General features: G+C 40.5%; 1 protein-coding gene across 1 annotated transcript; it reads right to left on the bottom strand.

Moving 5' to 3' along the window:
* Positions 1-92,946: 92,946 nt before the first annotated feature.
* Positions 92,947-233,493, bottom strand: LOC126189008 (mediator of RNA polymerase II transcription subunit 15). Its single transcript, XM_049930819.1, has 14 exons — positions 233,312-233,493; positions 214,198-214,285; positions 202,848-202,899; positions 202,676-202,771; positions 194,844-194,930; positions 166,754-166,851; positions 135,648-135,902; positions 130,639-130,760; positions 130,411-130,493; positions 121,170-121,334; positions 109,848-109,969; positions 98,780-98,949; positions 96,069-96,171; positions 92,947-93,565 (listed from the first exon to the last, which is right to left on the bottom strand). Exons 1-14 carry the CDS (start codon positions 233,371-233,373, stop codon positions 93,218-93,220), a joined length of 1,851 nt encoding a protein of 616 aa, XP_049786776.1. The 5' UTR covers positions 233,374-233,493; the 3' UTR covers positions 92,947-93,217.
* Positions 233,494-262,602: the final 29,109 nt, after the last annotated feature.

Below are 262,602 nucleotides of genomic sequence, written 5' to 3'. Positions count from 1 at the left end.
CTTTCAGATTAGTTTGTAAATCAATCATTAACACCCAAAATATATTACTACTTAAAGGCAGGTCCTATTCTGACAACAGATGTGGTAGAAATAATGCTTGGATAAATGTGCCTGAAGGGGGAGATCTATTAACAACAGAGATTTAAAAAATTTAATGTCACAGATGCACATATTTCAGCTTCATAACAAAGTCTGAAAATAAAATAACGTGTGCCAAGTACACAGTTGGAGATTAGCATGCTGTTACAGATTTTGTTGGGAATATGAACTCCTTCTGAAGAAAATATGCTATAAGTCAAGAAGGAAAAACTTACTTCACTTATGCCTTGTTAAAAAGTGCCAATTCATCCAGTTACATATGTGTTGAAAGAATAACAATGCAAACACAGCCTCCATGAATTAGGAGAAAGTCAAAAAACAACTTAATATTGACATGCAGTTATAGTATGTTGTTACCACAGCAACAACATAGAAACTAGTAATGCTGCACTCTGTTTGCATCAACTGTCATATTATTGTTAGGTGGAGAGTAGGCTGGCAGTTAGTACAGTAAGAGTAAGAGAAAACAGCAGGTATTTTCACTTTCATCAAATGGCATCAAGGAATCATTTACTGGATGAAAGGCAATTAAGAGTCATTGGATGAAAAAATGTCAGTCAAATTCAGGCAGAGGTGACCAAGCTGCCATATCTTCTCTCATCTCCCTCTCATACAGGTGGAACAACTTTTGACATACTCATGACAATTATGACTCAGTCAGGGACTATAATATACTCCTCTGATTGTAGTGTCACAGTTTGCCTTGCAGACGACATTCACACACCTTTAAAGACTTCCTCTGTAGACACACAACAGTACTGGCAGAATATATAGTGTTTTCAAATAGAAAAGATGTAATAAAAACTAATAATGGGAAGTCCATGTTGGAATATCAACAATATTATAAAAATGATAGATTACTACTCACCATGAAGGTGACACTTTGAGATGCAGGAAGGTACAGTCAAAAGACTGTTAGGCACTCACCTTTCAGTCAAATCCTTCTTCAGAAAAGAAAAGAAAACACACACACATTCGCTCAAACAAGAACACCTTAAGCATACATGACCACTCTCTGTGGCCACTATCAATGGAATGCTGTGCTGTCATGTTGAACATAAGCAGCAGTCTGGAGTGAGACAGGGAAGCGGAAGGGATAGCATGATATGAGTGGGGGGAGAGGGAGAAGAGTAGTCAGCACTACCTAAAGGACAGTGCAGCGACTGGATGGTAGCCAGACAAGGCTGCCTAGTACAGCATCAGGAGGCTATGGGGGAGGGGGGAGGTTGGGGGACTAGGAGTGTTAAAGGAGAGCAGTAGCGAGGGAAAAAGACCCGTGGTCTTCACAGAAAGCAGAGCACAGTGTAAACCTAAATTGGTATAAATTACAGGCATGTAACTTGAATAGTGCATGAGTTATTGGAGGTCAAAGTTGCCAATTACTATAGATCGCTTCAGGCCATAAGTACTCCACAGTTACACAAAAAAATGGTAGCAGTGTGCTTATAAATATATTTATTCCTCATTTATATATAATATTATATATTATTTATAAATATATTTATTCCTTATAAATATATTTGTTGTTTGTATCTGATATATACTATTCATGAAGAAATTGGTCAATTATTTACTGTGGTTTAGAAAGCACAGAGACATTAGTCTACTGGCTTACTTCTGTTCTACTCCTTTGATATATGTTTATTTAATTTGTTTATGTATTTAATAATGTGTATTAGAGCATGTTTGTGCTCCATCCGTAGGAATATTTATTTAATTTCAAGTTATTTAAATGTAAATCCAGCATTTTGAACGTGTTTCATTATGTTTGTGAGTGTTAGTTGGCTTGTAGACAGTGTGGGAGCACTCTAGCCAATCACAGTGATCATTTCCAAACGGGACATGTGGACAGACGTATGGAGGACACGAGGAGTTCTGAACAGTCACACAGGACATGAGGAGTTCTGGACAGTATGGGCAACAGACGTACAGTCGCGGGAAAGACTTGGAGAGTGGAGCAGTTTGCGCGTGGTCACGAGACATATAAATATTTCGTTGTGCCGACCTGTGCACTTGTGAGATTTCCATGGCTTCTGCAGTGAAGATGTAGTATGCATTTAGATGTGAATATCTTGCGAGCTATGTTGTTGCTTGAAACTAATTATGTGAAGTAGGAATCTATTGTTTCCCTGTTATTCAACTTATATTTTATTTAATTGCTGGACCATCAACACTGATAAGTGTTTTGTAGTAATAAACGGCATTCTTATAGGCATGTCTGCTATCATACTCATCATTTAAAGTCATTAAGAATAGCACCTGCAGATTTTATTTAATTGCAGTCTTTCACTTATAAACATCTATTCATTCAAAATTCACAGTTGCTGAGTGATAGGAACCTCTGACAATTCAGTTCATGTGTATATTCATATTGTATACTGCAGACTCAGCAGTATTTGGCCAGTAATGTGGCAACTACATATCCCAGCCCCTAGACAATGAAACCAGCCAAAAGTTTTAATATTTCAACTCTGAGTCAGAGGGTACGTAGTTGAGGGTCACACCACACTATCATTATAATCTGAAAGCCTGCAACCAACAGCTTCTCTGAACTGCACAGGTGGGTGTTATCCTTACAACATATTCTCCACACCCAAAATCATCCCAGCCTCAGCCTAAGGTAACCTGCTGCCCCTACACCCATCACCCAAAAGCTTCAACCCCTCTGCCCAATAACCTTCTCACAATTCACACTGCCATGCTCATTGTGCTCTATTCTCTGCCAAGGGCACCGTTCTTTCCCTTTGCTGCTGCTTTTCAGTCCCCCGTCCACCACAGCCTCTCGATGCCATGCTACATTGCCTTATCTGACCACCATCTAGTCCCTGCATGCTCCATCAGGTAGCACTCTGACCCCTCTCTCCCCAATCATGCCCTGCTGTGTCACCCCCCCCCCCCCCTCCACCTCCCCCGCCCACCGCCCCCACCGAGTTGCTACTTCCACTCAACACTACACTATTGCTCTCTGGCCAGAGAGAGCAGTCATGTATATGTGAGGTGTGCTTGCTTGTGTGAATGTGCGAGTGTTTTGTTTTCTTTTCTGAAGAAGATTTTGGCTGAAAGCTGTGTGTATTAGTCTTTTCATTGTGCCTGTCTGCAACTCAATGTGTCATATTTACAGTGCATAGCAACCTATCCTTTTATAATGTTGTTGCAACAGCTAGCTGCACTGCATGTGTCAATAGGGTACAAAAAGGTTGAAGCTACAGGTCTAATTAATTACCAAATGAATGACAGTCATTGAATGAAAAAACTGATACCTTGTCATTTTTAAGTACACATTTATACTACCAGGTCCATTCTGTTTACACATTGCAATACAACCTTCACACCTACAACATGTGCACCCTCTAGTAACCACTTTAAAGTTTTCTCTTGACCTGTTACTAAAAAGACACACAGATATCTATGGTTAGAATGCCCTTACAGTGTTGAAAAATGTTCCCTTCACACTGTAAGTTCTCAGTCACGTTAGCACACCATTCTGAATTTTAGGTGAAAATCACAGTTTGCACAAAAAAAACAGAATTTGCATAATCATCATTTATGTTCATTGTTAACCTGCTTCCAATATGGTTCAGTCTCCTAAATTTCATGATTACTCATAATCAGTACATCTTCACAGAGCTCAGTGCAACACATCTGATCATAACATAAGTTCAGTACTTAAACCCCAAGACTGACACACCAAATCTTGCTCCTATAGTGCACAAAATCACTCACATCTGATTGGCTGAATCCCAACGTAGCCAATCAGCTTTAGATATCAGTTTACACCATCCAACATTTTTTGTCGTAAACCAATTGCATTACCAAATACTTTAGACAAAATTGTTAAATAATATGTTTCAGATAAACAAACAAATCTCTGAACTACTGAAGTACATTTTATAATTAAAAAATACTGTAAACTGGTTTCTCACAGTTCACAATATCCTTGATGTGCATGTAGCAAATACATAACACATATCCACAATCTCACTCTCTTATAGAGCCAGTTACTTACAATTACAAAGATTCACCTATCACATACATACATTTAGTCCCACACTCACTCAGGCAATAAAATACCTTAAATTGGCATTATTTTCACATAAATCATAATGTCAATACAAATGCAAATTATTGCATATTATAGATAATTGATTTATAGTGTTATTGAAAGGCTGGGTACATCGTCAAACTTTTTCACTCACTTTTACCTAATGAAAACGTCAGTTACTGACTTTCTCATAAAAGCTCTAAATTTTATATTTTATATAATTTCATGAGTTTCAAAAAGTGCTATCCATATGATGCTAAAATTGACATGGTAATAAGGTATTAACAGTAGAAACTGTGGCACAAAATTTTACTGCCTTTGGTGAATTTCAAACATGTAGTGAACATAATATTTTGTCACATGCCAAGCACTGACATTGCTTGGTTGTAGTGGCAGGCTGACTCATATGAGAATGTCTGTAATGGTGAAGCTATGAATCATCGGACATATGAAGGTAGCTGTTATCTGATTTAGTATGGTCTGTGCATGTTGCAATGTCACATGACCAATATTCATAATTTTGTGCCCAAAGCAGTGAGCTGATTACCCTGTCCACACTATGGCATGCTGTCACTGGAAGAGTAATATCATAGAGTAATAAATTGTGATTGTTGCATATAGGAGATTTATTTAAGACTGTGAGCCATGTTTATACCGACACCAGTAATTTTAAGAGGGATGAGTGACATGCTCCTTCCTTTTAACCTCCCTCAACCTACCAGTCTCTTCTCCCTGGGGAGGGAACTATTACTTTTAAAAAACCCATAATGTATCACTTATATATGAGCTACATGTTTCACATCTAGAGCGTAGGTTCTGACCAGCAATTTATTTATTTATTTCTCAAATTTCTCAAATTTATAGCGTCATTATTAAGATGACTAAATTTATTTTTGTTACATGATACAACTCAAACAAGGTCTTTATAAAATGTGTCTCATATTCATAAAGGAAACAGCACTGGCCAAAAACTAGAAAAATGTCATATAAAAATATATCCAGAAGCAAATACTTGTTGAAATATGGGCCACTTCATTTGTTAGTAGTCAGCAATTTAGGCTACCATCTTGTTGTTGTTGTTCACTGCTAATTTCTTTTTGGTTATTCTTGCTTTTGTACACAGTCCTCTGACTGTGAAATAGGGGTTCAATTATTCTACAGGAGAACTGGCAGACACAGTATTCTGCTATAGTTTAACCAATGGCATTAGTCAACAGGTATGCCTGACAATATATTCTTTACAAATATTTATTTTAGTTATATTTTTTATGAATCAACCACTGGAAGTTATCAAGTACAGTGATGTAAATGATCACAGCACCAGAACAAAATTTAGCTACACTCCTGGAAATGGAAAAAAGAACACATTGACACCGGTGTGTCAGACCCACCATACTTGCTCCGGACCTTGCGAGAGGGCTGTACAAGCAATGATCACACGCACGGCACAGCGGACACACCAGGAACCGCGGTGTTGGCCGTCGAATGGCGCTAGCTGCGCAGCATTTGTGCACCGCCGCCGTCAGTGTCAGCCAGTTTTCCGTGGCATACGGAGCTCCATCCCAGTCTTTAACACTGGTAGCATGCCGCGACAGCGTGGACGTGAACCGTATGTGCAGTTGACGGACTTTGAGCGAGGGCGTATAGTGGGCATGCGGGAGGCCGGGTGGACGTACCGCCGAATTGCTCAACACGTGGGGCGTGAGGTCTCCACAGTACATAGATGTTGTCGCCAGTGGTCGGCGGAAGGTGCACGTGCCCGTCGACCTGGGACCGGACCGCAGCGACGCACGGATGCACGCCAAGACCGTAGGATCCTACGCAGTGCCGTAGGGGAACGCACCGCCACTTCCCAGCAAATTAGGGACACTGTTGCTCCTGGGGTATCGGCGAGGACCATTCGCAACCGTCTCCATGAAGCTGGGCTACGGTCCCGCACACCGTTAGGCCGTCTTCCGCTCACACCCCAACATCGTGCAGCCCGCCTCCAGTGGTGTCGCGACAGGCGTGAATGCAGGGACGAATGGAGACGTGTCGTCTTCAGCGATGAGAGTCGCTTCTGCCTTGGTGCCAATGATGGTCGTATGCGTGTTTGGCGCCGTGCAGGTGAGCGCCACAATCAGGACTGCATACGACCGAGGCACACAGGGCCAACACCCGGCATCATGGTGTGGGGAGCGATCTTCTACACTGGCCGTACACCACTGGTGATCGTCGAGGGGACACTGAATAGTGCACGGTACATCCAAACCGTCATCGAACCCATCGTTCTACCATTCCTAGACCGGCAAGGGAACTTGCTGTTCCAACAGGACAATGCACGTCCGCATGTGTCCCGTGCCACCCAACGTGCTCTAGAAGGTGTAAGTCAACTACCCTGGCCAGCAAGATCTCCGGATCTGTCCCCCATTGAGCATGTTTGGGACTGGATGAAGCGTCGTCTCACGCGGTCTGCACGTCCAGCACGAACCCTGGTCCAACTGAGGCGCCAGGTGGAAATGGCATGGCAAGCCGTTCCACAGGACTACATCCAGCATCTCTACAATCGTCTCCGTGGGAGAATAGCAGCCTGCATTGCTGCGAAAGGTGGATATACACTGTACTAGTGCCGACATTGTGCATGCTCTGTTGCCTGTGTCTATGTGCCTGTGGTTCTGTCAGTGTGATCATGCGATGTATCTGACCCCAGGAATGTGTCAATAAAGTTTCCCCTTCCTGGGACAATGAATTCACGGTGTTCTTATTTCAATTTCCAGGAGTGTATTTCTGGATAAGAAGCACATAAAACAAGGCAGATAAAATTCCATACATCACTGTTTTGTTTTCCTTTAACAAACTAACAAATTTTTTAAGAACATATACAAGGAATAATTTTACCAAAAAATTAAAATCTTTTCTGATGTACAAATGTCTAAAATTGTTTAATGCATTTTAAGTCACTGATGGTAACATGAAACAGAAGCATGGCAGCTGTAAAGTAATAAATGTAGAAAATAGCTATAAGATGCAGCAGTTGTATTGTGTAACATATTTTGTGAGTATAATTATTGTCATACTATAAATATCTACATCTACATCTACATCTATGTCTACATCTACATGATTATTCTGCAATTCACATTTAAGTGCTTGGCAGAGGGTTCATCGAACCACAATCATACTTGACATGTGGAGTAATCGGGTCTACTGCCAGATGTTTGTGTCGCTCTGGCACAATATTTCAGCCACGTAACTCGTTGCCTTCTTCAGGTGCTACCTGAGACTGCCGTGTTGGAGGATCTTGTCCAGTATTTATGCCCAGAGGGCGCTGGGTGTTCTCTTTGCTGTCCGCACCTGCCTGGCGCTGCTTGTAAGGTGTTGTTTCTTCCCCGGTGTTCCCTCGGACGTCTGCGCCCGACTTGGGCGCCATCTGTGGCAGCTCTCTGAGGCCTGTCCTGTGTCGGGCATTCTGTTCACGGTCCGCACCCACCAGATGCTGCTCCTGCGGATTTTACCCCTCCCTGGTGCTCCCACGGATGTCCGCGCCCGGCTCATCCACCATCTGTGGTTGTGGCAGTTGTCTGGGGCCGAACCCGCATGTGGCATTCCATTCGTGGTCCGCGCCCGCTTGGCGCTGCTCCCGAGTTTTTGGCACTTCCATGGTGCTCCGATGGACGTCCACGCCTGCCTAGTCACCCATCTGCAGTTGTGGCTGCTGTCTGAGGCCCGTCTCACGTCGGGGGCTCTGTTCGTGGTCCGCACCCACCTGGCGCTGCTTGTAAGGTGTTCTTTCTTCCCTGGTGCTCCCTCGGACGTCCGCACCCGACTTGGTCTCCATCTGTGGCAGCTCTCTGAGGCCTGTCCTTTGTTGGGCACTCCATTCGCGGTCTGCGCCCGCCTGGTGCTGATCCTGCGGTGTTGGCACTTCCCTGGTGCTCCAACAGTCGTCTGTGCTCGGCTCGGCCACCATCTGCAGTCGTGGTGGCTGTCAGAGGCTCGTCCTGCATTGGGAGTTGCATTCACGGTCTGCACCCGCCTGGCGCTACTCCTGCAGTGTTACTACTTCTTGAGGAGTTTGTTGGTTCGTTTCGTTGAGCCCTGATAAGCTCCAGAGCCGGACTCCACGCCAAGCTGAGCTGGTAATCGCTGTCTCGGTTTATTAGGTTGTCTGTGACCTTGATCTCGATGGCCTCCTTTATGACACTGTCCCAAAATCTTGGCATCTGTGTCACAATTTTGGTGTTGTTATAGTCCATTGAGTGGCCGAGCTCCAGACAGTGCTCCGTTATGGCAGATTTTGTTGCCTGTCCAAGTCTGGTGTGCCTCTGGTGTTCTTTGCACCTGATGTCCACCGTCCTGGTTGTCTGGCGAATGTATGACTTTCCACATTGGCACGGGATGTTGGAAATGCCTGGTTTACATAGCCCTAGGTCGTCCTTCACACTCCCTAGCATGGTCCCAATTTTTGAGGGTGGACAAAAGATACTCTTTATATCATATTTTGAAAGAATTCTGCTGATCTTTGCAGAAATAGGTCCAGCATATGGCAGGTATGCCACCTTCTTCGCCTCCTCTGGCTCCTCTTGTGTACCCTGTGGTTGACTGGTAGTACAAAGTGCCCTTTGGATGTCCGTGGAGGAGTATCCATTTCTGCTGAACACCAGCTGTAGATGTTCTATCTCTGTGGCCAGACTTTCCATATCTGACAGAGCTCAAGCCCTGTGAACTAATGTTTTCAAGACTCCATTCTTCTGTGCCAGGTGGTGGCAGCTACTGGCTTGAAGGTATAAGTCAGTGTGGGTGGGCTTACGATACACACTGTGCCCCAAAGTGCCATCTGCCTTCCTCTTGACCAGGACATCCAGGAATGGGAGTTGTCCATCCTTCTCTAGCTCCATAGTAAATTTTATACTTGGGTGGCGTGAATTTAGATGTTCCAAAAAGTCATTTAGCTTCTCCCTACCATGGGGCCAAATGACAAAAGTGTCATCAACATACCTAAGAAATCACTTGGGTTGGTAAGTGGCTGATGCAAGTGCCTCCTCTTCGTACCTTTCCATGAAAAGGTTGGCTACCACTTGTGATAAAGGGCTGCCCATTGCCACTCCTTCCGTTTGCTCATAAAATTGACCCCCATAAAGAAAATATGTTGAGGTCAGTACATGCTTGAACAGGTCAAGCAGGGCAGCATCGAACTTCTCTCCAATGGTATTGAGTGAATCGGTGAGTGGCACTCGTGTGAAGAGCGACACCACATCGAAACTGACCATGATGTCAGAGTCCACGATGTGTAGCTACCTTAGCCATTGTAGGAAGTCCTCTGAGTTCCGAATGTGGTGTGCACATTTGCCCACATATGGTGCCTATCTTATTCAGGTATTGTGCAGTGAGGTATGTCGCTGCGCTGATGTTACTGACAATAGGTCGAAGAGGGACCCCCTCCTTATGGACCTTGGGGAGTCCATAGAGTCTGGGTGGTACAGGTGCTTTGGGATAAAGCTTCTTGGTGACCTGTTCAGGTAGACCTGTCTCCTTCAGCAACTTCTGGGTCTTCTTGTCCACCTTGTCAGTGGGGTCACCATCTAGTGGTTTGTAAGCAGTGTCTTCCAGAAGTTGTTGCACCTTCCTATCATACTCCAACTTGTTTAAGATGACCATGGAGTTACCCTTATCAGCTGGCAGAACTACAATGCTGTCATCCTCCCATAGTTGCCTGAGTGCCACCCTCTCCTGGCTCGAGATGTTGGATTTGGGGGCTTCGTCCTGGTGAGTGCCCTGCAGGTCTCCCTGTGGATCTCTTCAGACACGTTGGAAGGTAGCGTGTTGACGACTTGCTCAACCGAACTGATGAAGGCTGCAACAGGTATGCTTCTGGGAGTCACTGCAAAGTTGAGGCCCTTGCTGAGTGCTTTTGAGGTGGCCTCATCAAGCTGCTTGTCGCTCAGGTTGACCACTGTGCGTGTGTCCCCATCCTGTTGTACCTTCTTGTTAAGGCGCTCAAACATGGCCTGTTGACATGCTGTTGATTTCCTCATGGTACATTACGCCAAGGACCAGGAGGCACCATCAACCTGGTCCCAGTCTTCATGGATCAGGGTGGCGGCTATGGAAAGGTGGAGATACAGCAAATCCCTGGACATGACATCTAGGCGGTGGCACATGTCACGCACTCTTTCTCTTACCAGTGCAAGGCTGGCTCGGTGTTTGATTCTGTTTGCCATTCTGGTGTTAACATGATGCTTGAACCTGGTGAAGACAAGAACTACATCCCCCTCTCGGCATCTCAGAAGGAAACTGAGAGAACTCAGCATCCTCCCCTTCCTCTGTCGAAGCTTATCCAGCTTCTTGATATTAAGGTACATCTCCTCCCCGTAGAGTCTTCTGATGTAACTCTTCAGGCTTTCCTGGCGAGATCTTGATGTGTGGAGTAATCAGGTCTACTGCCGGATGTTTGTGTCACTCTGGCACAATATTTCGGCCACATAACCCGTTGCCTTCTTCAGGTGTTACCTGAGACTGCCGTGTTGGAGGATCTTGTCCAGTATTTATGCCCAGAGGGCGCTGGGTGTTCTCTTTGCCGTCCACGCCTGCCTGGCGCTGCTTGTAAGGTGTTGTCTCTTCCCCGGTGTTCCCTTGGACGTCCGCGCCTGACTTGGGCGCCATCTGTGGCAGCTCTCTGAGGCCTGTCCTGTTTCGGGCGTTCTGTTCATGGTCTGCACCCATCAGGTGCTGCTCCTGAGGTTTTTACTCCTCCCTGGTGCTCCCACGGACGTCCGCACCCGGCTCGTCCACCATCTGTGGTCGTGGCAGTTGTCTGGGGCCGGACCCGCATGTGGCGTTCCGTTCGTGGTCCGCACCCACTTGGCGCTGCTCCCAAGGTGTTGGCACTTCCCTGGTGCTCCGATGGATGTCCGCGCCCACCTAGTCCACCATCTGTAGGTGTGGCAGCTGTCTGAGCACGAGGAAAGTGCTAACACCGCAGGATCAGCGCCAGGCGGGCACGGACCGCGAATGGAGTGCCCAACAAACGACAGGCCTCAGAGAGCTGCCACAGATGGAGACCAAGTCAGGCGCGGATGTCCGAGGGAGCACCGGGGAAGAAACAACACCTTACAAGCAGCGCCAGGTGGGCGCGGACCGCGAACAGAGCCCCCGACGCTTTCCTTTCTGTTCGAGCTCTGATTTCTCTTATTTTATTTTAATGATCATTCCTACCTATGTAGGTTGGGCTCAACAAAATATTTTTGCATTCGGAAGAGAATGTTGGTGACTGAAATTTCGTAAATAGATCTTGCCGTGATGAAAAACGTCATTGCTTTAATGACTTCCATCCCAACTCGCGTATCATATCTGCCACACTCTCTCCCCTATTACGTGATAATACAAAACGAGCTGCCCTTTTTTGCACCCTTTCAATGTCCTCTGTCAATCCCACCTGGTAAGGATCCCACACCGCACAGCAATATTCTAACAGAGGATGAACGAGTGTAGTGTAAGCTGTCTCTTTAGTGGACTTGTTGCATCTTCTAAGTGTCCTGCCAATGAAACGCAACCTTTGGCTCACCTTCCCCACAATATTATCTATGTGGTCTTTCCAACTGAAGTTGTTCGTAATTTTAACACCCAGGTACTTAGTTGAACTGACAGCATTGAGAATTGTACTATTTATTGAGTACTCGAATTCCAACGGATTTCTTTTGGAACTCGTGTGGATCACCTCACACTTTTCATTATTCAGCGTCAACTGACACCTGCCACACCATACAGCAATCTTTTCTAAATTGCTTTCCAACTGATATTGGTCTTCAGATGACCTTACTAGATGGTAAATTACAGCATCATCTGCGAACAACCTAAAAGAACTGCTCAGATTGTCACCCTGCTCATTTATATAGATCAGGAACAGCAGAGGTCCCAGGACGCTTCCCTGGGGAACACCTGATATCACTTCAGTTTTACTCGATGATTTGCCATCTATTACTACGAACTGCGACCTTTCGGACAGGAAATCACAAATCCAGTCGCACAACTGAGACGATACCCCATAGGCTCAGTGCTTGATTAGAAGTGAAAAGGAAAGTCGCTACTCACCATATAGCATGTGTGTGTGTGTGTGTGTGTGTGTGTGTGTGTGTGTGGTGTGTGTGTGTGTGTGTTTTGTGACAGTCTTTTCGTTATCTGCGACTCAGCATCTCCGCTATATGGTGAGCAGTATTTTTCCTTTTCATAACATTGTTACATTCCATCCTGGATTTTCCATTGTTTGATTATTGTCATGCTATTATCTATGACAAATTGCTCCCTTCTGCTATGAACCTGTGTGGCAACAATGGTTCCATGTTCCAAATAAAAGACAGTCTCTGTTGCAATATCTATTTATTAATAAATAATGCATCCTCTCCTGCCTTTTAAAGTTAATCTGATATAGTGCTAAGAACACAAAAGTGTTATTAATCAATAAATATTTCAACAGAGACTGTCTTTTATTTGGGCTTTTGTTAATGACATTTACAAAAGCTGTTATGTGATGGCTCTAAGCAAAGGAAATTTATTTACCTATTGTATTTTTTTGCATGGAGACACCAACTGGTGTCTTTTGCAAACGTCATAGCATTTTTTTACAAGTTTAGTACAGTCATGTATACATATGTGATTACATATACATGATAGAAATGTACCATTGTACCTAATGAGGCACAATATTGGGTGTTACATCATACCTATTACAAATATTCAGATTTTACACTACAAAGGTTCTGTAACTTACCAAACAAAAGCGTTGGTACATTGATAGAAACAATAACAAACACAAACACACACACACACACAAATTTCAAGCTTTCGCAACCCACGGTTGCTTCATTAGAAAAGAGGGAAGGAGAGGGAAAGACGAAAGGATGTGGGTTTTAAGGGAGAGGATAAGGAGTCATTCCAATCCCGGGAGCGGAAAGACTTACCTTGGGGGGGAAAAGGGAAAGGTATACACTCGCACACACACACATATCCATCCGCACATAACAGATGCAAGCAGACATATACTATAGTCAGACAGAAGGATCTGAAAACAAATGGGCCAAATTCAATGATACTATGCTAAGACACTTTGACAGATGCTGCCCTGTTAAGAAAATACAAAGAGTGTTCACCCACAACCAAAGTGCAAAAACCAACAGACTGATACTTCCTGAAAATATGATTAAACTCAGGCAAAACATCCAGGACCTGGATGTGTTACACAAGTCAACAAACCTGCAGGTTTTTAAGGCCAAGAACAACGAAGCCAAGAAAATCTTTAAGAAAGAGCTTTCAAAACTAAGAAAACAGATATACAGCAGTGAAATAGCTCAATCAGACAATATAGCCAAGACCTCATGGAAACTTGTAAATCAACATATGCTATAGTCTGCTTGTGTCTGTTATGTGTGGATGGATATGTGTGTGTGTGTGAGTGTATACCTTTCCCTTTTTCTCCCCAAGGTAAGTCTTTCCACTCCCGGGATTGGAATGACTCCTTATCCTCTCCCTTAAAACACACATCTTTTCGTCTTTCCCTCTCCTTCCCTCTTTCCTGATGAAGCAACCATGGGTTGTGAAAGCTTGAAATTTGTGTGTGTGTGTGTGTTTGTGTTTGTTATTGTTTCTATCAACATACCAAAGCTTTCGTTTGGTAAGTTACAGAATCTTTGTTTTTAGATATATTTTCCCACGTGGGATGTTTCCCTCTATTTTATATATATACAATAATTTATTTTAGTTTAATATTAATATTCACTTAAAGTTAAAGAATATAAACACTTGTCAATCAAGAAATATTTCAGTTTCACTTTGAATAAGTTCCCTTTGTGGCATCTTATAGAGCTTGGTAATTTGTTGTACCATATTTGACCACTAATGCATGGACTATGGTCTGTTGTTTTTAATTTTGTTCTTTGTCTGTAGTAGCAGTCTTTATTTCTTGTATTATACGCATGCATATCAGAGCACTTTGTTGCTTTGTTTTGATGTGTCACAAAAAATATAATTAATTTGTAAAGATACATTGAGTAGACTGTGAGGTATTTATGATAAACAAAGATTTCCCTGCATGAATCTCTATACCCTATACCCTAATCCGTGGGTAATTCTGATTGCTCTTTTCTGTAGGGTTAATATTCTGTTCATATGTATGTTGGCAGCATAACCCCATATCTCTATCCCATAATTAATCTGTGCAAAAATGGTTCCATAATAAATTGTTTTTAATGTCTGATGTGGGACTACTTTTGATAACTGGCTGATTAGATGTAATGAACTGCTGATTTTATTGCATAAAAATTTGATATGGTTTACCCATCTTAGATTTTCATCTAGGTGAATACCTAGAAATCTGCAGCTTTCTCTGTCCAATACTTCAATTCCACCTATGTTACTGATAGAGGTTTGGTGTGAGTTTGTAAGAACTGAGATTTACTGAGATTAACTTTCAAACCTTGATCTTGGAAATAAGTAGTTATTTGCGTAGTCCCTCAGTTGCTACCAATGTTAACTCATCATTTTGTTTACCAAGAAATAACAGTGAGGTATCATCTGCATAGGTTACCAATTAGGAGTTGAAAGGTTGCTCTATATCATTTATGTACACTAGGAAAAGGAAAGGGCCCAAAATTGAGCCCTGGGGTGCACCTTGTGTGACTGTCTCATATTTGGACTGGAAATTAATGATCTGATTATTGATTTTGTAAGTCAGCTTTGTACACTGCTTGCGGTTAAACAAATATGTAGCCAGCAATAGCATGGATGCAGCATTTACATTGTATGACTCAAGTTTACTTAAAAGTAACTCATGGTTTACCGAGTCAAAGGCATTAGTAAGGTCTAGAAATATGCCAGCTGTTTGCATTCCTTGATCAAGGGCACCATACGTTTTGTGAATAAATTCCGTAATTGCTGTGATAGTACTATGATCTTTTTGGAATCCGTGTTGTGTCTCTGTTAGGAAATTATTTTTCAAGAAATTGTCACTAAGTTGTGTCAGCAGCACAACTTCAAATACTTTGCTGAAGACAGGTATTAATGGTATGGGCCTGAAATTTGAAACCTCTTCCTTGGATCCTTTTTGATGCACTGGTTTAACTGTGCTCCATTTCAATACATTTGGAAATGTATGTTCTCTGATACTGCAGTTTACCAGGTGGGTGATTATTTTAACTAATTCCTTATTACATTTTTTAATCACGATACTACTCAAACCATCCCATCCAGATGAGAACTTATTCTTTAGGTTATTTATTGTCCTGCCTATTTCTTTTTCACTTACTTGTTTGAATTCAAAAGGTGGCTCTTCAAAGGGGCAGAGCTTTACCTCACTACTCACAATTGTGTTATTAACTGGACTAACAGCTGCAGATATAAAGTATTTATTGAAAACATTGCAGACTTTATTAGGATCTTCAACTGTGTTTCCTTCATGTCTTATATTTACAATTTCAGATTCTGTCTTCGGTGTGGCTTTGCGAAATTGATTTACAATTCTCCATGAGGTCTTGGCTATTTTGCCTGATTGAGCTATTTCACTGCTGTATATCTGTTTTCTTAGATTTGAAAGCTCTTTCTTAAAGATTTTCTTGGTTTCATTGTACTTGGCCTTAAAAACCTTCAGGTTTGTTGATTTGTGTAACACATCCAGGTCCTGGATGTTTTGCCTGAGTTTTATCATATTTGCTGGAAGTATCAGTCTGTTGGTTTTTGCACTTTGGTTATGGGTGAACACTCTTTGTATTTTCTTAACAGGGCAGCATCTGTCAGAGTGTCTTAGCATAGTATCATAGAATTTGGCCCAATTTTTATCAGATCCTTCAGTCTGGTAAACCAGATCCCAGTCCTCTATAGCTAATTTATTTCTTAGGGCAAGGATGTTACCCTCTTTTAGGATTCTTTTATTTTTGATAACTTTTGTCATTTTTGGGATGCTTGTGTTTACATACTCTACAAGCTGGCATTTGTGGTCAGAGTAATGAAAATCCATATTCCAGCACCTAACACTGTCTTTAATATGTTTACATAGTATAACATAATAAATTCTGCTAGATGTGGACTTTGTTACCCTGGTATCACTATTTACTACATTTATGAGATTATAAGGGTTAAGAGTATCTATTAACCTCATATTACACAAACTGGAAGATTTTGCCTCAATATTCAGATCACCAAGCATAGTTAGGTCACTGGGACCACAACGTCTCACTACTCTACTAAATATGTCTATGAAGCTAACTACATCAGCCTTTGGTGGATGATAAATCCCAATAACTTTATGTTTTCTCATAACCTCTCTACACTCTTTGGAGTGGACTTCAATGCCTGTCACTTCAATCAAGCCTTCTTTGTTGTACTGGTCTAGATAGTTTATTTTCTTGTACTCAAAATTCTCACTAATGTAAACTGCCACAGCACCACCCTTATGTTGCTGTCTACAATAACTATTTGCTAAGGAGTAACCCTCTAGTTTACAGTAAATAATTTCATCAGATTTTAATCCATGCTCAGTTAACACTACTATATGAGGTGTCTGTTCATTTACAAAAACCTGTAATATATTAAGCTTATTTCTAAGGTACTGTATGTTTATAAAATAGAAAGAAACATTCCACGTGGGAAAAATATATTAAAAACAAAGATTCCATGACTTACCAAACGGGAAAGCGCTGGTAGATAGACATAATAAAAAACACACAAACACACACACAGAATTTCAAGCTTTCGCAACCAACGGTTGCTTCGTCAGGAAAGAGGGAAGGAGAGGGAAAGACGAAAGGATGTGGGTTTTAAGGGAGAGGGTAAGGAGTCATTCCAATCCCGGGAGTGGAAAGACTTACCTTAGGGGGAAAATAGGACAGGTATACATTCGTACACACACACATATCCATCCACACATATACTGTATATACTGTATATTGTCCACAGTGGTGACCCCAACTTTGTCACCGTGTGTTCGGGAATTATTTCGTGCTTCTTTTCATCATTAACAGACTTCATGTACTGGTCCACATTGTCTTCAGAACAATGGATCTACTAGTGTCATTTCGTGCCAGTGTCTCACACCCTGTCAACTGTGGTTGTGTTTTTACTAGTGTTCCTACTGTACATTTTATTAAAAGTGGACAGTTACCTGGCCCCAGCCAAATCAGTGGCCACGTAACCATAACCAGCCCAACATGGTCACCGCCAAATGCTACTATGTAGCAACAGCTGCTACATGGACAGTGCACGCTGCTTAGTGACATTGTTAAGGATAATCGAGTGAAGGACATTGTGTTTCAACCCTCAGCTAAGCAGACACCTTTGATTTGGTCTGATGTGCCAACGACATTCGAGAACTGTAATTTGAACATTCATGTGCATGGGGTCGCACATTCTTATACGCCTGATGTCATTGCCAGCCCACCCCACCCTCCTCACATGATGTCTCAGCGACTCCACTCATCGCAACTGCACAGGTTTCCACGACCATTGTTCTATGGTCACACCAAGATCGCCTTCCACCTGCCCTCATAATGGCACTGGCCATTTCTTCTGTGCCAGTTTCCGGATTAGCCCCTCTTGGCTGCATCACAACCACCTTCTGCCCATTGTTGCAATGGTACCGGCCATTACACCCGCACCACGTCCACCTCTGGGCCTGCAGTTGGGACACATCATGCTGTTGGTTGCACCGACTCACTCCACATCATGTGCTGCTTGCGGCTGCACCCCCCCCCCCCCCCTCATCCCATGCAGACCTCGAGCGGCCCATCGTCCACCGCTACTGCACTACCAGTGTCAGGGGTTTCCTACACCGCTCTCACAGATTTTCACCTCGCAGTGCTGCATCAACATGTGTTACCCAGCAGATTTCCTAAGCTACCTGTGTTGCAAAAGGACAACCCTAAGACTAGATTTGCATTGGTGAATCATCCACTCAATATCCACGGGATTTCGGACAATGCACGTTATGTCTACCTGGTGAGTCACCTCCACACTCATCCAGACCTCATCAGTGATCTACTACCCCTCGCCCAAGTATTTAATGGTGAAAACATTGCTCATTGGAGACCCTTCTCGCCCACCAGTGGAGGCTATCCACAACATCATCCATGGTGAGCACCGCGATGACCGCACAAATTCGCACCTTTGGCAGCACCTTCGTGCATTAATTGATGATCAAACACTACCAGATGCCACACTTTGGACTTTTTGGATGGTTTAACTGCCATCGGATCTACAACTTCACCTGCTATCTCATGTTGCTGACCCTCTTGAGGTTCGCCTACGCATGGCCGATCGGGCCTATACAATCATTTGTCACCGACACCGCCTGTCACGGACAGCATCGCCTTTGCCTTCAGTTCACATGCTTGTACCTTCACTTCCTTGCTGTGCCAGTAGAGGCTAGAGTGTGCACATCAGCAGCTCAGCGACCTGCCAGGAGCTGCCTCCTGGTGGCCTACAGGAGGTACTGCCTGTGACCTCCCGACAGCAGCTGACCTCCCCAAACAGCAGCCTGAGCAATCCTGGCTACAACAGTCAGCTGCATCCCCTCCCCACTCCACCTTGCCTCCAAGTGTACCCACTATGCTGGTACCATGCAATCTACAGGGACGCCTTGTGCATACCCAAATGATTCCAGCGGGCACATTTAGGCGCCACATCCTGCCGTGTTGGTCCACGGTACCTACCGTCCAATACTGCATCACTTGCTCCAGTGGCGCAACACCTCTATGTCATGGACTTGCCATTGGGCACACACTTTCTCATTGACAGCAGTGTCGATGTCAGCGTTATCCTGACCAAGCAAGGGGGCAACACACTTTCTCCTGCTAACCTCACTGTGATCACTGAAAAACACTCTCCTATCATGGTCCTCGGCTCCAGATGTTGCTTCACCTATCACTGGTTGCAGCCTTTCCTTGGACCTTCCACATCGCCAATGTGGATGAACCTGTGATTGTGTTGGACTTTCTACACCGTTACAAACTTTCACCTGACCTGCAGCTGCAACACTCCACCACGCATCTGGTTCTACCATTCTGTGCTCAAATAAGTTCAGTATGACTTCGCTCTCCACCTCCCTGGCTACGCTTTCCACATGTGTGTCTCTGCTCAAAGGTATTTCTGCATGTCTCTCCAATTTATCAGACGTCTGCACTCAGATCAATTGGCTCCACACACCTAACAAGGAGTTATGCACCTGCATTGCTTCCACTTCTGCTGAATTGGCTCAAGCACAGCCTTGTCTGCACAGCCTTGTCTGCAGAGCTGCTTCTTTCAGAACTGTCATCCGCTTCTACTGTGTCTTCACTCTGCCCTACTCCTGTGTCAAGCACCCTTCCCCTGCTGCCGGTTCCGTGCCATCGCAGTTGAATCTACAGGACAGTTATGTTCTCACTCCATGGGATCCCTCACATAATGTGGCTGTCGCGCCACACCCTCTGTCATTGTCTGCAGTGTCACCCTCCCCCCCCCCCCCCCCCATATCCCGCCTGGCAAGGATGCACATGTTCTCGCTACGCGGGATCCCTCACATCATGTGGCTGCCCTCAGTCATCATCTGCCGCTGACGCACCGGCCACGCTGTTCTGGCCTTGCAAGGTCAGTGAACCGCCATCACTCGTGCCCCCCTCCTGCTCCCTGCTCTCCCCCCCCCCCCCTTCCCCCCACCTGTCCACTTTGCGAGTTTCAGCAATCAGCAACGGCACTTGTTACAGAATCCGCACCACTGACGGCCGCCTGTATGCTATAAATCTCGACGTCTTAATGCTTCCAAATTGCTGCGAGCAAAAGAAATTGTTCAGGATTTATTGGCTTCATGCATCTCCAACCATTAGACAGCAACTGGTCTTCACTTATCCACCTTGTGCCTAAGAAGGATGGCTCGCTACACACATGTGGGGAGTACAGGTCCCTTAATGCTAGGACAATAATTGATAACGATCCCATTTCTCATATCCAGGATTTCACTTAGTTACTGCATGGCTCGAAGTTCTTCTCTGTCTTATACTGTTCAAAGGCTATCACCAAATTAGCACATACCCGCCGGATATTCCGAAGACAGCCCTCATCACACCCTTTGACCTATTTGAATTTTATTACATGCCTTATGGCTTCAAAAATGCTGCACAGACATGGCAATGTTTCATTGATTCCATTTTGCTACCTCTGCCTTTCGTTTTTGTCTATTTGGATGACATCCTGATCATTTCCTTATCTGCCAAGGAACACCAGTTTCACCTTGATGCAGTTCATGCAGCTCTCACGGCCAACAGTGTGGTTATCAACCATGACAAATCTCAACTCTGTTCTACATCACTTACATTCCTTGGCCATACGGTTTCGGCTGATGGCCTCCGACCAACAGATACTCACGTCGAAACCATTCTCGTCCTGATGATTACGCTCAACTCCGTCGTTTTCTGGGTATGGTAAACTTTTATCGACACCTTATCCCTTGGGCTGCCTCCATCCAGTCGGCCCTTACCGATGCCCTCTCTGGTAAAAACTCCACAGGAAAGCAAAAGTTGGACTGGACTAAGCCCACGGTCGACACATTTAACAATCTGAAACGGCCATCGTGAAAGCAGTCACTCTCACCCAACCTGACCCTGAGGCCTGTATTTCTATTACTACCAACGCTAGTGAGTCAGCTGTGGGCACTGTCTTACAACAGCACACTGCAGAATCCATGCAGCCGCTCCATTTCTTTTTGAAAAAACAAACCAGGAGTCAGTGTGAATGGTCAGCTTTCAACCGTGAGCTTCTTGTGGTTTATGAGGCAGCCAAACACTTCAGGAGCAGTGTGGAGGGGCATCCTTTCACTATCTACTCAGACCATAAACCTCTCATTGATGTAATATGCAAACCGGCGAAGGATCTCCTGCCATGACATTTCTGGCACATGGACTTTATTTGACAACTTTCTTTGGACACTTGTTACATACGTGGTGCTGAAAATGTTGTAGCTGACTATCTGTCTTGTATCTCAGTGATCTCCATACCCTTGAACTTAGATGAACTCATGTGACTTCAGACTGAAGACGCAGACTCACAGCGACTGGTTTCAGATGATGAGTCTTCGCTCACCATCAAACCGCTTACCCTGCACAGGCCGTCGAACCCACTCCTCTGCGACATTTCTAGTGGTTTCCCCCAGCCTTGGTGCCATCTGCCCTTTGGCGCGTTATCTTTGACTCTTTACACAATCTGGCCCACCCCAGAATGCAGGCAGTGACAAGACTAGTCACTGAATGTTTTGTCTGGCCAGGCATGTGGCATGATTTCCACTCCTGGACAAGCACACATGTCCCTTGCCAACTTAGTAAAGTGGACAGATACATGCAGCCACGTTTAGGACAGTTCAACATCCCTATGGGTCACATGCAGCACATGCACATTGACATGGTAAGTCCTCTCCCCCCTTCCAAGGGGTACAAATACATATTGTCTATGATAGACCATGTAACCCATTGGGTTGAGGTAGTCCCTCTGGTCTACATTATGGCAGAGTCCATAACTCACTCTTTCTTATCAGTGTGGGTAGCGAGATTTGGCTGCCCCCTTTCACTTACTATGGACCAGGGATGACAATTCAAGTTCAGGGTTTTCGCTCGACTGTGCGAGCTGTGTGAAGTAGCGAAATTCCACATGATGGCCTATCACCCACAGGTGAACGGCCTGGTTGAGTGATGGCACCCAACTCTAAAAGCTGCACTCATGTGCCATGGTAGGCTTTGGTCTGAGGCACTTCCTTGAGTCTTACTCGGGATCTGCTCCATCCACAAGGAGGACGTGAATGCTTTGCTGTGGGAGTCTTATATGGAGAACCACTCGTCCTGCCAGCTGAATTCATCGGGGACACACCCCCGACTGACTCAGTCGACATTCCGGTCCTCGTAGAATGAGTGTGTGTGCATGTCACCCACCTTCGCCCACCCCTGCCTTGCACTCAATCGAGTGTTTCAACACAAAGACATGGCATAGTGCGAATTTGTCATGCTATGAGATGATTCCGTATGTGCAGCCCTGCAACCTCCTTACTCTATTCCACACCGCTTCTTACACTGCAGAGTGAATACTTTCATGATACTACTCAATGGATGACTGAATACAGTTTCAGTTAACTGATTAAAACCTGCTTGGTCCCTCTCTGACCTGCATTATGACACCCCCGGCCAGCCTGCCATCACTACGCCTCACCCATTGACACCGCCGACTTGGCCTCCAATGACTCTCCACCGCCTGTACAGCAGTCCAATGCACGTGACCCTGTCAGTGCAGCTTCTGAGGCACCCACTTTGTGCGCTGAATGCCATCTTCATCTGCCATGCCAGCACCAAGATTTTGTGTTGAAGTGAGCTAGCTTTGCCCCACTGAGCTGAACTCCACACTGCCAGGGTAGGGGGGCGAGGGAGTGCTCTGTGGTGCCTCTGGTGTGAAGTGACATGTCTTTGGACCTGATGATCTTTGACTTTACTTTTTGTCTGTGTCTCACTGTGTGCTATTTTTCTACAGCCATATTGTATTCGCCCTGTTCAGTGTTTAAATAAATGTTCATTCAAATGCAAAAGTGTGTTGTTATTGACCTACGACCTTTAATATCCACAAATGCATTATTGTCAGGTTATTTGGCAAGGATAATTCTACTCCTATTTTATCCGATTATTTATTATTTTTTACTTGTATTTAATTTAATAATTCACTTCTTATCTATCTTGTATATTGTTTTTTATGGAATTTGAACCATGATAACACACAGGCCATGGATTGACCTTAAGTAGAAAGGGAAAGCCCAAGCTACTTTTCCAGTAAAGTGAACAGTGTGACAAAGTTGTTAAGGTGGAGTATCCAGTTGATCAAAGCTATAACCACAAAGCTTTTCTAGGAAAAAGGATCATCAAACTAGTGTCCAGTGATGTGGTTTGTGTGTGTCTAATTTCTATTCACTTGAAGAAAAGACACACAGCAAAACAGGACCAATTAATACCTCAAACCACCAGTCCTCCCAGGCTTTATGTACTGGTTAAGATACATGAGGAACATGTTCCTCTTAGGCCCATTGTCAGCACAATCAGCTCGCCCACATATAGAGTGGCAAAACATCTTGCAGGATTATTAGCACCAAAACTGGGTCATTGTGAACACCATGTTGTAAACTCACAGACATTTGTTGTATTGAACAAGAAAATGAAAATAGGTCAAAATGACGTAATGGTTAGTCCCGATGTGGTGTCACTTTTTACGAGGGTGCCCGTACAATACACGCTGGATATTTTGGCTCAACAATTTTCACCTGGAATCATCAAGTTGTTCCATTATGTTCTAACAACAATGTACTTCTTATACCACAATGAATATTATGAAATGATGGATGGCACAGCAATGGAATCACCATTGTCTCCTGCAGTCACAAATTTCTCGATGGAACACATCGAGGAGTAAGCACTGAACTCTGGGGTGTTGTGTCCATCTTGCTTCCTTAGGTATGTTGATGACACCTTCCTGATGTGGCCTCATGGGGACGATACACTGCAGCAGTTTGTGAACCACATGAATAGTGTTCACCCCAAAATTAAATTTACCATTGAGATGAAGAAGGATGGAAAGCCACCATTCTTAGACATTTTAGTTGAGCAGAAGCCAGGTCATTCAGTGTATAGGAAAATGATGCACACTGACTGATATTTGAACACTAGTAGTTTTCACCACTCTGTAAACAAGAAAGTGATCCTGAAAACTATAATACACAGAACCAAAGCTATTTCTGATGACAATCACCTACAGTCTGAATTGCAGCACTTGAGTCATGTGTTCAGGGAGCATGACTACAGCAAAATTTTAATTTTGAAGATTATAGTAGAAACAAATGTTTGTGAAATTTGGCGGATGTAACGTACTTTGTTCAAAATAATAAAAGTTGACCAGAACTTATCTTCATTTTGCTACTTCACTGCAGCTGATGTTCACTAATTACAATTACAGAAGTCACTGATAATTAAAACAATGTTGTCCTCTGGTGGTTACCATTGAAATGCATGGAGTGTGATTACATATCACTTGTTTTCATGGAAAAATATGTGAAATAATACAAATAAACAATGCTAAGTACAATTTTGTTAATTACAGTGAAGTTTCATTATCCCAAGCATTCCTGCCATGTTTCTTGCTTCGACTCTGAGCACAGCGTTTTTTAGTGTGGCAAAATTTCACTATATAATACAGCAGCTCAAATAAACACTTTGTTTATATTGTTGATCTGGTTTCATTAAATTAATTATAGTAATTACAAGGTAATAAGATGCTGTTATATTAGCCAATAGCATAGTAAGCTGACCATATGACTGTTCTTACAGGTTTCAAACATTATAATTACAGTATGTTTGGTTATCTTAATTTGTTATTCACTTGTTTATAGACCAAAAGCCCTAATTGCAACCAATGAAACTGTCAATACACATTCGTACCAATGAATAAATGTAATATTAGTGACATTGTTGAAAATTACTTATATTAGTCTTACCCAATATCATAACAGTTAATCCTGTAATCCAAATTAGTTTCAAAATTATATGAGAGAGTGTTAAGTTTCAATACCCCCCCCCCCTTCCCCCTTCGCCACCCCTCCCCCCCAAAAAAGGACTGCTCCAATCAGAGGTTGGACAAAAGTTTTGCAGACAATCCACAAAACAGCAAACAAAGTATAATAACTTAAGTAATCGTAGATATGACCACAAATACAATACAAAGAATACATCTTGAAGTAGCAATTGGTCATGTCCAACAGCATACAACATAAAGTATAGAACAAAACATTCTCATCTTTCCATTACATACTACTAAATCAGTCTTTTTCATTACATAACTCAGCTTTCAATAGTTTTGGAATAAGACAGAGAAAACTAATGTATCTCCTAACTCTCTGTTCACAGTAGGCAAGCACAATTCATATCCCAGTTTTTCATTTCATATAAAACACGTAATGATAGTTCTATAGATCTCCCTATACAAATAGTAAATTTACAGTTCATCATTTTTCCACGTTTACTCTAATCTCAGTCTAACAACCATCAGTCTCTGGTAATTGCTAAAATCATTCACATTCAAATGTATATTGTCTTTTCACACAGATAATATCAGTATAAGTTTAATTTTTTCCTATGACAGATCATTTCAAGTAAAAAAATCATCTATCTCTGTCTAATAATGGACAATCATCAGTAGAGTGTATTTCAACTTGAATGATTCCAGAATGAGTAAGTAAACATGAAATAAACAGAGGTTCCCTCAGTTTGTGTAAACATATAAAAACTCTAATGTAACTTTTATATAGAAGGTAAGTAATGTAAATCAATAGTGTTCTACCAATTGTGTTAGTGCGCACTACAACATAAATGACAATTCTGAATTCAACAAATTTCATACACCTAACACAAAAGTAAAACTTCTGTATATTGACATAGGACTGTTGCACACCACGTGTCAAGCAACAAAAAAAATTCATTTCATAAATCTCCAATTCAAGCACACACATATACAGGGTGTTACAAAAAGGTACGGCCAAACTTTCAGGAAACATTCCTCACACACAAATAAAGAAAAGATGTTATGTAGACATGTGTCCGGAAACGCTTAATTTCCATGTTAGAGCTCATTTTAGTTTCGTCAGTATGTACTGTACTTCCTCGATTCACTGCCAGTTGGGTCAATTGAAGGAAGGAAATGTTGACTTTGGTGCTTGTGTTGACATGCGACTCATTGCTCTACAGTACTAGCATCAAGCACATCAGTACGTAGCATCAACAGGTTAGTGTTCATCACGAATGTGGTTTTGCAGTCAGTGCAATGTTTACAAATGTGGAGTTGGCAGATGCCCATTTGATGTATGGATTAGCACGGGGCAATAGCCGTGGCATGGTATGTTCGTATCGAGACAGATTTCCAGAACGAAGGTGCCCCGACAGGAAGACGTTCGAAGCAATTGATCGGCGCCTTAGGGAGCACGGAACATTCCAGCCTATGACTCGCGCCTGGGGAAGACCTAGAATGACGAGGACACCTGGAATGGATGAGGGAATTCTTCATGCAGTTGACGATAACCCTAATGTCAGCATCAGAGAAGTTGCTGCTGTACAAGGTAACATTGACCACGTCACTGTATGGAGAGTGCTACGGGAGAACCAGTTGTTTCCGTACCATGTACAGCGTGTGCAGGTACTATCAGCAGCTGATTGGCCTCCACGGTTACACTTCTGCGAATGGTTCATCCAACAATGTGTCAATCCTCATTTCAGTGCAAATGTTCTTTTTATGGATGAGGCTTCATTCTAACATGAGCAAATTGTAAATTTTCACAATCAACATGTGAGGGCTGACGAGAATCCGCACGCAATTGTGCAATCACGTCATCAACACAGATTTTCTGTGAACGTTTGGGCAGGCATTGTTGGTGATGTCTTGATTGGGCCCCATGTTCTTCCACCTACGCTCAATGGAGCACGTTATCATGATTTCATACAGGATACTCTACCTGTGCTGCTAGAACATGTGCCTTTACAAGTACGACACAACATGTGGTTCATGCACGATGGAGCTCCTGCACATTTCAGTCGAAGTACGCTTCTCAACAACATATTCGGTGACCGATGGATTGGTAGAAGTGGACCAATTCCATGGCCTCCGCACTCTCCTGACCTCAACCCTCTTGATGTTCATTTATGGGGGCATTTGAAAGCTCTTGTCTACGCAACCCCGGTACCAAATGTAGAGACTCTTCATGCTCGTATTGTGGACGGCTGTGATACAATACGCCATTCTCCAGGGCTGCATCAGCGCATCAGGGATTCCATGTGATGGAGGGTGGATGCATGTATCCTCACTAACGGAGGACATTTTGAACATTTCCTGTAACAAAGTGTTTGAAGTCATGTTGGTACATTCTGTTGCTGTGTGTTTCCATTCCATGATTAATGTGATTTGAAGAGAAGTAATAAAATGAGCTCTAACATGGAAAGTAAGCATTTCCGGACACGTGTCCAAATAACATATTTTCTTTCTTTGTGTGTGAGGAATGCTTCCTGAAAGTTTGGCTGTACCTTTTTGTAACACCCTGTATACACAACTAATACCTCTTACATTTAAATCTTTTCATAATGTTATCTACTGCTAAATGTGGTGATGTGAACTACATTTAATTCTTGGTGACATTGCTACATGGTTACATAATTAATAAACACTCAAGCCTCAAACTTAAAATTAAAAATAAGCCCATTCTTCTCTCCATTTCTCAAAACATAATTAGGACAGTATGGGTGACAAAACAGCAAAGCCTTCATTTGGATCTCAGTGTTCCTGCATCATCCAATTACAATGACAAGCACAGAATAGTGCAATTAGATGTTGTATCAAAGAATGTGTCAGTGCTAACGTATTATATGTCTGTCTGTGCATCATAGTGTCCTTTTACTAATGTAAAAATTTCTCACCCCAGCATAATCAATATCTCTTCTCCTCAATTGTATCAGTTCATCAAAGTTACTAGTAAGTGCAAAAAATGGAAAATCCAGGATGGAACGTAACAATATTGTGAGAAGGATAATTCCTACTCACCGCATTAGTGGAGATGCTGAGTCACAGGTAGGCACAACAAAAAGACTGTCACAAAATAAGCTTTCTACCAATAAGGCCTTTGTCAAAAATAGATGACATACACACACTCACACAAATACAACTCACACACATACATGACCTCAGTCTCTGGCAGCTGAAGTCAGGGACTGTGGTCGTGTGTGTGGGTTGCATTAGCATGAGTGTGTGTGTGTGTGTTGTGCCTATCTGCGACTCAGCATCTCTGCTATATGGTGAGTAGCAACTATCCTTTTCATAATATTGTTACTAGTAAGAGCAGAATATATAATCCTTAGAAGAGTGTCAAAATGTCTACATTAGTTTCATTCTCCCATCATTTTTTGGTGAGCTGAACAATACACATAACAACTGTATGTCACCTATGTTTAAAGGCATATATTACAACTCGCAAAATGCACCCATATACTTCATACTAACTGCGTAAAAATCAAGAATCATCATATAAGCAGGCAGTAGCACAAAACCTTCTCTCTCTTTCTAAATAAATTAAATGTGAAACATTGTGTAGTCTCATACAGTTTAGACTAGGATAAATGAGCAGTGTTTTACCACAATCCATTAGGGAATCAGGTACAATTTTGACTTGCAGATTGATTACTGCAGTTGTTAAATTATAGTTTCTCTTCCACTTAACAATATGTATCTCACATTGTAGGAGAGTAATTCACAACTTCATTATCAATATCTCTCCTGTGTGTTAATCCTATAAGCCATAACTCATAATCTGTAAAGCAAAATGTAAAGTTTTTTTCAATTCTCGTTGTCCCTGACAGTGTAACAGATGAATGAAATAGTGATGAAAACAAATAAACATAGTATCATCTCCTCCTACACATAATGAAAGTACCATAGTGTAGTGTAATAAACATCAATCCATAATCATCAATGTATCATAGTGCTTAACATAGCTAAATAAATGTTCCACTTACAAGCAACAGTGTGCATAAGTTTTGTACGTAGAATACATTCTGTAGGAGCTTAACTTTAAGTAGTTACAATTGTAAGTAATTAATTATCTGAGTAAGTAGTTTGAAGAGTCTTGAAACAGATGCCTTAAGAAGACCAATGCAACATTTGTTTATTTATTTATTTAGATTTTTTGCATGGAGTCATCAATATGATGGTTTTTGCAAATGTCAAGTATGATTACAAACACAAAATACATTTCGATCTTAGCCTTACAGGTAGTAATTAAACAGTAAATTTTTACTTGTCAAAATACATTACATCTTACACATATTAATACAGCCAGTTATTTTTTATACATTATTTTACAGCTCTTAAACTTAACCATTTAAAATTCATTGAGTGAATAGAGACACTTTTCAATTAAGAATTCTTTTATTTTTGATTTGAATTGCTTTTTATTACTGTTTTTCTTGGACTCTGCCAGTTTATTATGCCATATCAGTCTATTAGTGTATGGGCTCTGATCCTTCATTTTTAATCTTGTTCTTTGTTGGTAGTGATTCTCTTTGGACCTGGCACTGGAGTCATGTATATCACTATATTTAGTTACTTTAGTTTTCTGTGAGACAAAAAAAGGAATTAATTTATAAAGATACAAAGTATATTGTGGGGTACTTGTGTTGTCTGAAAACATCACAGCAAGAGTCTTTATAGCCTCATTCATGTATAATCCTTAACCCTCTTTTTTGTAACAATAGTACTCTGTTAAGGTGAATGCAGCACAACCCCATATTTCTATACAGTATCTAAGATGGGTATAGACTGTCCCATAACACACAGTTTTAAGCGTGTGGGTGGGCACCATTTCAGACAGTTGGCTAAGAAGATACAGCCCGTTGCTGACTTTTTTACATACAGCATTAATGTGGCTAATCCACTAGAAGTTTAAGTCCAGATGGACCCCTAGAAATTTACGCTCGTTTGCTTCCTCTGCAACTATGCCACATTCCTCACTTATGCATGAGTGGTGTGAGCTGCCAGTTGTCAATATTAGCACCTGGGATTTATTTATGTTGGCCTTTAATCCTTGTACATGAAAATATGAACTTAATTCTAGTATCCCATTACTTGCTGAAAATTTCAGTTCGTCACAATATTTACCATGAAATAAAACTGAGGTGTCATCAGCATAATTTACAATGTGTGAGTTAAAGGGCTGTACAATGTAATTAATATATGCTAAAAAGAGGACAGGTCCAAGAATTGAGCCTTAAGGGATTCCCTGTGTCATTGTTTGACTTGTGGATTTAAAGGTTAAGATCTTACTACCAATTTGATGGGTAAGTTTGAATACTGTTTCTGATTCACCAGATAGGTGGGTAGAAGTTTCATTGATGCATACTGATATTGTACCCACACAGTTTTTTTTAAGAGAAGCTCATGGTTTACTGAGTCAAAAGCTTTGCTCAGGTCAAGAAATACTCCAGCTGTGTGCATACCCCATCCATTTCATGGAAGAAACTGGTAACATCAGTGGCCGTGCTTAGCTCTTTCCAAAACCCATGCTGCGACTCAGTAAGCATTTTGTGTCTTGAGAAAAATTTTGTGAGTTGTGATAGGATAACTGTTTCAAATATTTTACTGGAGGTAGGGATTAGTGATATCAGTCTGTAATTTGAAGCTTTTTTTTTTTACTTCCGTTCTTATGGATAGTCTGAATTACACTTATTTTTAAGACATTTGGGTATATGTTTTCATTAATACAACAGTTGATAAGATAGGTAAGGGGTTTAGTTATTTCATTGGCACATTTCTTTAACATCACACTTAAGATTCCATCCCATGCAGATGAATGCTTGTTCTTTAGCTTTTGTATTGTTAAATACTTCCTGTTGATTCACCTCCATAAATTCAAGCTGCGTGCCATCTCTATTTATGGTTCCTGAACCAATACTGTGAATCATTACGGTAAAAGATGTTAAAGTCTCAAATGGGTACAGCAAGTAGTTTGCCAGGCACATGGCAGAGTACAGCTAGTCCATAAATCAAAAAAATGTTTGGTAAACAAAAGATATGTATACATATTTGTACAATATAGTGTAAGCAAAATAATCACAGTGTAACATTACATAATTATTGCCAGTGCAAATGTTATATGAGCAGTATATGTGTGTAGGGAAAAACCAAGTACATTTTCATCATGAAAGTTCCATCTTCTATCAAATATGTGCCTACATCTACATCTACATCTACATCCATACTCCGCCAGCCACCTGACGGTGTGTGGCGGAGGGTACCCTGAGTACCTCTACCGGTTCTCCCTTCTATTCCAGTCTCGTATTATTCGTGGAAAGAAGGATTGTCGGTATGCTTCTGTGTGGGCTCTAATCTCTCTGATTTTATCCTCATGGTCTCTTCGCAAGATATACACAGGAGGGAGCAATATACTGCTTGACTCTTCGGTGAAGGTATGTTCTTGAAACTAAGAAAAGCCCATACCGAGCTACTGAGCGTCTCTCCTGCAGAGTCTTCCACTGGAGTTTATCTATCATCTCCGTAACTCTTTCGCGATTACTAAATGATCCTGTAACGAAGCGCGCTGCTCTCCGTTGGATCTTCTCTATCTCTTCTATCAACCCTATCTGGTAAGGATCCCACACTGCTGAGCAGTATTCAAGCAGTGGGCGAACAAGCGTACTGTAACCTACTTCCTTTGTTTTCGGATTGCATTTCCTTAGGATTCTTCCAATGAATCTCAGTCTGGCATCTGCTTTACCGACGATCAACTTTATATGATCATTACATTTTAAATCACTCCTAATGCGTACTCCCAGATAATTTATGGAATTAACTGCTTCCAGTTGCTGACCTCCTATTTTGTAGCTAAATGATAAGGGATCTATCTTTCTACGTATTCGCAGCACATTACACTTGTCTACATTGAGATTGAATTGCCATTCCCTGCACCATGCGTCAATTTGCTGCAGATCCTCCTGCTTTTCAGTACAATTTTCCATTGTCACAACCTCTTGATACACCACAGCATCATCTGCAAAAAGCCTCAGTGAACTTCTGATGTCATCCACAAGGTCATTTATGTATATTGTGAATAGCAACGGTCCTACGACACTCCCCTGCGGCACACATGAAATCAGTCTTATTTCAGAAGACTTCTCTGCATTGAGAATGACATGCTGCATTCTGTTATCTAGGAACTTTTCAATCCAATCACACAATTGGTCTGATAGTCCATATGCTCCTACTTTGTTCATTAAATGACTGTGGGGAACTGTATCGAACACCTCGTGGAAGTCAAGAAACACGGCATCTACCTGTGAACCCGTGTCTATGGCCCTCTGAGTCTCGTGGACAAATAGCGCGAGCTGGGTTTCACACGACTGTCTTTTTCGAAACCCATGCTGATTCCTACAGAGTAGATTTCTAGCCTCCAGAAAAGTCATTATACTTGAACATAATACGTGTTCCAAAATTCTACAACTGATCGACGTTAGAGATATAGGTCTATAGTTCCGCACATCTGTTCGATGTCCCTTCTTGAAAACGGGGATGACCTGTGCCCTTTTCCAATCCTTTGGAACACTACGCTCTTCTAGAGACCTACAGTACACCACTGCAAGAAGGGGGGCAAGTTCCTTCGCATACTCTGTGTAAAATCGAACTGGTATCCCATCAGGTCCAGCGGCCTTTCCTCTTTTGAGCGATTTTAATTGTTTCTCTATCCCTCTGTCATCTATTTTGATATCTACCATTTTGTCATCTGTGCCACAGTCTAGAGAAGGAACTACAGTGCAGTCTTCCTCTGTGAAACAGCTTTGGAAAAAGACATTTAGTATTTCGGCCTTTAGTCTGTCATCCTCTGTTTCAGTACCATTTTGGTCACAGAGCGTCTGGACATTTTGTTTTGATCCACCTACCGCTTTGACATAAGACCAAAATTTCTTAGGATTTTCTGCCAGTCAGTACATAGAACTTTACTTTTGAATTCATTGAACGCCTCTCGCATAGCCCTCCTCACACTACATTTTGCTTCGTGTAATTTTGGTTTGTCTGCAAGGCTTTGGCTATGTTTATGTTTGCTGTGAAGTTCCCTTTGCCTACACAGCAGTTTTCTAACTCAGTTGTTGTACCACGGTGGCTCTTTTCCATCTCTTACAATCTTGCTTGGCACATACTCATCTAACGCATATTGTACAATGGTTTTGAACTTTGTCCACTGATCCTCAACACTATCTGTTCTTGAGACAAAACTTTTGTGTTGAGCCATCAGGTACTCTGTAATCTGCTTTTTGTCACTTTTGCTAAACAGAAAAATCTTCCTACCTTTTTTAATATTTCTATTTACGGCTGAAATCATCGATGCAGTAACCACTTTATGATCGCTGATTCCCTGTTCTGCGTTAACTGTTTCAAATAGTTCGGGTCTGTTTGTCACCAGAAGGTCTAATATGTTATCGCCATGACTCAGTTCTCTGTTTAGCTGCTCAAGGTAGTTTTCAGATAAAGCACTTAAAAAAATTTCACTGGATTCTTTGTCCCTGCCACCCGTTATGAACGCTTGAGTCTTCCAGTCTATATCCGGCAAATTAAAATCTCCACCCAGAACTATAACATGGTGGGGAAATCTACTCAAAATATTTTCCAAATTATCCTTCAGGTGCTCAGCCACAACAGCTGCTGAGCCAGGGGGCCTATAGAGACATCCAATTACCATGTCTGAGCCTGCTTTAACCGTGACCTTCACGCAAATTAATTCACATTTCGGATCTCAGTCAATTTCCTTCAATACTATTGCACTTCTTATAGCTATAAACACGCCTCCCCCTTCACTGTCCAGCCTGTCTCTGCGGTATACATTCCAATCTGAGTTTAGGATTTCATTACTGTTTACGTCTGATTTCAGCCAACTTTCTGTCCCTAGTACTATATGGGCGTTGTGACCATTTATTAATGAGAGCAGTTCTGGGACCTTTATATAGACGCTCCTGCAGTTTACTATTAGCACATTAATATTGTTATTCCCTGTTGCATTTTGCCTACTCCTACCTTTCCGCGTCTCAGGAGGCGTCTTGTCGGGCCTAGGGAGGGAATTCTCTAACCTACCCAAAGACCCAAGTGTATAAATCAAATAGTCAAGGGTATATACATAGGTGCAGAAGTAGAGATAAAGGACAGTCTAAGGAAATAAGTGACAGCAGAAATGTGGTACTGTGGAAGTAAATGTCACATGGCTGGATCCCTTGCATTTGCTACACACATGATGCATGAAAGAGTGTGCAACCCCCTGAGGGAATTTACTAATTTTCCTCTTCTTCATCATCTGTAGTTTACTTTACACCACTTCTCTTTTACAAATTGGTACACCACTTGGCTTGTACTGAATGCAGCTCTTTTCCACTATCCTCTGCTTTTGCATTTTCTGTAACTCCCTTTCAACTATTATTCTTTTACAGGTGGGTACACCATAAGGCTTAATGAGTAACAGGTCATGAGGTTTCAACTTTAGTTTACATTGATAAGCCTTCACTCTATCTGGACTCTCATCAGAAATATTGCTATATTCTAGTTCCTCTTCATCTTCTGTACTCAAATCTTCAGCTTCCCCTACCTTTTTTGCTATGAGTTCCTGTATGAATCATTAGTTATTTCCCTATCACAAAATCCTTCATCTTCCTTGTCATATCCTCTATAATGTAAATTTTATACTCACCTAATCTGATTACTATTACTATTATTTGTCTTCACAATATCTGCCTCCCGAGAAATTCCCATCTTATGATCAGTAAATGACAGCTTCATCTCATACCCATTAAAGACAAATTTAGCCTTAACAATCCAGTTCACTCCCAGTATTAAACTAGCACTTAAATCCCCAATAATTCAACATCTCAACGCAACAGAAAAATGTTTTACTTTTAAAAAACATAAAACTTCTCTCGTGATCACTTGACAACTTTTTCCAGTGGCACTTTTAATTTTTACACCAGTTACAGGAAACAGAAAATTCTCCCTATCTTTTATTCTGTCTTTTAGCTTTTTTGGTATTCCACAGATATACCAGTGTCAATGAGGCAATTACTCCTCCTTTTGTCAGTTTGAATGTAAATACAGGGTGAACCTTAATAAAACCAACAAACTGCAGGGATAGATTCATGACTGAAATTGGAGAAAATAAGGACCTATGAACATGTGCCCAGAAATGTATGGTGTGCATGCAATGACAACAATTATTCCGGAACACAGTACAGAGCTGCATCAAATCCACATCACAATAGATGTTCAGAGTTTCCTCCATGGGATTGCGAGTGATAGGGATAGCAGCAGTTGTCTTGCCAGATACACGTAATCATACTTTGGCTTACACTGCGTTGGCATGCCATTTGCCTGGAGCTTATACTAGGGTACACCTTAATATCCTGTAGAACATGGCCCTCCATATCTGATGTACACACAGTCCACCACCTCCCTGCATGTTTGTCTGTCTGAAAGGACTCATGATCACACAAACTCCCAAAAAGGGCTTGAAATGTTGGTATCTGTGAGGATACTTGTTTTGGTATACCCGTGCTGCCTCTCAACCATTTGCATCTGCTTGGTTGTTCACAAACATCATCTTGGCTTCTTCCCAACATGAATACCATCTCGTTTACAGTACACTACATCATTTACACAGCCTGCAATACACAAGGAACACATGGCACATGGCCAGAGGAACTGTCATTCATCAGTACCATCTACCTTGTCAATGATGATGCATTTCTAGACACATATTCATAAGACACTTTTTTCCTCCATTTCCAGTCAGGAATCTATTCCTGTAGTTTGTTGATTTTATTAATGTTCACCCTCTATATGGACTTTACTGTATATCACAATTATCGATGCTTTCATCTAATTCTCTTCTCTCCCTGAAACCCATATCCTTGTTCTTTCTCTTCAGATTCTCCATTTTCCATAGGCTGTAAACTTTCCAAAACTAGATTGTAATCTACTGCCTCTTTAAGTTCAAAATTTATTCCCCACTCTGGATGTATGCCCTGAGAAATTCCCTTCAAAACATCATGTATTTCACTATCATAACTAAAATTATCAAAATATCCACGAGTAGACTTCAAAATCTCCCACTAGTCAGCACATTTTACTTACTGACATCAGAACAAGTGGACACTATTTCACTGATATTAACTGGTCTAAGTAGATCACAATGTACTTCCCTATTTTTTACTAAATCATCATCAAGACCTACAGCTGTACTCTTGTCATCAACTTTCATCAATTTTTTCTCTTTAATCTGAACATAAATCATCCTATTAAGTTCTTCACTACACATAGTATCATCATCACTTTCAACACAAAAAGCATCATTAATAGCATCATTACCTAACTCATCATCAGTAACACCATTATTCACATCACAAGCATCATCATCATAACTGTGATCTGTCGTATCTTCTCCCCCCTCAAGTATTTGATGCTTAGTCAGCATGAACACATTCATCACTCTTCTCTATAATTTCATTAACCTCACAAGACCAAACTTATATTTATCATCACCCATATTCAAGATTCATCAAATAAGTTTAACAAGATATCATTTTCAAGATCAACTTCAGCCCTCTGCTTACTATGTTCTTCCTCTTTCATTTCTCTTCATACAGCTTCCTAAAATTCCCTGCTAAACTCTTAACCTATTTACCTGGAGTGAACTACTGTCATCTCTTCTGTGGCATTCCCTCTGAACATTACCTCTCCCTCTCCTAAAATTATAGCCTGATCTTGGTATCTATTTCTTCTCACCCCAAACCAGCAGGCTCCCCATGAGTCATGGTCTAATTTTCTGCCCCTTTCCTTCTATTTGCAAAATTCCTGTCATAAAATCTTCTGTCAATCTTTCCCCATTACTTACATCTTCGCTCATGACCCTTTTCAGTGTCCCTACATCTATCATTCCAATTATTATTTCTCCTCATCTTCCCTGCACCTGTCATTCCAATAATTATTTCTCCTGTTACTATTATCATGACAACTATTCATGTTATCTCTTCTTCTATCTCTACCCCTCTGTCTCTCATTTCTTTCCCATGTCTTATCTAGTTTATCAACATATCTAAAAACTGTTCTACAGAATCATCTGTTCCGCATACTAACCCCTACTATACTTTAAGTGACAATTGCCTCCTTAATACATCTGTTCGTATCATCTCATCTGATGGTTTATCCAAGTGTACAAGTGTTTTAAGTTGCTGTTCAAAAAAGTCTTTCATTCAAATGCTGCCTTCTCTGAATCATGGTCCATTCAAAAATTCTGATTTGATCCTAGCTTGCTTGGTTTCAGACCAGAATTTGTTCAGAAAAACCTTTCTTCAAATTCTGCAAAAGACATATCTGTATGTATTTTCTGATTAGCTCATAACAGTGCCTCCCCATCTAAAAATTTGTTTATGAATTTAATTTTCAAGTTGTCTGACATACTGTTAGTTACATTATCCATATGCTGGTAAATGAGGTCGACTGGGTGGATTTTATTTTCCCTGGGAAAATTGTTTATGTCTAAACTATCTGGGACAAAAGCATATTTAGTAAATGCATTTTGTTAAGTGGTAAATTTTATACCAATCATAAAAAGTTAGTTTTGCTTTCAAAGAGAAGATCATTTAACTTTAAATAGTCACATGACTTTGCAATGGATTATTTACAGAAGAAACATCATACTCATTTGCAAAGAGAATACAAGATGAGCATACAATTGCAAGAAAGATAGCATGAATAGAAATGGATACCATCAGTAGATGTAAAGATAGAGAAAGGAGGTGTAGCACAGAAAATGAGAAGAAAACAGTATACCGCAGCTCAAGACCCCGTGCTTTCTAAACACATAATATACAAGTAGGTGTATATTCCTCTGAGGGAAATATTTGTATCACAAGAAAAACTAATGAAAATTATAGTAATTTCATATATATACATAAATCTGGTAATTTGTAAGTGTGTCTTACGACAAATGATTAGTACAAGAAAACATTCACTTTTTTCCACTGAAAAGCCTTTTTTCTGACTTCAGATCATTTCGTGAGGCATCTCTACCCTTTTCCCTTTGTAAATAATCAGCCTTATCTTTTCAGACAGATGTTATATAGTGTGAGTAAGCATACATCACTATATCACAGTTATTTTACATGATTTCAATATTTTTACCATCCCACCATGTTTTACTTCCAAAATCATTTAATGCTATTAGTATTTTTCTCTTAGTTATGAGAATCATAATAAGTACATTATCAATTTTCAGTTCATACATAAAAACCTTACAACATCTCCACACAGCAAAAATAAATAAAAAATATTCTGACAATAGCATACCCATGTATATTACCCAGATTAAAATTTGTCAATATCTATTTGTAACTTTTTTCATTTCCCTGTTACGACATTGTTTTCAAATTTTACCTGTGTGGCCAGAAAAGCACTTTTCTCTCTCATATTCATCTCAAAAACTTGGTTGGGATAGGATGAAAGGCTATTTAATATGACCTCAGGTTAATGCAAAATACTTGTTATTGATTCAGTTTTTCATAATAATTCTGTTCAAGTGCTGACAACAAACATAATAGACCAATTCTGACATTGTGTAATTCTATGAACCCAAACAGCAAAAAATGACATTACATATCAAAAGTATTTTAAATGTACATACTATAAAAAGTTTAATTTTAGTTTGCATCTGCCTATATTTTTCTAACATATGAAACATGACATAGTTTAAAGAAAGCCTACCAAAAAATTCTGCAGCAATATTTCTCATCAAAAACAGTTAATTTGCATATTCTGTTCCAAAATTAGCATACTATTGTTTTAAGTAATGATAAAAATTTATTTCCCAAAGCGTTCTCACAAACCAGACAGAATAAGAAGCCATACCACAATATAACTAATTTTTTTCCTACAAATCACAAAAATCATGGTATATTTTATTTTTTACTACTTATTATCCAAAAACATAGTTCAGATCATGGACCATAGACATAAGGAAAGCAAAAGCATTAGATAATCACTGTACACAGCAACCCTACCATTTTGCAGATTCAAATATTAGTACATCCACAAAGTATAGTCTGTAGTATCACCCGTTTTCTGTCATTTCATTTCTCTTTTAGCGCAAATGTTTATGCATAACTGCACAAGTGATCCATATGGGTCAAAGACTTATTATGACTGTGAGAGATGTATTATCTCTGACTCATGTTATAAAACTCTGTGGATATAATGGGGAACATTAGATGCACAATGGAGTTACTTACTTCAGATGTAGAATTGTGGAGAGTAGCAGAACTGTAATTAGCAGCATTGTTGTAAGCTGCCATTTTTAATACTGAATGTAATTGGATTAATTATACTAACATTTCATCTCATATAAGTAGATGATGTGTACTGAATTGTAGCTATGGAAATCATTTATGAAAAAAATGGCATTACAGAAACACCTGATTACCCCTGTCTGCTTTGACCCCATGACATCATCAATATAGCAGAAATGGCTACTTCCGGCATATTGTTGAGTGGTACTTAAGATAGGTAAGTAAATTAGTAAAATCAATGTGACGTTAAGAAGATTCTTCAAGAAGCTTTTCAACATGACAGAAGAGGCAATGACCATGAAGTCATTCACCTCCAGTAAACTGAAATGAATAAATACGCGAGACACAGTGGACCCGACAGGAGTAGTAGTTTTCAGTTCAGTTTCAGTGCTGAAGACCATCATGCAGGAAGAGACTACATCATACACAGAAGCACCAAGTCCGCCACTGTGATGGAATAGCAAGCCACAGCCTCACCGCCAGAAGTTAAAAGGTATTTCGAGACTGATTTTTACATACCCGAGTGACTCGTGGGGACGGGAAGGAGACGGCCTTGCATCAGCAGTCACCTATGAGCTGGGATGAAGATCTGACAACCAAAGACTGGCAAGTTGGAGTCTGTTGTTCGAGTCCAGGACTCTGGCCTTCCCCCGCCGCTCCGCTGGCCGACGCACAACAATAACACACGTGGCTGCTTAGAAAAGAGAAACACATCCAAGGTATCACCATCTGATTCACGACTTCGTACTCAATAATTAAACGAGCCACAGCACGATGCATGTCTCCAGTCAACTGTGTGGAACGGTGACACGAGATACACACTGCCAGGCGTAATCAGACGCTGCCACTCACGCAGCATGAAGGCTTCACAGACAACACAGCTGCCGCTCTCCCAGCCAGAACAATCCAGTAAGAAAACCGTTGTACAAATCTTCAATAAAAGTTATCTTATGTAAAAATGCTGTTTCATTCTACCTCATACCCGAGCCAAGAAAGAATCCACCCTGCCCACATGTTGTTAAGAGAGAAAAAGTAATTTATTTAGTGTTTTCGCCCTGATATAATGCTTTAGAATCAAATGCCCTTTGCAGTAATGCTCATCCTGACAATTGACTAGCATCAAAAGAGAAAACCCAGTTACAATATACAAAATGACAACAATTATGTCTCTACATATACATGTCAACAAAATGCGAACAAAAATAAAAATGACACAGAAACGTCTCACTTCAAAAATAAAATGAAACCAACAGGACAACCACAGAAAATTGGCGATTTATGGCAGGGACAAGCTAAATATACAACAATAAAAAAACACAGCAGTATCCCAAAACAAATAATATCAAACAAAAATTTAAATTAGTGATTCTGATAACCAACAAAACCACAGGAATTGGACATTTCCATAGACCTACATAGCTCAACCGCAGCTACCGGTACCAAAAACCAAACACCTACAACCCCAAAAAGTTGAATCAGACATTTCCCTTGGACTATACAACTCAACTGCAGCTATCAATATCAAAAAACCAACACCTACAACTCCGAAAAATCTAATCAAAACCCCCACAATTCAAAAACCCAAATACCCCATATTTACTACATTAATTAAAACACAACTGACCTACCACAAGTATACAACACACAAAACATTACAATTCACACATGCTCACAACACCACATCACAAACATGATACCTAACTTATTCAGCAATAAGACCAAACATCCGCAGAAACTGTGTGACAGACATTTCATCATCACCCATCTCAGAACGTAATGATACATTCGTGAACTTCACTGTCACATCCATACCTATAGGAAAAGCAATAAAAAAATTAGGTATCTTTCCACACAACAAACACCAATCAGTCCTAACAAAAATGCCGAACACATAAACAAAAAAGAACCTTAATCACTCACTGAAAACACTTTCAAAACCCATGTTACTGCACCAACTACCTAAACTCAAAAATACGTTAGCACAATGACAACCAAAACTCAAATGAACCCAATACCTCAAGTTAAACCCAGCATGTCCACATCCACCACCAGAGGGCACCATAAAATACAATAACATGACACCCACATACACAACCCACTCAAAAGCTCAATGCCATAATGATGTCTCAACCATCCCATTAGGTCATTGGTCAAAGCAGATGGGTAGAATCAGACACTTCTGCTGACCCAAAAAAAATTCAATTTCATGAATGGAAAAGGTATGTTCAGTTCTTTGGTTTTTTTAACTTCTCTCTCATCTATGGGTCAGAGCATTATTTGATGTGTTGTAGCTCATAGGGAACTTTGTGTCCTGCAAAATCAGCAGAGCCTGTAACACAGTCCTTTATGCTCTATTATGAGAGATTAAATTTTGGGCTTTTATCAAAATTAATATATAACTTAGACACTGATTCCCATGCTGGAAGCTGAGTACATCATAGAACCCAAGACGGCTTCCCCATGGCGTACAATTGTGCCTCTGATTATTTTAAGAATTTTCAAAATCAACGATCATCAGAATTTTGCAGAGCCACAGAAATTTTATTCCAGATACTGACTTCAACATCTAGGGGCAGACAGAGTATGATGATGAGCTGTATCTTCTGATCATTTTGTTTTATAGACTTGAGAATTAAATTATGAGGAATTAATTTTGTACCTGGAAATGTGGGAGTAGATATTATTCAGTTATAATACTTTAACTTCAGTTTCATGGGGAGAGAACTTAAAAGCCTAACAGGTCAAGTAAATATTCAATAACAAAAAAAGTAAAGTCTTTTTTACTACTGTCTGTGAGAGGCCTTTTTTTTATCATAATTGCTTCTCTGGAACATGACTATCAGGGGACTGCTTATACTTTTTAATTAAAAGAAACTATGGTACTTTTAATTTTATACACTACTACTAATCTTCTCTTTGTGGTTGTTCTTTCACATATGCTACGTAACTTTTGTGTATAATTTAGTACAGCTTCACTTTCACTCATTACAATTAATCTTTTCATAATAACAATTTTCTGTTCAAAATTGCTATGATTTTCGTCAGCATCAATCAAATATTTGTGTAAAATAATTACAACACTATCATAGCGTTGTTACAATGTTGTTCAGAATTATTCCTCCATGATGTTTGAACAGACATTGAAATTTTGTGTGTTCAAATTGTAAATTTTCTCATCAGAGTTGGTGAACTTTACATTGTTTATATCACTACCACAAGTTTGTAGGCTAATGTTTACAGAAATATATATATATATATATATATATATATATATATATATATATATATATATATATATATATATATATATATATATATATAAAGAAAGATGATGAGACTTACCAAACAAAAGCGCTGGCAGGTCGATAGACACATAAACAAACACAAACATACACACAAAATTCTAGCTTTCGCATCCAACGGTTGCCTCGTCAGGAAAGAGGGAAGGAGAGGGAAAGACAAAAGGATTTGGGTTTTAAGGGAGAGGGTAAGGAGTCATTCCAATCCCGGGAGCGGAAAGACTTACCTTAGGGGGAAAAAAGGATGGGTATACACTCGCACACACACACATATCCATCCGCATATACACAGACACAAGCAGACATTTGTAAAGGCAAAGAGTTATAAGTGTGTGTGTGTGTTTTCAGAAGTTTCTGAAAAAAAAAAAAAAAATATATATATATATATATATATATAAAAAAACAAAGATGATGTGACTTACCAAATGAAAGTGCTGGCAGGTCGATAGACACACAAACGAACACAAACATACACACAAAATTCAAGCTTTCGCAACAAACTGTTGCCTCATCAGGAAAGAGGGAAGGAGAGGGAAAGACGAAAGGATGTGGGTTTTAAGGGAGAGGGTAAGGAGTCATTCCAGTCCCGGGAGCGGAAAGACTTACCTTAGGGGGAAAAAAGGACGGGTATACACTCGCACACACACACATATCCATCCACACATATACAGACACAATCAGACATATTTAAAGACAAAGAGTATGGGCAGAGATGTCAGTCGAGGCAGAAGTGCAGAGGCAAAGATGTTGTTGAATGACAGGTGAGGTATGAGTGGCGGCAACTTGAAATTAGCGGAGAGTGAGGCCTGGTGGATAACGGGAAGAGAGGATATATTGAAGAGCAAGTTCCCATCTCCGGAGTTCATTGTGTCTGTGTCTGTGTCTGTGTCTGTGTATGTGTGGATGGATATGTGTGTGTGTGCGAGTGTATACCTGTCCTTTTTTCCCCCTAAGGTAAGTCTTTCCGCTCCCGGGATTGGAATGACTCCTTACCCTCTCCCTTAAAACCCATATCCTTTTGTCTTTCCTTCTCCTTCCCTCTTTCCTGACGAGGCAACCATTGGTTGCGAAAGCTAGAATTTTGTGTGTATGTTTGTGTTTGTTTGTGCGTCTATCGACCTGCCAGCGCTTTTGTTTGGTAAGTTTCATCATCTTTCTTTTTATATATATATATATATATATATATATATATATATATATATATATATATACTTAAAAACAAAGAAGATGTGACTTACCAAATGAAAGTGCTGGCAGGTCGACAGACACACAAACGAACACAAACATACACACAAAATTCAAGCTTTCGCAACAAACTGTTGCCTCATCAGGAAAGAGGGAAGGAGAGGGAAAGACGAAAGGATGTGGGTTTTAAGGGAGAGGGTAAGGAGTCATTCCAGTCCCGGGAGCGGAAAGACTTACCTTAGGGGGAAAAAAGGACGGGTATACACTCGCGCACACACACATATCCATCCACACATATACAGACACAAGCAGACATATATATATATATATATATATATATATATATATATATATATATATATATATATATATATAGTTATAATAGAAGGAAACATTCCACGAAGGAAAAATATATTTAAAAACAAAGATGATGTGACTTACCAAATGAAAGTGCTGGCAGGGGGTGGGAGACGTGCGGGCGGTACAATCCGGCAGTTACGGCCGCTTCCGCACGGCACGTAAACAGAATTCCGGCCGCCGGCCCCTGTTTGTTTGTGTGTCTGTCGACCTGCCAGCACTTTCATTTGGTAAGTCACATCATATATATATATATATATATATATATATATATATATATATATATATTTTTTTTTTTCCAGAAGCTTCTGTCCACACAGATTATTTGCATGTGATAGATTCCTAACAGTCTTTACATGATAAATTTGAAACCTCTTAACGGCAAAATTCAGGTAATGTTTCATCTCAGGCAGAGGCTTCAGTTCCCCATCAGTACAATCAACAACAGTTCAACTCTTTGCACTCTCTCTAATCACAAAGTTGTCTTTCAAAACACAAAAACAATTAACTTCTTCATTATAATTAACTATTTCATTCAAGTCATCAACATTTTCTGCTTCATTAAATGAAATAGTTGCACACGTACTCTCCACATTCTGTTGTTTGAGAAAATTATCTATTTTTACAGTATTATCATCAAATGTTGTATTTTCAACTTCATCATTACTATATCTATCTTCAAATTCAGCTATCAATTGCTCAAAAGATCTATCAGATTGTTTCTCTCCAACACCAGGTATACATTCACAAAATTCTGACTTTAATTGTTCAAATGATTTATCCTCCTCAATTGTTACATTTAAGGCTCTAAATCTGACACTTTTTCACTATTCCCTATTCCCTGCTATTTTGCTATTATTTATTGTCTCAAAAATGGCCATTTTAGCGTATTATTTTTCAGACGTATGCAAGATAAATATCAAAAATGAAGTAAAAAATTACTACTTAACTTCAGGTGTCCACTTGTATTGCCATTGTCCATTGTAATTATCATCATTTGTTTGGAGAAAACCTTTATTTTTGCTTCAGTTAACAATACTTCTGTTTTCCTTGATTTTATGCACCATACATATCATTTCAGTGCATATCTATGTTTATTTCTCTCCCAGACATGGAGGCCCCATGTTGTAAGCCACACCATGTTCTGTTAACTACAATAGTCATCAATTAGCATACTTAACAAACTTTTGACATTTCATGCATTTGGACAATAAATACATAATGGTGCAGGTATAATAATCAAAGCTTATTATTTTTACTTAAATTTGTGCTGTTTGAAGTTGAAATTGTTGTTTGTCTAGGTGGTAGATTCTCCTTCTTGTGAGATATAGTGTCTTGTACCTAGTGCTTGCAGGAAGATTTCATATGTCCTCCTGGAATAGTACATGATCTTTTTCTCTTTTTTTTATTTTTTTATTTTTTAATTTTTTTTATAAGTGGCATTCAAATGAAACACAGTCACTCGTATAAAGTAATGGTACTGATTTTATCAACTCAAAAATGTAGTTATACACAGTACACATACTCAAAAATAGTCGCCAAAACTGTTGACACATTTATCCAATTACGATGCTAACCGGTTGATTCCATCCTTGAAGAAACTAGTAGGCTGCTGTTGGACCCAGGCCTGGACCCAACAACACACTTCATCATCTGTTGCAAATAGATGTTCACGAATAGCTTGTTTTTGAGGTCCAAACACATGAAAGTCACACAGTGAAAGGTCAAGACTATATGGGGGATGTTTCAGCATTTCTGCCCAAAACTGCTGCAATGTCATCTTCACCACATTGGCCAAGTGTGAGTGGGCATTACCATGCAGGAGGATAATGCCATTGGACAACATGCCTCAGCATTTCGACTTGATGGCTCATCTAAGGTTATGTAAAGTGGCTTGATAACGTTTGGCATTCATGGTGGTTTCCCATTCCAGGAACTCAACAAGCAGTGGGCCCTTGTGGTCAAAAGAGAAGAACATCATGACCTTACCAGAACTGGTGTACACGGCCTTTGATTTTTTTGGAGGTGGTGATCTCGCATGTTTCCACTGCTTGCTCTGATGCTTACTTTCCGGTTCAAAAATTGTGACACCACGTTTCGTCACCTGTGACAATACATGATAGAAAGCTCTATTCCTCTGCAGTAGCCACCAAAAAGATCGCAGGAGGCACACATTGGCACGGCGCATCACGGACGGTAGTTGCCGCAACTAGAGTCCCGTCCACCAGAGGGCACGCGAGAATTCGGACGCCCAGTCAGTTAACATCAGGCATGCCTAGGACATAGTCCCAGTCTACGCTAAGTGAAGTGTGACGTAATCGTGAACAGTGTTACTAAACACGAGTAGGGTCGTTCTTTTGCATATTGCGTCGTCGTTCTGGTTTCGCAGCTTCTCCACGGCATGGAGGATTTGGTGCGGGTTTTGGTTGCACAGCAGACGGAGCTCATGGCCACCATGAAACAAGTGCTTCCGGCGTTGCTCTCCACGCCGTCTGCTCTGGCGCAGTTCCCTCCTCCCTTTCCCCCATATGATGAGACGGTGGAGGATTGGGACACATATGAACATCGCCTTCGGCAGCATTTCCAGGCGTTTCATGTTGCCGATGCGGAGGTATGTCGTGCTCTCTTCTTGTCTTGGATATCTCCCTCGCTGTATCAAGTTTTGCAGCAGCTAGTGCTGTTGCAGGAACCCTCGTCCTTGTCTTTTGACGCATTGTGTTCATTGCTGTCTTCATATTATCGCCGCCGTACACATGTTGTGGCGGCTAGGGTCGAGATCTATCAATGCAAGAAACAGCCCCATCAGTCTTACCGGGCATGGGCCGCTACCCTGCACGGTCTTAGTCGCAAGTGTCATTTTGTCACGGAGCAGTCGCGAGAGTCGTATGCCCACATTATGGTACGCGACATCATTGTTCGTTCGGCCCCTGATAGGGAGGTCCGGCAACGGGCCCTGCAGTTAGAAGACCCTTCCCTCGAGGAAGTCCTGTCCATTGCTCAATCGTATGAAGTCTTTCAAGCAGCAGGTCAACAGCTGGAAGCGTGGTGCGACGTCGCAGCAGTTCAGGGTGGCGCAGCCGCGTCCACTGTGTCTGGGGTGGGAGACGTGCGGGCGGTACAATCCGGCAGTTACGGCCGCTTCCGCACGGCACGTAAACAGAATTCCGGCCGCCGGCCCCTGTTGCCGTCCTGTGCGTCGTGCTATATACATCATGATTGGTCAGAGTGCCCCCAGCGTTGGGCCGTTTATCGCAAATGTAATAAAAAAGGTCACATTGCTAAAGTTTGCCGCTCAGCCTCAAAAGAATCGAAGGAAGCAGGTACAGAGGACATGGACATTGACATTCAGGAAGTTTCATCGGGCCAGGCTCCCAACGTGTCGGCACGCAAACTCTTTATCGAGGTGTCAGTTCGGTCGCGCCGGTTACAACTGCAAGTAGATACGGGTGCAGCAGTTTCGTTGTTGAATGCACAAACTTACTCCGACCTTGGATCGCCCCCGTTGGCACCAGTTTACCGGCGTCTCCGCAGTTATGGTAAACAGTTCATTCCCCTACTGGGTCAATTCACTACCAACATGACTTACAAATCAGTCACTCAGCCTATTACTTTTATTGTTGTCAGTGATGCGAGCTCCGCTAACCTTTTTGGCCTGGACGCCTTTCAAGCTTTCGGTTTTTCTATCGCTGACACCATACAGTTGGTCTCCGAAGATGTTCCCTATCAATCATTGGAATCTTTGATCTCAGACTTTCCAGATTTTTTGAGGAGGGCCTGGGGCGTGTTTCTGATTTTGAAGCTCACTTCACGTTGAAGGCGTCGGCTTGCCCGCATTTTCTACGCGTGAGGCAGATCCCCTTGGCTCTCCGCCCTCAGGTAAAGGAAGAGCTAGACCGGCTGACGGCCCTAGGGGTCGTTCTTCCCATTTCTTCCAGTGAGTGGGCTTCGCCCCTTGTTATTGTAAGGAAGCCCTCGGGAAAATTACGTCTTTGTGGCGATTCCAAGGCCACCATTAATTCCCAATTGGTGGTGGGCACCTATCCTTTGCCTCGGGCTGATGAATTGTTCTCCGCCGTGGCGGGAGGCCAATATTTTTCGAAAATCAATCTGTCGGAGGCTTATTATCAGATACCACTTGATGAGGACTCCAAAAGGCTGGCGGTCGTCAACACCCCGTTTGGCCTTTACCAATACCAGCGGTTGACCTTTGGAATATCCAGTGCCCCGGTGATATTCCAGCATTATCTTGAGCATGTCACGTCAACAATCCCTCATTGTATTAGTTACCTGGATGACATAATTGTCACAGGCCACAGCACGAAGGAACACTTGCACAACCTTCGCACCCTCTTTCTCAAATTCAGGTCTGTGGGCTTGCGTTGCAACCTGCATGAGTCAATATTCTTCCAACCGTCCATTGAGTATGTGGGCTATACCATCTCTCAGCACGGCATCCAGCCACTAGGAAGTTTGGTCCAAGGTATTGTCAACCTTCCTCGGCCCACTTCGCTGAAAGAGTTACAAGCTTTTTTAGGCAAGATAGCCTATTACCACCGGTTCATTCCCAGGGCTTCCACTATCGCCCACCCCCTGCACTGACTTCTGCACAAGGGTGTTCCTTTTGATTGGTTGCCTGCATGCGAGCGAGCTTTCACCTTGTTGAAGGGCCTCCTCACATCAGCCCCTTGTTTGGCTACTTTTGATCCCCATAAGCCGTTGGTCCTGGCTACAGATGCTTCGCAGTATGGGGTGGGGGTGGTCCTGGCCCATCGCAACGCAGATGGTTCCGAGCAACCACTGGCGTTTGCGTCTAAAACGCTCAGTCCCACACAGGCCCATTACTCCCAGGTGGAAAAAGAGGCTTTGGGCATTGTCTACGCTGTTACCAAGTTTCACCCTTTCTTATATGGCACGAAGTTTCAGTTAATCACGGACCATAAGCCATTAATATCGTTATTTGGCCCCGCCTCTCAGATTCCGGATAGGGCGGCCCACAGACTACAGCACTGGGCCTTGTTCCTCTCTAAGTACCATTATGACATTCATTTTCGCCCTACGGGACAGCATGCCAACGCCGACACTCTTTCCCATCTTCCGGTGGGCCCAGATCCTACGTTCGATTGAGAGGAGATTATGTGTTTTCATTTGGATGTGGCGTCCCGCCAAGCAGTTGATGGCTTTCCGATCACTAGTTCTCGAGTCACCAGGGAAATGGCAGCTGACCCAGTTCTCCGGCAAGTAGTTCGCCTCATTCAGCAGGGGTGGTCATCCCGCCCTCCGGGCCGGGCCTCGGACCCTCTTCATAATTATTTTCTTCTACGAGACCGCCTCTCGGTCTTGGAAGGAATTCTCCTTCTGGCTACTGAGGATACAGCTCCTCGCGTGGTTGTTCCTGCAAGTTTACGAAGGGAGGTCCTCACGTTATTACATGTGGGGCACTGGGGTGTTTCCCGTACTAAAACCTTGGCTCGCAGACATGTGTACTGGCCCGGTATTGACAGAGAAATTGAGCACTTGGTGGCCGCCTGTTCCCAGTGTGCAAGCCAACAAGCATCTCCCAGGGCAGCGTTCTCTTCATGGCCGCCGGTAACCCAAGCATGGGAACGTGTTCACATCGATTTTGCGGGCCCGTTTCTCAATGGCTTTTGGCTCATTGTCATTGATGCTTATTCCTGATTCCCATATGTGGTTCGCTGCTCCTCAACCACTTCAGAAGTTGCAATCCAGGCACTAGCAAAAATCTTTTCTGTGGAAGGCCTGCCAATCACCCTGGTCTCGGACAATGGACTGCAGTTTATTTCGCAGACCTTCCAGGATTTTTGTAGGCGCTTCGGTATTCGGCACATTTGCTCTCCCCCCTTCCATCCACAATCGAATGGGGAAGCCGAGTGCATGGTGCGCACATTTAAGACACAGATGAAAAAGTATGTGCACGAATTTCCTGTGGAGGAAGCATTGACGTTTTTCTTGACGGCATACCGGACCACACCAATGGGAGAACGCAGCCCCGCAGAGCTCCTCCATGGGTGTCAACCTAGGACTCTGCTGCACCTCCTCCAGCCTGGTCCTCGCCAGTCTTCACAAAACGGATTACCTGGTTTTCCACTGGGTATGTCGGTCTGGGCCCGTGGGTTTGGTCGTAATCGACGTTGGATACCGGCAGTGGTCCTGCGCTGAAATGGCCGCCGGCTCTATACCTTGCAGGTGGGGGACCAGGTGGTACGTTGTCACCAAAATCAGCTATGTCCACGTTCGGGCACCCACCCTCCGACCTCTCGGACACCGGCTTCCCCATTGCCGGCACCTGTGTTGGTTTCACAGGGGACGTTACCTCCTCTCCCCGCTGTGACTCTGCCGCACTGCGAAGGTTCTCAGCCTTGGCAGCCTCCAGTAGCTCCAGCACCAGCATCGCCATCATGCCCCAGCGAGAGCCGGTCCCCCTAGCAGGCCCGGTTTCTCAGGAGGCTGGTTCACCTGTGGTCATCCCTTCCCCTTCGTCCCCGCCACTGGGTCTTGCCCCTCCCGAGGTGGAACAGGATCCGGAGTTCGACAGCTTGTCACTCGTTCTGTCCCGGGCTCCGGTTGTGGGACGACGGGGGCCTCTTCATGTGGGTCACTTCCAGCCGTATTCGAAGGTTCCAGCTCGAGGGTTGGCAGATCCCCTCGACTCCGGCCGTCCAATGGATGTGGAGGTCATCGCTCCTGCCCGACGCTCCACCTTCCGACGCAGTGGATCACAGTGGCTTCACCCCCCAAAGGAGGAGGAGTGCAGTAGCCACCAAAAAGATCGCGGGAGGCGCACATTGGCATGGTGCGTCACGGACGGTAGTTGCCGCAAGTAGAGTCCCATCCACCAGAAGGCACGCGAGAATTCGGACGTGACCTCTGCCGGCATAACAACAACAACAACTCCAGCAGCATGGGCCGGGCCTAGTCAGTTAACATCGGGCATGCCTAGGACACAGTCCCGGTCTACGCTAAGTGAAGTGCGATGTAAACGTGAACAGAGTTACAACATCCTCCTCATGATAATGTTGCCAATGACTCAAAGACAGTGCCATTCGCTGTTTGCCAGTCAGTTGGTGGGGAATCCACAGTTCACAGATCTTTTTAAAGTTCAAGTGTTGATGCATTATGGTGTGGTGGACAATGCCCACACTAATAACCAGTAATCGATGGATCTCATCCATGGTGATTTTGCAGTTGTCCAAGACTAAAGCATTCATTTCTGCAACCATTTCCGGTGTGATGACACGATGAGCCTGTCCAGAAAGAGCATCATCTTCCAGTGACGCGCACCTCTCAAGGAATCATTTGCTCCATTTCACAACATTTGAACAGCCTTCATCCACCAATACATTTCACGGCCTCCAACTCCCTCCACCGCCAAAAATCAAATCACTCCTCGTTAATCTTGCTTACTTGTCTACATGTTCAGTAGTGGACGATAACTTGTTTGACCACCTTCTCCTCACCTGAAACCACACTGGTGCTATGCAACATCAAATGGTGTGCACATGTCAGTCTCTCTATACCAATAGATGGTGCCACCATACCTGCAGCTACATGGTGCCATCTTACATCTAAGGCAAAGGCAGATGCACTGACCAGATTTATTTGGATGAACATCATAGATTCAGTTCATTTGTTAACATCTTCTGGATATTATGATCACCCATAACTAATCTTTTACAGCTGGTCTTACTATTCAGTACTAGCTAATAATCTTCTTCACTGTGCTCAGATCCTCTTCTCTGAAGATTTCATTAATCTACGGGAAATAGAGCTCATTTCTCTCCTCAAACAACAAAGTATTCCTAACTGGAGTTCCTCATTTCAGCAATATATTATCAAATTAACATAAGCTCCAGGCTGCTCCTTCTCTATGGTCCACATACTATAGAATAAGTGAAATACATTACATTTAAATAACATTCATTGCTAATACTGGCTCTTTGGTTATTCCGAGGTGGTCCACCATAACACCTTCCATCAGCGGCTGCACGGAATAACACATCCAGCACAGCAAGTGACAACTTCTGTTTACCACTCATGCCCACAGGAGATGCAACTCCTGCATACGTTTTTGGCTCTGTGTAAATAGAGGCCTAGTGACATTGATTTGCTGCACTCTAGTTCGATTGACTTAAAATAATAGTTTTTCTCACTACATTCACATGAATATCTTTCATTTCTCAAAGGGCCTAAGAGTGCATCATGGCATTACCTAACAAAAAATCATGTTGCACTACAATAGTTTTGTTGTAACTTGAAAATATATATGTTGAAATAACATTATGTTGCAGATTTTCTTCTTCACATCAACTTTTTAATGAACATCAAACTTATTCCATCATTTCTCAGGTGTACATCTGGGATATTTTTAATTCATGTTATGATATTTCAAATGACAACTTTTCAGCCATTCGTATGGTGAGCTGAACACCTGAAAAAGATACAATATCTTACCCACTGGGAAAATCTCTCAAGAAACACAATATCAAACATGTTTAACACCAGGTAACATGCACTGTACCTTTACAACATTTTTAGTTCACAGATTAAATGTTCTAGCTCCACAGAGCAACCACAACAGACAGACTTATTATATCACTGCATGACAGACACACTCCAACTGCTTGTTGATAATTCCAAAGATATACTAAGTTTGCTTACAAAACTATATATGTAAAGTTGATGTAATCAATGTTTCTAAACCAGAGAGATACAGTATATTAACATTTCATAAACAAAAGCATAATCTACCAATTTTAACTTTTTGAATAATTATGAAAGCAATAAGTATTATTAATATACTGAATTTAATCAGTCGTAACTTTAAATTACCGTGTATCGGCCACTTAAATACTTCACAAAGAAGATGTGTAATCAGCAGTTCCGTTAAAAAGCGACACAACTCAGACAGAACTAAAACCAAACATAGTGGAGAACATGCAGCCAGTTAATAGTATGAAGGCTTACTTAGCACAGGAAGGATACAGTATAGAACTATCAACAAAAATGAAGAAGACAAGGAGGGATATGTACTGGCTGTGATGAATATAGAAACTGGAACAGTCAAGGTACAGGCAGAGGTTGAATTGCAGAAGTCAAAATTGTGTCATTTCTCAAAAGCTGTACCAAACTTGCAGAAACCTAGCATTAGTGCTTGTTGTATTAAAATTTTGGATCCAGAGGGATTTAAGACTGGATGCAGATAATATTGCCACAATACCACTGAACAACAAATTTGAAGCAAAAGTGTGTAAATTGCATGATTTTTAGTTAGTTATGTTTATTTCAGTATAAAATGATACAAAATTATCATCTTCATAAATATTTAGCTCTAGTTTTTTTTTTAAAGTAATCTACATTTTTGTAGAAATAACTCATCAACTAAATATGCATTCATGTTCCAAGATTCTAGAATTATGTTATGTGTTATGCATTGATAAATATCGGTGGCATTCTGGAAGTTCAAAAGCAAAATATTAAGAAAAAATGAAGATAATATTACATGAATGAAAATACTTTGTAAGTCTACTTTGTACCAGAACTATGTAAATCACAAAAGAAAAGATATAAATTAACTGGTCACAAATGTATATAAAGGATTACAAATGTTAAATATCCATATATACAGTATATACAATTACATATTTTGTTCAGAGATAAATTCAGAAGATGACTGTTTTTGTTTGGCTTGATATTTATACACATACTCAGGAACATCCCTTATGACAGTCCAGCAGTAACCTGCTAAAATAGTAGGGCTCCACTCTCCATCATACCTCTTCTCAAATGTTGCAGTATCTTGATGAAATTGCTCCCCACTTACTGCACCGCAATCTTTAGGGGAGGAATCAAGATGCCTATGTAAGAAACGCATTTTCATTGACATGTTGCAACCAAGTTTTCATAAGATGACAACATGTTATCTACAATCTCCTTGTAATTTATTTCTTGTTTGTTCCCTAAGAACTGTAAACAGACTGTCTTAAAACATTCCAATGCATGTTTCTCATCACCTTGTATGATTCCATCTAAAAGTATGGTCTCCAAAAAGCTCTTGAATCTGTGGGCCTACCAAGATGCCCTCCTTTACTTTGGCATCACTTAAGTAAGGGAATTTTTGCCTTAAGTACTTAAATGCATCACGATCTTTGTTCAATCCCTTAACAAAGTTTTTCATGAGAACCAACTTGATGTGCAAGGGCAGGAGCAGAATGTTTTTTGGGTCTACTAGAGATTCACTTTTAATGTTCTTTATACCTGGTTGAAGAGATTTTCTGGTCGGCCATTCATGTTTACTGTAATGAGATGCACAAACTTGGCTATCTCATTCACAGAGAATGCAGCAATATTTAGTACACACTAACTGTATACCTAATAGCAGTGCAACCTCTTTCAAGTCACCACAAATCTGCCATTGAGAGTCATTATACTTGGTGGTTCCTAGTAAAATTTTCATATTTTGGTATGACTGTTTCATATGCACACTATGCCCAATTGGAATAGAAGGAAGCTCACTACCAATATATTAAACCACTGCATTTAAGCTCAACTTTGATGAATCAATAAAGAGTCTCTACTCATCAGGGTCATAATTAATTCTGAGAGTCTTCGTTAGACCATTTATGTCCACACATGCCGCAAGACCATCTTGAATGTTAAAAAAAAAAGGAGTGAATTGTTTGTCTCTTCTGTGGTAGAATGAAACATTTACATTGCTTTCCAGAAAATTGTGCTGCTGCAATCTTGATGCTAAAAACTCAGCCTTAGCTTTAGAGAGCTCCAAATCTCTAATGACATCACTTAACTCATTTTGAGATAATTTTTGTGTATCATCAGTTGATGATATATTTGGAAGAAACTCTGGATCTTGTGATGCTCATGGCTCAGGACATTCAGAATCGCTATCAAAGTAATCTTGTACTCTGTCAGTGGTTCAGGTATTGGCAATCCTTCCCCATGTAGAACTGGACGTATGGCAGTTGGAATGTTAGGATAGATCACCATCTGCTTCTCCCTCTTCTTAGATTTCCCTTCTTAATAGCAGGAATCATACAAAAGTAGCAGTCACTGACAAGGTTAGTTGGCTCATGCCACATCATCGACACTGCAGAGGGAACTGAACGTCCTTTCCCATGCATCCGAATCTTGAGGTTGCTGGCACAAGTGTTGCAGATCACATCTGGAGCCCAGGGTTTATCCTGATCACCTATTTTGCACCCAAAATAGTAACTGTAAGCTTTTCTAATCAATGGAGTTATTTTCTGTTTTTGTGAAGCAAATGTCACTTCTCCACACACATAGCAAAATGTGTCAGCACTGTTAACACAAACTCATGGCATTTTTGTTCACTTCAATAGCAGTCAACTTGAACAACTGGTAGTTAATCTGGAAATAAATGTGCAAAAATTATTACATGCATTAATAGAGTCACTGAAGTTGAAGAGGAGGGAGACAAAAAGATCACTAAAATTGGTATCAAAATGTTTCTATCCAAAATATTGCACACAAGTAAGACAAGGACAATAATATAATCCACTGTTACTGGTTATTATGTCTTCGACAATTATTATATTATTTCATTCTAAACTTAACATAAAAATCCACATCTAATTATCTCACCACAATAAAACTGTGTACAATGAAAACTAGAGCTAATTTTGAATTTTATTTGTGATATTTGCAACCAGCACTTTACAATTGATAGCAATTGGCTATTTTAATTCGATTTACATTTTCATTGTTCTGCAGTGTAATTAGGAAGTCTAGTAAAAGTGGTATGGGTACCGTATGCAAGTAGCAAGAGGCAAACTTTATTTGATCTAGCAGAAGAGCTATCGATAAGTGTCTTGGAACAGGATTTCAATGAATATCTAAAAGAAATTTGCAGCAAGAAGAATAAGGCTAAAAGCGATAGGTCAGAAATGAACACTGTTCTGGAAAGTGTACATAATTAGATTAGTTAAATCACACATTCATACACGGTAGTGTAGCTTATTTTTGGGTGGAACAAAGGGATGAACGGAACAATGGACCAGCTGACATCATGGCCATCACACTGAGAGTGGTTTAGCAGTCAGTTATTAAGATGTTTAAGGTATTATATTTTTATTTCTTGTGATATATATTCCATAGATCCACTTTGAATGGAATCAGTCAAAACACTTAATGCATTGCAATGTTTGTATCATTAACGACCACAAAAAAGATTAAGAATACAAATTATGAAATTAAAATAAAAAACACAATCAGTAAGTTCCAAGTACAATCACATCAGAGGTTAAGATAAAATTTTGAGGTATTCTGAACTGTTATTTATAAACCAAAAAGACCATCTACTTGACTTACCATAAAAAGATTAATGTAATTAAAGCTGCAAGATACGTTAAAGCAGGAATACACAGAAATAGATGGGAATGTCTATCCCTGCTAAGGAATTTGTCTAGGGAATAGAAAATTTTTTCAAGGAAGAACTCCTTTAGCTTACTTGCAAATAGAATATTATTACCTTGCAGACACTTATTTTTACATGGAAGCATATTGAAGAATTCTGTGCTTCTGCATTTTATACCTTTTTCCCACCAGAGAGAAATTTTTCAGTCACAGTGTATGTCAAACTACCTACTTGTGTTATGAGGCTGGCATGAATTAATCATTTCATACAGGACTGTGAAGCATATATGTCATGATTGAAAAAAGATATTGCGAGATAGCAGTTAGTATCCCTACTTTCTTAAAAAGATTATGGCATGCAGTTCTTGGAGGCACTCCATACAAAATTCGGACAACCTTTTCCTGACTTGCAAATACTTTTTTTCAGCAGCAGTGAACTGTCCCAGAAGATAATTCCGTAAGACATACACTGAGACAACAAAAGACAGTGGTACTTCCTAATATCATTGTGGACCTCCTTTTGCCTGTATAGTGCAGCAACTCAATGTGGCATGGATTCAAGCAGTTACTGGAAGTCCATTGAAGTGACATTGAGTCATGCTGCCTCTGCAGCCATCCATAATAGTGAGACTGTTGCTGTTGCAGTTCATGCATGAACTGACTTTTCAATTATGTCCCATAAATGTTCAGTGGGATTTGTGTTCGGCAATGTGGGTGGTCAAGTCATTCACTCAAATTGTCCAGAATGTTCTTCAAACAAAACACGAACAATTGTGGCCCAGTGACATGTTTGGGAGGATTAAGGTCATGAATGGCTGAATATTATCTCCAAGTAGCCAAGCATAAACATTTCCAGTCAATGATCAGTTCATTGGGACCAGAGGGTCCAATTCAACCCATGTAAACACAGCCCACACCATTACGGAGCCACCATCAGTTTGCACAGTGCCTTGTTGTCAATTTGGATCCAGGGCTTAATGGGGCTGTGCCACACTTAACCCCTACCATCATTTCTTATCAACTGAAATCATAACTCATCTGACCAGGTCATGGTTTTCCAATCATCCCAATATCATCATGAGCCCAGGATAGCCACTGCAGGTGATACAGCCTGATTGCAAAAGTACTTGTGTTGATTGTCTGCTGCCATAGCCCATTAAGTCCAAATTTTACCACACTGTCATAAAAGATACATTTGTTGTCCATGCCATACTGAATGCTGTGGCTATTTCATGCAGTGTTGTTTGTTTGTTAACACTGACAACTCTATGCAAACACTGCTGCTCTCAGATATTAAGTGAAGGCCATCAGCCACTGCATTGTCCGTAGTGAGAGGTAATGCCTGAAATTTGGTATTCTCCACATGCTCTTGACATGGTGGACCTTGGAATATTGAATTCCCTAACAATGTCTGAAATGGAATGTCCCATGTATCTAGCTCCAACTACCATTCTGTATTCAAAGTCTGTTAATTCCTGTTGTGCAGCTGTAATCAACTCGGAAACTTTTCACATGAATCACCTGACTACAAATGACAGTTCTTCCAATGCACTGCCCTTTTGTACCTTGTGTTTGTGGTACTACCGCCATCTGTAAATGTGCATATCACTATCCCCTGGGTGTTGTCATCTCAGTGTAAGTGAAGTGAATTAGCCGAAGTAGGTAGATTTTGAGACGTTGATTTCTCCAATTTTGGTAATTATCTGGTTGGCAAATGTTGCTGAGCTAAGCCTTTTCAGGGTTTGGGGATGTGATGTTCCCAATTAAGCCTGCTATCTGTATGGACACACAAAAAGTTTGAACACTGCACTCTCAGTATCTGCTGGCTCTCATATGTAATTTTTATCTCCTGTGGGCTTTTGTGATCAGAATAGAAATGAATATAATTGGTTTTAGTGAGGTTTATTGATAGAAAATTTACTGGTTCAAAATATATCTGCAAGTTATTGGTTGGCATCTAAATCTAGGTCAGTGGATGTTTTATTGTCTACCACAAAACTTATGTCATCTGCAAACATTGTAAATTTGCTTGCTTTGTTTGAAGACAGAGATATGTCACTGATGTATATGAGAAAAGCAGAGGACCCAGGACAGAACCATGTGGAACTCCATGGTGTACTGTTCCCCAGTCAGACTAAATACTTCCTATCTGCAAGCTGTTACCACCCAACACAATTTTCTGTCATATGCCCTGTAGATGGGTTTTGAGCCAGTTGCCCATTTGTCCACATATTCCATAGTGGCGTACTTTCTCTATAGTTTTCTGTGATCAACTTGGTAAATGAAAATAAAGCTTCAGTTGTTGAGATATCTGCTCTGAAGTCAAACTGTTTTTTATTAATTACTGCAAAATTTTTTATGTGATTTACTATCTTGGCATTTATTAATTTTCCAGGGATGTTGGAAAATGCAGTCAAAAGAGAGATGGAACAATAGTTTGTAGCATCTAAGACATAGCATACTTCAGCCTGTCATGGTAGATATATCATTTGTAAGGGCAATGAATATATGAACTAGGACTTTACTCAAATGATTACAGCAAGCTGTCAGCAGTTTGCTGGAAATATTGTCAACACCAATTGAATTTTTACTACTTAAAAAATATGGTTTTTCTCACTTCTTGTACTGTTATATAGGGTTACACCTATCTGCTATAAAGAATAAGAATTTTCTAAAGAGCTATTGTGTCCTGTTTCCTCAGAAACATTCAAAAAGTGCTCATTAAAGACTTTTGCCACAATCTCTTGATTTTTTACTTGTCCACCTTCATTGCTGAGAACAATGTATTTGGCTCCACTGGGGCAATTTGCACTAGTTATTAGTTTTGGAGCATAGATAAAAACTTTTTGATTTATGAATAACTTTATGCAATATTTTTATGGTGACTTAACTGGTAGAGGTTGTCTGAATTTTTTGAGGCAATGTACAGTGCTCATTTCCTTTTGCATGAAATTTTAATACCAGTTATCCACAGCTTTTTGGTGACTTTCTTGATTTGAGTCTCACATAACCTTTTTCGGAAGGTACTTTCGAATATCAGTGCCACTTCATTACTGAAAATGTTGTATTGACATCTGGCATTATCTAAATTATATACATATCTCCAGTCTGACTCTTGGACATGTGACTTAAAAGTCTGGATAATTTTGGTCTTATTCTCTACCTGTGTTTCAAAAAGTAGAACCAAGAATTAAAACACAAAAGGCTATCATCTTCCTAATTATGTATTTTCTGTGTTGATTTGTACTCTTTTATTTTTTTTAAGGAATGATATATCACAATGTGGACATTTCATATCCATCACATTTATGTCTGTACATGTCTGTACACAGCTACACCTGCAAACATTATCCAATAAATTAATGACACATGATATATTTTCGAAATTTAAAACTAATGGTGTAAATAATTACCACCTCATCTTGATGTTTTCTTTATTTTTAATTTTGATGGATATCAATCATTACATTAATTTCTATTTACCTAATAATTTGTACAAGATATAAATGACACAAGACACCACTTGGGGCAGCACAACTGTGATATTTCTGTGCAGGATGTATCACAATTATTAACAACCACTCAGTATGTAGACTATGCATCTACATCCACTGGCACTCAAAAACAGTTAACCTTTCATTTATTAGTGTCGCTTTGGTATGATGCAAACTCATGACACATAACATTACAGAGTTGATAAGGCAAGTGCTCTGCTTTGATGAAATGGCAATAAAAATTACAGAAGCTAAGAGATGTCCTAGGCTATTTTTTCATGTTGGCACTGCAAAATTCTTGACTACTACTTTCTTTACATGACCCAGTTCTCTTGATTCCAAAACACCTCCAGAACTTTATGTGAAATGTTAAACTAATTAATGTATCATCAACATAAGTAGTAATATTTTGCAGTAATTTCTTTCACAATACCTGGTCCAATGCATGCATTAATGCTGCCAAAAAAACTTTTAATCCAAACAGCAACCTCTTGAATTGTTAAGAAACATGGAGTACCTTTTACTCTCCAAATGCAACTATAGCAACCAATAACTGTTAACTACGTCTAAACTAGTTAAATATTTGATCCCTTTAATTTCTTGTAGAATGCCTTTTAGATGTTTGGGTTGATACCTCTGTGACAGAATAACAGTTTTGCAACTGTAATGCAAATCACGATTTAACATTCTTATTCAGAGTGCTCTATGTTGGCTTTATTGAACATGAGATGTATTTTTTCATCATCTGGCTTCCTCTTTGCTGATACAATAGAATAATTTCTTTTTATGAATGGTGCACACCCTCTGATCCATAAAACGACAGACATTTCCTTTTATTAAGTCATGCTCCCTTGAATTAAAGTCTGAATAACATTTTAATAATTCACCACATTATTCCTTCTTTTCTATAAATAAGTCCATCTTCAAATGGATTACAATGACAGTGTTTTCACTTATTTCTTTGTCTGATTCTACAGCTGAACTCCCTCTTAATGATATGCCCTTAACGTCCTTTAAATCCTTTAATTCAAGTCTGCATTAGTGATATCAGTGTATCCTTTACAACACATTTTCTTATTGTTATCCCACATACCATACATATGACCCAAATCTAATCTGTCAGCCCATTAATACCGTATATCATTCTCACACTTAAACATTCCACTATCAAAAACTTTTGTTCAAACTCTTTCATATGAATCTTTAACTTTAAAGAGTACTTGTCCTTGAATTTGTCACAAAAGTACTATCTTGGCAACAACCAACCAGTTAAACAGCTTTGTTGTGCCTTCTGTTTAGTTTGCCATTTTCATATCATGGCGATGGCACATGCACCACCCATCTGCTGTGCCAGACAGGCTAGCACATAGCAGATGACACGCCAACTGATTCACAGAGAATTGAAAACTATATGTAGCATGACCCCCCCCCCCCCCCATGAACCATGGACCTTGCCATTGGTGGGGAGGCTTGCGTGCCTCAGCGATACAGATAGCCGTACCGTAGGTGCAACCACAATGGAGGGGTATCTGTTGAGAGGCTAGACAAACGTGTGGTTCCTGAAGAGGGGCAGCAGACTTTTCAGTAGTTGCAGGGGCAACAGTCTGGATGATTGACTGATCTGGCCTTGTAACACTAACCAAAACAGCCTTGCTGTGCTGGTACTGCGAACGGCTGAAAGCAAGGGGAAACTACAGCCATAATTTTTCCCGAGGGCATGCACCTCTACTGTATGGTTAATGATGATGGCGTCCTCTTGGGTAAAATATTCTGGAGGTAAAATAGTCCCCCATTCGGATCTCCGGGCTGGGACTACTCTGGAGGACGTCGTTATCAGGAGAAAGAAAACTGGCGTTCTACGGATCGGAGCGTGGAATGTCAGATCCCTTAATCAGGCAGGTAGGTTAGAAAATTTAAAAAGGGAAATGGATAGGTTAAAGTTAGATATAGTGGGAATTAGTGAAGTATGGTGGCAGGAGGAACACGATTTTTGGTCAAGCGAGTACAGGGTTATAAATATAAAGTCAAATAGGGGTAATGTAGGAGTAGGTTTAATAATGAATAAAAAATAGGAATGCGGGTAAGCTACTACAAACAGCATAGTGAATGCACTATTGTGGCCAAGATAGACACGAAGCCCATGCCTACTACAGTAGTACAAGTTTATATGCCAACTAGCTCTGCAGATGACAAAGAAATTGAAGAAATGTATGATGAAATAAAAGAAATTATTCAGATAGTGAAGGGAGACGAAAATTTAATAGTCATGTGTGACTGGAATTTGGTAGTAGGAAAAGGGAGAGAAGGAAACGTAGTAGGTGAATATGGATTGGGGGTAAGAAATGAAAGAGGAAGTCGACTGGTAGAATTTAGCACAGAGCACAACTTAATCATAGCTAACACTTGGTTCAAGAATCATAAAAGAAGGTTGTATACATAGATAGATTATATAATGGTAAGACAGAGATTTAGGAACCAGGTTTTAAATTGTGAGACAATTCCAGGGGCAGATGTGGACTCTGACCACAATCTATTGGTTATGAACTGTAGATTAAAACTGAAGAAACTGCAAAAAGGTTGGAATTTGAGGAGATGGGACCTGGATAAACTGACTAAACCAGAGGTTGTAAAGAGTTTTGGAGAGAGCATAAGGGAACAATTGACAGGAATGGGGGAAAGAAATACAGTAGAAGAAGAATGGGTAGCTTTGAGGGATGAAGTAGTGAAGGCAGCAGAGGATCAAGTAGGTAAAATGATGAGGGCTAGTAGAAATCCTTGGGTAACATAAGAAATATTGAATTTATTTAAAAAGAAAGATGATGAGACTTACCCAACAAAAGCGCTGGCAGGTCGATAGACACACAAATAAACACAAACATACACACAAAACTCTAGCTTTCGCAACCAACGGTTGCCTCGTCAGGAAAGAGGGAAGGAGAAGGAAAGACAAAGGGATATGGATTTTAAATTAATTAAAATCCATATCCCTTTGTCTTTCCTTCTCCTTCCCTCTTTCCTGACGAGGCAACCGTTGGTTGCGAAAGCTAGAGTTTTGTGTGTATGTTTGTGTTTATTTGTGTGTCTATCGACCTGCCAGCGCTTTTGTTGGGTAAGTCTCATCATCTTTCTTTTTAAATATATTTTTCCCACGTGGAATGTTTCCCTCTATTATAGAAATATTGAATTTAATTGATGAAAGGAGAAAATATAGAAATGTAGTAAATGAAGCAGGCAAAAAGGAATACAAACTTCTCAAAAATGAGATCGACAGGAAGTGCAAAATGGCTAAGTGGGAATGGCTAGAGGACAAATGTAAGGATGTAGAGGCTTATCTCACTAGGGGTAAGGTAGATACTGCCTATAGGAAAATTAAAGAGACCTTTGGAGAAACGAGAACCACTTGTATGAATTTCAAGAGCTCAGATTGAAAGCCAGTTCTAAGCAAAGAAGGGAAAGCAGAAAGGTGGAAGGAGTATATAGAGGGTCTATACAAGGCCAATGTATTTGAGAACAATATTATGGAAATGGAAGAGGAGGTAGATGAAGATGAAATGAGAGATATGATACTGCGTGAAGAGTTTGACAGAGCACTGAAAGACCTGAGTCAAAACAAGGCCCCGGGAGTAGCCGGGAGAGCCAGTCCTCACAAAACTCTACCATCTGGTGAGCAAGATGTATACCCTCAGACTTCAAGAAGAATATAATAATTCCAATCCCAAAGAAAGTAGGCGTTGACAGATGTGAAAATTACCAAACTATCAGTTTAATAAGTCACGGCTGCAAAATACTAACGCGAATTCTTTACAGACGAATGGAAAAACTAGTAGAAGCCAACCTCGGAGAAGATCAGTTTGGATTCTGTAGAAATATCGGAACATGTGAGGCAATACTGACCTATGACTTATCTTGGAAGCTAGATTAAGGAAAGGCAAACCTACATTTCTAGCATTTGTAGACTTAGAGAAAGCTTTTGACAATGTTGACTGGAATACTCTCTTTCAAATTCTGAAAGTAGCAGGGGTAAAATATAGGGAGCGAAAGGCTATTTATGATTTGTATAGCAACCAAATGGCAGTTATTAGAGTTGAGGGGCATGAAAGAGAAGCAGTGGTTGGGAAGGGAGTGAGACAGGGTTGTAGCCTCTCCCCGATGTTATTGAGCAAGCAGTGAAGGAAACAAAAGAAAAATTCGGAGTAGGTATTAAAATCCATGGAGAAGAAATAAAAACTTTGAGGTTCGCCGATGACATTGTAATTCTGTCAGAGACAGCAAAGGACTTGGAAGAGCAGTTGAACGGAATGGATAGTGTCTTGAAGGGAGGATATAAGATGAACATCAACAAAAGCAAAACGAGGATAATGGAATGTAGTTGAATTAAGTCGGGTGGTGTTGAGGGTATTAGATTAGGAAATGAGACACTTAAAGTAGTAAAGGAGTTTTGCTATTTGGGGAGCAAAATAACTGATGATGGTCGAAGTAGAGAGGATATAAAATGTAGACTGGCTATGGCGAGGAAAGCATTTCTGAAGAAGAGAAATTTGTTAACATCGAGTATAGATTTAAGTGTCAGGAAGTCATTTCTGAAAGTATTTGTATGGAGTGTAGCCATGTATGGAAGTGAAACGCGGACGATAAATAGTTTGGACAAGAAGAGAATAGAAGCTTTCAAAATGTGGTGCTACAGAAGAATGCTGAAGATTAGATGGGTATATCACATAACTAATGATGAGGTATTGAATAGGATTGGGGAGAAGAGAAGTTTGTGGCACAACTTGACTAGAAGAAGGGATTGATCGGTAGGACATGTTCTGAGGCATCAAGGGATCACCAATTTAGCATTGGAGGGCAGCGTGGAGGGTAAAAATCGTAGAGGGAGACCAAGAGATGAATACACCAAGCAGATTCAGAAGGATGTAGGTTGCAGTAGGTACTGGGAAATGAAGAAGCTTGCACAGGACAGAGTAGCATGGAGAGCTGCATCAAACCAGTCTCAGGACTGAAGACCACAACAACAACAACAACGTGTAGCACGAAGCGGTATTGTGCTCGCCTCTATGCAAAGCATGAGGTTTTTTCCAAAAAGCCACTCAGTGACAGACATTCTGCTAGGCAGTAGTTCGCACAGAGATGCTTAGCAACTTGCATGACAGAGCTCCCACTCCAAAGTTCATTTGTAAAATAATTTCATTCATGTGATATTAAACATTTAAAGGCTAGGTGTGTGACTGGTTTGGGTTCAAACCAGAAAATGACAAGTGGGTAAGCCTGCTTGATAAGGTGTGGCAATATGTCAGTGAACAGCATTTGTCTATGGAAAGCTGGTGCTAGATAAACAAAGGGCTCTAGATGATTTCATGTGTGAAGAAAAATGGTCACCAAGGACTTAGGATTAGGTCCATGGAGGACTCTAGATGCATGCAGAAAAATGCTCGCCAGAGACAGAATTACTTGCATGGAACATCCGATTGTTGGAGCTGCTGAACTGAACCAATGGTACAGACTCCATTCTAAATCTCGTAACAGTTGGCAAAGAGACAACATGGTAACACATACATATGCCTGCTGTACTAAGTAGGCACCTCGATGACTGCACTGGACAATGACGAATTTAGAAATATACAGACTAGGAATAATTAATAACAAAGTAATTTGCTGGACACTATCCACTGAACAATATTGTTCTGTGAACAGTTTCTAGAATTTGTGTGTTAAGGTCAATTAACTACATTGATCATAAAAATAAGAGATCAGCAGTTCCACATCAGTGTTTATTTCACAACTTACGGGATTTATGAGTTACATAATGCTCAATATACGGTGCTAAACATTTACTTATTCAGAATTAACTTGAATTAGTATTGTCAGCATCAAAGTAGCAAATGTAACAAAGCTGATGGCTCCACTGCACACATTCCTCAGGCAGTATGAACAGTTCATGCCAAACAGCACTGGTGCTGTGCACACTCCATCTTCCCTGACCTGGCCAGTTCACGCCATGGTCCACCTACTGCCTTTCAAATCTTGGGACCCCTGGCTGTGGTTTGGCCCCACATGAGCTATTCTTGCAGGCTCTTTGGTGACTAACAACACTAACAGTTTGCTCTGAAAGTCATATAGCACATTATTTTCAACTGAGGAATGCAAAAATATGCAGCCCTCATGCTTCTGCAACATTGGCACATTCTGGCCAAACCCATTAGAATACCAAATAACCTGTTGCTCAAGAATTCACATGCAAACCTGCCTACTGTCTTCTGTATGGCACTGGTTGTGCATGACCACCTGCATGTCGATGTGACAGCCATCATTGCCAACAGCGTGTTTGAATTATTTGGCACCCTTGCTGTGATCGAAGCTATCCTCAACCCTTACCCCCTTCGATGCCCCCACAGATGGTGCAGTCATGAAATGCACGACATAGAGATGGCCAAACTCACCACCACCCTGGTATGTGCACACCAATCCAACCCCTTACCATGTCTGACACTGCACGTTAATCTCAGTGATTGGCATGCCTAGTGTGACATGCACACCTTCCACCTGCAGCTGCCAATAAATATGCCTGCCAGCCCAGTCATGTCCCCCACACTCCAACTAGCAACAAACAGAGTGATCCGGATGCAAGTGTCTTGTGCTGATATCATGAGTGCTTCAGCAGCAACACTGCTAACTGCCAAGCACCCTGCACATGGCACCAAACTCTGGCAGTAGCCACCAATAGGTGTGCATGGCAGGTCAGCAGTTTGTGTGTGATCATGGTAGCCCACTCACCATGTCACCCTAACTCCTCCACACCAGCTCAGGCCTCTCTGTCTACCCCTGCTGGTTCCCACACCCATTCCATTGACTTTAACATCAACAGAAATTTTGCATGGAACTTTGCTGTGGCCGACGATGCAGATCCCATCCTTGGTGCTGATTTCATTACCCACTACAGTCTTCTCCTTAACCTAAACCTGGCAAACCACCGTGCCATCGATAGCACTTCCCACTGCTCCATGCCCTGTGAATTGCCATGTCATCGGCAGCATTTCCCACCACTCCATACTCTATGAGCCCCTCACCACCACCCATTTTGCCCTTAAACAGTTATTCTATTCTGGCCCCTTTGCTGACTCCTCTCTGAATTTCACTCTCACACACCCTCCCACCAGCACTTGCGAGGTATGCCATGATATGCTACACCACATTGCAATGACCCTGGGTCTCCCAGTTTTCTGCCACTCCACAAAACCTCCCACCTGTCAAATGCCATGCTGCACAGGCTAAAATCAAGGCAGCCATTGCTGCTGGGGTGTTATTACCTCCTTGGGCTTTCACCTTGCACCTAATTCCCAAAAGAAATGGGGCTTGGTGCCCATGTTGTGACTCCCACATCCTCAATAACAGAATAGTTCCTGACCATTATCCAGTCACACTATTGTATAGCTCCAACGATAGCCTGTTGAATGCAACTGTGTTCAGAACATTAGCCTTTGCAAAAGCTTTTACATTAATTCTGGACGCCCAAGAAGATATGGAAAACATGACAATAATCATGCCTTTCAGTCTATTTGGAAGTGTCTTTATGCCATTTGGGATGCAGACCTGGCAGTGTTTCCTTGATAACATCCTATGAGACACCTTGGGTTGCTTTGCATACTTGGATGATGTTCTCATTTACTTGCACAACCCAGCTGAGTACCACTGCCACCTCAAGCACATTTTCTCCCATCTACAAATGGCAGGAGTTATAACCAGCCAGGAAAAGTGCGTTTTAGGTGTCCCAGAAATGACTTCTTGGGGCGTAGAATATTACCTACTGGTTCCTGCTCACTACATGAGAAAATTCATGCTATTGCCAAGTTCTCGCACCCCAAAATATTTAAGGATCTCCGTAGATTCCTTGGGATGGTGAATTTTTACTGAAGCCACCTAAGGAATGCAGAGAGCATCCAGGTACCACTCACTACCTCTCTTCAGGGCAACTGCGCCAAAGGCAACAGCCCTGTTCCCTAGACAGTCCAGATGACAGTTAGCTTTGCACTAACAAAACAAAGTCATCCTGTTGCCACTCTCTTAGCACACCTCCACCTATTTGCCCCACTTGTGGTCACTGCAGATGCCAGCCGACCAGTCGCACCATTGCTGCTGTCCTACAGCAACATGTTGAAGGATCTTGACAGTCGATAGTATTTTTCTCTTCAAAGCTGTCTGAACTGAAACAGCTGTGGGCTGCATACAACCAAAAACCTCTTCTTGTGTATGAGGTTATAAAGTACTTCCGCCCCTCCATCAAAGGGCACATCTTTACAGTGTTCACTGACAACTGCTGCCTTGTCACGTTTCTGTCAAAAAGACATTACCAGCATTACCAGCAACAACAATACACTGCACTATTCATGACTGAAATATGACACATGGTAGGCATTGATAATATTGTCACCGACTGTCTTAGTCGCTCCGGCACCGTTACAGCCCCCCTTGACTACCTCGCCCTCACAGCCACCTGGGCAGCCGATCCTGAATTACAGAGACTGTGCAGCGATCCCAACACTCAACTCAACCTTTAACTATATACAATCCCAGGTATGGTCTTATAGATTTGGTGCCAATCCCTGCATGTGTCCTCACCATCCAGATGGTTCTAGTGATCACAACATCCCTACTTACACCCTGTCTTCCACCAGCCAACTTTTGAGCACCTCCACAGTTTGTCTCACCCCGGTGTTCAGGCACCTGCAACTCTCATGCAAAAACACTTTGTATGACCAGGGGTACTATGGCATTATGGCATTGCACCACCTGGGCACACACTTGCCTTCCATCCGGCATGCCAAAGTAGGTCTACACTTCACCTCTTTCCCTCTGGTTGACCTATGTTCCTAACACATCCATGTTTACATCATTCGACCCTTCCCATCATCAAATAGCCACAGGTATTTACTCACTCTCATCAATCAGTTACTGGTTAGCTGGAAGCCATACCACTACCCAACATAATGGGGGATACACTGTTTACAGCTTTTGTGGATGCTTGGGTCTCACATTTTGAGTGCTCCCACCACATAACAGCAGACTGCAAATGACAGTTCGCATCAGGCCTATTTAAAACATTAGCTGAAACATGTGGCATACTCATTCATTTCATGACCAGTTACCAACCTGCCGCAAATGGCTTGTTGGTGAGATTCCACAGAACACTGCTAGCTGCCCTCACATGCCATAATACAACTTGGTTTACCACCCTACCACTGCTTCTCCTAGGGTTGTGTGTGGCCCACGAAGTTGACTTGGGAGAATCCAATGCCGAAATTGTTTATGGTCAACCACTTATAATCCCAGGAGACTTCAAGCACCTGCAATGCTGAGCACCAGCCAAGCCTTCATTCAACAGCTCTACAACAGCATTATGTTCCTTCATCCAGTACCCCCTGCATCACCAAGGCAAGCACAAGTCCTTCAAGCACAAATACCTCCATGTGTGCCAACCAGCCACCCCTCTGCCCACAGTATTCTGGTCTGCACCTGGTACTCAAGAAAGGAGAGAGGATTTTTTCCAGTCACCTTCATGGTAACCCCACCACAGTCCCCACTGACTGTCTACAGCTGGCACTGGACCTTCCTAGGCCATATGCACCATCCAACATCAAGATAAAGCTAGCTGCCCATGATACCTGCTACTGCCACACCCCAGATGCTGCATCCGCACACTACCACCCTATCTGAGTTATGAGGTGCCTGCACTATGCACCCATCACAGAATGATGTGTTATCAACTCCGTGACTCCATCCCATGCAAAGGCGACAGCATGTGACCCATCCTCCTGCCAGGAGGTTGCAACAGCCTGTGGCACTGGCACATGATTGCATGTGGTATACCATCTGTATGGGATGCATGGCTTGTTTCCCACCTTATACAACCTGCCCAGATACCAGCAGACTGCCATGCAGTCCACAGCCCATCCAACTCCTCCAGCCGGCTGTGACACTTAGACGTCCCCTTCCCCAAATGGTGGTGCAATGTGCAGCCACCCTTAGCCCCAGCACCAGAATATATTCCAGAGGGCACCTCGTACAGCACCACTTGCATCTGCTGTCACCTGCCTTAGAGTGCTGATCAACATCAGCTGTGGTTACCGTGTCAGTCAGCTGACCATTACCTCTTGCAAGGGGAGAACTGTGAGGCAATGCGCAAATCCATTTTCGTACATGCCACCCATCTGCTGTGACAGATGGGCTAGCACTGAGTCGACAACATGTAAACTGGCACACAGAGTATCACAGACCATGCATAGCATCAAGCAGTAGTATATCTCACACTCACCTGTTTGCGAAGTGTGGGTTTTTTTCCAGAAAGGCACATGGCAGTAGGCATTCCAGTTGGAGGCACTTCCTGCAGAGATGCCTAGCAACACACATGACAAAGCATGGTTTCCCAAGTTTTGTTATTGGCTATAAAATGACTTTGTTTGAGTGATATGAGACATTTAATGGCTTGGCGTGTGATTAGTTTAGGTTCAAGCCAGAAGACGAAGAGTGGGTAAGTCAGCTTGACAACACATAGCAACATAGCAGTGCACAGCATTTGCCTGAGTAGAGCTGGTGTCAAATAAAGAAATGGATCTAGATGATTTTATGTGTGCAGAAAAACACTTTCCAGGGATGAAGGATTACATTTACAGAGCATCCATTTAATCTGTTGAACTGAACCAATGGCGCTAATTGAATTTTAAACCTTGTATCAGTAGGCAAAGAGGCACCACAATAACACACTTGTGTACCTACTGTACTAAGTGGGTCCCTCTATGAATGCACTGGAGACTAATGAACAGCCACCTTATGGACTGGGAATAATTAATAACCGAGTGATTTGGTGGACACTCTCCACTGATCATTATTATTCTGCGAACAATTTTTAGTAATTTGTGTGTTAAGGTCAATTAACTACATTGATACTGAAAACAAGAGATCAGTTACTACAGACATTGCAAGAAACCATTACCCAACAAATGTAATCTGAAGCATTATTAACAATGTTACCCCCCCCCCCCCCCCCCCCCCCCCCCCGGAGTGAGACATAGCTGTTCCACACCAGTGGTTATTTCAGAACTTATGGGATTTTCAAGTTACATATCCTTCCCTATATGGTGCCAAACATTTGCTGATTCAAAATTAGATGCAGATAATTATTGTCTGCATCAAAGTGACCCCTGAAACTTCTCTTTTAATTGAATAGAAGATTTTTTTCTGATATGTGGTAAGTTGTTATTTGTGACATATGCCCTGGGTCATTCTATCCCATCCATTCCTGTGCAACATTTATTGTTTGTAAAGCTCACTTACGTTGCAGTTTTGGATAATATTTGCACTTATGATTAAATATTCTTCTAATTAAGTTATAAGTGGAATCTGAAGCTTTAATAACCCAGGAAATGCATTCAAATTAATGGTCATCTTTTCATTTCTTACAACCAACTCTATTATTAATGTAACTGCAACTTGAAGATTGCAAACATGGAAGTGACAACCACCAGTTTCAATGTCTTCAGTACCATCTAGAAGAAAGACAAGTAATCTGAAAATACATGGTTTTCTTGAACTAAGAAGGAGCATAGCTGAAGTTATGTAAGGTGTGACGGCAGATGCTAATTCCAGTCACGATACCAAGCTATTTTCATATTGGTGCACGACCACTATACATCATTGCAGTAAATGATAGATGTCATTATATGTTGCAGAATGCATCAAGAAAATGTGTACACATTTTGAACTGTCATACAAAATTTATTTTGTGGCCTAAAAGGTTAAATTTCCAATAAAAAAGTAATATTATGTTTCCACGTTTCCTCAACAGATGGCAGCAGAGTTAATGATCTAGCTGTGAACCCCAGTTAGTGTCACCAGAGCAACATCAACATGGCAGATATATGTTTGAGCTTTCAAGGGCAGAAGCAGGTTGTTTAGTTGTAATGGAAGTTGGAGACCATTTCTGCTGTTCTAGACAGTAGAGAAATGAGTATGGGACTGACATGTCATCAGGGTTAATAATTATACACTATGTGATTAAAAATATCCGAACACCTGGCTGAAAATGGCTTACAAGTTTGTGGCACCCTCCATCGGTAATGCTGGAATTCAGTTTGGTGTTAGCCCACCCTTAGCCTTGATGAGAGCTTTCACACCCACAGGCATACAATCAGTCAGGTGCTGGTAGGTTTCTTGGGGAATGGCAGCTAATTATTCATGGAGTTCTATACTGAGGAGAGGTATCAATGTTGGTTGGTGAGGCCTGGCATGAAGTCAGCGATCCAAAACATCCCAAAGGTGTTCTATAGGATTCAGGTCAGTCCATTACAGGGATGTTATTGTTGTGTAACCACACCCCCACAGGCCATGCATTATGAACAGGTGCTCAATCATGTTGAAAGATGCAATCACTATTGTGTCTCACTGTTTAAAGGCACAAAATGCGTGGGTGTTTTCAACTCATTACTAAATGCACATAAGTAGGAGGCCGAGTTGATAGCAGCTGAAGGATTTCCAGGTTGCAATAATATGCAGTATGGCACACTGTTAGAGAGAAGGATTATTATTCAAGAAACACACAGTACAATGAAATTACTTGTCTTCAGTAGTTTGTAGGACTGCAGCTGCGGCTATGAACTGACAGTCTCGTAACATGGAATACCATGAACTAATACAACATGTTCTCAGGGACTAAGCCTGATGGGCCCTCCTCAGAGAATCAATGCAAACATTACAGAACTGGCTGAGGGCCGATTATGAAAGGGTGTCTGCCTAGGTTGAAATCTAGCTAAGAAGTGAACAAGGCATACTCCAGTTTCATCAAGCTGCACAGCCCACTAGAGTGCTCTGTGCTCGGCAGAAAACAGGCTGCCAACCTTGTGTTGGTGCGGCGTTGTAGTAGTATCTATGGCAATGATACTACACTCCTCCACCCCAAAACATCGAAGTTTTGTGGAATAAGGCTTGCGACATTGGAAGGAGGGACCCGTGGGTGGTAGAACTGAAGGGGCGGACAGAGGGACTGCCTGGGATGACTGCCTGCCTGCGGTCCTGCATTCACGCGAGGCAGCGAGGGAAAAACCCGGTACAAAAACCTCCTCAGACCACACATCACCCCCAGGTAGTCCCGAAGGGGAAGGGAAGAGCTAGATGTCCATGGGCAACAGGGGCGACGCCGCGGCGGTGGCGTGCAGCGGAGTGACCGGCGAGGTGGAAGCTTCAGCTGGCGGCAGACATAGCGTCACTGGCGGAAGCGGCGAGGGTGGCGTCGGGGGCGGTGTCCGGCGGTTGGCCAGCGTGGAGGCTGTGGTGGATGGCCGACTGGTGGCGGCGGCCGCTGGTAGCAACAGCAACGGCAGTTGAGGCGCATGTGTGGGAGGGGCACGCAGGCCACGCGCCGAGAGGGACGGCGCATGTGCAGTGGGCGCGCCAGGGGAGTGCGCCAGCTGCAGCAGCGGCGTGGACTCTGAGGGGGCTGCGTAATGTCAGCATCTGCTGACAAAGAGGGGGTGGCAGAAACTGGCAGGCGGCACAACTGTAGCTGGTTCCTGTGTCGCTTGACCAAGCCGGATAGACCAGAAAGAAGATACAGAGTGCGATCGAGCGAGCGAATGATGAGCCCCTGCTTCCAACGCCTCCTGCTCGTAAAAACTCTGTAGAAGACCATAGCGTGCGGCATGAAGCCGGAAGGAGGCAAAGCAGTGGAAGCGAGTGGTGAATGAGGTCGCAGTAACTGCAAAAGTGACCTGTGGGCGCAACCATGAAGCAATTCAGCCGGGGAGTGAGTACCACACGGCTGTGAGCACTAGAATAACAAAAAGGTCCAAAGAGCATGCACATGAGAATGCGTAGCACGTAACTTAGTCATCTGTGACTTGAACGTTCGGACAAACCGATCAGCCTCGCCATTCGACTGCGGGTGGAATGGGGCGGTAGTCAAATGGCGAATGCCATTGGCACCACAAAATGTTTCAAAATCCTTGGAGACAAACTGGGGTCCATTGTCAGAGACAAGCACTTCCGGCAGACCCTCCAGACAGAAAATCGACGTCAGTGTCTGAATGGTACTCACCGAGGTAATGGAAACCATCAGGAGAACAAAGGGGAAGTTCCTGTAAGCATCAATAACAATCAACCAGTGAGCATCCCAGAACGGACCTGTGAAATCAACATGGACACGCCGCCAAGGTGTATTAGGAGTTGGCCACGCAAAGAACTGTTGGTGGCGAGCAGATTGATGCTCTGCACAAGACTGACAAGTAGCGAGCAAATCTTCAATGTCGCGATCAATACCAATCCAGGTGCAACGACATCAAGCGAGCTGTTTTGTCTGCACAGTACCCCAGTGACCAACATTGAGAAGGTGGAGAATTTCGGACTGCAAAGAACGAGGTACCACGCCACTGGATGGATCATTTTCCGTTTGGAGTAATAGAACACCGTGGTGAACTGACAAACTATGGCGTTATGCAAAATAATGCCGAACCAGGGGGTCAGGAATTTGTGAAGCAGACAGCAGCCATTGTGTATAGATGTACTGCAAAACTAGGCATAGAGAAGCATCAGTGGCCATAGTGGAAGCAATACGACAGAAGTCGACCGGAAAACCATCGACAAACTCCACGTCTTGCAACTCAACGTAGAGACACGACACTTCGGAGGAGTCAAAGGCGTCGTCTGGACCAATAGGAAGACAAGACAATGCGTCGGCATTGCCATGTTGAGCCATAGGCTGGTACAAAATTTCATAATTGTAGTCGGACAGAAACACTGCCCAAAGTTGCAATTTCTGCGCCATATGGGCTGGAACAGGCTTGGATGGGTGGAACAACGATGTCAAAGGCTTCTGGTTGGTAACCAGATAGAACTTCCGACCGTACAAAAAATCGTGGAACTTGGTCATTCCATAGACAACAGCTAGAGCTTCCTTTTTTATCTGAAAATAGTTTTGTTGCACCTAATTGAGCAATTTGGAGGCAAATGCGATCGGGCGATTGACTGAATGTACACGGTGCAAGAGAACCACGCCGATGCCGTGCAATGATGCATCAACAGCCAAAACCACAGGGCGGAAGGGATCAAAAGGAACCAAACATCGACCACTGAGCAACACAGATTTGAGCTGGCAGAAAGCAGCATCACAATCCGGAGACCACACAAAATGCACATTTTTATGCCGGAGGTGATGCAAAGGTGCAGCTATCTGAGCAGCGTTAGGAATGAAGTGAATATAATAAGTAATTTTTCCCAACACAGATTGGAGTTCCTTCAAATTCATAGGTGCTGGCAAGTCTCTGATCGCACGGAGATGCGAAGGGGAGGGGTGGATACCCTGTCCATTAATCACATGGCCTAAGTATTCTATCTCAGTCCGAAAAAACTTGCACTTGTTAGTGTTACATTCGAGACCAGCCTGTGAAAGGACACTAAACAAAGTTTTCAAGTTCTGCAAATGTTCTTCAGGGGTGCGACCTGACACTACAATATCGTCTAGATAATTAGAGCACCCTGGAACCGTAGCACACAATTGCTGCTAATATAACTGAAAAACAGATGGCGCCGAAGCACAACCGAAAGCAAGTCAGCGAAACTTGGACGGTCTCAAGTGAGTGTTTATGACAAAGTAGCGCCCGAAGAGTCGTCGAGCAGAATCTGGAAGTACGCGTCTCTTAAATCAATCGTAGAAAAATACTTTCCTGCACCCAACTTATCAAATACGTCCTCAGGGCACAGCAAAAGGAAAAGTAGCAACAGCAGTCTGGGGATTCACTGTGGACTTAAAATCTGCACAAATGTGGAGCCGACCATTAGCTTTCTTAACACACACTATCAGTGATGCCCAGGGTGCAGCAGACACAGGTTCTAGAACCCCAACGTCTTTCAAATGCATGAGTTCCGCAGCTATTGCGTCGTGTTGCACATGCGGTATCAGGTGAGTGCGCCGGTACACAGGTATAGCATTGTCTGTACTACAACATGTGCAGTGAAATTAGAAGCGCAGCCCAAGCCGCCGGAGAAAAGTTCACTAAACGACGCACAAAGGGAGTCAACATTGTCATTATGGTCACTAGCTGAGACGGACTGGACATTGTCTAGCACTGAAAGGCCAAAAAGTTCAAATGCATCCAGTCCAAAAATGTTTGTAGCATCACGCAATTGAACGACGTGGAAAGTCACTGTTCTGATGGTGGTACCGTACATGGCCTGTACACTACACACACCAAGCACCGAAATTTCTTGTCCTGTGAAAGCAGTCATCTTGGAAAGCAAGCGGCGGAGCGGCAGTGAGCCAAGTAATGCATATGTCTTGTGATTCAATAAAGAAACTGAAGCACCAGAATCTAACTGCAAACGCACAGCATGTCCAGCAATGCAGAGAGTCACAAACAGTTTGTGTGCACCGCGCTCAATGCGATTGAGAGTGTCTGAGGAAGTGTGGCTAGGCACTTGACTTGTGGTAGATGCACGTGGCATAGAAGCCTGTTCAAAAGTAGCATGAATGTCCATAGGTTGCGCAAATTCAGTTCCATGGTGAGAGCCGTTGTGGTGATGCCGCTGCGAATTACGTGAACCTGACATGTGTGTGGAGTGAGACTTCCATTTAGAACACACGGCTTGAACATAACCTGTTTTGTTACAGAGACTGAGCCCGATGGGAAGGGTACTTACCCAGGGGTGACCACTAAAACACTTAGGGCAAGAGTTGAGTCTAGGTGCGGAAGCATGGTTAGCAAATTGTTTATGCGCTTGCTTGCGGTGTGGCGGAGCCGGCCACGGCAAAGCGGAGTGCGCTGGCCTGTTGTGAGAGGCACTAACGGTGCACACGCTTGGCGTTGCATCAAACATGGAATTTGCCCTGTCCAACGTGTCCTGGTGATCCAGCAAATCTAACACTTCTTGCAAAGTAGGGTTCTGAGGATCTGTTCCCAGAGGCAATGATCCGTCACATTTTGTGTGATAGCATCTCTGATGATGACATCTGCATAGGACAGTCCGCAGGCACACTGAAAGTCACAGTCAGATGTAAGCCCTTGCAAGACTGCAATCCACGAGCGGTTAGTCTGACCAGGTTCACACCGCAGGCAGAAACACTTATAATGCACAGTGACGACATTGACACTGTCTTTGTAATGTGCGTCCAACTTGCGGAGCATGTCGTCATACAACTGTTCTTCCAGGCGGGAGACGGGAAAGAGTTTCATTAACATGCGATACAGTTCCACACAAGCGTGGGCAATAAGGAAAGGTAGCCGCGCATTACCTACAATTTTGTAGGCCTTATAGTGTGCTTCAAGCTGCGTCTAGTACTCATCCCAACGTTCCGTGTCAGGGTTGAAGCGTCAGAATGGCAGTGCTGGTGTTGGTGGTGGAGGGGCCAGGGGTGCCTGTGGCGTCATCATCTTTGCTTGTGCCGCTGTAGTCTGCATGACCACTAGTCCTTGCATCGCTGCAAGCAACTGCTTCATCTGCTGCGTCTGAAATTGTAAAAGCTCGGGCAGCAAAGGTTGTTCTCTTTGTGAAGCCATGGTGCAACAAACAGGAAGCAGATAGCAACTACCATACCGCAGACGAGGGCAAACCAGAAAAGTGAGCAAGCAAGTGTCCGCAGGGGGAAAGCACGTCGCCAACCTAGGTGAAACAAAGTGGACAAACACGGAAGCAAAGAACCAGAATTGCAGCTAGTTTAGTGAACTCGGAAATAAGGGACCAGACTCGTTGCCATTTTACTTATTGTGTCTCACTGTTTAAAGGCACAAAATGCGTGGGTGTTTTCAGCTCATTAGTAAATGCAAATAAGTAGGAGGCCGAGTTGATAGGAGCTGAAGGAGTCCAGGTTGCAATAATATACAGTGCGGCACACTGTTAGAGCAAAGAATTATTATTCAAGAAACACATAGTACAATGAAATTACTTATCTTCAGTAGTTTGTAGGACTCCAGCTGCGGCTATGAACTGACAATCTCGTACCATGGAATACCATGAACTAATACAACATATTCTCGGGGACTAAGCCTGATGGGCCCTCCTCAGAGAATCAATGCAAACATTACAGAACTGGCTCAGGGCCGATTATGAAAGGGCGTCTGCCTAGGTTGAAATCTAGCTAAGAAGTGAACGAGGCACACTCCAGTTCCATCATGCTGCACAGCCCGCTAGAGTGCGCTGTGCTCAGCAGACAACGGGCTGCCAACCTTGTGTTGGCGCAATGTTGTAGTAGTATCTGTGGCAATGATACTACAATCACCATCCCCAAATTGCTCTACAACAGTGGGAAGCAAGAAGGTGCTTAAAACAACAATGTAGGCCTGTGCTGTTATAGTGCCACACAGAACAACAAGGGGTGCAAGTGCCCTCCATGAAAAACACGACCACACCATAACACCACTGCCTCCGAATTTTACTGTTGGCACTACAGACACTGGTAGATGACATTCATCGCGCATTCACCATACCCACACCGTGCCCTTGGATCACCACATTGTGTACAGTGATTTGTCACTCCACGTAATGTTTTTCCACAGTTCAATCATCCAATGTTTACACTCCTTACACCAATTGAGACATCGTTTGACATTTACCGGCATGATGTGTGGTTTATGAACAGCCACTTAACCATGAAATCCGAGATTTCTCACCTCCCGCTTAGTGGATCCTGATGCAGTTTGGAATTCCTGCGTGATGGTCTGCATAGATGTCTGCTTATTACACATTACAACCCTCTTCAACTATCAGTGGTCTCTGTCAGTCAACAGACGAGGTCAACCTGTACGCTTTTGTGCTGTATGTGTCCCTTCACGTTTCCACTTCACTATCACATTGGAAACAGTGGATCTAGGGATGTTTAGGAGTGTGGAAATCTCACATACAGACATATGATACAAGTGATGCCCCATCACCTGACCACGTTCGAAATACATGAGTTCCGAGGAGCACCCCATTCTGCTCTCTCACGATGTCTAATGACTACTGAAGTCGCTGATACGGAGTACCTGGCAGTAGGTGGTAGCAAAATGCACCTAATATGAAAAACGTATGTTTCTGGAAGTGTCTGGATACTTTTGATCACATAGTGTGTGTCTACAAGTAAATTAAAGGTAAATAGAATAGTTTGTGATGTGGATGAAGGCTGATCAGGGTGACTCTGCTTGGCTATAAATGATGAATTTTCAACTGCAATGCTGGAACACTTTCAAGAGTTTACCAAACAAATCTTTAAGGTAAAGCTCACATGAGAGTGGTGTAAGAGCTGGTAGTATCTTATGGATTGTGAAGGAAGGAAAATTGTTTGTGTACATTCCAAGGCTGATGCAACAGCTAAGTGACAATGTCCCAGATCACTGAATACCATTTTGTGAATGGATCCAGTACATTATTACACATGCACCATATGTGCCCTGTGGAAGTGTATGGTACATAACTAATGACTATATACATTTACACTTTTCTACTAATGAGGTTATTTCAAAATTCTGATATAGCTTATCTGCAAGTGATAGTGGAAGTAATGCAGGAACCAGTGCAGGAGGATGAGATAAAATTAGCTCAAGCTCAAGCTCAGTGGAACTATATCAATCACAACTTGCTCAAATGGAAACAGAATAAGCAGGACTAGGTCAAAGTGCAGGCAGCATTTTTCCATGGTGGGACAGACTACTAGAACAAATTTTTAAAAGGAAAGATTTGAGAAATAGACAGCACAATTTCAAACACACTTTGCCAAATGGATAGCAAACTCTCAAACAACCTCTGGCAAGTAGACAATAAAGTTTCATTAGTGCATAAAGAGAGTGGATAAACAAGTGACAGGATATCAAGAGAACTTAGTCAAATAAATAAGAAGATTTCAAAAACAGAAAGTGAACTGAACACTTAAATTGCTTAGGTCAAAAGTGAGCTAGGAGACTGGTAACTACAGTAAGTAAAACGTAGACAGTTTCAGTGAAAGACTGAATGAGGTACATGACAGGTCAAGTTCTACAGCATCCAGATTGCAATCCTTAGAACTGGAAGTGACTGTAGTGGAGTCCAGGCTTACGAGATGAAATTTCCTCTGTACACTCTAAGTTAAAGTGTCAAACTGAAACGGTCAACAATCAGAACAATATCCATGTTAATATTTTACATGAAAAAACAGAAATGATAAAGAAAGTCATAACTGACAATGATGACTAATGTAAAAGTGAAGTGTCAACTTTGAGAGAAAATGTTGATAATGTTCAAAAAAAGTACAGTAATTGCAAGAGGCAGTTTGCTGAAAAAGTATTTTTAATAAGAGGTATAACATGTAGTCTAACAAGGCTGTGAAAAGTTTTCCAGGGCCTAGGAATTTCCCTATGTGGATTTTGTGCAACACTGCAAAGATGATTTGCTTCATGAAATGAGTAATAAAGTAAAAATTAAATTTGTAATGTGATTACTTGAGTGAGCCAAAGGAATCAATCATCAAAACTTTACACTTGATGAGTCAGAGCAAGCCCAGACAAAGAGTGAATTCCTGAATGGATCACACTACAGGGAGATGGCGAGAGGCATGAAACAATTTTGCAAGGCTCAGTTAAAATGACTAGTTCATTTGCATCAATTGTTTCCAAGTTAACACAGACAGACACATTAACGACAAGGCAGCCTGAAAAATTACAGGGGTTTGGTGTGTGGATCAGATGACTCCACTGACCAGTTCTTGAAATATGTAAATAAGACGGATAAGAGAATTTAAGACAACAGACAGAGAAAACTTTGACTACGGGAGATGAAATTGCCAGAATAATGTTGTGTACCAAGCAAGAGGTACACAACAAGTATTGTGAGAGGCTGCCACCACACGTGCACAACCACTTGCCTTTCACCTCTCACTTCTGTGCAGCAACCTCCAGATGGCACTCACACACCCAGACCTTTTCTTGCTTCATGTCATTTCCTTCATCATATCATACACATCCCTGATAATGTGAACGGCTGACAAAGGGAGCACTGTCAACTGCACACTATATTTCTTCTACCCTGTAATGGCAGACATGGAATTCCTTCAGCCAACTGACACCAAAACAAGAAGTGTTGTGGACACGCAGACAGTTACAAACAGCAGTTCAACTGTTAGGTTCAGTGCATGCAGCCAGCACAATAATGCGTTCTAGACTATGTTACAACACACCAGTCACTATTTACAGAGTAACTGGACTACCAAAAGTACCTGTAATCACTGTTATCTGGTGATAGCCAGGAGACAGCAAAAATTATTAGATTTCATTCTATCAGGTTTAGTACATCAAGTTCCACACATCAAATTGTACCAAAGTTAAGTAGCATTTTTTAACATACCCTTAATAAATGTTACTTGTTGTTTCTTATTCTGTTGCCACATTTCTATTATAGTGATACAGTGTCTAACAAGTATTTAATCAGGAAAGCATACCACCTTCAAGGAACTATAGCAGAGACATGCTTTTCTGGTACCATCGAAGTTTGGGCTGCATTAACAGTAGCATTCAGTTACTACATTCACATCATATAGTAACTGTAAAATGAGTAATAATGATAATCAGAGGAGGAGAGGTGGCTACAACTGCAGCAATTATTACCTAGAACAGGGACCTGTGCAAGAAAACCAGGACTTCATTGAATACAGAAATGTAATAGAGCATCTGAAGGGAGAGACAGACCGTAGCCAGAATACGGTCAACCATAACAACACTTTACACCTAATGAGGGAAAGAACAACAAGTTAATCTAAGGACATCTCTGTTGACAGTTCACAATTTGAGAGCATATGATCATTTCACTGCAGGAAACACTGGTAAAGATGAATATTTAATTCAGAACTGTGATGAGAATGATAACAGAGAAGTGAAAGTGACCCAAATAATTAAAACTCTGATTTATAAGGGATTTTGGAGAAAAGAAGTTGATGAGTTTTGTTTGAATGAAGGGGAATTACAAACACTGTTCACTAAATCGGTCCACCTCTGGCCCTTATGCAAGCAGTTGTTTGGCTTGGCATTGATTGATAGCATTTTTGGATGCAGTTGGATGTTCTCCTGAGGGATATCATGCCAAATTCTGTCTAATTGTCAAGTTAGATCATCCAAATCCCAAGCTAGTAGGAGGGTCCTGCCAATAATGCTCCAAACATTCTCAATTGGGAAGAGATCCAGTGACTGTGCTGACCAAAATGGGGATTGGCAAGCACAGAGACAAGCAGTAGAAACTCAGGCCATGGGCAGTAGGGTATCATCTTACTGAAATGTAACCCCAGTATTGCTTGCCATGAAGGGCAACAAGACAGGGCGTAGACCATTGTCGATGTATCGCTGTGCTGTGAGGGTGCCCTGAATGACAACCAAAGTGATCCTGTGTGAAAAGAAATAGCAACCCAGATCATCACTCCTTGTTGTAGGGCCATACAGTGGATGACAGTCAGGTTGGTATCCCACCACTGTCCTGGGCATCACCAACCACATCTTCAGCCTGGAATCTCATTTTCTGGAATAGAACTGTCTTCAATGATGAGTTCCCCTTTGAACTGAGCTCTGATGACCAGCAAAGACATGACACATTGAGTTGCAGACAGGCATGACAAAAAGACTATTACATATAAGAAGCCTTCTAAAGGGAAGAAACACACTCACAAATTCACAAAAGAAAGCACATCTCCCACCCCCCTTTCTGTCTCTCTCTTTCACACACACACACACACACACACACACACACACACACCCACACACACACACACACAAATCCAGCCGGAATGCAACAGAAACACAACATATGGAGACAACAATCCAGGTGGGGAAAGAGGAATTAGTGTGTCAGTAAGGTTTGTGACAGATCTTATTTTGGTGTAGCCATAAAGTATATGTTATTTAATAAGTATTGGAACACTGTGTGGGACAAAGATGCAATATAAGCATTCCTGCCCCTAAAAGAGATATGTACGAAAAGAAAGATTAATGTATATCTGTATTCTAATGTTTCATTAAGCTGATATCAAATTTTTGACACTACAACTATCTCTCTCTGCCCATCCACAATTTTGGGTGGATGTATTGCATGTATGTCAGAAAACAATATCTACTTATGTAAAAGTTTTTATAATGTATCTTCTGGAAATGGAGGCAGTTTCTTTCATTTCTAAATTGCTTCACCCTGAAAATTATAGCTGGATACACAATAGCCATAAAACTTCAGAAAACATGGCAACATTATTTATGATTGTGTTATACTGCATTCTTTATCATGGAGATGGACAGTGGATCCTTTTCTTCAAGAAAGAAGAGGTAAATATTACTCTTTTCAAAGGAGAGTTGATACATCAATCAATTTAGATTGTTACAGTGGTAATCGTAGTAAGCGACTGTGGAGGTGAGAAATTAGAAGCATGAGTTGCTGCTGGTGAAAGTATGCACCAGCCACACAACTCAAATTAATCCACATTATTTGCACCTCCTTACAACACCAGGACTTAACACCAGTGTAACTGGTGAACATAAAAAAGACGGTGTCAGGTACAGCTAACTGAAATACATAACACATGTAAAAATTTTCCCTGCCTAGAAAAAAAATTGTGAAACCCATCAAGAAGAAAATTCTAACTTATAACCTGCATGGCTGCATTAGGCAGTGTCTCATTTGTATCTAATAATAGACTAAGTATCCACCAGCCACACGCCTCAAAATAATCCACATTATTTACACTTTCTTATGGTGCCAGTACTTACACACCAGTATAAGTTACTAACTTCTAACTAATGATCACCAATTATATTCTAACACACAACTAATTCTCCTTTGAAAGTAAGGTATACAAACAAATCCACCACACAGCCATTGGGTACCCCCATGGTCACCACCTATGCAAACGTGTTTATGACTTTCCAGAGGAAACCTTCCTGGCCGCCTCCTCTGTTTCAGGTTCACTGATAATATCTCTATGATCCAGAGTCACGACAGACACCTTGTCCTCTTTCCTTCACAACTGTAACACCTTTTCCATCCACTTCAACTGGTTTTCCTCAACCCAGGTTGCCACCTTCATTGGCAATTACCTCCTCCCCTCTTATGGCTCCATCCACATCTCTGTCCATATTAAGCCCACCAACCACCAACAGTTGTTGCATTTTCACATCTTTCATCCCTTCCAAACCAAAAATCCCTGCCACATGGCCTTGCAACTTGGGAATTATGTATCTGCAGTGTCAGGAGCTCCCCTGCCCAGTATGCTGAAGGTCTTATAAATGCCTTCACAGATAGATGCTAAATTCAGACCTAGTAAGCAAACAGATTTACCATGCTTTATCCCCACAAACCCCCAAGCCCCCCATTACCCCCAAGAACTAGCAACACAGATGTGTCCCCCTCGTCATTCGATACCACCCCGGACTGGGAAACCTGAGCACATCCTTTGTCAGGACTTTGATTACTGACCATCATGCCCTGAAATTAGGAGCATTCTACCCAAGATCCATTGCACCCCTCCTAAAGTGATATTCCCTTGCCCCCCCATCTTCCAGAACATCCTATTCCATCCCTGAGCCACTCCCAATCTCAACTCCTTGCTACAGTGATCATATCCCATTGCCAACTGTGAAAGCAACCTTGTCATATATCAGCAATGCTGTGAACACTGCACAGTTTTTATATTGGTGTGACTACGAACAAGCTATCCATCAGCATGAAAGACCACCGCCAAATTGAGGCCAAGTGGCAAAGTTGACCACCCTGTGACACTACTAGTACCTGTACATAATGCACTTGATTTCAGTAGTTGCTTCATAGCCCAGACCATCTGGATCCTCACCTCCACCACCAGCTTTACAGTACTGCAGAGATGGTTACCCTTAGAACACATTCTCCACTCCCAAAATCATCCTTATCTCAACCTATGGTAACATGGCACCCGACATCCTCCACCCTACTGTTTCTGTGCCATCTGTCCTGTCACCATTTCACAATTCACCTCCCTTCACCCTCATAGTGTGCTGCTCTCAGCGAGCTCAGCCATAAGTGTTTTCTCCTTCTCTACTCCTCATTTTCCCCTCCTCTCCCTCCTCCTCCTGGAACAGACAGATCTACATAACAGTGATGGCCTACTGTGCAAAACCTTGGGGAAAAGCCCCAAGATCTACCAAAGGTCAATGAAGGCAAGATAATTGGGAAAAAAAGAAGAAAGGGAGACAGAGAAGGAAAGGGAGGCAAGGTGCCCGATCTACAGAGCAGCCAGAAGCCCCCAACACAAGAATGAAATGAGCAGACACACACCGCCACTCATCGCCAGAAATACCCCACAGTACTCAGAAATTGCCTAGGAAAGACTAACAACATGGACAGGGCAAGAGAAGCACAGATAGACATAAGACGAACAAGTTGAACAGACCAAGCAAGAGGAGAAGGGGGGTGGGGGGAGGAAGAGTAAAAGAGGGCAGGTAGGGTGAAGGCCAGGATGGTCCACCAAGTCCCCACAGCTGCAGCCCAGTCTGGGCAGAGGCAACAACAGAGTGTTCTGCCAGCTTCTCAATAGGTCGATAAAGTTAAGTGGCTGTCCCTTAAAGAGAGTGGTAAAAGACCCCTTCCAGCATTGTCTCCTCATACAGGCACAGCGAGTCAGGGAGATTAAGTGTCCGCTGCAGAGAAGCTAGGTTGTGACAGTCCAGCAAACTGTAGACCAGCATCAAACGGGAACCACAACAACAGAGGGGTGGGTTCTTGTGACAGAGGAGATGACCATGAGTCAGCCAAGTATGGCCGACACGGAACTGGCAAAGGACAGTAGAGTCCTTGAGAGAGGCCTGCATGGAGGACCTCCACAGATTACTAGTCTCCTTTATCATCCATAGCTTGTTTGGTGAAGTTGGAGTGTGCAGTTCTGCATTCCAGATCCTTAAAACTTTACCAATTGGAGGTCTGCTTCCAGAATACTGTTCACAAGAGTCAGCTTACTCGTAGGCAGTTTGGCTCAGTTATCGAGTTCATTCCCTGGGATCCTAACATGGCCTGGGGTCCATACAAAAGTCACTCAGCGTTCACATTGTTGAAGGGCATACAGGGGATCTTGGATAGCCATGACCAACAGATAGTGAGGGTAACACTGGTCGAGAGTTTGCAAATTACTCAAGGAGTTGCTGCAACAGAGAAAGGACTCACTGGTGCAGAAAAGGATATGCTTCAGGGCATGAGAGATGACTACCAACTCCACATGAAAACATTACAGCCATCTGGCAAGGAGTGCAGTTCAGTATGTCCCATGTGAGTATAAGCAAAGCCTACATGACAAGCAACCATCGAGCCATCAGTGTAGACTACTTCTGAACCCCAGGATACACCATGGATGGAGAAAAATTTGGTGTCTGAGAGCCTTGGACTGAACCGAGTCTTTCGGACCATGTGATACGTCAAGATGTAGCTCTGGCCAAGAGATGCACCACAGAGGGAACAACTGGAGGTTAAGGCAGAGGGACCAGATGCAGATTGCAATCGTAATCCCTGATCTGGGCCACCATTGCCAGAGATGGATTTCTGTGTTTGGGAAGAGGAGACAATAGTTCAGATGCTTTGAGGAACTGCGAACATGTGTAGCATGATTGGCAAGCTGTTGTTGGTGCGTGATGTGCAATGTACGGATTCCAGCCTCCATGGTTAAGCTGTTCAGGGGCTTGTTTGAAAGCCTCCTGTCAGAAGTTGATCCCACAGTGGTGTATTGGATTGAGTATCTGCAATACTGGGGGCAATGCCAAACTGTAAGCCAGACTCCCATAATCAAGAAGGGACTGTTTCAGGGCTTTGCAAAGATGCAGAAGGGTAGTGCGATCTGCACCCCCAGCTGATGTTACTCAGGCAGTGTGTTAAGGTTCAGCCAGCACTTTTGCTTAAGGTGGCAAAGCTGGGGAATCCACAACAACTGAGGAAAAAAATACCAGTCCTAAAATGCGTTAAGTCTCCATCAAACTTAGTAGTTGGCCTTCGAGATAAAGTTCTGATTGTGGGTGAATGGTATGGCACTGACAGAAGCACAATGCGCAAGCTTTGGCTGATGAAAACCGAAAGTTATGTGTGAGAGCCCATGACTGTGCCTTTCGTATGGCGTGTTGCAGTCAATGTTCAGTGATACACCCCAAAGCTGCTGATAAATAGAGATATAAAGAGTGGGACAGTCAATACAATTCTTTTGGACATGGGGTGGGGTGGGGCATGGGGGGGGGGGGGGGGGGAGGTACTATGGGAAGCACCAACACAAACTTGGAAAGTATGAAGTGACAAGACGTTCTGGATAAAGATCGGGAGCAGACCCCATAGGCCCCACTTGTGTAAGGTAGCAAAGATGTGGTGTCACTATTCTGGTGTCATAAGTCTTTTGCAGGTTGAAGATGGCTGTACAGTGTTGACATCAGCCAAATGCATTTTGGATGCCACACTTCAGGTAAACCAAATTATCAGTAGTAGAATGGCCTCGGCAAAAATGACCCTGGGATGGAACCAGAAGACCCCTAGGCTTAAGGATCAAACAAAGCCACCGGCTCTCCATGTGTTCAAGCAACTTACAGAGGACACTGGTGAGAGTAATTGGGCGGTAACTATTCATCTCTAGAGGGTGCTTACCAGATTTCAGTACTCGGATGATGCTGCTTTCTAGTCATTACGTTGGGAACTTTCCCTCACTCCAGATGTGGTTAAAGATGGCAAGAATAGGTGCTTGATCATTTAGTTGTGGATATGGTCGGGCCCTGGGGCTATATCAGGAAAGTGGGAAGAATTCTCATTCACTGAATGGAGCATTATATAGCTTCAGGTTGTGTGCAGTAAAAGATAATTGCATTCGTACCACCCACTGTTTTAGGACACAAAAGCCGGGTTGAAAATTCTGATGCTGAGGCTCAAGCATAATGCAGAGCAAAATATTCAGCAATAGCATCTGGGTCAGTGCAGACAGCACCATTCGATAGAATACCATGTACACCTGCAGGTGCCTGGTGTCTGTACCGGCGTCTGATCTTCACCCAAACCTGTGAAGGAGAGGTAAGTTGTCCAATGTTTGAAACACACTGTTCCCACCATTCTCATTTCCATCTTTAAGAAGGTGGACCCTGGCACAGAGCCACTTAAAAGCAATGAGGTGCTGCATCGACAGGTTCCGGTTACGGCACTGGAAAGCCAACCTATGATCTCTAAAGGCGTCTGTGACTTCTGTCTTCCGTCGGGGCAGGTCCAAGGAACAGAGGATGGCTATAACAGCTGCCAGAAGAAATGCTGTAGTTAGTCAACACTGTCGAGAGCCCATCTGGGCCAGCATCGAGAGAAGCGACGCTGAGGGAGGGACAGGAAGTATGGAAAATGGTCACTATCACGCAGATCATCGTGGACTTTCCAGTGGACAGATGAGAGGAGACAAGGGCTGCAGATGGATAGGTTAATGGCTGAGAAAGTTCCATGTACCACACTGAAGTGTGTGGGGCACTAGTATTCAAGAGGCAAAGGTCAAGTTGTGCCAGTAAGTTTTTAAGGCCTTGACCACAGCCAGCAATCACGGTTCCACCTCACAGAGGGTTATGGGCATTGAAATCTCCGAAAATTAGGAAAGGTGGGGGAGCTGAGAAACCAATGCAAACAAAGTGCTCTGAGACACTTCACCATCGGGAGGGTGGTAAACGTTGCAAATGGTTATATTTTAAAATGCCCTTATCCAAACTGCTACAGTCTCCAAGTGTATGAAGCAGCACAAATTTGCTGTATACAGTGTCCAGAACATACATTCAAAAACCTCCTGACACCTTGTCATAGGTAGCATATTCTTATATTATGCCCGGTATCTGTGGAGGGCATTGCTTGAAACAGTCTCTAGAAAAGCAATGCAGAAGGCATGGGAAATGCTTAAAAGATGTTGTAGCTCAGCCAGACGGTGGAAAAAGCTGCTGCACTTCCACTGGAGAATATTGACATCTATGTACTGTGAGGCCATGAAGGGACTATGGAGAAACATTGTGTTTTAGAATCACCTGCTGCCACGGGTTGAGGAGTTCAAACATCAACACACGTAGGTTCTAGGTTTTCTCATGTGGTGCGACTGGGCCGCTCAGCGGCTGCTGGAATCTTCACCTCGTCTGGTGGCGTGTGGACCAACGGAATCTCCTTCTTGGAGAACTTTTTCTTACTTTCCCTCTACTTAGAGGATTTGAATGATTGTAAGGGCTTTTCTGAATCAGTTTCAGATGATGATTGCAAAGCCCTGCAACCAGCAGCCTATGGCTCCTCCAGCCACTGGCTGGCATATGGTTGTAGACTAGCAGAAGCCTTGGAAGGAAATGTCCCGAAGGCCCCTTCCTGGTGAGAAACACTGGAGGAAGATGATTTGTATCTGGCTGGGAATTGGGGGCCAATGTACCTAGTGGGTGGAAAGCCAATGATCCCAAAGTAGGCGTAGGGGAAGCAGCAAGAGAAGATCCCCCAACCATCAGGGGGAAAGCTTGATTCGGCTCTCTGGTCCCACCATAGCAGGTCTAACAGGTGGGAGTACCATTGCCAAAGGAGGTGGCAAAGATATACTTGCCGCATTTGACACTGTTATGTATATTGGGTGCCACCATTCATACTACTACTTTGTCTCTTGATAAGTTTGTTTGTCCAGAGTCTTATGTTCTTTATTTTCTTCTTGTTCTAGGAAACAGTGCAATCTAGCGAGTAGTGAGAATGGTGCTTCCCACAGTTGACACATAAGGGGGGAGGGCACAAGGAGCATTTGCATGCTGCAGCCATCCACAACTTCTACAGCTGGCAGCTAGTATTGCGAAGACATGTGCCTGTTTCAAACACTTGAAGCACATCACAAGGAGGGGAAGGGGTGGAGGGGAAGGGGACAACATATGTCTTCAGGTCGCATTGGTGTGTCATCACCTTAACCTTTTCAGGCAATGAATTGCCCTCAAAGCCCAAGATGAAGGCACCAATACCAACCCTATTGTCCTTTGGTCAGCTATGTACACAACGGGCAAAGTGTACATCCCATCATTCCAAGACTGCGCATAGTTCATCATCAAATTGCAAGAGCACATCTCAGTGGAAATTGATGTTATGTATCATATTTAGAAAACGATGGGGAGTGACAGAAACTGGTATGTCACCCAATTTGTTACAAGTGAGCAGCACCCATGACTGGGCATGCGATGCTGTTTCGATCAAAATAGACTATTCGTTTTAGAGATGGCTGCCACTTCCCCAAACTTGTCTTCTATGTTCTACACAAAGAACAAGGGCTTTGTGGCCAAGAAGGAATCTCATAAGTCCATTGTGCAAACAAAATATTGCGGGGATTATTTCTCTGCTTGCCAGTTATCTTTAGATTACACCCTATGTAGCCAGGGAAGGGAACATTTTAATGTCATATCTCTGCATTAAACGAGGACTTTCCTTCCATAGAGGCTGGTGGGGCTGTATGGCCACCAGCAAGAAATAACTTCATTGCTTCACTTGTGGTTCATTTGCCATGGTGCCACCCACTCCAAACAGGGGCTCTCCCCATGGGTACCACCCAATGGCTACCTGGCCAGTAAACTTTTGCTCAGAGTCCTCGTGTCCCAGTAACAACAGGCACAACTCCTTGGCTTACATGGGGAGCGTTCAGCTCAGGCACGAGGAGTGCAATCCTTGCATGGTCAGGAGGCTACCATCATGCAGGTACTTGTTGACCCCCCTCTCCCCTCACAAAAGGATGGCTACTGTGCTGGGTTTTAGGTAAAGGGAAGGGTGCAAAGATGGAAAGGCACAAAGGTGGAGCATACACCGCATTGAGCAACCTTCCCTGCACAATCTGCACTTTGAATTTTGAAAATTGGTGGCAGGTCAAACTCAACAATGGGGGCTATGTATTTATTTAATAAAAAGTTGTAGGATACACCGGAAGTGGAAACTCGAGTTCCAAATTATAACACAGGTCCAAGCAGAGTCTGCACTAAGAAAACCACCCAATGGAGGGACATAGGGGGAAAGGGGTAGTGGAAGCATAAGCTTGCAGCATGGAAAGGAAATAATGGCAGCCCTGTCCTACCACCTCCAGTCCCTGCATGCTCCGCCAGGCAGCATTGATTCCTCTTCTCCCATCCACACTCTGCTAACCCACCCCCCTTCCCCGTAATACTCCAGACTGTTGCACCCGTTTGACACATTTCTGTTGCATTATGTCCAGGGAAAGTGGTTCTGTGTGTGTGTGGGGGGGGGGGGGGGGGGGAGTGGGGATTGGATGGGGAGAGGGAGGCTCTGAAGAAGGCTGTGGCCGAAAGCTTATATGAACAATCTTCTTGTCGTGCCTGCCTGCAACTCAACATGTAATTTTTACAGTGAGTAGCAATCTATCCTTTTCATAATATTGTAAATTTTTCACTATTACATAAAGTCAACCAGTCTACAGAGATCTTTGCATAGGGTGCACTGTCAATCAGTCTGTTATTGTGAATCAGGCATATTCATCCAATTTCTCTTGTTGTTCCAGCTGCATGAACAAATTTTCTGAAATCCTGCTTAACTGTACCTAGCATGTATCAGTACCAATACCTTGTACACTGACGCTGCAAATGCATTGAGACTCATCCATTGTTGTCCTATTTCACACAGTAAACAACTTATGTCACATTCAGATTAATAATTTATGACATTAAGTCTCAAGGCCTGTAATAAATATATTCTCCGGTTCATAAGTTTCAGAGCAGTCTCATCCAAAACTACTCAGTGATCCATAATGTCTCTCTTCTTCACAGCTGTTCTGAATTTTGATTTGTTGATTTGAAACTATTGTCACATTCACACCAATCTTCTTCTAATGCTTTAGGGTGATCAACTACTAGGTAAATTCCTTCAGTGTATTTGTGCTGAGTTAAAGCTAACTAATACTCTAACAACAATAATTATTTTTGTATTAAAATAGCCACAAGTTCATCATCTTTAATCCTTTCATTCGAATAAATGTTCCACTCCCAGTACCTTTGAAGAAATTCTTCGATCACACAATGCATAATATTCAGTATTAGCAAGGTTGACAACACATTACAGTGTTGTTCACATAACCAACAGTTATTGAGAAAGACAATTTTCAAAGCATTTGAAATTGTAGAAACTGTATACGACACGTCTTTTTCATATATTCATGTCACTCCACATGTAACTCACACATATGCCTACTGCTTGTTGCTCCAAAGAACACATTCTCAAACTGGTTAATAAATGCCACCATGTGGATTGCTTTACTGGGTTTCATTTCCTGATAATAACAAGACACTTATTCTCTTATCCATCGGTGAGCTTGGAATTAAGAATGAAAATTCATGACACCCATATTTCAGGGCAGAATCAATTTTATTACATAAAAGCTCTCTAATTTACTCCTGTGAACATGTTTCATGCTTGATAGTCATCTCTTGAATTGTACAGTTGCTTCCAAGATGGAACATTGTTATTGGACACCACTAACCAGTTATTTTAGTATCCTTATTTTAATGATAATTGTCTTTTAAATTAACAATTTGAGCATTGTGATTTTTCAGTAGATCAAATAGGTTTTTCGATCAAGTTCTGTCTTTGTTGTTGATAATATATCCTTCTCTCCTCACCGACAACAGAAATACTAGTTACGAAAGCTAGGTAATGAGCTCCTATTACTTTTAGGCACATCTACAGCAGCAATGTACATTTTTCCTCCAGAAGTAAGTACTATTCTAGCAATTCTGTGTCATAATTTAACATATCAATCATCACAAACCAGCGTATGCAAGTAATTTAAAAAATATTGTTTCTATTAGCAGAATAAAACTCTTCACCAAAATGAACAATTTTCCATCACAACTGTGAATAAATAACCAGCAAAATAAAGCAAATACATATAAAAAGTTATGTAGAGATTGACATCATCAATTATTTGTGAATATTACAAAACTACATCTTACTTCTGAAGACCTAATAAATACTTGTTCGCTGGACAAACTGAATTTGAGTAACAGAAACATTAACAAGCATTACGAAAATTAGAGGAACTAATATATTTCTGAATAAGGAAGAAGGGATGAAATGAAAACAAATCAAGAATCTCTACAATATAGTGTAATGTACTCTCAACTTTATTGATAATATTTACATATATACAAAATAATACAGTTATAGCACAGTGCCTTCAAAATTTTTTTTTTTTTTTTTTTTTTCCTAAATAAAGCAGCTGTTCCAATAGCATTAACTTTACCTTCCCTTCAAATCAGTTTAAATTAATTGTAGATCTCTCATAACTGAAGCTCACAACAATTTTGAAAGCATAAAATGAAACAATATACACTGACATTTAGCTGACACAGAACAGTGTAAAACGTACATATATCACACAGAAAACTATATATAACAAAATTTCCAACACAAAACAAATCATAACAGCCTATGTGGTTCATAAAATGTCATTCAAAGGCCAAGAAGAAGAGTAGCAGCAGACGTGCTTTGTGTCTGGGATGCAACTGTTGCTGGAGCGGATGCCTGACGAACACTCATCTCCCATGTATCAAGTAACTGTGACACAGAAAATCGTCCAGGCAGTTTCAGGATGCGTGATGCCAAAGCTTCTCGAACTGCTGCCAGGAACCCCGTGGAGCCATACTCATGTGGGGCCATATGGCATCTAGGGGGTGTTTGGGGATAATCCTCAGGCACTGATAGTGATACAGGTGGCACACATGGTAGATGTTTGTCATCTAGCCAACACAACAACTGCACTGCTCGTGAACCTGGTTGCTGTGTTGGATCAAGGCTAACCTGATAAAAGATTCAAAACGAGTCGTTTTCATTTCTCTTCACTGACATTTTGCACAACTATAACTAAGATTAAAAATATTTTGTACCATGTTTATTCTCATCTGTCAAATCCAATGCTATAAAACAAACCAAACTTTTCAACTACATATTAATTTTATTTTTATAAGAAAAACCACATACTTTCCAAAATATATTTGCCATATTTTTTAGACCAACAGGTAGGATAGTAGTAGTAGTAGTAGTAGTAGTAGTAGAAGAAGAAGAAGAAGAAGAAGAAGAAGAAGAAGATAATGATGATTATGATGAAGAAGAAGTAGGAGTAATTATGAAATATTTGCTATTAATGAAATCATGACAATCAGGCAAATAATTACTCATAAAACTAGTGTGGGTAGTGAAAATGCCATTAAACAAAATTGCAAATACTTATTTTAAAAAATTAAAACCATCTGTGTCTTCAAATGCAATACTGTTATCTTCTATACATGTCTGAGGACCAGTGAAACTACCAATTACCCTCTCATACGTGCAAGTAAAGACTTGTAGATACATACATTATTGCTGCCTGGGTCTAAATAACTACACAAGCCAATCAAACTATATTTTTTATTATTACACTATGTTAGGTAATACCTTAATATCATGGTGTTTTAGACAGTAAATTGATATCTAATGTCAGATTTTTCCTATTGCAATTCTGTTATGAACTTACTTCAGAATTAGCAAAACTTAAGTAACTGGAATGAAAAGTAACTTAATTTTTCAATACAACCATAGGTGATAGTGAAATATAAAACTTGGAAACAATTCTTTTTTTCGAAAAACACAAAAATCAAGTTTCCATTGCATTACATTTCCTTTCACTCTACTCCCAAATGCATATGCCACAGCTTTTTCTCTGATTAACTGCTTATTGTAGGTCTTCATTCAATTTAGGTTCTGTCAGTCTCAACCTCGGCAGATGACTGAACATCTCCACTACATGGTGAGCAGCAATCTATCCTTTTCATAATACTGTCATTATTCCATTCAGAATTTTCCACAGTTTAAATCTACTGATGAGAGTGCCTACACTATATTTGTTCATCCTCATCTGGACCATTGCTCCGTGGCACGAGATGTTTACTAGATAGAATTGATGGAGGAGATGAAGAATTGATGGAGGGGATGAAGAATTGATGGAGGGGATGAAGAAGTTCAGAGGAGGAGAGCTCATTTTGTATTTTCACGAAACTGGGAAATGAGCATTACAGAAATGATGCCAAACTTAGGATAGCAATCTTTAAAATAAGATATTTTTCATTAAGGAAAATTTCAACCACTAGTTTTCTCCTCTGAATGCCAAGACACTTTATTGACTTCCACCTACATACGGAGAAATGATAACCATGATAAAATAAGAAAAATCAGATCTCGCACTGAAAGATTTGGATGTTCATTTTTCCTGAGTGTTATTTGAGTGTGGAACAGTAGATAAATAGTCTGAAAATGATTTTTTGCACTCAGTGCAATACACTTATGTGTGAATTGTAGAGCAATTATGTAAACACAGATGTATATGCAAAACAAATGACAAATGGACACAAAGCAAATATGCTTTGCACATTCAACGATAAAGACTCCCATCCAAGCAAAGTGTGGTATATTTTACAGGCTTTCTTACAACTGTTTTGCAACACACTATAAAATCAAGACAAAATATCTTATCTGATGGCTCTCAATGTGTAAATTACAGTAAATATCTCCAACAAGGTCAGGCACGAGCTTAAGAACATCAACGTTACAAAAACAGAGTAAATGTTATGAGACACTAAAAAAATTCAAAATATGAAATATATCAGTTGTTGCTGTGACTGTGTTGTTAGCATTTTCCATGTCATGTCAAACGACATTAAAAAAGGAACATTAATCTCAAAAGTGACATGCTATTTCCATCTTAATAGTTGGTTCACTTTAGGGGCAGTCATACAAATTACCAGCAGACAACATTAAACTTCTGTATCAACAATGAATTATTCTTTATCCTCATACTCCTTATGTAACAAACAATGGAAAATCCACCATATAGCGGAGACAATGAGTTAGGCACAACAAAAAGACTGTTAAAAGAAGCTTTTGACCGAACAGGCGCACACACACACACACACACACACACACACACACACAAGACCACAGTCTCTGGCTGCCAAGACTCTCAGAAGATTCAGTATGGTCTTGGCAGCCAGATACTGTGGTCACATGTGAGCGAGTTGCATCTGAGGTAGGTGTGTGTGTGTGTGTGTGTGTGTGTGTGTGTGTGTGTGTGTGTGTGTGTGTGTTTTCTGATGAACTTTTCGGACAAAAGCTTGTTTGACAGTCTTTTTATTGTGCCTATCTGTGACTCGGCATCTCCGTTAAATGGTGAGTAGTAACTTCCCTTCTCACAATATAATCCTTATTTAAATTTCACAAAATAAATTTACATTAACGACAAATATAAAAAATCTTTCGGAAAGACATAAACCTTAAATCGTTGGTCCAGTCGAGCAATTTCGCCCTGCAGAACATCTGGTATATCATTTGGCTGCTCTTCCACTTTCTTCTTCTTCAATGGTGGTGGCATCATCCTGCAGAAATTACACACATTGTTTCATTCACTTGCAGAATAATTAAGTCAATTGCATAGGAAAAAGAAGATCGTATTATGAACAAATTTATATTTTGCATTACTATGTGTACACCAAATAATCACTTTAAATGAGTGAAGCATAAAATATTAATGAAGCAACGGTGCTTTCTGCAAAGTTGTACAAATTAATGGGTATGTGCTAATACAAAATGGAAAAAAATCATTTTCTTTTTATCATTACCATACTTGGCACGAAAATATACTGTAATAGAGAATGTACTAAATTCTTGTCCTGTTTGCTATGATGTAATAAATATTTTTAATAATTATCTGCTTTCTGTATGCTAACAGAAAATTACAAAATACGTTACGAAATATAACAGTTGCTCCCATATATTCTGAAAGTAATTTACCTGTCAACAGTTCAGTTCTTTATTCAATCGCTTACACACAGCTCTTGGTGTGACTGCACTCATAGCTTCCAGTGATCCTAATAAATTATGCACAACATGTTACTCTATATACTCAAAGACACAGGGCAACACACTCACTTCAACTACGGACCACAAATGCTGAGGTCCTCAGAAGACATATTACTAAGCACTGTGCAGGGAAGATTTCATGAAGGTCATATGTATGTATGTGCAGGGACCAGCCACAGATCTACACTCAGCATTCATCACACAAGCAAATTCCAGTTTAACACAACAATAAACAGTAGCGATGTCATGTTTAGCTAGAAGCCAGCACCAATAATTTTCCATCAAACATCCAAAGAATGTATGCCTGTTGTTCAGGCAGTGCCCTTATGTATGGGACTGTACACAAATGGACCTCTATTATCTGTCCACATGAAACTCTGGCTGTGCAGATCTTCGGAGACATTGTTCCTGATAGTTATGTGTATCCTAATGCTAAAGCAATAGGAGAGTTAATTTGAAGCTGTGCTGGTCTCTGTAGGCCTCTGCCCCAGATCCTTACTGCGTGGATAGGAGATTTGCAGGAAAAAAAGGTGTTCGCTTCCTATAGATCTCACTGGCATCACCATTAACAGCATCACACATAAGTGTGTTATGGCCCACTCCAGGTACCCATAATTGATACTGATGTCACCCGGGCTATACGAAACTGACATTTCTGATTTTCGTATTAAATGTATATTCTACACTCAAACACATTTCTTTGTGTGAAGCTCTGTTTTTCATATTTTCATTCTCTTCTTCCTCCTCCTTCTTCTTCATTCAGTTTGTCCAGTTGTAGGCCACTTTTATTTCAACCCAGTCTTTCCTCAAGCTTTAACTTGCACCCATGTATTACAACATATGTTTGCATTTATTTCATGTGAAGTTTCTTTTTCTTCAATATCTTGCCAATTTTCAACTTTGGCTTTTCTTAGAAATACAGGTGTATTTCAGATTCTTTCTTGAAAAGGCCACAATCCTGGTTGTCTTCATTCATGAGCCCCACTACTTGACGAACCTTTCTAACTCCACATTTGTCAGATCACAGGAAAAAAATCTACTGTTCATTTTATTCTGGATCATTCATCTTATGTTAACATAGAACGTAGTCCTCATTTTCCAAAAAGTGTCAGTCACTTTCTCCACACACAAATGCAGGTCTTTGTTATGCCACCTTCAGAACAAATGAGTCTCTCATCAAGCGTAATACCTTCCACAACATATTTATTTACTTTCTTCTTACCTTCTTATTCAGACATTTCCTATTCATCACAAAGCAGACTGCTGTGTACAGAGCCTCTAGTCAAATGACTGCACAAAAGCAGCTGAACTTCACAAAAAAGAACATGGGATTGTTTGTCATAAACACCTATAGTCAGCTGGTACATCTGTGTTCATTTCTTTATAATGTCATTTTCTGTCCAGCTACCTAGGAACCATCATATTTGCCTTCCAAAGAAACACAAGAACACTTCTATCATAAGCTGCTTGACCACTGCCACTGATCTCATGAAACTTATCAAATCTCAAAGGCCTAGTTAAAAGCCAAAAAAATAATAATGCAGTAACATATCACGACAAGTGTTTCCTGATAATGCAAACCAACAGATTTCCTTTTTCACAAGATAGCATTTATTGCCCAATTTTCTGCTGATTTTTCACTCAAAATCTTTCATTCACTCATTCTGGTAAGTTCCTATGGGACCAAACTGCTGAGGTCATCGATCCCTAGGCTTACACACTACTTAATCTAACTTAAACTAACTTATGCTAAGGACAACATACACACCCATGCCTGAGGGAAGACTCGAACCTCCGAAAGGGGTTGCCGCGTGAACCGTGGCAAAGCCCCTTAGACCATATGGCTACCCCACGCGGACCACTCAGAATCTTACATCTCTTTTGTCTCTATCTATTAAGAATGTAATGTACATGAAGGACTAGGATAACATATAGTATAGCAGCTATACATCCCACACCTTCTCTCTCTCTCTCCAACCCCCCCAACCCCCTAATGCATGCACATACAGACGGATAGACATCCACACCCACACAAACAAAAGGATGCTACTTGAGTAGCCATTGATACTATATTTAAAATAAACTTAACTGAAACAAAAAATTATATCAGATGTAAGTACTTACTTAATCTCCGGCCCATACAATGCTTCTAAACATGGGCCAAATGTTCGCTGGAGAGTGTGATTTGCAAAAGAACTCTGTAAAGTATTGCTAACTGCCTCCAACAAAGGGTTGAAGAGGCTATGCTCCTTCAAAGCGCTTATGTGAGTTGGAGGAGGAAGAATTCCCTCACCCTGTAAGAAAACTTCCATTAAGTAATGTACACCTGATTCCATCATGTTTTCAGATTCTGAAAGTACTAAAACCAGCAAAAAAGGGGGGGGGGGGAGGGTCTATACTTGACTTAAAAGCAGTTAAAGTAAACTTGGTTTACTTAAACCAAGAAGTAAATATACCAGTATTTGACAATGAATAAAGTGTCAAAAGTACCATGAACAAAAAAATTACAGCAAACCTAAACTGAGACTAGGTTGTAAAGGAAGAAAAACATTATCAACAAAACATTTTCATTAGGAACAATCAAATGTTGGGACCACACACAGTGACAAAAACAAAGAGCATTATCCACAGGAATAAAATTAAATTACAACTTTAACAAAACAATTACGAGAGGTAGAGTAACAGTAGTTTGATCACAACACTTATGTGAACATAGTGAAGTCAAAAGCAAGTATACTTTTAGTGACAGAACTTGAGCACTTCTAAGCTGTCCTTTTCTCTAACACTGCTTCACTGCACCTACCATGTGAATGTCAAAAGTTGTGTATTAACCCTAGAAGTGTACACCAGGAGCTTTCTGTTTGTTACTGTGCATGCACCACTGCACTTACCCAGCCTGCTGTCACCAATATAAATTCAACATTGAGTCAGATCTAGTAGAGGACAACATTTGTAGTTGTGAGACATTTTTGTTTAATTAATTGGACAGAAATATTTTTTAAGAGTCACTGTGTTGACACACTGTGCAACTGTTCTGTCACTTAGTATGAAGTTCATTTATGTGGACCTGGTTTGTGGGGAATGATATTTTACTAATGGAACAAGCTATATGGGAAGCATAGTTGGTGGATCTCAACCGTGAAAATGACATAGATGATTTTCATGATGACAGTAATTCTGAAGCTGATGCTCCAGCAGCAGATATGGACAATGGTGAAACTGAGTAGCCTGCCGAATCTTCATACAGCAATAAGAAATTACTGTTGTCCACAGTACAAATGATCTTTGCTGTCTGTAAGAGAAGGGGCTGGCCTACTGCTGATAACATTGTAGTCTTTATTCCAACAGTGTGGTAATAATGAATGAATCAGGGTGTATACATTGACCAGGGAAAAAAAAATCCTGGATTTTTTCTGGATTTCCCGGACAAAAAACACACTTTTTCCCCGCATGAAGATACAGTATATTTTCCCTCGGAACTGAAAACTTACCAATCCTTTGAATGGATAACGTTTTATACATCATCGGAGTAGAACTTTCCACTGACACTTTCTGACTAGATTATGAAAGTGTAAATTCGAATTCCACCAAACACAGCACGTTAGTTCCCAAAGAATTGAAACTGAGTTTGCGATGCCCTTTCGTAAGCCAATCATAGCTCATGTCAAGTGATCTCACTAGCCAATGACAGCAGATATTCAGAGCATAGGACACATGATGTAGTCAGTCAATAACAACATCACTGTTACGTAGTGCGAACACACAAATAGGAAAAATTAATGGTTTAAATTAATATACACAGTGTAGCTACGAGAAAAACTAAGCTTTCACTTATAAAATAAGCTACAAGAGAAGTTAATCTTTCACATGTAATATTGATCTTTTCTGTGTATGTTACACTGTAAGGTGCATCACACAAATGTGCCAGTAAAATTTAAAATAATGAAATGCATGTCTGGTCTTCTGGGCTTGAAATTCTTCTAAGTGGCCAGACCTCAAAATGTTAAGTTGTAAACGAGAGTCAAATGCTCTGTGGTTTAAGAACTTAATGCACATTCTCACACTCAACATAAAAGGAAATTTACATTTTCAACACTTTTCAAACCACCTGAGACCTAATGGAAATAGGTTCATTTCAGCAGTTGCCAGAGAGCGCCGGAAAGCAGGCACAACTGCACTTGCGCAGCTACAATAGCATAGAAAGCCCATATGTTTGTACATATAAGGCATTAAGGTGTCTTACATTATGTTATAAAAGAAAGAGGACATCAGAGGATACTCCAAGAGCATCGGAGGTTCATAAACATCGGAAGTTCGTAAACCATAATAACTTGTATAATTCAGCTTGAAGTACACTGTAAATTTTCTTGGAGTACCAATACTCTACTATCTCATGTTTGGTTCTTAATTATGGCAAAATGCCATACGTGCTAGAAGTTGAAAATGTGCACTAGAAATTTAGCGAACAGTAGGGGAATGAAACACTTTGTTTCAAATAAATGGACTGCCTCAACAGAAAAGTTTAATAAAAGCCAAACTTCCTTAGCAAATCAGCAAAAATAACTTCACTGCTCTGCCATGTGGTTACTGCTTGACTGCCAAAAACATGAAAATGAAATAAAATCAGAAAACTGAAACTAATAATATATTTCAGCCTTCCGAAATTACGTGAATGTATTTTAATTCATTTGATAGCTCCCAGCCACAGAAATCCATTTTGTTTTCATTTGACATGGGAGCTGTACACAAAGAGAACATAGCAAAATCACGAAACGTAAACAAGGGTCATGTGGAGACCACCCCCTCCTACTACAGCTCAGAATGCTCTGAGCATGCACGAATCTGGCAGCTTGGGCGCACCAGAAAAAATTTTTCCGGCTGGCATGTGGCTTCAAGTAGCCAGAGAAGCAGGAGAAGGTACTCATCATATGCGATTGAACTCCACATGTGTATGAGCAAGCTGGCAACTGCTCAAACGAACCTAATGTAAACAGTTGTGACGTCACACTCATCAGAAGCAGCCTATATTGTTAAGAAGTACTGCTGCATAGTCTTCGTCCTAAGACCTTCAACACAGTTTGCTGTTGACAGAGGCTTGTGGGTGCACGGTGTTCTGTTGTTGTAAATTTTTGTATTTTTCTCTCATTTATGTTTTACTGCTGCAGTATTATTCCGCTTTAGTCGGATACAGTAATATTCTTTGTTAGAGTATCAGTTCTGAACAGTCAAAAAAATAAATAAATAAATAAAAATAAAAAATAAAAAAAACTGAAAATTGAAACTGTGAAAAACTCCTGGAATTCCACATAATTCCCGGGTTTTTCCCAGTTTTCTACAGGACGAAAAAATTCCTACGTTTTTCCCAGATTTCCCAGTTGTCCCGAGGCATATACAGCCTGTAAATTTATCAATAACTGAGAACACCTCAAAATATTTGTGTAATATATATACTTCATTAAATGAATACCATCTTTCGATCCAGATCATTTTCAAGTATCTTCAACGAAAAGTTTCCCAGACAGTTTTTATTTACTCTCAAATTTTGGATGCATTAACACTAATACTGATTTAAAAGTACACGAGAGACATGAAACAAAATGAGTTTAGTACATGAGAGTCCAATTTCATAATAAAATATTCTATTTTCAGGCAATTTCTCCAATAAATAACTGACGATCACTGTTACTCTGGTACACACTTCATATGACAATTTCAGAGGTCTACAAAACTAGGCTTAACTGTTTTGTGATGGGTACCAATCCAACACCCTCAGCGACTCTGATCACACCATAAATGGTACAAAGGGATATGACAGAGGCTTCAGTCACAATATTATGAAAAGGAAAGTTGCCTCTCGCCGTATAGCAAAGATGCTGAGTCACAGATAGGCACAACAAAAAGACTGTCACTTTTAGTCTGTAAGGCCTTCGTCAAAAACAGATGACACACACACACACACACACACACACACACACACACACACACACACACACACACACACTAATGCAAATGCAACTCACACACACGACTGCAATCTCAGGCAACTGAGTGGGCTGCAGATGCCTGAGACTACAGTCGTTTGTGAGAGCTGAGTTTGCACGAGAGTGAGTGAGTGTATCGTCTATTTTTGTCGAACGTCTTACGGGCCGAAAGCTTTATTTGTGAGTTGTTTTTTCCTGTATCTATCTGCAGCTCAGCATCTCCGTCATATGGTGAGTGGCAATTTTCCTTTTCATAATATTGTTACATTTCATCCTGGATTTTCCATTGTTTACTTTTTGCCAGAGGCTTCAGTGAAGATTTTCAACCAGAATAGGGGAGCTGTCAGAAAAATCTCTTTCAAGACTGGCATTGCCATGGAAGAGAACGCAAGCAAGCTTGATAAATCTCTTCAAATTTTCACATCCACTCCTATTCCCAATGATTTTCATCCACAGTCAAACAACAGAATCATGATCCTCATGAAATTCTTTGGCTATTTCCTTTACTGAACTGATCTCTAGATCATAGGCGATGGCATCAGCCTCATGACAACCAATGCAATTTAAAATGTAAGATGGCGTCCCTGCTATGCCTAACCATCCAATCGCAAGCTCAACAGTAACTGGCACTACTGGGACTACTACATATGTGATGCCCTTTCATAAAGGAGTAACACAGTCTTCATAAATGGAAGGCACTCCAATCTGAATGCCAAGTTATCTTCTCTTATAGCTCACACTGACCCTGGCCATTTTTGATTTCATACACAACGTACACTTTCTAGGATCACTGCAGATTTATGTCACTCAGATCTATTTTGAATATTGCCTGTTTTTCCAAAACTTCTGGTCTGATGAATTTTATTGTTAATTATCTCACAGCAGAATGGAGGGAGCTATAGAAGAAAGGAACTAAGAGGGGTATCTGACTGAAATATAGTCCGAAACGGCTCAACCTGAGCAGCAATAATCTAAAAGACAAGCTGAGCTCTCAACATCTTGTCCCTCAAAGACTTGCACGATACTTGATAGCTATGACTCACAGGAATTCCAATAGTGACCTAATGTTCAGTTTACCCTTCATGTATGTTTCAACATTCACTAATATTTTTCAAGCCCAGACTAAAACCATTTTATTTTCCACCAACCTAACCTGACAGCATAAAACTTTCCTGTGGAAAAACAAAGGTGCCTGCAATAGTGGTGAAATCAAATTGGCAAGAAAAAACCTCTCAGAAAATGAACAGGGTTTAAACTAATGTTAGTACACTGTCTTAACGGCTTAATGCACTATATGTTGGCCACATGTCCCGAGTCCAAAAGCACAGGATCCTCTGGATTACCCTCAACTTTATGCTTGCTTTTCGGTTCTCTTAAGAATGCCTTAATAGCATTACAGCCATCCATGGACACCAAACAAAGTAACTTTCCAGATTTACCTCAGATGGGGATTAACAGCCACAAATTCATCATCTAAACATTTTGCTACACTAGTTCCCAAAACAATTTGAAGTGAAATACCTACTCAAAACTTAGCTTCACGAAGTATCACAGAAATGTAAACAGATCCATCTGCTGTTTTGGCTAACCTTATTCAAAACTTCATCAAACACAATTGCAACCATGTCACATACAGCAATATTATCCTGTAGTTGTCAAGCAAAAAATGGCCCCAGTACAAACACAATGATGTAATTTATTCTTGGCCCTTGAAGTTGAACTTTGGAGGCTATGACACTGTCTGGAAACACATCCAGTAGAACACTGACAAGGCTGCAAGTGTCATGAGAAAACTGGTGTCTCACAACAGCAGGTGCAAACAAATCTCTGCCTTCATAATGGCCTCCCTTTGTACATTAACTAGCATAGTTAACTGTTCCCATAAGTTCCTGCAATAGGTACCTGATGCTCAAAGCGACTGCCTTGAGGTGTGACCTGACTGATGGGATTACACGCAATAAAAATGCACAAACTTAATATAAATTGGGGATTTTATTTTCCACATCTGTTTTACCCTTTTTATCATCAGAGTAGACAATTGGTCAAGTGCATCCAGCGCTGGCAGGCAGCATTGCAGAACTTACATATGATGCAGGAGGATTGGAGCAATGGCTGTTTGTGGCAGTTAGCATGGATAAAGGCAATGTCATCCTCCTAGCAGCCTCGAGCCAAGTGTGCTTCTTTCCCCTTGTATGACTGGACAAGGCCTGCTTGCCCATACTACTGAGGGAGAAGCTTGTTTCACACAGCTTGTATTCAAAATAGAATTTCTCAGATGTGTGTTCTGCGAACCACAAAAATTCTGGATCCTCAGTCCAGCGAACGCTGAATGTACAATTTCAGTTCTTTGAGTGAAGCCGAAGCTAATATAGGCATTATTTATATAGGATCACAGCTAAACAATATAGCAAGATGTATGTAAGAGATCACGAAGACAGAAAGCCACTAAAAAATTTCGTAACCCAGACTACTTTCTTTCCTGTGAGAAACCTCCACCCAACCACACATTTAAGTCCCTCGTAGATTAGGTGCAAAGGAAGGCAACATCTTTCTTGTGTGCATGTAAGTGAAAGTAGTTTACAGTGAATATGAGCCACAGCAGCATCAGAAACGTCAGTGAGCAAAGAGAGAAACAACACATAGAGCTGCCCGTACTGCCTACAATCCCCACTCTCCCTCTGGCCACCTGTGTTGCACTGCTCCCATTGCAGGTGTAAACTCAACATTAACACAACCAATCACCGCATGCCGGAAAAGCAGAAGTGTTGAGTTGTCAACAGGCACACACGAAACAGAAAGAAAAACTTGCCGAATTTTGGTATAAATTGAACTACAAAAGAAACACACACACACACACACACACACACACACACACACACACACCAACCTGTGCCCCTAACAGTGTTGGCTAAATGCGGAGTGTCAGGATTGCTGATTGACACGTGGAATAGGGCGAGATGGGGATAGGACAGAGGAAGGAGAAACTGTTGGGTGGAATGTGCCACTTTCCTGGACATTGACCTCCTCTCCTCTAATGACTTCATCCACATCTCTGTCCATATTAAAACTCAGAACTCCCTTGTCCAGTATGCTGAAGATCTCATGAGAGTCTACACTTACAAGCACTGTCTCCCAAATTTAGTCCATAAACAGATTTACCATGCTGTATCCTCACACACCTCTAACCAACCAATCATCCCAAGAATCAGCCACAAAGGAACCCCCCCCCCCCCCCTCTCCCTCCCATCATCCAATATCAGCTTGGACTTTAACCACTTCGCCAAGGTTCGATTATCTATCATCTAACCCAAGATCCTTTCCATGCTTCCTAAAGCACTTTCCATCACTCATCCAACCCATGCTACATCCTTGTCTATATCTACACCATGCCCACTTCCACTTCCTTGTCAGAAAGATCATATCCCTATGGAAGACCAAGGTGCAATAACTGTCCAGTCCATCCACCCAGCACCTCCTACTCCAGTCCTGTCACAGGCTTATCCTACCCCACCAGCGGCAGGGCCACCTGTAAAAGCAGCCCCGTCATATACCAACTCTGCTGCAATCACTGAACAGCTTTTTATGTAAATATGACAGCCAACAAGGTGTCTATCAGAATGAATAGCCACCGCCAAACTGTGGCCAAGAACAAAGACGACCATCTGATGGAACAACACGCAGCTGAAAACCATCTGCTCTATTTCAACAACTGCTTCACAACCCGAACCATCTGAATCCTTCCCTACACCACCATCTTTCCTGAACTATGCAGACCTTCCAGGCATCAATCTCCATTAACCCTCTGTCACCACAAACTCGACTCAACAGTTTGCCCTTCTTCCATGCTATCACCCCCAACTAATTCATGTCTCTACACCACCTTCATTGTGGACCACGCCCCACCAGCTCTGACACCCACACGCCTAGCTTGTGCACCTGCCACCCCTAACTCCTGAATTCGCCAGCAAACTGGCTGTTTGCTTCTGAGCCATTAGCTACCCATCCCCAAAACCTATTCTCGCCTATTACCTCTCTCTACCTCTACTCTACCCAACCCCAGTCCATCTATTCTGTTGAACTGCAACCCTGGCATTGTGCATCCAGCCGACACGACATAAGGGCAGAGGCGCGTGTGTGTGTGTGTGTGTGTGTGTGTGTGTGTGTGTGTGTGTGTGTGTGTGTGTGTGTGTTTTATTGTACTACTCTGAGAAAAAAATTATTCTGAAAGCCAGCAAGGTTTTTTTTTTTTAAAAAAAAGCCTGTTGACAACTCAGCATTTCTGCTTTTCAGTGCATGGTCTCCTTTACTGTTACTTAAAGTATTTACAGCGATCAGCTCAACAACTGTTTACAAACTATGATAGTAATTTTTTAGTATACATCTCAAAAGTGTACTGTAGGCAAACCTATCGTGGCTTATCCTGGTTCAAAATAAATGGATTCAAGGAGTCCACAGACTCCCCTACAAGGACATATCTGTCATCACATTGTCCAGTAAACAAAGAAATATTTACATTTGAACAGGTGTAAATGTAGACTAGATCAAATACACTTCACACAACTTGCTGGTCACACTGCCTCACAAACTGACAAAACAGCAGCACAACAATTAACCAAGGAAGTGTGGCCAAGGTGCAGTGACAGACGTACAAGCAGATCCATGTCCACAACAACCATTTGCTCAGTTTGATTCGACACACTCAGTTTGGCCAGTTACAGCCAGAGTGGGCTGGCTGCCTGCTGCATTGGAATGTGCGGGCAGAGGGGATGGGGGATGCCGAAACACTAGTGATGAGTTCTGGCACAGCTCTTACAAGGAGAGGTCCCTAGTGGTGGGATCAAATTTTTGAAACCATCTATACACTTATGTAGGTTAAGATCCCAGGTATCAAACACTGGTAGGCCCTCATTTGCAAATAACTGAAAAAAAAAAAAAATTCAGAATTTTGTGTGACGTTCAATAGTGTTAAAAAAGTTGTATTACATTGACTGGTTGCACAGTGTAACCCAGTTGGGGTAAGGGCTTTACATGTAGGAGGTTGTGGATTTGAATCTTGTCGCACGCGTTAATTTTTTTTATTTTTACATCTTTATCAAAATGACTTTGATCATTTTTATTCAATTAATTGATTTAAATGTAGTTTTTCTTATTTCTATTCCTCTGTCACATCATTTCAATCATAATATCAACTTCTTCATTTGCTCTCATTTTTCTTCCTATCATTCTTTTTCGAGTTGAAATCTTTACGCATTTTTAATTAACTTTTTGCATTAATTTCAGTATAATTTCTTTTGTTTTTATCGTCCTATTATTTTTTATCCAGGTTATTGCATTCATTATATCTATTTCTCATTTTGCTCGAATTTTATTTTACTTATAAACCCTTCTTTCATTTAAATCATTATCTGTAGTTTTTTGTCCATAGTGCAATAAAAATTTAGGCTACGTTTCAGATGTTTCTATGATGATCATCACATAAAAAAATTGCCCATCCTGTAACAAAACACACATTTCTCACACCACTGCACAGTCAACTAAAATATATTATTTTGTCTTTTGTTTTTTAACCAACAAATCAGAATTTTCAAATGACTGAATATTATAGTATATAAATATAAATTCACACTCACAAAAAGTCCAACTGGAAAAAGAATGATATAAAGATAAAATGAAACAAATGAAAAAGTTCATACGGTGATTAAAATGTGACAAAGGATAAATATAAAAAATTACATTTAAACCAATCAATTGGATAAAAATAATGACCAAAGTCATCTCGATAAAGATTTAAAAAATAAAAAAAAATTAACACACCTGACGCGATTCAAACCCACAACCTCCTCCATCAGAAGCTCTTACCCTACCCATTACACTGCACAATCAGTCAATATAATACAACTTTTTTAACCCTGCTGAGCATCAAGTAAAATTCCGGAAGCTTTTTAGTCAATTACTCTCCAACAAGGGCCCACCAGGGTGAACTGCTTCTGGGTGATACCTGGAATCTTAATCTACATCACAATATATTTGTATCTAAAAACAAAGATGATGTGACTTACCAAACGAAAGCGCTGGCAGGTTGATAGACACACAAACAAACACAAATGGTTTACAAATGTCTGCTTGTGACTGTGTGTGTGTGTGTGTGTGTGTGTGTGTGTGTGTGTGTGTGTGTGTGCGCGCGCGCGCGCGCGCGCGCGCGCGCGCGCGCGCGCGAGTGTATACCTGTCCTTTTTTCCCCCTAAGGTAAGTCTTTCCGCTCCCGGGATTGGAATGACTCCTTACCCTCTCCCTTAAAACCCACATCCTTTCGTCTTTCCCTCTCCTTCCCTCTTTCCTGATGAAGCAACCGTTGGTTGCGAAAGCTTGAATTTTGTGTGTATGTTTGCGTGTCTATCAACCTGCCAGCACTTTTGTTTGGTAAGTCACATCATCTTTGTTTTTAGATATATTTTTCCCACGTGGAATGTTTCCCTCTATTATATTCACAATATATTTGGTTTCAAAAATACAATTCCATCGTTGGGGATTCCATCCTTGTTAGCTGAGGGTGAATATTGAACACAATGCTGCAGTGAGCCAAGCAGAAGGTAAACAAATGATTCTGCCTAAAATCAAATCCAGTGCTGTGGCTTTCTGAGGGCTGGCACGGAAAATGCAAAAATTTCCAAAGTTTTCCAGAATAAAAAGTTTCCCAATGTTTTCCAGGATGCTGGGATACTTTGTAATTTACCACAGGATACAAACATGTGAACAAATAATAAATATCTTAACATAAAAATAAAAAAATTAAATTAGGAATTATTCACTGAAAAGCTCAAAGTCCTTGTCCACCAACACAAATTCCATTGCATTTAAAACTTTCAATATTACACTTCATTTCTAATCAGCATATTTTGCCTCTTCCACCCTGGAAACATGAGTAATTTATTCTACTCTTTTTGTCTCTACATTTTTCCTTCTCCCCTGATTTTTCACAGTACTGAACAAGGGAACCATCAACTATGGATGTTCCAGTTTTAACTAGTTTTTCTAGTGTTACTGTTGAGTTTGAAATATATTCTCTAGCTTTAGATGGGAGAAATGTAAACTGTGTTACCTAACTAAATCAGAGTGTTAACACACAAATTGTGTTTAGTCACACTTTCACACTTTTGTCCCTCTACAGTAAATACAAACAATATTTTTTCAGAATATATATTACTTCTTACCCTCTTAAAATCAAGCTTCTCTAAAACAACTTCACACTTCAGTAGTGTTTCTAGTGGCATTCTCTTGTTAGGATTTGACAATATTTCAAGGAGCTTCTTCATTTTGCTCAACTTTTCAACATCTACAACAAACAGAAACAGATATTATAAAATTTTTCTATGAAAATGAGAGACTATGCCTAAAAATAATTTTTGTTATTATTTACTTGCAAAAACAAATACCACAGCTGTATACTGATGATATAAAATGAAAGCAAGTTTGCATAAGAGGTAGTGCAATTTGTGAAACTTTCAAAAAAAGAACATTCGTTACAATTCTGAACAACCACACAATGTGAGTACCTTTACTTTTCCGAACACGTGCATCTGATCAATTCAGAACGTTTGTATTTATATTTCCTTCTGCTTTACCTTGCTTTTTATTTTTATATTATTTTCTTATATTTGTTTAATTATTTTATTACACACACATTCAACTTATTTACAGAAAATTGCAACATAATAACTCATACATAACTGCAAAGTCTGTTCCTATGGATTATTTCCACAAATTATTTCCAATTGCAATTAATACAAAGACGATATAATTTTACTACTGAAGTCATGTGAGATTTATTTCTTTATTCTCTCAATATTTTAATGAGAAAAAGAGTGTAGAACAAAAGAAAATAGGTCTTTTGGGAGCAGGAGTTACAATGGTGGCACAGTTCATCATTCTATAGAATTCCAAATAACTGCTGCAATGTTTCAAAAGATATTATTTTTTTAAAACTACTATTGCAGTGTGCATATTAGGTAAACAGCACCGTAGAAGAGTTTTTGTCTATAGCATCCTATCCAAATAATTCATAAAGATGAAGACTGAATGGGATTTTGCTTCGTAAAGAAATAGTTTTCACATAATGAACTGACTGAAAATTTGTTTCAATGATAGCACCTGAAATATGTGATTTTTGGCTCACTATGGTACCATTATGGTGCAGTGGAAATACAACATGGTGTGTGTGTGTGTGTGTGTGTGTGTGTGTGTGTGTGTGTGTGTGTGTGTGTTTTTTTTATATATAAAGCTGCCTTGTTTTTAAAGTTCACACAACGACAATCTTGTATATACCATGTAGTGAACCACATCTATAAGTAACAGCAATGTGTAAGTTCCAATCCACATGCAAAATTCAGTGCTGCCAAAGTAATGAATGTTTACTGCTTTTTGCAATAGACTTCGTGAAGATTCTTAATATAGGGTGGCACAGAATGCATGTTTTCTAAATGGGCAGTACTCTCCAGTACCTTGAAGTACTTCAGAGGTGGAGATTATTACACATGGTACCATGGGACACAGAAATCCTGCTTAAGCAAATGAGCTATTTTTTTTGAAATAATGATTCTGGTGTTATCCTGTAACACCTTTTTTGTCAACAGTCAAGTTTTCCACTTAATAAAAGAGTCTCTGGTGGTAACATAACACACAAATGGATGGATTAATTTACTTACATACGTCAATTATCAAGAGAAATTAATTACTCACATCCAAAAATACTTGGAATTTTGTAAAGACATTGAAATTCAGGGTATTTCACATTAAACAAGGTAGCACGTTCTACCTCAGGGGTTGCCTCATCTCCTGCTTCAGTGTATTCTAAAAGATTAGCTGTAATTTCATCTGTACAAAAATAATTATCCAAATGTTGCCCAAGATGATTTTGTTCAATGTAAACTTATTTCATGAATAATTACTTGTAATTCTTACTTTTCACCATGCTGTGATATGGAGTAGCAATGAGACTCATTTCCACATTCAAAGGTAATTGATACTCAGACTGTTCCAACAACGACGACACTACATCAAAAACGTTATCTATAAGTAACGTCTAAATTGGGTACTCGACTGTTTTCTGGAAATCATCTTATTTCATTAATTATCTCATTTTATGCTTCTAACATACTTTTTCCTCTTGAATTTCAGTGTTATTTAATAAAAAGAAACGGAAACAAATTTCAAATCATTTGAATGCCCTTTAAAATGCTCCATTTGAGTTGTGTGATGCCTGTGAAATCACTGGCTCCTTGCTGTTCCTACAGCCATAAAGCTCAGTCACAGTGATAGCTTGTTTCAGAATTTACATTTCACGAAATGGTTTACAAATGGTGTCTAACCACACTGTACAAATACATATACAAAATCTCCTGAAATATTGTTTTTGAGTGTTCCAGAGAAAGAGAAGATGTGTCTGCAATATACCTGCAAAATGATACCATGTTGATGCACAAATTCCCTAACCAAAGATTGTCTTGCACTCTGAAGTTAACATTAATTTATCTCCAAGCTATGCTTTCCCACTGTTAAAAGCACGTATGGTGTCATTCAATGAACTTAAAATTGCGGAGAAAATTGGGAAAAGTGACTGTCATTGTATTCAACATTACATGCACAATTCGGTAGTTCAGTTGGTAGAGCAGTGGACTATGACAGTTTATAAACAGCTATCTATTGGTCATTGCATTTACAATCACTGTTCACATGTGTAACCTTCATGAAGATTTCTAGTTAAGGTGATCCCATACTTTTTATTTTGTTGGAAACAATCCTTTTTTATATCTTCTTACTGTCCAACTGGCTTCTTACTGTTTAAAGCTTCATCGTCTTACATAAAGATGAAGCAAGTCTCCTTCACACACTGTCGTTTGTTTACACTCACTAATATCCCCCTCCCATATGTTTATGTTACCTAAACCTCATCACTCTACAGCTCCTTGCAATGTGAGCATTTATGTGTATGCAAATTAAATGTATTTATCCTCAGTTGCCTATTCCTCTGACAAATTATTGCCAAGTTATTGAAACAACTGCCACAATGAATTCTTTCTAATGGTATTACCATATTTCATGTAACACTTTTAAATTCTATGACCTTGCAACTTTTACAAATTTATGATGTCATCAGTATTTGAATATGGAATCTTCTAATCCTTAGTAAGATGTGTTACTGATTGCGCCACAGACTTGACCCACACTGAGTTACCTGTGCTAATGTTCTTGAACACAAGGAAATTTTCCTCTGCTTTGGATCACAGTTCATGAATGCAGTGACAATGAACGATGGTTCATTTTATAGGTCAAACTCTTCTTAGTTTCTGACAGTTTATTCCATATGAATCTGATAGTTGGCATTCTACATGTAAGATATGGGTCCACTTTTTTAGCGAGTTTAACAATGTTGGGTTTAGCAGCAAAAAGAAGGCCCATCCCTCTACATCTACATCGATACTCTGCAATCCACTTTATGGGGCCTGGCAGAGGGTACCCCATACCACTGCTAGTCATTTCTTTTCCTGTTCCACTCACAAATAAAATGAGGGAAAAATGACTGTCTATATGCCTCTGCATGAGCCCTAATTTCTCATGTTTTCAAACCCACCACTAACTAGCAAATTTAGTAGCCCGCCTCTTAATTGCTTTGATGTCTTCCTTTAATCCAACCTGGTGGGAACCCCAAACACTCGAGCAGAACTCAAGAATAGGTCGTACTAGTGTCCTATATGCAGTCTCTTTTACAGATGAACCACACTTTCTTCGAATTCTCCCAATAAACCAAAGCTGACCACTCATCTTTCCTATCACAATCCTCACATGCTTGTTCAATTTCATATCACTTTACAATATTGTGCCCAGATATTTAAATTATGTGACTATGTCAAGCAGGACACCACTAATGCTGTATCCGAACATTACAGGTTTGTTTTTCCTACTCATCTGTGCTAACTTACATTTTTCTACATTTCGAGCAAGCTGCCACTCACCACAGCAACTACAAATTTTGTCTAAGTCTTCTTGTATCCTCCCACAGTCACTCAACATCAACACCTTACCGTACAACACATCATCATCAGCAAACAGAAGCAGATTTCTGCCCACACTGTACACCAAATCATTTATGTATACAGAGAAAATAGTGCTCCTATCATACTTCCCTGGTGCATTCCTGATGGTATTCTTGTCCCTGATGAACATTTTCCGACGAGGACAACATACTCGGTTCTGTGACTTAAGAAGTCTTTGAGATACTCAAATATCTGTGAATCTATTCCATATGCTTGTACCTTTATTAACAGCCTGCAATGGGGTACCATGTCAAATACTTTCTGGAAATCTATATATGTTATCACTCTAAATGGGTAGAGCATTAACATATCAATTTTTGGGAGGTTCCCACTATCAGTGTTCACAAAATTCCTTTACAGTGTTTCTTTGAAGTTGTAAAAGCATTTTCCATCACTAAATAGCTAAACAGTTTACAGAAAAATTCCGCAAAAACACTCTAACACTTAAGTAACAGATGTTTAGCTTCATCTTACACCTGGTCTGTGATGTCACCAGACCTTCAGCCAATAACAGAGGTTTTTGATGATCTAACCTAAACTTGAAATTAGATGACTTTTAAGCTTTAATTGCATAAAAATAACAGGTATTTTGTGACAGCCTTGACAAAAATGCTATTTGGGTGTTATAATCACTCCGAACAACAACAATCCAAATAATATTTTTAATGTAAGAAAATAGCCAAATGTTTTCTAGAGTTAACCCAAGTGACAGTCAGGTACATAAGTACGGCATCAGAATATCTATTACAACACTACTATCAAAGCATTATAGATTAAAAACAAGCATGTTCAAATATTGAAACATTTAACAACTGTCGCTTTTAGTTTGTTTATCACAGACAAAAAAAAAAGAAGCTATAACTACAGCTAAATGGTTCCACCTAATAGCGGATATATTTTTAGGTAAGCACTAAAAGTGAAGTAGTTCATGAGAAAGCTCACAGGCATCTTCACTAACATATGTATTTGATTCATAATCTTGTGATTGCTGAAAACTATAGAGAGGAAGATGTAACAGATAACTAATAGTATACCATTAGTATGTCGCAATCGAACAGGTGATATTCAGAAATCCAAAATTATTGTATAATTAATGTGGCTGGATTTACAGAGTAAAAGTAATTAGTGCCGCCACAACAATTAGTAACTCTTTAAACTTAATATCAGAATCTTACAGTGTTTAATATATAGGAAAGGTAACTAGTACAGACATACAAGGGCACTGGCAGATAAAAATTCGGACTGTGGTGTCCATTAATTATAGAAATATTAAACAATTACAACTGGTACTTTAATTGCAAAGAAAGAGACACGGGCACGAAAAGGATTCAGAGAGATTCATCCAATGTAGCTGTTGGGTGGCAGGATCAGTAACCTGGCTTCAAAAGGAGGGGCAGCAGTGTCTCCACAGTGTGACTGACAGCAAACCATGCTCACCCACGGAAGTGATAGGACTGCTACTATTCTCTAAGTACATAAATGATTTGGCAGACAGGTTGGGCAGCAATCTGCGATTGTTTGCTGATGATGCTGTTGTGTGCGGTAAGGTGTCGAAGGTGAGTGACTTTAGGAGGATACAAGATGACTTAGAAAATATTTCTAGTTGGTGTGATGAATAGCAGTCTGCTCTAAATGTAGAAAAATGTAAGTTAATGTGGATGAGTACGAAAAACAAATCTGTAATGCTTGTATACAGCATTAGTACTCTTCTGCTTGACACAGTCACTTACTGTCCTGCTTGACACAGTCATGCTCTCTAAATGTCTGTATTTAAGGTTGCAGAATGACATGAAATGGAACGAGAATGTGAGGCTTATGGTAAGAAAGGCAAATGTTAACTTTTGTTTATTGGGAGAATTTTAGCAAAGTGTGGTTCATCTGTATTGAAGAGCATATTGTCACATAGAAGAAGGTGCAATTAGATGAATGATGGACACTAACTTCACTTAACGAAGGTTTATTCAGCACTTGCACATACTAGAGTGCGGAGCGAACTGTCTCTGGGCACAACACATACGGTATATATACAATTACAGAACATTCCAGTACAATGATTCTTGACATATGTGGATACTTCTAGAATGTACTCTATGCGAATATAGAAATTAAAATTTTACAGCTCAGGTGAGTTTTGAACTCACATCCCTCCATGCAACAGTCTAGTATCGTAACCACTATACCATGGTGACTGTGCTATTCAGCCTCTTCTGCGACATTGCTCCCTCCTTAAGAGAACCGCATCTCGGTGTTTGTCCTCCTAGTCCGGGAACGAGTCACCGGTCCTGCATACGACGACTCCCGATGACTGATGTTCACACTGGCGGCGATCTTCTTAGAACTTCCTTTGCCGCTAGGCTCTTCATCATCTTTCCGCTTGTCGCCTGTCATCAGAACTTCGAATTTACCCTGGGTTGCAGGATCATTATAGGACTTCATTTGAAGGACGTGGACCGAATCTCTGATCTTTCGTCGTCTTGTGTTGGGGTCGAAATCGTCAACTTCATAACTAACATCAGACAACTGTTTTACAACCTTATAAGATCCGAAGCAGAGCCTGAGGAGCTTCTCAGAGAGACCAACCTTACGAAAAGGAGTGACGATCCATACTAAGTCACCAGGCTGGTAGACAACAGGGCAGTGGTTCACGTCGTATCTTCGGCGATCGTCTTCTTGAGCCTGCAGTGTGGAGAGTCTAGCTATCTAACGAGCTTCCTCAGCTCTGATTAACACCTGGCCGATGTAATCGTCATCCACATCAACAGGATGTAACAGAAACACAGTGTCCATTGTCGTCGTCGAATCTCGTCCACACACCAGGAAAAATGGTGTAAAACCTGTGGTGTCTTGTTTGGCAGTGTTGTAGGCAAACATCTCAAAAGGTAGCACCTCATCCTAGTTACTCTAATCAACAATGATGAACATTGATAGCATGTCGGCCAAGGTCTTATTAAGGAATTCAGTAAGCCCGTTAGTTTGCAGATGGTAGGCAGTCATCATATGATGAGTAATGATGCACCAACGGTTTATCTCTGCCACAAGATTCAATCGAAAACCGTTCCCTTGATCCATAATTAACAACCTTGGGGCACCGTGTTTTAATACAATGTCTTCCACGATGAATTTGGCTACCTCGATTGCTTCAGCTGTTTTCACGGCTTTTGTAATGGCATAGCGTGTCAGATAATCAGTGCAAACAATAATCCATCTATTGCCACTAGCAGACATTGGAAATTGTCCAAGGAGGTCAATCCCAACACACTGGCCGGCCAAAGTGGTCGAGCAGTTCTAGGCGCTACAGCCTGGAACCACGCGACCACTACGGTCGCAGGTTCGAATCCTGCCTCGGGCATGGATGCATGTGATGTCCTTAGGTTAGTTAGGTTTAAGTAGTTCTAAGTTCTAGGGGACTGATGACCTCAGATGTTAAGTCCGATAGTGCTCAGAGCCATTTTGAACCCAACACGCTGGAAAGATGCTTCGGCTGGTGGAACTGGTAGGAGTCGGCCAGGTGGTTTCTGAGGAATTGCCTTTCACCTCTGGCACTCTCAACAGTGCAACACATAGTGACGGACACTCCTAAATAAACCTGGCCAAAAAAATCTCTTGCGGATCTTATCGTATGTCTTAACAAATCCTAAATATCCAGCCTTAAGTGTGTCATGGAATTTCGGTAGAACATCTAAGCACATGTGTTTAGGAATCACTGGTAGCCACCTCTTTCCAAATGGATCAAAGTGTTTCTTGCAAAGTAATCCATTAACTACCTTCAATTGTCCTTTCACATCCCCTGACCGATTTAAGGCAAGCATAATTTGAGATATCTTGGTGTCCTCCTCCTGCTCAGCAGAGAGATCCGAGACAGTCACTATCTTCATCAAAGTCTTGATAGTCTTGCACAGGGTTTCTTGAGAGACTGTCAGCATCTTGGTGTTTTCTTCCACTTTTGTACACTATGCTAATGTCATACTCTTGAAGACGTAATGCCCACCCGGTGAGTCATCCTATTAGATCCTTAAGACCTGTCAACCAACAAAGTGAATGATGGTCTGTAACAACTGTGATGGCCTCCAGTAGAGTTGTTGTTGTTGTGGTCTTCAGTCCTGAGACTGGTTTGATGCAGCTCTCCATGCTACTCTATCCTGTGCAAGCTTCTTCATCTCCCAGTACCTGCTGCAACCTACATCCTTCTGAATCTGCTTAGTGTATTGATCTCTTGGTCTCCCTCTACGATTTTTACCCTCCACGCTGCCCTCCAATGCTAAATTTGTGATCCCTCGATGCCTCAGAACATGTCCTACCAACCGATCCCTTCTTCTAGTCAAGTTGTGCCACAAACTTCTCTTCTCCCCAATCCTATTCAATACCTCCTCATTAGTTACGTGATCTACCCACCTTATCTTCAGCATTCTTCTGTAGCACCACATTTCGAAAGCTTCTATTCTCTTCTTGTCCAAACTAGTTATCTCCAGTAGAGATACTGTCGAAATTTGCACATGGCCCAGATCACAGCAAGACATTCTTTTTCTGTAGCTGAGTTGTTCCTCTCGGTTTTTGTAAGTGTCCTAGAAGCATAGGCTATAACGCTCTCTTTTCCATCCAAAATTTGAACCAGAACAGCACTGATACCATACCCACTAGCATCCGTGTGTAGTTCTGTAGGTGCTCTCTCATCCTACAGACCAGGTACACGGTCAGTCATCAGAGCTATTCACACCACATCGAAAGAATCTTGCTGAGCACCACCCCAGATAAATTTAGCATCTGGCTTTTAACAACTCTTCAAGTGGCCTGGCTTTGATACAAAAGTCTTTGATAAAACGACGGTAATAAGAACATAATCTGAGGAAGCTTCTCACATCTCTAATACTTTTAGGAATAGGAAATTCCATTACAGATCTCACCTTTTCTAAGTCTGGCCGCACACCTTTGTCTGACACAAGGTGCCCAAGTATTTTAGTTTCTTTTGCTCCAAAGAGACACTTTCTCGAATTAAGTTCCAGTCTGCCTTGTAGGAGACACTTAAGAAAGGCCCTCAGTCTTTTTATGTGTTCATCAAATGTCTCTGAGAACACCATAATGTCATCTAAATAACAAAGACACATCGTCCACTTCAGGTGCCTTAGAAGATATATCCATCAGCCATTCAAAAGTTGCTGGTGCATTACACAAACCAAACGGCATTACCTTAAACTCATACAGGCCATCGGGGGCGATGAATGCAGTTTTCTCATGATCAGCCTCATCTACTTCCGATTTGCCAGTATCCCAAGTACACGTCTATGGTTGAGAAAAACTTAGCCCCCTTCAGACAATCTAGGGTATGGTCAATTCGTGGAAGAGGGTAAATGTTCTTTTTAGTTATATTATTAAGCTTCCTATAATCAACACAAAAGCGCTAAGTGCCATCCTTCTTCCCGAAAGAACCACTGGTGATGACCATGGGCTCTGCGAAGGCTGAATGATGTCATTCTTCATCACTTTCTCTACCTCATCACGAATTATTCGATGTTCCGTTGCTGACACGTGGTATGCTCTCTGGCTTTTTGGTTGATGGACTCCAGTGCTAATCCAGTACTTCACCGTCAATTTGCCTAATTTGCTCTTCACCTGTGGATTGAAGCATTCAGAGAAATCATGAAGAATTACAAGTAGCTTCTTCTGTTGTCCCTTAGTGAGATCTGGTGATAGACGAACTCGAAGATCTTGTCTCGTAGTGGTAGCGCTAATTTTCCCCACCAACTCGGCACGGGAGGTTTCTACGACGCTCAGCAGTTCTGCAATTAACGGCTCAGCATTTGCTACACACATGCTCGAATATTTGGGATCTATACCAGGTAGTATTGAACGAACACATTGAAGCAATTCAGAGGTGAGCTACTAGATTTATTACTGGCAGATCAAAACAACAAGCGTTACAGAGATGGTTCAGGGAACCAAGTGGGAATCGCTGGAGAGAAGTGACATTCTTTTCGAGGAACACTACTGAGAAAATTTAGAGAACTGGCACTTGATGCTGATTGCAGAACGATTCTGTTACTTCCAACATACATAGCATGTAAGGCCCACCAAGATAAGATACAAGAAATGAGGGCTCATACAGTCTTTTTCCCTCATTCTATTTGTGAGTAGAACAGGAATGGAAATAGATAGTAGTGGTATGGTGTACCCTTCACCATATGCCATATGGTGTACTGCGAAGTAACAATGTACATGTAGATGTAGAATTATGTCTTCAAGGCACTGTAATGTACATGCAAGTTGCATTTGATTTGACATGCACTATAGGGCAAGATAGTGCATTGGTGATTGGGTCATTGAACCAGACTGCTACTTTAGTTTTCATTTCTACTCCTGCCCCCCAGGTAGCAGCAGCCTCCTGTTAAGATTCCAGCCATACTTATGCATGAGATCAGACATTACTCTTGTCAATGTGGTGTAGATGGTTACTGCACCTGACTGTACGCAGGAGACCTGGGTTTCAATCCCCACCTTCGAACAAAATTTTCATTTGTCATCAGTGAATTCTTTCAGTGCCCAAAAGTGGCAGAGATCAAAGTCTCCTTTCTGAACTAGCTTTTTTGTCCAACAGTGGAAATGAATATTCATAAATGACATTAAAGTATTCACGCACAACAAAACTGAAGTACGCCAATTGATGTTCGAATTTTATTTAGATTCTCTTTATTTCACAACATATTCTGCAATTACAGGCATGTAATTGTGAGAGTCAAGTTAAGACCAGTATTCCATATTATTTCACTGTGACAGCAGCAACCCAATGGTCATACCTGGTATGTTTACCTTACTTGTATTGCAAAAAGTGTTTCACCGTATTTCCTTTAACACAATTTTCAGGGCTAGATGGTAATTACAAAGTGCACAAAAAGACACGACACTGTGTTTTGTAATTAAAAGTATAAAGTCAAATTAAGATTTGGAAATAATATTAAACTGCATGTCATCCTATGGCTGGCAGGGTAAGGTGGTTCTCATTTTGGAGGAAGGTCGCGGCACAATTCTTCACAAGGACCCACACCTAACGAAGCACTTGTACATTGAATCAACCTCTACTTTTTCATATCTGCTCATTTTAACCGGTTAGCATAATTTAACAGTTGTTAAAACCACTTAAGAAAAATGTAGCATATCAATTAGATTTGCAAGTTTTTTTTTTTTTTTTTTTTTTTAAGTGCTGCTCACATTTAAGCTTACACAGTGGAACGAAACTCTGTTGAAAACTATAGTTTTGAAGAAGAATTCAAACCATAGTGAACACGCAAGGTACACAAAGGAAAGGCAATATAGTGCCACAGTAAATCTTAAGCCCCAGTAGAATCAAACATGAACGCTCTGGCTTATTAACCTAACACTTAATCAAAATGAGCTACAAAATCATGTTTTATCACTATTAAAACATTCATTTTAGTTTACAAGCAGACTTACCATCATTTCCCATTTTGGCAATCATCCTGCGAAGTGGCTCAATATATTTACTGAGTTGACGTACTTTCTCTATATAAGCTTGATCCTCCTGCTGACTGCAGGGGCTTGGGGTAGGTACTGCAGGGCCAGGAGTGTTTAAGGAACTACTTGGCGAGGGTGCCATTCCTGTGGGAAGGATTTAAATGGAAGACTGATATTATTAAACAGAAGTGAACTGATATCCAACTATATTACCTTCCTCCCTTCCTTACAGTTATATACATACACTAATGCATACAATTATATTTATCAAGGGGTGTATGCAATTTACATTAAACTGAATGACAGATCATAAAAGCTGTGAAAATGGATACCTCAAAAACTATTTTCCAACAACAAAAAATATTAGTTATTACAAAACAGTAAAAAATTAAAATACTTCATTGCACTCTTGGCCATATTCTTATTAATAAAGATTGCAGCTGATTAAACATAAAATTAACTACACTGTAATCTCTTCATTCAACAGACAAAGTGAGAGTTCAATATTCTGCTGTCATCAGAATCTGAGGAATGGAGCACTAAAATTTAACTGAAGTGCTCTCGGAAAACAAACCTGAAGGCTGACGAGTATTTGAACTGCCCCAAATGAAATGGAATTCCAGCATCTTAATTATTATCCCATCATACTCACTCTCATCAAAAATTACGAACCAATCAGTAACATCGTAATTACAAACAACAGTTAAGCAATTACTTAGCTTATACAAGGATTGGGATCGAAACAGAGAATGAGCTTGTTTATGCAATCACACCCTTCCATTATCACATCCAAAAATTAATAGTCCAGGGAAAGAAAGTACTAAACGAATATACATCACTGTGCAATAAAACCATCTTTGCCACAATAGATAAACTATATAACACCTACCCCAAAACTGCATATAATCAGCTTCTAAAATTAAATTCATTCTCCCCTCATCACACTATTCGCTCACACACACGCACGCATGCGCGCGCGCACACGCACACACGCACGCACACATGTACACACACCGCCATAAACAACAAAACTTCAAATCTGTGTGCCACATCCACAAAACCATGCCACAAAACAAGTGAACACTACACAGTCACGACAACACATAATGGTGGCGAAATATCTGTTTGGCAAGAAACTGTATAAAATGAATGTGTAACGATAAAAACAAAAGAAACAAGTGTGATACCCAGACACAAAGACAGCTCAGCATCAAAAAAAGCTTTACGTAATGCACCAAACAACGTGATACATAGTGATTCTTGGTCGGAAACACAGATAAACAGAGAAATAAAATAACGTTTCACTTTTAGCAGATGACAAGCTGTAGATCATGTAGTAGACCTAAATCTACAAGCACAGAATCCAGTAGCTCGATGTCAGCTATGTAAACAAATGCATACATCCACTTTATTTCAAATGTACCACAAAACTTGAAACTTTAGACCTATCGTAAATAAACAACACATAACGCCCCAGGTCAGTAATATACGTCTACACTCTGTACTGTATGCAAACTAATGTAAAAACATTTGATAATAATAGCCCATTTTACAAATGTAAGTATTTTGTACCAAAAGTTTCTTTAAAGATTAACACGTAACAGCTTTGCAGAAGGAAAATAAATGAACCCACTAAAGATAGCACGAAATGTGCTGAAACACGACAGGGAGAAGAAACTATGAAGGTGTTTTTGTAAGGTGGAATTCCTCCCCAATTACACATATCTTTCACATCTGTTTTCACAGAGGACTTCAGTCTGAAACCTACTTTATGCTGCTTGTTGTTGTTGTTGTTGTTGTTGTTGTTGTTGTTGTTGTCGTCGTCGTCGTCGTCGTCGTCATCTTCTTCAGTCCAGAGACTCATTTGATGCAGCTCTCCATGCTACTCTACTCTGTGCAAGCTTCTTCATTTCCAAGTAACTACTGCACCCTACATCCTCCTGAATCTACTTACAGTGTTCATCTCTTGGTCTCCCTCTATGATTTTTTACCCTTACATTGCCCTCCAATACTGAATTGGTGATCCCTTGATGCCTCAGAACATGTCCTACAACTGATCACTTCTTCTAGACAAGCTGTGCCACAAATTCCTCTTCTCCCCAATTCTATTCAGTATGTCCTCATTAGTTACATGATCTACCTATCTAATCTTCAACATTCTTCCGTAGCACCACATTTCGGTAGCTTCTATTCTCTTCTTGTCTAAACTATTTATTGTCCACTTTTCACATCCATACATGGCTACACTCCATACAAATACTTTGAGAAAACGACTTTTCCTAACACTTAAATCTATACTCTATGTTAACAAATTTCTCTTCTTCAGAAACACTTTTCTTGCCACTGGCAGTCTACATTTTATATCCTCCCTATTTCAACCATCATTAGTTATTTTGCTCCCCAAATAGCAAATCTCATCTACTACAAGTGCCTCATTTCCTAATCTAATTCCCTCAGCATCATCTGATTTAATTCGACTACATTCCATTATCCTTGTTTTGCTATTGTTGATGTTCATTTTATCTCCTCCTTTCAAGACACTGTCCACTCCATTCAACTGCTCTCCCAGGTCCTTTGCTATCTCTGACAGAATTACAATGTCATCGGCAAACCTCAAAGTTTTTATTTCTTCTCCATAGATTTTAATTCCTACTCCAAATTTTTCTTTTTCCTTTACTGCTTGCTCAATATACTACCCTTGACTGTTATGACTGCCATCTGGTTTCTGTACAAATTGTAAACAGCCTTTCACTCCCTGTGTTCGGCCCCCTGCCACCTTCATAATTTGAAAGCGAGTATTCCAGTCAACACTGTCAAAAGCTTTCTCTAAGTCTACAAATGCTAGAAACATAGGTTTGCCTTTCCTTAATCTATCTTCTAAGATAAGTCATAGGGTTGGCATTGCCTCACGTGTTCCAACATTTCTACAGAATCCAAACTGATCTTCCCCAAGGACAGCTTCTACCAGTTTTTCGATTCGTCTATAAAGAATGTGTGTCAGTGTTTTCCAGCAGGGACTTATTAAACTGACTGTTTGGTAATTTTCACACCTGTCAACACCTGCTTTCTTTGGGATGCTTACTCTAGCAAAACCTGTGACCCGACACTAACAGAACCGTATGACTGGCATGTGAGGGAAAAAGAATCTGATACCACTTTTACAATTATGCATTTGTGAAGCCCAATGAATTTGGATATGATGAGAACACCATAGCTGTCTTTCTTCAAATACATCCCACAAAATGCAGATTGGTGACACTACAATCAACTGGCATCACAATCAATGCCCTGTGTCACACATAATTCTCTCTCTCTCTCTCTCTCTCTCTCTCTCTCTCTCTCTGATATACACAGGAACATGACTAAGTGCGACTGACTTCTTTGAAACTATATATATGGTGATGCTTAAGATCCCATCTATCACACACTGAAGCCATTCACCCTAGTAGGCCCTTGTTTGCGAGTGACTGATGAAGAAAAAATTCAGAATTTTGCATGAGACCCAATAGCATTAAAAAAGTGGCATCATGTAGTCTGATTGCAAGCAGCTCCACATGCAAGAGGTTATGGGTTGGAATCTCGTCAGATGTCTTAAGTGTTTTATTATTATTATTATTATTATTATTATTATTATTATTAAATCTTTATTGAAATGACTTTAATCACAATTTTTTTCAGTTAATTGCTTTAAATGTAATTTTTTAACTCCATTCCTTTGTCACATAATTTTAATCATGATATCAACTTTTTCATTTGCTCTCATATTTCTTACTATCATTCTTTGTAACTTGAAATCTCTATTCACGTTTTTCATTAATTTTGTGTATTACTTTCAATTTAATTTCTTTTTTATTATCACTTCTTTTTCATTCACATTTTTGTCCTTTATACCTATTTCTCATTCTGTTTGAATTTCATTTTCTTACGAACCCGTCATTCATTTAAATTTTCATTTGTGTTATTTTGTCCACAGTGATAGGTATTTAGGTTATGTTTCAAATGTTTGTATGATGATTACCATGCAAAAAAATTGTACATTTTGTAACAAAAATACATTTTTCACATCACTGCATAAACATAACACGACTGTTTCGCCTTTCATTTTTTAACTCATAGATCAGAATTTTCAAATAATTGAATATTATAACAGATAAATATAATTAAATTCATATTCACAAAAATTCTGATTAGAAGAAGACTTATTTAAAGAAAACATGAAACAAATGAAGTTCATAAGGTGACTAAAATGATGTGACAATGGAATAGAAATAAAAAATTACAGTTAATTGAATAAAAATAATGATTGAAGTAATTTCGATAAAGATTTAAAAATTTAAAAAAAAATAAAAATTTATGCACCTGACAAGATTCGAACTCTCAATCTCCAACAAGTGAGCTATTATTGTCTCCATTACATCATGCAACCAGACTATGTAATGCAACTTTTTTTAATGCTATTGAGTGTCACACAAAATTTTGATACTTTTTTGTCAATTACTCGCAAATTAGGTCCACCGCAGTGAATGGCTGAGGTGTGTGATACCTGGAATCTTGACCTACATCACTGTACAGATAGTTTCAGAAAGTCAAGTGCACCGCTAAGCTAAGCCTGAGAAATAACCAGAAACTCTTGGCAAAAACAGGCAAACTTCGATTCAAATTTTTCAGTTAAGGGGATTTAAAACTGCTTTCCCATCGTCTCAATTACTTTTAAAATTATCTATTTGTCAGTCTGGCTGTCTGTAAGAGCACCGTTATTTATTGTGGGATTTCCTACAGGGTGTATATGCGGACGAGGAAAAAAAATTCCCAGTTTTTTCCCCAGATTTCCTGGTTAAAAAATACAATTTTTTATCAGTGAAAATATACTTTTTCCGTGTCAAGTGACATATACATTCTCTCGGAACTGTAAAACATATCAATACTTTGAATGGTTACAGTTTTATACACTGGCATAGAACATAACTTTCAAGAGGGGTTGGGGGTGGAGGTGGGGGTAGGGGGTGCATTTCGGAACAATCTTTCCTGTGCAGCAACATGTATGCTGCATGTGGTAAAGTCTTTCCGCACCCGGGATTGGAATGACTCCTTACCCTCTCCCTTAAAACCCACATCCTTTCGTCTTTCCCTCTCCTTCCCTCTTTCCTGATGAAGCAACCGTTGGTTGCGAAAGCTTGAATTTTGTGTGTATGTTTGTGTTTGTTTGTGTGTCTATCAACCCGCCAGCACTTTCGTTTGGTAAGTCACACCATCTTTTTTTAGATATATTTTTCCCACGTGGAATGTTTCTCTCGTTGTTTACCTACACAAGTTCACCACAGGATCAACATAGCCCAGCTCTAACCAACACTTTTTCGCCTTTTTTCACACCAGATCTCCAGTTTCTTTCTAGTTCACCTTTATCTCTCCCCATATACTTTTATTTTTATTTTCATTTTCATTTCAGCCTCACGTTACACTTTCCACCTTCTAATACCATGTCACCCTCACAACACCTCCACAACAACCCCATTAAGTTTTATTTACATTCCCTCCGAAACATGCCTTCGCCCTAGAAAAAAGGCCCAAACTCTTTCCCTTTTAATATGTCTGCTTGTGTCTGTATATGTGTGGATGGATATGTGTGTGTGTGTGCGCGCGCGAGTGTATACCCGTCCTTTTTTCCCCCCTAAGGTAAGTCTTTCCGCTCCCGGGACTGGAATGACTCCTTACCCTCTCCCTTATAATCCACATCCTTTCGTCTTTCCCTCTCCTTCCCTCTTTCCTGATGAGGCAACAGTTTGTTGCGAAAGCTTGAATTTTGTGTGTATGTTTGTGTGTCTATCGACCTGCCAGCGCTGTTGTTTGGTAAGTCTCATCATCTTTGGTTTTAGATATATTTTTCCTACGTGGTATGTTTCCCTCTATTATATATATAAAATTCTTCTACGTGGCTGGTCCTCAAAGTGTAAAATTTTAAATGAGAATCAAACACTCTGTGGTTTAGGAGAGTAATCACACATAACATAATTCATCTCACACAAAACAAAATTTACTTTCAAAGGAATGTTTTTCAAACCACGATTCACTATATTTTCCCGCGACTTGTTAGAAATAGGTTCATTTCAGCACTTGCTATAGAGTGCCAGAAAACAGGCATTACTGCATGCGCAGCTACAGTGACATAGGAAGCTCGTGTGTTTGTACATAAAAAGCATTAAGAGATCTTACATTACACCATATAAGAAACAGAACATCGGAATTTCATAAACCATACTAAAATTCATGGTTTGGCTTGAAGTGCACATTTGTATGTCCAGATTCACAATAAAGTACACCTCAACTTGATATTAATCTTTTCAGTATGGTTTTCAAGACGTAAATTTTCTTGTAGTACCAGTACTGTATTATCTCATGTTTGATTCTTTATTATGGCGTGATGCCATATGTGCCAGGAGATCAAAACATGCACTTACAATTCAATGAACAGTGGAAACTAGCCAATAGTGTGGAATGAAACACATCTGCTTCAGCTGACAAGATTAATAAAAGCCAAATTTCTTTAGCAAACTGACAAAAAGATATTGTTCAGCAAGGCAGTTAATGCTTAAGTGTCAAGAACATAGAAATAAAATAAAATCACAATACTGGAACTAAAAACATATTTTAGTCCTCCACAATTATGTGAATGCTTTTTAATTAACTTGATAGCTCCCAACCACAGAAATCCATTTTGTTTCCATTTGACACGAGAGCTGTAAAATGGGGGGGGGGGGGGGGGGGGATGGCAAAATTACTAAACATAAACATGGATCATGTAGGGAGTATCCCCCTCCCCAGTTCAACCCAGACTGCTCTGGGCATGAGCGAATCGGGCAGCTTGGGCGTTCCAGAAATATTTTTTTGATTAGCATCTAACTGATTGTTGCCACTGCCAATATAGCTGACAGCTACACCAGGGTGTGTACGCGGACAGGGAAAAGAAGTTCCCGGATTTTCTCGGATCTCCTGATTAAAAAATATGTTTTCTCCCAGGTGAAAATACACTTTTTCCATGTTAAGTGACAGAATACTTTTTGTCGGAACTGTAAAACTTATCCTTTTCCTTTGAAAGAATATGGTTTTATACAGCAGTGTAGAAAAATGTACGCTGCATATTTTCGTATTACGAAAGTATAAATTTGAATTCCACCAACAGGGAAAGTTAATGGTTTAAATTAATATGCATAGTGTTGCTACAAGAAAAGCAAAGCTTTCGCGTATAATATTTGTCTCTAAGATTAATAAGCTGCAGGAGAAGCTAAGCTTTCACATATAATGTTGATCTGTTTAGAGCATGTAACACTTTAAGATACATCACACAAATACGCCAGTAAAATTTTTAATACTGACATGAATCTCTGATCTTCTGGGCTCAAAATTCTTCTAAATGGCTCATCAACAAAGAGTTGACTTTTGAAAGAGAGTAAACTCTGCGATTTAAGAAATTCATCGTACATTCTCGCACATAGTTCACCTTGCATAAAAGGAAATTTGAAAATAACGCTTTTCGAACAGCACATCGCAATATTTTCCCGTGACCTGTTAGAAATAGATTCATTTCAGCAGTTGCCAGAGAGCGCCAGATAAGAGGCGTCACGGCGCTTGTGTAGGAAGCCCGTATGTTCGTAAGTGTAAAACATTAAAAGATCTTGCTTACATTATGTCATAAAAGAAACAATAGATCAGAGGATACTCCAAGAGTGTCGGAATTTTGTGAACCATACTAAAATGCATAGTACGCCATACAGTGCACATATGTCCAGATTCCCAATGACGTAGGCCTTGAACTAATATGAAACTTTTCAGTGTGTGTTTTTCGGGACGTAAATTTTCTTGTAGTACCAGTAGTGTATTATCTCATGTTTGGTCCTTAATTATGACATAATGCCATACCGTGCTAGAAGATGAAAACGTGTACTTGAAATGCAGCGAACAGTTGAAACTAACCACTTTGTTTCAAATAAATTGACTGCCTCAGCAGGAAAGCTTAATAAAAGCCAAATTTCTTTAGCAAACCAACAAAAATAACTTTATTGTTCTGCAAGACAATTAATGCTTGACTGCCAGAAATTTGGAAATAAAATAAAATCTGAAACTAGTAACATATTTTAGCCTTCCGTAATTATGTGAATGTATTTTAATTCACTTGATAGCTCCCAGCCACAGAAATCCGTCTTGTTTTCATTTGACGTGAGAGCAGTGAAGAAAAAATAAGTTCATTTTGTGGTTGTATAGGTTAGGGTCCCAGGTTTTATATCACACCCTGCAACCACATTCCCTGGTGAACCATTGTTTGCGAGTAAACAACAAAAAATAATTTCCTGTGATCAACTAGATAACAACTGAAGCTACAACAACAAAATCAGTGTATGAAACCACACCCCAATATAGTCATTAAGTTATTTGGTTGATATGCTGCAGGTAATGGGTATAAGTCCCATTACATCAATTATTTTTATACCTTTATAAAAATAGTTGTCATTAGCTGTCACTATTCAATTAACTGTGACTGCATGGTGTGATACCTGGAACCGTAACACACACAACATGTGGTCTCCAAATCCTTTCAACTCTTGTTACACCAATGACTTAGTTTTTTGTTTCCTATACATGCAATATGCAGCATTTGACAACCGGTATCACAGCCAACAGATGGCAGTCACGGCTTGTTTGCCTAGTAACTCCCAACCACCACCACTCACATCCCTCCCTCAGCAGCTAATGTACTTATAGTAGGAGGGCAGAATTCTTTCACCTCCTTGTTGAAAAGGACCTACACTTTTTGGAATTTACAGGGAACATTCTAAAAACAGATACCATTTGGAAAAACAATATTTAATTGGCTGTAAACATTTAATATAGCATGTAACTCCTTTTTAATATGATGATGGTGATGACGATGCTATACATCAAAGAATAATATGCTTGAAATAAGGACAGGTGAATGTTTTAAAAGAATTCTAGTAGTTACATTGCTTGCAACATACAAGAAAATGATCAGTCTAAATTTTCACACCACCACAATCATCATAGGGGCACGTTACAAAACACAAAATTGTGATATCTAGTTTTGTGAGTTTTGCATCATTTTGTGAAGTAATGAATCAAGAAGGAAATTCATAAAATGAAACAACCACGACAAAGATATTTTGAGTTTGGCAAGAGACCAAAGGTAAGGTAAAAATTAAGGTGTACTTACCAACTGATCTTTGAGGCACTGACATTGGTGTAAGCTGAGAACTTGGTGATGGAACCAATGCTGGAGATGCTGCCATTTGATTGCTAATAAAAAATAACATAAAATTAATTTCAACAGCGGCTTTTACTATTTCACTGTCCCCTAAATAAAATACAATAGAAATGCACGAATTCATAAATGCCAAATTGCAAAATTTTTGTAGCTTCTCCTTACAGGTCATCATAATACCTTGCAGGCCCTGCAGTGAGTCCTGCTGGTGAAGGAGCGGATGGTGATGGACTTTGTCTTAAAAACTGTCGTGAACCAGCGAAACCACTTGCCTGATTTGCCATCATCATATTATCATTTCCCTGGAACAGACAATTCATATACAACTGCCCTGAACCGAACTGAACTGAACTGGCATCATCATACCACCACCAAAATCAGAAAGGTACACAGTTACAAACTAAACAGACTGAGAAATAATTCTAAAATTATGCTGGATTCCCAAACAGTTTGAACTATAGCTCTTACAAAACAGTAATCCACAGAAGCCCTTGCAGAAGTTTTGGAGAAAGCAACTGCTTCACAAGTTTGCAGCAGTACATGTAGACAAATTAAAACTCCAGGTTTGATCATTATCATATCCATAAGGGTACAGCATATCCTTGGTCCTCTTCCCTTCTCTTTCTTTCATTACCCAAATAGGGAGAGAAGTCTCTTGGTTGGGAGGATTATGGGGAAATGGAATGGACACTGGGTGAAGAAAGGGGAGGGACGAGGGGTGTGTGTGTGTGTGTGTGTGTGTGTGTGTGTGTGTGTGTGTGTGTGTGAAAGAAATACAAAAGATTGTGTTTGTGTAATATATGTATGTATATGGCTTACACACATTAAGGAGACAGGTTCAGGGACAGGGACAGCTGTAATGGTAAGGTACGGGACTGCTAGGAGAAAAGTTTAGTGACTGGTACAGGGCAGGGGGTTGAAATGATCTCAAGTATGATAGTATGAGGTTATGTCTGGGGTGGGGTTAGGGGGGTGGGGGCAGGCCTGTCCTGACTGATCGTTTTGAAAGTGCAAACCACATTTCTCGGAGGATGAAAACAACTGAAAGAGATTACTGATACGGGCACTAAATGATTTGGTGTTTAGCAAATATACCACATGTTTGAAAATGAATATCGGGGTTTGAAGACTTTGTAGCATTTACTACACTCAACTCACAATAATACATAATACCCTAAGTAAAAGAGAAATTCAAACAGTTTTTCTTACAAGAGTTCATTATGAGCATCACTTGCCACATGGCATACATCAAGTCGATAGGTGAGTTCTTCCCAGACCTTGATCATTTTGTCTGCGGTAACTGTTATAACAACTGCCTCAATCCTATTTCCATAGTTGGGCTGATCATCTGGTAGCAAAGGCACATACATGATCCTTTATGAAATCCCAAATGCTAAAATCTCATACCATAAGATCGTGTGTGAATATGGAAGTCATGCAAAATAACTCTTCATCGGGCCCCTTGTGGCCAGCCCAGTGGTCACATTAAATGTCATTTAACCAATCGCATTCTGAGTTATGCCAGTGATGTAGCAGATCATCTTGCTGTCAAATGAAGTTTTGTGTTTCACCTTGTTCCAACTGAGGGAAGAGCCGTAGTTTTAACGCAGCAAGATAAGAAACACCAGTTACAGTTGTTTGACCAAAAAAAAAGACTGACCCTTAAACTTTCTGACAGTATGTTGCACAGATAAATTCGGCTTAGAGGAGTCCTGTTGCAACTGTACCATCTTGTGGGGATTTGCTGACCCTTAGATACACACAATATGTTTGTTCATATTTCCACTTTGGTGAAATGTGAATTCATTACTGAAGCCTACACAATCCAGAAAATGATCGTACTGTTGCAACGGGACTCCACTAAGTTGAATGTTTCTGTGCCACATACCATCGGAAAGTTTATGGGCCAGTCTTTTTTGGTGAAACAACTAGGTGGTGTTCCTTATCTTGCATTAGAGTTATGACTCTTTCCTCAATTGGAAGAAGCTGAACCACAACACTTTATTTGAAAGCAAGATGGTGTACCACATCACTGGCATAACTCAGTACTGTTTGCAGAGGTAGCACACAAACCATAATCTGTAGGCTTCAAAGCTCGTAACAACTACAAACGGAACGGGCCTAGTTGTAGGCATTTCCTTAACACTCTCCATACAGAACACTCTCCATACAGACGTCACTGGAATTGCTAATTCATGGCTAGTCTTCTGAAATGATTTCTTGGGGCGACGCATGAAAGACTCTCACTTGTTCGACATGTTCTTCACTCACTCTTGGTCAAATCATACTCTTCTTCTTGCAAGACAGCCAGTGTCTTCACACTATGTATGTTATTACCACATTGAGAGTTACAATGGAACTTAATAAGGAATGCACAGTGGACTGTAACAATAGATTCAGTCCTTGTGAACTATACAACATAAAAAGCTTTATGTTCACTATTCACCATTTTTATTAGTAGCACTTTCATAAACAAAACTGTTTGAGTCACTCTTTCATCTGATGTATTGTTTATAGCTCTAAGCTGAATGTAATAAATGCCAGCCTTAAAATACTGACATTCATTCGGGAACACCTGGTATTTACCACAGATGCCTAAGCTGAAAGGATAGAAACATTTGTTGTGAAAAGCGTACCAGGTATCAAAGTGGATGAATCATTTATAGGTTGGTTTCATCTGGACTGAAGTTTGCATGTGAGCCCAAATAAAGACTGTCGGGATCCTATATTTTCACAGTCCAAGATATTTGCTAATATCAGTAGCATTTGAGAGTAAATTTATCCGGGCATCCAAGCTGAATGGTTGGGTTGACACTATGCGCAGGCCTGCTCTCAAATTCCTAATTTGTTTGTAATATGATCATTCGCACCACATTTGTTCAATGTGAAAAGGTCAATGTCATCTAGTGCCATACCGAAGGTTACTAAGCTGTGCAGGTTTAAAAGTGTTCACAAAGAGTACTGCTCTTGACAATAAATTTTATTGTTTGTAATCTACTAACAATAACTTAGGAGTGTTTTTTAATAACTTGACACATACAAAAAGTAAATTTTTGAGAAAACACATCGTTTATATATCATACTGTAAGACATGATTTAACATTTACACATCTTTTGTAGGCACAATTCCGAATATGTGCATTCTAATATTTTCACTGTTTATTTGGCAATGGATGGACAAAGTTAACAAATTTCTTCAAAAGTCGATACATGCAAAGAGGGGAGGGAAGTTAAGGCCTCACAAGTTTTTTAAGACATACTTTTTCTTTTCATTGTTGACCATATTTTTCTTTTCCATAGTGGCAGCTTTCCTTGCTGGATGTACTTTTTGAATTTCTGTACCTCAACCTCTATAGGACTTCCACTATAAGTGTCCAGTACGGACAACTATATGTTCTTCTTAAACTTTTCAAAAGCCATCACTCACTGAGCAGTTATTTTGAAAGGCATATTTGATCATAGGGCTTTTACTACACTGGACTCGACATTGATTGCTATCAATCTTTATTTAATATCCTGACAATGCTATGTTGTTCCAGACCTTTATAGTACCCTGTTTCAAGTCACACATAAAAAGAACTCCTTTCCTTGATCTGTGCTGGGGAATGAATCATAATACACAAATTATACAGCCAAACCTGTCTTGAATAGAATACGTCACCTATGGAGTGCTTTCATCATGAGTGATCTGCTGTCTATCGAAACACACTATTATCACATTTGGATTTTCCTCCTATTGCTACTGCAAAGACCTCTTTGCGTGACATTCATGCAACTTTTGATTTGTTATTAACTGTTTCTTTTTCTCTCAAACTTGTTCCCTTTGAGACACTGTATTTGGATGTCGCTGACTTTGAAGTGTTGTGGCACAAACAGATACTGTCAAGGCCACTTTTTTCCTTACGCTGTACTTCATCGAAACAGTATTCTCCCTTTCTGTTTCTTTCTTGAGAGACAGTGGTCAGGAGGGGGGCAGGGGGGGGGGGCCGAGAGGTGGTGGTGGTGGTGGTGGTGGTGGTGGTGTGTGTGTGTGTGTGTGTGTGTGTTTTGGCTAATTCAGAAGAAGACCTTTTGACCTAAAGCTTACTTGTTTAGCGGTCTTTTTGTTGCGCCTGTCCACGGCTCAACATCTCCACTGTATGGTGAGTAGCAATCTATTATTCTATTCTGGATTTTCCATTGTTTGATACTTTCCATTTAAAGATGTCTGTTCTTAGGATGTTTTGGAAAGCAATGAAATGAACATGTTATTGATGGGAATGTTGTGTTCACTTGCAGAATTTTCTCCAAAAGCAACCAATATCTAGGAATTTTTATGCTGCTTTTGGGTCGCTGGATACTGAGGATACTAGATTAGAGGAGATAATTGCAAGATTATGGAGAAACGTTATTTCATCTCGTATAAGTCTTTTGCATGTATTGGTATTACATGTAAACCATCAACTGTCGCAAAAAAAAGAAGAAGACACAAGGTTTTAGAATATTTTAGGAGGGGAAAGAAATCAGTACCCTTGCAGGACAAATACATGTAAGACTTACTATGAATGTAATACAGATCTAAAAACAGTGCAAATCTAACAATGGGAAGTCCAGGACGTAAATACGTCCACAATATGAATGAATTGGAATTTTACTCTCTCGTGAATCATAACATCTATACTGATTTCTAGCACCTTACGCCTCATGGGAATTAGCAGTGTGTCTTTGAGAAATGATAATGCAAGAGAAGCAAATCACTTCAATGTACAATATTGTTCTGCCCCAACTCCACTTTACTATTTTGGGATCTTTTGTGCTTCATGTAGTGACATGAACGGAGACTATTAAGACTGGTTTTTGTTCTCGCCAAGTCAGGTATATATATCCGAGTTCCTTTAGGGCATCATGCCTCAAAGTTTTATTCACGAAATCTTTTATTGTGAAGTTCAAAGTAATTCTCATTGCCTGTAATCTTCAATAAACTAGAGTGCCCACTCTTCCAAGTCAACAGACATCATTACCAATGATAAACTGCCTGGAAGATAGAAACAACACAGAACAAAAGGAAACACGCTCAAACAACAGCTGATCATAAGTGCCTGTTGTTTGCTAACAAGTGAAAGAGATTCCCACAAAAGGCAGGAAGCAATTCACAGAGATACTTTGTTATGGTTTCTATTTCTGACCTACCTTTTATTTAAAATAAATACCTGTATCTGAGCAATGTGAGGAATCTGTGCATGCAACTGGCTTGGTAATTGACCAGCCATCTGGGTACCCATCTGTGTCTGCATTTGGACTTGCATCTGAGCTTGCATCTGGCTCTGCAGTGGACCAGGAGCCATTTGCACTCTCATCTGTCCTGAAAGCTGTTGTTGCTGAATCTGTGCAGTTAGTTGGGGCCCCATTTGGGCTCCCTGCATCTGCGCCTGCATCTGTCCAGCCATCTGGCCTATAGCACCAACCTTCAAAATGAAAAAAGAAAATCAATAAAGCATTGACAACCATCTAAAAGGAGATAACACTGACAACAATATACTTATTATAAGAGGCAGTCAAATGAAAATGAGACAGATGGAAAAAAAGTAAGTAAACAGTTTATTATTTTAACAGTAATTGCAATAACTGTTAGTGTATTTATCCCACTATGAGACCAGATGGTCAATGTCTTCATGAAAAAATGTCTGCAGACACCCAAGGAACCACAGTTTTACCCGAGTGAGCACTTCTTCATCTGAAGAAAATCAATGACCACAAATATCTTTCTTGAGGGCACCATAAATATGGAAATTACACAGGGAGAGATTGAGACTCTATGGAGCATGCATAAGGGCTTCCCAGAGAAACTTCTGTAGCATAGTCGAAACAACCTTGGCTATATGCAGGTGAGCAAGGCTGTTTTGACTATGCTGCAGAAGTTTTTCTGCAAAGCCCTTAAAGATGTGTGTCCTCTAGCACATAAACTTCCACAAGTCGCTTGCAGGAGCTACTTCTGCAAGTTATTTGATGGGGAAACATTCCCAGTAAGTCAACTTCTGCAAGCTTCACCAGCTTGCAGAAGTACCTTCTGCAAGTTAGTGGAAACAGTTTCTTACATCTTGCTGCAAGTACTCACCAAATTTGCCAGTTGCTGTAAGTTTTTCTCAAAGCTGTAAAAGTTGTGTGTTTTCAATACTAGTACAAAAATGTCAGTGTTGGAAAGGAGAACAGCATGAAGACAGATGGCCCAAAACAAATAGACCATGAGAATCCCTAACATTTAAAACTGACCACCACAGCTAAGAAAGTGAGAAAATCATTTACATATTATTTTGTTTCACCACAAGGAGAAGTATCAAGGCAGTACAGATGTCTTCAAATTTTTGTAGATTATTAATGTTAGCATGAACACAAATGCATTACATGTGTAACAAAAATAATAAATACTGGTACTGTTTGCAAAAATCGATCAGCAATCTAAAAATCTAAAAAGAAGAACCTCTGATTTTATTTCATTCAAATTTCTTTATAACTGAAATATGTACATTTCTTTATCCCTACGAATACTTTTTGTTTTCTTAGTTTTGTTTTTTGTAACAACTATTCATTAACAATAACAACAACAATAATGCAACAATGATGGCATCCATTTCTAACTACAACACTGTAAACTTCCACCAGCTCATCTCACGACTCAACTCTAGCAGAAACACTTCTGCAAGTCCCTGTACCAAGCTCCTGAAATTAACTTGTTGAAGCAACTTGGAGAAATAAACTTGCACAAACTTTTGCTCTATTTTAAACATCTCAGCAAGTGCTTGCAGAAGTTACTTGCTAGTGGACACGCGCCTTTACACATCTTCCATACAGTACCAATCCCTTCCATGCAATTTCCTTCCGGTGCCACCAAGAATGAAATTTGCTTTTATTGAAGAGGTGCATGCCTGGGTACAACCATGGTTTCATAGACAGCCACAAATGTTTTTCCATGATGGAACTGACCACCTTGTCTCACAGTGTGATAAATGTATTAACAATTAAGGCCATTACTTTTGACATAATAAACACTTTACTTATTTATTTTTCCTACTTCTTTCATTTCCTACTTACTGCCCCTTATATTTCAAGAACTCAGAGATAATGGAAACAGATCATCTCTCAATGATGTAGGGCTTGTGATCATCACACACACACACACACACACACACACACACACACACACACACACACACACACAAAGATATGAGTGCGCTTTTATGAGGACAGAGCACAGGGTCAGCTATGGCCTTGATAAAGGACCTATTCCAGCATTCGCCTGAAATCATTTAGGAAAATACAGAAAACCTGAGTAAGGATGGCCATACAGAACAGATTCAATCCTCTTAAACATGAAGTCAGTGTATTAACAACTGCACTGCCTCATTCTGTTGGTCCTAATTGTACAACGTTCTTTGATTTACAAACAATTCGCTCACAATACCTCATAATATAAACATAAATTTGCACTTCGTTGCTGCAGACACTATCAACACTTGCTGGTGACCCCATGACCACAAACATGCTGCTATGCCCCTTACACTTACACCAGTCTGTTTGCAAAACAGCAATCAATAGCATGTTAAGCCAGTAACATGTTAATTACATCGTAACTAAGTAATGAACTTAAATGTGGTTAAGAAATTCTCTCTCTACCTGTGACTAAATATTTGCAAAGTAATTCTTCTAATGATAAAATGAATTGCATGAGAGTTTTCAGAAGCCACTCTATGTTCTTAAAACTATGACAGTTAATATTAGTTGAGAATCTAGGATATAGTAAAATAGGGTAAGCTGTCTTGTTCTGATAGTGAACTTAAACTGATTTCTACATCCTGAAAGGTGCCTGAAAAGGGAACCGTTTTGGCTCTGGAAAATATAACGTGTAAATTTAACATTAATAAATACAGCTGATTTTGCTCTACACACACACTCCATCAGGAAGCTTGTGCACATCTCAGTAATAGCTCTTCATATTGTCATTAACCAATTATTGGAACATAAAAGGTGTGTTCAAAAAATTTCAGGAATTTTGTTGTTTGGAAAGGATTTTTTTATTGCCTACATCAAAGTTATGCACTGCCAAATAGTCCTCATTACATATTATACCATTATTCTATCATTTTTTCCAACGATCAAGACACTTTTGGATCTCTATCTTTAGGATAGATTTTCTCTCTCTCAGTGATGGGTTTTTAATCTAATCTATTATTCTCATAAAGTGACAGTTTTTTAAAGTTTTATTTATTTTTAGGAAACAAAAAATCTACCTGGTAAATAAGAAGCTGGCACATCTTTTCAGTATTGTTTTTGGGCAAACATCACGAACAGGCAATGAAGTGTAAACAGGTGCATTAGTGTGTCACAAATCCAGCCTCCCCCCCCCCCCCCCCCCCCAGATTGCTTTACACAAACAACATTGAATTTGTTAGTAGTGCTTCTTGCTGTTTGTTCTATCTTGTGGCAGAAACCATGTCATTAAAATGGAAGAACACAGTGAACACAACCATCACATTAGATCACACTTGCAGAGCTTTTTCTATTCTTGGCGTTCAAAATGGTTCCACTGATAAAACAGCCTTAGTTTCAATGTCATAACTGAAACCCATGTTTCAGTAGTTCTACACAGCTGTTCACTTCAGCTAATGTTGCCTACGAAACTTGCATTCCCCGCTGTTGCTTTTCACAATTCAGCAACTAGGGAACAAATTTCGCTGTCACGTCTCATTCCCATAATAGCCAAAAAAATGTTCACGGCATGAGATACTTGATACACCAACATTATCAGTTAATTTTCTGATTTTAATTTGGCAATTGTTCATAATCTTTTTTTTTTTTCACTTTTTCCACAATTTCATCACTCGATGATGTGTTGAAATGTCCACAATGCTCATCATCTTCAGTATCTACACAATCTTCTTCGAAATGTTCCTACCACTCAAAAACTATTGTTTCAACCATAGGAATTCACTAAGAGCAATACTTAACATTTTTAAAACTTAGCTTCATTTAATTCCTTTCTCATAGTAAAACTGACAAACCCAACATTGCAAGGGTATTTATTTTGCAAATTTTCTGTTAGAAACATTTAAAAAAATTAACTGTCTTTGTAATGTAATATCCCAGATAGTTTCTATATGCTGGGCACAGTTGCTTTGCATTGTAGACAAGCGATTTTGTAAACATCCCTAAGGCAATGCTTTCTCATAGCTCTATAGACGGCGACTGTTTTCACCTGAAGTCATTTGTGCTTCACAGCTGAAAGCAGCCAAAGGAATGCCAGGTGTCAGGCATTCTCTTAAGTTTACTCGACTGCAGGAGTGCCTTTGTCGTAAAGAATAAATGCATTAAAACTTCATGCATGATGCGGCATTTTTTCATGCAGCTCAGTGTTTATGACACCATATCTCCTGATCTATGTGTCATACAAAGATATAATTTTGTTGGTACATTGAGCACTATATGCTGATACTGCCTGCAAAAAGTGTTGCGAATAGAGTTAGTAGGACAGGAGTAATAAATTTAAAGACCATGCACAATGCAGCAGTTTTTCACACACCTCACTGTTTACGACTATGTATCTTTTGAACTGTGGTAGGCAGGTGGTTCTTACTACAACTATTGTTCCTTGACAGTAAGGAGTATGTGCACTAAGTCTGGTTGAAATCAGACCTGTGGTTTAGGAGGAGATGCGGAAAACACACACACAAAATAAATATATAACAAATTCTTTGATCAATTTTATGCAAATAATTGCCAATACTACCAAAGCAGATGTAACGTATCTGTAGGCAATAACAGTCTCCATATCCGACATGGCTAACACTATACAGATACTTTTCAGCCATGTTTACTGTTTTTTAAGCGGGGGAGGAGTGCAAATTTGACTAATCCAACACGTGAAATTATAAAATTCCCTTTACTTCTTGAACACATCTTGTATCTTCAAATGAGCTACATAGTGGTGGGGTGGCTTCCGTACCTCGTAAAGAGCTGGTGGGTTCTGGATAATATGGCTGCTCAATGATTTCTGTCCACCACTGAATTGACTTGGAGGCAACAGCCCCTATGAACACATTGCTGCTCATGGCAAGTGATCTATGCTAAGAGAGGCAGCCCCATAACTGAGGCACACACAGTACGTAATTAACACAGTAACATGTGGAACCGCCTCAGATAGCATGCCCCACCTGGCTGTACTCAAATGCACTGACATTCTGTATCTTGCCCATTTCACACTAACAGCCAGTGCAAGGTCTACTGACATCCAGCTGCATGGCACATCTGACTGCTACTTTCACAGTAGCAACAAGAGTGTACTCTGCAATGTTGCAGCTATCCCTAATTCAATTACTCATTAGTGTTGTTCATCAGATGGGTTCATGGATGCAGCATTTAAGGGCTCAATCTTCACAAATATTTTTCAAATTTAGCTGGATTGTCCTCTGGAAGCAATACTTCAGCATAATTATTGCCATAATCAGTATACCGGTATTCAAGTTGTGTGTGCAAATATTCAAATCAGAACTTAGTACTGGATGCTTGCTAGCTCACTGTCAAAATGTGCTACAATGAACTGTCAGTCAACTTCTTTACACATTTCCTGCTGGAATATAATTTCTGAATAATAGAATGTACCACTAACAGTCAAACCAGCATGCCTCACATAAGCTAAACTGTAACAGCATATTCAAAAATTGCATTTAGCTGTAATTTACTTAGAGAACATGTGCTCTGGTTTAACATAACTTAGGAATAAAAAGAACAATACTTGCTGTAAGATGTAGCAAGTGACATAAGCACTACTTTATGTATTTTGAATCTCTGTATTGTGTTTAGCATGTGCAGAGATGTATCCAAAATACTTTCATGGCTAGACAAATGAAGAATTAAATTATATAAACATGGTATTATAGTAGTGCTAAACAAAATACATGAAAACCAATAGTGGTTCCATGTTCTTGATTCTTATGTACATAGCAGTTTCAAAGAGGAGTAAAACTCAAATTCAGTCAGAAAAAGAAATCTAGTACCACTTAATTACAGAAGCGTTCACAGTAAAATCTCTGAGACAGTTACCAATTAGCAGTAACAGGAAACTTTTGATATTTGAAACAGAAACAGTAAGTTGGTTGAAACCAAAAATAAATAGCCATGAAATATTAAACTCAATATGAAATATGCTGTAACAGAATGGACTGGACACCAATTATAGCAACATACATATTCATTGCTATAAAATATGTTGTGATGTCTGAATGTGAGGTAACACGGGTGAAGTTAAGCACCAGAACAGCCAGCTGTTAATATCACACACCTTTATAAGTTCTGAAGCAGTGGAATACTTTGGAGAAAATTTGAAAAATATTGTGCATACAATTCCTGACCAAGCCATGCCAATAGGGGAAGATTTCACTCACAAGGAGAGGTCCCCACACCCTGCAGCTATTAACCATGGTGGTCCCTCATTTGCAAGTAATTTCGGAGAGGGGGGGGGGGGGGGGATTTTTACACAACAGTCAATAGCGTTAGTAATACACTGTATTTTAGATTGCTTGTGTGGTGGAATGGGTAGGGTAAGGCCACCACATGCAAAAGATCATAGGTTCAAATCCAATTTGGTGTTTTAAATTTTTTTCTTTTAAATCTTTATCAAAATGACTGATCATTATTTTTATTCAATTAATTGGTTTTAATGTAACATATTTCTTTTCCTTTATCACATTTTAATCATTGTACGATTTTTTCATTTGTTTTCATTTTTTCTTTAAATAATTCTTTTTCAACTTTGAACTTTTGTGGATGTGAATTTAGTTATTATTTATCTATTACAATATTTAAATATTATTAACTGATCTGTCAGTTAAAAAAACTTTAAAAATTCCGACTTACACGTTAAAAAATGAAAGACGACATGACCTATTTATATTCCTGTGCATTGGTGCAAAAAATGTATTTTTTGGTATGTATTTTTTATGGTAATCATCACATAAACATTTAAAACATAGCCTAGATTCCTACTGCACAATGGGCACGGATGAAAATTTAAATGAAATTCAAGCAAACATGGATGAAAAAATTGAATGATAATTCGAAAGAAATTAAATAAAAATTAATACATCAAATTAATTAAAATCACATGAGCAAATATTTCAAACAGAAAAAGAATGATAAGAAAAAAATGAGAGCAAATGAAGTTTATATGATGATTAAAATGTGACAAAGCAAGAGAAATAGAAAAATTACATTTAAACCAATTAATTGAATAAAAATATTGAGCAACGTAATTTTGATAAAAATTGAAATAAATAAATAAACAAAAATAAAGCACCTGACAAGATTCGAAGTCAACAATCTACTGTACAAGATCACCCTATCCTATTAAATTACACCAAACAACCATACGACAAATCTTTTTAATGCTATTAAGCATCACGCAAAATTTCAAAATTTTTTCATCAATTACTTGCAAACAACGGCCCACCAGGGTGAATGGCTGCAGGATGTGATATATGGAATCTTAAGCCACATCATCATATAGATGGTTTCAAAAAGTCAATACTACTGCTGGGGATCTCTCCTTGTCAGCCATCTACACACTGACAAATAAACACATTTAAAACAACGAAGACATATAACCTTACAAAGCTGTACTAAGACATATTTTCTGAAAATTATTTGGAGCTGTTATTGAACACCTTAAAGGAAACGCATTCCTCCGCTGGCAAGAATTAGGCCAATACTTATCAATTCAGTAATTGTATCGCTAGAGATCAGTCACCAAAAGGCTATTTTAACATCATAGACCACCACTACCGAATAAAAAGTCAAGATAGGTTGAATGCAAAAATGATTGGGGTGCAGAGAGTGGAGGATCTCAGCATGAAATAGATAGTGAGTGATGGGAACAAACCACCAGAGTTCAATAATGATGTTACTACAAAAGTGGAGATATAATGAAAATGTTTGGTTTGTGATGTGTTCAACTGCGCGGTCATAAGTGCCCGTACAAAGTCCCAATTTGTACACAGTCCAATCTAGCCACTTTGATGAATGATGATGACAACACAAACACCCTGTCCCCAGGCAGAGAAAATCTCCAACCCAGCCGGGAATCAAACCCGGGACACCGTGATCCAAAGTGGAGAGAGCTCCATAGTAGATTCAAACTGAGCTGAACTCTTGCTAACAAGCAAAAGCTGGATATAGTCAAAACAAACATAAGTACAGTTATGTAAGAACTGTTCAGTTGATTCAGGTGCAAAATCTCACCTCTACACTGTCACAAAAAAAAGTGATGTTACAACACACAACCAGTTAATGGAAGAAAATCATGAAGAAGTGTAATTCATGTATGGAAGAGATTGCTTACAAGAGAAGGTGATCATTCAATCAGTTCTCAAGCACTGATCATCAGTTCAAGATCCTTTCGGAGTTGAGTTTATGGAAAGAACAGAAAAGATTCAAAGAAGAATGGCACAATTTGTCATGGTTTGTTTAGGCAGTGTAACGGAATGATCTGAAACTCAACAAACTGCAGTGGAGGATGTTACAAGAGAGATGATATGTCATTGCGGAAAGCCATACTCACAGAGTTCTGTGATGCCACATACTACATTCTCTAACATTTATCTCATGTTACGAACACAATGCTTAAATTAGAGAACACTGGGCCCACTAGGATACTGACAGTCTTAATACAAGATTGGAACTGCTGCAAACCGTGCGATGGCTTATAGAGTACAGACGCAAGTGTAGACATACAGGAGATTAGGATAAGTCAGTTGGAATAACCATCTTGGTAGAATAGCATTCAAGCAACAAGTACTGCATAAAATCCTATGAAAAGTCATTGACAGATTGGAGGAAGGTCAAACTCAGAGGTGGCACGAAAGGAACAACAATTTTTAACTGCAGATACAGAATCCAGAAGGCTCAGCCATCAAGGCCTAGGAGCTATGACAATCACTGATAACTGAGTTCTTGTAAAAAAACTCTAATGAATGGAACCACAACCACATCCAAAACAACTGTCTTTGGTCCAGCCACTGGAAGAGTGAAACCATTCAGAAAGTATTATGCACAGAAGGCTTCATAAGAGTATGTATGGAATAAGTGACGGGTCACATATCTACCATTCCTCACAGAGGCATAGTCTGCTATAAGATCATCACATGTATACTAAATTACAAACTAATGGATGACTGCACTCATCACATTTTGGAATTTATTTCGCAAAGTGCCATGAGAAACGTTTTAATTTGGAAATAAAATGAAATTCTTGATCATGCATCAAACACACTAAATGTCTTTGGATAAGGTAATGTCATTTGTATGGTGACACATCCTAAGATAGATGCGGAATCTTCCATTACGGCTAACATGGGCATATGACTCAATCTAGATGGATGATACCCATGAAGCATTTTACATCACCTTCACTTGTGGTGGTTGCAAAATGCAAGATGACAGCCATTCAGGATTGTATCACGGACAGATACCTTCAACAGTGAGCTATTTGGTGTATGGAGTGGATCACTATCTTCCAAACTTAAAATGACAGGCCATGTTTAAAACACTCTCAAGAGGCATATCTAACCATTGTCCTCTTCTGCCAACCTCAAGCAAAGAAAAGGAAGAAAGACTGTCTAAGAAGAGAGATATTAAAACTTCTAATGGAATAACATACATCACTAGATGTGTTACTTTTGTATGATTGTTATGCAGTATCATCATAATCTATATTTTAGAGATGATTTTATGATGTATTTATGCTGTGTCGCGTAATCTGCATTTTCAGTACAACAATAACAAAATTTTTTGATTTACTGTTATCTTCTTAACTTGATTTACGGAAATCTGGGCTTTCAGCAGCCCATTTCACACGTATGTCACTAGCTCTCTTCTACAATATCACAACTGTGGGTTCTAGGCTTTTTCTTAATAAAAACTGATCTGATTACATTTTAATTGAGAGACAACGAACTTTGTTTCTGCTGTAATGGATAATAGAGTAAGGAAAGGAAACTCAAAACCACATTTCCTTTCCCTCACTTTTAACAAGTTAAGGCCGATACACAAGCAATGATCTGTCTGTGCAGGTACCTGCACAAATATCTATGCTTACAACACATTGCCACAAATCTGCAATTCTGAAACAAGCACTGACTGAATCTTATCCTGAAGAAGGATTTCGTGAAGGCAAGTAAAGTACCTCATTCTGTTACATATAAATTGTGACAATTTACAGATAATAATATTTACGTTTCTACATGTGACTGAAATCCAGTATATTCAAATAAATTACAGATGTGGCCGAATGAGCAGTAGCTTACTTTGTTTCTGAGTAGAGATTTTTCTTGCAACTGCACAAGTTTTCCAATGACACAACTCATCACAACTTTTGATAAGAGCACATTGTGATGTATTCTATCCAAAAGCTTTTGAGAGGTCCAGATACTCCAGATGCTTGGAACTTTCCATTTATTTGTTTAAGTACATAATGAACAAATTATACTGCTGCTAACGTGGTACATCCAACTTCTTCCAACACAATGCTGTAAATCAGCTGACACGCTGGCATTGCTGTAATGTTCTGAGTTGCCTTTTAACATTATTTTCTCAATCAGTTTGCTGAATGTTGAGGTTCGAGCAATAAGCCTGTAGTCCTGAACAAGTGTTATTTACTTTTCGTGCAAAGGCTTGATTACAGCTAGTGTCAATTGTCAGGGGAATACACAACCTTCAAGAAAACAGTTTATCAGATGAACTAATGGTTTCAATAAGTCATGTTATCATTTCTTCATCTAATCCAACTGATTTTCAAACACTGGAAAATCCAGGAAGGAATAACGACAATATTATGTAAAGGATAGACTGCTACTGAACACACAGCGAAGATATTAAGTCACAGACAGACAAAACAAAAAGACTACTAAACATACAAGCTTTTGGCCAGAAAGCCTACTTCTGAAATAGACAAAATACACTGCTGCGGTCAGACTGCAGGGCGGGGAATGGGAGGGAGAGCAGGCTACAGGTGGTGAACAGTGAAGTGCTGTTTGTGGGAGCAAAAAGGGACGAGAGAGTAGGGCAGCTAGGTGCTGTTAGGAGATTAGATGAAGGGTGGGGTGGAGGAGGAAAATGGAAAAAGTAAAACAGCTGTGAGTGCACTAGTGGAATAGAAAGCCATTGAATGGCAACAGGGAAGGACTAGGTGAGTGAAGGATAATAACTAACGAAGAATGAGACCAGTAAGGTTATGGGAACGTAGGATAAATTGCAGGGAGGTTTCCCATCTGCGCAGTTCAGAAAAGCTGGTGTTGGTAGGAAGTATCCAGATGGCACAGGCTATGAAGCAGTCATTAAAATAAAGAATGTTGTATTGGACAGCCTGCTCAGCGACTGGATGGTCCAGCTGTTTCTTGCCCACAGTTTGTTGAAGGCCATTCATGTGGACAGACAGCTTGTTGGTTGTCATGCCCATGTGTAAACCACATGACTGGTTTCACAGGTAGCCCTGCCTTAGATTGGATAGGTGATGCTTGTGACCGGACTGGAGCAGGTGGTGGTGGTGGTGGTGGTGGCGGTGGTGGTGGCGGTTGGAAGAGGATGTCTAGGTCTATTACAAGGGTAGAATTATTATTCCAACCGATTTTTTGTTTCTGAAACTATCAATAAGCTATGCTAAGGGATGTTATCCGTGCACATTGCAGGTAATCTACCACAGTTTTGTTCGTTAGTGACTCAAATGTATGCTCTCGATCCAGTTTCATAGCAACATAATCTTCGACAGTATCTATGCAGTAATTATCAAAAATATTTCTAACTAGAAGCGGATCAGAAATGACATTATTCACAATTACACAATAGAAAATCCGGGATGGAATGTAACAATATTAGAGAAGGAAAGTTGCTACTCACCATATAGCGGAGATGCTGAGTCGCGATAGGCACAACAAAAAGATTCCCACAATTATAGCTTTCGGCCACTAAGGCCTTTGTCAGCAATATACACAACCAACTGTGGTTTCAGTCATCCAAGACTGCAGACATGTGCGCAAGTTGCGTTTGAAAGAATGTGTATGTGTGTGTTGCTGACAAAGGCCTTAATGGCCGAAAGCTATAATTGTGTGAATCTTTTTGTTGTGCCTATCGCAACTCAGCATCTCCGCTATATGGTGAGTAGCAACTTTCCTTCTCTAATATTATTCACAATTAATTCTACATTATTAATATGAGTTCCTGGTCCACTGTTTATGATTTTATTTACAACTGACTAGCACGTCTTGTAAACATTGTCGAAGTTTCATATATGTTGGCTATCTCTTTCTGCTTTTAATATCCTGACTGCTCTGTCGAACTGATATTTGTACTAACTTGCAGAGACTTTTAAGAACATGTTCCATTTATTGTAGACCCCTGGTACCAATTACTGATTCCCAATCATCCTTCTCAGCATGGCAATGTTGTCTGCAAATAGTATTCTCTTGTACCAGTACAGTTTTCTCGGTCTGAATTTGGTATTACATTTTACCACTAGTGTATTACCGAAATCATCTGAGAGGTGACCATTTACGATGCCTGCTGAGATGACATTGTCATAATTTGTTGCAACATGATCTACTTAACTATTATGCATGTTAATTATACTATTGAGTACTAGTCCATTTTCATCTTCAGCCTCGTAAGAAGGGATACAATCTGTAAAATATCTGTTTTCCTGACAGTTACGTAAAGTGTTGCTGTTTACATCACCAAGTATGATAAAATTTACATTTCTATGACCTGACAATTTACTCAAAACTCCATCTAATGAGTTCAGGAAAGTACCAAAATTTCTAGAAGGGGATCAACATTCACTTATAATAAATAAGGAAACAGTGTGAGCACCAGTTTGAGAACTGCAATTTCAAAACCTCTGTCAGCGCAAAACTTGTTCACTCCTGCACTTTTTCTGTGGTGGTTGCAAACTTGCATATTCTCAAGTAAATGGCAACACCACCCCCTTAATTATTGTTTTACAGAAAAATGTTGCTACGTTACAGGCTTCAACATAGTCCAGAGACAGTACTGTGATCATCACTCGACATCAACATGCAGTAACCATTAGCAAACTGCAGGTGGCAGTACTAGCAGAGGAGGGCACATAAAACAAATCGGGTCGGATGTGGAAAATACTGCAGTCATTGTTGTAATGTGGAAACTGAGTGATTTATCAGACATCCAAAAGGGTATGATCATTGGTTTTTGAACCAAGGGTGTAAGTATTTCCAAAAGTGCTAAGTTTGTAAACTGTTCATGTACCACCGTGGTTTAAGTATACAATGCATGACAAAATGGTGCTATCTAAAACAGGCCTACAGTCAACTGTGGCGCACAATGGACCATGGATGACAGGGGTAAATGATGGCTGCAGAGATGTCTGCTGGCAAATAGACGCACAAATACTGAGCAACTGACCACCCAGATAAATTAAAGATTGTTCAGGGAAAGTTGCTGCATCTTTTCCTCCGCATCAGGCGCCTGGTTCTTACACACATGTCGACTGCTGCTCTTCAGTGATGAAGACTGGAATTTGCACACCAATATCACGACTGGGTGTTATCGATTGCCTGTTACTGATTCAAGTTGTCTTTATCGAAGTGTTGGCATTGTGCTTACATTTCACAGCATGCAGTTGCAACTGTAGCGACTCTAAAGTTAAATGTTGACGAATTTATTTGTGCACTGTATTCAAATATTAAATTTAGCAGTTTTCAGTTATTCATCCAAATATCAGCAGTGCGTTTGCATTTCAAGGTGTGCAGTTGCAGCTGTAGCTGTTCTCCAGATAAGTACTGACAAAGTTGTTTCTTCACTGTTATTCTGTTATTAAATTTAGTGGTTTTCAATGGTGTCTCATGCTGTTTCTGGTGAAGTAACAGTTTAATAAACTTTCATTCACTGTGTTTTAGAGAGTTGTTTGTGCATGGTAGCCATTTATTAAATTTAGTATGGTTGTTTTCAGCTGATGTTTCTTATATTTTTGCAGTGAAAAATTTCAGTAAAACATTTGTTCACTATGTTTAATTTCCTTAGTGTTCCAACGGTCACTTGAATTTTTGGTTTTAGATAATAAATTGTATGAAGTTTTTGTGGTATTGGTATTAGTTGTGGTTTAGTAGTATTAATAAAAGTAGTTGCTTTCTTAGTAGAGAGTGAAATTCAAGATCACTATTGTTACAGTGTGTACACGCCGGCAAGGAAAAAAAATTCCCTGATTTCCCAGTTAACAACACACTTTCTCCCACGTGAAAACATACTTTTTCCCTGTTAATTGACAGTACATTTTCTCTCGGAACTGTATAACTTCTCAATCCTTTGAATGGTTATGGTTTTATACATGGGCGTAGTGTTTCCCAGTGCTTTAGAAAACTTAACTCAGGGGAAATACACATTTTGGAAAGATGTTTGATGTGCAGCAACACGTACGCTGCGTATTTTCATATTACGAAAGTATAAATTCGAATTCCACCAAACACTGCATGTTGCCTTCCGAAGCATTGAAATCGAAATTGCGATGCGCTTTTGTAAGCCAGTCATAGTACAGGATATAAATGTCTGATCTTCTGTGCTCAAAATTCTTCTAAATGGCTCGTCACCAAAGAGCTGATTTTTAAATGAGAGTCCCAGATTCCCAGTGAAGTAGACCTCGACCTGATATTAAGCTTTTCAATGCGGTTTTTGGGATGTAAATTTTCTTGGGGTATTAGTACTTTGTTATCTCATGTTTGGTTCTTTATTATGGCATAATGCCATATGTGCTAGAAGATGAAAACATATACTTGAAATGCACCGATCAGTTGAAACTAGCCAATAGTGTGGAATTAAACACTTCGTTTCAAATATATTGACTGCCTCAGTGGAAAAGATCAATAAAAGAAAATTTCTTTAGGAAACCGACAAAAATAACTTCACTATTCTGCTTTACTGTCAGAAAGGGAGAAACAAAATAAAATCTGAAACTAATGATGCATTTTAGCCTTCCGTAGTTATATGAATGTATTTTAATTCACATGATAGCTCCCAACCATAGAAATCCTGTTGTGTTTTCATTTGACGTGAGAGCAGTAAATGAAGAGGAAACAGTAAAATCACTAAATGTAAAAATGGGTCACGTGGAGACAACCCACTTCCGCATTATAACTCAGACTGCTCTGCGCATCAGTCCTGTCCCTCTCTCGAGCGTTTGGGATAGGATGTAAAACTTTTTAAAAAAATTGAATTTTCAAAAATTTGTTCATTTTGCAGCACACATCTTTCTGAAGAGTGTGATGCATAAAACATACGTGTTTGAGGAAATGTAAGACAAGTTATTTGGTCTTAAGTGTGCCAAAGTGCAGTGCCACGCCTCATCACACAGCATTCTTCTATCGCAAATTACTGTATTTCGCTCTGTGGAATTGAAATGCGTAAATTTTGTAATGGATGCCATCAAACTATATTCAGGATAGTGGAAATTAAAATGTCCTGTGGTGCTTCTCCTGCTTCCAGTCGGCTGGTTTTTAAAACTCTTCAGAAAATTTGCACTCTTTATTCCCTATTAGCTAACAACTTGCTGCTTTGTGTGACATAAAATTAAGTATAGGATACATAAAACCAGTAACGACAAGAGACAAGAAGCAAGATAGCACACTTTTCTTCAATCCTTAGCTACTAGAATTTTTCTCTCTCTAATCTTGCTACAACTTTACATGGCGTGCTTTCCTTTCTGTGAAAGAATCTATTGCCTCATCAAAGTTCGTCAAATGTTTTGCTACATGAAAAATCGGAATGTCGTCGTCTAATATTGAAAAAGCTGTTAATGCAAATAGGACCCAAGACTGGTGTGGTTTCTCGACCTTATTACGTCTATTTTGTGACTGTTTCCTAGATAAAACAAAATAGGCCTTTCTAATATTGCAGCAATTATACCACACACCAAATAAATGACACTGTTTTGGCACAAATGGTCATTTTTATAACTTGGCAGAACATAATTCACAAAGTACCAATGTCAAATGCCTATTAGGCCTACTACAAGCAAAAAGTTTTACATTAGGAAATAGTTTCACACTTCATTCATACACTCCAGATTCTCAAGCATGAGATCGAAAAGTTGTAGTACGAATTTTTTATACAAATTTGGAATCATATTCTTCCATAATTTGTGTGATGTCCCCGTTTCTTCTTCTTCCTCGTTCTAAGAAACAATCTTGTCATCATTAATTCTGTGACTATTCCTGCCAATGTCAAAGCTTATTCGCTGGTTAACTTCACTAACTCTGCCAGAATCACCGGTTTAGTTATCCCACGATTATTCTCTGCTTAGGCATTTTTACATATTCATACAACGCATTGTTTGCGCTACTTACAGAATAGAATTTAAAGCAGCTGCTAGCCAGGTACCGTATAACTGGCCTTTACTAGTATACCGATCTGGCCAAAAATTTTCTGTCAAAATTTCATTTTCTTGGATACACCTAGAAGATAATACATAATCTTTCTTACCTTTTATTCCTGTTAGTAGTTTATTCCCACTCTGGTAGTTTTACTCTGTGTATTCTGATGGTAATTATAACAATGCTCATCATTCGCAAGACAAATCAACCACATAATTAGACAGCGGTTGGCTTTCTTCCTTTCGGCTTTACTCTGCTTATCTCATATAGCCCCTTTTGTCTGCAGGAAAGTTTATTTCTAGAGGAGTCCACTGACAGCCACATCCCGTACATTATGCATGCATTCACAAATCAACTTATGATTCATTCAGAAATCAACTTAGAATGTGTTCAAAAACGTTCAAAAACCGACAGGGGTTCCAAAGTCATATGAATAATCAATATACCAAGGTCCGCTGGATGCTAGGCGCTTTGTCAAACCAGGTTTTTTCCTCAAGAATATGAATTTTCCTCTTCCCCCCTCCTTGATCCAGGCCTGCTGCGCATGCATGAATCTGGCATATTGGGAGCGTCAGTAAAATTTTTCTGGTAGCATCTAACTGCTTGCTGTGATTGCTTATTGTTCATGCAAACAAAGTTGAGACTCAGTGCTGTGGGAAATGGGAGCGACTGCAAATGAGAAATGCCTTTACGGTCACTCCCATCAGCCATTGCGCCAAGTGTCAACTTTGTTTGCGCATGTAGTACACAGCCAACAGCCACATTTCTGTAGCCAGAAGAGGGAGAGGATACTACTCAACTGTGCATGCGCATGATCCCGCTCGTAACTGCTAAAATGAATCTAATGTTAACAGTTGTGACATCTTGCTCATCAGAGGCAATTTGTTGTTACAAAGCATTGCATAGTCTTCCTAAAGCCTTTGATACATTTTGTTGTTGGTAGACGTTTGTATCAGCACTGTGTTTTGTTGTTGTATAAGACGCATTTACTTTGCAATTTAAATTTTGTTTTTTCTCTTATATTTTAATGCTGCAGTATTATTCTGCAGTAGCAGGATACAGTAATATCCTTTGTTAGATTAGCAGTTCTTACCAGTCAAAATTACAAAAATTTAACTGAAAACAAAAACAACACAAAATTCCAGGAATTCAAAAAATTCCTGAGTTTTTCCCAGTTTTCTCCAGGATGAAAAAATTCCCACTTTTTTCCCAGATCTCCCAGTTGTCCTGGGTTGTATACACCCTGTGTTAGTTCTTTAAATAGCTCTTCTGTAGTAATTGACCTCAGGCAATGTAGATATTTAGTTTTTACAGTAACTGTTAACATTTTCCATGAGTGAGAAGTGTGGGTTTCGTTGTAGCTTTGTGAGTAGTGGGTTACGGTGTGAAATTTGTTCAAAGTATTTTCATTGGGGGAATGCAGTGGGTGAGCCAGTGGGCATTCTAGCGAGAAATGCAGAATTTGTAGCAGAAATAAAGTGACAGATGAGGACCAACTGTGAGAGTTTAGTGGAAAGGAGCCTCTTGTAGGTGTAGGTGTAGGGAACATGCAGAAGTGCTCGGCATTATGGATCCTAAGTCGGTTGCAAATTCTAAAACTAAGAAGAAGATTCTGCTGCAAGGTAGTTTCTATGGCAGAGGTGTGGGCCAGCAGTTGCAGCAAGTTTTGGTGAGTGAATACCATGTCACTAGTGATGTAAAGTCTGATGCAGGGTTGGCTTAGGTGACTTAACACAGCGGAGTTATGTTGGAATTTTACAAAAGAGGATCAGGCAGTGATTGAGGGTGGAGTTGGTCTTGATAGGGATGGGGAGTATGACATAGGCAGTGACTTTGTAAAGGTAGCTATTCAAACTGGTGGCACAAAAATGTGCACTTTGTGCAACTGTTTCAGCATCATGATCAGCCTCATCTTAATGCTGCTGTTAGGCATATTAACATGGTGCCGGAGGGCATGGCTCACATTGCATTGCTGCTAGCTGAGTCTATCAATAGATCAGGTTTCACTAGGCTTGGCCTGCATTTCAACAGGTATGGAAAGGGGAGGCTGGCAAAAATTACAGGTAACAGTGTAGTGGGCAGTGGTGGGATCAAATGTGGGAAAATTCCTGTAGTAGTTGGTGTTAAGAGTTGCAGCTTTTTTAGATGGAAGTCAGCTGATAGGTATCCCCTGCATAAAGGAAGTATCTCTAATGAAGGGATCACTTTCAAAGGAGGTTAGGTATCCTCCAAGTAGTGAAGGAATTAGCACATTTCATTAAAATATAAGAGGTATTAGAGATAAAGTTAGCAAACTGCTTATAGATGTTGACTGACATTATAGGTATATCAGAGACCAATTAAATAATCTGACAATTCAGAGGCTTCCTTTACCAGGATACAGATTAGCTGGTTGTTTTTCAAGGAGTTCTTTGCAGTGTAGGGGTGTGGCCATGTATGTGAAAAACAGTATTCCATTTGAGTCTGTAAACGTATCATGGCACTGCACTGAACAGATATTTGAATTTGCACTCAGGCAGTTGAATTAAGTGAAATTAAACTTATAATTGTCATTATTTATAAGGTCTCCTAATTCTGACTTCAGAGCATTTCTGCTCACACTAGAGAGGGTTCTTGGTTCCCATTATAAGAAGTACCACAAATTAGTTGTATGTGGTGACTTCAATATTAATTTTGTGTATGACTGTACAAGAAAAAGAATGTTGGAACATCTCCTGAAGTCATATGATGTTATGCACACACTGTTTTTACCAACCAGTGTGCGAGAAAGCAGTAGCACAGCCATGGACAATATTTTAATTCATTCTTTATTAGCAGATGGCCATTCTGTTAGTGAAAGGGTGAACAGCCTTCGTGATGCACAAATTTTAACACTACAAGGTTTTTGTACTTAAATTTTATATATAATTACAAACTATGTAGAAAAGCTAATCCAATGGCAATAGAGAGTTTCTTAAATCTCGTTAAGGAACAAGAGGGGCAGGATGTTTATAGAGCCGATAAAAAAGATGACAAATATGAAGCTTTCCTTAACACATTTCTGATGCTCTTTGAAAGTTGATTTCCATCAGAATTTTCTAAACAGGGTACTTACTAGTAGTAAAATGCAGAAATTGGGGATTATATCAAAGTGTAAAATTTTAGAAGTAGTCACAATCAAGCTACAGTGGCCCATTACAAACAGTATTTTAATGGGTTAAAAAGTGTTATTAGGAAGGCAAAGAGTATGCGGTATGCAAACAGAATAGCTAATTCACAGTATAAAATTAAAACCATGTGGTCAATCGTGAAGGAAGTGTCTGGTCAGCAGCACAAGTTCAACGATGTAAAGTCAGTTCATAGTAAAAATGTTTCTGCTATTGATGAGACATATATATGTACAATATTTAATGATCACTTTCTGAGCATTGCTGGTAAATTAAATAAAAACTTAGTTTCTACAGGGAATCATGTAACTCTCTAGGAAAAGGTCATTCAGAGACTGGTGTGTGAAATACCCCTCTGTGATATTGACTGACAAGGGCGAGGTTGAGTCAATACTTAAATTACTGAAGACTAAGGACTCTCATGGACACGATGGAGTACCTAGCAGAATATTAAAGTACTGTGCTGCACATATTACCCCTACCCCCTGCACTTAGCCATATTTGTAATTTTTTCTTTAAGAATGGTAAGTTTCCTGAACGATAGAAGTACTCAGTAGTAAAGCGCTTTGTAAAATAGGAGAAAGGGATAATGTAGACAATTTTAGACCTGTTTCTAAGCCATCAGCGTTTGCTAAAGTTACTGAAAAGGCTGTGTATGTAAGAATAATTGATCATTTTATTTAACATAATTTGCTATCAAATGTATAGTTTACTTTTAGAAGTGGTTTAACAAGCAAAAGTCCTCTTTTCTCTGTGAGGTAGTGGATAGATTAAACACGAGATTTTGAACAGTAGGCATCTTTTTTTATTTAACTAAGGCACCTCATTGTATTGATCACAAAATATTGCTTCAGAAATTGGACCATTATGTTTTACGGGGAGTAGCTCACAATTGGTTCACCTCTTACTTTGATAGCAGACAGCAAAAGGCCATTCTCCACAGTGTTGAGAATGGCTATGGTGTGGGGTCTGAATGTGGCATGGTTGAATGGGGGTATCCCAGGGATCAGTGTTGGGGCACCTCCTGTTCTTTATTTATATAAATGACATGCCCTCTAAAATATTTCTGTTTACTAAAAGATGTTGTGTGCAATGTTGGCACTGTTTCAAATAGTGCATTTCAAGACATAAGTTCATGGCTTGTAGAAAATTAGCTAACACTAAATAACAGTAAGACTCAATTTTTACAGTTTCTGACACACAATTCAACAAAACCCAAAGTTTTAATTTCAAAGAATGGGCATATGATTAGTGAAACTGAACAGTTCAACTTTCTAGGTGTTCAGACAGATAGAAACTGTCATGCAAAGCCCACATTCAGGATCTTTTACAAAGGCTTAATGCTGTCACTTTTATTCACTATTCAAAAGATATCTGAAGTAAGTGATAGTTTGACATGAAAAGTAGTCTACTTTGCTTAATTTCATTCACTCATATTGTATGGTATTATATTTTGGGATAACTCTTCCCATTGTCAAAGGGTATTTTTTGGCTCAGAAAGGGGCGGTTCGGGCAGTAGGTGGTGTATGTTCATGAATCTCTTGTTGATCCCTCTTCATTAGTCTGAGTATTCTGACATTGGCCTCTCAATTTTTCCTGTTAACAGTATCAGCTTATTCCCAAGAATTAGCAGCTTTCACTCAGTTAGTACTAGGCAAAAATCCAATCTGCATTTGCATTGTATTTCCTTGACTCTTGTGCAGAAAGACATGCAATGTACTGCTGCATCCATTTTCAATACGCTACCACAAGAATTCAAAAATCTTAGCAGTAATCCACACACACTCAAATCGAAACAGAAGCGTTTCCTCATGGGTCATTCCTTCTATTCTGTCAAGGAGTTCTTTGAAAAATTAGGCTGATTTCTGTGTTATATTGTTAATTTCATTTACATGACCTATTGGCTCATCTTTTTTGGGTTTATAATCATTTTATTTTATCTATTATTACTTTTATGTTGCAATTTCATCTACTGACACGTTCCATGACCTAGGTGATTTGCTACTACGGAAATAGATGAGTAAAATAAAATAAAAAAATAATCACATTTGATGCACCATCATACAGTTGGCCACTGATGTATACCGTATGAAACATCTGAAAGTAACCGCCCCACAATTGTCAGAAGAGTCCGGTCCTGGCCGGAGGAGGAAGCATCATGGTCTGGAGAAAGTTTTCATGGCATTCCCTGGATGATCTCATCATTCAAGAAGCCACAATGGATGACCCAAAGGATACATCTATCCTTGGGGATGATGTCCACCACCACATGCAGTTTGTTTATCCTCAACATGATGGCATCTACCAGCAGGACAAAGCCACAGGTCAGACAGTTCAAGTGTATGTGCATGGTTTGAAGAGCACTTGGATGCTGGATTTAAACCCAATAGAGGATCTATGAGATCACCTCGATTGGGCTGTACACACTACGGATCCTCAGCCATTAAACCTAGTGTGCCACAGTACTGGAGTCTGCATGGCCCCACATCCCTGTCAGTACTTTCCAGAACCTCAATGACTGTCTTCCTGTGTGTCTCACAGTGGTCTGCACTGTAAATGGTGGTTATTCAGACCTCTGACAGGTGGTTACATTAAAGTGACGGGATAGTGTAATTTGAAATAATAAATGCAATCTACCGATATCTGGTGTTCTGTAACAACTACAACTTATTGTGTCAATTCTGTCACAAACAATTCAAAAATTCATTTTGGTTCCTTGGCCCTGTACTCTATACGGGGAGTGTTCACAAAATTTTGGAACATTCGTAATTTCGTGCCAATAGTGTGTTGGAGCGAAATGCAGTTGGCATCCCTGTGCAAGTTTGTGTTTCATGTACTGTGTAACTGCTGGAAGTTTCATTGTTGTATACCTGTTAGCTGTGATTCAGTGCTGTATTGAGAACATTGTGTCACAAAGTTTGTGAATTTCGAGATGGAAGAGTCAGAGGAGCAATGCATCTGCATTAAATCTTGCATGAAACTCAAAAAACCTTTACAGAAACTCAACAAATGATGCTGGAAGCCTATGGTGATGAGTGCTTAACCCGTACTCAGTCTTACAAATAGTTCACATAGTTTAAAAATTATCAGATGGCAGTTAAAGATGACTTTCATTCAGGACACCTTTCGATGTCTACTGACGATACTCCTGTCAAGAATGTCAACAAAACTGTGCACGACAATCAAAGACTTACTGTCAATGAGACTGGAGAAGAATGTAACATTTCAGCTGGATCACGTCATGAAATCCTGACACAGCACCTTGGAATACATCGTGTTGCTGCCAAGTTCATACCACAGCTCATGAGTCAGGACTATAAAGACCTTTGCCTCGCAATCTGTAAAGACCTTTCAGAGCATGCAAATAAGAATGAGATGTTCATTAACAGAATCATAACTGATGAGACGTGGGTCTATGGTTATGATTTTGAGACCAAGGTTCAACCTACACAATGGGTTGGGAAAGGTTCTTCAACACCAAAAACTAAATCACTGTGTTGCCTCATCCTAAGTACTCTCCAGACCTGTCCCTTGCAGACTTTTTTTTTTTTTTTCTCCAAGTTGAAAACCCCGTTGAAAGGACAAAGATTTGCAACCATAGATCAGATAAAAGAAAATTTGCAGATGGTGCTTAACATGATACAGCTAGAGACATATCGAGACTGCTTCCAGAAGTGGAAATGGCATTAGCAGCAATGTGTCATTCGTGGAGGAAATTATTTTGAAGCAGACCACATACAATAAGTAAAAGATAACCGTAGAAAAATTTTGTGGCCGAAGTTCTGGAATTTTTTTAACATACCTCTTAATGCAGAAATGACATTACTCTTGTACTAATTTAAGTCTGTGTGAAGCATATATGAAACAATGGAAAGTCCAGGTTGGAATCTACAATATTATGAAAATGACAGATTGCTACTCACCATAAAGATGACATGATGAGTTGCATACACAATGGAAAGACTGTTACACATCGAGCTTTTGGCAAAAGCCTTCTTCAGAATAAAAGGAGGTTTTGGCTGAAAGTTCAATGTGTAACACACTTTTCATTGTCCCTGTGTGCAACTCAACATGCCATCTATATGGTGAGTAGCAATCTCTCCTTTTCATAATATTGTTGAGGAATAATAAATCATATTCCCAGTACTGCCAAGGATTTTCACTTGATCGGAGGACTGGTATGGGATGCTCTCAGCCTTGTGGTGTGAAATGAGGAGCTAGTGGCTCCACAGTCTGTAAAGTCTGCAAAACGACCAGGAGCGCCGTGCGTTGACCACATGCTCTTCCGTGCCGCACCCACATGATGCCACAATGCAGAGGGTGAGACAGCAGCCAGTAGACATCCCTTGGGTCTTCATGGCCTGGCAAGGAGGTAGTATATATGAATATTGTACTTTGGCTACCTAGTGTAGCACTGGTGGAAAGTTTCACTGCCTTAAAAAGCATCACTGTTGTCCTCCAGAACCATTGCTGCACTGACCTGGCATTCTGTGAGTGATTTTCACAAAAATTCATGATTTCTGTCCTTGAGAAAGTTGACATCTGTAGCATAATACTATACATTCAATTAACTGTTTACTAATTCTAGAACCCATGTTATTACTAAGTCCTTCCCTCATCTGTTGAGCTGTAGACCAGAGGTATGTGGAATCTTCTTTCTATGCACCTTATGTCAACAGATATTACATTTTAAAATCCCTTGCATACATTTTGGATACCTTTATTTGCACTTTACATCTCTTCCTTTACAAATGACCGATTCTGTAAGCTATGGTAACATGGGACAGAGAACACAATTACCTTTAAGCATATCAGTTCATGAAGTCATCTTATGAGAGAGATCCCTAGGTCTTTTGTTTCTTTTCTTGCTACATCATTTGTTCCCAAAACATCATAATTCACAGAAGTCGCTGCCTGAAATTTTGCACCTGCTTTTATTATGCTAGTTATATTTTGACTGCTTCTACACTTGTTTTACCTGTTCTTAATGGTTGGTAGTTATTGTTTTTAGGCCTACCAGGACTTCTGTGTTCTGTTATGACACTGTCTTTTCTTTTTTGTTCATAGTAGCCAATAATGCTTCATGACTGTCAGTGAACACACACACACACACACACACACACACACACACACACACACACACACACACACACAGTCTAACTTTTTTTTCCCCCCTGAGGCTGAAAGTAAAGAAAAGATTTGAGACCCTGTTCAAATTGTTTCTTGAACAGCCAATAATCATTTGGCCTTCTGTATGTCATGACCTTCTCCCATATTTCCTAACTCGATACCTAGCATTGTTAACAATGATTGAAAAACTATAAAAATTTATGACAATATAAATGATGTGCTTTTCAATGAAAGTAAAATTATAATAAAAGAAATTACATCAGTCTTTTCCACGTGGTTTCCATATATCAAGCAACAACTATACACCTATAATGGAGGGGGGGGGGGGGGGGGAGAGGAAAGAAAAGTGTGTGCCACAATAAGTACAGACATGGTACCAAACATTTGTGAGCCAATAAGACATGTTTGGAAATAAAACTTTATTGACCACATTGGCCGTTCACAGTATGCACCATTTGTACTTATAATACGACATAAAAAAGAACAGGTAGAACACATTTTAGCTAAATCACATTAATTTAAAAACAACAATTTTAAATCCACTACTATGATGTAACTTTTGCCTTAATAAAAAGATGTTTACAGAGTACCCAGAGATGCAAGATTCATTGCTGAACTTATTTCACTATGTCGGAACTACACCCATTTGTTGAAACTAACAACCAGGAAGTAAAAAGGATGCACATTTTGCATTATTGGGATCTTTTAAGAAACTGCATCATGTTTTAGCCCTCTATATTTGAGGTAGCCTCAATCTCAACAACCTTGAAGTTTTCATTTAAAGATTCCTTATTTCCTTCCAACAGTACATCATTGATTAATTTCTGCGCAAGAAGATTTTGTTGGGGGGTGAATGCACGTAACTTGTTTGCCACATGCTGCCCAAATGTGTCAAATGTATCTGGTGCCTGTATTGAATTCAGTTTGTTTCCTCCCATGGACAATATTTCATTTGTTCTGTCCTCCATTGGACGTTTCCGCTTCCCATAAGGTGCTTCAGTTACACTTTTATTTGAGTTGGAGGATCTCGGAGTAGTCGGTGTTACTGGTGTTGATGATGATGATGATGATGATGATGATGATGATGATGATGGAGTAGTTGGTGTATGTGGGTTCAAGTTGGTGTCTTCAATGGCATCATTTTCCATATTACTGCCCTCCTCAAACTGGAGAAAAACAGTGCCTGTTACTGATTTGTGCTGTAATTATTATTATTATTATTATTATTATTATTATTATTATTATTATTATTTATAGGGCCTGTGAATTATTTTGTAATGGATATGCATACTGTAAGATACAGAATTGGTGCAGTATGCTGAAACAAGACACCGTACTGTGAAGGTAGATGACTTTATATGATCTAATTGAAACTTACAGAGACAAATTGAAATTGTTAATACAGCATGCAGCAACATAATTTCCAGATCCCAAAATGCAATAAAACCCATTTTGTGATCACAATTTTTTATTTTTTTAATACTGTAGGTACATATCTAAAGTTTTGTTTTACGCAGTTTTGAAAATCATATCAGGTAGGTGACACCCCCATTTCCCATGGACCGAATAACTATTTCTGACATTTCTCATGACCCTTACCAGCATAGCAGCAGATATGTTGGCAATTTCTGCCTGGATATCAGCCTTCAGTTCCTGCAGGGTCATCGGACAATTGACGTAAACATGGGATTGTGGGGTGGGGTGGGGTGGAGTGGGGTGGGCTGGTGTTGGGGTGGGAAAACACACACACACACACACACACACACACACACACACACACACAAAATTGCAAAGGATCAAATCGGGCAGGCGGGCTGGGCACTTCGAATGTGACTTCAATTCTCGGAGAAACCCATGTGAAGCACTTCCCAAAAACATTCCTGAGGATACAACTGTTATTTTCAATGCTGAAGCCCATTATCACTTGACCGGATGTGTCAGCAAACAGTCATGCACTACTGGGCCAACACCAATCCCCAAAAACTGCACTAAAGGCCTCTGTAGTCATCAAAAGTCACAGTGTGGTGTGCTGTTTCCTCAGCTGAGATTGTTGCATCGCGGGTTTTTGAAGATAACAGGATCACAGTGACTAAATTCTGCTCCCCCCCCCCCCCCAAACAACTCTATGAACTGGACTTGGTGAACATTCAAGTGCAGATTTTGTTTCAAAAGGACGGAGCAATGGTTCACACTTCAAGGGTGTCAATTGTTTTGAGTGGCCAGCCCACCCTCCCAACTTGGTGCCTTACGATTTTTTGTTCTGGGGTTTTTTGAAATCCCGCATTTCTGTTAATGGACTGAAACATTTTAAACACGATATCTAAAGCAAATGGCAATTTTGTCATTGTTTAGGAGCTACACATGGAATACGAGTCAGAACTGTCTCATCTAAAGGAAGTGGATCACTTCTCTTAAACTTGGATCACTTTTCTTAAACTAACAGTGTTGTGTTAGTGGCTGCAGCAGATGTGAGCTGTGAAACTATGCCCTGAGATGTAGAAACAAATGGAAGAGTCTCTACTGGAAGTATTCTACAGAAGACAAACACACAAATTTTCCTGAACTAGTTGTCAATAATAGATTGAAAATCCCACACCCTCAATTCTAAATTCCACCGAAATTGTGGAATATGTTCTTGTTGATGATAATGATTTTGCAATGCACCACGTTACAAAGAAGCCATATCATCATGAAACAGTGAACAAGGAGGAAAAAAATTTTTAATTACTGACCGCCAAAGGCACACCATGTTGTAGAAAATACATTTGGAATATTGGCGATAAGATGCTGTACTCTCCACACAACCATCAATTTGAAGCTGGACAATATGGAGACTGCTGCATTAATTTATTGCATTTTGCACTACTCTTTGAGGAAGTTGAATTGTGTGAAAGGTGTAACCAAGAAGTTATGTATCCACGTCAAAGTGGAGCGAGAAGACAAATCTTTGACAACACAAAAACTGTTAGAGACAAATACAAACACTATTTCAATACTGTTGGAGCTGTTCCACTGTATAATTGATTCGTGTACTGGTAATTTTTCCCCCCTAAATGTAACTGTACAACATGAACAAGTATATTTATGTTCTTTTTATCGCAGTAATTAACTTCATACAACCACCTTCAACTTATTAAATCATATATGTACGCAACACATATTCCTTTGAATAAGCTTCTAGTGTTTAATTTCCTGTCACACTGCCTCCTAAATTTTATCCTCAATTGTGTTTCTGCTGGGTCTAAATGTTTCTTCATTACTCAGAAAGAAGTGGTGGTCAAAATATCACAAACTCTACTTATATATTGCTTCGTTTTGACATAATATCAAAAGACTGTTTTCTTGCTTAGCTCTCTGTGCTGAACAGCCAGCAACAGTTTTTTATTTTATTTTTTTTATTAGGGCTTTCCTGTTTGTCATTCAGGTAACTGATTGTATTTTCTCTATTATAGAATTATAAGCAGCTGCTCTCTTAACTCAATGCTATATTTCTTGCTCTTAATTTTCCGCAATCATATGTGACTCCTATACATTTGAATAAATTCAGCAATGAACTCCCTAGATCACTGACACAGATCTGCCAGTTTAAAATCCACTGTGCACATGCAGCCAAGGAACACTAAACTGAACAAACAACTGACTCAAAACATTCCGCACCAGATTTATGGCAAACTCATGTCCAAAACCTACAATTTGCCTATGCAGATGCGACTGGTACCAACATATTTGAGTAATTTTGTTCAAACTTCCATCATCTTCCATGTTTGCACACATATCAGATCTGTGCAAATCACCCTTGTCCAGACACAATGATCTGTCTGCAAAGATGTGATGTATGCAGGCAGATCATGGCATGTGGACCAGCTTTAAACAGGAACTAAATAGCACAAGAGATTCCAACAGATTGCATTATTTAATCTTTCAGGTCCAAGCTATGAATCTATTCTTTTATGTGCACAAAATGGCATTGCCTTTTTTCTTATGGCCAATACATAGCACTATTAGATAAGCTGACAATCGTATATTTCTATTTGTGCAGATTCAATTAACACCCAGCTTCAGTACTAGGATTATATACTCCTAATTGGATATACACTACTGGCCATTAAAATTGCTACACCAAGAAGAAATGCAGATGATAAACGGGTATTCACTGGACAAATATATTATACTAGAACTGACATGTGATTAAATTTTCACACAATTTGGGTGCATAGATCCTGAGAAATCAGTACCCAGAACAATCACCTCTGGCCATAATGACGGCCTTGATATGCCTGGGCATTGAGTCAAACAGACCTTGGATGGTGTGTACAGGTACAGCTGCCCATGCAGCTTTAACACGATACCACAGTTCATCAAGAGTAGTGACTGGCGTATTGTGATGAGCCAGTTGCTCGGCCACCATTGACCAGACGTTTTCAATTGGTGAGAGATCTGGAGAATGTGCTGGCCAGGGTAGCAGTCGAACATTTTCTGTATCCAGAAAGGCCCGTACAGGACCTGCAACATGCGGTCATGCATTATCCTGCTGAAATGTAGGGTTTCGCACGGATCGAATGAAGGATAGAGCCACAGGTTGTAACACATCTGAAATGTAACGTCCACTGTTCAAAGTGCCGTCAATGCAAACAAGAGGTGACTGAGACGTGTAACCAACGGCATCCCATACCATCACGCGGGTGATACGCCAGTATGGCGAAGACGAATACACGCTTCCAATGTGCGTTCACCGCGATGTCGCCAAACATGGATGCGACCATCATGATGCTGTAAACATAACCTGGATTCATCCGAAAAAACGACGTTTTGCCATTTGTGCACCCAGGTTCGTCGTTGAGTACACCATCGCAGGCACTCCTGTCTGTGATGCAGCATCAAGGGTATCCGCAGCCACAGTCTCCGAAATGATAGTCCATGCTGCTGCAAACATCGTCGAACTGTTCGTGCAGATGGTTGTTGTCTTGCAAATGTCCCCATCTGTTGAATCAGGGATCGAGACATGGCTGCACAATCCATTACAGCCATGTGGATAAGATGCCTGTCATCTCGACTGACAGTGATACAAGGCCATTGGGATCCAGCACAGCATTCCGTATTACCCTGCTGAACCCACCGATTCCATATTCTGCTAACAGTCATTGGATCTCTACCAACGCGTGCAGCAATGTCGCAATACGATAAACTGTAATCGTGATAGGTTACAATCTGACCTTTATCAAAGTCGGAAACATGATGGTACGCATTTCTCCTCCTTACACGAGGCATCACAACAACGTTTCACCAGGCAATGCCAGTTAACTGCTGTTTGTGTATGAGAAATCGGTTGGAAACTTTCCTCATGTCAGCACATTGTAGGTGTCGTCACCAGCGCCAACCTTGTGTGAATGCTCTGAAAAGCTAATCATTTGCATATCACTGCATCTTCTTCCTGTCAGATAAATTTCACGTCTGTAGCATGTCATCTTCATGGTGTAGCAATTTTAATGGCCAGTAGTGTATATGCTATTTCCCTCAGCAGTATTTCAATTTTGGTTCAGAGCTAGTAAAATGAAAATTAAATTTAAACTGCACTGCACTCAAAAGTGAAAAACATGAGTATCCATTGCAGATACTGCTTTCCATTACTGTGTGGCTTAATAGCAAACAGTAACAAGTAATGGTGAAATCCAGATATTGGAAGTATTTACTTTAGTTCCTGACAGATGCATATTTGATTTCAAAGCATTCAGAAACCAAGGCCAACTTTTCCACTGTATGTCCACTTCCATTACTACAAATTTCTGATTTTGTGTGTAACATACAAAGTTAGTGAAGAAGTACATCTCACAGAATTGTCAACTAACACAATGTTAATGAACAACAGTCAGCTATACAATGTCAGAAAAACAGAACTGATTATTCTAAATAAGTGGAATAAATACCAAACTTCACAGATGTTCTTCTTCATAGCTTGCAGGACCAGCACTCCCAGAATAAAGGTACTGGAAACATTGCATACCCATGGTATATGTGGATAACTTCCAAAATGAATTTTCACATTGCAGTGAAGTATATGCCGATTTGAATCTTCCTCCATTCATTCTGGAAACGATGCCCCAGATCACAGCAAAGGCATGTCACCACAATATCATTTCTTCCAGGAGTCCTATTTTCACAAGGTATGCAGAATTTTATTCTGTGAATTTTGTAATTAGGGTACGAGTTACTTGCGGAAGTATAGGTGTGAAGGTGGGTCGCTAGTTGTACTTTGTTAGGCCAGTTGGTAGAGCACTTGCTCACAAAAGGCAAAGGTCCCAAGTTCAAGTACCAGCCAGCACACCGTTTTAATCTGCCAGGAAGTTTCAATTCAGCGTACACTCCACTGTAGAATGAAAATTCATTCTAGACTAAATCAGTTGGTTCCTTTAAGTTTTGTGTATAGAAATTGTTACTTTCTCACTTTGTCATTTGCTGTAAGTGAATAGGGAAAGATACAAGAAAACTAAAAAAGACTTAGAAACATCTTCTGTATTACCTATAAACTGATGTCAGCTGTGTAAATGTATTACTTTCGTTAAAAAAATTTTAAATTACACTACGTTGAAAAGCAATCTTTCTTACTTGTGCACCTGGCCCCAGGCCTAGGTCTGGAACTTTATTCTGCAATGAAGTCAGACCACCCAATGGTTGTCCTGGTCTCTGATTCAAAGTCTGTAACACTATATAAACATACAAATAATTAAAACATGATAGAGTCATCTGATACACAGTGATACAATAGCATAAAAGACAAGAAGCATCACTCGTCTATAAACAGCTGCATCTGAAAATTGAGAAAATATCCACGTTTACTGCATTCTATGGTTTGTCTGCAATCAAATTTGGATAGGCTTCATCATCAAGTTGAAATTGCTTGCTTTATCACAGAATTTGCAGGAGTCAAGTGCATCTTTAAGTTGCAGGTAGTAGCACACAGCTTCACTGTGACATTTTTTCTTACTACAGTACACTTAACCTACTTCCATCATTGTATAGATGACAAGAAACTGTTTTAGAATTTCAATACCAATAAATTATTTGAACCAGATAAAGAGACACATAATATATTTTGGCTAGTACATTTACAACATTAGAAGTTGCAGCAGGCCACATTACTTGGTTAGAACAATTTGCTAATATATTTTGTTACATATTTCACGGTGGAAACGGAATGTTTGATAACCTCAGTTTTTGTGCTGTGGCAGTTTATTTTTATTTATTTAATTTCTCTTAGATGAGTTTACAAGAGCAAGGATTGCATATCTGAATGCTGTAGGGTTTCTTCACAACACTGTAAATGCTACTATTAATTGTAGATATGGTTACTGACTGTGGCTACTACAAGAACTTAATGGAAGAATTTGCTATCTGCAAACAGCTGCTACATGCAACAGGAACTGTCCGGTGTCTTCATAATGCAGCAGTTTATTGAGTTAAGGGACTGAGGGAAACTGGCTCCTGTGGTGAACACATTGTTAAACTTTAATACTTCCTATGTCAGAAAAATTCCAGGGCTCCTTTTTTTAGTGGGGGGGGGGGGGGGGGGAGGAGTGCAATACTAAATGGAATAATTGTTGTTTTTAATGCTACCTGGTACATATGTATCCTTGAAATGACCTTGGCCATGTTTCCACACAAACTCGCTATGTGGCAGGGCTGTGCTCAGCAACACATTGTTTAGGTTCTTGGTGCATTAGTTACAGTGACACAATGGATGCTGACTGTGAGCAGAGAGTGAACATTAAGTTCTGCATTAAGCTTGGGAAAACCTGCAGCGAAACATGGGCATTAATTAAGCAGGCATACGCAGCTGAGGCACTTTCAAGGATTCATGTTCAAGAAGTCATGTTTTTGAGTGGCACAAAAGGTTTCGTGAGGGAACAGATTCAGCGCAAGATGATCCCAGAGCTGGTCACCTGCCTACAAAACATACCAATGCAAATGCGGAGCGTGTAAGGGAAGAGATTCAGCGCAATATGATCCCAGAGCTGGTCACCTGCCTACAAAACATACCAATGCAAATGAGGAGCGTGTAAGGCAGTTACTGCAAGAAGATCATCATGTAACTATGCATGTGATATCAGAAGAACTTAATTTGAATTGTGCTGTGTGTCATACAATTTTACACAAGAATTTAGGGAAACAAAAACTTAATGCAAAACCCTAACCCCACAAGCTAGCAGATGAACAGAACGAGGAAAAACAAAGAATTTCTGTTGAACTACTACATATAGCCTGGCATTATCCCATATTTCAGCTGAAGATGATTGCTGGGGATGAAAGTTGTGCAACCAGTATGACTCTGACATGAAGCACCAATTAGTTTAATCGTGGAGATCCTCATCAGTTTCGAAAAAGTAAAAGAGAACCTTCAAGAACAAAGCCAATGTTTGTCACATTCTGTGATAGTAAAGGATTAGTTCACCATGAATATGTTCCTCTAGGTCAAACAGTGAACCAAATTCTTTACATTAACATCCTGAAACTGTTTGCAAAAAGCAATTTGATGTCACCACCCTAATTTGTGTCATTCTCATGACTTGGTTGCACTGCATGACAATGCAAGACCCCATACTGCTTTATCTGTTATAGCGAGTATCTGGCCAGACATTCTGTTACTGCCATCCCATATCCACCATATTCGCTCAACCTCTTGCCTTACAATTTTTTTCTTATTTCTACGAGTGAAAAGGCAACTGAAAGGAAAGCTTCACCAAGATATCGCAGACATCCAACGGGTTGTGCAAATGAGCTTACAAGCATCGCACTTGAAAATTTCCCTGCTTGCTTCCACGGCCTAAAGAAATGTTGGTAACTGTGTATAGACAGCCAAGGTGACTACTTTGATAGGAGCTTGGATCATTAACCTCGAAGTGCACTTCTCTAACTGGTAAGTGCAGTTCTCTATTTTTCCTGAAAAACTGTCCTGGAACTTTTCTGACAAAAATGGCAATTTCTACTTTTGTTGAAATAGTCTGGAGAACACCACAATTCAGCATTATATGATAACTCTCAGACTGTAACTCAGTCTGGAAATGTTTCGCAGGAAAGGACAAACTTGGTAAATGTGTCGTGGATAAAGACCTCAGTTCTAACCAACAGGTTTCAGACACAGCCTCCCACAGATAATGAGACGGTCAGTGGACCTGGTCTCATTCCTGAACAACTGTCTCTTAGGGAAACAGCTTCACAAGAAGAAGAAAGAATTCTATCTATGTTCTGGCTTCATCGCAGGAGGTGTCATTTACCATGTAGAAGAGAATATTCAGGGAGCAGTATAAAGCATGGATTATGGTAACTGCAGATTGTCATTCACCTTGACATCGAAATGGACCCTATTCTCCATTCTCTCCAGATATTGGCAGGACAGCTGAAGACCACTTATCTCATTGATCAAATTACATCACATCACATCACATTTCTTGACCAGTATTACATGGTAGAGGGAATCCCTGAACAGAAGAAGTGTTTTTCAAACAACGGAACAGCAGAGTGCATGTGAAATGCACACTGTCCATTTGTTTGCTCTGGCACAATTTTGAGAGACACAAGGGAAAAAAATCTCAGAAACCAGCCAGATAGCTTTCACAGCAATTCCCAATTACACAATAACAAGAACTGAAAGTTGGTGAACACCCAAGTTGGTAAAAAGAGGGAAAATCCCGACAAAATAAGGAATTGATACTGACAAGATAAGTTAGTCTCCCATTGATGATGTGTGTTTACAGCAATGTGTAGAAATGTTTAGGTCTAGCAAGGTCTAAAATGAATCTGAATTCAACAACCACTGCATCCAACAGTCAGCATTGGTGGTGCAGGTAAACATTTTTTTTCTTTCTAGAGTGCCAGGGTCAGATGCAGCAATTGTAGAGCCAACCAAAGACAGTCTAGACTCAGGAGCACAGAAGAAGTGACTTTACCTAATACTGACTGGGAAACCTGTTCTTGCATTACAGGCGATAAAAGACAAACAATCTTGCAAACTACGTCTGAATGTGCTATCAGACACTGCCTGGAACATCTGGGCTAAAAGCCAACATGCAAAAGAAATAGTTTAGAATACCTATCTACAAGCAGACCTGATCTTTTCAAGGACTTCATCAATGATCAATGATAAGACAATGGAAACTAAAACCAAAACCTTCATCAAGAAAACTATTGTGTTTGGTACATTTAAAAAGTGAATTTAGAACATATACTTCCAAAAAAACAGAAGAGTTGTGGTTGCAGCTCAAACATATCATATACTGCACAGTAGATGAATGTGTACCAAGTATGGTAACAAGAGACAGCAAAAACACATATAATTATACGGTAGACAGAGTGTTGTAAAAACAGAAATGGCTACACTCTTGCTACAAAAAGAATGTACATTATCAGAGAGAAAACATCTGTAAGATGACCTATGTTTGAGGCCTACAATGTTCCATACAGTCACTTGTTGATAAGTCTGGTGCTGAAACTTTACATGAGACAAACATTCAAAATATGATTCCATATTGAAGGCAGATTCATACATCAGGATCTTGCTACTGTGTCATTGTTTGGATGTGTGATATTGAAATAAGCACTCTTGGTTTGGAAAAACATCCTCAGAGTGAACAATACAACAAGCAATGACAGGGAATGACAGTGGAGTGATTCACTTTTCTAGCTCATATTTACTGCAAATATCTTGTCTAGTGAATGGTCCAGCAAGACTAGAAAAGAGCACACAGGTCACTCTTATTTACAGAAAGGGTGAAAGAATAGATACAAACAATTACAAACTCTGTCTTTCTAGCTCCAAAACCATAGTCTTAAGTTCAAATGTTACGATGTTTCCTGAAGAAAAGAAGCTCGTCTAAAAGAATCAGTACAGAATCTGAAGAAAATATTAACATGAAACACAGCTAGCTTTTTCGCACACAATTTCTTGCAATTAATAGATGGAGGTGAACAATTAGATTCTGTCTTCCTTCATTTTCAAAAGACTTTCAACACACTAAGACATTGTTGACTCATAACCAAAATACAATCATTAGTGCTGTGGTCAAGCAAGTCTCAAACAGCTCAAGCAGTTCACATCAAAGCCTTAGAAATCTCAGGCTAGCCCACATTCCACATCACCTTACGATTTAGTGGCATCTGTTAGTAGATGAGTCTCACCACTGAAATTTATTCTCACAATTGCAATTCAGTCCAGTTCTCTCAGTTTTATTTCATTTAATAGGAATTGAAATTCTAATTATTTTTCTTCTTTCATCACAATGTTAGCATCCTGTTTTCAAACTGATTAGAAGCTGACAAATTTTTGTATGTTGTTCCAGAGTATGAACAGGGTTCAAAATGATCTTTACACACAACTTGGTAAATATTATTAGATGGCACACAATATGTCATGCCCTGACATTGTCTTAAGGGAACCACACCGTGGTTCAGGTTGATAAAAATCAATTTTCGGTTTTCATCATATTTTGATAGATTAAGGTTTTATTTAAGTTCTCTGAAAAGGATTTAAAGAGCATTTTCCTTCCAAGTGTGTTTATGTGCCATGCCCACTTTTCTGTCATCCACTTTTCTGCATATATTTTAGATCTTTATATCCCCTACACTGCACATTAGGGAATTTTTTTTACTCTTGAGTGTGTTGGCTATCCTTGGAATGCTGTTTGTAAATAACACGCTTTCAAACACAGTTTTGTTCAAGTGTGATTGTGAGTAGTAGTTATAGAAAACTTGCATGTATACTATGGGCAGGCAATTAGGAGAAATAAAGAAAATCTGGAGGCAATGAAGAGATGTTTGGGCCATATTCTTCCGTAAGTCCTCTACTGATGATAAGGCATGTCATGGATTGTGTCCATCAGGAGAAAATTCGTGGTGCAAATACAATAGGGCTCAGGCAACTGGAGAAATTTATTCTTACCAGCATTCTCTTCCTGCTGCTGTTATTACAGCAATTAAACTTATTTTCAGAGACTTGGCTCATCCTAACCTTCTAAGGAAATGTCTGCATGGGCAGACACAGAACTCAAATGAATGTTTCAACAGCAATATTTTGGAACCGCCTTCCTAAAACTGTATTTGTATGCATGCATAAAATGAAACTAGGAGTTCATGATGCTGTTATTACATACAATTGTTACAATATTGGAAAGTGTTGGGTACTGAAAAAGCTTGGAATTAATCCTGGTGAAAGGATTAACACTGGGCTGCAACACTGCGATAAAATGAGGATAACCAATGCAGACAGGTCTGAATCTAATATGGCCAAGAAAGAAAGACATATATCCAGGAAGGTGAAAAAGAAGCTGGAAGACCTGCTAGAGGCCAAAGAAGAGCCATCATATGCAGCAGGACAGTTTTAATTAACGGTAAGTAACAAATTTCAAAAGTTTTTTCTTTCAAATCAATTTCCCGCAAACTAAAATTTTCAGTACATATGCTGCATTATATCAGAAACTATCATAGGTAAATGAATGAAATTTTCAGAGCTTCTGCACAACATTAAAAGCCACCTCTGGTACTGAATGATCAGAAATAAAACAGTCAACGATGGAATTTTTTTTCCTCCAGATGAAATATGTTCAGGCGCTATTAGAAACTTCAGGGCAAAAATTGTAAGAAAACAGTTTGAATATGTTTACATATCACAAAGAAAATTCACTTGAGAAAAAAATATAAAATTATGAGGCAACAGTGCAATCTTACAATTTCATAAATATGCATACATGCTGGTAAAAGGAAGCTCTAAATTATCACCTAAAGAAGCTTGGCATGTTGTGGTACGAAGTTTTTCAACAACAAAAAGATGACAAATAGACATCAAACAAAACAAAAAACAGACTTTGAGCACAAGTCATAAACATCATTAATTTTTAAAAAAAATGGCTCTGAGTACTATGCGACTTAACTTCTGAGGTCATCAGTCGCCTAGAACTTAGAACTAATTAAACCTAACTACCCTAAGGACATCACACACATCCATGCCTGAGGCAGGATTCGAACCTGCGACCGTAGCAGTCGCTCGGCTCCAGATTGTAGCACCTAGAACCACACAGCCACTCTGGCCGGCCATTAATGTTCAAGATATCTAATTTTGTCAACCCTGTTTCCAAATAATGCTGTTTTGTACTGTTCAATGTGTGCCCCATATTTGCACGTATTTGTTCTGCTTGTATAGAACTAGTCGGTCTGATGCTTTTTAAGCATGGATAACTCTGGATCTCTGCTTTACATCAGAAGTCACAAAATGATTTAAAAGGAATTAACTTACCATATGCAAAAAGTAGTAGGCAATAATGTTACAGTTAAAGGATAGGTTGAAATTTTTGTTAGTTAACATAACATTAGTCTTAGAATGTGAAACATAATAAAACCAGAATGTCACAGTTCATTCTGCATTAAATGTGTGATACATATATTGTATGTTCAGTAAATCATTAATAAATTATAATGATTTATTTACAAGCAAATAAAACAAATTAGGAAATGGTGCAACATATATGGCTTATTTCAAGTCTGTTCAAATACAACATCTGTTTATATTATAGGACACGTGTAAGACTAATAATCCTCAAACACTGTGATTGGTTATGGTGCGTACTAATAACATTTATGAAAATCACAGAATATGAATCTGCCAATATGACTAACTGTTAACAATCTTGGGAAAAGGACAGATTGCTATTCGCTGTAAAGAGGCCCACTGTGTTGCAGAGAGGCATAACGAAAAGACTGTTACACATTAGAACTTTCAGCCAAAGCCATCTTTAGCAAACAAAACAAAACAAAACACACACACACACACACACACACACACACACACACACACACACACACACACACACACACCACAAAGCAAGCACTCGTCACACACACATGACTGCTTCTACTGGCAGCTCTGTCCTGATTCTGGTCAGAGCTGCCCATGGTAGCAGTCATGTTTGCATGGTGTGTGTGTGTGTGTGTGTGTGTGTGTGTGTGTGTGTGTGTGTGTGTGTTTTCTTTGCTGGAGAAAGCTTTGGCCAAAAGCCCTAATGTGTAAGAGCCTTTTAAATGTGCCTGTTTGCAACTCAACAAGTATTTCTTACAGGGAGTAGCAATCTGTCCTTTTCCTCATACTGTTGACTAGCAGTTATCCACAGCTGCGCCCATATATCAGTTGTTTTGTTATGATAAGTGATGGTAAGTAAGCTGCTGTATATGGAATAATGTCAGGTCTCAATCATCTGCCTCTTGGGGTGAGCATAGCTTGTGATGTGCACCACCTCCAACCACTCCAACGCATGATGATACAGCACATGCAGTGTCTCTCCAAGCATGGAGGGGTGTGGGCATCTGTATGTTATGCAAAAATTTAATAATATTTTAAAATTGTTAATGTTCACTGACATAGAAAAGTTCCATTCCTTCTTCACTCTCATAGGGATCCATATAAAGTAGGCTGTTTATTTTTGGAACTTAGCCTACAACCAGCTTAGAGACAGAAGTGATGACACTTTCTGCAGGATCTGACCATCATTTTGCAGGATATCACTCAAGCACGTACAGTGCAAGCGGTTACTGATTTGTTTGACTGATGGGGCTGATAAGTGTTATACCACCTACTGCACTCCCCCGACTTAAACACTCATAAGTTCAACTCTATTTCTGAACTGAAGGAAACACTTGACAGCATTCGCTTCAGAACTGCTACAAATTCGTCGGGCAATAGACCGTGCCACTCAAACTGTTAACACAACTAGCACTGCTAAGAGTATGCCACAACTTCCATATCACTAGCAACGGGTTATGCACAATGCTGGTGACTACTTTGTAGGTCAGTAAAACTTTGAAACACATATCAATTTTGTACGAGATGTAAATAAATAGTTGCCACTATTAAAGTTCCAACCCTCATACATTTGCCTCTAATGCCAAGGTTTTATGGATGAGAACTTTTGTCATAGAAAGGATGGCAATTGTCAAAATATAAGTACTGTTAACTGTTAGTAGGTATATTGTGGACAGAAGTGTGTAGCTGGCCTTCGGTGAGGATGAGAACAACATCAAGGAAAGTAGCAAGGGATTTGGAATAGGACCATGCGGAAATTAATTGGGACAAGGCATTTATAGATTCCAGGAATTTTAACAGGTCAGCCTCACCATGAGTCCATATGGCAAAGACGTCATCAATGTATCAAAACCAAACCAGGGGCTGAAGGCTTATTGATCCCAGGAAATCTCCCTCCAAGCAACCCACGAAAAAGTTGGCATAGGACGTAGTCATCCTGATTCCCATGGCCAAACCCCTGATCTGTTTGTTTTGTTTGCCCCTTAACACTGAGTCCCCAAGACAATTCAGTCACTGCCCTTTTTCATAGACTTATGTCTGGCTACCTCAAAAAAGGACACACTGTTTATATGGACAGATATTGCACTTCACCTACTGTTTTTGATTTTCCATGGGAGAATAAGATGAAGGATTTGGGGACGTGCATGCCTAATCATAGAGGACTTCCTAAGCAAGGTGCAGTCAGCAAAAAACTGAAAAAAAGGTGACTGTATATTTATGAGGAAGGAACATTTGTTGTGCCTGAAGTGGAGGGACACAAGAGATGTTCTGTGTTTGTCAACTCTTCACGAGATGACCAAAACAGAAGTAGAAGTACGTAACAAAACGGGGCTGACAAAGATGATGCCATTCTAGACCACAACCTCAACAAGACAGGTGTAGACAGAAATGACCAACTTACATCTTACTACCCTTTCAAGAGAAGACAAATGAAATGGTGGAAGAAACTGTTTTCCCATTTTTTTTATAATGGCGGCAGTGAATGCTTTCATCTTGTACTGTAAACAAGAAACAATCAGAACAAAGGCTGCCATTTGGCAAATTTTCTTCTGCAATTAGATGAAGAATTTTCAATGAAAGGTGCTGTACATCAACATACTGCTACTCCCCAAAATGTGTGTAGCAGCAGACTTTTAGGAAAGCACTTTGCAGAAAAAACAAAACAGTCCAATGGAAAGTCTTCAAGAAATGAAACAGTATGCTGGTGCCCTGACTGTAAAATTCCACTGTGCATGCCAGAGTGTTTCAAATTGTACCATACAAGGGCAAATTATTGTTAAATGTACCAATAAGAATCTGCGCAGAACTTTTTTTCACTAAATATATACTGAAATGTAAATAACATTTGTGTCCTAAATTTGTATTTAAATGTGCTTTATTTTACAAATGGATCAAATAGGAACCTTTCCCTCTAAAAAAATGTTTCCATATCTTTAAATAAGGCTATAAGAATGAAATGGTAGTTAATTAAAGCAATGTCAAAAATGCCCGGTATTCTGTTGCATGCATGCTCCAAACGGTTGGGGACTCAAAAGTGTTAAAGGGGAAGTAGTTGTTGGTAAATATAAAGTTGATTAAGATGAGCAAGAAGGCTTTCACAGGTTTGGAATCAAGTGGGCACTGACAGAGAAAATGTTCAGCAGCAGGCAGACCATATACATGGGGCATGTTGGTACAGATGAAGGTGACATCAATCGTCATGAACATGGTGTGTGGTGGGAGTGGGACAGGCACAGATTTCAGATGGTCTAGGAAGTGAATAGTGTCTTTAATGTAGGAGGGAAGTCTTTATACTGTGGACTACACGTGTTGATCAATGGCAGACATACATTTGGTGGGTGCTTAGACACCAGCAACTATAGGATGGCCAGGATGATTGGGTTTGTGGATCTTAGTTAAAAGGTAAAAGTTGGGGGTTCATGGTTTGGGTGGGGTGAAAAGTTCTATGGTGTATGGGAATGCAGGTCAGTTTGAATCACAGGTATGGGATCTTGATGGCAGGTGCTGTATGTAGAGTTGTCGGACAGCTCGCATACTCCTGTTGGTCAACTACCACAGTGGTAGACCCTTTGTCTGCTGGGAGGATAATGACGGCGTCATCAGCTTTTACGGAACAAAGAGCTGGAGTTCTGTAGAGGACAGTTTAGGGTCATGTTGCAGAGAACTGAGGAAGCGTAGTGAAGCAATGCTGCACGTGAGGAATTCTCGGAAGGCTTGTAAGGGATGATTTTGAGTAGTGGTGGTGGATCCAGTTGGCATTGTGGTTGGAACTGTTCAAGGCAGGGTTCAGTCAGGTTAGCTGTTGTAAAGGTTTTGGGATTGCGTTGCAAAGTGGTATTTGCAGTTGACATTACATGTGAAGGAAAGTAGGTCCTTTACCAAAGCAGCATGATTAAATGTGGGTTTAGGGCTGAAAGTGAGAGCCACGGATAATACAGACAATTAAGGAAGAGAGAGTGCTTTTGATAAAAAGTTGAAAAATGCTATACTATTGTGACTAGTTCTTGTGATTATGAGTTATTTTTGGTCTGGGAGGTAGTGGTGAACCCTGTGGGATATTACAAAGGTTGGCCAAGCTTGGTTTGTAGGAGAGGAGTGGCGGTTGATGGCATGGCTGTTTACAGAGTTGCAGATCGACAGGAAGGAAAATACCACTGTTGAGATAGTTAGGGAGATGAGGAGATAGCTTTTTAAGATTAACTCTGGCTTGCTGTTGCAATTTGAAGTTGGCTTCTTGGATAATACCATCCAAGGAAACATGAGAGGCAAGTAATTGCAGAATTTTGTAGGAGACAAGTTTGATGGAGTGGAAATTGGCACTTGAGCTATCTCTTGCAATTACTTGACTAATCTGTGACCTATCTGCCTAAAAGCTCAATCTATAAAACTTCTTACCTGACCCAAACCACGCGCCCTGTAAAGGGACACCCTCATTTAGCATTACTTTTCTTCAACAGGATTAGCCAATACCAAAAATAATTACAACTTTTCAAACAGGTTAACATTACCTCAGCTGTTTTTCTGAAAGAATTTCACGATTTTGAACACAATGTGCTATATTTCAGGCTATAATCCATAAAAAGAAATTATTTTTGTTGTTACATTCGATATGTACTAGCTCTGTACGTACAGCTAAAATTACTTTTTTTTGGAATATTTGAAGTTACAAAAGATCTGGCACACTTAAAATTCCTAATATTAATTGCGCAATCTGACAAAAGTTATTATGTTTACTTCTGAATTCATTTATAAAATAATGATCTAAATTGGTGGAGATTCATTTCTCAAGAAAATTTGTAAGTTCTGGAATATTGTTAGTACCGCACAATGGATTAGTAGTGGGCATGCCGCTGATGTTTTTATTTTTGGTAATAACAAAGTAATTTTTGGTTTTGAAGTGGAAAATGCAAAGACAGTGTGATATAGAAAAATGTGAAAGAATAAAAATTACAGAAACAGAAATTACCACTCAGGCAATACTTCACAGCATTATTTACGTCAATTTAAACTATAAGAACATACAATGTCAAAAATTTCAGCTTCAAGAATCAGCCCCTAGATGTGAAGAACTTGAGAGAACTACAAGAAAAGAAGATAAGTACAAAGTTTATTGTAGATCTTACTCCACTCTATGCTTATTACAAAAGTTAATTACGAAGTCAGTGACAATCAACAAATGATGTGAGGGAGGGGTAGATTACAACCCCCCCCCCCTTTTTACCTTCTTTCTAAGATCCACAAACCCAATTATCCTGGCCATCCTATAGTTGTTGGCTTCAAAGCACCCACCGAACATACACCTGCCTTGATTGATCAACACCTGCAACCCATAGTACAAAGACTTCCCTCCTCTATTAAAGATACCATCCATTTCCTAGATCGTCTGAAATTTGTGCCTGTCCCACTCCCATCACACCCCTTGCTCGTCACCAATGATGCCACCTCCCTCTGTACCAGCATCCCCACGTACACGGTCTGTCAGCTGATGAAAATTTCCTGTCAGTGTCCAACTGACTCCAATCCTATATCCTTCTTGCTCATCTTAATCAACTTTATACTTACCAACAACTACTTCACCTTCGAGGGGCAGACATACAACAGATCAGTGATACGGCCATGGGAACCAGAACGATTCCTTCCTATGCCAACCTTCTCATGTGTCACTTCAAGGGAGATTTCCTAGGATCCAAAAGCCTTCAGCCACTGGTTTGGTTTAGATACATTGATGACATCTTTACCATATGGACTCACAGTGAAGGTGACCTATTAAAATTCCTGGAATCTCTTATATCTTCTCTCAATTATAAATTCCACATGGTCCCATTCCAAATCCCATGCCACTTTTCATGATGATGATCTCATTCTCACTGAAGGCCAGCTACACACTCCTGTCCACAATAGACCTACTAACAGACAACAGTACTTACATTATGACAGGTGCCATCCTTTCCATGTGAAACATCCTCCTCCATACAACCTTGGCATTCGAGGCAAATATATTTGTTCAGATGCTAACTCCTTACAGCAATTCACCACCATTCTCATCTCAGCCTTCAGTGGATGTAATTACCCCACCAGCCTAGTTCGAAAGCAGCCCTGGTATTGCTGGTCCCTCCAAAAATCAACTTTAGAGCACCCCATTTGTCACTCAATATACTCTCTCAAAGGGAGATCCACCAGTGAAACGATACATGTCATATACCAGCTGTTATGTATATAGCGTTTGGCCTTTTACATCAGCATGACTACCACCAAGTCATCAGTTAGGGTGAATGGACGTAGGCAGAGGGAGTAAACTGGCAACATACAATATCTTGTTGCAGAACATGCTCTACAACATAACAGTCATGACCTCAGTGCCTGTTTCACCACATGTGCCATCTGGAGTCTTCCCCCAGACATCAGTTTCGCAGAACTCCGCACGCATTTGGGAACTAGTGCTACATGTCCTTGGTTCTCGCCAGCCACCTGGCCTTAATTTACATTAATTTTTTCAATTTCAGAATTTCTTCGCAGTAACCAGTCTCCTTTCTTCACTCCGCCTTAGTTTTCTACATCTTTCATTTTCTGACACGTCTATTTTTCAACTTCTTCTTCCCACTTCTATTACATACAAAGCACTTAGCTTTTCACTCATATCACTCATATTAACTCATTCATAATGTTTTAGCAGTAATCTCTGTCTTCCATAATACCCTGTCTTCCACCTTTAAGCTCTCGGTTTTTTGAATCTTGTCCAGTTCAGTCCAACAATCAGTCCTATCTTCTCATCCCGTCCCATCAGTCTCCCCTGACCCAGGGTTCTGGATGACTTTTCCAAACTGTACCCCTTTTCCTAAATCTCTCCAGTCCTTTTCTTTACCTTTCTTCCTTACCCTTCTGCCGGAAGAAGGAGCCACTGGCTGTGAAAGCTTGCATACCTAAAACATTTTTTTATATGTATGTTTTCCTGTCACTGCTTTGTGAGTACATCTTCTATCCATCCTCCTTTACTATTTTATTAATAGGTAGAACATACAACACTTTTTTTTTTTTAATTTTGGTTGGGTTGTGAGCAGAAACTTTAATGCGGCCAACCACTGCGTGCTCTCCTGTGCCAACCCCTTCATCTCCGAATTACCTATATGCAACAGCCCTCAATTGTTTGTTCAATATATTTCAATCTTCCTCTACAATTTTTATCCTATACAGCTCTCTCTAGTACCGTGAAAGTTATTCCCTGATACCTTAAAACATGTCCTATCATTTCTTATTTTATGTGAATTTAAATTCCGACATCCATCTACAGTGTCACATCTCAACAGTTTCGATTCCCTTCTTTTCTAGCATTCCCACAGTCGACAACTCACTTCATACAATATAATAATAATAATGGCGTGTGACGAGGGCCTCCCGTCGGGTAGACCGCCCGCCTGGTGCAAGTATTTCGATTTGACGCCACTTCGGCGACTTGCGCGTCGATGGGGATGAAATGATGATGATTAGGACAACACAACACCCAGTCCCTGAGCGGAGAAAATCTCCGACCCAGCTGGGAATCGAACCCAGGCCCTTAGGATTGACAGTCTGTCGCGCTGACCACTCAGCTACCGGGGGCAGACACTTCATACAATGCTGTGCTCCAAGAACACATTCTCAGAAATGTATTCCTCAAATTAGGGACTACAATTGAAACTAGTAGACATCCCTTAGTGAGGAATGTAAGTGGTAATAAAATACTTTGTTGTTCGCTGAAGACAAGTACTTACGCTGACAACACAATGGGTATGTCATATCACATCATTGCTCGCAGCACATACTTTTCGTCTGATGATGACCACAGGCTGGTCAAATCCAGTAACAGGATTGGGGAATGCTTTTGTGATTGTGTCTTAAGAAAATAAAACACCATAATCAATTAATCAGATACTTCTCGTTAGCAATGTCATTCTATCCACAGATATATATTTTATGAAAAAAAATTTCGTTGGTCTATACTTGGATTTTTAGGTTTTTATGTCCAATATACAGGTTGCTCATTTTAGTGAAGATATTTAAATACCTCGAAAACCACACATCAGATCAAATAACGTTATGATTCCAAAATGTTTGTCTCAGAGGGAGATATCCAATGATATCACATTCATCCCCAAACCCATCCCATGTGTGCATGGGTGAGGGGCAACTTTGAAATCTTCAATGGGAACCCCCATTTTTTATTACAGATTACAATTCTAAGCAAAATCTACATATGTCTTGTTTGAAGCTTTTTCTTCATTTCACCAGAGATGATGCTGTAATCAGAGGAATAGAAATGGGTACACAACAGCAATTTACAGCATGCTATTCAATAGTCCTTGAATAACCAAAAGCACGTGGGATCCAACCTCCAATGCTGCAAGGGTAGGAAAGGCCAGTGTTTTGTAACTTCTAATTGGAAACATTATATTCTCCAAGATATCAAACAGGGGACAACTCGATGTGCCACTGTGGCTGTGGCTCAAACAAACTTTATTCTACTTTTCCAATTGGAGTAAAGTGTTCAAACATAGTACCACCAACTTCAATACACATAGTGATGTGATCTTCAAATGACTGTACACAGGACAGAAGCATTTCTGCGGGAAAGTCAGCACAGGCATTTACGATGCGGTCTTGTTGGCACTTGCTGGTACACCTTATATTTTAAATATCCACACAGAAAGAAATGTTTTGTTTGTTTTAGGATGCAAAAACAACTAGCGTCATATGCACCCATGTGAAAACTGTAGAATACGAAGACAAAGAGAGAAGTTAAAAATGACTACACGTTAATCACAATCAACAGGAGAGAAGACAGCTAAAAACAGGGACGTGGAGAAATGTCTATAAAATATGCCATAGAGAAACAGAGGTCCTGAACTAAAAATTAAATGTCCTTTGCCATATTGCTACAACAGATGAAAAGTGAAACGCAGTTGACAGCCCACATGGTGTTTGCTAAAACGGTCAATAACTCAGACGGCAAACATATACAAGTAAGCAAGTGGTTAAAACAAGGGCATTCTGCCAGGAAATGGCAGACCGTCAAAGGTTGAACACAATGAACACAAAGGGGTGGGGACACCGATGTCTGGGGAACATGCACTCTGCCCAGATTTGGTTGCACATATGAAGCAGAAAGTGCTTGCCCATAAGAAAAAGGTGCTGCAACATCTGATTGTGAACACCATCTGGCCCTGATGTGGAGGATCAGGTGAAGTGAGAGTACAATCTAGCTCCCTCATAGTCAAGGTGGCATTGTAGCACACAATATTCTGAGTAGAGAAGGGTATCACCCGAGCCTCCTCCCCTCGTTTCTGATGGAGGAACGCTGGGTGACAGTGGAGGAGCTCAAAATCTCCACAAAATTGTAGCCAATGTGTTGGAGATAGTAATAGGGCCCACTATGACATTGTCTCAAACTGTCAAGCCGGAAATTGGGAAGTGGATCTTGGTCCTAGAGAGCTGTGGGAGGTTGGCCCACACAACGAAAGAGGGAGTGGAACTGTTAAAAGAACTAGAGAATGAAATCCAGCTGGTTTTTTTGCTATCCTGAAGAACGCGATGATACTGTGCATGCAACTGTTTATAATGAATGCAGTTTGCTATCGTAGGATGGCGAGAGCATGTCTCCGCATGCTAACTACATCGCGGCATGCGTCAGTCCACCAAGGGACTGTGATACAGCGTGGTAAAGAGAAAATACGAGGACAGGAACATTCTGCGGCAGTGAGGACAACGTTTGTAAGATATTCTACCTGGTCGTCAGAACTGGGGAAATGTTGTTCTTCAACGGTCGCCATGGAGGAGCAAAGTCTCGAGTCAGCCTCAGTAAGCTGACATTTGTGTGTGCACATAGGTGGGGTAGGAGTCAGAAAATAGAGTGTGCACAGGAAATGATCGCTCGAGTATGTGTCAGAGAGAATGGATCACCTGAGATGGTGGGCAAGCTAGGCAGCGCAGAATGGTAGGTCCAAATGGGAATAGGTGTATGTGGAATCTGAAAGGAATGTGGGTGCTCCTGTTCTAAGGGAGACAAGGTTCAGGCGATTGAGAAGGTCAGCCAAAGAGAGCACCTCTTGGACGAGGAGAACCCCAAAGGGGATGGTGCGCATTAAAGTCACCAAGCAGCAAAAAAGGGGTAAGTAGTTGCCCAGTAAACTAGAGGAAGTCTGCCCTGGTGACATCGAATAACGGAGGGATGTCAATGGTACAAAGGGAAAGGTCATGTAAGGAAGGAAAAGATGACCTGCAACAGCTTGAAGGCGGACTATAGACGTCATCTTGTAAGAGCAGGATGACTCCTCCACGAGATGGAATGCTTTCCTCGAAGGGAAGGTCAAAATGGTCTGGCAAGACATGCAAGAGCTCAAAGTGGTTGTGAGGGGACAATTTTGTTTCCTGGAGGCAGAGAACAAGTGGACACTGTGATTCTTAGAGCAGGCGTAAATCCTCTGTTCGATAAAAGGCCATGAACGTTCCACTGAAGGAGCATTATAACGAGAAAAGGGGAGGAGGGAAAACAAGAAGGGGTGCCACCTCGGCAGCTGCTGAGTGTCAGCCTTCATTTAAGACTCACTGTTACAGGGCACAGAGCTCCTGCTCCATGAGATCTACATAGGCATTGGCCTTCTCCTTCTTAGTCCAGGGTAGAAAAACAGTTGGTGGTGTGCACCGATGACACCGTGGTCAGCTGGGCAAGTGTATCACATGGAGACACTGTGAAAGAGGATCTCCGAGTGGGCGAAGGAGAAGACCATTTGCCTTTGTTTGACTTCTCGGAGCCTTTCCAATTGGCAGAGGAAGACTCAGGTGTTTGTTGGCTGGAGGGATATCTAAAGTCTTTGTGGGAGTATTCCTTCCATCCTTTCCAGCCAGCTGATCGTGTAGCAGGTGGCTTCACCCCGCGAGGTGAAAGTTTGGTGGCTTGTTGCACAGCTGGACAAGGAGATGGCGATGCTACCATGACACTGGGTGTTTCACAACTGCAATGCTGAATTGGGGGTCACATATCTGCGTGGTCATGTCCTTCATGGAATGAGATGTAGCAAGAACAGTACTGTAAGTGCCAGATGTTAGAATGCAGAGTTTGTGACTAGCCAATAACTTGCGAGCGACCAGGTGAGGCACTTTTTCCTTTACCCATATCTCCTGGACAGCCCACTCATCGAGATACACAGGACAATCTCGAGACGAGGCAGCATAGTTGCCAATTGCAGTTGACACAGGGAACAGAAGGAGCTGGACAATTGTCCTCATGAACATCCCCACCATTGGCTACACATTTGGCTGGATGTTGACGGGATATTCGAATGTGGTTGAAATGATGATACTGGTAGCAGTGCATTGTGTTTGGAATGTACAGTTGGACTGTGATAACTTTATAGCCTGCCTTGATCCTGGACGGAAGCACCATTCTATCAAAAGTGAGAAAAAGAGTGCGTGTTGGCACCAAGGATGTATCTACCTTTTTCATCACCCGATGGACTGCAATGACAGCCTGATCATAGAGGTACGTTTGGATTTCTGCCTCGGTCAGACCATCGAGCAGCTGGAAGTATTCGGGTTCTAAGGGCCTCAGCATGAACATGATAGCTGTGGAGAAGCAAAGCAACAAGCAGCTGCTGTTCTTGAGAATCAGAAGTAGTCTCCAAAAGTAAAGTGCCATTGTGTAAACGAGAGCAGGATTTCACAGAGCCGGAAACTGCAAAATCACTTTTCTGAATAAGAAATGGATTTATCATTGCAAAGGACTGACCATCATCAGTACGTGAAACCATGAGGAACCATGGTGCAACTGGGAGGGTCTTTGAATCAGGAGTCTCATTCTGTTTACTTCTTGTAGACACTGACTGCAGAGATAATGAGTGGCTCATTGTGAGAAAATCCTACATGATTGCCAGCGTCTCTGATGGCATGCCTTCCCACATGGCATGTCGTAAATAAGAATTGTGTAGCCATTTCTATTCCTCCCATTACAGCACCATCTGCAGCGAAATGAAGAAAATGCTTCAGACAAAATGTATATAGATTTTTCCATAAAATCATAATCTGCAATAAAAATGAAAGTCCCCACTGAAGATTTCAAAGCTGCCCCCACCATCCACGCACAGGGTGGGGTGGTAGTTGTGTGTGATATCATTTGATGTCCCCCTCCAAGATGATAAACAAACTGGAATTATAAACTTTTTTGACCCAATGTGTACCTTTTGAGACATTTCAATGTCTTCGCTTAAAATGAACACCCTGTAAATTTCAAAGTGAGAGTCCCATCATAAGAGCTTTGAAGATTCACTTGAGGCTCTTCATCACGTTCACTTTAAGCAGCTGCGCCCGAATGAAGTTTTGCTATATATAAACAGAAAAACATAAGAATGCTAGTAAAAACAAACTAACTACAATACTTGAGTCTGTACTCAGGTCCCTACCCAAAATTAATAAAGTCGACAATTAGGCTGATGATAATTTCATGCAACTGCACAGAATACAGGGTAAATAAAATACTAAAAGAAATACTAGAGAAGGTTCATGCATTTGAAAACAACAGGTCAGTTAATAATGGTTCTGAGTAAGCTGTACAGATACCTAACAATTGTAGAATAGCATCTCTAGACATAACATATTTATTTTGTAACACATGAACGTAACAACCACCTTAGATATAACATACGCCATGCACACACAAAAAATTTCTGGTTCTGAAATTACAGAACTCTTATTTGTGAGAATTATTACTTAATCACACCTATTTTAAACTTAATGGTACAACAAGTAAATACTAACAGTATAACTGTGAGCATCAGCTTATCTAGTGTAATAGAAATAATTTTTATATATATTCTTTTAGCTTGCCATATATGACACAGTAATATTGCTAGAAGGAAAATAAAGACAATAATAAGTAAAAGGTGTTCAGTTCCCAACACGAGAACATTAAATTTGTAGCTCAACTTTAACAAACAAACTGTGAACTTTCTCATCCTGAAGGCTGGCATTTGAAATAACAAATATACCTTTGACACATAAGAACATTACCACCACACATGCTACTGTTCACAAGACCATCATGCGAATGCCACTCACACAAACTTTCTGCTTTCAGATCCATGGTACACAGAGTGGTTAAATTAGTTATCTTTGGCAAATATGAAAAAGTAAAACCTATCAATTAAAACAGCCCAAAGAAATGGGTACACTTCACACAAAACAATACCCTCTAACAAAAAATTGTACAAAACAATTTCACAGTGCTGACTACCCGACACACTTCTGACTGTATCAAGAAGATGTTATCACAGTCTTGAATGTGTTGGAAACCTCTCATATATACTAGTTAACATTTCCAGCACTCCAATATAAATATTAGGTTTTGTACAAAAATAAACTATTGCACTAGATCCTAAACAAGTCAAATGAAAGACAAACTAGCACATTAAAGATCAACCATTTCTACGTAAGTCAAAGTGGCAACAAGTTTAGAGTGAGGTTTACTGAACATCTTGAAGCTTTACACTTTCAACAAGCAAACAAATTGGCAGAAGCTGCCTACTTGCTTAAGACTGGGCACACTGTTGATAATACAGGAAATGATAAGATACTCTTTATCCAAAACAAAATTTTAAAAAAAGAGTAAATTTAGAACAGTTACAAACTTTTAGGCACAAAATTACACATTCACACCACACATTCAATGTCAAGACCACAGTTCTCAATACTTTCAAGGGACTCTGGCTATAAACAGCTCACCTACTGTAAACTCTTATTTTGTGGTTTCTTCTTCTTCTTCTTCTTCTTCTTCTTCTTCTGTTCCTTGATAAAAAATCTCATCATAAACATGTTGTATAAACAGTCTGAACCTAATTTCATTCTAGTTTACATAATTACTAATAGTTATAAGAAAATTATAGTCTTTGATAGCAGTCTTGTACCTACAATGTGGTGTACCTATCAGTAGAACTACACTGCCTATAATAAAAAAGTGAAGCGTATAGAAGGGAAGGAGGAAAGAAAATGAAACTTCACCAGTTGACAGGGTAATTGGTATTATTTCAGTGATTAACATATCAAGTCAAATTTATGAGGAACTTGGCAGTATGAGCTCACTTACCAGTATGACATTGTACCCCCTCTGGCCTTGATGAATGCGCTTATTTAGTTAGTATGGGGGTCATAAAGCCCCACTGTATCCTATTCAGACACACAAGGGTCCATAACTGATACAACTGGGCCTTGACATCGTGGATACTGGCTCTGGGATAAAGTTGTTGCCCAAGCTGGTCCCACATATGTTCTACTGGGGACAGATCTAAGGATTTTGCTGGCCAGGTGTGGACAAACATTCCACTGTTGGAAAATGGCACAGTGATACTGTCCTGTGAGAGAAACACATGAGGATGTAGGATGTCAGTGACACCCATTATCTGAAGTCATACCAGATGGCTCCCAACACCATACACCACATGCAACATTGATGCACTTCATCAAAACATTGAAAAATGAGACCCCACTCTATGTCCTCCCATATTGTGCAGAGTCACAGTTCATTGTTGAATACAATGTGACACTATTCATCAACAGTCCATTCTTCCTGGTCACAGTCCTACTCCAAATACAAATGTTTGTGTTGGACAGTAATTCCCTAGTCCAACTGCTACTAGTCTCCGGCCAACAGTGCAGGATGAAACAGAAAGTTGCAGGGAGTCCATTTACTTGTTCTCAGATGGCAGGTGCAGATGTGAAGGAGTTACAAGTTTCTTAGTGCACAATTTGACAATTTTCCCTTGTGGTGGTCAGATGGCATCGACCAGAACCTTGATGACGAGTGTGCTGCCCTCGCATACAGTCCAACAAGGGGCAACTGTCCCATCCAAATGCCCCACAAATCTTTATAATCCATAATTTGACCAGCCTGCCAAATGTAAATCCACAATGAGACCCATTTCAAATTCTGTCAGGTTCTGATAATGCAGTCTCTTATGCATATGCGGCATCTCTGTGTACTTCATTGTGATCATTCAACATCTGATGCTGTTCACAGCCCTTATATACCCCACCAGCCCTGAGAACAACACTGAATATTAACAACACTAATGCACTTTGGTGGCTATTATGTCACACAGAATTGCATCTCTGCCATTTAAATACCCACAGAGTGTACGTACATGTATGAATTTATGTTGACATTCAAGCACGTCTTATGCGTGCTTCACATTTTTTGTCAGGCTGTTTCAAGTGAACATCTTTGGTCACATACAAGTTCCTTTTCAATGTTTTAATACCACAGTTAGTTGACAACGTGTGTGCAAGAAAACTCCAAAACCTTGGGGCAATTTCACCATAGACTGCCAGTGAAGCAGGTTCTCACAATATGCAAATATTTTACAGTGCTGTAGTTTTTCTTTACTAGCACTCATAATTTTTCACATTTATATTCTTCATGACAGGTTATACATAGACAGGAGAAAGTGAGAGAGAGGCTCATTAACAGTATCCATCAAACTGGGGCCACACAATGATGATGAAGATGATATAACACACAACCTCCCCCAGGTGTGGCTCCTTTACCACGCCCAGCTGAAGTTTAAAGTGAATCTCTGAAAACTTGCTGATGGAGCTATCACTCCTAAATATGTACAAAAAAAAAGATGCATCTAAATGCCAGTTATTAGTTTCTTATTGATTAAAATACCAAAGTTGGCAGTTAATTTAAGTGTTAACTTGTTGTTAGAGAAAAAATGAGGAATTAACATTAAAATATTTTAAATGAATTTTAAAACTGTTTACTGGGTCACTGTCATACCAAAAATTAATCAATTAATTAATTAATTCAGCAAGATTACAAGAAAATGCAATGAGCACCACACGTGGCTAGTGCTATACAGAGAAAATGAACTTTTTAGGCATATAGAACCAGTTAGTTGCACATAACACAATTTTAAAGCTTTCAGAAGCTGGCTTAAGAGTTTTCACAGAACACAATACATAAAACAGACCACTGATATGTTCCTAAGAAACTTGGCAGGGCCAACTATCACAGGTCGCACACACTCCAGAATGAAACTTTCACTCTGCAGCGGAGTGTGTGCTGATACGAAACTTCCTGGCATATTAAAACTGTGTGCTGGAGTGAGACTCTTAACTCCGGACCTTTGCCCTTCGTGGGCAAATGCACTATCAACTGAGCTACCCAACGACGACTCACGACCCGTCCTCACAGCTTTACTTCCGCCAGTACATTGTCTCCTACCTTCCAAACTTCACAGAAGCTCTCCTGTGAAGGAAGGAGTGCTAGTTCTGCAAGTTTCGCAGAAGAGCTTCTGTGAAGTCTGGAAGGTAGGAGATGAGGTAATGGCAGAAATAAAGCTGTGAGGATGGGTCGTGAGTCGTGCTTGGGCAGCTTAGTTGGTAGAGCACTTGCCCGCGAAAGGCAGAGGTCCTAAGTTCGAGTCTTGGTCCAGCACACAGTTTTAATCTGCCACGAAGTTTCACATATAATTCTTCACCCTAAAAAGCTTCCAGATTTGATGAATAAAAAACAGGGGACAGTTAAGAAGATTATTCTAACACTTCAGGTGTTCTACCTAGTGTCTGTCCCCACCCCCTCCCCCACATTAGTACAATGCACAGCATGTTAACTGCTTATACAACCACATGAAAAAGTTGTTCTTTGGAATGTTGTTCAAATAGCCTCCCACACTGGCTTGGATGTCAATAATGTCATCAAAATGTTTACCTTTGATGTGAATTTCTCCACACTTTGGTTTTCATGGCAGATTAATATTGATAGCAGTAAGTCTGTGATGTAGATGCAGATGATTTTTTCTTGAAAAGAATTGTCCATGTTTTGAATTTCAATGAAGTTGTGGCAGTCGTCCACAGTTCGTTTTTATTTGGGAATCGAGTTGTGTGGGACAAACTTTGCACACACTGTTCTCTTCTTCAACACATTTTGAAGAATTTATTTAGACATGTTGCTCCATTGTGTTTTGTGAGACAACAGCACTGACACACTATAGCCGCAACCCCACTAATTAAAGCTTTCTGTTTTTTACTGTTGTTAGCTCAAGCTGTCACCATAGTTACTGCACTGGCTTTACTTACATGCTGGGAACAAAATCAGTCTCTCAACTTTCTGGATGAATGGTGACAAACAAGTAACTCAAACAACAATTATTAAAGATAATATGTTTTTCTTAAGTTCTGCAAATATTATTTATTTGTTCATGTATTGTATCTGAGCCTCTTAGACCACTGTTTGGTGATAATATTAGCAGAAGGTCAAGAAAGTGTTTCCCTTTTTAATATTACTGTCGAGTTCTGTCAAGCACCAAGGGAAGATTCAGCTATGTCAAAGAAGATACATTTTCTAGTGCAATGCAAAGAACACATCAATATTCCAGGGCAAAACGTGGTTGGACACTGTGTTACTTATATGTGATGCCAACAGTTTGCTAAACGAATGTCAAGAAACTTTTAGCGGTTCAACATGATAACAGTTTCTGCTGAATGAACTCACCAATCCACAGCAGTTAGAACCAACAATGACAACTGCTATCACTAGAACCCCTGTCCAATATGATGCTTTAAAACATAAACGGAGCAATATATTCCTCCTGTGCCTCAAACTACTGTGTTCATGTGAACACATTTGTGTATAAACTGGTAAATATTCTCAAGTTCTTGGAAAAATGTCATGCATATTGACCAAGGACGTGTTGGTCAAATTACATATCTGTACAAATTTTGAAGCTTCTTATTGAGAAAATGGTAGGACTAAATGCTGGATACACCTTAGTTAGCATTGTCAGTACTGGCTTCCACAAAATGAAGCAGTGTTGAAAGCAGTTCCTAGACAGAGAAGCCTTAGAATTAATAGCTATACTTTCCCTTTAGCACACTGAAGGGCCTATATTCAACCATAGCAATGCATCAGCATATTTTGCCCAAAATGTCAAAGCTCTCTTTGCAACATACCAAACATAATTCCTTCCTTGGCATGCCTCTTGGACTAACACTTTGTCAACTAAAAAGATACAACAAAGGCCACCTGCAGCTCACGTGAAGAGGTCAGAAGCAGATACCAATGAATTATGGAGCAGGTCGTAACAACGCAGAAAACAGCTCTGTCATCCCACATTTATACAGTTCTACAGTCAGGAGTAAATTCTGTAGCTTTAAACATCTATTACAGTATCTGCAGCATATAATTTATGTTTTAATTACACTAGTGACGAAGCAAATGAAAGCAACAACTACCATTGTTAAGTCCACTACAAAACATATTTAACCTAACATATGATGTCAGGTATGTGCAAACTTCAGCTACTAAAGAAGAAAGGTAGTCTGCTTCCAACAACAGAAAAGCTTTTATTATGCAAGACAATCATCAACACATTACTCCTCACATGTTCAAAACTTTTCTTTTAGTCCTTTAATTTTCTTTGTTTGTTACACTTCTTTACATTTCATTTCATGCCATGCACCATCATGTCTAAAAAGCTTGTTAATATTATTGGAGCTGTAACTGCTGCATATTTCAGTTTCCTGGGTTTCATCCACTATCAGACACACAATAAAACTGATTTACTATCAAATACTAATGCCCCTCCCTGACAACTACAAAGATCCTAAGTATATTAGCAACAAAAGTTAGCAATAAGTATAAAATAATTGTCTAATTCATCATTTTAACTGCCGTGGAGATTAATAACTGAATTCATATTAGGTAGTACGAAATACTGTACCCTGCCTTACTAACAGATATGCTTATCACCCAGTACCCATGACAAACAGTTTAACAAAACTAAACAAACTTATTAAGAATAAACTCTTTAAACAGTTCCCCTCTTCCCAATTACAATCATAAAAAACCGATAAATAATTAATCTGATCTTTTATACATTTTCCCTTCTCAACTAAAGCCAACCTTCGGTCAACGAGAAAATAACTGCAAAATAAGCAAACAGATCAGTAAAAGTTTCACTATTACACACGAGTGTAGGTTATCAAATTAACACTACTATTTAACTACGTACCACAACAACGTTTGGAAATGATGAAACAGGAACTGGAAGTTGGGAAGGGAGAAGCGCAGGTTACTGGTAGGAACACAGCCATACTTATCCACTTGTCAATAAGTTTAGAGTTCCTCCTTAGAAGCCCCAATGAAGATTCCTTTACTGTCAACAATGACACAATAGTTACTTCTTCATAATTTATTTAATGACTGTAATTTCTTACAGTGTAAGTGCTACTGGATGTGGTATTCTGAACAACCACAAACAGGAATATCTACCATCAAGGAAACAAAATGATAGCAGAACACATTTTCTGGAAGTTCAAACTCGTACAGCATATAAGCTCACACATGTCTTAAATTAATGTTTTGTTTTCCTACTTTATCCACACGTCACATGAGGTAAACAAGAGTGAACCTAATTTTATATATTTCAGACTGTGGTCTCATTTTCTTTTTGACCTATAAATAGTTACTACACAGCATTAAAAATTATTTTAAACTGCTCAATAAATACCATTAAGGTGGTCCAGAAAACATTCACTGCCACCCTTATCAAGTGTTTAAAATAACTCTTCTACTTTTTGCATCATCATTTCCTGGGTCAATTATTCAGTCATAAACTGTTCCGCCCTTGTGAAGGAATGTTTTATGTTTCACATCTCTTTGTGCACTCATTGTTTTAGAAAACACTTACTAATCCACCAAAGTTCTCTTACAAATAATCTAGCAGACCCTAGTTTTTAAATACAGTTTGTCTGTCAGTAAATTTTTCAGTTCTGGAATTGAAAAAAATATGGGGCAGGTAACTGATTGCAAAAACTTCAAAACTCTCACTAAAATCTAGATCATCTTACAGCAAAAATAAAGAAGGTTCCCCCCCCCCCCTCAGATGATGAATTCAAGGGTACAACGAATGTATGATGTACAAGAAGTAAGGCAAACAATTCCTTCATTTTTAATACTAAAGCCACTTACATTACATCAAACTAATCTGGGGCTTTTTAGTATCACAGAATGGGAGATGCTGTCTTACTTTGAAACTAATGTAGAAGCTCTTCCACACAAAATGTTCTTAACACAATTTACAAAGGATACTTTCAAGCCAAAATGTTCCTTACCAAAATATTAATAATAATTTGTTTACTTGTTATTATACAACTGTTTGTTTAACCTAAATAAAACTAGATACAACACTGAAGAAAAATTAATAATTCATGTGACAAAATATATTCAATTTTCTTATATAACAATATAACAATTTTCTTATATAAACATATATCTTCATTAACAAAGCACTGGAAACATTCTGAAAGTTGTAATTACTGCTGACCTGTGAAATTACTGTGATACTGAACCAACTCTATTTTATTTCAAATATTTCTTTTTCTCTCTTCAGAGCTCAATTCATCACCACATATATTGCTTGATTTCGTACTCTGATTTAAGTTTCTATTTTCATTCGTGTAAAACGTATCATCTTCTGAAATTGGATGAATCTTTTCGAAACATCTTGTACAGCTACTATTTTACCAAGCAATATGAGCATAACAATTGATGGTCTCCTTCTCTAAATGACATCTTGCTCCTCCCCAAAACCCAATAACCCTCTCCCACAGGATTTGATTTCTTATTTACAATATACAATGTGTCTGTCAGACAGACTGTAAGCAAACAAAAGATCTTCGTGCCTGTTAAATACCAGTAAATGTCAACAAAATCACCAACCTCACATTCCCTCAAGCACAACTTTTCCTCTCATCATTTCCACCCATCTTGATGATGTCTGCACCCTGATCCCTATATCTAACTAATTCAATTTGTAATTGCAACATTATCTGCACTTTTCTACAGTAGCCAGTAGTCATCTGCATGCTGCTATTCCATTTTCCAATATGACCCTACCAATTCCTTGCTCCAAACATCATTTCCTCTCAGCTACCTACCATCACCATCTCAGTTGCTGAAAAGGATGCACACTCAATTATTTTCCCTGCCCATCTAAGAAATTGTTTTGAAAAAGATGTATTTTAAGATGGTCACATCTCCTCTTTCTTATGTGGCCTCAAAACATAGAAAAATACAAGTACTCTCACAAAACACACACACACACAAAACAACAACAACAAAAGCACAACAGCACACAAATAAAATAGGTACAGCCTGTCTGTAGGTGAGCATTTCCTTATAATCTATATGCAGACTTTCAGTTCAAAACTTTGCACCAATGGGTACAAGATATGATTCAATGGAGGAAGAAGAGAATTAGGAGATGGTATAGAGTGAAGAGTTAAGATAGTAAGTTCTTGTCTAATTGGACTTTCCCACATACAACTTACAGTTACTAGCAGGAATTTGATTTGGCGGTTGTGGTACCATGCCTGCAGCCTGTGGACCCAGTCCAATCATCTGAGCATTTCCAGTGCCTGAAATATAATAGTACACAACCATGTTTTCAAAAAGAAATAATTATCCTACACACGACATAAAACAAGGAAGTATTAACTACATTGTCTACTTGACTTTTCTATAGGTGCCTAGTTTTTACAAAACAACACTCATGCAAATGTGTGAATAATAAATTATTCTAAAATCAAATAATACTGCACAGCACTAACTGAATCAAAAATTCAAGAAAGGTTTTGATGTTTCGCTCAACAAGACAACAGCATGTTGCTTGTGTCACCTTTCTGCAATGTAAGCCAATTTTCCATCTATAATTATCACTGTGCTGACACAACAAATGAACATTACTTCCTTACTTTCTCTACATTCTTTCATCAGCTCTCTGTCAGTCTAACACACTTTATCAAATTTCACTTTTTCCACTTCTTTCTTCCCTTTCCTCATTTACCTGTCCTTAGTGTATGTTTCTCCTTACACCTCACCCAAGATTTCCCCCCCCCCCCCCTTCTGAGTTTTCAATGTGCTTGTTTGCTTGTTCTCCCAGTCTAACATGTTAACTGCCCTGGTTGTTATTCCATACTTCCAGTTTTCAGCTCTTATTGTGGTAATTTCTTTCACTGCTACAAGTTTAGTGCAGCAATTGTCAGTATTGTACTCTGTAAACACCAGTCAAGGCTGAGTTCTTTTGCTCAAAAGTTGTCAGTATATGCACAGCGAAATGTTCCTTCAGCTTCAATTATGTTTTCAAACTATCTGTAAGTATCAGTGCTTTATAGTACATTAATGCTATTTTTACCAATTTTACATTGAGTATTATTGCTCAAAATTATCTTTGGATGAAATATTTTGAAACTATCAGTCAAACAATGTTTAACATTGGAGTTCCTATAAAATCTGTTGCACTACTTGGATACATATGGCATCAACTAAGTTCACCAATGATATCATCTTAATTTTCATCTTTGGTCAGTAGTTCAGATTTCAGTCAGAGTGGATGATTATGTTAATACAATGATAAAAACACAAAATAGCATTGAAATATACCATTAATATAATGTTAATTAGTTCAATCTCAAAAAACACCAAGAAGTTTTCTAAAAGATGCTAGATGTACTTGAGAAAACAAGCAGAGTAACAGAATTTTGTCATGGAATTACAAGCGGTAATCAGAAGCTTTAATCATCTAGTGGTTTGGTTTGGTTTGTGGTATTAAAGGGACCAGACTGCTACAGTCATCGGTCCCTTTTTCCAAAACTTAAAAACACCCACACAGAATAAAAACAAACAATGGACATGACAGACGACATAGGACAAGAAAGAGACAGACTGAGACCAGACAAAAGGAATTAAAATCACACAGAGTGTGACAATGGTTGGCTGACCATAGAGACAAAAAAGGAAAAGCCAACCACCTAGAAACACACTAAAAAATAACCCAGTCTAAATTCGTAGGCCAAAGGCCAGACTCATACCAAAAAAATGACAAACACTCAGAGTAAGTGGTGATAACCCCCTGCCCGAATAAAACGCAAAACTAAGCCCGTCATGGCAGTGTCATCTGTTAAAAGGGCAGGGAGCGTATCAGGCAGCACAAATGTCTGCCTGAGCACAGCTAAAAGCGGACAGGCCAACAACATGTGCACCCCGTCAAAGCCACCCCGCAGCGACACAGAGGCAGGCCCTCACGGCTCAGTAAATATCTATGTGTCAGCCGGGTGTGGCCATTGCGGAGCCGACAAAGGACAACTGAGTCCCTGCAGATGACTCGCATGGATGACCGCCACACAGTCGTCGTCTCCTTGATAGCACAGAGTTTCTTGAGTGTGGTCAGATCGCACCATTCAGCGTCCCAAAGCGCGAAAACTTTGTGGCGTAAGACTGCTCGCAAATCAGTCTCCAGGAAGTCAATGTCCAGAGTTGGTTCACTGGTGGCCTGTTTGGCTAGGCGGTCAACATGTTCACTGCCCGGGATGCCAACATGACCATGGGTCCACACAAACACCACAGAGTGGCCGCAACGGGCAAGAGTATGGAGGGACTCCTGGACAGCCATCAACAGACGAGAGCGAGGGAAACACTGGTGAATAGCTCGTAAACTGCTCAGGGAGTCGCTACAGATAACGAAGTACTCACCTGAGCAGGAGCGGATATACTCTAGGGCATAAAAGATGGCGACCAGCTCAGCAGTGAAAACGCTGCAGCCAGCCGGCAATAAGCGTTGTTCGTAATAGTCCCCTAGAGTGAGAGCATAACTGACACGACCAGCAACCATTGAACTGTCAGTGTAAACAACGCCAGAGCCCTGACACGTGGGAGGGATGGAAAGAAAGCGGCGGTGGAAGGCCTCTGGAGAGAGGGAGTCCTTCGGGCCCTGTGCCAATACATGCCGAAGAAAAGGGCGGGGCACACACCACGGGGGTGTACGGAGGGGAGCCCGGAAAGGAGGTGGTAGAGGGAAAACCCCAAGCCCAGAGAGAAGCTCTCTGACACGAATCGCGATCGAACAACCCAACCAGGGCTGACGTTCTGGGAGATGGACGACCGACTGAGGGAACAGGAGACGATAATTAGGATGCCCGGGCAAGCTACAAACAATTGTAGCGTAAGCGGTCAGTAGACGTTGGCGCCGTAACTGCAGTGAAGGGACACCTGCATCCACAAGTATGCTGTTCACAGGGCTGGTCCAGAAAGCACCAGTGGCAAGTCGGATCCCGCTGTGAAGGATTGGGTCCAGCACACGCAACGCAGAAGGGGGTGCTGAACCGTAAGCCAGGCTCCCATAATCCAGACGGGACTGGATTAATGCCTTGGATTAATGCCTGGTGGAGCCATAAGAGGGTAGATCGGTCGGCACCCCAGCTGGTGTGGCTCAAGCATCGCATAGCATTACAACGCCGCCAACACATCTATTTAAGCTGCCGATAACTGAGCATCAAAAACCACACCCAAAAACTGATGTGTCTCCACCACAGCAAGAGGTTCGCCATCAAGATAAAGCCGCAGCTCAGGGAGAACTGTGCGTCGCCGGCAGTAATGCGTAACGCAGGTCTTGGCAGCCGAAAACTGGAAGCCATGCGCTACAGCCCAAGACTGCGCCTTGCAGATAGTGCCCTGCAGCTGCCGTTCAGCAGCTGCAATGCCAATGGAGCTATAGTAGAGGCAGAAGTCATCAGCATACAAAAAAGGTGAGACAGACGTTCCCACCGCAGCAGCGAGCCCTTTAATTGCAATTAAAAATAAGCAGACACTTAAAACAGATCCCTGTGGTACCCCAATCTCCTGAACTCGAGGGTGAACTATGGGAGGCCGCAACTTGCACGCGGAAGGAACAATGTGACAGAAAATTCCGTATGAAAATCGGCAGCGGACCCCAAAGACCCCAACCATGAAGTGTAGAGAGGATGTGATGGCGCCATGTCATATCGTACGCCTTCCACATGTCAAAAAAGACAGCGATGAGGTGCTGACGGCGGGCAAAGGCCGTACGGATGGCAGACTCCAGGCTCACCAGATTGACGGTGGGCAAAGGCCATATGGATGGCAGACTCCAGGCTCACCAGATTGTTGGCGGCAGAGCGGCCTTTACAGAACCCACCCTGAGACGGAGCCAGAAGGCCCCGAGACTCGAGTACCCAACTCAACTGCCAGCTCACCATGCATTCGAGCAACTTGCAAAGAACGTTGGTGAAGCTAATGGGGCGGTAGCTGTCCACCTCCAATGGGTTCTTGCCAGGTTTCAAAATGGGGATAACAATGCTTTCCCGCCACTGCGACGGAAACTCACTCTCGACCAAGATACGGTTGTAAAGGTCGAGGAGGCGTCACTGGCAGTCCACTGAGAGGTGTTTCAGCATCGGACAGTGGATGCAATCTGGCCCGGGAGCTGTAGCAGGGCAAGCGGCTAGGGCACTGTGGAATTCCCACTCACTGAATGGAACATTGTAGGATTCAGGATGGCGGGTGTGAAATGAAAGGCTCCGACGTTCCAACCCCTCTTTAATGGAGCGGAAGGCCAGTGGGTAATTCACAGAAGTGGAACTCAGAGCAAAATGGTCTGCTAAGCAGTTTGCAATTATGTTGGAGTCAGTACAAACTGCTCCATTCAGTGATAGCACAGGGACGCTGACAGGGGTCCGATAACCATAGAGGTGCCTAATCTTGGCCCAAACCTGCGATGGGGAGATATGGAGGCCAATGGTGGAGACATACCATTCCCAGCACTTCTGCTTGTGTTGGTGAATGTTGCGGCAGGCCCGCGCACAGAGCTGTTTAAAGGCGATAAGGTTTTCTAATGAGGGATGCCACTTGTGATGCTGGAGCACCCGCCTGCGATCTTTAATCGCCTAGGCGATCGCAGGCAGCCACCAAGGCACAGTCCTCCGCCAAGGGGACCCAGGAGAACGGGGAATGGCAGATTCTGCGGCATTAACGATGCCGGTGGTGATCGAGTGAACCACCGCATCAATGGCTTCATTAGAAAGAGGCTCAATAGCGGCAGTGGAGGAGAACAAGTCCCAGTCAGCCTTATTCATAGACCATCTGCAAGGGTGCCCAGAAGAGTGACGCTGTGGCAGTGACAGAAAGATCGGGAAGTGGTCACTACCACACAGTTCGTCATGCAAACTCCATTGGACAGACGGTAAGAGGCTAGGGCTGCAAATCGAAAGGTCGATGGCGGAGTACGTGCCATGCACCACACTGAAATGTGTGAAGGCACCATCATTTAAAATGGAAAGGTCGAGCTGTGCCAATACATTCTCAACAGTGGTGCCTCGACCTGTTGCCACTGACCCACCCCACAGAGGGTTATGGGCATTGAAGTCGCCCAGTAACAGGAAAGGTGGTGGCAATTAGGCTATCAGTGCAGCCAGGACATGTTGCGGACATCACCATCTGGTAGAAGATAAAGACTGCAGACAGTAACAGCCTGTGGCATCCACACTCGAGCAGCGACAGCCTCTAAAGGTGTTTGTAGAGGGACAGACTCGGTGTGAAGGGAGTGAAGGATGTAGATGCAGACACCACCAGATACACTTTCATAAGCTGCCCGGTTCCTATAATAACCCCAATAGCCACGGAGGGCAGGGGTTCACATTGCCAGAAACCAAGTTACTTGAAGAGCAACGCAGAGGAAAGGGTGAAGGCTGAGAAGTTGTCGGAGCTCAGCAAGATGGTGGAAGAAACCGCTGCAGTTCCACTGGAGGATGATACGGCCATGGCTGAGAAATGCGTGAAGGGACTGGGGAGGCAGATTACGCCGCTGGGTCACCTGCTGCCACCGATTGAACACCTGTGCTGTCTGAGGGACTGGCGAGATTGAGGTCCTCAGCAGACGCCAGGATCTCCACCTCATCCTCAGACGCAGAGCTCGAAGGTTGCAGTGGGGTGGGTGCCACCACAAGTTCCTTGGCCTTAGAGGTCATCCTCTTTGATTTCTCACGCTGCTCCTTGGGTTTCACTGGCTGGGAGGCCTTAACCGATTCAGACTACGGGACAGAGGAGGATCGTGAAGCCCTACGACCAGCTGGTTGTGGGCACTTATGCCACTGTCAGGAGTCATCCTTCCCGCTTTTGGAAACCAGGGAAGGGAGGGACCCAAGGGACACCTTGTGAGCAAGAGAAGCCGAAGAAGGTGGACGCTTCTCCGGCTTAGAAGCAGGAACGGACGTCCCCGATGTGTGTGTGTGTGTGTGTGTGTGTGTGTGTTTTGGGGGGGGGGGGGGGGGGGGTTGCTCCCAAGGTAGGTGGCGCAGGAGCAACAGGGGGGATGGTGCCCCCTACGGGCAAGGGGGCATGTGTTGTACAGTTCGGCGATCCCACTGGAATTCGTGGAACAGATGGGGCTATAACAGTTGTTGTTGCAGCGGCATATGAGGCAGTCATTTGTACAGGATGCAGTCGTTCATATTTCCTCTTAGCCTCAGTATAGGTCAGTCAGTCCAGGGTCTTATATTCCATGGTTTTGTGCTCTTTCTGTAAGATCCTGCAGTCTGGCGAGCAAGGTGAATGATGCTCTCCGCAGTTGACACAGATGGGAGGCGGAGCAAATGGGGTATTGGGATGTGATGGGCGTCCGCAATCACGACATGTGAGGCTGGAAGTATGGAAGAACAGCGGGAAGACATATGGCCAAACTTCCAGCACTTAAAGCACCACATTGGGGGAGAGATATAGGGCTTGACATCACACCGGTAGACCATCACCTTGACCTTCTCCGGTAATGTATCACCCTCGAAGGCCAAGATGAAGGCACTGGTAGTAACCTGATTATCCCTCGGACCCCGATGAACGCACCGGACGAAATGAACACCTCGACGCTCTAAGTTGGAGCGCAACTCGTCATTAGACTGCAAAAGTAGATCCCTATGGAAAATAATACCCTGGACCATATTTAGACTCTTATGTGATGTGATGGTAACGTTAACATCCCCCAACTTGTCACAAGCAAGTAACCTTCATGACTGGGCAGAGGATGCCGTTTTTATCAAAACTGACCCAGAGCGCATTTTGGACAATCCCTCCACCTCCCCAAACTTGTCCTCTAAATGCTCTACGAAGAACTGAGGCTTTGTGGACATGAAAGACTCCCAATCAGCTCTCGTACAAACTAGGAACCGGGGCGAATAACTTTCACCGCCATCCTGAAACTTACGCCCCTCCCATGGTGTGGCCAGGGAGGGGAACGTCCCGAGAATGCTTAGAGACTGTTGGCGGCTGGCCACCAGAGAGATGGTGTACCATGCTTCATTGCGGGTCATCCACCCTGATGCCACCCACTCCGACCAAGGGCCCTCCCCACGGGCGCCACCCAGCCTCAGCAAGGGCCACCTGGCAGGATGACCATTGCCGGGAGTCAGGCATCTACTCCTTGGCATACTGGGGGGTTAACGGCGCAAGCATCAGCAGAGTGATACCTGTGTTGTCAGGGGGCTACAACCAACAGGGTACATGGCAGCCCCACCACAACGGACTGGCTATCGTGCTGAATCTTAGGCGCAAAAATGTCCAAAGGTCGTTGTCTCAGCAAAAAGTAACACTGCACAGTGCATTGTGGAAATCGCACCCAGGAATGTATCCTCGCCCAAGAGGTGGAAAACGAGCGGGACAGCATTGCGACGACGAGAAAGCCGGCTAAAGGTCTCAACACACGACGGTTACTGTGCACCATGTAAGGTGTCCTTCCCCAATTGGCTCTCTCTTCGGAAGAATTTAGAAAGATGGAGGTCAAACCCTAATGGGGACCATCACATTAAAGGCCGAAACAGTTGAGACTCCTTTTAGTCGCCTCTTACGACAGGCAGGAATACTGCAGGCCTATTCTAACCCCCGAACCCGCAGGGGGGTAACCATATAGTGTCGTTAATATATGGAAGCAATGAATTAGCACTGATGGGTTATCTTATCCATAGCAATATGGCAACAATACACAAACAAAAGTTACTTTGCCCACACTAAAGGTGCCACAATTTTTAACATCTTGCCCAGAGAATGTTTAAGGTAACATTTATATGACCCTCTGTATAGTGCTGATATTTTGATTATGAAAGTTTTTGAGCATTGTAAGGAACAAGGAAAAAGCTACAAAATTTAAGAGCATCAAATTTTCTCTCTGCGCTGCTCCAGTGTTCCTGTTCCTTAAATTTTTAGGGATATACTTCTCTTCAACGGTATATAGTTTTAAAATTTTCAGTCTGACCATTTTTGAACTTCTGAGACATCAGTTACAGTTTGTATTCTGGGTGGTAATGTACGAGCTGCTTCTTACCTTGCCTTGCCAATGTTTGGAGTGCATTTATGGGATCTTGCATTGTTTGCCCTGCTCCTCCAGCAGGGCCATTCATCCCTTGACCTTTCTTTGCATCTAAAAACAACAATAATCAAATCAGTATCATATTAAAAAGCTACAATAATTTATCAGAATACATACTTTTACTCACTCAGTTCTCTGACATGAAGAATAAGTCTTGCAACAAAGCTCAGATATTCCTCCTGAAACAGAGAGAGAAAAAGTGTTCTGAGAGTGACTCTTTCACAGTCTCTAAACAGAAATGAATACAATGACAAAATCTGGAGGAACTTATTTTCAATTTTTAACACTGACTTGCGGAAGTAACAAACCTTAAATGTAAGTAATAAGGTTTTTAAAAGTGGAGCATAGCTTACCAGGCTTTAGAATTTATTTTCACAAATCCATAATTGTTTTAAACCTGTAAAGCTATCTTTGCACTTAACCAACTTGCATGTTTAGAATATACTCATCTTGGCTTTCATAATAGTTTCTCCATAGAAAAACATTCACACATGGTGTCCTAGTAAAACAAGAAAAACTATCCTATTGGCATATTCTGCAACCTTCTTGTGTTCTGTGAACCACAAAATTCAATGTAGGAAACTAAAATGTTATGACAATGGCATTCCTCCAGCAGGGATGGAGTCTTCCCTTCCTAACAGAAATAAGAAGGTTACAATGCTGCACTGTGTCACACAAAAGTATCAAACATCAGACAGAGAAAATATGTGAGGCCCCAAAAGGACCAATACGGTCTGTTCTTGCTTTAACTTTAAAAAATTAATGGTCTTTCCACGCCCTTAAATGACAGTTCAAAAGCTGTAATTTTTGCTGATGTCATAGCACATCAAGTGCCAAAACTCAATTCAATCAGACACAGTTCAGATGATATCTAAATGGGCTTGCAACTAGCATGCAACAAATGGTTTATGTCTCAATTTCACAAAAACTCAGTTTATGTAATTTCAAACAAGAACTGACATCCTGGTGGATTGGCCCCTCCTTGTAAGTCTTGTATTGTCAACTTGTAAGAGCAACACCTTATTTTTCCATAGCTATCCTGTTATACACTGGTTGCACATTACTCTGAAGAAATGATTTAAACTAATTTCTTTTGATGCCATATAAAATGAAAGAAGTGGAATACATCACCAGTGTACCAAGTATCTACATCCAGATCTACACCTCACAAGTCACATTATGGTGTATGACGGATGGCCACTAATGTGTGTTGTCAAGATTTTTTTTAATCACTAGTTGAACTTAAATATTTTTACCATTCTTCTGCTTCAATTTTATGTTCATTTCAACACACACACCTGAACTTTGTAGTACTACTGCATTTGCTACCTTTTCACATCTATTTGGAATGTGGTTCATTTGTCACATATATATGCAATTTTCTAACTATCTGATCAGTTTGTCAAGTATTAAAAGATGGAGACAGAACCCGCTAACTTAGAGAAATCATAAAAACCTGTTCAACTTACTATTGTCAAGGATAAGGAATGCTTAAAGTCATGCCTTCATTGTTGTGCTACATCTAAAACTTAAAATAGAGTGTGGCAGAAAAAAGGGGCTAACTCCATCCAAAAGCAATTAAAACTGAAAAAAGACAGCTGGCCAAGGAAGCTGGCAGAAGAGGTAGGGTCTAGGGTCCCTTAGACTCAGCATGTGGCAGGTCATGCGCTGACCTCAATCACCCTGGCCCCATCCCCACAATAGTTTAAAACATTACATCTGAGAATAAAAACCACTTTCCTGTAGAAAATGAAGAACCAGTTGTTCAACTACCCATACAGAATCTGCCAATATTGGAAGTAAAGCATCTGGAAGATCATGCTTAGATGGAGAGCAAGAAGGAGGGGCCAATCCACCAGGATGTCAGTGTTACTGTCTCTGAGGCTCCAAAAGCCCAATGTAGAAGCAGCTCATTATATAAGATAAATCTGCTGCTTAATCTGGCATGACTGATAAGGAAGGGACAGAATGGTGGACTCCTCCCAAGTGGAACACAATGAACAGCACCATAAAGCATTAAGTCTCCTTCATGATGCAGAGTTTATTAGAGGAGACAGCCCATGACATGTTGTTCCATCTCCGAATCTGCGTCTGGGATCATCAAAGTGAATGCTGGGTGAGTAATCACTTCTCCAGTCAAATGATCAGCCAGTTAAATTCCCAGGAGACCAAGAGAAAGACAACAGAGCAAGCAATATGACTGTGGTCAGATAAAAGACTGAATAGCAAATGTCAAAGGGTGACAAGAGTAACTTTGATCAACAGCCTGGAGATGGCCACTGAGACACTACAAACAAAGACTCTTTCAAGAGAGGTCTGTCTAACAAAACATAGAGCTCCCTTAACAGCTACCAGCTCTGCAGTGAAAACAATAGACATTTCCAAGCAGAAAATGTTGTTCTACATCTACATCTACGTGATTACTCTGCAATTCACATTTAAGTGCTTGGCAGAGGGTTCATCGAACCACAATCATACTATCTCTCTACCATTCCACTCCCAAACAGCGCGCAGGAAAAAGGAACACCTAAACCTTTCTGTTCGAGCTCTGATTTCTCTTATTTTATTTCGATAATCATTCCTACCTATGTAGGTTGGGCTCAACAAAATATTTTCGCATTCGGAAGAGAAAGTTGGTGACTGAAATTTCGTAAATAGATCTTGCCGCGACGAAAAACGTCTTTGCTTTAACGGCTTCCATCCCAACTCGCGTATCATATCTGCCACACTCTCTCCCCTATTACGTGATAATACAAAACGAGCTGCCCTTTTCTGCACCCTTTCAATGTCCTCCGTCAATCCCACCTGGTAAGGATCCCACACCGCGCAGCAATATTCTAACAGACGACGAACGAGTGTAGTGTAAGCTGTCTCTTTAGTGGACTTGTTGCATCTTCTAAGTGTCCTGCCAATGAAACGCAACCTTTGGCTCGCCTTCCCCACAATATTGTCTATGTGGTCGTCTTTCCAACTGAAGTTGTTCGTAATTTTAACAGTCAGGTACTTAGTTGAATTGACAGCATTGAGAATTGTACTATTTATTGAGTACTCGAATTCCAACGGATTTCTTTTGGAACTCACGTGGATCACCTCACACTTTTCGTTATTTAGTGTCAACTGACACCTGCCACACCATACAGCAATCTTTTCTAAATCGCTTTGCAACTGATACTGGTCTTCGGATGACCTTACTAGACGATAAATTGCAGCATCATCTGCGAACAACCTAAGAGAACTGCTCAGATTGTCACCCAGGTCATTTATATAGATCAGGAACAGCAGAGGTCACAGGATGCTTCCCTGGGGAACACCTGATATCACTTCAGTTTTACTGGATGATTTACCGTCTATTACTACGAACTGCGACCTTCCTGACTGGCATGACATTTCAGAGCACATTCCATCCTATCCATTGTCTTACAGCCATTAGTGTAAGTACAGTAGCACCCTCATACTGCTGAAGAGCTAAGAGTAACAGACACCGAAAGGAAACTGGTGTGACTTAAACTATACGTCCTTGAAACAGAGCTGTCCTAATTTGTGATCTGGATACTGACCACGAGAAGGTGTGGGGGCACACATGGGTAACCACTTTCTAAGAGGGCTAAGTGAAGGTCACAGCTGAGGGCCTCGAGGTACAAGCCACACGAGGGAGTAGTCAGTGGGTCCATGCTCTTTGTATGCAAGGACAATTTGGTAAGTTGAATGAACAGAAAAAATCTTAGGATCATGATTGCATACCAAATGTAAAAATTACACATACAGCGATAGGGTGAACGCTGGAATGACAGTGGTCACTAACTTATTGACGACAATAAGTCACAGTGTAACACTCAACACAGAGCGCTGCAGGACACCATTCTCTTGGACCTGTGGGGGGCTGAGTAATGTACCAACTGTAACACATAACTGGTGGGGCAAACACTGACAAATAATCAGCAATGAGCCTCAAGAGCCCCAGTCTTGGAATGTAAATACAACTGGATAGTGTCAATCAGTGCCGTACGCCTTACGCTGATCAAAAAAGGACTATGATGACATGGCATTTAGATAAAGCCTGTCAAATTGCTGTTTCCAACACAACCAGATACTTCATTGTGAGCTTTCCCTCTCAGAAACCACACTGATAGGATGTCAAATGGTTCCGTGATTCAAGAAAGCAGTGAAATCATTGGGATACCATGCTTTCAAGCAGTTTTCATAGCATGTTGGTGAGGCTAACTGGTCAGCAGCTGTCTATGGACATGGGATTTTTGCCTCATTTAAGAATTGGGGTGGTGATACTATCTCACCATCATGAAGGAAAAATACCTTTTAGGCGAATATGACAGAAGACCCTGAGTTGACAGAATCCTTCAGTAATCATCAGATATTGGATTATCTGATTATGAATTTAATCAGGGCCTGGTGCCATATCATGCGATGTCATGCAACATGTCGAGAGCTTGAAGCTGTTCCCAGGCACTGAAAAGCAATTTGGAAGGACAGAGGTCAGATGAGATAGAGGATAGATAATTTCTTCAACTTTTATTTTATGTGTTTGAAATGTAGACAGGTTAAGAAGAAGATGCCAACACTCTCAAAAAGTGTGTTACGAGGTGTTCAGCAAGAACCAATGCATCAGTAGACACACCGCTGTGAAACAGGAGACAGCCCAGAACACTTCTGGATCTTTGGAGGCCCAGCAGACCATGGAACTTGGCCCAAATCTGCGATGATGAGCCATACTTTTAGCACAAAGTCGCTTAAAGATCATGAGGATGGTCTGTCAAGGATGATGTCTGAGATGTTACAGGGCCCATTAACAATCCTAAATAGCTGTGGCAATGTCTTTGATCTACCATAGCACCTACTAGTAGAGGAGGAGGCCCTGTAGGAAAGAGAATAGTAGTTCCAGCAGCACAGATAAATACAATGAAGATGATTCGCCCAAACTCATCAATGCAATCTGGCAAAGATGAAAGCAGAGATACACAACTGCCAGCTGGCTCTTCGAAGAGCCTAACATGGTAACTGGACTGTCAGTTGGTGACAAATTAGTGATAGAATTACCACTAAGTGATCACTGTGACAGAGATTGTCATGTTGTGAACAGTGAAGCAAAGCCATGAGATTACGAGAAGAAATCATATGTTCGATAGCCAAAAAGGTGTCATGGACAGCACTGAGGTGGGTAGGAACCCAGTCATTGAGGAGAGAGAGATTAATAAGATCGGAAAGAAGCAGGTCAATGAGACAACATAGTACTTCCCCACAAGGGGTGGTGCACAACGAAATCTCCAATTCATACTGATTTCAGAATATGACTGCGTAGAGGATGTGGTGCCTCCAGGATATTCAGAGTAGCCTTCTCCCGTGACTTCTTCTTTATATCTTTCACTGCTTTTGGCAGCCATGACACATAGGAGCAGAAGAGGAGTTGGCAGCTCTAGGATCTATAGCCACAGTCTGCGGTTCCTTCAGTTACAGACTGGTGTGTAGATGCCAGAGGAGGGTGTTGCTTCTCTGGCAGGGTAGGGGAATGGCTCCCACAGATGGTGCTGCAGTAACCATAAGAGGAGAATGCCAATAGAACCCCACAGCCAAAATTATTTTGATAACTGCTGGAAGTCAATTAATTTCAGTGACTAATTACGCAAGTACCAAAATAGACCTGGCCACTATTATGACAAAAGTCGATACCATGGTGACAGAATAAAAACAATCTTTTTTTTTAAGTTTCAAAATATGAGAAGTGATCTGAGATATTCAGTTCCTGTATTTTGAGTTCCTTAATTAGAGAAGAACACTTCACTGGTTGGGGAGGATGGTCATTCCCACAACTGACACACACACACACACACACACACACACACACACACACACACAAACTATGATTCTGACCTCCTGTAGAAGCAAGCTCCCTTCAAAAGTGAGGATGACATTCTGAAGATGAACTTATTATCTGGCAGACCTTGATGTACATGACATACGAAGGATCCGTCACTTCTACAAATGTTCACATAGTTCTTCATCTGTCCACTATGTTAGGTCCCGGTGAAAATTTAAACCCCTTCTAGGTTTAGATTCTTACAGAATGTTATGGTAATACTGCAGTATGTCAGCAAGTTGTTTACAAGGCAGTAATTCCCAAGATTGGGTAGGATTTGTCTTCTTCATTATGATGGAACCACTTTGTAATCTACGGGGGGGGGGGGGGGGGGGGGGGGGGGGGGGGGGGGGGGGGAAGAGAGAGTTCATCAAATACGTTTTCAATATTCTCCACAGCGAAACTTCGCTTAGTAGAGAGAAAGGGTCTTCCCCCTGTTCCGATGCAAACCAGGAACTGAGGGAAGCAAGTGTCTGCAAACCACTTGGTCTTGTTTTCCTTCCGTGGTGTGGCCTAGGAGGGTAAATTCTTAGCTACATCATAGTCTGGACTATTGCTGTTGTATGAAGGGACTGCCAGAGGCTCACAGTCGGTCTTTTCATGACACCAGATATCCACCACAGTACCACCTAGTCTGAACAAGGGCTCTTCCCCCATGTGCCACCCAGCCAGAGGCCATCTGGCTTGATGACCAGAGCCTGGAGACCCAGTTCCCTCAAACAGACAGGCACCTACTCCTCAGCATGCGAGAGGAAGTGACAGCTCAAGCATCAATAGTTTGATACCTACATGGTCAGGATGCTACCACTGTACAGGTATCTGATGATCCCCCATATGGGATGGTTGTTATGCTTCCTTCCCCACACAGCACACATTTCTGTAAAAAATTCTTCTGTAAATTTTGTTTGGAAAGGTGGAGGTCAAACCCACTTGTGAGAACCAAACATAAGTAACCGAAATGTGTGGTGTAAAATAAAGGGAAAAAGCCATAATCTACATCCTATGAATAAGTTAGACAGTATGGAATCTGCCATACAGGATAAGTTCTAAAAAAGACACAGTAAGAGAATAAAATTGCAATATGTGAAAGGAAGAAGTACTGCAAAAGCTTGGAGTGCAATGCTTGCCGTGCACGTACTCGCAAAGAGCTGCAAGCCCCGTGGGGGAGACTTGTCCAATTGCAGCTTACTGTCTGTCACTTTGAGTCTATTTCTGCTGTCTTGACTGTGGTTCCTACAGCAAATAGAAACTGTAGATCATAGGGAGGAGGCACAATGAGGTGCAGGATTTTCCCATGCGTATTCACTGACTGGCACATCTGCTAATTTGTTTCCTTGAGGTCTCGTGCCCTGGGACCCAGCAGAAACATACTTCCTGTACAAAGTCTTTGTACACAGAAGATTATAGCAAATACTTATCAGCTGGAAAGATGCATTCTATAGCTCTAACAGCACTCAGAGAGTCTGCTAGACAAGGGATTTTGCATCAAGCATGTTTCTCCTTTGACCCAGCAAGCTCCAGATTACACATAACTGTGCCAAGCATAACTACTGGTGACAACAATATGAAAAGGATAGACACTACTTATCTCATCATTGAGTAGATGACTGGCACATCAAAAAGGCACTTCTAGCTACAATTTATCAGACTAAGTCCTTCATCAGACGTAGACAAAATCTCACACACACACACACACACACACACACACACACACACACACACACACACACCAGTCATTTCTGGACACTAAGGCCCAACTGCAACGGCACCTACAGACAACTCTCTCTCTCTCTCTCTCTCTCTCTCTCTCTCTCTCTCTCTCTCTCTCTCTCTCTCTCTGTGTGTGTGTGTGTGTGTGTGTGTGTGTGTGTGTGTGTGTGTGTGTGTGTGGTGTTGTTTTGTCTATGTCTGACAAAGGACTTAGTATGATAGCTACACAATTACACAATATTTAGCTGTGTCTTTCCTACATAATATTTAGCTGTCTTTCCAAAGTACCTATCTCCTATTCAGAGCCCAATCTATGAGGTGAGTAACATCAAATCTTTTCATATTATTGTTATTCCATCCCAGACTTTCCACTGTTTTGACAACTACTGATAAAATAAGTTTGGTAAATCGATCTTGTGAACTGGCACAAGAGAACCTCAGAGCAACCAACAGTGTCCCCTAGAACTCACCTGTTAGTGTCACATAATTGCAGAACTCATACAAAATTTTACAAACCACTAATAAAGTGCTCTAAAGCTTTGTAAGATTGGAGCAGGCATGTCTCCCTGGTCTCCAATGCGTGTGACTAAGTTACTTCAGGGTGCTCCAGGTCTCCAGAAGCCTGACCTTCATGTCACTTAGGTATGGTACTAACATGAGCTTTGAGTCAAGTACAAAGACTCGGAAACTTACACAAACCTTTAAATTTTGTATTATGTTTCCTCATCAGAAAAGTTAGATCAGTTAAAAAGTACTATGAGACAGGTTAACACGAAATTTATACACACATGCACTTGCTGTAAAAATAGTTAAAATCGGCAATTTCAACTCCCTCCAATCCTGTAACTGTGAGTTGGAAGTACTGTGTTTTATGGACTATAAGACGCTACGGACTATAAGACACACCTTACTTTTTAAGCATTTTTTTTAAATAACAATTTTACCATTTTTATTATTAGATTGCAAAGCCACACTAAAAAAAGTTTGATAAAACCATTTTTAAATTCATGAAAATTGTCATCTAGTTTTGGCCGTTTTACATACAATGCTCTATTTGCACATTTTTTGTGTTCCTCTTTTTATCAGTTATTCTTTACTAGCCCGCCAATTGCGAATGGTTTTTTCCGTTGGTGGAGGGCCGAAGTGCTGCTCACCTGCTCCGTTTCCATGTTGTTCTGCATACACAACTACTTTCAATTTATAGCCAACATCATTGACTACCCTTCTTTTTCTCCATTAGAATATACTGATACTGATAACACAAATTACTTTCAATTCAAGTTCAATGGCACTGTAGACTGCAATAATGCATCATAGGCTACACAGTGTTCTGGGTTTGTGATGGTGGGGCAGGAGGGAGACAGTGTTAGCAAGCTTGTGAATCCTTGCAATTCATGTTTGTTGTTGCATCAGTGCGCTGCTGCTGCTGCTGCCAGTTGAATCCAATGTTGCCAGAGAGAGGCCATTTTTAAGACTGGCAGGAATTTTAAATCAAACACTGGACATTTTTATATTAATTTCAAGTATAAGACAGACCTGGATTTTGGAGGTAATTTTTCAAAGAAAAAAAAGAGTGTCTTATAGTTCGTAAGATACTCAAGAAAATGGCTGTTGTAGGTTTGCAAGAGAAAGAAAATACAGTAAAATTATTCACAAACTCAGATATCTGTACTGGAATACTTTCAAGGGCATTATACTGTTAGTAGCAACAACAAAGTGAAATGAAAGGTACAGATACTTGCATTTAACATTCCATCGATACCAAGGTCATTAAACAAAGGATACCGACAAGACTGGGGAATGATTGGGAAGCAAATACACCGTATCCCATTCAAAAAAATCATCGATTTAAGGAATTCAGGGAAGACACAGATAACCAGAATCTGAATAGCCAGATGAGGAACTGGATTCTCCACCTCCCAAATGCGCATCCAGCGTCTCGACAACTGGACCATCTAGCTCAATAAAGCCAAGAGACTTGCACAAAAAACACTTACCTCATTAGTACCATTATTGTACTCTAATCATCATCTGGGTATCTGAAATAAAATTTGGATAGAATGGACTGTATGGATATTGGCAGGCTGGAGGTTCCATAACCATATATGGGTTGCATGCATTTTCCGACTACAAATATATTTCTGTTAGACGCTGTCTAGGAATACTGTGCCACAAATTAGTATTGTACAATTTTTCTATAATCAAAAATGTTTCTTGGGAATGCATGTCACATAGGCCTGGCTCCCTAGTAGCCAAATGATCAACACCTGTACAGAGTGGCTAAGTAGTTTTCTAGTTGCAAGTGCACTGACCGTTTGCCACAAAGCCACGAGACCATCACTCATTTGTTAGGTAATGTGCTTACTGACTGATTTAAAAAAAAAAAAAAAAAATAAAAAGTGTAAGATACAATGCATCCATGCCAGTAATACGCCCATTTATCCACAGAAACACACAATTATTTAAAACCTGAAAATATTTTTAAAAATTGTCACCTTGCACACTTTTTACTTGTGAAATCATATTCAAACTCACTGCACATAGAACTGCCATATCGATTCTTTCGATACTCCAGTGCATGTTCTGAATCGGTTGGGTTACACTTTTAGAGTTATTTTATGCCTTTTGCCTTTTAAGTAACTCATAGATAAAAATCAAATACAGACAAGTCCATCAAACAAAGCACCTGCCTGTCTTTTCTTATAGTACATTCTTCTGTAACAGCTTCATGAATGTTAGATACTATTTAACAAGACATTTGGTATGTAGCTGTAACTGAAGGAACCACAGACTATGGGCTATGGATCCTACGGCTGCCAACTCCTCTTCTGCTCCTATGTGTCATAGTGAAAGAGATAAAGAAGAAATTTGTTTCTGGAAGAAGCTGTACTGTTGTTCCTTTTACTGAGTGTAGAAGTTCTTGTTCTGGAGCTAAACATACGTGTTGTCAGAAGTTGCAAAGAATACTGGAACAATAATTTGATTACCAGACACTATGCAAACTCAGATTTTTTTATCACGTTGGGGATTTTGATGCACAACAAAGGTTTTCAGTGGAAGAAATCCAAAAAAGTGAAACCAAACTTAACTACTCAATCATAAAATGCAGTGTCAGGCTAAATTCACTGTCCACAACATTTTTAAGTAACCATTTGCACTACCTGTCCCTCTTTTCTTTAGCCGTAATTTTCTGCAATGGTGGAAAGAGGGAATCAGGCAGGATAAAGGGAAAGGGAAAGTAAGCGACGAATTCAAGGAGACATACCAAAAGTGTATAAAGTCGAGAACAATAATATACACAAAAAGAGGTGGGAGGATGTGGCAGTTTCTTCTATTCCACACTGATGATCACATACCACTACTAATGCATTTGCTTTCATCCATCCACTGATCATATTTTTTATTCATTTACCATTTTCTACGTAACTTTCCCACAGCCTTATGTTCTTCAACCATTTTTCATTGCTGTACGCATTTCCTTCCTAACAATAAGCATGTACTTAATTGCTCACATTCTAATTCACATACAAATGATGTTCACGTCCTATTTCCCTTTATTAGCATGCAAGCCTCTTCCAATAATTCCACCTTCCATAATCTTTTAACTTACCACCCCAATTAGTTACACTTCTGCTCAAGTAATGACACATGTACTCACAGTCAGGTCATTATTTCACTGAATCAATTTCAAAGAAATATCAGTAGAAGAATTTTGTAGGGCATGGCACATCTTTAACTTGCTAAAAATTTGTGAGCCATATTTTATAAGGAAAAACTTCAACCTTCACATGAAGGAGTTAGTGATCATACAGCAATAATTACTTATAACATTACTTGTAGTCTTTCAATTGCAACCATCGATGAGACAATGCTGTAACTCTACTTGCATACTGCTTACCTTTGTTTTTGCTTTCTGAAAGACATGGTTCTCCATTTCAACACTGTTCTTCGCTGTTGGCATACCAGATCTCTGAATTGCTTCGTCTCTGTAACACAGAAGAGTCACTATCACAGACAAGATCATAGGACAACTGTTTAAAAGATGTGAAGATGAATAGCTGCAGTGCTTAGGAAGAACAAGAGGCCACTGAATCATAGAACCTGGCATAGAACAAATGGAAACATGAAACACTAGCCGTACAGATTCCATCAACAAGCTTTAACAATGCAAAACAAGTTAAGGTGTTCATGACATTGAAAACGTCATATAAACTGAAACTGTAAACTGTATTAATAAACCATCACTACATTGCTTCGTGATGTTCACACTTATGTCACTTAAATATAACTGATACAATTAGTAAGGAAGTTCCTACTCTGAAAGCTGCTGCCTCCTCAGTTTTATTATATTATTTGAAGGACTTTATGGTGTAACAGTGTAAGTCAGATTCTGCCAAAAATATGTTAACTACTATGTCCTTAGTGGAAACTTCAGTCTTTTGGATTTCACATAATGTATGTCTTTGTATGCACACTAGCATCACAGATGGCACCATAAGTTCTACTGTGAAATGAGTTATATGATACATGTTATGGCAAACTGAAGTAAGTCTGACTAGCTCCAGTTTTGTATTATAACATTGTCTAAACTGTTTTCAGGTAAGTTTTGTATGATAACATTGTCTCCGCCATTGTCAGACAAGTTTTATTTTATAATATTGTTATACAAACCATTAACTTAATTATCTGGCAGTTATTACTGGTTTCTGTCTGAGCTTACACTCATGTTAATCTGAATAATTCAGATAAGCTTACAGAAATCATGAACAAAGAGGGAGAAATTTCAGATCCTGCTTCAGAATATCATCCATCTCAAAATGAGTCTAATGAAAAACAGAAGATGGAAGACAGCAGATAAAACTAAAACGGAATCAAGATAACGCATACAGTATCCAAATAGGTAAAACAGCTCCTGCCAAAATATTTTGAGATGTTGATTGCCATTGTAGACTACAACATACTTCAAAACTAAATTAAGAAGATAAGGAAAGGAATTTTTGATAGTTATTGGAAAATGGGATCTTTTTAACTATCAAAATCTCTATCTATGTGGACTAATAACATCAGAATCTCCTGCAGCAAGAAGACCACGAACAAGATGTCAACCTCAACCTCCAAAGGCTTGTATTAACAAATACTACTTACATGTTCAGAATTATTCAGTTAAAGTCTGTAAACTATTTTCTGCAAACTTTTTGACCTTCCAATGGCAGAATGACTTTATGTACACAAGAAGCAAAGAAAGAAGAGGAGCCTGATGGTGATTTAAGAAGTCCTCATAAACCTTCCAATAAAGCTCCAGAAGGTACATTTACTAACAAAGAGATAGAGGGGCTGGCCAGTACTTACCTCAGCTCAGTACAGCCGATAGATACACACAAAACAAAACCGAAAATTTATGTTCCTAGCTTTCGGAACAAATGTTCCTTCATCAGGGAGGAGAGAGGGGAAAGAAAGGGAAGAAGGGAAAGGAGATTCAGTTACTCACAACCCAGGTTATGAAGCAACAGGGAAAGGAAAATAGAGAGGGTAGCAAGGATGGAGGCATGGTTGTCAGAGGGAATGAGTCTAATGAAAAACAGAAGATGGAAGACAGCTTCCCTCTGACAACCATGCCTCCATCCTTGCTACCCTCTCTATTTTCCTTTCCCTGTTGCTTCATAACCTGGGTTGTGAGTAACTGAATCTCCTTTCCCTTCTTCCCTTTCTTTCCCCTCTCTCCTCCCTGATGAAGGAACATTTGTTCCGAAAGCTAGGAACATAAATTTTCGGTTTTGTTTTGTGTGTATCTATCGGCTGTACTGAGCTGAGGTAAGTACTGGCCAGCCCCTCTATCTCTTTGTTAGTATTTGTTTCACATCTCTATATAAGATTTTCCATTAATCATTTAGATCATCTATATGGTCCACATCCTTCATTGTTTTGTCCCTTTTGTTAGCTATCACTTACGTCTGTCATCTTAACATTTTCTCTTCTTCAGTGTTTTATATATCCATAAACAAATATTTTCGTCACCAACTGTGCTAGTTTCATCTTCCTCCTATTATCTTGTTCCGTTTATAGTCCTCTTCTCTTTTTTATTTATTGATTTATTTATTCAACATTCCATAGTTTTAACGTTCGTTATTCACTGTTTTCCAGCCAACAATCACTGCCAACAATCTCTTCCGCACCTACCAGTATCGTCCATTTCCGTCGATTTCTTGTTGCTGGCGATATTTTTGTGCCATTGGCTATCTTTCTCTGCCACAAGAAAATTTTTTTGGGACATTTTTGCGGCACGCGCGATCTTTTTTGCGACACGCGCGATCTTTTTTGCGACACGCGCGATCTTTTTTGCGACACGCGCGATCTTTTTGCGGCACGCGCGATCTTTTTGCGGCACGCGCGATCTTTTTTGTGGCACGCGCGATCGCTTTTGCGGTACGCGCGATCTTTTTTGCGGTACGCGCGATATCTTTTGCAGCACGCGCGATCCTTTTTTCGCCACTCGCTATCTCTGTTTTTGAGCAACGTGTGTTCTTTTCCCCTGATCTGGACATACTTGCTTGGTCTGGTCAACTTTTTCCGTATTTTTCTTATTTAGTGGTCTTCCTTTGGTATTGAACATTACCAACACAATTTCTTTCTTTCTCGTCCTTCCCTCCGCATTTTATTCCTTCTTATGATTACTATTTCAATTTTAGTTATTTAATTTCCCTACCCACCAGTTACCCACTATGTACCCTAATCCTATACCACATTATTTACATTCATTCCGGAAACATGCATTCACCGTAGCCAAATTGCAATCCCACATACTTTTCCTCCGGTCCTGCTTAACCTTTGGAATTACCCCTAAAGGGCTTACCTTAAAAGTTCCCATCTCCGGGTGCAATTCCTCCTTCCACCAGTCTCTCCTGGACTTCCAGAACCTTCAATCCTTAGCCCTTACCCAACTTGTCCTGAATCTCTACACTACTTCATGTAACCACCACTCCCAACAGCTCCTATCTCTCTTCAAAGTCCTCCACCTCTCAAACCCTTGCTTGGAGAACACACTCAAGAACATCATCCTAGAAGCCAGCTGCAAACTTGAGTTCCATGCCACACAACACCTGAAAAAACTATCCACAGTGCTAGTGCAACACCTAAGAAGTGGGGTCCCTCTCCCTATCCCTCACAAACACCAACCACAACAGAACCTTCAACAAACCCCCCTCATAGCCAACAAACCTAGCCTAGCCACCCTACTCAATCTCCCCATCCCAGCACATACCCCACACAGACCAAATCTCAACTATAACCACAGTCAAATGCCACATATCGCCAGTCCCAATTCAGTCCTAAACCTCTCATCCAGATCCCTCTCTCCTCCAGAGACATCTGTTCTGTCAAAAGGCTTAACCTTTAGCCCCACACCTAAATTCAACCACACTGCCCTGGTTAAAGATCTCCTCTCATTCACCCGGAACCTCAACTGGAAATACCACTTCACTACCCAAACACAGCCCCCAAATACTAGACCCAGTGTTGAACCCTGTCTAGAACAGTTCCGACTGCCTTCTCAAAGGGATCCTCCTCCCCTCCCCCAAAACCATCCCTTGCAGACATTTCAGGAATTCCTCACATCCAGTGTTGCCTCCCAGTCCTTCTTGAAGAACATCCCAACAACCCCCAACATCACCCCAGCTGAATCCCGTGCCATTAAGGAGCTGAAAATAGACTGCTCTATTGTCATCCTCCCGGCGGACAAAGGCTCCACAACTGTCGTACTTGACCGTGTGGAGTATGTGGCAGAAGGACTGCGTCAACTCTCCGACACCTCAACCTACAAAGCTGTTACCCAGGATCCCATTCCCTCCATCCAGACTGAGCTGCAAAAAATCCTAAGAATCCAAGGTCCCTCACAAGGCCTCACAACGGCTTCCATAGAATTACTCACTCCACCTGAGCCACGTACCCCTACCTTCTACCTATTACCCAAAATCCACAAAGAGAACCATCCTGGCCGTCCCATTGTAGCAGGCTTCAAAGCCCCAACCGAACGTATCTCAGCTCTGGTAGACCAGCACCTCCAACCTATCACCCGCAGACTCCCATCCTACATCAAAGACACAAACCATTTCCTAGAACGCCTCAAATCCATTCCCACTCCTCTCCCACCTGAAACCTTTCTTGTCACCATAGATGCTACATCCCTTTACACAAACATCCCACATACCCATGGTCTCTCTGCCCTTGAGCACTACCTCTCCCAACGCCCACCCGAAGATCTTCCAAAAACCTCGTTCCTCATCACACTTACCAACTTCATCCTCACCCATAATTACTTCACTTTTGAAGGCCAGACCTACAAACAAATCAGGGGAACGGCCATGGGAACCAGGATGGCTCCGTCCTATGCCAACCTCTTCATGGGCCGCATGGAGGAGGCTTTCCTGAAGACCCAACAGCTGCTTCCCCTGGCCTGGTATAGGTTTATAGATGACATCTTTGTGGTCTGGACTCATGGTGAAGAAACACTTCTTAATTTCCTCCATAACCTCAACTCCTTTTCGAATCTGAATTTCACCTGGTCCTTCTCCAAAACCCAAGCCACCTTCCTGGATGTTGACCTTCATCTTGTTGAAGCTCACATCCACACCTCTGTCCATATCAAACCCACAAACAAACAACAGTACCTTCACTTTGATAGCTGCCATCCATTCCACATCAAACGCTCCCTTCCCTACAGCCTAGGTATTCGTGGCAAACATATCTGCTCCAGTGACGAATCCCTCAACAATTACACCAATAACCTGACCAGTGCTTTCCTCTCCCGCAACTATCCTGCAGACCTTGTCCACAAACAGATCTCTCGAGCAATACATTCCTCCCCGTCCAACAACAATGTTCCTACCCCCAGACCACACAGAAGCATCCCCCTTGTCACCCAATATTATCCTGGCCTCGAAAACATCAACAAATTACTCCGCCAGGGATATGATTTTCTCAAGTCAACCCCTGAAATGAGGTCATCCCTTGACAAAATTCTCCCCACACCACCCAGAGTTTCCTTTCGTCGACCCCCTAACCTCCGTAACATCCTTGTTAAACCCTACAATATTCCCAGACTACCTTCTCTACCCAGCGGTTCCTACCCCTGTAACCGACCCCGCTGCAAAACCTGCCCCATGCATCCCCCCACAACCACTTACTCCAGCCCCGCTACTGGTAAAACGTACACAATTCAAGGCAGGGCCACATGTGAAACTACACATGTCATTTATCAACTGACATGCCTGCACTGCACAGCCTTTTACATCGGCATGACAACAACTAAACTGGCTGAGCGCATGAACGGACACAGACGAACTGTCCGCCTAGGAGATGCCCAATACCCAGTAGCGGAGCATGCCCTGCAGCATAATTCTAGGGACCTAGGAACCTGCTACACCGTATGTGCCATTTGGCTTCTCCCACCCAACACCAGTCCCTCTGAACTGCGGAGATGGGAACTTGCACTCCAACACATCCTTTCATCCCGCCATCCCCCTGGACTGAACCTACGTTAAACAACCTCACTCCCATTTACTCTTCAGTCTTCTCCTCTTTCCCTTTCCTCTTAGCCATTGGGCTTCCCTCTGACAACCATGCCTCCATCCTTGCTACCCTCTCTATTTTCCTTTCCCTGTTGCTTCATAACCTGGGTTGTGAGTAACTGAATCTCCTTTCCCTTCTTCCCTTTCTTTCCCCTCTCTCCTCCCTGATGAAGGAACATTTGTTCCGAAAGCTAGGAACATAAATTTTCGGTTTTGTTTTGTGTGTATCTATCGGCTGTACTGAGCTGAGGTAAGTACTGGCCAGCCCCTCTATCTCTTTGTTAGTATTTGTTTCACATCTCTATATAAGATTTTCCATTAATCATTTAGATCATCTATATGGTCCACATCCTTCATTGTTTTGTCCCTTTTGTTAGCTATCACTTACGTCTGTCATCTTAACATTTTCTCTTCTTCAGTGTTTTATATATCCATAAACAAATATTTTCGTCACCAACTGTGCTAGTTTCATCTTCCTCCTATTATCTTGTTCCGTTTATAGTCCTCTTCTCTTTTTTATTTATTGATTTATTTATTCAACATTCCATAGTTTTAACGTTCGTTATTCACTGTTTTCCAGCCAACAATCACTGCCAACAATCTCTTCCGCACCTACCAGTATCGTCCATTTCCGTCGATTTCTTGTTGCTGGCGATATTTTTGTGCCATTGGCTATCTTTCTCTGCCACAAGAAAATTTTTTTGGGACATTTTTGCGGCACGCGCGATCTTTTTTGCGACACGCGCGATCTTTTTTGCGACACGCGCGATCTTTTTTGCGACACGCGCGATCTTTTTGCGGCACGCGCGATCTTTTTGCGGCACGCGCGATCTTTTTTGTGGCACGCGCGATCGCTTTTGCGGTACGCGCGATCTTTTTTGCGGTACGCGCGATATCTTTTGCAGCACGCGCGATCCTTTTTTCGCCACTCGCTATCTCTGTTTTTGAGCAACGTGTGTTCTTTTCCCCTGATCTGGACATACTTGCTTGGTCTGGTCAACTTTTTCCGTATTTTTCTTATTTAGTGGTCTTCCTTTGGTATTGAACATTACCAACACAATTTCTTTCTTTCTCGTCCTTCCCTCCGCATTTTATTCCTTCTTATGATTACTATTTCAATTTTAGTTATTTAATTTCCCTACCCACCAGTTACCCACTATGTACCCTAATCCTATACCACATTATTTACATTCATTCCGGAAACATGCATTCACCGTAGCCAAATTGCAATCCCACATACTTTTCCTCCGGTCCTGCTTAACCTTTGGAATTACCCCTAAAGGGCTTACCTTAAAAGTTCCCATCTCCGGGTGCAATTCCTCCTTCCACCAGTCTCTCCTGGACTTCCAGAACCTTCAATCCTTAGCCCTTACCCAACTTGTCCTGAATCTCTACACTACTTCATGTAACCACCACTCCCAACAGCTCCTATCTCTCTTCAAAGTCCTCCACCTCTCAAACCCTTGCTTGGAGAACACACTCAAGAACATCATCCTAGAAGCCAGCTGCAAACTTGAGTTCCATGCCACACAACACCTGAAAAAACTATCCACAGTGCTAGTGCAACACCTAAGAAGTGGGGTCCCTCTCCCTATCCCTCACAAACACCAACCACAACAGAACCTTCAACAAACCCCCCTCATAGCCAACAAACCTAGCCTAGCCACCCTACTCAATCTCCCCATCCCAGCACATACCCCACACAGACCAAATCTCAACTATAACCACAGTCAAATGCCACATATCGCCAGTCCCAATTCAGTCCTAAACCTCTCATCCAGATCCCTCTCTCCTCCAGAGACATCTGTTCTGTCAAAAGGCTTAACCTTTAGCCCCACACCTAAATTCAACCACACTGCCCTGGTTAAAGATCTCCTCTCATTCACCCGGAACCTCAACTGGAAATACCACTTCACTACCCAAACACAGCCCCCAAATACTAGACCCAGTGTTGAACCCTGTCTAGAACAGTTCCGACTGCCTTCTCAAAGGGATCCTCCTCCCCTCCCCCAAAACCATCCCTTGCAGACATTTCAGGAATTCCTCACATCCAGTGTTGCCTCCCAGTCCTTCTTGAAGAACATCCCAACAACCCCCAACATCACCCCAGCTGAATCCCGTGCCATTAAGGAGCTGAAAATAGACTGCTCTATTGTCATCCTCCCGGCGGACAAAGGCTCCACAACTGTCGTACTTGACCGTGTGGAGTATGTGGCAGAAGGACTGCGTCAACTCTCCGACACCTCAACCTACAAAGCTGTTACCCAGGATCCCATTCCCTCCATCCAGACTGAGCTGCAAAAAATCCTAAGAATCCAAGGTCCCTCACAAGGCCTCACAACGGCTTCCATAGAATTACTCACTCCACCTGAGCCACGTACCCCTACCTTCTACCTATTACCCAAAATCCACAAAGAGAACCATCCTGGCCGTCCCATTGTAGCAGGCTTCAAAGCCCCAACCGAACGTATCTCAGCTCTGGTAGACCAGCACCTCCAACCTATCACCCGCAGACTCCCATCCTACATCAAAGACACAAACCATTTCCTAGAACGCCTCAAATCCATTCCCACTCCTCTCCCACCTGAAACCTTTCTTGTCACCATAGATGCTACATCCCTTTACACAAACATCCCACATACCCATGGTCTCTCTGCCCTTGAGCACTACCTCTCCCAACGCCCACCCGAAGATCTTCCAAAAACCTCGTTCCTCATCACACTTACCAACTTCATCCTCACCCATAATTACTTCACTTTTGAAGGCCAGACCTACAAACAAATCAGGGGAACGGCCATGGGAACCAGGATGGCTCCGTCCTATGCCAACCTCTTCATGGGCCGCATGGAGGAGGCTTTCCTGAAGACCCAACAGCTGCTTCCCCTGGCCTGGTATAGGTTTATAGATGACATCTTTGTGGTCTGGACTCATGGTGAAGAAACACTTCTTAATTTCCTCCATAACCTCAACTCCTTTTCGAATCTGAATTTCACCTGGTCCTTCTCCAAAACCCAAGCCACCTTCCTGGATGTTGACCTTCATCTTGTTGAAGCTCACATCCACACCTCTGTCCATATCAAACCCACAAACAAACAACAGTACCTTCACTTTGATAGCTGCCATCCATTCCACATCAAACGCTCCCTTCCCTACAGCCTAGGTATTCGTGGCAAACGTATCTGCTCCAGTGACGAATCCCTCAACAATTACACCAATAACCTGACCAGTGCTTTCCTCTCCCGCAACTATCCTGCAGACCTTGTCCACAAACAGATCTCTCGAGCAATACATTCCTCCCCGTCCAACAACAATGTTCCTACCCCCAGACCACACAGAAGCATCCCCCTTGTCACCCAATATTATCCTGGCCTCGAAAACATCAACAAATTACTCCGCCAGGGATATGATTTTCTCAAGTCAACCCCTGAAATGAGGTCATCCCTTGACAAAATTCTCCCCACACCACCCAGAGTTTCCTTTCGTCGACCCCCTAACCTCCGTAACATCCTTGTTAAACCCTACAATATTCCCAGACTACCTTCTCTACCCAGCGGTTCCTACCCCTGTAACCGACCCCGCTGCAAAACCTGCCCCATGCATCCCCCCACAACCACTTACTCCAGCCCCGCTACTGGTAAAACGTACACAATTCAAGGCAGGGCCACATGTGAAACTACACATGTCATTTATCAACTGACATGCCTGCACTGCACAGCCTTTTACATCGGCATGACAACAACTAAACTGGCTGAGCGCATGAACGGACACAGACGAACTGTCCGCCTAGGAGATGCCCAATACCCAGTAGCGGAGCATGCCCTGCAGCATAATTCTAGGGACCTAGGAACCTGCTACACCGTATGTGCCATTTGGCTTCTCCCACCCAACACCAGTCCCTCTGAACTGCGGAGATGGGAACTTGCACTCCAACACATCCTTTCATCCCGCCATCCCCCTGGACTGAACCTACGTTAAACAACCTCACTCCCATTTACTCTTCAGTCTTCTCCTCTTTCCCTTTCCTCTTAGCCATTGGGCTTCCCTCTGACAACCATGCCTCCATCCTTGCTACCCTCTCTATTTTCCTTTCCCTGTTGCTTCATAACCTGGGTTGTGAGTAACTGAATCTCCTTTCCCTTCTTCCCTTTCTTTCCCCTCTCTCCTCCCTGATGAAGGAACATTTGTTCCGAAAGCTAGGAACATAAATTTTCGGTTTTGTTTTGTGTGTATCTATCGGCTGTACTGAGCTGAGGTAAGTACTGGCCAGCCCCTCTATCTCTTTGTTAGTATTTGTTTCACATCTCTATATAAGATTTTCCATTAATCATTTAGAAGGTACATTTAGTCATATTCACTTCTAGATTAAAATTTTTTCATGTCATCAGTCATATTATTCTCGAACAGAAAACCATAATAGGTGTTACTTGAGTCCTGAATTGAAAATTTGAGTTGTGTCCAATTTATATAAATAAAAATATGTTGAAGGTAACATTTAATCAGTGGCAGAGGATTTGTATCGAAATATTTCCAATCACGATTTCAATCTAAGATGAAATACACGCACAACATGTGACATTTACCAGATGCAGATATTGGTCGCTAAAGATGAAAACAAAAAATAATTACAAGTGCAACAAAAATTACATGTAAGGAGGGCCAAATTTGCATGAAATCGGATGAAAGTGCATCAGGAATTATCAAAATCTAACCCTCAATATGTTTTCATTTTTAAACTTCTGATACTAAAGGTTTTCAGCTACCATCTGAGCTGTGTCTACTAGGATTGACTTGGGGACTTTGATTAATATGCTTGTGTCATCAGCAAATGGGACAGTTACTGAACACCCTTTAAAATCACTAGTTCATAAATATCGACCAGAAACAAGAATCTGCCCAGTACCAACCCATATGGCTCTCCACATGTTATGTTACCCCATTCTGAAGTCATTTTCATGATAGAGATACTGTCTGTTAATGAGGTCTTATGCTCTCTGTCATGGAAGTTAAGATTTCATACAGGGAAGGGTGATGCCACTAATGCCACAACACATTAGTTTGCCAAGCAGAATTGTGCGATTCACACATTCGGAGGTTTTGGAAAGGTTATAGAACACCCCAGAGGATAACTTTCTTGATTATCTCTGTCAGCACTTCATTTGTAAGATCTTGTATAGCTCTCTGTGTGGAGAAACCATTAAGAAAGCCAGACCAAAGCATTTAACATGTCCTGGTTGATTGATTGGTTTAAAAGAGGGGGGCGCGGCAGGGGGAGGGGGGGGCGGGAGCCACCAAACTGTTAAGTCATTGGCCCGTTGTTCCAAATAAAACAATTCCACAAGGATGAGAAGAAGACAAACGAAACTTACAACACAAAACAAAAGAAAGGAAAGGAAAAACCACAAGAGCAACGGAAGGGTAACAAACTCTTAAATGGACAAAAGGGGACAATAAATCCACAGAGACCCAAGAAACAGGAAGAAGAGATTAAAACAAGAAAGCACGTTACAATGGCTGGCTGACCATAAAAATAAAAAGAAGCCAGCAACACATTAAAACCTCCACCCTGAAAGTTCTCAGGTGGAGGACACATAGGGAGAAAGGACATGTGCTAAAACTTAGATCAAATGGAGAACCACAGAATCCCTGCGAGAGGCCCGAATGGAGGACTTCCACACATTTGTAGTCTCCTTAATGTCACGCAGTTTGTTGTGCATACTGAGATTATGCCATTCCATCTCCCAAAGCCAAAAAAACATGCAGTGTAATAATGATTGCAGGTCAGTTATGGGAATGCTGATCTCCATAAGTGGTTTCCGTGTAGCCTGTTTCACAAGCCTGTTGGCAAGTTCATTTCCTGGGATTCTGACATGGCCAGGGGGTCCACACAAACACCACACAATGACCAGACCGTTCCAGGGCACACAGGGACTCCTGGATGGTCACTACCAAAGAATAACAGGGGTAGCACTGGTCGATAGCTTGTACGCTGCTCAGGGAGTCAGTACACAAGAGAAATGACTCGGAAGGGCATGAGCAGTTGTGCTCAAGAGCAGGAGATATGGTGCCAGCTCTGCAGTGAAAACACTGCAGCCATTGGGCAAGCAGTGCTGTTCAATATGTCTTCCATGAACATACGCAAAGCCAACATGACCATCAGCCACCAAGCCATTGGTGTAAACCACTTCATGGCCCGGTATGTGTCGAGAATCTAGAGGAAGAGACAGCGGAGAGCCACAGGGTTAATGGAGCCCTTAGGGCCACATGAAAGATCAGAGCAAAGCTTCAGCCTACGTTTATACCATGGAGGTGTACGTGAATGGATCTCAAGGAAAGGTGGTAAAGGGAAGCAGTCTGGTTCAGAGAGAAGGGACCAGACGCAAACCACAATCGTGAGCCCTGACCTGGACCACCAATGCAGGAGATGAACTGCCGTGGATGGGAAAAGGAGACAGTAATTTGGATGCGCAGGTGAACTATGAATGTGTGCAACGTAACTGGCAAGCAGTTGTGCACATCGAATCTGCAATGGAGGGACTCCAGCCTCCAACAGGACACTTGGCATTGGACTCGTTCCAAAAGCTCCCGTTGCTAGGCGAACACCGCAGTGGTGCACTGGGTCAAGTAAACGCAACACTGAGGGCACCACTGAACCGTAAACCAGACTCCCATGTCAAGGTAGGATTGAACAAGGGCTCTGTAGAGCTGCAGAAACGTCGAGCATGGTATTGCTCAGGCAGCAGAAGGCATTGAGGTGCTGCCAGCTCTTGCGCTTAAGCTGACAAAGGTCAGGTAAACAAGTCAATCGGGCATCGAAAACCAGTCCTAAGAATCGATGTCTCCACTACAGTGAGTGGATCGTCATTAAGGTAAAGTTCTGGTTCCAGATGAACGGTATGATGCTGACAGAAGTGCTTGACCCACGACTTCGCAGCTGAAAACTGGAAGCTGTGAGCTAGAGCCCATGGCTGCGACTTGTGAATGGCTCCCTGTAAGCACCGCTCAGCAACACCAGTACTGGAGGAGAAATATAAAATGCAGAAGTCATCTGCATACAGAGATGGTGAGACCGACGGCCCTACAGCTGCTGCCAGACCGTTAATAGCCACTAAAAATAGAGGCACACGCATACAGAGCCCTGCAGAACGCCATTTTCCCGATTACGGAGGGACTTATGTAAGGCACCAACATGCCACGGAAAGTACGGAGCAACAGGAAGTTTTGGATGAAAATCGGGAGCAAGCCCTGGAGACCTCACTCATACCATGTGGTATGGATATGATGTCACCAGGTCGTGTCTTATGCTTTACATACGTCAAGAAAGACAGCAACCAGGTGTTGGCATCTGCAAAAGGCTATTCGGATGGCAGACTCAAGGGACACAAGATTATCAGTGGTAGAGCGACCCAGGTGGAAGCCGCCCTGACACGGAGCCAGTAGGCCACGTGACTCCAGTACCCAACCCAATTTCCAACACAGCATATGTTCTAGTAGCTGACAAAGAATGTTGGTGAAGCTGATAGATATCCACATCAAGTGGGTTCTTACCAGGTTTGAGCACCAGAATGATGGTGCTCTCCCACCATGGCAATGGAAAGACGCCGTCGCACCATATCCAGTTTAAGATGAAGAGTAGATGTCGCTTATAGTCAGACGAGAGATGTTTGATCATCTGACTGTGGATCCGATCCAGCCAAGGAGCTGTGTCGGGGCAATGTGCAAGGGCACTGAGGAGCTTCCACTCAGTAATTGGGGCTTTATAAGGTTCACTGTGGAGTGTAGTGAACAAGAGGACTTTCCTTTCCATCTGTCATTGGAGGGTGCGAAATGCTGTTCGGGAGGGGGAGGGGGGGGGGGGGGGGTAATCCTCCAACGCAGAGGCTCAAGTATAGTGCACAGCAAATTGCTCGGCAATCATGTTTGCATCAGTACATAACATGCCATTCGTGTTAACACCAAGGATATCTGTTGGGGTCCGGTGTGCAAAAAGATGTCTGATCATCGTCCAGACTAGGGAAGGTGACGCATGGAATCCAATGGTCGACACGTACCTCTCCCAACACTCCTGTTTCTGTTGCTTTATAAGCTGGCAAACACGGGCATGGAGCCACTTAAAGGCTATTAGGTGATCTAGGGAAGGGTGTAGCTTATGTTGCTGTAGAGCTCACCGAAGCTTTTTAATTGCCTCAACAACTTCCAGCGACCACCAAGAGACTGTCTTTCGCCAGGGGCACCCTAAAGAACAGGGGATCGCGTTTTCCGCTGCAGAAATGACCGTTGTAGTGACCTGCTCAACCACAACACCGATGGCACCACATGGGGGAGATTCAACAGTGGCAGCAGAGGTGAAGGTTACCCAGTCTGCCTTGTTTAAAGCCCATCTGGGTACACATCCATAGACATGACACCAGGGTAGTGACAGGAAGATGGGGAAATGGTCACTATCTCACAGGTCGTCATGAGCTCTCCAATGGATATATGGGAGAAGGCAAGGACTGGAGACCGAGAGATAAATGGCTGAATATGTGCCATGTGCCACACAGAAATGTGTGGGGGCACCTGTATTTAAGAGGCAGAGGTCAAGGTGGGACAGTAAATTTTTGACATCTCTACCTCGTCCAGTAAACACTGTGCCACCCCACAAAGGGTTATGGGTGTTAAAATCTCCCAAAGTAGGAAAGGTTTAGGGAGTTGATCAATCAGTGCAGCCAATATGTTCAGGGGTACTGCACCATCTGGAGGGAGATATACATTGCAGACAGTTATTTCCTGTGTCGTCTGCATCCTGACGGCCAACGCTTCAAGCGGGGTTCGAAGGGGCACAGGAAGCTATTTCTCTATAGTTCCACTCTCCAACAGCGCACAGGAAAAATGAGCACTTAAATCTTTCTGTGTGAGCTCTAATTTATCTTATTTTATCATGATGATCATTTCTCACTATGTAGGTCGGAGCAAATATAATATTTTCATATTCGGAGGAGAAAGTTAGTGACTGAAATTTCACGAGAAGATTCTGCCACAGCAAAAATAATTTTTGTTTTAATGACTGCCATCACAATTCATGCATCATGTCAGTTGCACTCTCTCCCGTTTCATGATAATACTAAACAAGCTCCCCTTCTTTGAAATTTTTTGACGTACTCCAACACTCCTATCTTACGCAGATCCTACACCGCACAGCAATGGTGTATGTAGTCTCTTTAGTTGATCTCTTGCATTTTATATGTGTTCTACAAATAAATGTCAGTCTTTGGTCTGCTTTACCCACAATGTTGTCCATGCGAACATCCCAACTGAAGTTATTTGTAATTGTAATCCCTAATTATTCAGTTGAATTTACAGACTTTAGATTTGTGTGGTTTATCATGTAACCAAAATTTAGCAGATTTCGTTTAGTACTTATGGAGACAACTTTACACTTTTCGTTATTTAGAGTCAATTGCCACTTTTTGCATCATATAGGTATCTTTTTGATTTCACTTTGCAGTTGATTTTGATCATGTGATGACTTTACAAGATGGTAAATGACAGCATAACCGTGCAAAAAAGCTAAGAGGGCTGCTCAGATTGTCCCCTATGTATTTATGTCGATCAGGAACAGCAGAGTTCCGTCAGTTACTACGAACTGTGACCTACCTGACAGGAACTTACGAATCCACTTGCACATGCAATTTGATTAGACGACTTTTATCGAACAGCCCTTTATATCCCTTGGGGAAGTGTGTTGGGACCCTGGCTGTTGATCATATTGTAGACAACATTAATAGTAATCTCAGGCTTTTTGCAGCTGATGCAGTTATCCGCAATGAAGCACTCTGGAAAGAGCTGCTCAAATATTCGGCCAGATCTTGATAGGATTTCAAAGTGGTACAAAGACTGGCAACTTGCTTTGAATGTTCAGAAATGTAACATTGGACACTTTACAAAACAAAAAAACCATAGTATCATATGATTAAGTATCAATGAGTCAAAAGTGTAATGTGTCATACACCTCACTGTGGTTTGTAGAGTACTGATGTAGATGAAGAGGTTGAAGGTAAACCTACCACAGCCAGCACAAGACATTTATATCCTATTAGCAACACTACCATTGCTAGCAGAATTACTACTTTTTAGTTGTTGGTCTTTAGGAGTTGTATTTTTTTAAACTAGTATCTGTCTGTGACGCACCTAGTGTCTGCATAATTACAGTCCACACTACCATGTTAGATTGTTTATTACTCGGTGCAATGTTTGCAGGTAATGTGGGGAAGCAGTCATTGAATTTTGTGGGCAGTAATTTGAAAGAGTCACCGTTTCTGGCAGATGTATTTTCAGGGGGTTCAATTTCATTCAGATAACTTGTTTTGTTTGTTTGCTTAATAATATTCTCAAATAGCTTTTACTTTATTCTGGGAGCTTTTTTTAGCATAGGATACGATTTCTGCTCTTTTAATGATAGAGTGGAGTCAACAATAGTGGTGGTATTGGAGTTAAAAATCTTGACTACTGCTTATTCTCTGAATTGCATAGAGCTCTACCCAATGTCTGATACTGTAATCCCAGCAGTTATCAATGCTCCTGTTCAACTTTCCCCCATTTTGTTTTAGCACCAAACAAAACTTTGAATACGTTTATGAAAGTGTTATTTTTTTCAGTTAACACTGTCTGCTTTATTAATTTCTCCCCAGTGATCTTTCTGTAATTTCTCTCTAAACACTGATCAAGTCATCGTTCTTGTGTCTGCGGTACCATACCTTAGTGTGACAGTTTGTTGAGATATGCAATAGAATGATCATGTAAGCCAAACATAGGTAAAGCAGGTGGCAGACTTTGGTTCACAGGTAGAATACTAGGAAACACTCAGCCTACAAAGGAGATTGCTTACTAATCACTCATGTAACTCTCCCTACAGTATTGCTGAAGTATATTGGACCTATCCCGTGTAGTACTAATAGTAGATGTAGAACATATACAGAGATGAGCATCATGAATTGTCGCAGGTTTGTCTGACCAGTGGGGAAGTGTCATAGTAATGCTGAAAGAACAGAAATGGCACACTTTAACATATAGGCATACTATTCCAAGAAAAGATACTTGGAAAGTTTCAAAAACCAGCTTAAAATATGAATCTACGAATAAACAACAACTCACTCCATACTGATCCTGTAGGGATTATGAAGACAAGATTAGATTAATTGTAGCACACACAGATGCATAAACAGTTTTTCTTCCTGCAGTCAATACATGAATAGAATGTAGCCCTAATAACTAGTACAATGGGAAGCACCCTCTGCCATGCACTTCACAGTGGTTTCCGGAGATGGATGTACATTACTGGTTATGTAGCTGACTGCAACAAAGTGTACATGAGAAATACTGGAGAATATAGCAAATTACTTGAAGGCCCAGATCAGGCCACATTGCCGGGAGAATGTTGCCAGCCGGGCCACATTGCCGGGAGAATGTTGCTATGCTGATACTGTTTCTTGCAGCTCCTGGCACAGAAAACTAAAATCACATAAACAACAAAGCAGTACTGACCATTGAAAGATTAATTTTCTTGCTCACACTGGATGCTGCACTTCAAGATTCACATTTTGTTCCTACATAAATTTGTATTGTCTTCTCTGCATCATTTAGTACTGATCTCCTACTCACATCCTATATCAGTTTATGCAAACAGCCACAATCAACATCTCCTCTCAGCTACCTGATAGCTGACATTCAGCTCATCTTATCTGTACAGTGATGCTGAGAATTTTTGCTGGCTTAAGTTTGGCTGATATCGTACTTTCAGAGTCATTAATTACGAACTGTTCCTAGACTTTACTTCCAGTCTGCACATATAAGGCTGTACAACAGGAAAACTGCTTTTTAAGTCAATTCTATTCCTCTCTGTGCTTGGAGCTGTCTTCCTTTGGGTGTTGGGTTGCTTTGAGTGTGTCTCTCAAATAGCACACATCTTAAGCTACCATCTACACAAAATATATTGTTATTATTCCACTTGTCTCACTGAGGGCCTTTGTATGACACACAGTACCAAAATTGGGCAACTAAGTTTCAAAATGGAGAAGCAAGGATTGTTTCGGTTGTGCTTAGTTGTTTGTAGCCAAGTATCCCACTACAGCACAGCCGGGGTGTTATCAGTATAAAATTAAAGCAGTGCTTATTAAATGTAAGTCCATAGCTATTCATAACTTCTTCTTTTTTTTTTTTTTTCCTGTCAATTGCACAGACCAATACCTGCCCATAACAACTGAAATTCTACAGTTATTATGGATAAGGTACAGGGAGTGGAAGTTTATAAGTTGTACTGGAGTCAGACTGCAGTTGTGGTATGACATGAAAATTGGTCAGTAATGGAGAAAGAAGGGAAAGGAGGGGGGGAGAGAGAATGAGGGACAGAGTGGGGTAGGCGTAGCTGTACTCTATCCCTCACATTATTCAATCAGTAGTAAACTAAACTAAGACGAAACTTGGAAAAGAAACTAAAAGGTCTGGGACCATCTCGTAATGATAAATCATAATACAAAGCATACAATACCGTCATCAAACATATTTGCTTAACAGATAGAAGAACATCTGCCTGTCCGTTTAGATTGAAGATCATTTGCATAGTATGCCTAATGGTCTTATATGTCTTTGTTGAGCTGCAGGCCTAAGTTTCCAATCGACAGTTCCAAAATTTGATACTTGTGTGTAGCTACGGCAATGTGGTCAATGTTATAGAAACATCTGCTGTTTGGAATTAACGAGTCTTGTGAATACACCAAAAAGAAATGAAAGGCAATATTTCCCTGTGATTTTACAATGCATCTTCGACAACGTAAAAATCGCCAAAATTTTATGGCAAATGTATAAAACTCAGCATTATCTATACGTAACAGTTGTCATTCGGGGAAGAATGGGCTTATCCAGAAAAAAAATATATATAGATTAAGTCTGATATATGGGAATTACATATAATAATTGACAAAAAAGGTAAGTTCACATGCTCCGACATTAATCATTTGACAAAATGAAACCTTGAAGAACAAAGTAGCCATCACGTTCCCCCACATTTAAAACTCTCGAAACTTTCCAAGTGAATAAAATATCCTAACAGTTGCTACGGAAAGAGCATTCATCGCGTTCCTGAATATTGTAATTGTTTTCTTTGAACGTGCTGTTATCGGAATCGACGACGAACTGTTAAAAACTGAATCTTCATGTAACTAAATTGCTAATACTGATAATATAGTCTGTAAGAATAAAGTGTGCTTTAATTGTCTGCCATGACTGGATCATCGACCAATTTCAAAACACACATTACGGAACCAGCACTCCAGGTTACTTCGGTTTTGCAAACTAAATGAATGTAACCTTAGGCGCAAAATTCAAACCGAAAAATAAATTGCAAAGTAATAATCTTTTACGATACTACAAGGTACTAAATTTTGTCGAAATACTTATCACGCGCTTGAAACTTACATTTTGGAAACAACACTTTGACGAAACGCTGCTGTGCGCCACGATCCTTCTTCTCCTGCCATGTTTATGTTTATACAATTCACTATGCAACAAAAACACAATTCAACCAGAGCAATACTTTCGCGTTCGCAACCAAGTACCAACAGATTTCTCTGTCACGTCACGTCTACGTCTAGCGTAGAATGACATCATCGTAGGAGCTGGAGCGCGCAGCCAGTGTTGCCAGTATCTAGAGATAGCAAATATTGGTGCCGGTCGGTTTCGCTAGGCTGACCTCATGCCTGCAGCTTCCTAGATGGACTAAACTGCGATTTTCCGATATGAGAGATTTCTGTGAATGCCGCTTTTCGATAACTGCACTTTGTCTCAGTTAAGAGTCGCAGTTAATGAATTCACAACTTGTATCCCTCCGTTATTTCTGCGACTTCTGCTATTCCTGCGACATAAGTTGGGTTCACACAGGCAACAAAAGTATCGCCACTGCTAATGGCGAACTGCAGTTGCTTTGTAGTTGCATGTGTGAACTCCTAGTTTTCGGTGGCGCCATTTAAGAAGCGCTACTTTTGTCAAGCCACAAGAAGTTGAACTTGATTCTACTTTGTTGCGCCATTTAGCCTTCTCCACAATCGAATAACGTCATTCGATTGCTACCTCGCGGCTGGATTCAAACCTTTCTAGTGCGTATTCGTTCGCAGATAGTGCTTTTGTTTGTGCGTTTGCTATTAATATGTCCAAAAAGTGGTCAACAGCGACAATAATGAGATTCTTGGAGGTGTATCAAGAACGAGAATGCCTTTGGAACCACAAAAGCGAATCATACAAATACAGAAATTTGAGAGCTGCTGCATTAATTGAAATAGTAAACAGTATACGTGAATATGTACCTGGAATTGATGTAGCTACAACAAAATTAAAAATTCGAAGCATTCGAAATGCTTACATGAATAAACATAAAAAGTACTGAAATCACTTAATAGTGGTGCGTCTACAGACGGTATTTATAAACCCAGCCTTGCTTGGTTTGAAGCTGCAGACCGGTTCTTAAAACATGTAGTCGAGACAAGAGAGACGAGAAACACTTTAGTAAGTAATATTTTACATTTATTATGTTTCCAAAACATCTTATTTAGTAATATGTACAGCTGTTTAATCAGCTGAGACAGGTGACGCCATTTTGCAAACTGCGCAATTACGAAGAATTTGTGGTGTCCTGTGTGAACGGTAGCTCACAGCGCCACTCCAGAATGACTTGACTTGTGGCGATACTTTCGTTGCGTGTGTGAACCCGGCTTTACGCGATTTCTGCGACTTCTATGACTTTCGTGATTTCTGCGCTTTACACGATTTCTGCGATTTATCACTGTAGATGTTACACTGTCATTAGGCACAAGTAAGAAGTGAACTGTGTCAATGCAACTGAGGAATATGTTCTCGACTGTATAGGCGATTATTTATGGGGGCCTAATATAATGTTGCAGTAACCCAAATAACAAAAAGTTATCTGAAATGGTATTATTAACACTTTGCTGCCCGCACATCTCGTACAAATCTGTTCGCTTGGCGCCGGCAGAGCTAATTTGGATTACTTGGCTTGTCGCTAGCCATTCTTGACATTATCGGGAAATTATAAATTGTTAAGTTTTACTACTCTCATCGTTAGTTCTCATAAGTTCTCAACCCTGTTCACCCATTTTCATGAAATTTCAAAGATTTGAATACATTAATAAATACAAAATTGGCTTGTTTCTTATATTTGTTAATTTGCATTGCCTTTGGTACTTAATATTTCTCTTTCATATTATATGCAGCAAAACAGTCTCCAAGATGTAACACAACTACACAAGACTTGTAGATTAAGTATGTTTTCCTTTTTTTTTTTTGTTTTTTGAACAGACATGGTAGTGTCTTCGTTTTCGTTTATTTGTTTCAGAAATAAGTATTAGTTGGTGTTGCTCTATGTGACCGGAAAGTCTGTCAACCAGATCAAGATGAGACTATGCAATGTAGCGGCAAACTCCAAGTTCTCCTCAGAAGCAGGTATATGGTCTTTTATCCACGAATCAGACACTTTCAATAAAAAATCGTGAAATGAGAGACTCTCGTATTCCGTATTGAAATATTGACATGTACAGAATGCATTAAATAATGCGCAATTAAAGAGATAAATGCTAACCTTTTTTTGACCATTTTATAGTTTTTCTGTATATAGGGTAATATCTCAAATATTGGTCTGCTCGATCCACTCATTTCGTGTATTTGTTGTAGTCTAATACACTTTCAGGTTTTTTTTACTGTGTAATTGGTTTTTTTACATTTTCTCTGAGAGTCAGTCAAAGTAGCATTATGTATTGTAGCGATCCTTCGTATCGTTTTAGTTTTCGAAGCTTTCCATACCTTTCCATTCAAGCTTCTAACACGTTGACTTTTGCGCGCTTTTATTTTTCTGGAAATCCTCTGTTTTGCCGTATCATTTCACAAACTCAAATTTTCTTTCCAAGTAACTTCTCTGCATGTTCTACAGTGCATCCAAATGAGTATGCCATATTTCGTAATTTTAGACGGATTGAAAACTTTAAAATTTAACCGTCCACGCCATGCCACGGTTCATCAATTAGATGTTTTGACTTAGATTAAAAGTTTCTTTAAACTTTTTGGAAAAATAATCAATTACGTATTGCACTTTGAAAAGCCAGTCGGAATTATCCGCTGTATTGTTGTTTGTCGGAAAAAATGTAGAACTGATTATATTTGTCTGAACCGTTTTGCGAAATATCGGTGTGTCTATCAACGGATTTTTTTAACAATAATCATTGAACCTTGCTTTCTTTACAATTCCCATAAGGATAGCAAGCCCAAACCATTTTCTAAGTTCGGGCCCCGTAACGTCGACAAATTTGGCATTTTTTTTATCCAGTTTCCTTCTATTGCAACTTTGACTGAAGTACTCGTTGGTTTCGTTGCTAATACAGTTAAATAGGTCGTTCCCAATATATAATTCTACGATATCCTCGATCCTCTGTTTATCTTTGGGAAGTATGTTTGGACCCGCAGATCTTTCAAATTTATTGTTGGTTCTTGGAACATCAAAGTCTGACCACTGTACACTGTCATCTTCGTGTGATTCGTCCGATTCAGTTAGCAACCGTAGCGTTCGCCGAATTCTTCTTGGACGTATTTCACTATCCTCCGACGATTCTGGTTCACTTTCCTTTTTTTTAATCCAATGTCTTCTTCCCAATCGGCCAAGTCGTCCGGAACGTCAGACAAGACGCCCGAGCATTCATCGTGAATAATCATATCGTCTCTTTCGTCTGCCATGATGAAAGGGCACAAGTATGTATAAATTAAAAAAAAACTTTTTGAGGTGTGTAACTTATTGTTACCTAAACAAAACACCAACAGAATGCAAAAGATACTAAAGTGCTGTCGTCGGCCACTGCACGATACTGTGCTCACGACACCACTGTCATGTCACCGGCCACTGAGCGATACTGTACACACGACACCACTGTGGTGTCGACGGCCGTTGAACACTATTTCGCTCACGACACCACTGTGGTGTCGCCGGACGGCAGAGTGTTAATATTTCCAAGGATTCTTCCTCTTAACAAAACAGTCAGTAGTAAGGCGTCTTCGTCAGATTAGTTTCTAAGTTCGTGATTAAACATAGGGGCATCGGTTAAGAAAAGTGTGAAACCTCCCCCCATATAACTGTTCAGCAGTTGTATAATGTGCATTACGTTGCTAGTAATTAGTAGCAGTATAAAAGTTTAATAATCCTTGTGATTTTCCAGACGTAGTTCCCACTTCAATTACTGATTGCTCTGTGTATTCATCTACCTCTAGAAGAGATAATCTTGAAGATTCGAAACGACCCTTGAAGAATTCGCCACATATAACAGCCATAATTGATAACATAAGTATGCAAAATGATTATTGGTGCAGTGTATCATTGAGGAGTCATTGTGTGGTTTGAAAGGGATGATAAATTAATGTGAACTGCACTGTGAGTGAATAAAGAAAATGCATTCTGATCTTTCATCCCATACTCCAAAATTTTCTGCTGTGTATTTAGTGATAAAGACTTGCTAGAGTGTGATACTGATCAGTCCCCCTCTCCCACCTTAAATCTTGGTTGTGATGACAGACCTGTAGCGTTGCCCAAGGTCTAGGTTAGGTTGGAAGGTTTCGTGTTTCTCTTGCAGTTTATGCAGATTAACACAGATAAATAACAAGTAACAACTATTTAAGGGACAAAATAAACTTTTGCTTTATTCGCACAACACTTATAAATACATTTGGCTATGCAAATATATTATGTTGCCTTCAACAAACACAGAACATATATATTCCACAGAGTTTAATGCTCTCTGCACATCATATCTTGTGCACCACTATGCATGCTGGAAAATGTTTGTTCACATATTCCCAACACTCTCCCTTGAACAAATATTTTTCAGATACTCAATACTATACATCCCAGGTTGAACCATAATGTTTCACCAGCTTCTGAAATTTGTCCTTACTGAGAGGCTTGGTTAGGAGATCGGATAACATTTCTTCTGTGCATAGATAACTGACGATTATGTTTCCCTGTTCCATATGATGTCTTATAAAGTGATGCCATATGTCAATATGATTGGATCTTACACTGGTGACATTATTTTTTGCAAGTTTAATAGCTCCCACATTGTCACAAAATACCACAGTTGGCTTTAATGTTGGATGAGATTCTATTTCACTCATCAGTATATGGATCCAAAGAGCTTCTTGGATAGTGGAGGACAAGACCCATATATTCAGCTTCTACAGTACTCAAAGCAACAGTTCTCTGTATTTTACATGAGCATGATTTCAATTCTCCCATTAGTCTAAAACAACTTCCAATGATGGAGTGTCTGCTTTCCAGCTCATTTCCCCATTCTGCGTCATGTATCCTTCCAAATTTACATTTCCACTTTTAGAATATTTTAACTTGTAATCAGCAGTTCCATTTAAATATCTGAAAATTCTCTTGACTGCCATTCAGTGATTTCCTCTCAGATCACTGCAAAACTTACTTGCTGCATTTGTGACAAATGCAATGTCTGGTCTGGAAGTCTGTGCTAAGTACAGTAGACATCCTGCAGCTTCAAAATAGTGTACACGTTCCTTACATTTCTTGTCATCATCAGTTATTAGCATTTTTGCATTATTTTCTGTAGGAGTAGAAGTAGGGTTACAATTTTCCATATTGAACTTTTCTAAGCTTTTCCTTGTGTACAGAGATTGATCAGTCCATAATTCTTCTCTATTGGCACTTCTTAAAATCTTCATGCTAAGTATTGATTAATTTCCCCTAAATCGTGCATATTAAATTCTGACTGTAACTGTTTTTTAAAAAAGTCCATCTGGCTTTCACTATTGGTTAAAATAAAAAATCATCTACCCATATGGTCATGATTGTAATTTCTTCATTGCTCCTTTTATCACATATACTTGGATGTGCCTATGACTGTAACATGCCTAGTTTTATCAAAGTTTTATGCAAACATTTATACCAGGAATGGCCACTTTGCTTTAATCCATATATGCCTTTCTTCAAATGCCAGATTCTCCTTTTCACTTGATAAGGTCACTTAACTTTGTCAGGTGGAATCACATATATTTCCTCTTCCAGCCTCCCATTCAGGTAGGCTGTTTTCACATCCATTTGATGAATTAATAATTCTTCCCTTACTGCAAGAGCTAAAAGGTAACTTAATGATGAATACTTCACCACTGGTGAGAAAGTTTCATTGTAATCTATTCCTTCTTTCTGGGAATATCCCCTAACTACCAATCTGGCTTTGAATTTTGGTACTGAACTCTCAGGATTTTTAATATTAAACACCCATCTTGTTCTTAGTTACTTTTTATTTTAACGCAAGTCAATCCATTCACATGTATCATTATCGACAAAAGATTGCAGCTTCTTTTCAATAGCCTTTTTCCAATCTTGAGCATTTGAACTTGATAAAGCTTCATCAACTTTGATTGGTTCATTGTTGATTGTTTGGGCAACATACATTTCATACTCTGGATATTCTTTTGGTTTCGCTATACATGAAGACCGCCTTAAACTGACTTCCTCTGTTGAATCTTCTTCCTCAATTTGATTCTCGGCTAGCACATAAGCTTCCTCTTTATTCTCATCTTCCTCTGTTTCAGTTTCCATCTCTGTTTCAGCACTATACACATTATGTTTGGCTGCATTACTGTATCATTTTGACTACTTTCCTTTATTTTCGGTCTATAATCCTCTAAAAATATTACATCTCTACTACTTATTATCTTCTTATTCACAGGATTATAAATCTGCAGCCTTTTGAATCCACACAGTAGCGAACAAAAATATATTTTTGAGATTTTGCATCCCATTTTCCTCTTAACTGTTTCGGAATCTGAACCATGGCTTCACATTCAAAGACTTTTAAGTGCTTTAGATCTGGTTTCTTCACAGTCCATACTTCATAAGGTATCTTGTGTCTCGCAGCTTTGGTAAGTGATCTGTTAATTAAATACACTGCTGCTGACACAGCCTCTGCCCAAAAACACTTAGATAGCTCAGCATTGCTTAACATACTTCTTGCCTTTTCTACAACGATTGTGTTGGCTTGTTCTGCATCTCCATTTTGAGAAGGACTGTAGCGAATGGTAGTCTGATTCCTAATGCCCATTCCATTTAACTGTTCCTTAAACAGTCTGTTTACATATTCTGATCCAGTGTCTTAGCTAATAATTTTAATTTTCTTCCTAATCTGTCTTTCGACCGTCTTGCAATAAACAACGCATACATCATTCACTTGATCCTTGCTATTTATAAAATAAACATACATGTATCTAGAAAAATCATCTATGAATGTCAGGAAACAGAAGCTACCTTCTAAGGGTTTATTCTCCATAGGTCCACAGAGATCTGAGTGTATGAGTTGCAAGACTGCTCTGACTCGATTTAAATGGCAATCTAGCTTGTTTCCCTTGCAAACACACCTCACGTTGGACATTATTCATTCCATAATATTCCATCCCAGTTGCCATATTCTTCAGTAAAGTCATACTCTTCCTATTCAAATGTCCTAGTCTCCTATGCCACAAGAAACCTTTTGTGGCATAAACAGTGTGATTTCCTGTTTCTGCAGTATTTTGAACTGTTTTCACTTTGTAAATACCTCTTACATTACTTGCAGTAGCTACAATATCACTTTGGCTCCCTCTATATCAAAGGTAACTTAATTACACTTCTTTTCTATTTCACTTGAAACGCGTACGCAGCGATGGTGAGGCATAACAATCTCTGACCAGAGAGCATAGAGTTCAGTTCTGCTGCGAGAGAATTAGTAGCGAGCCGCGAGAGTATGCAGTTTGTTGCGAGATGCAGTTGCATGTAGGCAGTCTGTGCGAGTAGCGCGCGAGAGACAGTCGGGTTGTGTGTGAGGAGTCGGTGGGCGCCGACATGGCTTTCTGGTCAAGATTCAGGACGAGGTACATTTTTAACTAAGGTAATGAAGCAGCTTTGCGCACATCTGATAATGTAATGTAAATTAAATGTAATTAATTTGTTCAAGAATCGCCCCAATAATAATTTCGTTTTTAAAGCAACCATTTTTAACAAAGAACCTTTTTTTGTGAAACAACATTTCCCTTGGATTTCCTTAAAGAAAAGTTTTTACTTAAGTTCAAAGAATTTTTACGAAGCATTTCCTCCAAGCTATGGCGAAAAATAAGAGCAGATGCAGTTTTATTGAGGTAAGAATTTGAATTTAATCAGGGCCTAAAGATCGACATTTCGGTCTATTTGCGTTTTCATTGACAATGAGATTTCATTTCTTATTAAATTGACTTTCATTTTTTGAAGAGGTTACACTTAGCACGATTGTAATTGTCATTTCAAATTATTGTCATTATAAGAAAATTTCTCTGGGAGGTTACGATAGTGTCTTTTTTCTCTTACATTTTGTGGGGAGGTTACACACTTACTGAAACCAAATTAGTTACAATATTTTTTACATAATGTACATCATGAGCAGTAACAATTTCATTTCCCCCCTTCACAAGCAAATTAAGATTCCCTTTTCATGCGAATTCACACCTTAACATATATCTGTCAACTGTGGAAAGTCCAATGTCAGTCCTTGACTGAACATCATACAAACCTGATGGAGATTTGCTAATGTTCACAGATACTCCTGACTCTAGGAACCATTCTGCATGATCGTCACTCGCTTCATTAAAAGAGTAAAAAACAAAAAATGCCTTACCTTTATGGGTAGTCTTTCTCTCAGACTACTAGAATTAACATGCTTCTTTTCTTTTATACTTTACTTTTTCGTTACACTGTGAAGCAATATGTCCAATTTTCCGGCATCTGGAACATCTTATTGGCTTCTTCTTCTTGTACTTAGAGTATAAAGGCGATGCTGTTTCCTTTTCTGAAGCATTAGAATCTGGTTCATTCTTCACATCTTGTAGAATATTTACTTTAGCACTATCCGCTTTAATGGGTATTCCCGAACTTTCCAAACCCATAATCATTGGCTAATATTTCACTGGTAGTCCTACTAACATTAAAGTACCAATCCATTCATCCTCAATTTCAAAACCAATATTCCTCAGACGATTGGAGATTGAAATTATTTTATTCACATATTCATCCACGCTTTTATACTTATTCAATCTTGTGGTTATCAGCTCACAAAGAAATCCTACTTCTCTGGTTAAACCACCATCATCAAATGCGTTTTTCAGTTTGTCCCATACCTCCTTTTGCTGACATAGCCTTTTCTATGTGAACATAATTCACTGGATCAATCAAAAGGATTAGTTTTAATTTCGCCTTCCAATCCTTATTAGCAAAACTTGATTCTGTAGGTTCCAACTTACTGTTTACGACGTCCCATAAGTCATACAAGTGCAAGTACACCTCAAGGGGAAATTTCTAGGTCGCGTAATTTTCGCGCCCTACAAGCTGCTCTATTTGCGGTATCTGTGTTGTACTCATTTTACGCAAAAATATTACGTTGCCCATCAACAAACACAGAGCATGTATATTCCACAGAGTCTAATGCACTCTGCACATCATATCTTGTGCGCCACTATGCACACTGTAAAATGTTTGTTCACATATCTTCAACAGTTCAAGGTTGATGACGTGCAAGTGAAAACAATGGAAAGCACTGATCTTACAGTTACAAGTTGGTATTGGGAATAGTACTAATGCAATATTTGAAAATACAGACAAAAGTTCAACTGTGTATTGTATTGTAGGAAAAAATATTGGTTTTGTGAATAGAGCTGTTACACATTTGGTAAAACTTACATAGTAGATACCAGATAGCATTTTTAGCAGTTTATGTACTATATATGTGTGTAATATGCATCAAAATACTCGTCGGCGACATATCCATTATCTGTTTTTGAAAATACGTTCCAGTTTTTGCTGATGACGAGCGTGTTTAAATCGTTGTTGTTGTCGTCTTCAGTCCTGAGACTGGTTTGATGCAGCTCTCCATGCTACTCTATCCTGTGCAAGCTTATTCATCTCCCAGTACCTACTGCAACCTACATCCTTCTGAATCTGCTTAGTGTATTCATCTCTTGGTCTCCCCCTACGATTTTTACCCTCCACGCTGCCTTCCAATACTAAATTGGTGATCCCTTGATGCCTCAGAACATGTCCTACCAACCGATCCCTTCTTCTGGTCAAGTTGTGCCACAAACTTCTCTTCTCCCCAGTCCTATTCAATACTTCCTCATTAGTTATGTGATCTACCCATCTAATCTTCAGCATTCTTCTGTAGCACCACATTTCAAAAGCTTCTATTCTCTTCTTGTCCAAACTATTTACCGTCCACGTTTCACTTCCATACATGGCTACACTCCATACAAATACTTTCAGAAATGACTTCCTGACACTTAAATCTATACTTGATGTTAACAAATTTCTCTTCTTCAGAAACGCTTTCCTTGCCATTGCCAGTCTACATTTTATATCCTCTCTACTTCGACCATCATCAGTTATTTTGCTCCCCAAATAGCAAAACTCCTTTACTACTTTAAGTGTCTCATTTCCTAATCTAATACCCTCAGCATCACCCGACTTAATTCGACTACATTCCATTATCCTCGTTTTGATTTTGTTGATGTTCATCTTATATCCTCCTTTCAAGACACCATCCATTCCGTTCAACTGCTCTTCCAAGTCCTTTGCTGTCTCTGACAGAATTACAATGTCATCGGCGAACCTCAAAGTTTTTATTTCTTGTCCATGGATTTTAATACCTACACCAAATTTTTCTTTTGTTTCCTTTACTGCTTGCTCAATATACAGATTGAATAACATTGGGGAGAGGCTACAACCCTGTCTCACTCCCTTCCCAACCGCTGCTTCCCTCTCATGCCCATCGACTCTTATAACTGCCATCTGGTTTCTGTACAAATTGTAAATAGCCTTTCGCTCCCTGTATTTTACTCCTGCCACCTTTAGAATTTGAAAGAGAGTATTCCAGTCAACATTGTCAAAAGCTTTGTCTAAGTCTACAAATGCTAGAAACGTAGGTTTGCCTTTCCTTAATCTTTCTTCTAAGATAAGTCGTAAGGTCAGTATTGCCTCACGTGTTCCAGTATTTCTACGGAATCCAAACTGATCTTCCCCGAGGTCGGCTTCTACTAGTTTTTCCATTCGTCTGTAAAGAATTCGTGTTAGTATTTTGCAGCTGTGGCTTATTAAACTGATTGTTTGGTAATTTTCACATCTGTCAACACCTGCTTTCTTTGGGATTGGAATGATTATATTCTTCTTGAAGTCTGAGGGTATTTCGCCTGTTTCATACATCTTGCTCACCAGATGGTAGAGTTTTGTCAGGACTGGCTCTCCCAAGACTGTCAGTAGTTCTACTGAAATGTTGTCTACTACGGGGGCCTTGTTTCGACTCAGGTCTTTCAGTGCACTGTCAAACTCTTCACACAGTATCGTATCTCCCATTTCATCTTCATCTACATCCTCTTCCATTTCCATACTAATGTCCTCAAGTACATCGCCCTTGTATAGACCCTCCATATACTCCTTCCACCTTTCTGCTTTCCCTTCTTTGCTTAGAACTGGGTTTCCATCTGAGCTCTTGATGTTCATACAAGTGGTTCTCTTATCTCCAAAGGTCTCTTTAATTTTCCTGTAGGCAGTATCTATCTTACCCCTAGTGAGATAAGCCTCTACATCCTTACATTTGTCCTCTAGCCATCCCTGCTTAGCCATTCTGCACTTCCTGTCAATCTCATTTTTGAGACGTTTATATTCCTTTTCGCCTGCTTCATTTACTGCATTTTTATATTTTCTCCTTTCATCAATTAAATTCAATATTTCTTCTGTTACCCAAGGATTTCTACTAGCCCTCGTCTTTTTACCTACTTGATCCTCTGCTGCCTTCACTACTTCATCCCTCAAAGCTACCCATTCTTCTTCTACTGTATTTCTTTCCCCCATTCCTGTCAATTGTTCTCTTATGCTCTTCCTGAAACTCCGTACAACCTCTGGTTCTTTCAGTTTATCCAGGTCCCATCTCCTTAAATTCCCAGTTTGTCATGGCAGACATCACACATCCTGTACTAGGAGCATATTTTCTATCATTTTGTACACTTGTGCATGACCTCTGGAATCGAATTATAATTATCATTTCAAAATATATTTTTTTTGAGTTGACATGCCAAGTCTGATCAGATGGAAGTCACTAACAAATGAAGGGTGAGTCAAATCTACGAGTTCTTTGAAGTTGGACTGAACCGTTCTTAGTCTATGGTTGCAGCAGACTAGTAAATAGTCAACGATATGTGATATATCTCTGGTGTGTGTTCATGTTCTTTGGAGACTATTCTGTTGCTTGTTGTTTAAACGTGTGGTTCTCTGTTTTTCTACAAGCAAATAAAGTACTTTACATTAAGAATGCGTCCAAGCACACATAGCAAACTCCAACGTGGTTACTCCAAGTTTGAGTGAATTTTTTAAAATTTCTGTCAGTGTACTTATACGCTCTTGTGCCATGGCTAATGCACCACACATAGTGAATACCGAAAAGCAGAATTTGTTGCTATCCAGATCTGCTCGTTGACCTACTGTTGCGGGACTAGTGCAGCAGGGGATACAACCCGTCGGCTTTGAACAATGACGTCACAAGTCGCCAGAGAGCATGTATTACAGAGATGAAAGAGCTGAGGAGAATGTTGAGAAACAAAGGAATGCGAGAGAGATAAACATTGATCTTGTCAAAAGCATAAGTGTTTTTTGACTTAAAAAAAAAGAATCTCACGAGATAGAATAAACTGATCCTACTTTATTAAGCATTATCTTGTCAAAAGCCGAGAAGCGATTGTTCTTAATGTTCTAGCTCCCTTCAGTACGTAATAAGAGTTTTTTGGCTTTTAAAAAAAAAAAATCTCACGAGATAGAATAAACTGATCCTACTTTATTAAGCAGCTCCCTTCAGTACCTAATAAGTGTTTTTTGGCTTTAAAAAAAAATGTCACGAGATAGAATAAACTGATCCTACTTTATTAAGCAATATCTTGTCAAAAGCCGAGAAGCGATTCTTCTTAGTGTTCTAGCTCCCTTCAGTACGTAATAAGAGTTTTTTGGCTTTTTTTAAAAAAAAATCTCACGAGATAGAATAAACTGATCCTACTTCATTAAGCAATCAGTAAAATGATGCACCCAATATCAAGCGATCGCTTTTAGATTTACATTCAATTATTTTAATGATAGTGCTTATTAGAACACAGAACTGCTTTATTATCTATGCCTCGAAGTGAAGACATTACGATCTATGACTAAGGAATGACGTCATTGTTCAAAGCCGACGGGTTGTTGTATCCCCTGCTGCACTAGACCCACTGTTGCTGCAGTTCTTAACAATACTTCTGATGGGGGCAACACCTCGAGACTGGTAACGTAAAAGTTCCGTCTTCCTGGCGAACGAGGCCTTACTTCTGGCTGGCTCAGAAAGAGGTCATTTTCCGGCTTCACGGCATCGTCTCTGACGCTGACGGATTTGCTGCAGCTATATCCCAGTTGGACCTGAATTTCATTGAATAGTTGGACGATATTTTATCACATCCTTTTGCTGTTTTTAAAGATATCATTTTACAACGTTTCTTGATACCACCTGAATCACGTCTGAATCGAATTGTGGAAATTGATTTCGGGGACGGCAGTTCCCTGTCTCTACTGCTGCGTCAGTTCATGCTTTGTTGGGAGCTGAACTTATATCAGATCAATATGGGAAACTTTTTTGGCTGCAGCGGTTGCCGCAGGATGTGCATGCAATATTATCTGCTTTCTCTGAACTATCAGTTGATGATTTAACAAAGAAAGCAGACATGATAACAATCACTATGCTAGTATTAGTAACTCATGTTTTGCTTCGTTATGAAGGGCATACCAGGTTGGAGTAGCTGAGACTCGTGCATTCTATGCGCTAATGTGAGCATCACAGAGCCACCTATTGTGCAGAAGTTTCATTGAACTGGCTAGGCTCAATGCTAAGCTCGACAACAGCAGCAAGAAGACAGCAGTACAGGAATATCAACATTCCCCTCGCCAGTGTGAATGGTTTTGGTACCACAGATGTTTTGTATGGAGAGCAAGACAGTCTACAAAGCCTTGTAACTTCCCAAACTACACTGATTGTTGCGTATATGCGCAGAAGCCCGTTTAAAAGCTACAGAACGCCTGCCGTGTTTAAAAAACGATACAGTTTCGGCAGTAAGTGGTTCAGCAACTCTTTTAGTCACTGACAAGACATCAGGAGTATGGTTCTTGGTTGATAAGGGGGTCGAGGTGTGTGCGATTCCAAGTAATGCTGATGATGTGCCTCAAGTTTGTAGTTTGCCAGTATTAACGCAGCTAACAACTCCCACACTTAAGTATTTGGCAGAAAGATGGCGACGTTTGGTTGAGAACAAAATTTTTTTCTGACATGGTCTTTGTTGGTGACAAAGATTATGGGGCATGTGCTAGGTGTTAATTTTCTGACTTATTTTTCCATAGCAGCAGCAATAATTCCACAGGAACTTTCATGGCTGTTGCAAATATTTAAGAAAAAGGATATATCATGGTGTTTATGCTGGATTACAGGAATGAAAGAATAATTCTTCATGTATATCCAGTTCTGAATCGTTTAGACTTTACATAATAACCTGAATGGTGATACTGTTTTCCGTGTGCCGCGCAGGGTTAGCCGAGCGGTCTAAGGTGCTGCAGTCATGGACTGTGCGGCTGGTCCCGGTGGAGGTTCGAGTCCTCCCTCGGGCATGGGTGTGTGTGTTTCTCCTTAGGATAATTTAGGTTAAGGAGTGTGTAAGCTTCGGGACTGATGACCTTAGCAGTTAAGTCCCATATGATTTCACACACATTTGAACATTTTTTGTTTTCCGTGTGATAGACAGTACCGAAGCATTTGTACAGTTACCCATGTCCCAGACAAACAAGTGCAAGACTGTGATTATGACCGCATTCGGTTTGTTGCAGCATAATGCAGTGCCTTTTGGGCTTAGAAACGCAGCCAATATGAGCTATAGTTTCAAGGATGAGTTGCTGCAGAGTGTGGACTGTGTATTCTGCTGTGTTGATGATGTTTTGGTTTTCAAAAGGAATGTGGAAGGTATGTCTCCCATTTGCAAGAGTGAATACATCGCTTAAATGATTACGACATACGAATTATCAAAAATGAATGTGCATTCAGCAAAGGTGAGTTCCACTTTTTAGGTTACATGGTTCCCCAAAATGACGTATTTCTCGACTCAGAAAACGTCTAAGAAATTTTAAATATGCCTTTACCTGTTGTATACGTTGACCTTCATAGAAATGTAGGCATGATAAGTTATTAAAGCTGAAATTTGCGTCATTTGGTCAGTCAGTGATATGACGAAAGGAAAGAACATTTCGTGAAGCAGGAAGGTCCCCTGTAACAGTGTTGCTAAGGACGTTTTTGAGGCTCTTAAGATTGCTTTGGTGGGCTACATTTTTGGTACACCTTCTTCATGGAGATCCAGTGTCATTAATTGTTGACACGAGTCAGCCTACATTAGAAACTGTATTGTAAAGAAGTCCACTAGCATTCTTCTCCAAGAATCTTTCTCCATAACAAATGGGTTGCAGTGTTATTAATAGGAAGTTGCTACCTATTCACCTCACAGTGAAGCATTTCTGCCAGTACCTAGAAGAGCAACAGATCTAGATTTCATGGCCTACAAACCTTTACGTTGGATTCTCCAAAGAAGATCTGTGCTAAACTCGCCCCACTAAGTATGGAATGCAGATTATATTGTCTTATTTTCCGTTTATAAAAACCACCTTATTTTCCACTTATAAAAACCACCTGCTGGATGCAAGACACTGTTGCCAACTTTTCGTCGCCTAACTGTGTAGCCATCACGATGATAGATTGGGAGGCAGTGGCCACAGAATAGGAATCGATCTGTTTCTTCTGAAGTACTGTGCAAAACTTGCTTCCAATAGGTTATGACTGCAATGACTGCAGCTTCATAGATCTCCAATTTTCGTCTGGTGCGACATGACAAATGGTAAGATGTGGCCATTCATCCTAGCATGTTGGTGATGGGTGGTGTTCAATACACTCCACGATTTGGCACATCCTGGAATCACTACATCTGCCATACCAGTATCAGACAATGTTCTGTGGATGGGGATCAAGCAGGATTGACGATACTGGGCCTGTTGTTGCAATGTCAAAGGTACAAATAAGTTCCCATATATCGGCCCCTGTGGATGCATTCCCCTTTCCATCCACTAGATTTGCACATATGTATGTAGACGTTGTAAGTCCCCACAATTCTTCTTCTCGCCGTTTCCGTTTTGTCTTGACTATGATCGACAGATTTAAACAATGGCCAGATTCAATTCTAGTGCAAAAGATTTCTAGCAAGACCAAGCATTGCCAGCAGGAGGAGCGACTGTTAAAACTAAGTTCTTGAAAACAGCAACAAGTCGCACATTGTATTTTTTATTTACCGATTTCGTTCTTCAAATGAACAAGAGCATCATAAGAATATACACTGTAAAACTGACTTACACTGACTTTACATAAATTACTTATTGTATTTCCAATATGGTGACTTATGTTGAACTTTGGCTGACAGTATTAATAATTGCATTTAAAGTTGGTTGGCAGCCCTAAAGATTAAACTGGCCATACTTACATTTAAAGTTCAGTAGTAAATCATGACATTTACAGCGCCAAAGATGAAACTGACTACACAACAGTATTGTAACCTCCATGGTATAGTATATCCAAAAGTAATTTACATCTACAGAAACCAAAATTTACGTTTTAATCGCCTTTTTTATGGGCTTGTGCATGGACATCTCACATCTGTACATATCTGCTTATCTTTCAAAAAATACAAGTATGTCTGTAAAAATTAAGATTTCTTTCAAAATACGTTATAAAGAATTACATATTTAAAACGTCTTTACAGACATATATTCAAATCTACCGTTATTTTAAAAAATATTTCTGTTAGTATAATATGACATGTTTTACATATTGGTTGCTTATCTACAGCAATTCATAAAATAACTGGAAGAGTGGACGTAAATTAAACTCATTTTGTTCATTTAATAAATTTCGTGGGTTTTCTTCTTTACTATGAAAACTACCAATTCTTCCAAAACATTTAACAGCTGACCTTTATGTGCAGTGTGGATAATTACTGTACTATCTTGAATCTCACCTAATGTATGTTCAGTTGTTCTCAAATGCTCACCCAATGCTGTATGATTCGAATTTGGATTGTAGTGTTCCTTATAACGTATTTTCAATGCTTTTACAGTTTGGCCAATGGACATGCTCTGACAATTTTGGCAATTCATTTTATATAATCAAGAATTACTCTATTTGTCCTTATGTACTTTCTCTTTGTGTATTAGTGTGTGTCTAGGGGACTTACTAGTTCGAAATGCTACTTTAACCTCCTGTCAGGAAAAACATCTCGCTATGTTATTGGGCCTTTATCTGTGAGTGTAATATGCCTTTTATTTTCTATTGGCTTGCCTATACTACTGTTTTCCTTTCATTTAATTTTTGTTTGTATAGTGTGGTAAAATTTTACTATATCACGTTCTTGATAATAGTTCCTTAATGCTAACTTGTCTGTAATTCAGTAGCTCTATTTTCGTCTGTATGTGGTAACTGTGACATTCTGTGTAAAGCTGAATAGAAATATACTTTTCTTGTGCTGGTTTGGAAGATTTAAATTATTCCCACTAATTATACCTGAATATGTAGGCTTCCTGCAAACTTTAAAAATATGTTTCTCATTCGATCTACTAATTGACAAATCGAGAAAATTGATGCTACTATCAGTTTCGTGTTCAAAACACGCTTAGTTCCTTTAAATAGAATTACGCTTTCATCAGCATACTAGTGATAGTATGGTATTGGGGAATTTATCAAAAATTCAATTTCCAAGTCATTAAGACAATTTTCTGATATGAGAGTGGACAAACTATTACCTGCCACTAGACTGTCTCCCACGCAGTAAATTTTTCCATTAAAAGTAAAGTACCTGACATCAAGTTAAATTGCGAAAGTCTAGCATCTCCACAATCTCAGATTCTGCCATAGTTTTATGCTGTAGTGAATGACATTTAATTAATTCTAATGTTTCATCAATTAGTATGTTTGTTAACATGTTGGGATTGGCCCAAGAGGCGAAAAAACTCGCATCTTCTGGACTATTCATATTTACTACATTGTTAGCAAATTAGATGCTATTTTTAAAGCTGAAAGATTTGTCAAATATTCACATACTTTCAAATTTTTTATCGAATATGTAATTTAGCTCACTATTGTGGGCATATTCGCTATTGTTATTAACTCTGTCTTGTCAGATTTATATATTTTAATCTGAGCTCTTGCAGCGGACATCCACTGTGTTCAAATACTCCATGTGCACCTCCTTCCATTTGTGTCATCTGTGGAGAACACCACCCCCTGCTTGCCAGAATGCGCAGTACTCTAAAAGGAGAGGAAAATATGGAGTACAAGACCCTGGACTGGCTGAGTTATCAAGATGCTAATCGTAAATTTGAACAGTTGCTCCCTATGTAATGTAACATATTATTATTTTCTTTCTCCCTCATTCTTTTTTATACATATAAGATATATATATTTTGTACCAGCGATACTATTGTGTCACAAACAAAACAAGTAGAGATAAGCTCTTCAATTTTTTAAATGTTCATATATTCAGCTGTTCGTCTCTGTAAGTGGTAGCCGCTGAAAGTATGACGAGTTCCGCTGAGCTAATATTGTTAAAAAAAATGTGTATTCCAATTGTACATTAAAAGGTGTAATAGATACTGATCGAGATAGAAAAGTTTATTCATACATTCACGACGACTGTTCATCATTCCGTGACGCGCCGAGAATCCTGCATCAAGAGGATCGAAGCACGCAAGAATAATTTGCACCAATGGTCAACATAGTGGAAGTTACGCCTAACATAGAGATCGATACCACTGCGATGCTGGATAACTTGAAGCGCTAATGATAGGCCCCCTTCTGTGACCTTGGAGGGGAGTGGGGGCACGAGTTGATTGAGACTTTGTTTATCAGATATGATCATGGAAATGATGTGAGAGATGATCTGTATCAAGGTAATTAGGGTTCGCAGAAAAACTTGACAGAGAGCAAGGTACAAGCTACTATTAAAGCCAAAATATTTGACCTTGATCTGTCCATTGTGCTTGACACAGGCGCTATGACTAATTTAATGTCACAGGGATTCTTTCAAGAACTGATAAAATGTGGACGTATACCCACACTGCCAGTGCAAAATTGCAAGGTACAAACTGCGACTGGTCAGAAATGGAAAGGAGTCAAGATACAAGCCCTAATTCCTATACAATTAGGACAGTTTTCTATATGATGCAATTTTTCGATAGGAGAGAAATTAATAGTTGATTGTTTATTCAGCATGGATACATTTAGGACATACCAAGTACAAATTTATATAGGAAAGGGCCAATGTCATTTCACTGTAAATAACCAATTATTTGTAACAGACATAAACAGGGGAAGTACTAATAGATGTGAAACTGAATTTACTCACTTCTTTGAAGCTCAATTGCTAAATCCCATAGCTATTTTTGTCAACACATAAAATGACAAACAGTCGTCAGCAGAAGAAATAAACTCATATATATATATATATATATATATATATATATATATATATATATATATATATATGAGTGTGTGTGTGTGTGTATTTGAAAAAAGACCAGGTATTGTTAAGGTTGTTGTGTAGAAAATGGAAGTGTATCCACACGAACCTTTTTGTCCTCCATCATACCCTATACCATGGTCAAAGAGGGAAGCAGTTGGAAAAGAAATTAACAGGATGCTTGAATGGGACATAATGCAACCATCATTTCACCTTATTGAAGTCCTATCTTGGCTGTGAGTAAGACAGATGGCAAGGTGCACTTGGTCCTCAACGCACATAACATTAATAAGATTATTGTGCCAGTCTGAACTCCTCTGAACTATTTAGAGGAACAGCTTATAAAATTCCACAATGTTAAATTTCTTACTATAATCGACCTCCAGTATTCATATTGCCAAATAAAACTACGTGAAGAAAGTCGAAGTATACTGCCTTCATCTTTGGGGGGCAGTAAATTCGAATTTCCAGTATTACCGTTTGGATTGAACATAAGTACAGGTATATTTATCTGTGCACTTGATTGAGTGCTAGGGTCTAAACTTTTGAGTAAGATAGTAGTATATGTGTACGACCTTTTAGTCACTACACCCATGGGTAGAACATTTAAGATTAATTGAACAAGTATTGAACCGTTTTTCCGAACACAGAGTAACAGCAAATCTCAGGAAATCTAGTTTCAGACAGGAAAAAGTAGAATTTTTAGGACACGTAGTCTCTTCAGAAGGCATACTGCCAGATCCTAAAAAACTTGATGCCTTGTGACCTATACCACAAAAAAGAGACAATTAAAGGCATCCCTAACAAACTTGTAAACCGTGATGCTCTACTCAATCTTCTCTGGAAAAACAGAACTCAGGTGTGGGACAAGCAATGTCAAACAGATTTCGAAAGCATCAAGGGAGCCTTATTAAATGCTAATATTTTATCCCCACCATACATGAAGATAGATTTTTGTTTATGCACCTATGTGTCTTCTCATGGCCTGGGTGCATGCCTTTAACAAATGGTAGAAGAAGAGGGAAATCTCATCCCTAAAGTAATTAGCTTCACCAGTTGCACCTTATCCAAAGTGGAACATTCTTATTCAGTCACGGAGTTAGAGGGTTTGGCTGTAATTTGGTCCTTTAAAAAATTTGAATAATTCCTTTGTGGTAAACACACAGAAGGGTACTGTGACAATCAGGCATGTCGTTTTTGTTAACTTGTAAATTGCTACACTGACTGATAGCCAAGTGGTGTAAGTAGTAGAACAATCTGCGTGTCACCCCAAGTACCATAATCCAAGATAGTGGCATCACCACAGGGAAGGCGTCACCCCAGGGAGGGCATCACCACAAGTACCATTATCCAAGATGGCGACCGTGGCGTCATCTGATGACGCAAGTACCATTGTCCAAGATGGCGGTCATGTCGCAAGTAAGTGATGTCACGAGATTCACGTCAATCAAGACGGCAGTAAGTTTGAATTTTGGAAGGAAGATAGGTCAATTGAGCTACTCCTCTTTATATAAGTCACCCGACCGCCACCTATTCGTAGGAAGTGGTGGGAAGTTTGAATTTTGGCGGGAAAGAAAGGGCACTTGGGCTACCTCCACTAACCTAAGTCATCCAACCGCCACCTCTTCCTAGGAACTGGCAAGAAGTTTGAATATTGGCGGCGAAAGAAAGAGTACTTGGGCTACCTCCACTAACCTAAAAAAAATTGCAGAAAAGAAAGGTCAGTTGGGCTACCTCCACTAACCTAAATCGCCTGACCCCATCTCTTCCTAGGAAATGGTGGGAAGTTTGGACTTTGGCAGGAAGATAGGTCAATTGGGCTACCTCTACTCACCTAAGAAAATGGCCAGAAAGAATGGGCACTTGGGCTACCTACAGTAACCTGTCACCTCTTTCTAGGAAATCGACATCAGTCTTTATTTAAACAATTAAATCCAGTACTACCATCAAATGTGTTCACCATCCTCTTGGAAAATGGGTGTGAATTTTGCTCTAAGAGCTTACTCCTGCACTGAGGCGAGTTAGTATAAGGGGCTGCTCATTCAATTCGAATATAATTTTTATAAATTTGCTTAAATTTCTTCAAATTTCTATAAATTAGTTTAAATTTATTATCTACCTATAGCATTAGTATCATGTTATCGCAACAAGAGGCTGAGATATAGGTGTTCCATGTTATAATAGCTGTATTACATGCACTCGTTCAGCTCTACACATAATTTATTTAAACAATTATAGGCAGTACCACCATCAAGTGTGTTCACCATCCTCTCGGAAAATGGACGTTAATTTTGGACTAAGAGCTTACTCCTGCAGCTGGCAGGAGTTAGTATTGTGTTGCTCCCACAAGAGGCTGCTCATTCAATTCTAATATAATTTGTTTAAATTTGTTTAAATTTATTATCTACCTACAGCAATAGAAACTTAGTTCGACGTTACCACAAGAGGCTGAGATATCAGTGCTTATTGAGCTGTCGGTGTTCATATAGGTAAGAAAAGGGGTTTGTTCCACATTCAAATACCTAGTTCCAATTACTTTTCAAGGTCATCCAACCACATTTCCTACATATATCGAGGGACGAATGTCACTGAGTTTATTTATTATGCTGATACAAAATACTCAGGCTGCCAACAGTCTGGAGGGGGGCAAATTGGTGTGAAAAAGGACTCAGCCTGTTGCGGGCTGTTGGAGAGAGGAAGGAATGAACTTTATTTGTTTTTTGAACAATTTATTTAACCACAGGTTTCACCTAATTTATTTATTTATTATGCTGACGCAAAATACACACCCTGACGTGCTTGGAGTCACAAAAATATATAATTTATAGACCTGGAAACTACTCCTAAATAACGCATTGCGCTAATGTGCAGAGACACAACAACTTGTAAATTACTCAAATAATCCAGTACACACCTTGCAAATGTGCAGACTACTTGTAGATCACCAAAATAATGGATGCAAGGACGCTCACAACGCTTAAACACCCGAAAAATAATTCAGTGCACAAACACTCAGTGCAAGAAAAAAAAAACGGAATTTATCATATAGGTACGAAAAAGTGTTTGCTATGCTTTCAAATACCTAGTTTCAACTACTTTTCAGGGTCATCCAACCACATTTCCTTCATGCATCGAGGGATGGATGTCACTGAGTATATTTATTAAGCTATTATAAAACACTCACCCTTCCAGCGGTCTGGAGGAGGAAAATTGGTGTGAAAAAGTAATCAGCCTGTTTTGGTTTGTTGGAGAGAAGAAGGAGTGTATTTTGTTTATTTTTGAAGAATTTATTTAGCCATGGATTTCTCCTAATTTATTTATTTATTACGCTGATGGAAAACACACACCCTGACGTGCTTGGAGTCACAATATATAGTTTAAGACCTGGAAACTACTCATAAATAACACATTACGTTGATGTGCAGAGACGCAAAGTACTCAAATAATCCAGTACAAACCATGCAAACGTGCAAACTACTTGTAGATCACCAAAATAATGCATTCAATCACGCTCACAACGCTTAAACACCCGAAAATAATTCAATACAAGCAGTCAGTGCAAATAAAAGAATCACAACTTATAAGGCTGATTCTACTGGATGCAAAGCCTAAGTCCACCCCCTAACACATGGAAACTGTCCAGATGAAGTAGAGGAAGGTTAAGTTGAGAGGTGGCATGCCTTTAGACGCATACAGTGACTTGTCCCCTGTCATATCTATATCTTACTCTGAGTAATTCGATTTGGGGAAGTATGGCCGAGTATTGTCATTAGAAGGCTAGTATTGAGAACTCAGAAGATGTGAATATTTTCCTCTCTAATTGCATGTGGTGAAAAGTTGCTATTGCTTCACATGCGAACTTCCAACGCAGCGTCTCTCGTCACCCAGGTGGTCTGGTGACAGGCAGGTTCTGCCGATCTTGAAAGGGTTATGCCGACGGGTGTGAGGGAGTCGAGTGGATGCTTTCCAGACGCCGACATTGTCATAAGAGCGGGGGCGACGCGCCCCCAGGGACCTGAAGGAGCGGCTGGGGCTAGAGATTCCATTACTTCGCAGAAACTTAGTGAAAGCACTTTCTGATGGACTTCCAGCGAGGCATGGGAATGACTTGTGTTCCCAGGCAGTCTTGGAGGGGAAATTCCCGCCTTTTCTGCAAAATCATATCTGTGATTGGCTTGCTCAGGGCACAGAAATTGGCGCCAAGTATCTCCATTGGTGGAATAGTAGTGCTTTGGCAATAGACTGGAATTTTCCGCCGGTTTTCGAGTTGTTGATTGGCACGTTTTAACCATGGCCACTGTCGTGGGGGCGGGAATGTTCTGTGTTCATCTTGTACGGGTGCTCTTGAGGGAGTCGGCTCTCGCCTTTCGGTCGCAGTAAGTTACAAGACTGAGCTCTCGCTGCTCTGGACAGCCTGCCTTCCGTTGGCTGTCTAATATACTTTCATTTAATTGTAACTGTTTGATGAAGTGGCTGAAGTTTCGACTTCAAGGTAACTTTCCGAGTACAGTTGTCAATTGAGCGTTCTGCATACAAGCGTCCGTCTTGAACAGTTTTGGCTAAAGTTGACTGTATCGCAATTACTATGTGACTTCGCTTGTTAAAATCAATCACTGTACGGTCAGTGATTGTGTAGCGAGCCTTCTTCATCTCCCTCAGAGGCGTATTTGGGTTGCTAGGAAGTCTTTAGTCTGGAACAACCAGACCAGGATAATTTGTTTCAGGCTATACTAGCGACATTATCATCACCACGACGGGACGTCGAAGCAACCAGCCATCGCCTCCGGTATGCTAGATCGTGTCCCTGCAGTTAAGAAGACAGCTTGGTAATATATGTCCGCAGCACTGGAAGATTAGGGAATTTAGCTATGTGACAACCAGAACTCAGCAGAGCGCGCCTGTTCCCGTCTTTTCTAACGTGGTTCTGTCTTGGGTGTTCATTGTCTGAGTTCTCATTACAGGTAGCAGCAATTAATGTTGGGTTGGCCAGGTGTTTCTCTTAAGATCTGAGTTGCAAGGAATTGGTTCCACATACCACTTGATCATAAATATCACAATCTAGTTTATGGACAACTTCACCTTCACAGCATTTATTTGAGTATCCAATTTCACGTATTGTAAATGTTTGATGTGTTTTGCTTATTATTTTGAGTTTAGTCATAATAAATCTAATTGTTATTTTGGACAGAACTTTCATTCTGTTGATCAGTAGAGCAACCCTTTCATTTCTCACTACGTTAATGAAACTTTACTTTATCAAATTAATTTCTATCAAATTAAATTACTGCAGGTGCCAAACTCTTTTCTACTCCACTTGCAGGGTTGATTACCGTCAGTTCGCGTTTCTTCTTTATCCATGTGCAACAGCAAAAGTCGGAGTTAGTAGAGGGGGAGGCCTTAAAGCATCATTTTCATATGAAGATTGTAGGAGAATTAAGTGTTAAATACATTGCTAGCCCCGGCACCTTGCAAAGTTAGTGTGCTTTATTTATTTCGCTTGGGAAACTGACTCAATTATCCATCCTAATTACTTAATTAATCACAAAGATCGCTCCTAATTTCACAACTATATGCAGAGCACTGCACAAGAATGGCTTAAAATCGCAAAAACTAACTATCCCATACAACTGGTCTTATCCGGCTTGTAAAATAAAATTCCAATACCACTCGAAACTGACGCAAATATCCATCCTAATTACATAATAAATCACAAAGATCGGTCCTAATTACACAACTATATGCATAGCGCTGCACAAGGACGGCTCAAATCGCAAAAACTAACTATAGCATACGACTTGTGTTTCCTCTTGGGGAAAAAATTCGCGATACCACACCAAACTTACTCAAATATCTATTCTAATTACGTAATTAATCAAAAATATCCGCCATAATTATACAACTATATGCATAGCACTGCCCAAGAACGGCAGTACTCCGCAAAAACTGAAAAACTGACAACTAGTCTCATCCTGCTGGGAAAAAAAGGTCGAAACCAGCGACAGAAACACTCAGACTCTACACCTACAAGTTAGGGGGAAAAACGTTCAACCGACTAGATCCTGGTGAGTTTAAAAAACGTGTATTCCCTGCAAGCATATAGCATCCATCCTTTTTTGACATCAGATTTCACTACACATGCCTACCAAAAAAAAGTCGCCCTAACCGAAGCCAATACACACTATCACAGCTGATGGAGAAAAAAGCATCACAGTACCAGGGGGAAATCAGACCCGCCAGGGTAGCCGAGAGCGCTAACGCGCTGCTTCCTGGACTCGGGCAGACGCGCCGAGCCAGCCGGAGTGGCCGAGCGGTTGTAGGCACTACAGTCTGGATCCGAGCGACCGCTCCGGTCGCAGGTTCGAATCCTGCCTCGGACATGGATGTGTGTGCTGTCCTTAGGTTAGTTAGGTTTAAGTAGTTCTATGTTCTAGGCGACTGATGACCTCAGAAATTAAGTCGCATAGTGCTCAGAGCCATTTTAGACGCGCCGACCCCGGATCGAATCCGCCCAGCGGATTAACGACGAGGGCCGGTGTGCCTGCCAGCCTGGATGTGGCTTTTAGCCGGTTTCCCACATCCCGCTAGGTGAATACCTGGCTGGTCCCCACGTTCCGCCTCAGTGACACACGTCGCAGAAATTTGGAACATTTCCGCACTATTTCACGTGGGACACTAGACACAGACAGTTGGGGTACATTGATTCGTGGGGGTACGGGGTGGCAGCAGGAAGGGCATCCGGCCATCCCTAAAACTAACATTGCCAATTCTGTTGTAACCACGTAGCCGTCCCTAATGGCTACAAAGAACTGCTGTCACAGGTCCCCAGCGCCTCTTCCGTCCATAATAAATGTCCTCTTTCCACGAAAACAGACAAAGTACAGTTTGATTTAGTTTTATGAGTGTAGTTTTTTCATGTTCGACAGAGAAAATTGTCCCATCTGCGAAGACATTTACGTGGAAATCGATATTTCCACTCGCTAACACAGTTTGTGATTAAGCAGATTCTATATCACCCCCTATAATTTACGAAGTCAAATATGGTTTTTCTCATATCTAGAGAACTGGCAAACGTGTCTTCCACCTGCTAGATGCACACAGCACAATCGATCTCCTCTCAACTATACAAAGAAGTCAAATGCGAAGAAGCAGTCAACCGAACAATTTACATTATAGGGGAATAATGGCCCAGCACAAACACACGTCCATATTGAATCTTGTCAAATTTCCACATAATCACGAATCCAGCCCAACACATACTAAGCATTAGTTCGCTATTTGGTCGTCTAGAGGACTACACAGTTAAGTCAACTACATTCCTGCTTTGAAACAGCCCTCTTCATTTGGACGGTCCCCACTGTTGGTGGGAAATGTGAATCATTCCGACCACAGGCCACGCTTAGACAGAATCATCCTACGAAATCGACCACGTATGTATATTTGATCATTATACTTACAATTAAAATATTACGATTGTGGTTTCAGTTGAATCACATTCGACAACGAGCGAAGTATCGGTAATACACCCTGCTGACAGCTGTGACTCTGGAAATAGAAATATCTCTACCATTCTTATGACTTTGCTATCACAGTATTCCATGTCAAATCAATACCTTTCTAAAGGCAACAGTGATGAATCTAAATGGAATTTTTATATTTTATGAAGTTGCCAAGACTGTTATTAGTTATAGTTCATTACTGATAACATGATGTAATATCTTTAAAATTTTATTTATTTTTTGTTTATTTTTTGGTAGCAAAGATGTGATGATTCTGGGATAACTGCTAAGTAAGAAGTCAATAAAGTAGTTAAGCAGGCCAAGTGGCATGTGTTCTTGGTGATTTAAAATTAGACTAAATATCGTCAAGCAACATCTTTTGTGAACTGCCGCAAATATTACGTTACAGCAATTATGTTTGGTGACCCCGACATGATAATAAGAAAATATGACGACAAATGGGAGCGGTTGCGAAGATCGCCTGGAAGCAAACAAGGTTAGCATCAAAATTCCGCCCTTTTGGAGTGAAAACCCCGAAATCTTCTATCAAGTAGAAGCACAGTTCAGCATTTGCAAGATAGTCACAGAAGAAACTAAATTTAACCACCTAGTGTCACAGTTAGAACCAAAATACATCGTGAATATTTGGGACACAGATGCGAATAAATATTCGTTGGCTAAGGAATGTCTATTGAATATTTTGAAAGAAAGTGAAGATAAGCGTATTAAGACATTAGTTACTGGAATTGATTTGGGAGACCAAAAACCTAGTCAGTTATTACGCAAAATGCAAGCTTTGGCAGGTGTAGATGTACCAGAAAAAGTGCTAAAGACACTTTGGCTAGAAAAACTTCCGGATTCTATAAGGAACAGTCTAATTGACAGTGACGAGGGACTCGAAAAGGTGGCTATAATGGCTGATAGAATAACAGAAATAAATCCCTGTAACGAATTGTTCGTCACAAGAAGTGGTGCTTGTAGCCAACAGGATGTTTCGATAACCATGAGTGACTTGATGACAAGAATTTTGGGGCTAGAGCAACAAATGGCCGCGCTGTCAACTGGTTAGCGAGGCAGGTCTCGTAACAGAAGCTGTAAGCATCAATGTAAAATAGGTCGTAGTAAGTCTGGAAATAAATACAACCCCAAGGGCAAGTACTGTTATTGCCACTTTCGCTTTGGCCAGAACTGCAAGCCTGAAAAATACACAACTACATGTAGCTGGACCGAAAAGGCAAACACGACCCAGCAGCTGAATTAGCGGCAAGTTCTGCTGCCCAAGTCCATTGCCGCAAAACCCGCTTATTTGTAACTGACAAAAAAACGGGATTGCAATTTTTAGTCGACAGTGGGGCGAATGTTTCTGTAATTCCAGCTCACGCAAATGTTAATGGTGAGTCACCTTATAAATTGTATGCTGCAAATGGTACCGAAATTCCTACATACGAAATCGAACTTCGTACTATTGATCTGGGACTGCGACGTCAATTTCAATGGCCATTTATAGTTGCGAAGATCAATAAAGGTATATTGGGTGCCGATTTTTTGAATAAATTTCAATTATTAGTAGATGTCCATAATAAAAGATTAATAGATGATGTAACCAAGCTCAATGCTGAGGGTAAAGTTATGTCAAACTCAGAGGAAAACGTCCTGAGCACCATGAGTCAAAACACAAAATATACAGATCTACTGTTACAGTATCCAGACATAGCAAAACCTAATTTGGTATCTAGCGAAATTAAACATGATGTCAAACACTATATTACTATATTTTCTAAGGCAAGATAATTAGACCCAAAGCGCATGGCGATGGCAAAACAAGAATTTAAATTCATGTTAGACAGTGGCATCATTAGACCATCTAAATCTGCATGGGGAAGTCCTCTCCATATTGTGCATAAGAAGGATGGCTTAATACGTCCATGTGGAGATTATAGATGGTTAAATGAAAGAACAATTCCAGACCGTTATCCTGTACCTAGAATAGAAGATTTCAATTGCATTCTTCAAGGCAAAAACATATTTTCTAAAATCGATCTCTATGAGGCCTATTATCAAATACCTGTTGCTGAAGAAGATAAGCACAAAACACCTGTAATCACACCATTCGGACTGTATGAATTTAATGTCATGAGCTTTGGCCTGCAGAATGCACCTTCAATTCCAGCGATTCATTAATGAAGTTATGTTTGGGCTAGATTTTGTTCCCTTACCTCGATGACATTTTCATCGCCTCATCCAGTATTGAAGAACACCGAACACACCTGAAACTAGTCCTGGAGCGATTGTCTAATTATGGACTTCGATTCAACATATCAAAATCAACCTTAGGAGTAAATGAAATTGAATTCCTGAGGTACTGGATAACATCAGAGGGATCCCGTTCACTACCTGAGAAAGTGCAAACAATTTTAGAGTATAAGTTACCTGACAAACTGCATGAGCTCCACAGATTTCTTGGCATTGTCAACTACTACCGTCGCTACCTTAAAGATGTGGCACAGACTCAAGCTGTTTTGCACGACTAGGCAATCT

The sequence above is a fragment of the Schistocerca cancellata genome, chromosome 5 (genome assembly GCF_023864275.1).
Source record: "Schistocerca cancellata isolate TAMUIC-IGC-003103 chromosome 5, iqSchCanc2.1, whole genome shotgun sequence".
NCBI lineage: Eukaryota > Metazoa > Arthropoda > Insecta > Orthoptera > Acrididae > Schistocerca > Schistocerca cancellata.
The sequence above is the reverse complement of the archived record's forward strand: the minus strand, read 5'-3'. Positions and strand labels throughout refer to the sequence as shown.

Excerpts from the sequence above, each read along its gene's own strand:
- LOC126189008 (XM_049930819.1), bottom strand. The coding sequence starts at position 233,373 with ATGGCAGGAGAAGAAGGATCGTGGCGCACAGCAGCGTTTCGTCAAAGT. Across the intron at positions 194,931-202,675 it reads CCAAACATTGGCAAGGCAAG|GCACTGGAAATGCTCAGATG; the intron begins GTAAGAAGCAGC and ends ATTATATTTCAG. Across the intron at positions 130,761-135,647 it reads CTCACATTGCTCAGATACAG|GGAAATGATAATATGATGAT; the intron begins GTATTTATTTTA and ends TGTCTGTTCCAG.